At 46.1% G+C, this 275,900-nt stretch overlaps 13 protein-coding genes and 1 long non-coding RNA gene across 48 annotated transcripts; 3 read left to right on the top strand and 11 right to left on the bottom strand.

Moving 5' to 3' along the window:
* Positions 1 to 312: 312 nt before the first annotated feature.
* Positions 313 to 25,526, top strand: LOC113416013 (CYFIP-related Rac1 interactor A-like). 5 transcript variants are annotated; one of them, XM_087970462.1, is made up of 11 exons: positions 313 to 388; positions 17,248 to 17,327; positions 19,708 to 19,829; positions 20,187 to 20,292; positions 20,790 to 20,926; positions 21,747 to 21,824; positions 22,175 to 22,291; positions 22,456 to 22,535; positions 22,835 to 22,961; positions 23,411 to 23,481; positions 24,840 to 25,526. In XM_087970462.1, exons 2-11 carry the CDS (start codon positions 17,258 to 17,260, stop codon positions 24,901 to 24,903), a joined length of 972 nt encoding a protein of 323 aa, XP_087826588.1. In that variant the 5' UTR covers positions 313 to 388; positions 17,248 to 17,257; the 3' UTR covers positions 24,904 to 25,526. The 5 variants fall into 5 exon arrangements, with proteins under 5 accessions (XP_087826588.1, XP_087826589.1, XP_087826587.1 ...); XM_087970463.1 differs by lacking the exon at positions 313 to 388 and adding an exon at positions 18,631 to 18,712 and having other exon boundaries at positions 17,246 to 17,327; positions 22,835 to 22,886; XM_087970461.1 differs by lacking the exon at positions 313 to 388 and adding an exon at positions 18,631 to 18,712 and having other exon boundaries at positions 17,246 to 17,327.
* Positions 25,527 to 32,991: 7,465 nt separating this feature from the next.
* On the bottom strand, positions 32,992 to 49,114 carry TRIT1 (tRNA isopentenyltransferase 1). 5 transcript variants are annotated; one of them, XM_087970455.1, is made up of 11 exons: positions 48,930 to 49,114; positions 44,346 to 44,485; positions 43,849 to 43,948; positions 43,024 to 43,172; positions 39,803 to 39,945; positions 39,488 to 39,599; positions 39,248 to 39,360; positions 38,886 to 38,963; positions 37,484 to 37,593; positions 36,582 to 36,699; positions 32,992 to 34,170 (listed from the first exon to the last, which is right to left on the bottom strand). In XM_087970455.1, exons 1-11 carry the CDS (start codon positions 49,074 to 49,076, stop codon positions 34,001 to 34,003), a joined length of 1,380 nt encoding a protein of 459 aa, XP_087826581.1. In that variant the 5' UTR covers positions 49,077 to 49,114; the 3' UTR covers positions 32,992 to 34,000. The 5 variants fall into 5 exon arrangements, with proteins under 5 accessions (XP_087826581.1, XP_087826584.1, XP_087826583.1 ...); XM_087970458.1 differs by lacking the exon at positions 48,930 to 49,114 and adding an exon at positions 48,570 to 48,879; XM_087970457.1 differs by lacking the exon at positions 48,930 to 49,114 and adding an exon at positions 44,951 to 45,098.
* Positions 49,115 to 55,682: 6,568 nt separating this feature from the next.
* Positions 55,683 to 64,243, bottom strand: MYCL (MYCL proto-oncogene, bHLH transcription factor). The gene is made up of 2 exons (XM_026673760.2): positions 63,605 to 64,243; positions 55,683 to 58,392 (listed from the first exon to the last, which is right to left on the bottom strand). The coding sequence occupies exons 1-2, from the start codon at positions 64,038 to 64,040 to the stop codon at positions 57,818 to 57,820; spliced, it is 1,011 nt and encodes a 336-aa protein (XP_026529545.2). The 5' UTR covers positions 64,041 to 64,243; the 3' UTR covers positions 55,683 to 57,817.
* Positions 64,244 to 98,975: 34,732 nt separating this feature from the next.
* LOC148129870 (uncharacterized) lies at positions 98,976 to 111,527 on the top strand. The gene is made up of 3 exons (XR_015750424.1): positions 98,976 to 99,055; positions 108,685 to 108,765; positions 111,412 to 111,527. It is a non-coding gene; the product is annotated as an uncharacterized LOC148129870 (long non-coding RNA).
* A 2,650-nt stretch (positions 111,528 to 114,177) lies between these two features.
* On the top strand, positions 114,178 to 138,731 carry THRAP3 (thyroid hormone receptor associated protein 3). Of its 6 annotated transcripts, none has more exons than XM_087970443.1 (11): positions 114,178 to 114,314; positions 116,968 to 117,129; positions 120,026 to 120,610; positions 124,710 to 125,459; positions 127,516 to 127,688; positions 129,441 to 129,546; positions 132,340 to 132,424; positions 134,733 to 134,914; positions 136,427 to 136,625; positions 137,168 to 137,320; positions 137,502 to 138,731. In XM_087970443.1, exons 2-11 carry the CDS (start codon positions 116,993 to 116,995, stop codon positions 137,721 to 137,723), a joined length of 2,592 nt encoding a protein of 863 aa, XP_087826569.1. In that variant the 5' UTR covers positions 114,178 to 114,314; positions 116,968 to 116,992; the 3' UTR covers positions 137,724 to 138,731. The 6 variants fall into 6 exon arrangements, with proteins under 6 accessions (XP_087826569.1, XP_087826568.1, XP_026529547.1 ...); XM_087970442.1 differs by having other exon boundaries at positions 137,165 to 137,320; XM_026673762.2 differs by having other exon boundaries at positions 120,026 to 120,910.
* Positions 138,732 to 144,794: 6,063 nt separating this feature from the next.
* Positions 144,795 to 154,857, bottom strand: EVA1B (eva-1 homolog B). 2 transcript variants are annotated; one of them, XM_087970440.1, is made up of 3 exons: positions 154,762 to 154,857; positions 148,015 to 148,104; positions 144,795 to 146,068 (listed from the first exon to the last, which is right to left on the bottom strand). In XM_087970440.1, exons 2-3 carry the CDS (start codon positions 148,082 to 148,084, stop codon positions 145,647 to 145,649), a joined length of 492 nt encoding a protein of 163 aa, XP_087826566.1. In that variant the 5' UTR covers positions 148,085 to 148,104; positions 154,762 to 154,857; the 3' UTR covers positions 144,795 to 145,646. The 2 variants fall into 2 exon arrangements, with proteins under 2 accessions (XP_087826566.1, XP_026529548.1); XM_026673763.2 differs by lacking the exon at positions 154,762 to 154,857 and adding an exon at positions 153,138 to 153,951.
* Positions 154,858 to 162,230: 7,373 nt separating this feature from the next.
* STK40 (serine/threonine kinase 40) lies at positions 162,231 to 177,565 on the bottom strand. Of its 12 annotated transcripts, none has more exons than XM_087970429.1 (12): positions 177,220 to 177,310; positions 175,827 to 176,184; positions 172,989 to 173,102; positions 172,368 to 172,453; positions 171,211 to 171,354; positions 170,477 to 170,704; positions 170,154 to 170,206; positions 166,912 to 167,027; positions 166,458 to 166,602; positions 166,249 to 166,389; positions 165,534 to 165,618; positions 162,231 to 164,769 (listed from the first exon to the last, which is right to left on the bottom strand). In XM_087970429.1, exons 3-12 carry the CDS (start codon positions 173,092 to 173,094, stop codon positions 164,551 to 164,553), a joined length of 1,323 nt encoding a protein of 440 aa, XP_087826555.1. In that variant the 5' UTR covers positions 173,095 to 173,102; positions 175,827 to 176,184; positions 177,220 to 177,310; the 3' UTR covers positions 162,231 to 164,550. The 12 variants fall into 12 exon arrangements, with proteins under 12 accessions (XP_087826555.1, XP_087826557.1, XP_087826559.1 ...); XM_087970431.1 differs by having other exon boundaries at positions 166,249 to 166,371; XM_087970433.1 differs by having other exon boundaries at positions 166,249 to 166,368.
* A 1,959-nt stretch (positions 177,566 to 179,524) lies between these two features.
* Positions 179,525 to 182,580, bottom strand: LSM10 (LSM10, U7 small nuclear RNA associated). Its single transcript, XM_087970453.1, has 2 exons — positions 179,957 to 182,580; positions 179,525 to 179,860 (listed from the first exon to the last, which is right to left on the bottom strand). The coding sequence occupies exon 1, from the start codon at positions 181,438 to 181,440 to the stop codon at positions 181,063 to 181,065; it is 378 nt and encodes a 125-aa protein (XP_087826579.1). The 5' UTR covers positions 181,441 to 182,580; the 3' UTR covers positions 179,525 to 179,860; positions 179,957 to 181,062.
* Positions 182,581 to 184,764: 2,184 nt separating this feature from the next.
* On the bottom strand, positions 184,765 to 207,800 carry OSCP1 (organic solute carrier partner 1). 10 transcript variants are annotated; one of them, XR_015750425.1, is made up of 12 exons: positions 207,522 to 207,773; positions 205,869 to 205,898; positions 198,859 to 199,013; positions 197,277 to 197,444; positions 190,233 to 190,313; positions 190,014 to 190,117; positions 189,661 to 189,789; positions 189,504 to 189,573; positions 188,959 to 189,098; positions 188,726 to 188,789; positions 186,103 to 186,203; positions 184,765 to 185,356 (listed from the first exon to the last, which is right to left on the bottom strand). XR_015750425.1 is itself a non-coding variant. In XM_087970446.1 (11 exons), the coding sequence occupies exons 1-11, from the start codon at positions 207,631 to 207,633 to the stop codon at positions 185,240 to 185,242; spliced, it is 1,131 nt and encodes a 376-aa protein (XP_087826572.1). In that variant the 5' UTR covers positions 207,634 to 207,777; the 3' UTR covers positions 184,765 to 185,239. The 10 variants fall into 10 exon arrangements, 8 of the variants coding, with proteins under 8 accessions (XP_087826572.1, XP_087826571.1, XP_087826575.1 ...); XM_087970446.1 differs by lacking the exon at positions 188,959 to 189,098 and having other exon boundaries at positions 207,522 to 207,777; XM_087970445.1 differs by lacking the exon at positions 186,103 to 186,203 and having other exon boundaries at positions 207,522 to 207,770.
* LOC113432497 (uncharacterized) lies at positions 191,259 to 194,548 on the bottom strand. Its single transcript, XM_087970376.1, has 2 exons — positions 191,389 to 194,548; positions 191,259 to 191,326 (listed from the first exon to the last, which is right to left on the bottom strand). Exons 1-2 carry the CDS (start codon positions 192,578 to 192,580, stop codon positions 191,259 to 191,261), a joined length of 1,260 nt encoding a protein of 419 aa, XP_087826502.1. The 5' UTR covers positions 192,581 to 194,548.
* Positions 207,801 to 209,789: 1,989 nt separating the features above from the next.
* On the bottom strand, positions 209,790 to 214,895 carry LOC148129869 (cornifelin-like). Its single transcript, XM_087970454.1, has 3 exons — positions 212,862 to 214,895; positions 211,459 to 211,595; positions 209,790 to 209,901 (listed from the first exon to the last, which is right to left on the bottom strand). Exons 1-3 carry the CDS (start codon positions 212,968 to 212,970, stop codon positions 209,806 to 209,808), a joined length of 342 nt encoding a protein of 113 aa, XP_087826580.1. The 5' UTR covers positions 212,971 to 214,895; the 3' UTR covers positions 209,790 to 209,805.
* A 4,069-nt stretch (positions 214,896 to 218,964) lies between these two features.
* On the bottom strand, positions 218,965 to 229,708 carry MRPS15 (mitochondrial ribosomal protein S15). The gene is given in 9 exon segments (XM_026673770.2): positions 218,965 to 219,099; positions 219,101 to 219,157; positions 219,966 to 220,157; positions 222,240 to 222,298; positions 226,537 to 226,621; positions 228,077 to 228,125; positions 228,469 to 228,544; positions 228,966 to 229,028; positions 229,498 to 229,708. Coding segments are annotated over 9 exon segments (825 nt in total). The 5' UTR covers positions 229,691 to 229,708; the 3' UTR covers positions 218,965 to 219,048.
* Positions 229,709 to 245,810: 16,102 nt separating this feature from the next.
* RRAGC (Ras related GTP binding C) lies at positions 245,811 to 255,215 on the bottom strand. The gene is given in 8 exon segments (XM_087970420.1): positions 245,811 to 247,016; positions 247,555 to 247,703; positions 248,333 to 248,475; positions 252,808 to 252,922; positions 254,121 to 254,320; positions 254,580 to 254,783; positions 254,863 to 255,012; positions 255,015 to 255,215. Coding segments are annotated over 8 exon segments (1,278 nt in total). The 5' UTR covers positions 255,183 to 255,215; the 3' UTR covers positions 245,811 to 246,867.
* Positions 255,216 to 261,219: 6,004 nt separating this feature from the next.
* Positions 261,220 to 262,074, bottom strand: MYCBP (MYC binding protein). The gene is made up of 5 exons (XM_026673661.2): positions 261,928 to 262,074; positions 261,771 to 261,843; positions 261,615 to 261,663; positions 261,400 to 261,529; positions 261,220 to 261,305 (listed from the first exon to the last, which is right to left on the bottom strand). The coding sequence occupies exons 1-5, from the start codon at positions 261,940 to 261,942 to the stop codon at positions 261,261 to 261,263; spliced, it is 312 nt and encodes a 103-aa protein (XP_026529446.1). The 5' UTR covers positions 261,943 to 262,074; the 3' UTR covers positions 261,220 to 261,260.
* Positions 262,075 to 275,900: the final 13,826 nt, after the last annotated feature.

Below are 275,900 nucleotides of genomic sequence, written 5' to 3'. Positions count from 1 at the left end.
GATTGCGGCGCGGCTGCAAAGTGGACGGGACTGGATTACCTTTGGGAGCACCGGCATCTCTCTGAATTCCTCCCTCCTTGGGCTCGGGGCGGCTGGCCCGGCAGGCAAGGGTTAATCTGCCCGGCTCCCCCGCACCGCAGACGTCAGCAGGGCTGGAGCAGAAGGGGAGGGGGCGCGTGGGGGTCGGGGGGGGGATTTGTGATGCGCCGAGCCCGCGCGAAGCACCAGCACCAGCACCAGCACCAGCACCAGCACCGCGCCCTCCCAGAGCCCAGCCCGCCGCCGCCGCCGCCGCCGCGCTCTCCGCCGGCCCACCTGCGAGCGAGGAGCAGCAGCAGCCCCGCCGTCCGACCCCCGCCTTGGCCTCGTCCACGACCTCCGTGCAAAGGTGGGCGATGGGGAGGCGGGCAGGGCAGCGGCGGCGGCGGCGGCGGCGGCGGGATGGATTCTGGGGGCGTTCCGGAGCTGCGGGCTCAGTCTGGGACGAAGCTCTTTCCGCAGAGCGGCGGGGCGGGAGGATGACTTGGGCGCCCCTCACTCCGCTGCGGCCGAGCCCCGGCCGCCCCGGCCGCCTCCTCCCTCCCTGGCTGCCCAAGAGCCCAGCACGCTCAGCTGCCCGCCCCTTCGGGACCAAGCCTAGCCGGGGAGCCTCCTTCGTGGTGGCGTCTGTGAAATGGGCCGCTGCAGGTCCCCGTCCCCGCTTTGCCCGCAGAGGCAGGACGTCAGAACACCCCCCCCCCCGCCCTCAAAGAAGCTCCCAGGAGCGGCTGAGGGTCTCCTTCCAGCGGCCCCCAGGATGAGGGGGGCAGGCAGGGGCTCCTCCTGGGCCCCACCTAAAACCTCGTCTTTCTAAAGGGGCGGGAAGGGCCCAACCTCCAGCAGGGCTCCTCCCTCCCCTCCTCTTGGAGGTGGCTCACTTGAGAGGGTCACTTTCGATGCCCTCCAGCCCCAACACCTCTGGGGTGCATGGAGGGACCCATCCCCCACAGTCTGCTGCAGTAATGAAGGGGGGCTTCTTCCTGGGCTCCGAGTGGAAGGCAGCAGGGGCGGGGTGCAGTCCGGAGGCAGGTATACTGGGGTAGCAGCTGGTCCTGCTCTGAGCCAGCCAGGTGTTCCTTGGGCAGGTAGGTGAGGAGCACCTTGCCCGATAGAGGTGCCCTGGGCCCAGGTAGAAATGGCCTTAGCCAATCAGGGTGAGTCTAGGGCGACTGGAGAGGATTCTGTCTGACAAGATCCTTGGAGATCCTGCGAGGGAAACCGCCTCAAGGCAGCTCCATGCAGAGAACTATCAGGAGAAAGAGGAGGCCTCCCCCAAAGCCCTAAGCAGGCTCTGGCCTGGCTTAGCTGCTCACGGGACGGACGGAGGGACGGAATGAGGGCAGGGCAGAGCTTGGCATCTCCTCAGGCTCTTCTTGTGGGGGGGGGGGGGGGGGATCTCTCTTCCCCGCACCCTTCAGCCTTGCCTGGCGGCCCAGCTCCCCTTGCAAGAGTGCAGGGCACGCCGGCTGTGCTGCTGCTGCTGACAGGGCCCTGGCTCTGCCCTGGCTGCATGTCTGCAACATCTGGGTGCCCCAGGCTGCCCCAGAGACTGTCCTTGGGACATGGGGAGGGCTGGGCAGGAAAGGCAAAAGGAGGCTTCGCCTGTGGAGCAAGGGTCCCCTTGGCCCCTGCCAGAGGGAGCATCCCCACCGAGGGTGGCCCAGCCTCGGCTGAACCCACCCAGGGAGGGACCCTGTTGAATCGTGAAGGCCTGGGACAGCTAACAATTTCATCCTGAAGTCGAAACATCCACAAAAAAGAATAAAAAGAAAGAAAATCCACCCCAAATACACCAAAAGTATCACCCAAGCAGGAGTGGTTAGAAAGGGAAGGTGGCAGCCGGGATGGCACAATTGATGCCCTGCCCATTTGTTGTGCATGCATGCAGAAATCAGGAGGAGCTTCACTTGTGCTGCCACGACTACCCTCTTTTTTAAAAAAAGAAACACCTTTTTTTAACCACACCCCACAAACACAAATGAGAGTCAAAATAAAAAGCAGAAAATGCCCAAGTCAGCCTCTTGGGAAACCCCCCTTCAATCCGCATCACCTCCTCCCGAACTGGATGGAACAGCTGGGACCTGCCCATCTTGTCAGAGGGTGGAGCTGGCTGAAGGGCATATGGGGGCATATTAGTGGGGGGGGGGCAAGGCTGCTTACAGGCCCCACCAGAGAATCCTCGCAGGAAGAGGGGAGCTGGAGGGGATCCTCCCTGCTCAGTCTGGCCAGGCAGGGAGAGGCACAAGGGAGAAGGCATCCTCTACCCAGATGAGGGCTCAGGAGCGCCCCGGACTCTGGGGGAGAGAGACAAGGGGGTTTGCCCTTCTCCTGGGTGACAACCTATCTGAGGAGGAGGAGGACCTTCCTTAGGTCCTCAAGGACATTCTCTCCCCCCCGCCTTCTCTCCCCACAGCTGAAACTATCCAGGGAGGTCTCCTTCATTCTCTCTGGCCCCAGATGCTCAATCATCTTAGCTGCCATTTCCAGAAAGTCTCCCAACCAACCTGTCTATTAAGTTGACAACAATCTACTAATGTTGTTTGATTTGATTTGATTTAAAAAAGGAAGTAAAAATAGTCTGGCAAGTTTTATTTTTAATCAATGCACACCCACTTTTTGTGTAATTAGTCTGTTCTTAACGAAGTGTTTTCTTTAGTTGTAGCACTTTCTTTAGCACTGCCGTCAGGTTGCCTGTTCTTGCCTGAGATTCCCCTTCCTTTCTTTGAAGACGGGGAGAGCCTTCTCTCTTTTTCAATTCTCTTCCTTCTGAGAAGTTGCTTCTTGTGTCAACCTGATAATATTTCTTTACTCCAATACATCTTCATTCCCTCTTATAACTGGAAGGTGGTCTCTCGCTGGGCCATGCATGTCCTTGTTTCATCCATTCAACCAACTGCTTCCTTTGTCTTATTGCAGACTGCAGCAGCTGCATTCACTCTTCGAGGGTCTCCCCTTTTGCCCCCCTGTTCAACGTGGCCTCTTTTGCCTCTCTTGAAAGCTCAGAGATTATTACTATCTCTGCAAGAGGCCCAGAAGTATTTGGGTTGCAGCAGTGGAGAATATCATCTGCATCCTCCTTTTTTAGGGGGTCATTCTTACCAACTGAGGAGCCCCTTTGCTTAATTCTCTTCACTTTGAAAAGTTTCTTCTCTGTTCCTTGTATTTTGTTTGGCACAATAAATCTTCCTCCTCTCTTATCAGTTGATGGGGCCACCTGATGTTCTGTGCTTTTTCTTGCAACGCAACTTTTCCTGTCTCATGCACAGATAGTAGAATTGCTGCTGGATGTAATACTTGAGCACGTAAGTGGCACTGCAGAGTCTGGGTGATGCTAGCACAGCACACAGTATGGCTGCTTCTAGGGTGCGTTGTGAGCTTGCGACAGAAGGGGACACCAGAGGTTGTGTCGCAAAGTCTGAAGACTAGAGGGCTGAACGCAGAAATATGTGTCGTGTAGTCTGAAGACTTGAGGGCAGAATGCAGAAATATGCCTATAAGGGTTGCTTGCTTCACAAGATGGCAGCTGAGGGTCAGTAAGACGATGTTGCTACACCCATGTTAGGATGCAGATACTCTTGGGACCTTTGAATTAAGTTGATTAAATGGTGCACAATAGTTTCAAAAAAGGGATTGCCATTGAATAATCACTCTGGTCAAATTGAATAAATTGTCCACAATAGTTTCAAAGGGGGTTATCATTGGAGAAACACTCTGGTCAATATTTGAGAAACTGTGTAAAAATAAATCAAACTTTGGGAAATTTCTTCTTGACCACCAGATGGGGCTGCAGGCTGATTTACCAAGATGTGGTGTTGCCCGTTCGGAGAGGGGTGGTTGAGTCTCAAAGGTATTTAATCCTTACTCGATGGAAGATAAATTAATCAAACAAGTGCAATAGTTCAAAGGGTTATTTGCAGTCCTTGTTATGCTTAAAATTTTCCTAGCATAGAAATAAGATGGATAAACTGTATGCTTCGTGAGGGAAAAGAAATTGCTTTGTTCACATAGCTTACTTGCTGGAGCTGTGATTTATAGCACCAATAAAACCAGCCAGAGAAGGTTTTACAGCCTGCATTGTAAATGGCAGGAGGCCTCATGGCAAAGGCTGGCTAAGATAGAGGAAAACACATCCTTTGTCTTTACTTCAAGGCACAAGGTAGTTTGGTAAATTAGTTTTCGTAGAGTTAGCTCAGGGAGCGATGAAATAAAGGAAGCTGCTTGTCTGTCCCTTGAAAGATGGGAAGTTTGCTTTCTCTCTTGTTATTTAAAATGAGTCTTTGAAATAGCAGGAAGAGAAGTCGAGCAGAGAAGAGGGGTGGGTAGAATCAACTGCGTTTGAAAAAAAATGTAGGTAGTAACTGGGGAGAAGCAGGGCAGATGGGTAAAACCTGGCTCCTCACTTTGTTTTACAAATTGACTCTTCCCAGTTAGGAGTTGTAATTTGAGACACAGCAAATCTTTCCCTGATGAGAAAAGGAGGGGGAATTTGCCCCTTCCTGGCTTGATGCGAAGACAAAGGAATCCTGCCCCAGTAACAAATTTGATAGCCTTTGAAAGCCAGAGTGTAGGATATTTGGAAAGTCTCTTGCACAAAGGGGGAGGGGGGATTCTTGCCCTCCCCTGTAATTCAAACTGAGGCACAGAACTTAGCATTGTTCATTCACTCCTGGCTTCAATATTACGTTGCTTTATCACAAATCCAAAATTAACAAATTTATTCTGATGGGTTAGGATTCATCTTTTACTTTCCTGTCTCATGCACAGAGGTGGATTTGTAGCTGTGCAGATGCAGATAGATAAATTCCACAAAACATCCATAACAAAGTACATTTATCAGTACATCAGGTATCTTCATAACTCACATTTGTGATGAAGTTCTTCTATAATGACCAATCCTTTGTATATCAGCCTTGCAGGTAAAAGATGGTTATCTCCTAACCCATCTCGTAGCGGTAGAAAAGCTGCTATCAGTTCATGAGTCCAGGCAAGAATGGAGGGAAACCTCCCTCAACCCCTCGAGGGTCAATTTAGTGACCAATCAGGATTACAGATGTGGCCACGTGACATGAACTACATTTCCCAGGATACCTTTAACTACATTTACCATGATGCATTCCCTTAAGGGAACAGCTCCTAATTCCTAAGTAACTATCCAATTCCCATTGATTGGCTGGGACAGCACACAACTAGAAGTTTAATTTCAGGCAGGAATCCAGATATGCCTGACAAACATAGTTCATGATTGAAAAGTTGTATTCATTCAAATCTTCATTCTTGCTTCTTTTGGTAACAGCAATATAAATATCTTTTGGTTTAGTTTGTCTTTTTGGCTTCTGCTCACCTGGTACACATCTTAGTAGAGGAAATTGTGATGGCTTCCCTGCCTCATTTCTATTAGCTCACTCAGTTGCTCAAAAACGGCTGACCCATATTTTTGCCTTTTCCTCTGCTGCAGCCACTCAGTCATCCCCAATGGACAATTGGTGGAACATCCCCACCATTATCAGCTCTTCAGGAAACAGTTTTTTCTCTCCAGACAGCACTGCAGATCGTAGTCACTCCTCCCTTCCTCCTGTTGACCATGGCTGATGAATTCCTGCTAGTGATTTAAAAGCTATCTAGATCCTTTTTATTCAAATATTGTATTCAAATAGTTTCCCGAACTTCATCAAATGGTATTGAAAACCACCCTTCTTTTGTTATTGTAGGATTTTCTAACAGTTGGATTCCTAGGCACTGGTGGGCTTCAAATAATTTAACAACCGGTTCTCTGCCCAGTTGTTGGGTGGGCGTGGCCATGGTGGGCGTGGCCTAGTCAGCCTCCTGCACCATCCTGGGAATGAAAACGGGCTGTGGAAATAGGCCTGTTTTCCACCTCCCCGGGCCCCACACACCTCTTGCACTTACCTGGGATCCAAAACAGGCCACGTGGGGAATCCTGGGAGGGGAGGGGCAGAGCCAGCCGGTTGTCGGAATTACCGGTTCACTAAACCGGATGTAAAATTAACATCCGGTTTGTCCGAACTGGCGTGAACTGGCTGAATCCCACCCCTGTTCCTAGGATGACATTAGGAGAGGGCAAAATGCACTTTTCCCCTAAGTCAGTATTTCTCAACCTTGGCAAGTTGAAGATGTCTGGACTTCAACTCCCAGAATTCCTCAGCCAGATCTCCAACTTGACCACAGTTGAGAAACACTGCCCTAAATGAAAAATACAAATGAATATTGTCCTGTGGTTCCATGTTTTTTTTAAAAGGAAAACTAATGCAACAGCAGATTTAATGCTAAAATTAAATGATCAAAGTAGAATACACACAGAATCTGAATTAAAAATCTATTAAAATAATTAGATCATTTTTGAAGAAGTAAATATTTCCCTTGGAAATATTCACTTGAATAAAATAACTTTTATTCCTGAAATGCCCCTTTTTTCATGTTAACTTTCTTTCCTCAGCATGTCACTATCGGTTAACAATGTCCTAAGTGTGATCTGTATCACTTTCAGCTGGCATTCTTGCCAGTACAATCAATTCTTGATAACTCAAGTAAGTTTAATTAGTTCCAGGGTTTTTTTGGGGGAGAATTATTATGTACATCCTGTGGTGAATTTACTGGGTCGTTGGGAATGGGGGGAATTCAGTGTTAAAGAGCATGAAGTAGCAGGTGATTTCTTGTGTTTTTCACCAGATTCATTAGGATGCACTTCTGGAAATGCAGCATGTTTCTTAGATGTCCCTGTCAGATGTGTCATCAAATCCTCTCCCTGATTTTCTCATTGCCTGTGAAATGTAAGCTTTAAAGGCTTCACCCAGATATCCTTTAACTTTTGCTTGACATTTGTACTCTTCTATCCTTCATTTCTATGGAGACTCTCAGTCATCCAGGCCATGGTTGTCCCCAAGCTTCTTGGATGAGAAGCAAAACGTCTTCAAAGAAAAACCAGAAAGTCCAGTTGCCTCTTGAAAAAGCACCTTTGGGGCACCCTTCATTTCCTTCTTGGAGCACCTTCCGTTCTACAAAACTATTGCAACAATTGTCTCTTTCGTCCATGCAAAAAATAATAATAATAATAACAATCCAGGCCCTCAAATGTCAATCAGAATAGAGCCTGATGGGACCTTGGAGGTCTTCTAGTCCAACCTCCCCGCTCATGCAGGAGACCCCATACCATTCCAGACAAGTGGCTGTCCAGACTTTTCTTAAGAAACCTCCAGTGAAGAAGCAGCTACAACTTCTGGAGGGAAATGGTTCCTCGGGTTAATTGTCCTCCCTTTTAGGAAGTTTCTCCTTAATTCCAAGCTCCATTGCTTCTTGTCCTGCCTTCAGGTGCTTTGGAAAAACAAGTTGACCCCCCCCCCCACCCCGCTCTTCTTTGTGTCAGCCTCTCAATACTGGAAGGCTGCTATCATGTCACCCCAGTTCCTGTTTTCTCTAGACTGGCCATGCCCAATTCCTGCAACCTTTCTTCATAGATTGTTATCTCCAGGCTCTTAAACCTCTTTGTTGTTGTTCTTTGCACTTTTTCTATAGTCTCAACTTCTTAATTGTAATGTGATGACCAAAATTGGAGGCAGTTTTCCAGGTGTATTCTTACTAAGGATTTATAAAGTGCTACTAATATCTCACATCATTTTGATTCTATGCCTCTGTTTCAGAGGTGGTATTCAGCAAGTTCTGACCAGTTCTGGAGAACCGGTAGTGGAAATTTTGAGTAGTTTAGAGAACCGACAGATACCACCTCTGACTGGAGATTTTACAGTCTCCTTCCCCTGCCATGCCCACCAAGCCACACCCACAGAACCGGTAGTAAAAAAAAAAAATTAGTAAAAAAAAATTCCCACCACTGCTCTGTTTGTACAACCAAGGGTTGTATTAGCTTTTCAGGCTGCTGCTGCTGCTGCTGCTGCTGCACACTCAGGTTTAAGGGATCGTCCACTAGGACTCCAAGGTCCCTCTCACAGTTACTGTTTTTGAGCCAGGTTTCACCCAGGTGGTCCTCCAGGCTGTTCTTGAGGCCTGTTGATTCTCAGCCTCTTGTTTCCCATCCATTGGGAAACTTCTTCCCATAAATCCCATCTCCCCAGTCCAAATGGATTTGTATCACCTCCTCCTCCTCCTCTGCCCGGTGTTTAAATGGACACCAGCTTTCCCTGCTCCTCTCCAGCCAGGACAGGCTGCCCAGGGAATGCTGCTGGGTTCCCTCCAGGCCCTGGCAGAGGACCCATGGCTGCAAGGCAGCAGACTCTGCAATGCTACGAGAGGGGAGGAGGGCCTGTGGCCTGAGCAAGGGATGACAGCTGCTCAGCAGGCCTGGCTGGGCACTAGTGGGGCTAAGAGTGGCCACTGGTCCCCAGCATCCATTTAGAAGTCTTGAGAAAGGAAGAGCTGACAAGGACACTTTTATACTGTTTATTAATACAATAGTTTCAGATCCACATGCCTCATTGTCTCATTCAGTTTCGCACACAAGAACCCATTCCACGGGCATTCTGTAAACATGTTGAGCATCAGGGAGACATCAGACACCCTTGGCTTCCATTGGGTCGGTGCTGAATCCTTCCTGAAGCATCCTGCATACTTTCAAGTACACTTTGCTTCCATCATCACAAACCACCCCCGTGTCCTTTATCATTGTGCCTCACTCAGCCCCACAGAACTTTCTGCAAGTCAAACCTCTTTCCTTAACCATTTCTTTCCCTAAACATTTGGCTCATTTTCTTTCTCACACCTTTCAGTCTGAATGCTGCTAAACCCAGGCAAGCATAGATGTCCACCAGGAAGTAAAAAATAATAATCCCACTGGTAGCACCACCATGTGATCAGAATTCCCCCCCCCCCCCGCCTCTTTTTGTGCGTGCGGTGGACTCTCCTGCTGCAAGTAGGTGCACTTTGCAAAGGAAATCCCTCTCTAATTTGCATTCAGGATTCAAAAGGAATAAATGATAAAGAAGCTAAATTAACAAATAGAAGAGAGAGAGAAAAGGAGGAGAAGGAAAGGAAGGAAAGAAAAAAAGAAAGGAAAGAAAGGAAAAGGAAAGAAAGGAAAAAGAAAAGAAAGGAAAGAGTAGCTAAGAGGAAAGAAAGGATTCATAGATTTTAAGGAAGAGGTTCTAAACTTGTAGGATAGAGTTAATATGCAGGGAAGTAAAGACACAGGTTTCATTGTGAATGAAAAGGCTAAAATATAGGTCAGAAAATGTTGCCTAATGTCATCTCAATTGTGTGTGTGTGTGTGTGTGTGTGTGTGTGTATGAAAGTAGGAAATCATGTTTATTAATAGCGTGTGATGTGAAGGGTCATTGTGACAGAGTTGGATAGGAGTTTTGAGAAAAACAATGTCTCCCTGAATGAATGCAGTCCAGGAGAAAATTGTTCTGCGGCTGCAGCTGCTGTGTGCTGAGGGGAATGAGACAGATGGGAGGGGAGGAGAGGAGAGTTGGAACAAGTTATCCTGACCGAGCTATTCGGAGACCCAGGAATGAAGGGGAATGGAGTATCCGCTTAGAAAAAAGCCTTTGGTTTCAGAGGGGTGATGAAAGCGTGCCTCTGTTCCTGCATGCACACAGCAAAGAAAGGAACTTAAAGTTAAAAGCATAAGTCACTGTGAAATAGAAAGTTACATACATCATCAACAGATTTTAAATGCAATCCTTAGAAATGTGGGTTCCCTTTTATTTGGGGGGGGGCTTCACTTGCATGGGTTTGGTGACAGATGATTGACCTGACCCTCATTCCCTTTAGGACGTCTTGAGCACAGAAGGACAAGCAACCTGGCTTCATGCAGCTAAAGTCTATGCTCCTAGCCAGACTTTCGGCACACATTCCTGGGCACCATTAACAGGTGCCTCATTTTCCTCCTAGCTAAGCAACCCTTTATCTTCTTCATGAGTCAGTTTGGAAGACAACAGTTCAAGAGCATTCACTTCTGGAACTTGCTCTAGCTGGCCCAGACTGCTTCCACCCAATTGTCTGAAAGATAACAAGATAGCAGGGCATTATTTTAAAATCTCCCTCAGCTGGACTGAAAGTGCTTAAATATTGGTCAAAGATGGTGGGTCTTTAAGGAATACTAAGCATCCAGGCAGATCCTGCTGGAGGTTCCAAGTTGAGAAGATCCTGCAGCTGCCCAGTTCTTTCAAACTGCCATTCTTCTGGTAGGCTTCTTTTACAAATAGGTAACAAACACCAATGCCTTAGATTTGGGGTGCACTATATAATCATGAGTTTTAAAAGCAAGCTTGAAATCTTCTTGGGCGATATTTGGCTTTATTTTTCAATATACAAAGAGTTTTCAGATTTTTCTGTTATTCTAAGCAAAGGGGGGAAAGTAGTAAGATTAGTACTAACATAATAATAGCTTCTTTGCAGCATTAATACCTGATTAACCCACCAGCAGCTTAAAATTCTCTTAATTTCGGGGAGTAACTTAGGCTTTGATATATCCCAAGTTTAAGCAGGGCCAAATGGCTTTGTGACATGGGAAGTAATGGCATCTGTGTTCCAAAAACTGTGAAACAAACAAAGGTCCCAGTGGGTTGCTTGGATCTTCTCAAAGAAAAAGGCAATCCCAGCAGTGAGGTTGCCATGCTTTGAAAAGTTGGGTGAAAGTGTTCATCAGTGCCCACATCAATGTTCTCTGCAAGGATAAAGAAATGGGTCCCCATATAAATGTTAATCAAGGGCCTTCCTTGGCTTGAGGATGGTGAGCATTGGACCCCCACTTGTGCTGGGAGAGGCAAAGCATACTAAACACACTAATAGCATGGTCTTAGCAATCATTTTTAAATTTTTGCTGATAAATTTATCAATTTAAAACATTTCTGTGCTGTCATTTCTGTCCATCAATAGGTTCTAGATAAACTTTGATGAAATGAATAAAATAAAAACCAGTAGGACTTCAATTGTACAGTTATAGAAATCATCTTAACCTTTTTAAAAACCCCACCCTTCCAGCAGTTATACATGAACTAAACCAGGGGTGTCTGACACTTTAAGACGTGTGCAATTCCCTAGCCAGCCAGGGGAGTTGAACTCTACAAGTGTTACAGTTGCCAAGGTTGAATATCCTTCAACTAGATCAGATTACAGATTAACAGAGTTGGAAGGGACCTTGTAGGTAATCTAGTCCAACCCCATACACCCCTGCCCAAGCAGGACACCCGCCTACACCATTTCTGACAAATGGCAGTCCAATCTCTTGAAAGCCTTCAGTGATGAAGCTCCCACAATTTCCGGAGGCAAGCTGTTCTATTGATTAAATTGCTCTCACTGTCAGAAAATTTCTCCTTATTTCTAGGTTGATCTGTTTCCATCCATTATTCCTTGTCTGTCCTTTGAGTGCTTTGGAAAATAGCTTGACCCCCTCCTCTCTGTAGCAGCCCCTCAGATATTGGAGCACTGCTATCATGTCTCACCTAGTGTTTCTCTTCTCTAGACTAGCCATGCCCAGTTCCTGCAACTGTTCATCCTATGTTTGAGCCTCCAGTCCCTTAATCATCCTGATTGCTCTTCTCTGCACTCTTTCTAGAGTCTCAACATCTTTTTTTTTATAGTGTGGTGATCAAAATTGGATGCAGTACTGTAGGTGTGGCCTTACTAAGGCTTTACAGAGTGGTATTAGTACCTCACTTGATCTTGATTGTATAGGATTGCATTAGCTTTTTTTGGCTGCTGCTGCACATGGCTGGCTCCTATTTAGCTGGTTGTCCACTAAGACTCCAAGATCCCTCTCACAGTTCCTGCTATTGAGCCTGGTTTCACCCAGTCTGTATGTGTCCTTTTGGTTTTTCTTGCCTAAGTGAAGGACTTTCCTTTTCTCTGCATTGAATTTCATTTTATTAGATGGGGCCCAGTGTTCTAGTCTGTCAAATCACATATTTCACAAGTATTAGCCACCCATCTCCCTTAGACAGAAGATGGATGTGAAATTATCTTTCTTTGCAAGCACATTTCTAACTGCCTTACTTCCTAAGATTCAAGTTTACATTGGAGAAGTTAAAACCATAGTAACATCTAAATATAACATCATAGGAGTTAAAACTGAAGGTACCCAAACATTTGACTCAATAGCCTGTGGAACGGGGTGTTTTTAGCTGCTTTGTAAAATATATGCAGACCCAGGAATCTAAAATGAACTGCCTTCCCCCACCTCATTTAGCCTCACATGAGAATGGGGCCCAAGTCAGCTTCTCTCAGGAGAGAGTACATAGGTGGAAACTTCCTGGCCAGGATCCTGAAAACCATGACGTGCCAGGTTGGGTAGGACTTTGAAGATTAAAACCGAATTTTTGCATTGGGATGAGAAGCCGTCTGGTGCCATGTTTCCCCAAAAACAAGACCTATCCCGAAAATAAGGTTTTCTGCAAGTGCACCCAATATAAGCCCTACCCCCCCAAAATAAGCTCTACTTAAGTGTCTGTGCAGCCGGCCACCCACCTGCCCATTCCATTTGGCTGTGGTGCTGCTGGCACAAGGTGAGGTGAGGCGAGAGAGTGGGTGAAGCTGCCTCACATGCAAACTGGCTTACCTCAGACCTGCAACCAGGCCATCCATGCCCCAACACCTGCCTCGCCTTGCGGCAATAACCCACTTCTTCTAATGGTACCGGCATGTCACTCGGCCTCCTGCTCTGGTACTGCACTGGTGCCAGAAGAAGGAGTGGGCCAGAGAGGTAAGGCAAGGCAGGTGTCGGGGGGTGGATGACCTGGCTTTGGGGGCACTGAGGTAAGCCAGTGTGGGGCACATGGGGCAGCTCCATCTCCCCGCCTTACAGCAGTGGCACTCAAAATGGCAACAGTACTTGGACTTATATCCTGCTACACAGTGCTTTACAGCCCTCTCTGGGTGCTTTTACTGAGTCCGCCTTCTGCCCCCAACATCTGGGTTCTCATTTTAATGACCTCGGAAGGATGGAAGGCTGAGTCAACCTTGAGCCTGGTGAGATTCGAACTGCCAAATTGCAGGCGGCTGGCAATCAGTAGAAGCAGCTTGCAGTACTGCTTTATAACCATTGTGCCACTGTGGCTGAAATAACACACCCACTCACCCACCCCTGAAATTAAGCCCTAGTGCTTATTTCAGAGCCGAAAAGAAAATAAGATTGGGTCTTATTTTCGGGAAAACACTGGTATTCTTAGTAACCAAATATATCGCAAGGGAAGAGATCAAAACAGCCAAGATGGTAGCCATGGACATTTGGTTAAAGCCCTGCTCTTTTTATTTATGTCACAGTCATATAAAGGGTAAAGTTTCAGTTAAAATCCTACAACCATTGTTTTGATTTTTTTCACTCTTTCCCAGTGGACCCCTCCCTCCTATTCAGAAATGCAAAGTATTAAGCTGGCTGGAAATTATGCTCAGTAACTTTATGCCACAAAAGAAATCTAATAGCTATAAAACCTCTTCTAAAGGGCAGATCCCCAATATGATACAGTTTTGTAGACAGCAGGCCATTATTTAAATACCTTAATCCCAAAGCACCAATAACTTTAACGTTTAAAAAAAGCACTCAAAAGTCAGAGTTAAAAAAATTTGGACAGATCTTTAAACATTATTGAGAAGTGATTATTCTGCAGCAGTGGTTCCCAAAATGGGTGGTACTACCCCCTGGGGGCATTGGGATGACTTAGGGGGGTGCTAAGAGGCAAGGGGGGTGGCAGAGGAGTGCTGGAGGTGGGCCCCTTGCAGGGCGCAATTCAGGGGTGCGATTCTACAGTTCATTACTGTTCCCGGTAGTTCAGAGAACTGGTAAAATGGGCCCCTGGCTGGCCCCACCCCTCTCCACCCGCTCCACTGTTCCCTGCCTAGAAATAAAGTGCACAATTTATTTATTTAGAAAATTTACAATAAATGTTATGTGCTTGAATCATTCTGATACCATCCCTAGCCCACTCCCGGTCCGTGGAAAAGTTATCTTCCATGAAACCGGTCCCTGGTGCCAAAAAGGTTGGAGACTACTGATTTAGTCCATATTATAACATTTTATTAAGGACAACATAATGAGAATCTTTGTCAAGTGCTTTGCTGAGGTCAGGGCATAAAACTTCCCAGAAATTTCAGTTGGAGATTCTGCTAGTTCTTCTGTTTCCTAGGACCTAATTTATCCAGCCTTGGAGAACTGGAGTCAATTAATTGAGCGAATGGTTCTTTTACTATTTCTGCCTACCTGAGCACCAGTTCCCTCCTTGTAGTAGTGGCTCAACGTATATTCTTGGCATGTTTCAGATGGCAGCATGACCTACCCAATCCAAAGGCTTTGATGTAGTCAGGAAGACAGAGTTAAAACTCCTCTGGTTCTTTCTTTCAGTTGGCCATCTTACACTCACTGTCTCACGTCCTGTCTGTTTTGAAACCTGCTGTTCATCTGAGTTATTCTATTTGTCTTTGCAAGATCTTAAGCAAACCTTTAATTACATGAATTAAATTATTGCATACTTTGATCATTTGTACATTCTACATTCTTTGGAGTACAAATATACGTTAGTCTTTTTCAGTCTCCAGTCTGCACATTCCTGTTCTGTCTCTGCTGACCCAGCTTTTAAATTGTCTCTTCTGCCAATTTAAGAAGTTCACTGGGTCTTCCATCTGCGTCTGGTGCTTTTCTATCCAACAGTGAGTTTGAAGCTTGGATTCTAACAGTTGCATTCTGGTAGTTCAATCCGGAGTCATTGCTGTATGGTCATGCAAAGACTTTCCAACTTTCCTCCCCAAAGGGCACAATTATATCTGCTCAAGCTGAACAGACTCCACCAGTTTGCTCTACTCTCTTCAAAAATAGTTAATTTCCACCCTCCGCCATGTGACTTTGATAGGCATCGATTGGGGTCAAAGCTAAGGAAATCATTCGTAACTGCATGAGAGACAGGAAGGAGGAGAGGAGTGACAGGGGCTGCTTCTAAACATTTGGCCTATTCATTCAGATGAGGACACTTAGCCAGACGCTCTCTTCTGAACTTCCCCATTTTCAGAAGACCTCCAGGACTTCACCCTCTATAACTTGCTTGATCGTCTGCACTAAGAATGGGTGTCAAATAGTGTAAATGATAATCAGAATAGAGGCGGGAGGGACCTTGGAGGCCTCCTAGTCCAACTTCCCCAGTCAAATAGGAGACCCTGTCACATTTCAGACAAATGGTTGTCCATGTCCAGTCTCTCCTTGAAATCTTCCCGTGATGGAGCCCCCACAACAGCTCTGTGGAGGGAAGCTGCTCCACTGGTCAATTGTCCTCCCTGTGAGGAAGTTTCTCCTTAATCCCAGGTTGTTTTGCTCCTTGATTCGTTTCCATCCGTTGTTTCTTGTCTTGCCTTCTGGTGCTTTGGAGAAGAATTGGGCCCCCCTGTTCTTTGTGGCAGCCCCTCAAATCTTGGGATGCTGCTATCATAAATATTGTGAGGTGGCCCACCGTCCTCTCCTAATACATACAGCGTGGTTTCTTTTTCTTAAAACAGTACTCAACATTGTCCCAAAGGTGCTTTTTCAAAAGGCAACTTGACTTTCTTGATTTTTTTCCTATAAGGCATTTCACTTCTCACCCAAGAAGGTTCTTCATTTCTGACTTCAGTGAAACGTTTTTAAGAGGGAAAAAACTGAGAAAGTCCAATTGACTTTTGAAAAAGCACCTCTGGGACAACCAGGACCTGGATGACTGAGAACCTCCAGAGGCAGAACCCAACATTGTTCTGACTTTTTAATTGCTGCTCTGTATTGAGATAGTGGCTTTAATAGGTTTCTGAGGCATTTCTTTTTCTCTTGTGTTGTTCAATCTCTTAATACCTTTGCAATCCATCAAAGAATTCTTGCTGTTGGTGGGAGAAATAAAAATCAGAACGATCAATAACAGCGAATCCTTTGGCTCCCTCCAGTGTGGAACAAGGGATGGAATGTCTCTTTCTGACCTGAGGTGTCCATTTTTCCATCCTCAGTTTACACCAAGGACATTACTCTCCTGCTCAGACACCTCAGACCGGCTGTCTGAAGGGAACTGCTGAGCTGGCCAGGAGGCTCTGGAGCTGGGAGACACACACACACACACACACACACACACACCCCTCCCCCTTCCTTGCTGCAGAATCCCCTCAGCTGAGGAAGTGGGTCACAATCCCCTCCGGAATCCAGGTACCTTGCTGTAGACCTTGCCCAGGCGCCATAAAAAGAGGTAAAAGGGCCACCCGTGCAGGGCACAGGCCCACCCCGGGCCCTCTTCCTCCCCACCGAAGCTCAGCTCTGGCCTCTCCGCCTCCTGAGCCAGGAGGGAGAGTTCAGGGGAGGCAGAGCCAGATCTGGGGGGGGGGGAGAAGGGGGGGCTTTTGCAAAGGAGGACGGTCCTACTGCCAGGTTGTGGCTGCTTGCAAGAAGCAAAAAGGGCACCTTGAGGGATGCTTAGCTAGCTGCTCTTAATGCAAAGGAGCATGAAAGCAAAGAGGGGCGCAGGGGAGGAGGTCCCAACCTGGGGATGCCAAGATTGATAAGCAGAAAAAAGCAAAAGACAGCAGCGGCACACTCTGCGAGGGCTAAGCGTAATTTTGCAATGTAAACATGGTGAAAATGTCTGACGAAAGGAAGGAAGGAAGGAAGGAAGGAAGGAAGGAAGGAAGGAAGGAAGGAAGGAAGGAAGGAAAAAAAAAAGAAAGAAAGAAAGAAAGAAAGAAAGAAAAGAAAAAGAAAGAAAGAAAGAAAGAAAGAAAGAAAGAAAGAAAGAAAAAGAAAGAAAGAAAGAAAGAAAGAAAGAAAGAAAGAAAGAAATGGGTCTGAGGCTGAATTCCTAACCAGGTGGAAAGGGGAACCCAACTGCAGGGGGCGCCAGAGGTCCAGAACTCCATGGGCTCAAGTGCCTGAAAGCCCAGAGGACCCTCGGCTGCCCCCCAGGGTCCCCTCCCAGGTGAGCAGAGCAGAAGTGGGGCCAATTGTGAAGGGGCTGCAACCAGGGAGCTGAGGTCCTGCCCCCCCCCAGCCCACAGGGGCAGTGCTCCTGGCACCCCAGGGGAGTTGGGAGGGGCTCTCCCTGAGACAATGGGGTGGGGGGGGAATCACTTGATGCCAGCAGAGCTGAGCAGCATCAGGATTTGCAATCTGGTCTTTGGGCGGGGGGGGGGGAATGTAGGAGGCCTGCTGGGGGGCTTCTGATGGTGAAAGGGGGCTGAGGGTGGCCCTCCTCCCGCCTGGACCCCCCCCCTGTGCTTTCCCACCCTCCTCACTTTCTCCTGCTTTAGGCCTGCCGCCATGGGCAACCTGATCAAAGTGCTGGGCAAAGATTTAGAAAACTGTCCTCATTTCTTCCTGGATTTTGAAAGTAAGTCCCGGACACACAAAAAAGGGCTGGGCTGCGGTGGGGCCCCCATAAATCCTGCCGGGGGAGTCACTGTTCTCCACCAGTTTGGGGGGCTTGGGCCATGGACTCCTTTGTTGGCCTGGTGGGGGAGCCAACCTCTGCATTGGCTGACGCTATAAAGAAGCAGCAGCTTCATTGCCCCCAGGCAGCCTTGCAGGCTTCTCTCCTTGGGAGGGAGGGTCGGACGCCTGGACGTCCCTGGAGGTTTGGGTGCAGAGTTCCCCATCAGGCAAATTGGGGGTCCTTAAATCCCTGCCCTTCTTATCGATGTTTGCACCCCCTCCTGCCATTCCTGGGTGCTCAGGACAGATGGCAGACTGGAAAACCAGAAGTAAAAAGCAAAACCGTATGAAGCATTTAAAACCCAGCTGAAGCTCCTTCAACTGCAGGCCAGGTTTCATCTGACCTTCTCCCCCAAGTCTGAGGCAGAGGCAAGCCCCCCTCTGCCCCCCACCCCCGTGGGGGAAGGGTTCATAGCCTTTGGCTGAAGCAATCCTTCCGCCCAGCCCCAGAGGGAAACAAGAAAGGGGGCACTTGGCTGGCGCAAATGCAGCAGAGCCAGGCGGCTTTTGCCTGCTCCTGCCTTGTAATGAAGCAGCTTTGCCTCTGGGAGAAAACGAACAGGACGTTCATTGATTGTGCTCAGCTGAGCTGCCATGGCCGGGTGGCTAAGAGTCGTAAGCCGAAGGTGGGCTCGAGTGGTCTCTCTCACCCTCGGGGCCTCCAGCTGCACACTGGGGAACGCACTCTAGGGGTTACTCCCGAGAGAAGCCTTGGGGTCTTGCAAGGGCCCCAGAAAGGCCGAGATCCATTTCAGGTGCTTCGCATTGCACTTCTACTCAAAACCTTCCTGGCAGGCAGCCGGTTTTCAATAGGGCAGCAGCAACGGAGAGCTGCTGCGCTCCAGCCCCGATGGGCTACCGCAGGCCAGCCTGCCACAGGGGTGTCCCCTCCCCACGTCAGAGAACAGTGGCTCCCCTCTTCCTTATCATTGGTCTTCCTCACCATCAGCCGATGCTCACCTCCATTCGGGGCAGGAAGAAGCAGGCCAGGGCGGTCCTAGTTCAGCTTGGACACCCCCAATGCCTGCCTGGGTTTTCCTGCCTTTGGCTCTGCATTGAATGTGGTCTGACCGGTTCCCCAGGATCTGCTGGAGACTCTTTCTGTCCCAGATGAGGAGCCATTCCCAGCCCCCCTCCTCCCCCTCCTCACCCCCACCCCATGACCCATCATGCTTTTCTCCCTCTTGTCTCTTCTCTTGCAGGTGTGTCACATGGGGAGCCTTCTTAAAGTGTTGACTTATAATGAGCATGACCAAGGCCCTAATTTTTCCCTTGACTTTGAACGTGAGAAGGGTTTTTTAAATTATTTTTGTCTTTATTTTAATTTCTCAAGTCCTTTCCTTAATTTTTGCCTTATTCACGTTGATTTTCTTTCCTTTGGTGTTATTGTGCTGGGCGGTAGCCAAGCAGGCTGGTGGAGCTGGGCAATCAGGAGGGCAGGAGAGAAGGGAACCCCAATGCAGGCCCCTGGGCGGCAGTTGCAGAGGAAGGGGGCCCGGAAAGGTTTCCAAGAGGAAAGGGGGACCAGGAGCTCCATCTCCAGAAGGACCTAAGGACCTCTGGGCTTCCTTGGCAGCATCCCTTGGAGAGGGACCCCCAATGACCAGCCAACTGTGATCGGTGACCCCTCCCCTCTTTAGAGGGCACCGGGGCCCTTGGCCTGAAAGTGGACTTCATCTCCCAGAATTCCTCCCTGGGGAAAGCGGTTGAAGGAGGAACCCACGTTGGGGGAGAAAGGAATGGAGAGAGGGGGGGGGGCTGGCCCATCAGATCTGAGGGGGAGGGGGACCCCTGCTTAGTAGCAGCCAGGTAGCCCTTACAGGTATCAGGCTCTGTTTCACGCTTTCCATTCTGTTTGGTTGTCCTGTATATTATTTCTCCTGCCCTGCTCAGGGCCAAATGGCTTGCTAGAGCAAAGCAACTCATCAGTCAGGGCTTTCTGGGGAAGCCCCAGGATATCCCCCCTCCGTCCTAGGGGCTCTCTCGTCCTCGGTGAGGGGGCAAAGGATCTGGGGGCAAAAGCTCATGGACCCCACGGGGCTACTTCACTGGCTCCCTTGAAGACCTTGCTTCTCCAGGGGCCGGTTTGGACTGACTAACCACCTTGGGGAGGCGCTTGACAGACTCACAAGGGTGCCCTCCCAAGTGCCCTGGCTCCTTCCCATCCCTGGCCGGCCAATCATCCTCCTCCCTTCCACATTTCCCCCTCGGTGGCCACCCCTTTGACCCCCAGCTTCTGAACGTTGCCTCCCTTCCTTCCTGGGTGGGGTGTGCTGCAGATGCTCAGCCCACAGAAGCCGAGACGGCCGTCTGGAACCAGGTGAACGCCGTCCTAGAGGAGGCCCAGACCATCCTGGCAGAGCTGCAGTCCTACACCGGCGCTGGTCAAGAGATCCGAGAGGTGCGGGCGGAGCGGAGCTGGGCCACCATCGTGGCTTAAGGGGAGGCTCCGTTCTCACAGCCGAGGGATCCTGCACCCGGGATTCTGTTGGGTGGGTGGGGGATTTGGCCGCCTAACGTTTCTGTCTTGCTGGCCTTGGTTAGTCAGAGCTCCTCCTGCGGGTAGATTGGTCCCAAACCGTGGGGGGTGACGATGGGCCCCCGCTGCCCAGGGGGGCTCTTTCTCCGGCCCCAGAGTGGCTCCCCAGCTGGCCCAGTTCCCCAGTGGATCCACCAGGGGAAACAGGCCCGGTTGGGGTTGCAGCTGCTTCCCGGGGGGAATGAAACCCCAGCAGTGAATTGAGGCTTCCTTCCTCAGGCCATCCAGAACCCCTGCGACCTGCAGCTTCAGGAAAAGGCCTGGAATGCCGTCTGTCCTCTGGTGGCGAAGCTGAAACGGTTCTACGAGTTTTCTCTCAGGCTTGGTAAATGGAGGCCTGCTTGGTGGGTGGAGGGAGCAGCCCGTCTCCGTGGACAGAGACCCTCACCGCTTTCCTGGTTGATTGATTGTACTTCTTATTACACCGCCCTTGTTATGTTATGTTATACTGGGACCCTGGTGACCTGAGAGAAGGCCCCAGGGATTGTGCCCGAGCGTCCTCTGGCACCAGCCAGTTTGAGGGAGGGGCTTTTCTGGGCACGGGGGTCCCTGGGCTGCACTTTCCCCATTTGGAGGAGCTGCTCTTCCCAATTCCCCCATTCTTCTTCTGAGGCTTCCTCTTCTTAGCGGCAGCCGCTGCTGCTTCCCCTGCACAGCTGGGCCCAAAGAGCCCGGCCTGGCTGTGCGCCCCTTCTCCTCCTGACCTGGAGGGAGGGGAGGGGCTTCCCCTTGGGCCTCCAGTGCCCCCCTCGTAGCACTGCGCCAGCCCGCCCCCCAAGTGGCACACAGGGGCTGACTTGCCCTTTGTCCCCCCCCCTGCAGAGAATGCCTTGCGGAGCTTGCTGGAGGCCCTGACTAGCCCCCCCTATGCCCCCACCCAGCACCTGGAGAGGGAGCAGGCCCTGGCCAAGCAGTTTGCAGAGATCCTGCACTTCACCCTCAGCTTCGATGAGCTCAAGGTACCTTGCTGGGGGGGCAGGCGGGGGGGCTGGATAGGGGCAGGAGAATGAAGTCAAGGGGATCCTGGGGAGGCTTCAGCCTCAGAACTGGCCCTAACCCTGTTTAATCACGACTCGGTTGGGGCTTTTTCCTTTCCCATTTCCCCACCAGTCCCCACTTCCATAGAGTCGTTTTACTCTGTACGACCAGAGACCAGGGAACAAGGCTTCCCTCCCTGGCAGCTGATCCCAAGGCTCTCCCACCCAGGCAGCTTGGCAAGAGTCAGGTCCCCGCTCAGCTGAAGACACACACACACACACACACACACACACACACACGTCCCTACCCTCAGCCATTGTCAGCCAGCCCAAGGCCCATCTTGCTCCAGCCCAGCGCCTGCCCAGAGGGCCTGCCAGATTTTCAGAGATTAGCACTCCTTCAGAAGAGCACTAAACAGGGGTTGAAAAATTTCCCACAAAACCTTTAAAAAGCAAGGGGTTGTAACATAGAGGGAGACCTTGCAACCGCACTTCCTAATCTCAAAATATTTTATTCTGAAAGAATGCTAAACTCATTTGCCCTGGAGAAAAGCTATCTGTGTCCTTTTTAAGAGTCAATGCTAACTTTCTGCCCCCCTTCCTCCTCTAGCAGTTGCTGCAGGGAGCAGCTCAATGGGGATTCTACTAAGGAACCCGAATATGTTGGGGATGATGGGTTTTACCAGTCTGTGGATCAGCTGTAAGGCCGGGGCCTCCTCCCCTGGGAAAGTTGGGGCTTCCAGGGATGTCAGGGTGGGGCCAGGAGGAAGCACTTTCCAGGCGTCCCCTTTGTCTCCCTCAGATGACCAATCCTGCCATTCAGAATGATTTCAGCTACTACAGAAGGACCATCAGCCGAAATCGAATCAACAATTTGCAAGTAAGGAAATGCTTCTCTGCTTTGCTAAGTTTTGGACACATAAAGTCTGGTATGAAAAAGATTTGAGGCAGAGCAACAAGGTGAAAATTAAAATCTATTATTTGCTTATGAGATAGTGACCAATTTTGCACCTAACCCTAACCCTTTACTCAGCTGTGAAAAATGCCAGGGAACCATCTGGCAGGACCAATGTCTCCTCTCAGCCGGGTGGGCTTTTGCAATTGGGGAAGGCAGACCCTGCTTGGGAAGCCGCCTTTTCCCCAGACAAACCCCTCCCCCACCGGGGTCCTGCACTGGCCCCCCTGAGGCCACTTGCCTTGCCTTGCTTTGTGCCCCCCCTCCCCCCCCAGCTGGATGTGGAGAGTGAGGTCAACAATGAGATGGCCAACCGGATGTCCCTCTTCTACGCCGAAGCCACCCCCATGCTGAAAACTCTGAGCAGCGCCACCACCAAGTTTGTCTCAGAGGTGAGTCACAGGATCTTCTGGGGACACCTTTGCAAGTGCCAGGAGGGAGGGGAATGTCCCAGGGCTGCAGAGGCTTGGGAGGGCCTGAGCCCCCTCCTTTGCCCTAGGATGGAGGGCGGGGGAGATCCCTCGGCCCACGGAAGCTCTCGCTCTCTTCCTCTCAGAACAAAACTCTCCCGATAGAGGACACGACCGACTGCCTGAGCACCATGGCCTGTGTCTGCCGAGTGATGCTGGAAACGCCGTGAGTTTTGGCTCGCTCTCCCTTGGGCTTGTGCTCTGGAGGCTGCTGGGCTGCTCACGCGACAGGCACCCTGCCACTCCGGCCCCAGGAAGGGAGGAGGGTTAAGGCAGCCCTCTGGCCGGGGAGGGTGGCTGGTTACGTGCAGAAGGACTGTGTGTGCGTGTGTGTGGATGCAGCAGGAAAAGACTCCCTGGCAAACCGGCTTCTCCGAAGGGCTGCAGACTCAGCTCAGGATTGGTGGCCTTTGGCACCCCCCGCCCCCGGAAGGAAACTGGCATCTCTCTCCTGCTTCCCCACAGGGAATATCGCAGCCGGTTCACCAGCACGGAGACCCTCCTCTTCTGCATGCGGGTAATGGTGGGGGTCATCATCCTCTACGATCACGTCCACCCGGTGGGGGCATTCGCAAAGACCTCCAAAATAGACGTGAGTAACTTTTTAGAGACCCCCCCTCCCCAGTGCAGCCCTCTAGGTTAAGGGCAGTTTCCCTCCCCTGCCTCCCTCACAGGGTGGGTTTTCAGTTGGAGACTCACTCCTGTTTCTCCCCACTTTTGGCATTGTTTCTCCTCCCGGAGGATTTCCATGAAGAAGGGCGAACCCGTTGGGAGAGCGGCCTCTGCTCGTGCAGGAGGACACGCGTGAGACCCCCTACAGCCCCTCCCTCCTCCTCCCAAGAGGAGGGCTGGCGGTGAGGGGCAGAGAGGAGGGGAGGCCTCTCAAAGGAAAGCAACGGAAAGTTTGGCAGAAATCTCCCTGGCAAGGAAAGGCTCCAGTTCGATGCCTAAAAAGGCCGCTGGGAGGCAGGAGGAGCCTCTTTGGGTGACAGTCCAGGAGCGGCAGTCAAAGCTCTCCCTCCCTCCCCTCTTTCCCTCTAGATGAAAGGGTGCATCAAGGTCTTGAAGGAGCAGCCTTCCAACAGCACAGAAGGCCTTCTCAACGCTCTGAGGTATGGCAGCTCCCAAGGTCCCGTCCCCCCCCTCGCACCCACCAGAGGCCCAGGGTGGCTCCTGACCAGGTGCCTTGGGTGCTGGAACTCCAGAGGGTCAGCCGTCGTCCTTCTGGGAGACCTTTGCAATTGGGAAGAAGACATAGGCCGAGACGGCTGGCCAGGAGGTGTTAACCATGCAGAAGTCCCTCCGATGACATAGATGGCTCTTCTTGTTTTGCCCAAAGACGAACGAACGGTCCCACTGGTCAGGCCAGGAAGTGAAGCTTTCTTAGGTCAGGGCTGGCCTGGCTCCTTCCGCCCAGTGGATGCTTTGGCACCGGAAATGATTTACAGCTGGCAGTTCAATAGGAACCGGTTGGCAGTTGAAGGCCGTTTGCTTCTCCTCACTTCTAACACTTCACTTGTTTGGACGGTTGGTCTTCCACTTACCACCACAACGGAGGCCAAAATTTCTGTGGCTTAGCAAAGCGCTTGCTAAGTGAATTTTGCCCCGTTTTGCAACCTTTCTTGCCACAATTGTTAAGGGAACACGGCAGTTGCTAAGTTGCTACTAGGGGCTAGCAATTCTGGCTTCCCCCTGGAGTTTGCTTGTCAGGAAGCCCCAAAAGATGACGCTGGAACTCTGCAACCTCCATAAATAGGAGTCAGTGGCCAAGCATCTGAATTTTTGTTTTTTTTAAGTGCCATTGTAACATTGAATGGTCACTAAATGAACCATTGTAAGTGGAGGACTCCCTGTACGGTCCATCAGATAACCTATGTTCACCCAGCACCTGAGCCGGGTGGCCCAAGTGCTTCTCTTTCTCAGTTTGCACAATGCACTGAACCAGCAGCCAAGCAAAGAGGTCAGCGAGGTGTGAATGCCGCCCATGTGGTGGGTGGGTCAGCCTGCAAGGTGAGAGGGGTGGGTGGGAATCACCAAGTGCAAGGCAGGCAGGCAATGCGGTTGTGTGTCTTTGTGTTGATGGATTTCACCAGGGAGGAATTGGGGTTCCGTGGTCCAGGAGGTGGGGTCACAGGGGTTTTCTGCATTCACCCCACACGGCCACTGCCCGTCCAGCTTTGCACTCAGGGAACTTGGCCTTAAGGGACGCTTCTCTTCCACCCTGGTCCTGTTCTGGAGCTCACCCGTTTTTTCCTGGCTATGTCAGCACATCACAAACACACACACAGACACCCCCCGCCCCCCGCTAGCATATTCCCCAATTCCCTTTCCTGTCCATGGGCAAAGGCCCTCTACCCCTCCTTCGCCTACTGGGGGCCCAGAGGCTTTGGAGCTCCGTGCATGTCTCTCCCTCTCCCCCACCTCCAGGAGGGTGGCTGGGCTTACCCTCCCCTCGCTGTGTCCCTCCCAGGTACACCACCCGGCACCTCAGTGACGACACCACTTCTAAGCAGATCCGAGCTTTGCTGCAGTGAAACTTCCTGGAACAGCCATTCCTCAGAAACACACGCAAAAATTCTTCATGGTGCCTCTGGCAGAAATTTTAATGTTGACATGTTGCTATAAATAACCACTGGTCATCATATCCCTTATTTTGTGAAGAAAAGAAAAACAAGTTAAAGAAATGTATATATATATATATATAAAATAGAGAGACTGGACTGCACTAGATATTCCAGCTCCAAGATGACCGGCTCCGTCCAGTGCTGGCCAAAGTGCAGGGACCAGCCTCTCGTCTCAAGTGGCTGTGCAGATTCCAGCCCCATCCATGCTGGATGACCCCCCCCCCCCATGTCATGTCTTTGGAGCGGGGAGGAAGATTTCTTCCGAGCCTTTCTGGGATTGTAAGATGGATGGACAACCAAGCCCGAATGCCAGGAAAGTGAGACAGAAGGATGGCTGCTCTCTTACCAGAGATGTAAATAACACCTCTGGAAAAGCTTGAATGGGGGGCATGAGCACCACCATTAAACCTTCAATTCTGGTTCCATTCTTAGTGGCTCAGTCACACCTTTTAGATTTTTAATATGAACAACTGCAACCACCCACCTATTATTTTGAACATTTTTGTGTCAAAATAAAAAGAACAGTTAATGTGTGATGTTTCCTGCTTTGCTTTAATCAGGGAAATGCTTGTCAACACCGGTTGGGTCTGAGGCCTCAAATATTGCCTCCACCGTTAAGCTGGATTCTTGTATATGCCAAACCTGCCCCAGTTAGGACCAGTTTTTAGGTCACGTTGCCCCCAGCCTTTGCTCCTTGTAAAAAGATGGCAAAGAAGGGAGTAAGAGGCACACAGGGAGGAGGGGCTGGGGGTCTTGATGGCCTCTAGAACAAGGTGCCCCCGTTGGAGCCTCAGGCCACTTGACAGAACCAGCTCTTCGGGCCCTTCCAGAAGGCCAGGAGGGGCAGGGTAGATCGCCCCTTCAGAGCCACAAGGTTCCAGAGGGCAGAAGCCACCGTTTTCCTGCCAGGGGACCAATGGGCTCTGCAGCATGCCCTTTGCCCAGTGCAGACCAATTGAGTTGAAAGGGTACCTCAGCTAGACTGGACACATGCTTTTCTCCCTTCAGTTGGCCATGAGCCATCGGCTAATGTGCTACACTTAGCATTTGTGCAGCATTGCAGTCAGATTGGACATGTGTGGGTGGAATATGATGGCGCCCATTGGCCTCCAGCAAAGGTTGGCATGCTTCTCTCCCCCAAGCTCCTGGGCATTGTCTTCGGGCAGCTGAGGAGGAGGCTCCTTCAAAGTGACTTTCCCCCATGTAGCTGTCCGATCTCTTGAACTGGTCCAGAGGCCAGAGATCCAGCTGACCAGAGGTGGTATGGCAAGTGGAAGAACGGCGTCCTCCATGTCTGCCAGCTGCTGTCTGGATGGCTTTGGCACTTCCAAGAACACCACTATTTCCAGAAGCAGCCCAAACAAGCGAAGGCAGCTGATGGCTGGGATGAGGAGCAAGACAGGCAGCTCTACAATTTCCACCAGGCCTGTTTGCACTGTCAGGTATCTGGATGGATCACGATCAGAGGAATTGCATGTGAAGAGCTCGCTGTCTGTCTGCAGCCAGAAAATGTGGACCTCAGGCTGGTAGGAGGGATGGTTGGGGGTGGGGGAGAGAAACGTCCCGACAGTTGGTTAAACCTGCAGGTCCCAGCTTCTGCCAAAGCCATCCCCACTCAAAAGAATGCCCTGCTTCCTCCTTCCTGCTGTTGACCTTTGGGAGGTGGAAGGAGGGCAGATTTCCCTGCATGGAAAATGTGGGAAACCAGAACAGGTGGGGGATCCACAATGGAGACAGTTCTAGACAAGCAGAGGCCACTTCAGCTGAACTGCAGGGAGAGGCCTGGCGAACCCGCTGGCCTCGGCCATTCCCTCGAGGGGACCATGATTGGCGCAGTCAGGCTCCCAGCAAAGGTTGGGGTGTTTAAAGTGCTCCACTCTTTTGAATTTATGCCTCTTGCAAAGACCTGCAACTTCTCCTTATTTGGATCCACCTTTTGGCTGCCTCTTCGATATCAGCCTCAACAGCTGCCTTTATTCCTTTTCCCTGTTTTTAAAAAAAGCTCAGATGCATCCAGCAGCCCCTCCCCATTGGACTCATTCCCTCGGATGCCGCAAATCCGTGTTCTTGGTTTTGTTGCTGAGTGGCTTAGTGAGTCCCAGTGTGGTGGCTTTGTCCTTCTTGCAGTGGGATGGTCCTTGTGCTTATTTGGCTGGCCAGCCCACTTGGGGGTCTCGATTGAACTCACCCCAATGATGGTCTCTTCACAGCCTCTGGGAGACCCAGCAGGGCCTGCACTGCTGTCTGCACAAGGGCTCTGAAGGTCCACAAAGGCTCTCCCAAAGCCTCCCAGGAGGGACAGCAGAATCCCAAGGAGGAAAAGGGGCACTGAGGACAACCTCAAAGGGGAACCACATCGAGACCACTACATGACTGGAGCTTAGCTGGGGGGTTTCTAAAATTCAAGGCGTCTCCCTGGGCTCATTCACCTTTACGGGTTCTTCTAAGAGTCTTATTTTGCAGGTGTTCTTTACATCCTGGTATGTTTCTTGGCAGTCTCATGCTGCAGACAATACAGGTTAGTGTAAAAATCACCAAAATGATCATAGAACAACCTCAAGGCCACTTCTTTGGATAACAGCAGAATGCTGTGTGGACTGTCGCCTTTGGGTGCTGAAGATAATCATTCTAAAAAAAAAAAAAAAAAATAGCACCTGCACCCCAGTAAGTTATTAGCATAGGTTTAATGGGTATACTGGGTTTCATCACATGTGTGTGAAAAGGGCACCTTCCTGATTAAGACTATAAGCTACTTTTGAACCTCTTTGTGTCACACATTTAATTAAGGCAATTGCTGTTACATTCAAGACACACAGAAGCACAAATGGCCCTCCGGAGGAGATGCCCATCCGCACTTCCAGCCAGAGCTCCCATAACTTAGAGGCACTTCAAGGCCCTGCCGGGAGGGTTGTCCAAAAGAGCCCCTGGCCAGTGCAAGAAGTCCGGGTCCCACCATCCAAGAATGCGGTCCCAGCAGCCTTTCCTGTTCCTCGTCTGGAAGAAGACAAAGGTCCTCTAGCGTCCGAGACCCAGCGCAGGTCATCAGGAGGAGGAGCCCTGCTAGAGTTCCTAAATGTGGCTCTGGAAACCACAGATCTGAGGGAAGAGCCGCATGGACGTCTCTTTTTTAGGACTTCCAAGGGAGCAGAAGGGCTGCCGTTGCACCCTGGACTCTCCTTCTCAAAGCTCCTCGAAGTCTTTTGTTCCCTCTGTGCCCCATTCTGACTCAGCACCCTCTCCCCCCAGGTCAGCCCTGGCAGCTGTTTCTCTAAGCGCCATTTTTCAGGCCAAAGGTCCACATTCCCAAAGGTCTCTTCCCAGGGTGTGCAAACAGAAACCTTTGCCGGCAAACCCCAGAGGCTTTCCCGCGCTGGAGACTCACCTGCGCTGAACTCTCCCTTTGACCTCCCTTGGAGCGGCACCGCTGGCACAAAACACCTGAGCAAAAGTGTACAAGGATCAGGGAATGATCTGAATGGAAGAGCCGCTGAGGTTTTCGGCTCTCAAGTCTGGACTTCAAAGGTCCCAAAGGACTTCCGTGGTTTCTATGAAAAAGTTTCGCTTCTCATGCGAGAAGCTTCTTCAGCTCTGACTAGATGGTGGGGAAGGGAAGGGATTTATGCTCCTTGCAGACAGCTGCTCACTTGCACCCTTTTTAAAGCAGGGGTGTCAAACTCAATTTCATTGAGGGCCGCATCAGGGTTATTTGACCTTGGGGGGGGCAGGGGGTGTGGCTGTCACTCGTGTCGGGGTGCCAGTGGTGGCCCGAGCGCTCTGCCAGCAAAAACAGGCTCCCGAGCTCCCTTTTTGGCTGCGATAGCTTCCTGCAACCCTGTCAGCAAAAATGGAGCTGGGGAGGGCCACGCACGACCCTCCCAAGTCCCATTTTCACAGGCAGAGGCACCGTGGACCAGTCCTTTGTTGTGTCCAGGGTGGCCCCGTGGGCCAAGCACCCTGCAGCCCCCGGCCCTTGAGCTTGACACCGCTGCTTCAGAGTCCTTGAGGCCACTTGGAGGCTTGTCTGTGTCTTCAGGGTCCCGAGTAAGAGCAAATGGGTGTGGCGCCTACTTGGAACTGCTGACAGGACTGTGTTGTGGAGTTGTGCGTTTTGCAGGGTGTTTTTCTCTGCCCTAGGTCCCTTCCCTGTTGAAGACGGACGCAGGGTTGGTGGATGAGTTTGTGTTGTCTGCATCTCAAAATGAAACGCAAATGGTTCCCATGGTCTGCAATTTCTCTGGAAATCCGTTCATGCTCCCACACCGCAGAGGACATAGCTAAACATCTGGGGAGGCTCTCCGTCCTCCAGGTCATGGAGTAGTTTGTGAATTGTCCAATGCTGGGAGTCTTTTCCTGAGGACACAGACATTTGGGGAGTGTTACCCCTTTTATCTTCTCTCCTTATTTATTCAGATACCGCGGGAGGTTGGATTAGAAAAAGGGGAGCATGGCTTAAAATGACTCACTGAATTGAGCCTGGGAACCCCGCCATGAAGCAACACGGTCATAGAGCATAAAGCCACACAGCTGCGGCTGCAGCACGTTCCAATGGCAGTTTCAGCAGTCCTGTTGGCCTCTCTAAGCAGACACCCTGCAACCACAGCACCCTGATGGCATTCCCGCTGGGTAACTTTGTTGGGAGAAGCTGGGAGTGAAGGTTGCAATTTTACCTATATTTCTCTATTATCTGTCTGTCTGTCTCTGTCTTGTCTATCGATCCTCTATCCATCTCTATCATCTGCATCTATTTCTATCTATCTATATCTGTCTGTCTATTATCATCATCTATCATCTATCTTTGTATATCTACCTTGTATGCCACCCACCTCACCAGAGGCAATTCTAGGCATCTCACAGCCATTGAATTAAAATGTACTATAAAACATTGAGACAAAAAAAAAAAAAGGGTCATGCATTTAAAATTCAATTAAAATTAAACTAACCAGGATGGAGAGGGAGGGAGCAAAGTGCGCAAATGGCAATAATGGCTATTACAAGGAACGGTCAAAAGTCCCTTCCTTTGGCCGTGTTGTAATTTTGAAGTTGTTGAACACCTGGACACTGAATGAGGACTTACCGATAGAAGGCATGCTGTGCTGGTAACACTAATAGCTGAAACTGCAAAGGACCTGCAAGCTCCAACGATAAAAGTTAAGGAACCAAGAAAACCGAGACTAAAATTAAATGTAAAGAAGGCCAAACTAATAGCAACAGCTGGAACAAGCTGCCTTAGAACCGGCCATGAAGCTAGAGAAGTGGAGGAGACCTTCTGCCTTCTAGGATCACCCGCTTTCCGTAAAGGAAGAGGCAGCCAAAAGGCTACCAAAGCCTTGGAAAAAGAGATTTCAGCGCCGATATAGGTCTACCCCTACAAAGATCAGCAGCAGCAGTCTGGGCTGTCCAGGAAAAGCGGGTGAGTGACAGGTGCCCTGCCAGTCCTTTGAGCAGGTGGCCAAGCATCGGCGGCCCAGACAGAAATGCGAAACCTCTCTCTGTAAGGCCCCCAGTGCACCAAGCCTGGCCTTGGAGAAGCAGCTGCGGGTCAGTGCTGGGCTTACAGCTGACACTTCACGCCTGCCACATGTTGGGCTGCACCTTCCCAAGTGGAGAGTTCCGGCCCTCCCGAGGTCTCCCAGCCAGGAAGGTCTGAGGCCTCCTACAAAAGTTCATTGGGGAAAGCCCCAGCAGCCCTCGCCCTCCCTGCTTCTTCCGCTGCTGGATTTCAACTGGTTTCAAGGGCAACTTTTTTCTCCCTCACCTTGGTGCAGGGATGGGCAGCTACAGCTGGCTCAGAAATTCCAGGTACTGGAAATCCACAGGTCGTAAAGGGGCCAGAGTTGCCCACCCCTGCCTTGGTAGACTCTACCTCAACCCTGAGGACCAGTGGTGGGATTCAAAATGTTTTACTGCCAGTTCTGTGGGCGTGGCTTGGTGGGCGTGGCAGGGGAAGGTTACAGGCAAAATCCCCCTTCCCTCCCCACCCCACTAACCTGCTTTCCAGCTCCCTTCTCCTGTGCAGGGCAACCAAAGAAGACCCAGCCGATCAGCTGGGACTCGATGGGAGGCAGAGAAGAGATGGGGTTGGCAGGGCCAGAGGTGGGATTGGCCGGTTCTCCGAACGACTCAAAATTTCCGCTACCGGTGGTTCTCCAGGACTGGTCAGAACTGTCTGAATCCCACCTCTGAGGGCATCGTATGCTATGTGGGGCCAGGAACAATGGTCACCTTTGACAATTCTCTGAGATCACAAATACATCAAGAATTGCTGCAGATTGGGGGGCTCTCCGCCAACTGCCACCCTACTCCACAACATGCTTTTGAAATTCAGTGGCAAACTGTGGAACAAAACATGCTGCAATTTCCTGCCCATCTTAGTGGGAAACCAAAACCAAAGTGCCAAAAACGGCACAGAAGCAATAAGTCGAACAGGTTCAAAGGGCTTCCAGTTAAACGTACTCGAGGTGCCTTTAAAGGCCTACATGGCTGAGGACTTCAGTAACTACAGCAGTGTGTCTCCTCTACCTCAACAATGTTATGAGAGTAACAAGAGTTGGGAGGGACCTTGGGAGGTCTTCTAGCCTGAGCCCCTGCTCAAATAGGAGACCCTATACTATACCAAACAAGTGGTTGCCCAATCTCTTCTTATAAACTTTTAAGGCACATGGGCTGGGGATTCTGGGAGTTGAGGTCCACACACCTCAACATTGCACCAGTCCAGAGGACCACCTGCTCCCGGTGACTTCCGGGTGCCCAGAAGATTGGGAAGGGCAGCCCAAGTCTCTGCCCTTAGGAGTGGCCACTTTCAGAGGCCCGAGTCGAGCCTTCCTTCTCTTTGGCACACCTTCACCCCCAAGCTCAGACCAGCTGCCCACCTTCTGGGGGTTCCAGAGAGAAGTTCAACTCTGCAAGTGAAGGCAGCCTGAGCAGCAGGGCCCCTTCTGGGAGGGTGGATGCTAGTAAGAGTTATTTTTAAGAAGCAAAGGCTGAATGTTGGTGTCCGCGTGTTCCTTGGATGCTGGAGCCTTATGGTTATTTCGTTCTATTGATTTGCTTTCCTGCTGAACCCCTGATCCCCCAAAAGGCACCCATCCTCCCCAACTTTCCCAAATGCCAGTTCTTCTTCCTCAGGTCAGTTTTCCTCTCCCTGTAATGACTCACCCCAACCGCACACACCCCTCCCTCCAGGCGGCTAAGGAGAGACCAGCTGCCCTCTGGCAAAACACACTGCATTGCCCTCGCCTGCTTCCTGGGTTCACCAGACCCTTCCCTTCTTCCCTTCTTCCCACGGGGCCTCTTGTTTATGCTGACTTGTGCTGTGGGGTGGGGAGGTTGAGGGGGGAGGAGGGAGCTGAGGGTTCACTCCTGTTCCGGCTTTGCACAACGCCCGTGTGTGTCCGCAATCACCGCAGCTGCAGAGTTTTGCAATCCACCCCCCACCCCCGAGGGTCTCTCTGCAGGGCCCCCCAGAGGCTCCCAGCAGCTCAGGGCTCCCTTCTTCAGGAACCCACCAGAACCACTATAGCACACCATCACCCAAGTTCCGGTGCCAGGCAGGGCCACGGGTGGCTGTGGCGGGAGGGCTTCTTCCCCCTGCGGGTCCCCATCCTGCCCCTCCCCCACTTCTTCTGGGTTTGGGGTTCTGCTTTCCATCTGCTCAGTCAACTTGCTCTTTTCCTTGCCCCCCCCCACCCCCCAGCGACTTCCTATCTGCAGATCGATTGCGACACTGGAGCCTCCCTTGTCTTCAGTTGCAACAAGTCTCCCCCCACACCTTTGGAATCAAACGACTGGAGAGAGAGAGAGAGAGACAGACGGAGGGAGGGAAGGCCGTCCTGCACCTACCCATAAGGGTGCATGATGCGCAGGATGGAGAAGCTTCCTCCCCCATGCGCAAGAGCGCAAGTTCTCCGGCCCAAACACCCGGAATTCTGCTCAAGGGCCTCTCCCTAGGCCTTCCCTACCCAGGGCGGAGCTGCTGCTCCTCTACTTCCAACAAATGACTCTGGTTAGATTTTTATTGAGAATTACAAGACCTGAGATTTTCTCCAAGGTGTTTTGTTGGACAGCTGCTTGCCCGAATGGGGTTTCCTGCTTGGGCAGGGGGTTGGACTAGAAGACCTCCAGAGTCCCTTCCGCCCCTGATATGTTTGCTCATGTGATCAAAAGCGGGGAGTGGGGGGTGTCCATGGAGTCATAAAAAAAGTCAAGATGGTAACCGTGAGGGTGCAACTAAAATCCCCGCCCCTCAAGTCATTCTTCTGCAATACCTACCAAAATGAGTCCTGCCCTTGTCCCCTCTTTGCAGGGGGGCCCTGCCCAGGGAAGCCGACCCTGGGGAGGAATCAACGCAACCCGCTTTGAAAGCAGCAGCAGCAGCAGCAGATGCTCTTCCTAGGCCGAGGCCCACCTGAAGTCCCGCCTGAGCCTCAAGGGCACCTTCAAGGGCCCCCTCCCCTCCAAGGGACGCAGGCCCACTCTCATCTCTGCCCAGGGGCTTTGGGCCCCCTCCAACAGGGGCAGAGCTTAAGGGCCGAGAGGTGCTGCTTGGCAGGACGGGTTGGGCAACTGGGGCCTCAGACCTTCTCTGCGGATCGACGGAGGGTGGAGGGAAGGGGCTGGCATGCCCCCCCCTCCCCACGTGGGCAGGTAAGAACAACCTCAAAGGGAGAACTGGGGAGAGGAGTCCTGCTGGGGGCTTTGGGGTAGCTGAAGGACCTTCCAGGCCAGAATTCGGCCTCCATCCTGAGTGTCGAGAGCGTTTGAACGGGGGGGCACATGCAGACACTCCCTCCCTCGAGACCCCAGTCAGAGCTGAGATCCTGCTAAGGAAGGGAGAGGCGCCAGCACCCACAGGATCAACAGAAAGAAAGATGGCCTTCATTTAGGGGGAAAGAGCAGAGCCACGGGCGGGCGGTTTGCCGCTGGAGGTCGGGAGCCTTGCACCGGGCAAGGGGAGTTCGTGGGAGATGGCACAGAAGCCGTTCCTTCTGGGGGGCGGCACTAGGGAGCCTCAGGCGCAGGGCTGGGCCTGGGGGGTCACTGGCCTCCTCCCTCCGCCTGTCTTCTCTGCAGGAGCCTCTGAGTTGCTGCTGCAGCCCTTTCCAGCCGGGGGAGGGGGCAGGGGGGCTGAGCGCTGGGACTTCTTGAGGAGGGAGAGGTGGGACCGGGACTTCAGGTGAGCTGCCAATGAGGGAGAGAGAGAGAGAGAGAGAGAGAGAGAGAGAGGGAGAGTCACTCAGAGTCGGCCCTTTCTTTGCCTAGACAAAACAACGCTTGTCACATACCAGGGGATGCATAATTCTGCTTAACACAGGCAAGACTCAGAGTTCATTTAGTGACTGTTTAACGTTAAAACGGAATTGAGAAAAAAGTGACTTATGACCGTTTCTCACACTTATGGCTGTTGCAGCATTCCCCTGGTCACATGATCCAGATGCTTCGCAACTGACTCGTATTTATGACGGCTCGGGTGTCCCAGGGACCTCCTGGCAGTCAAATCCAAGGGGGAAAACAGACTCACTTAACAACCATGCTGCTAACTTAACAACTGCAGTGATTCACTTCATTCCCTGCCGGGGGGGGCGGGGGGCATGCAAGTGTCTGCTGATCTGAAGCCTGAGGTGGATTGGCTGCCCAAAGTCCCAGGCAGGGAGGCCGCTCCTAAAGCAACACAAGGGCAACCGGTCGGGCGGGCAAACAGACCGGGGGCGACCAGGAGAAAAAAGGGGGCTTTCCTAGGTGCAAAAAGTGGCTTTGCCACATGGGATTTTCAGTCAAGTTACATTCTTGGTGGGAAAGATCTCCCAGGAGCCTCCTTTGCTGCCTCAACTGTGGGATGGTTGACAACCACTGTTAAGGTAGGTCATAAAATGGGACAACATTCACTGAAAACTGTCTCACTTAGCAACAAAAACGTTGGGCTCAATTGTGGTTATAAGTCAAGGACTAGCCATAATAGTGGGACTCTGAGCTTTCTGAGAAAATATTCTACCTTTGGCCCAACTTCCCAAAACAAGATATTGATCTTCAAATCATTTGTTCTGAATTTAAGGCAATCCACAGAGAATAGTTAATATCCAAACCTGCTACCCAGCGAGCTTCGGTTTGGGTTTGAGAAGGCAGGTTGAACTGCCCTCTTTTAAAATGTCAAATACTTTCCACATTCAGTTTCTTGCAACTGGAAAATGGAACACATAGTACAGTATGTCCCAAGCAACAGCTAGTGAGAATTACAGGGCCTGGATCCCTAAAGTAAGGCTGGATTAAGTGAGAAGGGACGATGGATGCCACAGAGCAGAAAGTGAGCTGGACGTGAGAACCCCATTTCTGAATACCCATAAATACAATAAACAAGTCCTTAGTGACTTTAAGACATGTGGACTTCAACTCCCAGAATTCCATGCTGGCTGAGGAATTCTGGGAGTTGAAGTCTACATGTCTTAAAGTCACCAAAGTGGAGAAGCCCTGCCATGGAAGAGAAGAAAAATAGAAAGAAAAATATTATGTAGGGAAAAAGAAAAGTAATATATAAAGAAATGACTTCTCCCTGTATCCCAAAAGTATAAACGATCAGCTAATTTTTCACCTGTTAAAATGTAATATATAATTTCTTCTTCTCATACCCCATTCTCTTATCTATCAGCAATTCCTTAAATATTTGGTGGTTTCAATCCTGATCAGCAAATGTCTATTAAGGTTTACCAAAGATAACATCAAATCTATATTAGCCATGATCAACAACTTTATATAACTTCTGTTTACTTTTAACAATTTTGATCTTTAGCCCCTTCAAGTAAAAGGCAAAGGGGTCTCTGTGGATTTTACTCCGCTAGTCGTTGCTGACTATAAGGGGCGCTGCTCACCTCTGTTTCAAGGCCACCGAGCCAGCGCTGTCCAAAGAGATTTACATGGTCACGTGGCCAGCATAACGTCACAGAGCACTATTACCTTCCCACCGGTGTGGTACCTATTGACCTACTATTTGCCTGCTTTCGAACTTCTAGGTTGGCAGGAGCTGGGGCAAGGACGGGAGCTCACCCATCATGTGGTACTCAGGTCTTGAACTGATGCTGACCAGCCAAGCGTCTTAACCGCTGAACATCCCAGTCCCTTCAAGCAACGTCCTAAAACCTGATTCCTTTTCATTCTTTTTCTTTCTCCCGTCTCCACAATTCTCTTACAAACCTCTCCTGCACCAACCGATTCCCCTCTCCAGATTCCTGCCATCCTGCTCTGAAGGGAGCCCTCCCCTGCCCCTCTCCACCCCACAGATTCGAGGCACGGCCTGGCCAGCTCTGCCATAAGGAGGGGGAGGCCGTGCCCCGGCCTTCCCCACTGCTCTCTCCTCCTTTCCCTTTGCTCAGGAACAGGATGGGCTTTGATTTCTGCCAGCAAAGAGGAGGCGGGGGGGGGGGGCAATGAGGGGGGCATGACAGTCGCTTGCAGCATGGCTGTTGCAGCGGGTCTCCCAGCTTGGCAAGCAACTGCTTGGACAGAGAAGCTGAAGGGAGACGATCCTGCAAAGGCCACCTGACTTGTGGCACAAAGGTAGGGCTGGTCTCCCCACCCCACCCCCACCCCGCAAGCCTTACCTCTCCATTCTCTGTCCCCAATGATGACTCGGCTGCACAGCTCACACAACTGGCAACTCTGCTTCTCCTTTGCTGGCACCGGCTCCAGCCTGAGGGGCTCCATCGGAGGCTTCTGGCCCTGGGGGGTGGGGTGGGGGGGAAGGGCAGGGCAGAGGAGCAAAGCAGGAGAGTGCTTGACAGAAGGGACCTTGGAGGCCCCCCCTTCCAACCTTTGGCTCATGCAGGGAACCCTGGGCCACTTCAGACCAAGGGCTGCCCTCTCCCTCTCCCTCCGTTCCTACTTCTGGGCCAGGCAGCAGCCCCTGTTGTACACCTCTGTGCATTTGTTGTTTCTTTTCTCTACACTGAACCTCATTTTGTTAGCTAGGGTCCTGTGCCAAGATCCTCCGGGGTCTTCCGGGGTGTTTGGCCATTCCTGCCGATTTGGTGCCATCTGCAAGTCTGATGAGGAACCAGGGTTTGAACCCAGTGGGAGCCGCTCCCCACATTCAGGGCAAGGAAACCATGTTTCTGCTGACTCAGAAAATAGGAACGGCCATTGTTCCTGGGGGTGGGTGGGGGTGGGGTGGGGGGTGATTCTCACTACTCCTGCCCCGTCCTTTTGCAGGGATGGGGCAACCCCTTGTCCAGGGCGGCTACGGGAAAACCTCCACTGGATCTGCCTGGTCCCCAGAGCTGCTGGCTCCCCGCCTCTGAGGGCTCCTTGCCTGGATTGGGCCGCCTCCAGGGCCTGACACACACACACACACACGCACACACCCCCGTGAGCGCGAGGGGCTCCCTGCTCCAGGCCAACGGTCTCGGGGGACCAGCCTGCAGACCCAGAGGGCAGTGGCCAGCCAGGGCAGCGACCACCAGCAGACCCCAAGGGAGCCCCTCTCCCGGGGCGACCTGGCGGTTACCTTCAGGAAGCTCTCCACCACCTGAGCGGCTGGTTCCCACACACTTTCCTCCCACCGAGAGAGATCGGAGACGTCCAGGCCGAAGACGGGGGGCACGTTTGTTCCAGGACCTGGAGGAACCCGTAGAAAAAGAGCATCGTTGGCTCCATCCTCGTGACCGGAGGCTCCTCCGCCAGTCAAAGGAATAGGGAGGGCGGGAAGGAGTAACTTTGGGGGGGAGCTAAGGATATCCTGAAAGCCTCCGCTGTGCCCGCGAGGCAGGACTTGCAGAAGCTGCCAATCCCTTTGGGGCGAGAGCTACCGCTGGGCTGCCCACTAACAGACTCAGCCTGCCCCAAAGGAGACGCCGGCTGAGGGGGCATGGCCTGCCCCCGCTCCCCATAGCCCGGCCTTCCCTCACTCTTCCTGCCAAAGGGCAAGTGGGCAGCGTTCCTCCGGCCCTCCTACGAGGACGGGAACCTCCTGACTGGGCCTCTCCTTCCATCTTAGCGATGCATCATCGGCTCTATTGCTCTGTGTGGCCAATGAGGCACAGGAGAAGCGCTCCTGGGGCTGGGCTGATCAAGGGAGAGTTCTTAGAAAGGGCCACGGTGAGCTCTGGCATCTCAGGGAGGCCACTTCCTGCCCAAAGCTAGGCCCCTGGTCCTCCCCATCTTGCCTGACCCAAGGCCAAGGGTGCCAGTCCAGAGGACGGGGGCAAGGGAGGGCCGACTCTCGCCAGACAGTGCCCGTGTCTGCCAGGGCAGGCCGAGCCGAACAGCAGCAGGACAAAAGGCCTCCCAGGGCCAAAATCCCAGCAGGTGATGATGCCTCTGACTGCCCTGACCACAAAGCCTGCACCCACACCTGTCGGCTCCTTGGCAGAGGAGCCAGCACGGCTGCTCACCGCCTGGCCAGGGGAGGCCCTGGCTGGGCCCAGCCTCTCCCTCCTCTCCACCCGCTGCTTAGGTTGCATGACCGTCCCCTGAACCCACCAGCGCCCCACCCCACCCGAGGCAAGACGGGGCAGTCCAGGGGGGAGGTAGAAAAACACTCTCTGGCCCCGCTCCCGCCCAGCCAGATCACGGAGGACAGCGGTCAGTGGGGGCCTGGCCCTCCCTCTGGCCCAGGAGGGAAAACCCAGAGAGCGGGAGCCCCCCTTCCGGGCACCCCTGGCTTCACCCCCCTCCAGGGGTGGCCTTAAGGGGCTGTGAAAGGGCTCCTCTCCGGAACAAAACCTCCTCTAGAGGAAGGCGCTCTGCACATGCTTCAAAGAGGCCTTTACAATGGTCGTCCATTTCCCCTCATGCTTGAATGGGCTGCAGAGCGAGGTTTGGCTCATGCCACAGGTGCCCAGAAGAGAAGGGGCACTGTCTCTCTCCCGGCCAGCTGAGCAAAGGAGCAGCAGGGAGGAAGGACTTACGCCTCAGAAACCGGTTCCGGACCCACTTGTTCTGCTTCCGGGCATACCTCTTGGTCACCGTCCGGAAGGCCTGGAGGGCTGAAAGAGCTCAGGTCAGGGGCGGCAGAGCCAGGAGAGGCTGGCCCGTCCCAGTCAGCCCAATTCAAAACGGTCTTACGGTGGTGTGAGGGAGGCATCACAAGCCCTTTGCTTGTCTCCTCTGGACCAGCCGCATTTTAGTGAGCCGGGAAGTGGGTTCCACCTCCCAGAACATGGACCCACCTCTTATGCCAAAGGCCGCCTCATTCTCCAGCCTGCCAGTCAAGCAAACCACACAGCCTGCTCTCCAGAAGTGCCCCCCCCCCCCCCCAGCAGATCCTCACCTTGGTCCAGCAACTGGTGCCTGACCTCCTCTGGACTCTGGGCCTCAGAAACCAGGAACTGGTGGAATTCCTTGAAGCCGATGGACTGGAAAACGCCCTGCTGGTAATCCTGGCTGGGGAAGGGAGGAGAAGCCATTGGCCAACATTGCCGGCATCCTGGCTGTCGATCACGCAGGCGGAATCTGCCCTCCACATCCCCACCCGTGCCAGTGTCCACCTGCAAGCAGGCAGGGCCTTCACCTGTTCTCGGCCACTCTCTCCTGGTTGTATCGCCGGTGAAAGTTCTGCAGCTCCTCCAGCAGCCCGGCCTCCATCATCTCATCCACCCGCTGGTCCAGTCGCACCTCCAGAACTGAGGGAAACTCAGCAGGCAAAAAAGTCAGGCTACCCCCCAAAAAAAACTCTGGAAAGGGACGGGGTGCCGGCTCCAAGTCACTTCGGCAGCAGCCAAGCAGACCCACCTGGCCAGAGAATGAAGCTGCCCCTGTCCAAAAGGAGGACCCAGCCTGAAAGAGGGAGGCCACCCTTGGTCCTCAGACCCTCCCTCTTGTTTACCTGCCTGTTCCGCATGGAGCCAGAAGATGCAAGCATTGGGGTACTTCAGGGGTCCCCCCAGGGGTCCCCCCCCTTTTTCCTCATGCTGCCGCCGCAGCAGCTCACTGTGGGGGAGGCCAGTCTGTTCAAACAGCTGCAAGCTCCTGCAGGGGAGAGAGTGGGAGGGGGGCTGGCTGGGGGGCCACACCAGACCAGAGCCCGAGAGGAGGGGAAAGTGGGCTTGGCCGAGGCTGGAAGGGAGGACTGCACTGTGCGATGCCTGGCAGTGGGAATCCCTTCAGACCTTCTGGGGCAAGCAGGGAAGCTGGAGCCACGGCCGTCTTTCCACTGAGCCCTGCAGGAGCTCCAGAGAGGTGGCCAGCGATCCCTGCAATGGGGGCAATGAGCCGATCAGGAGGGCACCAGTCCACCTCAGAAAGGGGGCCCAGGCCGGAGGCTCTGCAGAAGGCTGTCGGGCCACAAAGGCAACGTGCCTTTAGCTGGGACTGGTCAGGCACTGGGCTCGCCCGCCTCTCCAAGCCATGCAGCATTCCCTCCTAGCCTCGGGAGGCCTCAAAAGCGAGACCCCGAGTCCCTTCGGGGCAGAAGCCGCCATGAAGTAATTGGGGTGGCAACCACTCCAGCCCAGGGAACTGCCTGCTCGGCTAGAGAGGCTCTCGTGGCTCTGCCTCAGGCTGTCCTTGCAGAGATGCCCCACCCTCCAACCCAGGGCCTCCAGAATCTCAGCGGAAATGGAGGCGCCTTATAAGGGAGATGAGTGGCATAAAAATTAAATCAGTTAAAACAGCTCTGCCACAATGCATCTGCAGGATGCCCACAGGAGATGTGAGGAGAGGCCAGAGCAGATCCTTCCTCAGGCTGCTCTGTGCCAGTTCTGGCCACCCTCACCCCATCTCAGTTCACGGCAGAGCAAATGCAAGCCAGGTCCCAGGAGTTCTGGGGAAGTCCTGGCCTCAGCCCCACACTAAGTGAGCAGGGTGGGGGCTCCTCCCCCACCTCCTGGGCAGGGCAGGGTTGGGAAACTGGAGCAGAAGGGCAAGCCAGGGCCAGCTTCTCACCCAGCTGGAAAGCTGCTTGTCTGGTAGGGCAACTCCAGTTTGCACAAGTGGTGCAAATCCCGGAGCAGCCTGGCCCAAGACGGGCCTTTCAGGCAGCCGCGCACGACGGAGCTGCTGCCCTCAGGGCAAGGGGGGCAGCTTTGCTCCAAACGGAAGACCTCCCGACAGTGGGAGCAATCAGTTAGTGCCACAGCGGGACGTTAGAAGCTGTGGAGACTTTTAAGAAGAGGCTAGAGCGCCACTGGTCTGGAACAGTGTAGGGTCTCCTGCTCGAGCAGCAGGTTGGATTCAAAGACCCCCAAGGTCCGTTCTTCTGAGACCAGCTCTGACCTCACTGCTGCCAGGCAGCTGCCTCAGGAACAGGGCAGCAGGTCCAGAAAACAAGATGGCGGCTGCGACCACCTAATCAGGAGTTCTGGGAGTTGAAGTCCACAGGTTGTAAAGGAGCCGGAGTTGCCCATCCCTGACCTCACTGGAGTCCTGTCCTGTTAGTACACTGTCATCACGGTTGCCACCTGGACTTTCTTTTGGGGGATCCCTTGCCATCACAGCTGTGGAGGATTACTGGCCCTGGGTGTCAAAGGGCCTTGGAAGCTCCTGGCAGAGTTCCAGATTACATGGGCAGGGGGGTCTGCAGGGCGTGGTCAAGGGGAAAACAAAAGTCCACCCATTTTTTTATGGGGCTGCCCTCGTGACTTTGTGGACCAAGGTCCTGCAGACCCTCCCTGTGTGGCACTTTGTTTCTTGCAGGGCTCATGCTGGCTGAGGAGTTCTGGGAGCTGAAGTCCACCAATCTTAGAGCTGCCAAGTTTCGAGAGCCCAGGTTTATGGTAAGGAGGGAAGGGCCTTGTTTCAGCAGCCAGCCATCTCAGGGTGTTTGCCAGTCACATTCCCCCAGGGAGGCGCACGGTTGGCCTCCTGCTCTCCTTTTCATTGTGAACAGAAGCTGAAGGGCTGTGCTTGCCTGCAAGAGATGAAAGCCACAACTTCCCATTTTTCAGAGAAATTCCTCGGCTGTTGCTCGCCATCCATCACCAAGTATCAGAGGGCAACTGAGGAGGACTTGCAAGGCCGAAAAATAAATGGCTGGCAGGGCCACACAGCCAACAGGTACCAGTCATGCGATTCAAGTCATTTAACAGCCGGTTCTCCCTCATGACCGGCTGGGTAGGCGTGGCTGGGGTGTGTGTCATGTGACTGAGTGGACAAGGTGGGCGGTGGTTGGGGCCTTAGTGCGGGAGTGAAGCGCCCCTGCACTTGCCTTTGTGCAGCACCAGCATTCCGCCTTTGTCACGGTACATTTGTGCTCAAGGCAGCCCTCGCCTAGCGCTGCTTCAGCCTCCGAGCTGTAAGCTGCGTCTGTGGCGGAGAGAAGCGCCCGGGGGCTCTGATTCTCCGGCGCCTCTCTTGCTGGGCCTTGCTGCCCAACAGTCAGGTTTCTTTTTAAGATTTCTGCAGCAGGAAACAGCGGGTGGCTACTTCCGGCCTTGGTTGGTGCAGCTGGGCATGCCTCGGCCCCTTGGAGAGATGCACGATTGCTGTCCGTCCCGAGACACTGGCCTGCTGCGTGTGCCGCAACCACCTCATGGCCTGCACGCTGACCCCACCTGGCCGCGGCTCACGTTGCTCCTCTTGCCAGGGGCAAGTGAGGCAGGGCTGCCTTGTGGCCTCGTGCTGTAATGGGCTTCAGGAGGGGCGCTGCCTCCCCCACTGTGAAGCGCACTAAAATTAATTGTGCTGCGCAAGGCGGCCACTTCAGCCATGAGGCGGCAACCGTGGCAGCAGCCAGTGGGCAGGCCATGAGGCAACCGCAGCAGGCCAGTGTCTCGGGGCAGAGAGCAGGTTGCACATCTCCCCAAGCACAGGGGCGCTTCACTCCCGCACTAAGGCCCCGCCCACTGCCGCTTTGGCCGCCTACATCGCCCCACCTTGCTGTGAGTGATGTCAAGCTGGCCATGCCCACTCAGTCACATGACACCGCCCCAAGCCATGCCTACCCAGCCGGTCATTAATGGTTGTTAAATTACTTGAATCACATCACTGGGTATAAGCCTCTAATTTTCAGGGGCCTGTAATACTTGGAGAGTCTCCGCTGTCCCACTTGCAGCCCCCCGAAGGCTGAGTGGGAGCCCGTCCCTCTCTGCTCCCAGCTGTTCGACTGACCTGATTATTTTGCGCTTATTATGGGGGTGTAATCTGGTTGCCATGTTAGGGTCCACCAGGCTCAGCCGATGGTGTAGCTCCTCACTCTCCAGATTCTCCAGCCCAGCTTTCCACTCTTCTGTCACCACTGCTGGACCCCTGGACTCCCCCTGAAAAGACAAGAGACAATCACACACACGAGACAGATTCTCCAAAGTAGGACACAACTGCCGAAAGGAGACAACCTGCAGCTCAGCTCACAAATCCTCTCTTTCTGATCTTAGCAAGGGTCCAAGGAGGACATGGAACTCAAAATGGAACCCTTGCATCCACCCACCACCACCCTTGCACTGCCCATCTCTCAGGGGGACATCCTGCTTGCAGGCGGAGAGGAGGAAAAGCTGAAGAAATCATTGCCACCAACAAGTAACACATTCAGCAGCATAAGGAAAACCTTAAGACCATTAGGCAGGGTGGGGAGAAATATTACGTCATAAATATGTGACATTTTTGTAATCAACGATTTTTGCAGGCATTCAGAAAGGGCAGGATTCTGTAACTATTGGGAAGGAAGGAAGGAAGGAAGGAAGGAAGGAAGGAAGGAAGGAAGGAAGGAAGGAAGGAAGGAAGGAAGGAAGGAAGGAAGGAAGGAAGGAAGGAAGGAAGGAAGGAAGGAAGGAAGGGACTTGCAGAAATGAAGTAGAATTCACAATGCACACAAATCAGCCAAGGAACAGGGAGGCAAAGGACTAACACGTCCCTGATGAAGCTCCTTCTCCCCCATCTGTCAGTCAAAATCCCTCCTGCCAAAGGATTAATATCCATTTGTCCCAAAGTGAGGCTTACCTTTGTGTCAAACAAAATATTCCAGAGCAAAGATTCAATGTAATAATTTGTTCCACCAACCACAATTGGGACCTTCTGGGAGGCAAGAATCTCATCAATGTGAATAGTTGAGGAACACATGGAAAAACTTTGAAGCTGAGTCTCATTAAAAAGACATTCAACATATATAAAACCTGATAACTTTAAAATCATACATTTTGGAAGACATCTTTTCTTCTGTATTTTCCTGCACTAAGTTTATTCTTGAAAAGTTGATGCAGTGCCAGCATCAGAAATGTTTGGATTCTTCAGGATGCAATTTCCATGAGTTCTTTGCCTGAGTCACAAAGATGTTTTTTTTACTAGCTCTCCTGACAATCAGAAGCCCTTTCACCCTCCCTGCCCTAACATACATTCTCAAATTTGGATATAATGTGATCTATGACCCCTTGGTTGTGGTTCTCTCCTACAGCACTGAGCCCACCCGTGTCCCAACCGAGTCTCTGGGAAAGGATATGATGGCAGTGGCCTTCTTCTGGAAGTCCAGCACTGTGTAATTGGTGACCAAGGGATCCACAAAGCTGATCATGTGGTGCTTGCACAGCTTCTGCTCCTGGGCAGACACTTTGTTGGTGATGATGTCCAGGCCCTGATATATCTGAGACGGGGAGAGACAGACAGACAAAGCTCTACATTCAGCCAGTGCTCGTCTCCGTGCTGGTGGCCAGCCTGGATCTCAGCTGGCCCACCACTTCAAGCCGCGGGGGCCTCAGAGCAGGCAAAGGGCCAATCTCAAGGCACTGCTGAGACAAGAATGCCTCCCCCACCCTTAGAAAGTACATGCTGGTTCAGGGCTGCTTGAAGGCTGCCTCCCTGCCTGCCTGCCTGCCTCAACATGTCCTGGTGGCCTAGTGCACCAATGAAACAGTTCACTCGGAGCGGCACCCGGCTTCCCAAAGGTGCCCCGAGCCCTTTCTCCCTAAGCAGCCAGGGCATTGCTCCCCGTGGGGCAGGGCGGAGCCGCATTCCTTCTCTTGCTGGGAAAAGGGGCGTCTGCAGGTCACCCCATCCACTAGTTCCAGAGCCACCTCTGGAGACTCGCTGGGTGTTTTGGCACGCCCACCTGGGATCTGCTCTTTTTGTCCAGAGAACCGTTCAGCTTCAGATGGAGCCATGGAACATTTCAAAGAACACCAGGACAGGAACACTAAGCATGTGATCGACTGCTTGCGTGGCTCGGCACTGAGGAGTCACAACTGAACTGCACACATCTGAGGCAGAACAGACAGGTTCCGTTCCATCATCGGCTCAACCCACCCTTCTGGGCAGCCGGTGATGACCAGGGGAGTCAACTTTCCTTTTAGGATTGCTCTATATACTCCTTGGTACATAACACTGCATTATGGAAGGATCTGCACCTTCGAATATGCAAAGTAATTCTCCATCATCACCACCTTCTTATCTCCAGTTCAAATCTGGGATCTGGTGCTGAATGCCAGCAGACAGAGTCAGCAGAGGCTGGTCCGGGTTTTGCATGATCTTGTTCCTAATTGGCAGCTTCTATGTTCAGAAATCCCAGTTGGCAGAACAACCAGACAGCCTCGCCCTGGGTGCAGCTTCAGCAGAAGGATGCTCGCAAGCAAAGGTCCCCGTCTTCAGCTGCAGGCGCCAAGGTTCCTCGGCCTCCGCAGCATCTTTCCTGCCCCAAAGGAAGGAGGCAAGAGCTGAAGAGGGCAGGGGCTGGGATAGAAACATGGTTCCTCCAGCTGGCTCACATATAAGGATTAAAACTAGATGAGAAAAACAAACACCCCCACCCCTGTGATATGCAAAGCCAGAGTGGGGAAAAGAACAAAGCAGAACAAAAGACAAGACAGACACGGGGAGCTTTGCTTGCGAGCATCCTTCTCCCTGGACCTCTGCAAGACTCCTGCAGGGCCTAGGCCGTATCCATTTCTAGGGGAAGGCTGCTTCAGAGGGGACAAAAAAAGGCAGGTTTCCTTACTATATTCGACAGCACAGTATCAGCGGTTGAATCCTTCAAGTTTTTGGGTTCTATAATCTCTCAGGACTTGAAATGGATACTTAACATTAGAACCATCATTAACACAGCACAACAAAGGATGTTCTCCCTGCATCAACTCGGGAAGTCCAGCCTGCTCCAGGAACTGTTGGTCCAGTTCAACGCAGGAATTATACAAAACATTTTGTATACAAAACATTTTGTATACATAACATTTGCTAGACCAATACTCGAATACAGCTCATCAGTCTGGAACCCACATTACATATCTGATATTAACACAGTTGAGAAAGTCCAGAAATATTTCACAAGAAGAGTTTGCCGCTCCTCTACTCGTTGAAGAATACCTTATGCCACCAGACTCGAAATTCTAGACCTAGAAAATCTTGAACTACGCCGCCTTCAGTCCGATCTAAGTATAGTATATAAAATCCTACATTGCAATGTCCTACCGGTCAATGTCCTACCGGTCACTTCAGCTTCAACCATAACAACACAAGAGCAAACAATAGATACAAACTCAAGGTTAATCGCACCAAACTTGATTGCAGGAAATATGACTTCAGCAACAGTGGTCAATGCCTGAAATACTCTACCTGACTCTGTGGTTTCTTCCCCAAACCCCAAAAACTTTAACCTCAGACTGTCTACTATTGACCTCACCCCTTTCCTAAGAGGCCTGTAGGGGGCGTGCATAAGCGCATCAACGTGCCTACCGTCCCTCTCCTATTGTTTCTTTTATTTTTCTTATATGTATCCATTTCATGTATTCATAACTATGTTTATACTTATACCTGTAATCTTATAATCGCTTGACAAAAATAAATAAATAAAAATTATTGAGTCTGTCATCTGCACTTCGATAACTGTCTGGCTTGGTACAGCAACCAAACAGGACAGGTGCAGACTTCAACGGACAGTTAAGACCCCGGAAAGAACAACTGCAACCAGCCTTGCATGTTCACTGAGAGCTTCTGCACTGGAGAGAAATTCCATGCGTGTCTAAGCACACTTGGCCAAATCAAGTATTCCACTCTATTCCAGTGGTCGCCAACCAGTGGGCCAGGGACCACTGGTGGTCCACAGGAAAATTTTGGTGGTCCGCAGAGAAATGTCACCCCCAAAGCAATTAATCCAGGCTGCGCGGGAACACAAGGCTGCACCACCCACATGGCCCGTGGGAACACAAGGCTCGCGTCACTTGCATTACGAACAACATGAGGTAGTAAGGGGAGGGGTGGAAGGGTGGAGGGGGAGAACTTGCCCCACGCATCCCATGCGCCTGGCCTGGCTGCTTCTTTCCACTTCTTTCTCCTTCTGCTTTTGGCTGCATGCAAGGAAAGCAGCAAAAATCTTTCTTTCTCTCCCCCAAACTCCGCCAGAAATGAGTCTTTGGAACCCTGCAAGGCCTCCTGCTCCAAGAGGCTGCGCCGGCAAAGACTCATTTCTGGCGGAATTTGGGGGAAAGAAAGACTTCTGCTGCTTCCCTTGCATGAAGCCAAAAGTCTCTCCCGAGACGGAGCTGGAGACGGTATCCTGCAATCCCAAATAAAGAATGATCGATCGGTAAGAAAATTGGGGGGGAGGGGGGGATTTTCCTGCAGACTTTGTTTGGGATTTTCCCTGGGTCTCTGGTCCGTGGGATTTAAAATTATGAGTTTGGTGGTCCCCAAAAGGTTGGCGACCCCTCCTCTATTCTATCGCACAAGATGTCACTGCTTGCTTCATGGAAACTGGAGCAACCCAACTTGGCCAGGACTTCGTCAGGTCTAAGTTGCAAGAGGGAAGCAACTCTGTAGGCCTGCAAGGTCCTGCCCTGCCCTTCTACTGCTGGAGGACAGTAATCGCTCAATACAAGTGGAATACAAGGAGAGTTCCCAGGAGGGATTAGAAGGCCATACTTCACTAGCAATTAAAACTCTGACGACAGAGAGGCACCTTGGCTGCTCCACGGAAGGGAGAGAGGGTTGGGGCCAGAGGCAGTCCTGGAGGCTGCAGCGTCTGGGGAACAACCTGAGGGACAACCTGAGGGACTCTCATGGGCCACAAGCCACGTCAAGGGATATCCCAGGTCGTCCATCAAGGCTACCAAAGCCTCAGCTCCATGCATGCCTGTCAGCTCAACCAAACCGGTCAGGGTTTCTCAACCTTGGCAAGTTGAAGACGTGTGGACTTCGGCCCCAAGAATTCTCAAGCTGGTGGGAGTTGAAGCCCACACATCTTCAAACTGGCAAGTCTGGGATCCACTGATCCAGATGCCACTTCTATTGGCAGGAGAAAGAAGCTCAATCTGTCGGCAGAGCCAAAACTGGTGGCCCAAGTGCCATCAGGCTGGGGCAGCAGAGGTGACCCCTCCCCAACAAGGGCGTGGTCCACTCTGGTCAAGCTGGCCGGGGGAGACGGGCCTTCTAGTTCAACAGGTCTGAAGGGCTCCTGGAGGGAAAAACTGCGGCACAAACAGCAGCCCAAGGAGCCTCCCTCCTCTTCTTGCAACGGACCGTGGCCAAGAAGCAACCAGGGCTCGTTTTGACGCGATTCTGGGTTTTCACACAAGCGCAGCGCGGCCACTTGGGCGCCTCCCAGGCTAGGAAAGCAGCTCCCCCGCGGGTGGATGGAGGCCTCCGGTCCCCCGTCCCCCCCGCAGCTCTCCAGAAGGGCCGCTTGTTCGACAGAGGCCGCCCAACGCCCGGCCTCCTTTGGGAGGAGGCCGCTTTCATACCGACGAGAAATGCGGGAGGCTGAAGCGGCCCGTTCCGTGTCTTCCCGCTCAAAGAAGGCGGCGGCGGCGGCGGCGGGTCCCGCAACGGAGAGCCATGGAAGCCGGAGCCACGCGGGAGGGAGCAGAAGGGCCGGCCGGAAGCGCCCCGCGCCGGGGCTGCAGCGCCTCCCCAGAGCTCCGGCGGCCGTGCAGAGGCCAGCCCGGGAGGCTCCGCGGCGGGAGGCCCGGCCGAGGCCCTGGCGCCCCCGGCAGCCGAGCCCGCTCCACGCAGCGCCACCCCAGCCGGGTCCCGGCCGCCCGTCCCTCGCCAGCCGGGGCCCTGCGGGAGCCCAGCCCGGCTTCCCCGCCGGCTCCGCGCACCTGCATGGAGTCGGCGCTGACGATCTCGCCGCCGAAGCGCAGCCCGAGCTGCAGCGCCAGCCGCGACTTGCCGGTGCCGGTCGCGCCCAGCACCACCACCACCAGCGGCAGCTGCCGCGCCCGCCGCCGCCGCCGCGCGCGCTCCATGGCCGGCCGCTGGAGGACGGAAGCCAGCCGGGAGGGAGGGAGCGGGAGGCGGGGCCGCTGCGGGTGCGCGCGCTGGGCAAGCGGGGGGTTGGGGGCGCGCGTGCCGAAATGCCCCTCCGCCCCCCTCCACCCCGCCACGGCCGGTCCGCACCAATTCTGCAGCTTTGGGGTGGGGCGGGGCGGTTGGGCCAAGTGTGCCCACCGCGTGTGCCAAGGGGCGCGCCCTCATCGTGGCTCGAATGCAGGCCTCGGTAAGGCCACGCGCGGAACAACCGTGCATCGTTTTGGTCGCCACACTATAAAACAGAGGTTGGGGCTCTGGAAAGCGTGCAGAGAAGAGCAACCAGGAGGATGGGGGTGGGTGGGCTGGAGGCCAAGACAGGAAGAGCGGCTGCAGGGCCTGGGCCTGGCTAGTCTCGGGAAGAAGAGAAGCACCAGGGGAGGCCCGAGAGCCATGTTCCAATATCTGAGAAGGGGCTGGCCCAGAGGGGAGGAGGATGGGGTCCAATCACCTGGAGGCCAGACAAGAAGCAAGAGATGGAAACTGAGCAAGGAGGGAAGCAACTTAGGACTAAGGAGAAACTTCCTGGCAGTGAGGACAATGAACCAGTGGAACAGAAGCTGCTGCCTTCAGAAGTTGTGGGGGCTCCATCCCTGGAGGTTTTTAGGAAGAGACCGGACAGCCATTTGTCTAGAACGGTATAGGGCCGTGATGGTGAACCTATGGCACGCGAGCTGCAAGCAAACTTATGTCACTGTGCATGTGCGCACCTCACAGCTGATTTTTGGCAGGTTTGAGGCCTTTTTCGGGCTCCCAGAGGCTCAAGGAAGGCTTCTGCAGGCTTTGCAGGCCGAAAACTAGCCCCGTTTTGTCACTTCCTGTTTTCTGAAAATACCGGAAGTGACAAAACAGGGCTAGTTTTCGGCCTGCAAAGCCTGCAGAAGCCTTCCTTGAGCCTCTGGGAGGCCAGAAAGGGCCTCAAACCAGCCCAAATTCAGCTGTGAGGCACAGTGCAGGTAAGGGGGCAGCGGGGTGGGTGGGGGGATGAGGGATTGTGCACACGTGTCGGGGGCGTGGGGGGGTGCACATTGCCTTCTGGGTGCTGGCATGCAAGCATGAGCGTGTGCACAATTTTTGGCACAGAAGCCCAAAAAGGTTAGCCACCACTGGTACAGGGTTTTCTGCTTGTGCAGGGGGCTGGACTAGAAGACTCCCCAGGTCCCTTCCAACTGTTATTCTGTCATAGTTTATCTTGGATGTTTTAAATACAACACAATTGCTTAGCTACATGTAATACACTGAACTATAAGGCATAGAAGGAACACTGTGGTATTTGGGATCCCAGACTTCCAGGAAACTGCATCTTGGACATTTGCCTCTCTCTGAACTTAACATCGGGGATTTTGCATATTGTATTGCTGCATCCCAATTGGTTTTGGATCAATAACTGTGGCTTGCTGAATTAGAGCTACAGTCCGATGCAAGGTGTCATTTAACTCTGAAGCCATGGTAAAAATCCCCTGGATTTGCTGCATATCTGTGACAGTCCCTCCCACTTACCACAGCGAGGGCCCTCCAAGTCAAGGATGATGGGAGCTGCAGTCTTCTTTGCCCTCAGGAAGGTACAGGTCAAGAAGGGGCCAGCCTCCAGGCCAGGGGTCAGCCCTAGCCATGTCGCATCTGGTGCCAGGTGGTCTGATGCACATGGGGTGGGGGGAGCCGAGCTCAAAGGGGAGAAGGAAAAATTGATTGGGTAAGCAAAGTTGGGAGAGGGAGGTTGCCATGGCAACCATTTGGAAGAGCAGATGCCCTAGGGACTGATAAAGAGATGAACTTGTGACCAAAGACAAGAGAAAGGGATTGTTGCCGTAGCAACAAAAAGCAAAGAAGAAAAAGGATGGAGACACAGTTGCCAAGGAGATGGAAGCTATTGCCAAGGTAGCAGAAAGGTTCAGCAATGTTCTGCCATAGCAACAAGGGGGGGGGGGAGATGCCTTTTCCCCTAGCAACTCACATCTCCTGCCGTAGCAACAGGGAGAGCAAGCAATATAATTGGAGCAGATGGGATTAAAGCAGGCTTGGCCAAAGGAGCCTGAAAATGTACTAACCCATGAAAACTAACCTTCCTTTCACCCCCAAAAATGAAAAATGCATGAAGCTTTTACGCACCTAGAATAAACAAAAAAACCAAAAACAAACAAGGCTACATGGTAGCCGAAGAGGAAATGCTTGATAAGCAAAACACAGCAAAAAGCTGGGATGCCTAGACTTTCATCCGTCTTTCTGCTCATGATCTATTAAGGACTTCTCTGATACAAAAATGAGTTTATTAATATTGCCCATCTCCCTCCATGATCGATTCCACTGTCTGGCTGCTCTTCTAGTTAAACAAGCCAGCCAACCCCTCGGCCACCTTCACTGCCTCCTGAGATTCTGCATCTGCAATTTCCTGGCCTGCGAGGCCCAGAAGAGGCCTCTCTCAGAGGACAATTATCTCTTCCCAATGCTTAACACGTCTGCCTTCCCAGTATGCTTGCTGGGGAATTCTGGGAGTTGAAGTCCAGAAGTCTTTAAGTTGGCAACTTTGGAGAGCCCTGCTCTAAAGGATTTGCATTTGGGAACTCTTTGGAATTCTCACTGGATTTCTTTGAGCTGCTTCTGATGTCCCAAAATGCATTTTAAAAGCGTGGTTTTTAGAACTGGACACAATATTTGAGGTAAGATATGACCAATATTCAAAAAAGGGGGAAATAATTATTTTCAGTGATTTGGAAGTATGATACTGTTGAAGCAACCTAAAATTGCATTTACCCTTTTTGCCTGCTGCTGCCTCCTACTTAGGTGACAATTAGGGACTGTTAGAAGGACATTTTTATTACAATGTTACGAAGCTAGATGAAATCCCATCTTGTACCTCAACATTTGACTTCTGTTCTTGATTTAACTCTGTTTAAAAAGAAAAAAACTTACTTTAGCCTGTTTGTCTGTAGCCTCTGAAGGGCTCCTTGATTTTTTCCCTCTGTCTAAGCCATTTGCAAACATAGCCAATTTTTGTGTCATTTGCAATATTAATAAACTCATTTTTGTATCAGAGAAGTCCTTAATAGATTGTGGGAATGCTACAAGTACAATATATTTTGATTTCAGAAAAAACATTTGTTAAAAAGATGCAACTGCACTGACATGCAGATTAGGAAGCTACCGTAGTTACCTGTGAGCATGAATACGAGGGAAATTACCCAGCTAGGTTGCAAGTTGTGCTAGCTCACAATTGGTTCCTCAGGAAAGTATTAAATCAAGTGCTACCAGGATCGGTCCTGGATCCTCTGCTATGTTTTTTATTATTTTTATCAGATGAAAAGGTAAGAAAAATACTTATCAAATATGGAGATGATGCATTCAAAGGAATCAGTGTCCCATAGACGTGTTTTGGTCACTCTCAACCCTTGTTCTGCTCTTCCTAGTTGCAAGTAGCCCACCTGCCCTCTTGTTGGGGAAGAGAGCTTGTGTCTTTGCCTTAGGTGGTCAAATGTTGTGTGAAAAGAATCCGAATTCAATTCTGTAGACGTACCTATCTACACACATGCACATATAGAGGTAGTCCTTAACTTACGACCTTTCTTTTAATGACCATCTAAAGTTACCACATTACTGAAATGACTTACAATTAGTCCTCACTCTTAATGACCATCAGAGATTCTCCAGGGTCACATGATCAAAATTCAACCTCTTACCATACAGCTTGTATTTACAATCATTGCAATGTCGAAGGATCAAGTGATCACCATTTGCAACTTTCCCAGGCGGCTTCCAACAAGCAGTGAGGAAGCCAGACTGGCATAATGACCCTGTGATTTGTTTAACAATCAGCAAAAATGGTTGTAAAATCAGGCATGACTCATTTAACAACTGCATTAGTTAGCAACCCAAGTTCTGGTCACAACAGATTAACAGAGCTGGAAGGGTTCTTGTAGGTCCCAAGCAGGAGACCCTACCCCATTCCTGACAGAGGGCAGCCCAGTCTCTCCTTGAAAGCTTCCAGGGATGAAGCCCCCACAACTTCTGAAGGCAACTTCTCTTCCGTGGGTTGATTGTTCTCACTCCTTATTTCCAGGTTGAATCTCTCAGTTTCCATCCATTATTCTTGTCTAGCCTCTGTGTGCCTTGGAGAATAGTTTGACCCCTTCCTTCTCTCTGGGACAGCCCCTCAAGTATTGGAAGACTGCTGTCTTGTCTCCCCTGGTCCTTCTCTTCACTGGACTAGCTGTGCCTACTTCTTGTAACCATTCTTCATGTTTCATCCTCCAGTCCCCTAATCATCCTGGTTGCTCTTTGCACTTTTTCTAGAGTCACAACATCTTTTTCATAGTGGTTAAAGATTACCTGTACAGAGAATGTATCTAATGGGGTGCTTAACCCAACAAGTTAACTTGATCAGTTTTCAGGCTTTGCACAATACATTGGTTTATGCTGCCCTCAAAGCAGCTGTCCTCATGCTACAAATGAACTTTTTCCTCCCAACAGTGAAAATTATTAAAACTAAGTTGGGAGGCTGTGCAGTGCAGCAAATAAATCCGTAACTGACCAGGATAAGCATGTCACATGAGTACAGAGCAAGGGCTAGGTGGGATAGAATCACGGAAGACCTGTGCCTGGGGAAGATTGGCATTTTGCTTTCTCTGGGCAGTGGCTTCGTGGCGGATCACACTGGAGGCGTAGAAATTCCCAGGTTAAGCTGGAGGAAGGTCCTGTGGCTGCATTTCCTTACCTGGCGTAAGTCCTAAGGCGTTCCCACTGAATCTCTGTTCTGGGGCCCGATTGTGGATCAGGAGACCAAAGATTCTCATTGCCAACTGGAACTTTCATGCCGCTGCCTGAAGCATTTCTGCAGTTGCCAAGTTTCCTTTATTATGCAGAAAGAACAGAGCAAGCCACTGCAAGGTGAGCATCTCCAAATAAAAGCTTACACTTTGTGGGGGGGAGGTTTATAGACATGCCCCTTCTAAAGCAGACCAAAAGCACTCTGGGGCATCATTGTGTAGAATGGATGGTGGAGTTTTTGCCTTATAGCTGCAATTGTCATTTATTGTTATTTTAATCCTTGGAAGACTATACGAGCTGCATCAGACCATCTGTGAATGTCACTGTAGAGGTAGGACTGAGTTTTGGGCCTATTTTGGGAACCCTTTATGGTGAAGGCTTAGCACATCTATGTTAGTTTCTTCATGCAAATTGGAAAAATCAAATGGTTTATAAACTATTTGCAGCAGCGTGCCTGGGGCAGAGATGGCTCCCAATGACATGGGCAGGCAGGGGGGCTGCTCATCCGTTGTTCTGGAACCAGGGAGCAGCCACAAACCTGTGTTGCAGGCACTTCTCCACCCACAGCAATCAGAAAATGCAGCCGTGCAAAGGAGCCCCCCCCCCACCCGCTGAGCATGTTGGCCTTCTAAGAACGGTGGTATTTGGAGAGGTTGAGGTTCAGCATCATGCCTGTTATTTGTACCTGGGCAAAGCAGAGCGCCAGTCCTCTAAAGGTAAAATCAGGAGGGGGCCTGGTAGCCCCACTTTAGTCAAAATGAATATTTTAATTAAAGGCAGAAGCCTTCAGTTCACTTTAGTTACTAATCTGATTTTTGGTCACCACACTGACACACACACACTCCTCTTACAATGTTACAATATTGAGTAGCTGAATAAACCTGTTAGCCAGAAATAAGATGGAAATCCATTGGGAGGCATAATGCGCAAGACATTTGAGGCCTGGTTCATACAACATGCTATACTAAGCTAAAATCTGTTGCTAATTTGATTCATTTTGCACTGAAACTAGTTAACATGTTTTGTCTTTTAGAGACGTGTGAAAACAGAATTGCACTGTTAACATGAGTTTAATATGTTGTGTGAATCCAGAGCATTTGTGTAACTGCTAGCATTTCACATCCATGCCACAAGTGAAAGAGGCCTCACCCCCCCAGGGATTTCATGCTTCTTTCCACATCCTGTACCAATGGGGGGGGGGCTAACCAGGAGCTCCCGTCCTTGTCATCTGGCTGGACTGATAAAACCTCTTGAATCAAACATTTGAATTACCTTTAAATTTTGATGCAAATCCAGTTCTAGTGTTGGGGAAACCAGCTCGTCCTCTTCCTCTTGCATCTGTCAAGACGGAGTACAAGCTGTTGGCCTCTCATTCAGAGCAAGCAAAATCCTGAAGCACTTGGTTGGAATAAGAATGCAGCTCTGGATTTTTTTGGACATGAAAATGCCCCCAAATAAGCCCTTATCCTACAAAGAGCCAACTTTGCTGCATTACCCCCAAGGTTGCCACTCTCAAATTAGAATACGTCTCCATTTGCAGGGGGTGGAATGGGGTGGCAATCATGACAATGCCCCAAATTAGCCAGACGCTGCCCACAAGTGTCCGGGCACTTCAGGAGCTCAAAGGACGATGCTGAACAATTCAAGGTGGCCAGTCTTGAGGACTTTCCCTTGCAGCACCAGTGTGCTTTCTGCTTAGTTTCAGCTGGATTCAACCCAGCAGAAGCCTCCCCACCCCCAGGTAAGAATCTGCCCCCCCCCCCAAGAGAAGAAGACACCATGTAGGTTTGACCTTTTGCCATTAATTTATTTCAGAAATGTGAGGTAACAAAGTGCTAAGTCTGAACCACGCAGCCTGGAAGCTTGGACGGGGCTGGCTGACGAAGGTCCCAGCTGCTGCTGCTGCCTGGTGGATCTTGGGCCAGCAAGGGGGCCCATCACTCCCGAGATGGGGGAGAATGGGTGGGGCATGCATGAGGAGGAAGCAGCCACACTCCAGGCAAGCTTGGCCAAAGCAGGGGGAAGACGCTGCTCAGCCCCTTGCCCGTTAGCTAAGGCTGCCATCCTAACCTGGAACCCATTAATAAACAGGAGTCCTTGGCAGCAGATCAAGCTGGCAGTCCTGCACATCTCGCCAGCAAGGATCCTCGGGTGGCTCTTTCACTGAAGAAGAAGAAGAAGAAGAAGAACAGGAAAAAGAAGAAGAAGAGGAAGAAGAAGAAGAGGAGGAGGAAGAAGGAGGAGGAGGAGGAAGAGGAAGAAAAAAAAAAAGAAGAAAAAGAAAGGGAGCCAGTGCAGAGGTCTTGTGTAGAAGGAGTTTCCAAAAGGATGAGGCCAGGAGTCTCCCAACTTGACAACTTCTGAACTTCAATTCCCAGAATTCCTCATGGCTGGATGAGGAATTCTGAGAGTTGAAGCCAGAAGACTTAAAGTCTGGAGACCCCCACTTGAAACCTCCCTCTCTCCCAGCAGGTTTCGTGCAGCACACGGAGTTATAGCCCAGGGAAGGCAAGCTTTCCTCCACCCGCCATGCCCTTTCGCAAGACTTGCCAGCCTCCCCATTCACCAAGCCGCTCTCGATGCTTCTGCAAGCCAGGACTCGCACCTCGCCTGCTTTGCTGCCCTGAAGGTCTGCCCCACAGACGGGCTTTCCTGCTCTACCTGGGAAAGAAACCCCATCTTGGAGCCAGCCTGAAAGTGCAGGGCCGGCTCAGCTTCCCACCAGACAGGCCCCTGGGACATCTGCTATTGGCGCTTGCAAGCTGGAACCAGCCTCTTCCCTGCGAGAAGAATTTCCAGTCATCCCAGTTTTTGGAAAGCAGCCTGTTCCCAAGGGAGCCCATTTGAATCACTCCCTAGCAAGCCGTGGGGGTGGCCCACCACCCTGACTGCAGGCGGTATATTTGGGTAGAGAAACGAGGGAGGGAGGGCAGGGGAAAGAGCAAGCATTTTACAAAAACAGGGGAAAAAATGTAAAAAGTACAAAAATACAGCATATATCTTTAAAAAGCAGTCCGGTACAAAGAATGAGGCCGTCACTACTTCAGATTCATTAGGATATACAAACACCAAGATAAGCCCTGGTTTGTCATTAAATGGAAAAAGAATGAGGTAAATCAAATTCAAGGTGATTGCAGTGCTGTTCTAGGGATGCAGTCAAGTGGGGTGGTTTTTTTTAAGCCTCCCCCCATGTGAGCTGGAGAAACTCTGGAGAGACAGGTGGTGTCCATGGCCGAAGTGCCTTTTGCACCAAACCCTTGGCATGGATTTCCTCCCGCAGGGGTTGCCCTCCCCTGGAATAAGGCCTGGAGGGGGCGCTCTTTGCTGCCTCTCCAGCCCCGACTCCAGAGCTGTAAAATAACCCTTTGCACAAAGGACCCGTCCACAAATTGTTGGAGGAACAGAAAAAGCCAATTCTAACCACGTCTTGGTCTGGCAGCAAGGAGACGAGACCGAGAATTTGACCCCCATCACATTATGAAAAAGCAACGAATGGCCGAAAGACCCACCCTCTTCAGGAGCTTCATGAATGACAAATGCACCATGGACTCCTGACCTCCACTGAGAAATGCTGCTTGAAACACCCCCTGGTTGCGATGAGGGTCTTGTCTAGTGTGTCCCCCGGTCCCTCTGGAGAAGCCGCAATCTGGGTCCAGCTGGGCCCACCAAGAAGGGCCAGGTGGCTGTGGGGCTTGGCCATAATCCAAGGTTGTGCAGCAAAAGCCACATTTTGGCAGCTGAAGCCCCCTCCCTCTCCTGGAAGGAGGAACAGAAATCAGATGCAAGCAGCAGAATAAGGACAAGCCCTGTATGAGGTGCAGTGGCAGTGCATGATGGGATTGACAGTCCATGAGGAATCTGCAACCCAAAACCAACTCAAAAGTACCGATCCAACGGAAAACCCGGGTGGCCTGGCCTGCTACTGCGTGGCCTGCAGGTGTGAAATCTGTTTCTGGAGCTGGAGCTGGTGCAGTTTCAGCAGCTTCTTCTCAGCCACCATTTGCTGCTCGGCGCTGAGAAGCAGCTGCAGGTACTCGGAGGCTTTGCTCAGGACCACCACTTTGGGGGTTTTGGGGCGAGAGGCGAGACCGGGCACCTGGTCCCTCAGTGCCAGGAAACGTGAGCGAAGGTCGTTCCGCCGCTTGCGCTCCAAGTAGTTGTGGTTTCTCCTCTTGGTCACATCCTCACTGTCTGAGCCAGGAGCACTGCCAGTCTTGGGGAGGGAAGGCACAGGAGGGAAGCGCCCCAGCCCCTGCCCGGGCGGCTGTGGCTCATCGTCCCTGGCATCAGGACTGACCTTCTCCAGAGGCCCCTCGACGGAGCGAGCCTCAGGTGGGGAGCGGGCAGCGTAGTTGTGCTGCTGTTGATGGATGGCAATGTGGAAATGCTTTGTGCAGGGGTCCAGGGGGTTGCCCCGCACTGTGATGGTGACCGGCTTCCGTGTCCTCGAAGCCTGCCTCTTCTCAACGGTCACCACGTCGATTTCTTCTCCTTCTGCAAACAAAGAAAAGAGGGAGGAATCAACGGGTATCAAGGTCCATTTCTGTGATTCAGGCAGTGGCAAACAACCAGTTAACTGAACTGAACAGAGCGGGCAACTGTAGCGTAGGGATCAAATTGAATGGACAGCACTTCACTTAAGCCCAGAAACAGCTCTAGGCTGGGTTTAAGCTGTGCTGTGGTTTGCTTGGTTTTGGTTTGCATATTATGCAAATCCAGCTAATTGTGATTTTCAACAAACCACAGCGAACAAAACAACAAAACGTGCCTCAACTTGTGTAAACCAGGGGTTCCTGTAGAAGTAGGTGAGCGCTTGTGGCCTCTTTCTTCAGAAAAGGTGGGTGTGAGCATCCCAAACTGCAAAGTGGCTTGATCCAACTCCAAGGCTGGATTCGGTTTTCCCATCAGATGCCTTGTAAAGCCAACCTTGGCCCTGCCAGAATAGGTTCTTCTCCAACAGATGCCAAAGGCAGGAGCCCGTCAAAGCCCGTTCATTCATCTCTCTCCGTGGGGATGACCTCACCTGCCTCCAGGCTGAAGGTTGTAAGACTGAGCCCTCGCTCAAGCTGCTCCCCTCTGCTTCAGCCCAGGGCCCAGAATCAGGAAAAGTGGGGCTCTTGGTTCTTGGGCCTGGACTTCCCCCTACGCCTTGCCCTCTTCCTTCCTCAGAGGCCCTAACAGTCAAGGATTATGTGGCAATTTTCCCAAGGAAAGATCCACTTGAGGGACCTTCTGCCATCCTCTTGTCACAATGGAGAGTCCCTGCCTGCTCCTGACCGAGGATAGTCGAGGGTATTACCAAATTCTGGAATGGCAGGAGACGCATCTCCAAACTCAAATACCTGGAACACTGAATGTGTTTTCCTCCTGACCTCCTGCGCCGCTCCTCGAGTAGGAAATACCATGCCCCCTTTGGGTCATGTTTGGGCATTTGGATCCCTTCCCTTTTTCATCAGATGTTATCAGTCTGCTGTTGGGGACTATTATGGTTTTGTTGCCATACTTAAGTAACCAAATGCAGCACAATAACCAAGTAAAACTCCTTAAAGCAGCAAACTTACACATCTATAACATAAGTGTCAAAAGATCAGAGACATTAAAGCTAAACTCTAAAATCTGACCAAGTGGGCACCTCCAGGCTGTCCCCATTAATTGCTTCTCAGCCTCAAGAGTGACCAAGGCAATGGAGCCGCGTTATTCTGAAGACAAAAGTACCCACTTGGCCTCCTGTCCTGTCCAACTCAGACCTGTCAGACTCCAGCAATCTGACCTGCACCACAGCAACCTCCTGAGGATTGGGAGGAGGGCATTTGTGCCCTCCAAATTCAGTCTGTTTAGAACGGCAGCCAAACAAGGCACGTTGTCTGGTACTCTGGAGGGGAAGAAATCTCTACCGCAGGGACAACAACAACAACAGAACAAGTCCCAATTATATCTGGTTGGGAAGCAGGACTGGAGTAAACTTTCTTGATTAAATCCACCTCCCATCTTTGCCCTGTTCTTCCATAGCTCATTGGAATTGTAAATGAAGCACAGACCTGGGGCGAGGAAGGGGGGGCGCAGGAGGAGAGGAGCTGGCTTTTGTCCCTTTGACGTGCCACTTCTCAGAAGCCATCAATCTATAGAGCCCTTCCCCACCTCCAGAGGCACAAAAAGGGACACCGTACCTCCTAGCCAGCAGCTCACCAAAAGAGAGAGAGGGAGGAGTTGAGAAACTTCAAAAGAGACGCCTCTTTCTACTTCTTCATACAAACTGGCTGGGCTCTCTTGAAAGAGGGGCAGCCTTTTCCAGGGAAGGCTGCCGCCTGTCTAAACTGGCCTCTCTCTAAATTCCACCCTCTGGTTCAGCTTTTCTCTTCTTTGCTGAGGGCTCCAAGAAGAAACAGCCAGAGGAGCCCAGGAGCAGAAGATCTTTAACGTCAAAGATAAAATAACAGATTGGGAGGGACCTTAAAGATCTTTTAGTCTAACCTGCTGCACTAGCAGCAGACTCCATTTCAGACAAGTGGCTGTGCAGTCTCTTCTTAAAAGTCTCCAGTAATGAAGTTCCCACAACTTCTGAAGGCAAAAGCAGTTTCACTGGTTAATTGTTCTGTCAGGAAATTCCTCCTTATGTCCAGGTTGAATCTCTCCTTATCCAGTTTCCATCCATTGCTCCTTGTCTGGCCTTCAAGGTGCCTTGCAAAATAGTTTGACCCCTTCCTCTCTGTGGCAGCCCCTCAAATACTGGAAGTCTGCTCTCCTGGTCCTTCTCTTCCCTAGACTAGCCAGGCCCAGTTCCTGTAACCATTCATCGTATTTTTTAGTCTCCAGTCCTCTAATCATCCTGGTTGCTCTTCTCTGCACTTTTTCTAGAGTCTCAACATCTTTTTTATAGTGTGGTGATCAAAACTGGATGCAGTACTCTAGGTGTAGTCTTACTAAGGCTTTATAAAGATGGTTGGATGCACCATATTTCTCACTCTCAGGACCCGAATGCAGTGCTCATGGGTTACATGTTAGACAACAATAATGGCAAGATCGTCTTGCCATGTGTTTTATTCAAATTCAAAGAGATCTATAGAGATCTGGGGGCTCCATGTCACAACAGTACTGAAGAGTAAGCAAGCAGAGTTGTGGGGGGGGGGGCTGGAAAGGGAGTCTGGGGGAATGCTCTCCCCGTCCTCTACAGAGCCCCCACCTGCACTTAACAAAATTATAAATGGATCACTACTTTTGGAGAGTAGTATTTTACTGTGTGCACTTTGGTTCTGAAAACAGCATAAAACTCCTAAAGTAAAAGATATGAATACCATTATGAATTCCCACTTCTGTTTCTACCACTTGCTTTACATTTTGAAGCTGTCCTTTTAAGCTTCCTTTTTCACAATCTGACTTTTTCCTAGGATTAATATTGTTTAAAGAGCCAGTGTGGTCCAGTGCTTATTAAAGCTTCAGGCTACAAACAGGGAGGCCCTGTTGGCACAAAGCCAGCTGGGTGACCTTGGGCCAGGCACTTTCTCTCAGCCCTAAGGAGGAGGCAATGACAAGCACTTGTGAAATCTTGCCAAGAAAACTGCAGGATTCCTAGAAGCAAATCTCCAGGAGTCAAGGAAGACATACACACACACACACAAAAGAGCCTGACCATTGGTTCCAGGATGCAACAAACTGATGGATCACATTCAGAAATGCCACCCCCTTCCTATCCCCATTGGCTTCTCCTCCAGCCACTCATTAAGCAGCCACACCTCCTCAAAATAACCCAAACATGAACATCTGTTGCTTTTTGTCCCTGGCTGAAAAGGGCATTTGTGGACAGAGCCCCCTTGTTGGTGGGGGTGAAGTCCATGTCAATACAAGATCATGAGTCAATCAATCAGTAACAGGTCCCACCTCTTTGCTAACCCGAGAAGCCTCTGCCAGACCTGCCAGGGTCCTCCTGCAATTAAACCTCACACCTGATCTGTTTCTTCAGCCTTGCAGGCTGAGTCACCAGGCATCACAGTTCACCTAGTGATTCAAGCCGAAGAGGGTCAACAAGGCTTGAAGCCTGGAAGTGGAGCGCAGTAGTAAAATTACAAGGAGCCTCCCCTTCCCAGTTCAGCTGCTCTTGCCCCCTCCTCACTTTGTCTGGACTCTCTTTTCACCAGAGGGCAGATTTCACCCTGGAATTAGTCTTTATGCTGGAAAACTTTTTCCAGAAATAGTAATTCTTCACTAGAATGAGTCCGTAAGAAAGCACCACTTCCGAGAGCATCTCTGCCATTGCTTATTTTACGGAACACTTGAGCCATCACTATCTACTTACACACACACACACACAAAAGGCTTTGCAAGCCAGGCGCACTCAAACTACTCGAATACCAAGGCAGTTGGGGAATATCAGTGCTGGAGTAGTAAGAAATGGGGGAGATCCCTCTTTGGGTCTCAGCCAGAGAATCAACCAGCAAAAAGGTGGAGCTGCGAATTGAGGACCTCACCTGCTGTGAATGCACCAAATGGGCTGAGCCAGGTGAAACTCAAATCCAGCACAAAAGGGATCAAACTGCCCTAATAGCAGCCGATTGGACCAGGCATAAGCAACCCGTGCAGCTTATTTGTTGAACAACCGTTTCCGGGCTCTGATGATACGCTGAGGACAGACAATATGCGAGCCGACCATTACTCTGCATACCTTCTCATGCCCTTCCATTTCCAATGGCCCATCTCCCCCACCCATCATGCTGCCTGTCTGGCCATGTTTGCCACTCTTCCCCTGAAGTCTCTGGGTCTCCTACTACATCAAAAAGTCCCCGCCCCCATGTTAAAAAGGCTGGCTCTCTGTCTCCCCCGCCCCCGAAGATTTCACTGAGAATTTAAAGGGGGGTGCTCAGTCATTGGAAGTCTCTGTTTTTCTTGAGATGGCTCCAGCACCAAGTGGGTTCCTTCTTACTGCCCTTCGGTGCAATTCTGAGCGTGAACTGTGTGCAGCCAAACTCCGGAACTTCAGGCATGGTTTGGCTGCCCCCCCCCCTTTCTTGATCCCCAAGAACATCGTGGCTTTCAGGTCATTTTAAACGCCAAGCTTCGAATGGGAGCGAAAGAGACGCGGCGGCTTTGGCTCTATTCACCAGCCCGCCAGGCTTTTGTGATGGCACCTGCAGTGGTCGGATGCGAGCAGCTTTGAGCTTTAGGATGCCGCCGCCGCCGCCATTCCAGGCCTTCCAAGAATGGATAGTTAGGAACTGGGTTTAGTTCCTAGGATCGCAGTGCAGCGGAGGCGCCCAGAAGCTTGAAGCGGCCACGTCCAGTTCCTCCGGGAAATGCCTCCTCCTACCGGGGACCCCGGGCAGCCCCCACCGTTCGTCCTGCAGGCCCCTCGGGCCGGCTTCACTCACCGGGCGGAACAGCCACGGCCTCACCTGCCCTGCCCGAGACTGACCCAGTCCCGACCACAGGCGGCTAAGCCAATCCTGGGGTTCGTCCGGGGACCCCGCCCTCCCTCCGCCAGGCAGCTTCCCTGGGAACCGGCCGAGGAGCCGGAACTGCCGGGGCAGCGGGAGAGAGAGGAGCCCGCAAGCAACCTTGGGAAGTTCGCGGGAGCAGCGAGAGAAGCCCGGAGGGGACACGGCAAAGTTCCCCGCGGAAGCCGAAATTCCCGGGGAGGCTCCAGGGCAGCGAGGGGTGAGCAACGGGGAGTTGGGGGCGACCCTCCAGCTCCTTCTCGGCTACAGGCCGGCCTTACCGGAGTCACTCTGGCTCTCGGAGCCGGACGAGACCGGGATCTTGGTGTCCGCCGCCGCCGCCGCCGCCGCCCCCCCGCTGCCGCCGGGCCAGGCGAAGACGGCGCCCGGAGCCACGCACTCGCCGTCCAGCCCGCCGAAGTCGTGCGCGGGCGCCAGGGCCGGCGGGGGCTTGGCCGCCAGCTTTTCGCCCCGGGCTTTCTCCAGCCGCTCGCGGGCCGAGGAGCCGCTCCACATGCAGTCGCGCAGCACGAAGGCGCTCAGGTTGCCCAGCAGGCCCGCGGCGGGCTCCGGGGCGCCGTCGGCATCCTCGGCCGGGCCGGGCAGGGGCGAGGCGGGCGGGCTGGGCAGCAGCTCGAACTTCTTCCAAATGTCCTCGCCCTGCGCCTCCCAGGGCTCGTAGAAGGAGGAGGGCGGCAGCGGCGAGTCCAGCTCCATGGCCGGTAGGCGCCGCCGGGGTCGCGCCCGCCGCTCTGGCTTCTCCCGGGCGGGCCCAGCGCCGCCGCCGGGCAGCTGCCGCGCGCCGCTCCGGGCCGCGCTAGAGCCTCGCAGCAGCCCGCCTGGCCCGGCGAGCGACGGAAGCGGCGCTGCCCAACCCCCGCCAGGAAGGAACCCCGCGGATCGGCGCGACCCAGCCGGGCTAAGCCGCATTGTTCGCAGCCTCCGCCGCTTATATGGGCCTCCCGCCTCCCTCCCGGACCGTCCCCGGGACGCAGCCAATGAGCAGCGCCGGATGGGCGAAGGGGGCGCGGACAGGCGTCGCCCTCACCTTCCCGCCAGGCTCGCCTCGCCCGCGGAGCCCCGCCGTCGCCCGCCCGGGAGGGAGGGAGGGAGGGAAGGAGGGGAACGGCGGCGTCGGTCGCTCCTCCGCGGGGCCCTCCCGTCCGCTCGGAGCCCCAGGCTCGGCCTCCCGCTCCCCCTCGGGTGCAGCCGATTGGCCAGCGGCTCAAAGCGCGGGGAAACCTGAAGCCGGGACGGAATGCTCGGCGCTCGACTTGAACGGCGCTTTTGTGCCCCGAAGGGACCCCTCGGATCTCGTCACGCAGCAGCAGATGACGGTTTGGGGGCCTCTTGGGGGGGGGGGAGTTGCCCCTCCCCCTCGCCCTCCCTAGCGCCTGGGAAGGGGGCCTGTCTCGGGCGCTGGGCCTTCTCAGCTGAACCCCCCTCCTCCTGCGGGTGCTGCCTTCAAAAGGCCTGAGGGACAGAGAGCCCCAAATGTCTGGGGGGGGGGGGTCCCGTCCTTCTACTCCCCCCCCCAATATGCCAGGAGTAATGCCAGGAGGGAGGAAGAGAAGGGAAGCAGCCCAGATAAGCGCCTAGGATTCTCCTTTGCAGATGCAGAGTCACACAGCAGCCCCGGAGGAGGCAGATTCTGGGTGGCCACAACTGAGGCAAAGGGAGCAATGCCCAGGGCTGATATGCACCTGTAGGACAGGAGTCCTCAACTTATAACCCTTTAGTGACAGTTCAAAGTCAAAACATCACTGGAAACAGTGACTCACCACGTTGTCGTCTCCCACGTAGCCCTTGCATCATCATCCCCATGGTCACGTGGTCAACATTTAGATACTTGGCCACTGACATAGAAGGGACTTTGGAGGTCATCCAGTCTGGTCCAACCAGAGAGCAGGAGAGTATGTCCCAAATATTAGCCGCTACCTAGGATTGAACTCACCACCTCCTGATTACGAGGTGAGAGCTCCACCTCTAGGCCAGCACACTGGACCATTCAGCATGGACTTCTATGAGGGTTGCAGTGTCACCTTTTGTGACCTTCTGACAGTCAGTGGGGAAGCCGGATTCACTGAACAACCATGTTACTACCTTAACAACTGGCAAGAAAGGTTGTAAAATGGGGCAAAACTCACTTAACAAATGTCTCGCTTAGCCACAGAAATTTTGGGCTCGACTGTGGTTGTAGGTGGAGGACTTTCTGCATTGTGTTCTATTTAAGCATTACGAGACCCACCTGTGCCAGGTTGCCTGCCGGAAGGACTGAGCACTGAGGCTGTCCTTCATGAGATCCCAGGGGGAGAGAGAAAATAATTGGCAATTGAATATAATTTGAACAATGTTTATTCATGGAGAATCCTACCTGAACAGGGAAATAAATGCAGATGAGCAAAATTGCACCTTTTCCGCCTGTTCCAGAATCAGAGCTGCTACCTATTTCTTTTGCTGTGCTGGTTTAAGGGTTGACCAGCCTTCCCGAGTACCTGGAAAGGTCACATGACAGATTGGTTCAAAATGAGACTGTTATTTTTAGTGATCCTGCAGGTGTATGTGTATGTGCTATGAACTTACTCTTTGGAGAATGCACACACCATTTTTACACACTTAGTTTTTGTCCTTTTCATAAGATTTGACTCCCAGCAATTACAAGGATAATGTCCTGAAGCTTTCTGGGCAACTTTTTCAGACGTGATTTGCTGTTGCCTTCTTTCTCCGAGGGGGAGTGACTGTCCAGGGTCACTTGCTGCCTTGCATGCCCAAAGCAGAACTAGGCCTGCTTCCTCCGAGCTGCAATTCTTTGTTCAACATCGCCATCTCCTGGTAAGTTGATGGCATCGCATGTGTGTGCCAAACATTGACAACATCGAAAACTGTGCAGCTGCTCAGTGGCCAATCTTTTGGTTTCCCCACCAGACACCCAACTTCTAAAATGTCTTTGATTATCCAACTCTTTGCCCAGTTCAGGCGGTGCTGCCAGCTGGGCTTCTTTTTGAGTGTCATTGCTCATTCTCTCAGCAACACGAACTGAGTTGGAAGGGACCTTGGGGGGTCTTCTGGTGGCCCACTCCATTCTCACAAGGAGACCTACACTATTTCTGACAGGTGCCTGTCCAGTCTCTTCCTAAAATCTTCCAGTTTGGGGGCACCCACAATTTCCGATGGCAATTTGTTCCCTTGGTTAATTGTTCTGTTAGGAATTCTCTCCTTAGTTCTAGGTTGCTTCTCTCCTTGGTTAGTTTCCACTCATTGGTTCTGGTCCTGCCCTCAGGGGCTTTGGTAAATAAGTGGGCTCTCTCTTACTTGCAACAGCCCTTCAGGCATGGGAAGACTGCTATCCCGTCACCCCTGGTCCTTCTTTTCACTAGGCTACGTAGACCCAGTTTTAGCTTCTAAGCCCTTAATCATCTTTGTTGCTCTTCTCTGAATTCTTTCCAAAGTCTCAACATCTTTGTGTTCTGTATCGGGGTGACCAAAACTGGCCACCCCAATACAACCCCCCACTCTTCTCAAAGACACTCTTCATCACCCAGACCTTTGGTTCTGGAAGCAAAGGGCTGTCCCAAACTTCTGAGACTCTGTCACCGTTTGGAGTCACGTTGTTGATGCTTTTATTCATGTGTTACATGCATATGCGGCCTATCTCACTCTGAAAAGCAGCTCCGGTCTCAGGACGCCTGCTTGAAATGCAAGAGGACTAGTTCAAATGGTAGGTAATCTTCACAAGCATTCAGAGTTCCGGCCAAACCAGCCATCACCGTTTTCCTTGATTGTCCCAAATCATTTATTAAATTTATATAGTTCCCATCTTGCTGTTTGGGGCAACTAATTGGTGGTCTGAAAGAGGAATGCAAGTGTTCCTTGGTATGGCTGCTAAAATAAAAGCATAATTTTCAATGGCAAGTCTTAGAAAATTGCTACCTCTTGCAAATTCTACTTACTTCAGAATCTCATAGCATTCAAATGAAAATGCTTGTTTTATTTGGGTTTCTATGGAATCCAATAAAGATATGAGGTAGATTGTACTTGAAGGTTCCACGTGGCCAGTCATGTTGGAGAATCGGCCTTGCCTCCCAGCCTTTTCCCCCCAAGTTATTTCAAAAGACACCCTGATTCTTTCCAAATTAATTTCTTACAGACTCATAATCTTAACCTTGAGGGCCAAGACTTTTCTTCAGGAATCACTCCATTTCTCAGTGATTTTTTCAGAGTCCTGTTGTATAGTATCAGTGCTCCTTCAGCACCACAGACAACCCAGCTTGCTTTTTTAGGCATTATGGTGGGTGCCAGATAATAAGCTCACTGCATTGACCCAGGAGGAGAAGAATTCTCCTTCTCATCCAAAGTTCATTTCTTGGAGTCATTGCTGTAACACTTGGGACAGTCCATCTTGACCTTCCTGCATTCTTCCACTGTTAGCCCTGCTCCTTTTCACCAGTCCCACTGATCTACAAAGGATAAATCCAATTTTTTCTGCAACCCTTGAAGAAGGGAGGGCAACCTTGTGAGAACAAGGAGTTGTTTTTCCTGACCTTCTAGCTAGTTCTTCCTTTCTCCCAATCCATCTTGCAGCATCCCAAGTTAAGTTCATCTTGCAGCATCCCAAGTTAAGTGCAGCATGGAATTAACCCTCAGGTATTCTTTCTTAAGACCAGGCTTCCTCCATATGGGAAGAACCCCAGGGGAACAGGCTCCATGGTTCCTTCCCCACCAACCATTATGGCTCCTCTTCCAAACCATTGCACTGACCGCCTACAGGGTTGGGATAGTCCCGTGGCTTCTTGGAGTGCCTCATTGAATTCCCCTCCCTTGGATGTGCTAGTAGAGAGGATTCAAGCAGCCCCCCCCCCCTCCCTTGCCCTGTGGGGCTTGCAGTTCCATGGAAGGTGCTGGGCATAACAGAAAGGGCATCTCTCAAGTAAGCACTGCTTCTGCCTCAAAGAGTTCCCAACTCTCCCTCTGCCCCCAGCCAGGGTTTGACCTCCTTTAGGTCCAAAAATGGCTCAGGAATGATTGAGGCTTGCAATTTCTAGGCTTCCCAATTTCAGCAATGCTGAGCAGCATGCTTACAACAGTAGAAATTCAAAAAGAGGGTGTCATCTAAAACAGAAACCACAGCCAACTCCCTCTAGGGCAGGGGTCTCCAAACTTGGCAGCTCTTAGGACTTGTGGACTTCAACTCTCGGAATTTAGCAGCCAGCCATGAGCTGAAGTCCATCAGTCTCAAAGTTGCCATGTTTGGAGACCCCTGCCCTAGGGTTCTGGCAGGTATTTGAAAACTCCATCATGGATAATCAATTCTATTTTTAATCATGACAAGTCCCCTTATCACCAAACTACTTTTGGCCTTGAAACAGTCCCACTCTTTATCCCACGTTTAACATTTATGAATTCTTAGACATTTTTTTACTTTAGCCTTTAAGACAAAAATCAGAGTGGGGTGGGGTTGTAGAGTTGGTAGCTAAACAATGGAGAAGGTAGTTGCTGGCAAAGAGCCTTGGGGGAAATGTAGAGAAATGAAGATTGTGCTGTAAATAGTTCTGTATTTTTCACTAATCTCTGTAAATTTACCTGTACACAGAAGCTTCCACCCTCCTCCTTAAAGGCCCCCCACCCCAGCTGATGAGGAAAGGAATTGGCCAGCATAGAAAAGCAAGTTTCCATGGTGGAGGTAAGGGACATTTTCAGTTTCTAAAAGTGTAACAATGTTTTTAAAGTCCAATTTCTATTCATTCTATTTTACTTTCCATGTGGAAAAAACCCTTCAGAAAGATTCTATCTCTGCACTTTCCCTGCTCAGTCCAGATTAGGATTTGGATTAAGGAAGGAAGCACCCAATATAGTCACAAGAGCAAGTCAGAAACGCCCAAACCGGCCTAGGGACACTTTGCACTGTGGCCAGCATCTTTTGAAGGGAAGCCATAGGCAAGAAGCATGTTATACAAGGGACCTGACAACTAAGTATAAATGGCTAACTTGTGGTGATCTATTGGGATTCTTCCAGAGAGATTTCAAAATAAAATGATGGCACAGTGGTTTAGAACGCAGCATTGCATGCTAATTCTGCTGACTGCCAGCAGTTCAATTTGCACCAGGCTCAAGGTTGACTCAGACTTCCATCAGTCAGTAAAACGAGCACCCATATTGTTGGGGACAAGAGGCTGATTCTGTAAACAACTTAGAGAGAGCTGCAAGGCACTGTGAAGCAGTATATAATTCTAACTGCTATTGCTATTTCAATATCAGGAGGATAAATAAGTCAGTGGTTTCCCTATGTACAATTACTAGAAAGAGTTAAAGTAGATGAAAGGACTTTTCATTGCAAGACCAAACTTGAAATGTAATTCTGTACCAATTATGTACATATTGCTAACATGTATATCCACGGCTGGGCTGCTGGGGGCTTGCAGGGGCTCGGGCGATCCCCTAGCTGAGACTCTGCAGAGCTTGGCAAGCCCCCAAATCCCACTCCTGGCTGGTCCGGCCCGCCCCGATCGCTGCAGCCTTAGTGCAGGAGCGAAGCGGCCCTGTATCTGCCTTCGCACCACGTTTGCGCTCAAGGCAGCCCTCGCCTCCTACCGCACAAGAGGGGAGGGGAGGGGAGAGCAGAGGGAGAGGAAAGGGAATTCTCCCCTTTCCTCTCTCCTCTTTCCATCGTTCGCGCGCACGCAAGCAGGAGACCCTCCTGTGCCGGGATCACAGCAGCGGCAACAGCAACGCCTCCTCCTGCTGCCGCCATTCCACGCTCATGCGAATAGCCGGCCGTGCTGCGCAGGAGAGCCAGAGCTCTTCCCTCCTTGCATCGGGCGGTGGCGGTGGCGGTGGCTGCTCTTCTTTCCTCAGTCGACACGAAGGGGACCATGGCCGGCGCCAAGCTGCCCGCGAAGGACGCGGAATGGCAAAAAGCAGCCGGTTGCCAATGCACAATCGGACAAGAGAGGGAGGAGCCCCAGTGGCCTCACGGCCAGAGGAGGCAATGTGGAAGGACCCAACCTACTGAATCAAGCAGTTAACAGTCATGGTGAGACCTTCATACTTGCATGTGGAATTAGCTCACCCCGGAAGGCCAACACAAGCCTGGCAAGGAATCCAGCCGCTGAAAAAAGGGAGCAGGGGAGAGGGTGCAGCAGCAGCAGGCCCTCCTGTCCCCGAGAGCCTCCCATCCAGCCATCTGTGGAGCAGAGCCCCAGAGAGATTTCACCAACTGCTGATAACCGCAGCAGCCACACACCTCCCTTCCGGCTGGGCAGCGTTCTAAGAGAGGAACTCCCCACCCCCAGGTTGAGTCATGCCAGGTCGTCCCTCTTGCCCACAACAAAAACCCAACTTTGTTTTCAATGTATTGTTCATCATGCAGTCAGCCAGGACTGGTGGCCTAAAATGGCAGTGGGCAGCAAGGGCTACGTAGTAGTGTCAGGCTTGATGCCTCTTGCAAAGTATTAGTGCTCCTTCTAGTCTCCTTTTCCTACTAACAGGTCCATCTCAGGTGGTAATTTGCTACAAGCTCTCTTTGTCTTCTGCATCATTTTCTATGGGAGATTATTCTGAAATGTTATTTCTGATGTTTGCAGCTTTACAAGTTTGTTTCCTTCAACCCTGTTTTTGCATGCAATTCCTACAAGTTATTTTGACTTCCCTTCCTCCTCTTTAAACAAAGTAGTGGTTAAGGTGCTGGCCTAGAAACCAAGAGACTCTGAGTTCTAGTCCCATTTTAGGCTTGAAAAAAATGGCTGAGTGACCAGTCACTCTTTCCCAGACCAAACCACTTCTTAGATTGCGGTTGGGGGCAGGGGTGGGATTCAAAAATCCCAGCAACCGGCAGGTTTGGCCATGGTAGGTGTGGCCTACCGGAACTTACTCGAGCCTCTGGGAGGGTGAAAATAGCCTCCCCCAGGGTCCGGAGGCCCTCCGGAAGCTGGAAACTTCTGGAAGGCCCATTTTTCCCCTGCCAAAGCCTCCATGCAGACCCTGCACTTACCTGCATCCAAAGTGGGCCACATGGAGACTCCGGGGAGGGGTGGGTGGGGCAAGCCGGTCGGTTCAACTACTGGTTCAGTGAACCAGATGTAAGTTTAACATCCGGTTCTCCCGAATTGGTCTGAACTGGTAGAATTCCACCCCTGGTTGTGGGGTAACTAAGAGGAAGGATTATTATATAAGTTCTCCACCTTGAGTTCCTTATAAAGTAAGAAAGACAGGATAAACATCTAACAAAATAAATCATTAGTGAGAATGATGTCCTCTTAAAGGAGAAGGGGTGCTGACTGCCTTGTCACATGCCTTACACTCTGCATTTTCATACTAAAATTCTCCGTCGTCCCCATTACTTTTGCCATTTGCCTATGATATAGTGCCTTAATCATATTTATAAACTTCTCGCCAAAATCTATAGTCTAACTGTTGTATTATAAATTGCCAATTTACATTGCCAAGACTTTCTGTATATGTTCATTGCATATTCACTCTTGGCTTCAATATTACCTTGCTTTATCACAAATCCAAATTAACTGTCTTTATACTGATGGGCTTCAGGACTTCAAATTAACCATCTTTTTACTGTTCTGTATTCTGTACAGTGATAGATTTGTCTTCTGTACAGATGCAGACAGATAAACTCAATGAGATGTCCATAACCAAGTTCTTTCATTGGTTCATTAGGTATCCTCATAACTCACATTTGTGATGAAGTTCTTTAATGACCAATCCTTTGCATATCTGTCTTGTAGGTAAAAAGATGGTTATCTTCTATCCTTTTTCCCTCATCTCGTAGCAATAGAAGTAGAACAGTTACCATGGGTCCATGAGTTCAGCCAAAAGTGAGGAAAACTCCCCCAACCCCCCGAGGGTCAATTTAGTGACCAATCAGGATTACAGATGTGGTCACATGATATGGACTACATTTCCCAGGATACCTTAACTACATTTACCATGATGCATTCCCTTAAGGGGACAGCTCACAATTGCTATCTAACTATGCAATTCCCATACACTGGCTGGACAGCACAATATATCTAGAAAAATCAACGGCATTTGTTTTTCTGAGTGTACTTCATAATATTCCAATGTGTCCAGAATAAATCTTACATTGTTTTTAATTTGTATTTTTGGTAGGAACCCGTTTTTATATGCATTAATAAATTAATTCAGAAATCTTTTAAGTCTCTCTGTCATTACTGATGCAAAAATTTTATAATCTGCATTTAGTAATGATATAGGCCTAGTTCTTTATCTATGTCAAATCTGAGTCTTCTTTCGGAATTAGAGTGATATTAGCTTCTATCCAGGTGTTTGGTATCTTGGCTTCTAGCAGAGCTTCATTATAAACCTCTAACATTGACAAAACGCAACGTATCCTGTAATTGTTTATATACTTCATCTGGTAGTCCATCTGGTCCTGGGGTTTTATTATTATTTTTGGTCTCTATCGCCTCTGGACCATGATTTATGCCTATTTGAGTAAAATGTGCATTGATCCCCCCCGCCCCTGATTCGTTTCTCTCCATACATCCTGTATAGAATTTTCTTCTGCCATTTTAAAAAATGCCTTTGGGAATATATTTCTTGCCTTTTTTCTGGTTATGCTACTTCTATAATTTAGTTTTGCATCTACAATTGCAGTAAGTCTTCTACAACACAAATTTTTCATATTCCATTTCTAATACCTTTTTATGCAGCTTTTGATAGAATTCTCCTTGCTTATTATTTGATGCATATATTGCTATTCATAGTATCTTTTTTTGGTTCAGTACTATCTCCACCATTAAAATTCTTCCTTCTTCATCTGTATATATTTGTTTAGAGTTTATTGTTTCCTTAATATATAGAGCTACCCCTCTTTTCTTTTGCTGTGCTGATGAGAAATATAATTTCCCAATTTTGGGGTGTTCCAGTAATTTGCTATGCTGCTTTTTATGTGGGCCTCTTTAAGGCAGATTATATCTACTTTTAACTTTTGTAGTTGTGTAAAACCTCCCCCCCTTTTTATGGGGGAATTCAGTCAATTTATATTTATTGACATCTCGCTTTCCTCCTTCATCTCTTTTACTTAGGTATAGATCTTATTCTCCTAGTTGTTCTTATTTGTCTCTGATCTTTTGCACCTGCTCCTTCTTGCTCTGCTCGCTCTGCCTCTCCTTGTTGTTGTGCATTCCTCTCTTGTCCTGTTGATTCCTCTTCTCTTCAGCATTCCAACTCTCTTATTTCTTTCCCCTCATTTGCAACAATGTAACTGTCATAGAATTCTAATGCCTTGCCTAATGAATCCAGTCTATATCTTTTCCCCTCCCAATTCACTAATATTCCCCCTAGTACCAACCATCTAAAGCTTACCTCTCTTTTAATCAGTTTGATACTCAGGAATTGATGTAGCTTATGTAAGTCTCTTACCCTCCTAGGAATCTGTTTCAGAACCACAGTCTTTTTCCCTCTGTACTTCAATGGATCATCCCTTGCCCTTTTTAGTATTTCATCTTTAGTTGATTTTTTAAAACAAATCTCACATGTACCTCCCTTGGGACCTTATGTTTCCTTGCATAAGGAGGGGAAGATAGATGAAATTCTAAATATTTCATCCATCTCCCCCTCCATCTCTTGTTTTCCTATCCCTAGGGCAATTGCCAATAGTTCTATCATCACTTCAGGGAGGTCTTCTTCTTTGTTCTCTTCTATATTTTGAAATCTTAGGAAATGGACTGTTTTCTCCATTTCCAAAATGATAATGGTCTCTTTGAGGTTCTTATTGGCTTCTGTCAGCTCCTCCATTCCCCTCCCCTCTGGTTTCTTCTTATTTGTCCTCTATTTTCTGAATCCTTTGTTCATGTTTTGTTATCATTTGCTGAAAATTCCCAAGTCTCATGTCCATATTCTGGATCTATTCTTTCATTTCCCCCAAGTCACCTTTCACCTCATTATGGTTCATTTTTGCTTCTTCTTTCTGTGCAGCTTCTTGAATGGATTGAAACATGGCTTGTATTTCTTTCTGGAAAGTGTTCGTTTTTTCTTGTTATAATATTGTATCTATTGATCTTTGGTTTGATGGGCTGGATGCCGCAGATGTCAGTGTAGAACGGGGTCGGCAACCCATGGCTCTGGAGCAGCATAGCTCTTTCAGCCCTCTGCTGCAGCTCCCGATGCCACTGCTGTTGCTGCATCCGTGGCCTGCCCACTGCTCTCGCAGCACCTTGCACAGCACAGTGAAATTTAGCATGCTTCACAATGGGAAAGACAGGCCCCCCTCCCCCTCTTGGAGCCCATTACAATGCGGAGCCACAATGCAACCCTGCCCCACTCACCCCTGGCAACAGCAACATCCTAGGCTTGCTCTTGCCTCCCGGATATTAGTTGCTTTTTCTGCAGACCTGGCAGGCTACCTGTGTTGTGATGCCCTGCCTCCCCACTGGCCAGCTGGTCTTCAGTTCTCCGCTGACCAGCTGATCATCTGCGAGCTGCTTGTCGGCTCGTCAGCCTGTGGATGTCAGATTCCCACCACCCAGCACCAATTCAGGGGTTTCTCCCCCCCCCTAGGTATGGCAAACCCATGCAGGGGGTTTGACAGCAGTGTGGGCCGGCCTGTGTCTTGGGGCAGAGAGCAGGTCTCAGATGTTTTAATACAGTCAAGCAGCCTTTATTTTCCAACAAAAGAGAGAGAAAAGAGAGGGAAGAGAGAGAGAAGAGAGGAAAGGAAGAGAAAAAAGAGAGTGGAGGCAGAAAAAAGAGAGGAGAGAGAGAGAGACATAGAGATAGAAAGAGAAAAAGGTGAACAATATTTTTACAGGACTTAAATAGACATTGAGTATTTTATTTGAAAGTAACCTTCAACTCAGTATCTTTTTTTTAAGAGTTCAAGATGTTTTTGTTGTGTGCAGAAATAAAAATTTGCTTACTCTGCAGTGGTTCATTGATTTCATAAATTCAACACACTATACTTTTTTAATATATAGCATAAAGATAAAAACAATATATGCAGTGGTATCCATTTTAGATGTCAAAAGGGTTTTATGGCTCCAAGTATTTTCTTTTCTGTGGGAAATGGGTCCAAATGGCTCTTTGAGTGTTTAAGGTTGCAGGGCCTGGTGTAGAAGATGCTTTTTCTTTCCAATTTTAGTTAGGTTTGGGGCACTCATGCCCCCCTTTTCCTTTTCTATTATAATCTGTCTACAATAACAATCTAATAATTACTCCCATCAATACCCTTTCACAATTAATTCAACTTTATACCAATACCAATACTGAGATATTAAGTCTATTAGGGAGAAAGAAAATACTATAAAAACAAGAGTTTATAATCCAATTTTCCCTGTCAACATCTTGTCCAAATCTGTATATATTATTTTGTTTTTCTTCTTTCTTTTCTTCTTTTACCTTTCAGGATGTTCCATCAAACGATGTTTGTAATCCAAAAAGACCCGCCAAATTTCCCAATGACTCAATAATCCAAATAAACCAAGAAACCAAAAAGCCACTTCGTTCAAGCTCCAAACAGATTCAAAACATGAAGTCAACAATATTTTCAATCTACAAAGTTCAAAACACTTCAAAAGGCTCACCGTCTGTCCCCAAACCACAAGTAAGCTATGGCAGCTGTTTTTCTATCTCCAGTCCACTTATCTACATCAAAAACACTTTCCTTCTTTTATTTCCTGTTTACTTTTTCTGTCTAACCTCTTTTTCTACCAGTAGATGCCGTCCTGGCTATATCTTTCAGCTTCCAGCTAATAGAGTGAAAGCTTAAGTTCTGTTGTCAGATAATTCAATAACAACAAACAACAACAACAACAACAACAACAACAACAATAATAATCCAAATAGAGACTGACAATGTTTTGGAACACAATACCCCGGATATCATGATTGTGGAGAAGAAAAAATTGTGGATCATTGACATTGCAATACCTAGTGTCAGCCGAATCGACGAGAAACAACTTGAAAAAATCACCAGATATCAGGGCTTGAAAATTGAACTGCAGAGACTCTGGCATCAACCAATGCAGGTGGTTCCAGTGGTACTCGGCACACTGGGTGCTGTGCCTAAAGACCTAGGCAAGTACTTAAAAACAATTGGCACTGACAAAATCACCATTGGTCAGCTGCAGAAGGCCACCTTACTGGGATCTGCTCGCATAATCCGCGGATACATCACACAGTCCTAAATGCTTAGGAAGGGTTCGACTAGTGATTTGTGATACAAAACCCAGCATAGTTATCTCGTTTGCTGTGTACATTGTAGATTTTTGTGTATAATAATAATAAATTTCCAGTACTTTAAATTACTTCTCAAATTCTTATAATTTCCAGTCTAATCTTTATGGTTTACTTTAAAAATTCTCCCATTAAAGTTCTAAGCCTTTTCTGGATCTGTCTTCTGTCTCCTTAAATATCTACTCGCTGCTTCCTTTAGAAGTGGGATTAAACTCCCTTCTTCTCATCTGTAGAAAATCTTATTTTTCAAATAGTCTCTTATTCAGGAATAAATCTCCAAAGTAGAAGTTAGGAAAGTCCTCACCCAATTCCAGTATGTTGCTCAGAAATCATTAATTAGTGCTCTCTCTTTGGTTGCCACAACTTTGGTCGGGGCGTAGTGGCTGTCTCTTCTGTCAGTCGGGAGAGTGTATTTGGATCCAGGGGGAGGATTGCCATCCCCCCGCAATTGACAAAGAGTCCCTTCTTTTTTTTTTTTAAACAAATTTATTGATTTTCAAAGACAATACACAAACAAACAAAACATAAAACATAAAACATCATCTTTTCTGAAAGCTGCTTGATCCCGGGTTACAACTCTTCATACAGACACAAATTCAAATTCATATTCATTTTATATACCGTTCCATATCTTATTACCATTTTCAATTTTCTATATAGCTTCTCCCCTCTTTTAACTTTCTTAGTTTTATTTTATTTATCTCATCTCAGTTCAAATCATAATACTTATTATTCTTTGTCTGTTCTGTTTCCAACTATCCATTTATCTTTTCTCTTTAAACAAAACTTCTCCTGTACACTGATTGGAGTATGACGCCTTTAACTCTTTCCCCCAAATTTATAATACTTAATATAATACATAACTTGCATTGGGATTCTGTTTAGTACATTCTAAAATTACACAATGTATTTTATAAGAAAAAAAAAAAAGAAAAAAATTTATAGGTATATGATGTAGTTAAAACAACTATCAATGCCAATACAAATCTAATCATAAATATTAATATTCATTTATATCTTAAACATTTTACACGTTACTTTTCAATTAAATATACTTTTATGGGAACACTTATACTTTCCATAGTTATTTCCCCCCCACATCACATATTTTAAATCATTATATCATTAAAATGTTCCCATTTCTCCTACTTCAATTTTCTCATTTATTTCATTACCATCTTTTTCTTCACAAAGATTTCACTAAATTACACTAAATGTTCTATCCCATTTTTGATTACATGTTGTTTCCAATTTTCTAACATTATTTCTAAATACAAATATAAAAATACAATCTTATGTATCTTTACAGAATCCCTTTTTCAGTTAAATTTACCCATTGTCTCTAAATGAATTTTGTTTCTTTACATCTTGCTCCCTACCATTGAGGCTTCTCATCCCTTCCTTTCTCCCTTGCTTATTCTTCTCCTTGCCCTTTTTACCCCCTTGTCTCTCCACCTCCCTTTTCCTCTTCTGCTTTCCCCCTTTCTGTTGTTTTCTAACATTGTATCCACTTTTCACCTTATTTTTCTCTTTTTTGGTTGTTTTTTCAAATCTTAAAGTCCCCTTTTTCTTTTCCTCTTTCTCCTTTCCTCCCCCAAATAGAGTCAGTTCATCAAAGATGGCTTCTTCTTTAGCCCAGTCATCCTGCTGCGCAGTTTTTCATAGGTACAAACCGCCATTTCTAGAAATTGAAAAAGAGTGCCCAAAGAATCTTTCCCTTCTTGTTCTTCTTTTTGTATTTTTGGTATTCAATTTTCAATTCATCCACAAGTGATGCCACTGTAGAGAGAAAAAGTTTTTTCAAGACAACCACCCAAGTGCTTTTAATCAAAAATAATTCCCAAAAGTTCCAAAGTCACCAAACAATCCAAATAAGCTGTTTCTTTTAGTACTTTTGTCTTTCTTCCGTTTCTCTTTCTGGGGTTGCTGTTTAGTCACAAAGTTCCAATTAAGATATATCTTTTAGAAGTCTTATTAATATTTAATAGCTCTTTAGAATTCTAGGCAATCTCCTCCTTATTTTCAAATTCTGCTCCAATTTTTTTTTCTTCTCCCTTCCCACTTACAGCAAAAAAGATTTTTTTTTAAAGTATTCAGAAATCCTTATCCCTTTAGCATTTAATTACCTCCAATGCGGATTTTCTGATTTCTCTTGCAGTTCCATTCGCTGTCACGTTAGGAAGGAGAGTGAAAAGAAAAAAAAAACTTTTCCTTTTAATTTCCATTCGCCGCTTGTAAAGCTCTGGAAACGATGTATCTTTGGCAAATTTTAAGTTCCAGGGTACTTTCACTGTTACTTTATCCCGGTCAGCAAAAAACACTTTCACTTCTTCACAGCTCCTCCTGCACTTTCTTTTTCCGGCTGAGCTCTTCTATGTGGCGGCCATTTCTGACCGCCGCTCAGCTGCCTTCGGAAAAGGGGGTTTAGCCAGCTAGGGAAGAGAGGTGCGATATCTCTCGACCCTGCCAGGTCCCCCCTGTCTTTGCCACCTTCTACGGAGGTGGCTAGCCCCGAAGCCGGATGGCTCGGAGCACTCGGGCAGCGAGCGCAGGCAGAAACTGCACACAGTTGCGGATTCCTGCCTGCCCCGAAGCACTGCAAACCGGAAATCGACAAAGAGTCCCTTCTTCATCACCCTTCCAGGGTGACTTTGGCCTCTTCAGACCTCCAGACAGATAAGAATCAGCTGGGTTTCACAGAGCCCCACTAACACACAGCTGTCTTGCCGTAACACCAATGTGGAAATGTCCAAGCACTGCTTTTTAAAGCTCTCCTTCTTTCCTGTCTGGCTAGGTTTAGACTCACTTTCTCTTTGCCCAGAGCGATGTTCTCTTCTGCTTCAGCCTGTCTTTATTTTGACCAATTTATCCTGTTACTGTTCTAGGCAGATCTGACACATTTCACATCTGGCCTAACCCTTCATCTGCTCCTGCCAGTTCTTTTCCAAAATCTTGGTAGAATTCTGCAAATTTCATATGCTAAGCTTGAAGACTTGCTTCTGCCACATTCCTGGGGAGTCTTTACTACTTTCTGCTGCGATGAGACAATTGTCAGCTTTGAAATTCAGCTGCCACATTTTATTGGAAGGGGGTTGGAGGAGTTGAAAAGTTCAAGGTTATTCTGTATGTCGTATTAAGAAATTCCAGTTGCAGTTAATTGGTTCTCGTGATTTATGAAGTGTAGAAGTGGGAGGAGAGAAGGGAGGAGAGAAGGTGGATTCTGTGTAACACGCAAAAATAATTTCACTTTGGGAAATTGCTGTAGACATACCACATCTGTTTCTAAATAAATCAATTGGAGAGAAAATGTCTCGGAGTTATTGATATCATGGATACTTTCTGGATGCCTTACAGAAAGACTGTTGGGGGGAAAGTATAATCCTGGGATAACTCCCAGCGGCATGACTCGCATCCCACACTACACATAATGTTGCTCATTTGCTTTTGGTTTGGTATGTTGTATGAATCCTATCTGTTAGGAGAAGCTTGGTCTCACACAGATGCCAATGAAAAATGCATACTCTTGAAAACTTCCGGTGATGAAGTGAGGACAAACAGAGGTGTAGAAGCCCACCTCGTCCTTCTAAATCCTTTTTGCTGTTTGGCGCTACCCCTTGGGGTGCACGGTTCCCGTAGAGAACCGTGCTGGTGTCGGGAGACTCAGGCTGCGGTGAGATGGGAGGGCAACCCCTCATTGCAACGAAGAGAAACCCTGCAGAGGCTATCCAGCAAGAGATTGCCGACTTGTAATGGCAATCCCATAGTCCGAACTGTCACCCACAAAAGGAAGAGCGTGAGTGACAGCCTGTGGCAGCTAAAGAAGGTTTGTGCGGAGATCCTGTGAGAGTGTTCGATTATTGATTTGTGAAGAGATTTGTTGAGAAGCAACAAGCTGATCGGAGCCTGGGAAGAAGGGGCGAAGAAGAGGGGACGCGAAAGTGTCTGAAAGCGAAAGGACTCGAGACGAGGAAGTGAAGATTAATAGCGACCTAGAGGAGAAGGAGGCTTGGACTGGAGAGGTTTGCTATATTGTTGCCAATTGGAGAAAAAAGTTTGACTCACGGAGGTTTGGGGTGCTTTTGGATTATTTTTTGCTTGGAAGGATTGGGCTGTCTACTTTTGAGACCGGGAGAAGACTTGAACCTTTGAAGTAGATTAAAGACTTGTGGTTATAGACAATATCAATAACTGATTTAAGTCTCTCTGGATGTGAAACAGGGATTGCTGGCTGGGGGAGTACTTTAGTGGAGAATTTTGAAAAAATTATTTGCTTGAAACCCAAGACGGAAGGAGGACTGTGTACTGCTGAGTGTGTTGAGATATTAGGAAGCCATAAACGTTACTTAGCAATTCTTTTTTTTTTTTTTTGCCTGAACGTGAGGAAGTGAAATCATCTAGCTTCAGAGACGGAGAGCTGGATAATTAATATAAGACTCTCCCCTTTCTTTAATTTTGGATATTTGGATCAACTATTCTATATTTTATTATCCTCTACTTATGTATTGACTGAAGAAGAAGAGACATTTGATGAGTGTAATTGTGAGGTATTCTGCCGGATCTATCTGATTTATCAGCAACTTGTTAAGTAACATTGATATTGATAACAATAATCATTTAATATTTATAATATTTACTACATTTATAGTTATAACTGATTAACTACATATTAATATTTGAATATATCTTGCTTATAACTTTAAATAATCAATTGATTTTTTCAGGTTAATCTATTTCTAGAATTTTCTATGTGCATTGATGAAGTCTTTATAATACTATAATATAATATTGTCTCATAATATATATAGATATATATCTTTATACATGTGTGGAACGGTATAGAATATACAATAGACAAGATTTGTATATAATTAGAGAGATAGGAGAAGGTATCTATCATTACTATTACTTGGATTTCATAATATTGAGAAATAAGTGTAGATTTTACATATGCATATATTTAATTTAGAACTTTAATTTGAGATTATATTGGATAGTATTTGCATTTACAAGTTTGTTGAATATATTAAAGAATTTAGGAAATTAAGAAATAGATAGACAAATTAGTTAATTAGTTTATCGGTCAATTTAGCTTATTGGTTAATTTTACAATATATTATTTAACAGTGAATGCTAATCTGGGACAACGTAATCAATATAATACAAAAACAGAAACAAATTTTAGGAGAAATGACTTCCATAACTACTACAACGCTCAAAGCTGGAAAGAAGACGACATTAACAACTCCGATGGCAATACCCTCACCAACGTCACAGAAGACAATTGAGGAATCATTAACATTGGAGAAACAGCCTTCTATTACAAATGCCAATATCCATTCAACACTGCTTACTCTACAAGATTCTATGTCAAAGCTACAAGAAATAATGCTAAAAAAATCATACAGAGACGAGAGCAGATATAAATGAACTAAAAGAAGAGATGGGGAAATTAAAAGCAGAAATGAAAGCAGATATTTCTAATGTAAATGAAAAAATTGGAACATTATAGCAAGCGTTGGAAAAAATAAATTGATAATAAAAGAAGTAGAGAAAAGGACAGAACAAACTGAAAAAAAATTGGAAAGAGTCGATGAACACTTAAAGACTTTGAGTAAGGAAATGGATGATTCCCTGGTGTATTTAGAAATGGACAAGGCTGCAACATATCTAAGATTCCAAAATATAGTGGAATCAAAAGAAGAAGACTTAGATCAGGTAATGGCGGAAATCTTGGTGGAGGTACTGGAAAGAGACAAAGATGAGATTCTGAAAGAGTTGGATGAAGTCTATAGAGTAAGTACTAATTATGCAAGACAACACAAATGCCCAAGAAAAGTGCATGTACGTTTTGCAAGAAGAGAGGTCTGGGACATTATATATAAAATATCGAGAGACGAAACAATCAAGTATAAGGACAAAGAGAAATCAGTTCTTAAACAAATCCCAAGAAGGGTTAGAGAAGCAAGACGAGATTACAAATCCCTGGAGGCTCAATTAAATCAAAAAGGTATGTTTAAATGGCTTGTCCCAGAAGGGATGTTAAGTACTTGGGGGGAGGGGGGAGAAAAATTAAAGTAGACTCTTTCGAAAAAGCCCAAGATTTCTATGAAAGACTGATAGGCTGTGAAGAGCAGACCAGCAAAGACGAATTAGAACTGGAATCTCAAGAAGACCAAGAGCATCAAAAGAAGGGACAGAAGACCCCAGAAAATTTGAAAAACAACCAGCAACAACAAGAAGAAAAAGAAGAAAGCAAGGCACAGTATCAACCACAAGTAGAACTTGGAGTAACTACAAGGCAAAGAGCGAGAAATAATTAGACTTAAACTTTCAAGAAGAATAAGACTAATCAAAAATAAAGAAGAAAAAACAAGAAGAAAAATCATCCAGTAACAACAAGAAAGAGAAGATTTTAGATTAACAGACGTAACTTAAAGAGAAAAAAAAGTGTGATTAGGAGATAAAGAAATAGATACAACTAGAACTATGGAAAAAGAGGTGAAACTCTTATCTATTAATATAAATAGCTTAAACTCAAAAATAAAAAGACAAAGGATTCTGGCAAAGTTGATAAAATGCAGATATTGTTTGTTTACAGGAAACACACATTTTAAAAACACAGGAAAAATATTTAGTTTGCTCCAAATTAGGGACAGTGTTTATGGCTTCTGCAGATTACGAAAAAAAAAAAATAATGGAATAGCAGTTTACGTTAAAGAAGAGATAAAAGCAACATTTAATATTTGCAGACCCCAAAGGAAGAGTTCTGGTAATAGAAATATAGATAAATTCAAAAAAAATCATATTGGTGGTAATTTACACCCCTAATGCCAATCAAAAAGAATTCTATAAGGCTTTATATGCAAAAATCATTGAACTGGAAAGGAAAAATATTTGAATTATAGGGGATTTTAATGCTGTAGCAGATCATCAAAAAGATTATAATGGGGAAAAAGAAGGGTAGGGAAAAAAAGAAGAATTGCCTAAAATTGTGTAGAAATGATTAAAGAATTACATTTAATAGATGTATGGAGAAAATTAAATCCAGATAAGAGACAATTCACTTTCTACTCAAATCCCCACCACTCATGGTCGCGCATTGATATGGCATGGATGAGTGGAGACCTAGTAGAAGATGTGACAGAAGCAGAAATTATACCGAACTCTTGGGCAGACCACAACCCTCTTAGAATCAGTTGGAAAGGTAAGAAAAAATCAAGGAGGTGGATTTTACATTCTCAACTATTAAAGGATGAGGAATTTATAAAGAAACTTAAGGAAGAATTAACTTTCTATTTTAAAGAAAACAATAACCTAGACAACTATCCAAAATGTGTGGGATGCTATGAAAGCCATTATACAGGGAATTATAATATCTTACACTGCACAAAAAATAAAGAAAAACATGCTCAACATATCAATTTATACCAAACAATTAAGAAACTAGAATCTGAATTACAGGATGCCCCACAAAATGTTAAAATACAAGAACAATTGATTCTCTATAAACAAACTCAATTTAATGGAACAGGAAGAATTGATTAGAAACTTGAAAGCAATCAAGCAAATATATTTTGAACAAGCAAATAAGCCTGGCAGATAACTCTCTTATAAGCTTAAAAAAGAGAAAGAGAAAAGAACCATCTACCAACTACAAGATGAAATTATCAGCATACAATAGAGAAGAAAAGAGATTGCACATAAATATTTTGAGAATCTGTATAAGAGAGTAGATGAAGATCAGATAAGGGAATATCTAAGAGAAAAAGAATTCGAGAAATTAACGATGAGATGAAAGAATTTTTGACGAAGGACGTATCTATGAATTAATATCTATGAATTAAAACAATTAGAACCCCAAAAAGTAATAAAACCCCAGGCCCTGACGGCTTCCCAGCAGAATTTTATAGAGCAATAGAAGATCAAGTGGGACCAATAATGGTGGATTTATATAATGAGATATTATTATCTGCTAAAATGCCAGACACGTGGAGAGAATCATTAATTTCACTAATCCTGAAGGGGGATTCAGATGCCAGAATGATACAAAACTATAGACCAATTTCTTTGTTGAATGTAGATTATAAAATATTTACTACTATTATTGATTAAAGAAAATTCTGAATGATTACATACATCCAGACCAAAACGGATTTCTCCCAAATAGACAAATTAGGAACAATTTAAGAATAATAATGGATAGTTTGGAATATTATGAAGCCCATTCGTGGAAACAGGTAGCTCTTGTTTTTTTGGATGCTCAAAAGGCTTTCGACAATCTTAATTGACAATTTATGATTTAGCAAATTTATGATATGAATTTCGGCACCAAATTTGAGAATATTATAACAGCAATTTATTCAGTACAAAAAGCAAATATAATAAATGGAGAGAATACCCAAACTATAAATATAGAAAAAGGAGTCTGACAAGGCTGTCTGTTGTCCCCTCTGCTCTTCATATTATCATTAGAAATACTATTAGAAAGAGTGAGACAAAATCCTGAAATAAAAGGATTGAAAATTAAAAATGAAGAATATAAACTGCAAGCTTTTGCAGACGAAATGGCTTTTATTATGGAAGATCCAATAGAAAAAGGACAAATATTAATTAAGAAACTAGAAAGATATGGAGCAGTGGCAGGATTGAAAATTAATAGACAGAAAACGAAACTTTTAGTAAAAACCTTAACAGATCTACAAATAACAAAATTAGAAAGGGTGCTCGGACTCCAAACAACAAGAAAAATGAAATATTTGGGAATATGGCTGACAGCACACTGTAAGGCGATAAAGGATAATAATTATAATAAGCTATTACAACAAACAAAAAAAGATTTGGAATTATGGACGAAAATGCAACTGTCATTAGGAAGAATAGCAGCCATAAAAATGTCTATATTACCAAAATTTCTTTATTTATTTCAAACTATTCCAGTTAAATTAGAAAAGACCTTTTTCAATAATCTTAATAGAATGACAGCAAAATTTATCTGGCAGGGTAAAAAACCCAAAATAAAAATGAAATTACTGTAAGATATGAAGAGCAGAGGAGGCTTTGGATTGCCAAATTGGGAATTATAGTGCAGCAACATTAGTTTGGCTAAAAGATTGGATTAATTTAAAGAACAAAAGAATATTACCTATAGAAGGTCATGACCTTCAGAGGGGATGGCATGACTTTCTTTGAGATATAGGACCTACTAAACAAAAATATTTCCACAGACATCTGATTAGAGATTCGTTGATATACAATTGGATCAAGATTAAAAAGAAACACTATATAAAAATCCCAATTTGGCTATCTACAGTGGAAGTGACGATCGACCCAAATAATTTAGACCTGAACAAAATGTTAAAATATAAAGACTTATTGGATACAAATGGAAATTTAAAAACAATACAAGAGCTCCAAGAACAAGGGCTACGAGTAGACTGGGGGGCTTATCTTCAAATACAAAGTCGATATAAAAAGGATGTAAAGGAGTATGGAATATACTTGAAACCTCAACAATTAGACAAAATTTTATTAGGCCCAGATTAAAAAAATATTATCAAAATTTACAAGTATCTCCTAGAAGTAGAATTAGAAGAAGTAGTGAAAGGATGCATGATCGCATGGGGTCAAAATATTGGTCATAACATAAAGTTATCAGAGTGGGAGACTGTATGGAATAGAAACCACAAATTAACAAAATCAGTAACATACAAAGAAAATGCATATAAAATTTTCTATAGGTGGCACTTACCTCCTTTAAGATTAGCGAAAATGTACCCTAAAATGAGTTCCATATGTTAGAAATGTAAAAAAAAAAAAGAGGGAACATATTATCATATGTGGTGGTCTTGCCCAGAGGCTCGAAAATACTGGCTCAAAATTCAAAATTGGGTACAGGAAATCACCAATAAACAACTAGACCTAGAACCAGAACTCTTCCTATTGGGGATCTTCAAAAAAAATATGTAAAGAGTCCAAAATACTTATTATTACACATGCTGACTGCTGTCAGGATTGCCTTGGCCCAGTGTTGAAAACAGCCATATACACCTGTAGAGGAACACCTGGTTATACAAAAAGTTATGAATTGTGCTGAAATGGATAAATTAATGCTGAGTTTAAAAGATGAGGAATCTTCAATATTTTATAAGGTATGGGAACAATGGTATAACTGGATAGATCGGAGACAGACTAAGGATAAGTAATTATTAAATATAGAATATAGATAAAATAAGAATATAATTATGCACAAATTAATATTTGTAAATATCGCACAAATGATTTTTACATGATAAGCACCACAAACAGCTGTTATTATATATTTTTTATGTTTTTAATGTAATAAAATTCAATAGTTTTTTTTTAAAGAAAAATGCAAACTCTTTAAAATATTAATCTGTTGCTGTTTAAAAAACACAAAATTTACAACAAAATTATTTAGATATGGAAATACCTTTGTATTTTTGTCTGGAAATATTGAGACAGTATCATTTAGGGCTTCAAAAACTTTATGCACATTTTTGTTTGTATGAAAAAAATAATGATTTATGACTTCCTCTTATCTGGTAATGAAAGCAGTCTAGTCCAGAAAAAGATTGATAACATTAAACTACCTCAGATATCAGTGCAGTTTGCTCAACTATTCCTCCTCCTTCTGACTCAAGTATTTATTCAAGTGTAATATTTAAGTATTACAAGGCAAGAAAGTTAATTTTAAGGATTTTCCTGCTTCATTTTAAGATCTCACTTGCAGATCTAGTGAAAATAAGGCTGATATAAGAGCATTGAACAGAAAAGAACCTGCTTTTCTCATTCCTTTTAAATCCCTCACAAAATTGCTGGGCCCACCCTCTCCTAGAAGAATGAAATATTTTGGGAAATATTAAAAAGGCAGAATATTATATTCCCCTAAAAGAGAAATAGAAATCTTAAGAGAGATAGAAACTCAGCCCCAGCTCCCTGCCCCCAGTATATTTGGTGCCCATTAAGAAAGACTGGGCCAGCCTATCTACAAGACAAAAGACCTTCAGCTCCAGGGTGATGGGATTAAGACATAACCCCTCAGGACATAATAGGATTAGCCCTCTACCATCTAGCAACAAGCTCACCACATGGCACAACAAACCCCTTCATTGCATCATCTAGTTGCACCATACTCTCCAGGCTTCAACCAAACTTAACTCAGACAATCTACAAAGTTAGCCATGACCCCTAGAACAGCCAATAGAATACATGTTCTTGCACAGGAACAGGAAGCTCAAGTTCAAAGCCCAAGAGGGAATAAAAACCTCTCTCAACTCCATGTGGTCAGTTGCTCAGAACCACTCATGTGCTTCTGCTTCATCAATAAATGGACCCTTTCCAATCAGCCTCCATTTTGTCTCCAGTGCCTTTATATCCCAGCTTGGAACTGAGTCACATGAATATTTCTTGGAACAGTTGCTACAGATCACTGGGGCATTTAAATAGGGCATTATCTAATCCAACTGAGACTGTTTCCAAAATAAGGAGGTGACAGAAACTCTATGCTTAGCCCTGCAAGCCTGGTGGGAACTGGTCACAAGGAAAAGTGGGTATACCGAGGACCAATTAATCCTGAATTCTTTCTTTCGTGAGACAATTAACTAGCACACCACTTACGGGAGCTTCAAATATTACATTTTAAGCATGTCAGGAACTGTTCCCAAAGATGACTTAATGCTACAGTAAATTTGTTAATCTTGATGACATTATATAACTTAGTCTTATTATAAGTATGTCTTCCTCTACACAGGTTTGCAGGCTCTGAATCCAAGTATATTTTCTATCTGAAAAAGTAAAGCATGTGTCAATTTTACTCACAAATCCAAGATTAGGAGAAAAGGTGTTTTTTATATTTAAAAAAACAACTGAAAACAATTTCCAGAGAAAACTACATTATAGATACAATTTATCCATATACAGTATCTGTTTTTGAAAAAAAAAAATCCTTTCAATTGTGGAAAAAGGACTGTTTTTAAAACAGTGATTGACAATAGTGTGAAAGTAGTAGGAAATTGGCCCATTAGTGGGAAAGAACTTTTATTTTCACAGGTAAAAGCTGGATAGCTATTCCAAAGATATCAAGAAAATAACAGGTGATTATGTTCAGGTGCTGCGTTCAAGGAGTATGCTTAATAAGGATGTGGCAGCTGTGTTAGTTCTCATGAGATTAAGGAAAAACAAGCTGATCTCTGAATTTTCTTTTACCCAAACAAGGGAAAACTAGAAAGAAGCAACAGAATCTGGCTGTTTATTTCACTTCAAATACTCCTTTTGATATAATGCAGTTGCAGGAATTTTTTCATAAGGCCATATTGGCTTTTCTGTAGCAACACTTCCTTGTTATACTGGAGTTTAATATATTAGATTTTTTTTTATCCTGCCTTTATAGGTAATCCTCAACTTACAATCACAATTGAGCCCAAAATTTTGGTTGCTAAACAAGACAGTTGAGTTTTGTCCCATTTTTTTTTTTTTTTATAAAAAAGTTTTATTGATTTTAACAACAAATAAAAACACATAAAACATAAAACATAACATAAGAACATCATCATTCTTCATAAATTTACAGACAGTGTATCGGTTGGTTTATCACTTCTTTTTGTGCATCTATTTCATAGTCATCATAATAATTATATTACATAATAACTCATATTATCAATCAACAATTATATATCCTAATATCCTTATTAAACAATCATTTGACTATAATTTAACTAATTCATGCTTAAGCGAGATAACTATAATTTAGTTAATTTATAACAAATCATAAAATCATACCAAATCTATCTTAATATAATATTCTAAAAATATTATCAAAACCAAAATATATATATATTCTATTATTATATTGTTTTATCTAACCATTGATAAAAAAGATCCCAAACTTCATAGAATTGTTTATCTTCTTGTTCTCTAATTTCAAATGTCAATCTACTCATTTCAGCACATTCCAATATTTTCTTAATAATTTCTTCCTCTAATGGTATTTTCTCACTCTTCCAATTTCTAGCAAATACAATCCTAGCCGCTGTTAACACATTTACAATCAAATACTTTAAGTTTTTATTAAATGTATCAGGTAAGATTCCCAATAGAAAAATCTCTGGTTTCAAATCTATATGTTTTTTTGTCATTTCTTCCAACCATATGCGAATTCTAGTCCAGTATTTCCTGGCCTCCTCACAAGTCCACCACATATGGTAATATGAGCCAGGGATCTGATGACATTTCCAACACTTTTCGGATTTATTCTTGAACATTCTTGCTATTCTTGTCGGGAAAATGCCACCTGTAAAACATCTTATACAAATTTTCTTTATATGCTACTGACATTGTCATTTTATAATTTTGAGACCACAATTTTTGCCATTTTTCTAAATCAATCCCATATCCAAAGTTCTTCCCCCAAACAATCATTGTTTCTTTGACTTGTTCTTCCTCTAATTTAATTTCCAACAAATAACTATATAGTTTTTTAATCACTTTTTCATCAGCACCTGTCAAAATCCCATCTAAATCAGTCAATTTATCATAGAATCCTTCTGTTTTAGAATCTTTAAGATACCTTGAGTGTATTTGCGCATATGAAAACCAATTCATCTTTATATCTTGTTCTTCTAGCTTTTGCATCGTTTAAGTTCACCCTTTTCATCCAGTATTTCCCCATATCTAACTGTTTGTTCCTTCTTATAAATTATGGGATAGGAAAAAGCTTCAATAGTTGATAACCAAACTGGAATTTTCAAATAACATTGTTTCTTAATTTTCTCCCAATTCAACCATAACGATTCCGTATATAGTGCCTTCTGAAATAACCCTGCGATTTAGTTCCCTTATACCATAAAAAAGCATGCCAACCCAATAATAAATCATGTCCTTCCAATGCCAGTAATCTAGACTTTCTTAACGTTATCCATTCTTTAACCCACATTAAATTTGCAGCTTGATAATACAACTCCCAATTAGGAGGGCCAAATCCTCCTCTAATTCTAGCATCCTGTAAAAGTTTTAGTTTTATTCTCGCTTTCTTACCTTGCCATATATACTTCAACACCATTTTATTTAATTCATCAAAATAGTCTTTACCAAGCCTAATTGGTATTGTTTGAAACAAATATAAAATTCTGGGTAAAATATTCATTTTAATTGTTGAGATTCTACCTATCAAAGATAATTGTAGATTTTCCCATTTTTTCAAGTCAGATGCTATCTGCTGTTTAAGTTTAATATAATTATTCTCTTTCAGTGTAGTACATCTTGACGTCAAAATTATCCCCAAGTATTTAACTTTATTCGTAACTTGAATTTTCAATAAGTCTGCCAACTCTTCTCTTTGCCTTAATAACATATTTTTGTCAAAATCTTTGTTTTGTCTTTATTTATTTTCAAGCCAGCCATCTCACCATACGTCTCTATCTTTTCCAGTAGTTTTAAAGCTGTCTCTAGAGGATCTTCCAGAATAAAGACCAAATCGTCCGCAAAGGCTTGCAATTTAAATTCCTCCTTTTTAACTTTCATTCCTTTTATATTTGTATCCTCTCTAATATTTCTATTTAATACTTCCAAAGTCAATACAAATAACAAAGGGGATAGTGGACATCCTTGTCTTGTGCCTTTTTAATATTGATAGAGTCTGTAAATTCTCCATCTATCATCACTTTTGCTGTTTGCTTATAATATATAGCTTCTATTGCTTGAATAAATTTTCTAGCAAAACCCATCTGTTCCAATAATAATAACATAAATCTCCAATTCACATTATCAAATGCCTTTTGAGCATCTAAAAATATCAAAGCCATTTGCTTTTCAGGGTGTGCTCATAATATTCCAAAGTGTCCAAAATTACTCTCATGTTGTCTTTAATTTGTCTCTTTGGTAGAAATCCATTCTGATCAGAATGAATAAAATTATTTAAGTATTTTTAAGCCTTTCTGCCAAAATTGAAGCAAAGATTTTATAATCTGCATTCAATAAAGAAATAGGTCTATAATTCTTAATTTGTGATGGGTCAGTCCCTTCTTTTGGAATAAGCGTAATATAAGCTTCTGACCATGTTTTAGGTATTTTCTTATTTATCATAGCTTCATTCATAATTTCTAACATTGAAATGCTCAATGATTCTTGTAATGTTTTATAAAATTCTGCCGGGAAACCATCTGGTCCTGGTGCTTTCCCGTTATTCTGTCTATTAAGTGCTTCAGTTAATTCCATCATTGTTATAGGATTTTCCAACATTTTCCCAGTTTCATCAGATATCTTGGGTAGGTTGGCATTTTGTAAATACTGTTTAATTTTCCCCTCATCAAAATCCTCCTGCTTATATAATTGCGCATAAAAATCTCGAATAATTCTCTTTTTCTCCTTATTACCATGACAGACTAGACCCTGTTCATCCATTAACTGTGGTATTCTCCTTGATTCTTTCTCTTTTCTCAGTTTGTATGCTAACCATCTACCTGGCCTGTTTGCATCCTCAAAATAGTTCTGTTTAGCACTTCTAATTTTTTGCGCCAATTCTTCTTTCTCTGTTTGATCCATTTTATGTTTAATTATATCCATTTTAAATTTAATATCTTTTTCTGTGGCATTCTCTGTAATTCTTTTTCCAATTTTTTATAATCATCTTCTAAAGTTTTAATCATTTGCCTCTTTCTAATATTTTTTTTCTTTGTGTATTCCATTATCAATCCTCTTGCATATGCCTTCATTGTGTCCCAAACATTCTGTATTGAAGTATCTTCTTTTCTGTTTTCATTAAAAAAGAAGGCCAGTTCTTTTCCATCCACTGTGTAAAATCTTTTTCCTTTAAAATAGTATTATTTAATGTCCATCTAGATCTTCTTTTTTGTCCTTTCCATTTAATTGTCATTGGGTTGTGATCTGCCCATGTACTTGTTTCAATATTTATTTCTTGAATATTAGATAATAATTCTGTTGACGTCCAGATCATATCTATTCTGGACCATGATGAATGTCTATTCGAGTAGAAAGTATATTGTTGAGTTTTAGTATTTCTTTCTCTCCATATATCTTTCAGATTTAGTTCCTCTATCATTTCAAAAAAGGATTTAGGGAGGATCTTCCTATTTTGTCGTGTTATTTTTGCTGTGTAGTCCAATTCATTGTCTACAATTCCATTAAAATCTCCCATTATAAATATATTAGCGTAGTCCAATTCAATTATTTTCATATGTAACTTTTTATAGAATCTTTTTGTTTATCATTCGAGCATAGATTGCAACCAAAAGTATCTTTGTATTGTTATCCACTATTTCAACCATTAGTACTCTTCCATCTTCATCAGTATAAATCAATTTTGCTGAAATGGTTTCTCTAATATACAATACCACTCCTCTTTTCTTACACTGGGCCAAAGAAGTAAAAATTTTCCCTATTTTTGGTCGCACCAATAATTGTTGATGTTGTTTTTAATGTGTACTTCTTGTAAGCAAATTATATCAAATTTTAATTTCTCTATTTTATGAAAAGTTTTCCTTCTTTTAGTAGCTGAATTCAGTCCATTTATATTCAAAGAAATCAATTTTTTTTCCTCCATAGTTATGATTTATATTTAGGTCTAACGGCTCTCGTTGATCTTACTTCACGTTGTTCTTTAGTCTCCACTTGTCCACCTACTGCACCTTCTTCTTTTCCCATCTCTATTTGGTCCTCTTGAAATTCAGTTAAGGTAGTCTCTTCTTCTATCTCTGTTTCTCTTCTTTTAAAAAATTCCTTATAAAAAACGATTCTGCTTCATCAATTGAGCCAATTCTGTATCTCTGTTCTTTCCATGTAACCATTAATCCTTCTGGAATCAACCATCTGTAATTCACCTCCTTTTCCAATAATACTTTAGTCAGGAAACGATATTCTCTCCTCATCTCTCTAATTTTTCTGGGTACTTGTTTTAAAACCCCAATCTCTTTATCTCCATATTTCAATGTCTTCTCTCTTGCCGCTTGTAATATCTGTGTTCTGATAGATTTTTTAGTAAATCTAACATGAACTTCTCTTGGTAACTTATTCCTCGATGCATATCTTGTAAAAACTCGGTATATCTCATCTATTCCATCCATCATTTTTCCTCTGTTATTTCCAAAGCTCCAGCCAAGATTTCTATCATTACTGCAGCAAGATCTTGTCCTTTTTCTTCCTCTATATTTTGAAATCTGAGGTAATATTCTGATCTATCCATCTCCCACTTCACCATCTCATTCTTGTTTTGTTCAAGCGTTGTCACTCTGTCATCAATATTTCCAATTTTCTCATCTCTTTGATTGTCTTTCTCTTCTAATTTTTGCAATTTCTCATCTCTTTGATTGTCTTTCTCTTCCATTTTTGCAGTTTCTCATCATACTTCGCCATCATCTGTTGGATATTTTCAATTTTTGTTCAATACTCCCCATCCTTTGTTCAATACTCATTTTAAGTTCTTGAATTCCTTGCATAACCGTCGTTAGATCCGTTTGTCCTTTATCTTGCTTCGCCATTGTTGAAAGTCGTCCTCCAATTGATGGGGAGGCAGGAGCAGAAGTTGATGCGCCAGAAGGTAGAACTTTCTTACTCATTTGAATAACTCGGAATCTTCCCACTCTTTTAATCCAGTTGGCAGTGTAACAATTATAATCCAATTAGGGAAAGGAAAAACGTAAAAAGAAAAATCAGTAAAAAAAAAACCAAAAAGCCCAAAATTTTAAAAGGAAAAAAAGTTTCAAGGAAAAAAGAAAAATTTCTTTCTTCAGGTTCTTCTAGACCTTAATCCTCAGTTGCAATAGTCAAAAGGAGAGTAAAACCCAATAATATTAAAAAAATAACAATAATAATAAAACGAAAAGAAAAGAAAAATTCTTCAGGTTCTTCACACCTTAATCCAATTGCGAAATCTCAAGAAAAAAAAAAAAAACATGGCCACAAAAAAAGAGTATATACATACAAAGGTAAAAAAAGCAAAAGTTCCCCCCAAAAAAGAAAAAAAAAAAAGGAAAAAAGAAACAATATTCTGAGGCTTTCCCTTTAGAGAAAAAAAAATGAAAAATAATAATAATAGTAATAAGCAAAAGTGTACAAATATTACAAAAAACTATAGGGTTAAGGAGGAGGGATAAAAGTTTTGTCCCATTTTATGAACTTTTTTTGACACAGTTGAGTTACACACACGCTTGGGTGGGGTAAATCTGCACATGGGTGAAGTCTTTTGATGCATCATTGTCAGCCAAATTTAAGATTTATTAATTGAATGTATACATCACCCCTCCTTTCAAAGCAATGCTGGGCAACTTACAGCAGTAAAAGCACAAAACCATGAAATAAATATTTGTAAAAATGATAAAAAGTGAAGTTACAATCAAGATAAAATTATAATTAAAAGAGGAGGAAGGCAGGAACGGGATGTCAGGGCTGGGATTGCGTCTTAATTCATAAACCACCTCCAACATGATACACTCCATTTGCATTCCAAAGCATCTGCCAGAGTCAGGTCTTTTTTTTTTTTTTTTAATAAAGTTTGATTTGGGTTTTCACACACAAAATACAAGTAAAACATCTTTTTTGAAAATAGCATGGTCCCGGGTTGAACTTCTTTATACAGACACAAAACTCAATTTCATGCTCCTTTTTGTATTTTATTCCATATCTTATACTATTTTACATTTTCTATATAGTTTTTCCCCTCTTAATTTTCTCAATTTTATTTTGATTATCTCATCTCAATTCAAATTATATTTATACTTTTGTCTGTTCTGTTTCAATTTCATATTATCTTTTCTCATTAAACAAATTTTCTCCTGTAGTTACTAATTGGAGAATGACACCTTTATATCTTTTAATTACATCCATTCAACTCTTATTTAAACTTCAATATATACCTTAAGTTTATGACCTTTAATATAATACATAATACATAACTTCCAATCAAATTCTGCTTGGCACATTCTTATAATACACACTATATTCTTTTAAAAAAAAGATTGTAAATATATGTAATTATAAACCCTCATTCCATTCCAGTTCAGTTCTATCATTAATAATCATTAAAACCATAACATCTTTAACACTTCTTTTCAATTAAATATCATACTTCCTTAAAAACACATATAATCTCCATAATTAATTTTTCCCTTATTTCTCTTTACATGTTTTATAAATCATTAAATATACCTTTTGTTACATTTATTTATTGACAAGCATTCCACTGAATTACGATAGCTATTTTATCAGACATTTTAATCATAGTTTCATATTTTCTAAAATTATTTCTGCTTCTAATATAACCATACTATCTTATGTACCTTTGCAGAATCCCTTTTTCCATTAAGTTTTCACCCATTATCTCTAAATAGACCCTGTTTCTCTATATTTTGCTTCTGTCCTTTATAACTTTTTTTCCTTTCTTTCTTCCCTCTCATCTTCTCCCTCCTTTTTACCCCCTTGTCTCTCTAGTTCTAATTCTCTCTTCTGCATTTCCCTCTTCTGTTGCTTTCTGATTTTATTCTTATTTTTCACTCTATTTTTTTTTTTTTGGAGTTGTTTTTCCCAATCTTAAACTTTCCATTCTCTTTCTCCCTTTCCTCCCCCCCATCTAAGATTACTTGTTCATTAAAGATGGCTTCTTCTTTGTCGCAATCTTCTTGTTCTGCAAGCATTTCTTGTTGTTTCTCATAATTCCAAATCTCCATTTCTAAAAACTGAAATACGAAGCCAAAAGAACCTCTCCCTTCTTGTGCATCTTCTTTGTACTTTTTAAGTTCCATTTTCAGTTCTTCTAAAAGTGGAGCCATTTTAAAAAGTTTTAAACAACCACCTGATTGATTTTAGTCATTCAAAACAATAACCAAGAATCCAGAAATCATCAAGTAATCCAGATAGTCCCGAGTTATATCTTCTTATTTCTTTTCTACTTTCTCTTCCTGGGGTTTTTGTTGCGATATTTCAGTTAGAATGTATCTTTTGGAAGTCTTGTTGAGATTTTGCTGTAAGTTCTTTTTTAATTCCAGGCAGTCTCCTCCCTTCCAGATCCTGCCCTTTTATTCTTCCTCTCTCCTTTCCTGTTTTTAAAAGCTTTTAATTATCCAGAAATCTTTATTATCCCTTTGACTTTTTATTTTCAGCATTAAATGCCTATTGATGTCAAAGTGGATTTTCCCCCAATTTCTTGCTTAAATCTCTTAACTGTCAGTATAGGAAAAGGAGAAAACCAAATCTTTTCCCTTTTCTCTCTCCTTCGCAGCTTAAAAATCTTCTTAGGGAACAATGTTATTGTTTTTTAACAGTTTCAATTCCAGGGTACCTTATTTGTTGCTTTTGCTGTTTGACCCGGTCAACCAAAACTTTCTCTTCTTATCTTCCTTCTGCACATTCTTTTCCGGTCGAGTTCTTCTTTGTGGTGGCCATTTCTGACCACCGCTGCAACCGCCTTCGGGAAAGGGAGTAATGGCCAGCTGAGGAGGAGAGATGCGGCTCTCCTCAACCCTGCTGGCAGTCTCCCCCCTCTTCACCACCTCTACAGGGTGGCTTAGCCCCGAAACCAGCCGGCTCAGGGCGCTCCAGCGGCGAGCACGGATCGAAACCTCGCAGAGACGAGGTTTTGGTCTGTTGCTGAAGAAGCTCAAACCGGAAGTCTGCCAGAGTCAGGTCTTCAGGCCCTAATGTAAGGTCAGGATGGTGGAACCATGGCGGGGGGTGGGGGGGGGAGAGAGAGATGTTCCAAAGGGCAGGAACCAAGGCAGAGAAGGCCTTTCTCCTGGATGCCACCAGCTGGAATTCCTTGACTGAAAGGGCCCACAGCATGTCTCCTTTGCTGGTCCAGGTGGAGCAAGCCGGTCCCATTGGGGGAGAGACAGTTCCTCAAGCAACCTGGACCCATGTCATCCAGGGATTTAAGGGTAATAAACCTACACCTTAAACTGCACCCAAAAGCAGACCAGCAGTTAGGGAGCAGTGGGAAATATGGGCCACCTTAGGGCCCCCCAAGACCACCTTCCATCATCGCACTCTGCACCAGCTGAAGCTTCCAAATGCTCAAGGCAGCCCCTTGTTTATGTTTTGCCCTGCGAGTTGATTGGAATGCCTTGTTTCTATGAAATCAATCCTCTGGCCATTTTTTCATATCTTGCTTTGTTGGAAGAAATATCCTTCTGGGCTCAGTTCCAAGTGGGGAAGAAAGACACTGGAAACATGGTGACTGCTTGGAAAGATGGTTTAATGGTGGACAGGATCACATGCCTCGGGTGAAGAAAGAAGGGCAGAGCTGCTGAGAATCCTTTGGTTTTATGCCCTCTGTTGGGATTTGAATTTGAGCTTGTATTCTGATTGGTTGTCAGACTCTCATGGGGCCATGCAGGGGCAACTCTGTAGGCTGTCCTGAGTCCCAGGCTGGCTGAGCCTTGCTGGATGATGATGTAATGAAAGGGCTTTGGGCAATTCCTATTATAGCTCTACCTGGAGATCTTTGTAATGTAAAATAGACTGGCCTAGGCCAGAGTAATGGCCCATTAGCAAAGGTTTCTGCCTCTCAGTTTCTACTGTTCTTTTTAGGGAAATATTCTGCCTTTTTAGTATATCCTAAAATGTTTCATTTTCCTAGGAGAGGGGTGGGGGCTAACTTCCTACAGCTTTTCCAAAATTTGTTCCGCGGTTGAAGGGAAGCGCGGTCTACAAGCACAGCGTTTTTCCTTGGCCAGCTAGAGCTGGCAGACGTCTTTGTGGGCGTTGGGGAACTTAGAGGAACAGAGTTGGGAGAGACCTTGGAGGTCTTCTAGTCGAACCCCCTGCTTGGGCAGGAGACCCTCCTGGACCCTTTCAGACAAGCGGCGGCTGTTCAGCCTTGCAGGGTTCAAAAAGGCTTAAGGCCAATCCTGTTGTGGTTATTTCCCTTCAGCCTCTCCTTGGGACTCTCCCGTATTCAGAACCCACAACGTTTGCATGCAAGCAATTCCGCTGATTCATTGTTGTCGTTGCCAGGAAATTCCCTGGTTGGGTCTCTCCTTCTTACGCTTCTTAAAGGCCGAGCGACGGAACCGACCTAGCTCGGGCGCCACAAACAACAGCGCCGGCCGGAGCCCCAGGATAAAGCCGCGTTGGCGCGCGCGCGCATTCTCCCTCGAGGGTTTCTACATGGACGACTGGGAGTTGTAGTTCTCAATCCAGGGACTCTCCCTCTTCGCCTACGCAGGGAGGGAAGCAGAAAGACTCGATATTCCGTCACGCCAAAGAAGGGCCGAGACAGAAAAAAGCGCAAGGAGCGGAGCTTGGCGAGTATAGGGCGAGAGCCTCAGAAGCAGAGGGCGGGCCAATAGTTAGACGCGGGTACCCTGGGAGATGTAGTGCTCTCGAGGAAGACGTTCGCGAAACCCCCGCGGATTCTGGCTGAAGAACTACACCTCCCATCGGACGTAACAAGCTTGCTTTTTTTCGTCCTCATGCGCGCGCAGAGCGTCCGGGCCTACTGCAGCTGCGGAGGTGGATCGTGAGGCGACGAAAGGCAGGCGAGAGCGGGCCGCGCCTCGGCGGTGAGTGAGAGACCACGGCGTCCCTTCTTCCTCATGCCCCTAATCTGGACTTACCGAAGGGCACACGGAGCAGGATTCGGCGCGGCCTTCCGCTGCGCAGCTGGAGGGGTCAGGGAAGGCCCGGCGCGTGGGGGAGGGGCGCCCCGGCAGCTCGCGTATTTCCCCCCCCGCTAGCGCAGGCCTTCCGTCGGCCTGGCGCCTCTCCCCTCCCTCGGGCTGTGGCGCGGCCTCGCTGGGCCCGGCCGGTGGGTGGGAGTGCCTCGGGCGGGCGGCGGGCAGGTGAGGAAAGAGCCCGGCAGCGCGAGTGCAACGTTTCCCCGCTTTGCGCGCGGCCCGAGCCGAGGCTCTCCCGCGTCTGTTCGGAGGGCGTCAGCTAAAACTCGGCTGGCAGCGGGGCGGGCGGTGGCTCCAGCCGACGCGGCCTTCCTTGTGCTGGTCTCCCGGGCATCCTAGCCTCGTAACGCGGCTCCTAGCTCGACATTCCCGCGGGGCCTCCACGCCGAGCGGACGCAACTGCCCCGGAATGACGCCTGCTGGCCGCCTTTCGGTAGTCCTGCCCGGGCGAGGAAGGGCCGGCCGCGCGTCTGGTGAGCCCGGCCCGTCTGTTGCTGAGGGGAGGGGGGGCTGTGGGAGAGTGGCGATTTTATGGCGCTTGTTCCTTTCGCGGTGCTTTAATGAGGGCGAGGAGCTTCCGCCGGGAAATGGGACCCGTCAGGCCGAGGCCCCCTCGGGGTGCCGGTGGGAGACGCGTTTTGCACGTTTGGAAATCTGCCCGGGAACGAGGTTGGCAGGCAGGCCCGAGGCCCCCGCTGCCTTCTGGGGAATCGGCCGGCGTGGCGTGGCTCCCTTTCAAAATGGCCACCGTGGGTCTCCTCGGTCTCGACACAAAGAAGCCGCGGGGCTGAGCAGCGGCGCCCGGAGACATTTGAGGGTAATGGGGTATCGCCCTGACCCTGGCCTCTGCTGGCCCGGTCCGAGGGCGTCTGCTTGGCTGTGGGCCTTTTTGCCCGCCGCAATGCCCGGAGCCCTTGGCCGGTGTAATTTGGTATGGCTTTGGTATGGCGAATGGTCCCGCTGTTTACAGCCATGATTTCGGGAAATTAATACAGCGTTTGTAATAAAAGGTGTGAATAGAAAAGGTGCTAGCAGACTTCTAATATCTAGTAGTGCTGTACCATCTGAACGGTTTAAGTGTTACTTGAGCCCCAAAGGGGTATTTTAATTGTCATTTTTCAGTTATTTGCTATACGGTTTACAGGTATGATGGTTTTAATTATGTTTTTATATATATTTTTATGGATTATTTTATGTACATTTTTACATTTGTACTGTTTAGAGCCTAACACAATATTTAGCCTATAAGCAACACAAGTGAATTTTTTAAAATGTGCATTTCTTTCCATAGCTTACTCCTAAAAGTGGTATTTTAGCAATTTTTCTTAAAAATATAGCAAGAGCACTTATACTTATATACCACTTCACAATGCTTTACAGCTTTCTCCAAGCAGTTTACAGAGTCAGCATATTGCCCCTAACAATTTGGGTCCTCATTTTACCCACCTCTGAAGGATGGAAGCCTGAGTCCACCCTTGAACTGCTCAGGATTGAACCTCTGGCAGAATTAACCTGCAATATTACATTCTAACAGCTGCACCACTACAACTCTTAATGAATGAATAAACAATGGAAGGCTAGGGAAGGAGAGTAATTCTTTGTAGCCCAATGGTATGGCTGATCCTAGGCTAAATGGTCCAGCAATTGGGTACTGTTTATAAATAAAGTAAAATAACTGAAACACTATTTACTACATAGATTTTTTGCACACATTTCCAAATATATAAAAAAAGATTTAACTCATAAATTCTGACATTAAAAAGGATGTTTAAAACCCATTCAAGGCAGAGCAATATGTCATTTTTAACTGCATTATACTTGATAGCAGACCTCAAAATCCATGTTTCTGTCTTGAAGGGCAACATTTAACAGGTTTCATCCGTAAGGCAAAAACACTGTTGCTCCTTATATTAGATCATTTGCATAGAAGAACCAAATTACATCTCAACCAAGTGTAAGCTAATTAAATTACTTGAGGAAAAGGTATATGGTCGAAGGGAAAAACAAAGTGTCTGGAGACAAATCTAGCCACTATGACAGCAAAGTGAGAAACTCCAACTAAAGCAAAAAGACTGCAACCAAACTGAACACAATAAGGAACAATTAACTACCAGATAAATGAATGTTTGGAGATGTGGTTCCAATCTTCAAAATGGGAAAAAAATGGATCCAGGAAACTATGGATCAATCAGCCTGACATCAATATCTGGGAAGATCCTGGAAAAGATAAAATGTGAACATCTAGAAACAAGCAAAGCTGTTAATATAAGTCAACATAGGTTTGTCAAAAACAAATCATGCAGATGATTTGACATTCTTTGACAAAGTTGGTGGATCAGGAAAATACAGTGGACATAGTTTACTTAGACTCCAGTAAAGCATTTGACAAAGTAGACCATAAAGCCTACTTGGTAAGATAGAAAAATGTGGGGTAAACAGAATCGCCATCAAATGGATTTATAAGTGGCTAACTCATCACATACAACATGTAGTCCTCATGGCACTACATCTAAATGGAGGGAAGCATGCAGTGGGTATCTCGATATTCTGTCTTAGGTCCAGGACTCTTCAACATCATCAAACAATTTAGATGAAAGATAGAAGGGGAACTCATTGAATTTGAAGGTGGCACCAAGCTGGGGGTGGGGGGATAGCCAACACTTTACAAGGTAAGACTCAATATAAGAAGGATCTTGACAGACTTGAACACTGGGCTCTATCCAACAAAACGCAGTTCAGCAATGTGAAAAGTGGTGTAAGAAAAACCAAATACGCAAGCATAGAATTGGAGATACCTGGCTCAACTTTAGTAACTGAGAGGGATGGATCTAGGTGTCCTAGTGCAGGGGTCACCAACCATTTGGACCTCAGGGACCACCAAACTCATAATTTTAGATCTCAGGGACCACTAACTGGTTCTGTGGGTGTGGCCTAATTTGTGGGTGTGGCTTGGTGGTCATGTGACTGGCTGGGCATGGCTTGTATGTAAATATTATAAATATTGATGTAAATATTGATTATTATTTTTTATAAAAGAGCAACTTTTATCCAAAATCAGGCAAAGCAGGCAGATCGAGCTGTTTACAGAATCACAGATTAATTCAGAGATCTATCTATCTGCCATTGGCTAGCTCAGTCTGTCACATAAAACTTGCTAGCAAGCAAACTCACAAAATTAACTCACAACACACCATGCATGTAAATATTGATTTTTTTATTAAAAAAAGAGCAACTTTTACCCAAAATCAGGCAAAGCAGGCAGATTGAGTTGCTCACAGAATCATTCAGTGATCTATCTGCCATCGGCTAGCTCAGTCTCTCAAATTTGCTTGCCATGAATCTGCACTGAATTTGCTTGCAAGCAAACCTTCAGTCCTAAGGGAGGTTTGGCTGTGCTGAGCCGAAGATCTAAAGACTAGCTAGAAAGCAAGAAATCCAACCATTTCCCGCTTCCTAGCTACTCTAAATCTCCTGGCACAGCAGAACAGATGATGATTGGAAAAAGGAAAAATAGCAATTTAACAGGCAAGTTTACCGGGTAAGGAGTGAGTGGGCGGGGAGGGTTTCGCGAGCCATGTGGGCTGGGCAGCCTTGTGTTTCTGCGGAGCCTGGATTAATTGCTCTGGGGGGATGCTCTGGGGGTGAGATTTCTCTGTGGCCCACTAAAATTTTCTCACCGTCCAACCCAATGCAGTCCTATGTTTCATCCACAAAGGGATAGAATCAAGATCACATGAAGTACCGCTACAAATTATATAATTTATTTTAAAAAATCACCATGGAAAACAGTCAGACAATTGTTTTGTCATAACTTGGATTCAAATTTTGTTCGATTTCCAGTACTGGGCTATAAATTTTTTTGCCTCTTGCTGTCGTGTATGATACATTTTTTGAAGTTGAAGGTTAAATGTTCTATTTATGCCAGTATTATCTCTAAAATATATCAAAATGGTCTATTAGATTAACTTGGCACTGTGATAACTGATAGTGACTAAAGCTGCAAAGACAGGTCTGTTTTTTTGTTTTGTTTTCTGCATTGTGGCTGCTTTTATTATTTGATGGAACTACAGATGTGAGCATAGTCCTGCCCTCAGTGTTTGATATTCAGTAGTTATATGAATGTATGGCTGTGAAAGTTGAACCATAAGGAAGGCTGAGCGCCAAAGAACTGAGGCCTTTGAATTCTGATGCTGGAAAAGACTCCTGCGAGTCCCTTGGACTGCAAGGCGATCCAAGCAGTCACTCCTAGAGGAGATCAACCCTGACTGCTCTTTAGAAGGCCAGATCCTGGTGTTGAAACTCAAAGACTTTGGCCACCTAATTAGAAGGAAGGACTCACTGGAGAAGAGCTGAATGCTGGGAATGGTTGAGGGCAAAAGAAGAAGGAGGGGACGGCAGAGAATGAGGTGGCTGGATGGAGCAGTTGGCGTGAGCTTAAATGGACTCTGAGGGATGGTAGAGGACAGGAAGGCCTGAGGGAGTGTTGTCCATGGGGTCACGGTGGGTCGGACATGACTTCCAGACCAACAGCAAGTTATATGGAACTGGAAGCTCTACATATCTATCTTTAAATCAATACCCAGCTATTTGTGACAAATTCATGAAGATTTGATCCCCTTTCAGGTTATATAGTCTAACCATCATTATGTCTTGTAGTAGTAACTCCATTCTAATTGGGTACTTTGTAAAAATGCTTTTTGATCTCTCTTTTGAATCATCCTACATGTTTCATTAGGCAAGCCTAAGATGATGATGATGATGATTTCAATGGTACACTTTCTCTGCTTTTTGCAAATTTCCCTCTGTCTTCTTGGGCTAGTGGGCTACAAATTTGGTCTAGGCCAGGCATATGATAGATTAACTAGACATGATGGGAGTCATAGCCCAGTATACCTCATTGGCTCCAATGAGTTTTATGAGTGACAAGATTCTAAGAATTCCAAGAATGTAAATGGGCAATGGCTGTCAAAGGAAGGCAGAAACTTCCCATGAAAGGGGAGCATTAGCAATACTGTGGAATTAAAGGAGCTATAAATTCTGTATTAGTTTTATTCAGTAACTGTCAACAGTCTATCAGTTTCCATTTCTGAATTAATTTCACATTGTTTGTGCTTTCATTATGTCTGAATTCTGATATGGGCAGCTATATTCCATAAAATAACTATGAGATGCAAGTTGAAGCTCTGTGAGTTGCTCAAAACCAAGGAATCTATCTGAGAAAAAACTGAATCATGTTCTGTGGGGTAATTCGATTCTACAAGCAATCCTTGGCTTATAGTCATTTGTTTAATGATTATTCAAAGTTAGAATGGCACTAAAAAGAGTGACTTATGACCAGGTTTCACACTTATGACTGTTGCAGCATTCTCACAGTCATGTGATCAAACTTTGGTTGCTTGGCAACCGGGATGTATTTATGATGATTGCAGCATCCCAAGATCATGTGATCGCCATTTGTAACCTTCTCAGTTGGTTTCCAGCTAGGAAAGTCAATGGGGGAAATCCAGAGTTGCTTAATGACCTTATGATTCACTTAATGGATTTGGTTAAAAACTATGACAAAAGTTGTAAAATGGGGCACCACTCGTTTAACAACTCTGTTGCTTAACAATGAAACTTTGGAGCTCAATTGTGGTTGTAGGTCGAGGACTACCTGTGTTGTATTGTTTTTTATATGAAACAATGCCTTCTGGTTTGCTGACAACTGTTAAAATGAAGGAGATTTGTTCTTCCAGAGCTAAGTGAATTTCTGCATGGTGTTAATTGCATGAAAGAAAGAGCTACTATATAATCTGAATGGAAATAGCTGCAGCAGATGGTCCTGCTAGCAGAGTTCACTATCCTGATTCATTGTGCAAAAAGATTTCCCTTTGGAAGGTAGAACAGGTGTGGGTTATCTGAAGTTATCATAAGCAGAATTATGCTTTTAATTTGATTTAAAATGAATAATTTTCAGCATTTGTAAGAGTCCTGATTCCAGTCCAAGGAAACTTTGGTCTGAGTATTACACGGTTATAATATCAATTTTATCAGCTTGCACCTACATACATTTTGTTTTAAATTTTATGTAGACTTAAACATTTTAATTTATAAATCAATATAAAGTTTTAAATTGACTGCTTGAAAATCATGGCTAACCATTTCATGTAACAGGATGTAACAGGAAGGAGGATTATTTTTTCTTGTTGACCTGATAATTCCATTTTATATGTTACAGTCCATTTTGCTTTCCATCTTAAAAATAGGAAATAAAGATTACCTTTAAAAATAGAAGTGATGAATGTTGAAAGCATTGTCTATTTGTATCATAAAGTGACTTATACAAACTTAAAACAGATATGCCCACTTGGGGGCAGCTGTCGGGAAAAGAAAATTCTTTTCCTTTTGCTGTCTACTACAGCAGTTTTATTAAAATACAATTCTTGAAATGCAGTAAGAAACTTTAACCTAATGCAAGCCATGATATTTAGGCAAAGAGGGATTGGGCAAGAGGGAAGCACCTAGCCACAGCTTCACCATTCTTAGTGATGGTTGTGAAATATTTGGGCTGTTGGAGAAACTGTTCTGGCAGAAAGGCAATGAAGGGAAGTAAGGGACAACTAAAGTTGAGGAATATTGAAAGTTTAAAGCTTAAAAAGAGAAATAGTAAAGTCATTTTTCAAGTTTGTGGGCAGTCCACTTTTCTTTTAAATGCTTTTCAGACTAAGGGTATATAGATTTTTGTGCAACAGTTTTTCCTTTTTGTACAAGAGATTGGTGCTGTCTTTCTCCTCACCCAAGGATAAATTCCTGGATCTAAATCCATTTGGATCTCATGCTAAGAATTTGCACAGATAACTTATCTACTCATGGAAAAGTTTGACCTTGCCAACAACTTGTAACTATATTAAGTAATTGTTAATCTGTATTAATACTGTGAATAGTTTAAAAATTCATTCCAATCTCCTTTTTTAATGAGCTATGATACTTTCTAGGAAGATTTTTAAAACACTGCAAACCTTATCTTCTGCCTCATGCCTGATTAGGAGTGATTTTAAGGTATACAGGTCTGGGTTTTTATACAGTAAAAAACACTGTCATCAGTTGATTGAATAACTGTCAATTGCATGTTGTGAAGCAGGCTGCATGTTATCTTAGCTCATTGTTGACAGGATGAGAAGATAAACGGTCCCCTTTCAGATGTGAGATAATTAAAATATTCCTTAAGGATTAGATGGAACAGGTGGTGACTTTTTGTTTTCAAAAGCCCAGGTAGTTACTGCACTGAGGAGGAGTGGTTGGCTTTTTGCCCATTTTGTTGGCAAGGCCCTTTGGGTTTGACTGTGCTGAACAAAAAGTGTTTTCCTTCCCATTAGGGGTAAAAACAAGATAAAAATTAACTTTGTACATAGATTCGATTTGCAGCAGTGGCAATTGGAAGGCAAAGCAGATTGCTTCTATTGGCAGAATTTCAAGCTTGCTCTAGAAATTCTGTCTCTGGTTATATCAGTCTGGTAAAAAAACAAGCAGTTTCACACTATGAAACTGATTATTTGTGTCATAAGGTAATAATTGATATTACCAATAATGAATGTTTAAATTAATTATAGAAGAATTTAGATGGTATGCCTAATTTGCATTATAAAAATACAAAATTGCCCATTGGCTATTCAAAAAGTAAAGTTTGCTGTTGACAATATATAATATAGCCGGATTAATTTGAATCTCAAGATTGACAGTTAATGTATTTGACATGTCTCTTGAATATGTTTCTTCAAATACTTTTTCACTTTTGAGTTTGTGTTGAACTACTATTTTAGGGATCAAGATAAAATATATTTTGACCAGAGTTTCTTCGCTTGACTTGCTTTTATATCTTGGTGAGCTTTTCAGATGCATTCCTTTCTAGAATAGATGAGAAGGCTGGTGGGTGCGAAGTAGCCAGGGGTTTACAGTAAATATTAGGTAGGGAGGAACATAGAGATATGAGAAAACACCAAGAGACTGCCCACATATGTTTTCACTGATGAGCCTTTTCTAATCGTAAAAACTATTTCAATCTGTACTATTTAATGAATTAATACATTAATACAAGCTTTTGTGCTGTCCATCTTGCATGTTCATTAGAGCAGGGGTCGCCAACCTTTTGGACCTCAGGGACCACCAAAACCATAATTTCAAATCCCGCGGACCACTGATAAGAATTTTGACTGATGGTGGCTTGCTGACATCGGTAGGAAAGTCGGTCCCCTATTCCAGAGCTGCAGTAGTCACAGCCCTTTGGTCATCCCAGAGCAGCTGCTCCTCCACCCGGGTGCACCAGCCTGCCATGGACTGGAGGAGCTGCTCCGGGATGAATGATGGGCCGGTCCTGTGGCTCCTGAAGCTCTGGAATAGGGGACCGACTCCCACCAACGTCAGCAAGCCACCCTGGGGCGGATTTCCTCTCCTGCCGTTGGTCTTCCAGTTCCAGCTTGTGTGGCTCTACTCAAGGTTTGCACTTGGCCGAAAGGTGGGGGCCAGCGGGTGGGCGGGCCATGTGGGCGGCGCAGCCTTGTGTTCCCCCGCAACCTGGATTAATTGCTTTGGGGGTGACATTTCTCTGCGGACCACCAAAATTTTCTTGCAGACCACCAGTTGACGACCACTGCATTAGAGTATGGCAAACTTAAAAGTGCAAATACAGTGATGATCAGTCGAAGAGTAGTGGGCAGCAGCAGATCAGTGGATCATTCTGTTGCTAAGTTGAACTTAATTCAGCTTCTCAACTATAGGTAGTCCTTCGCTTACCAATTGTTCAGCGACCGCTGAGTTGTGATAGAACTCCCCAGGGCTACTTATGACCCAGATTTGAAGTTCCAATGGCTCCCCCCCCCCATAGCATTTTGGTCACTTGCAACCAGCCTGTATTTACATCATGATTATGATTTACAGCATTTTTTTTCCTGGAAAACAGCAGTTTGATTAACGACTTCAGCAAAAGTAGACAACTTGTTTGTGGTCACATGATGACGGCCTAACAATTTGTTTGACCTACAACTGTAATTCTGGGCTCCGTTATGGTTGTAAGTCGAGGACTACTTATATGCAGGAGTGAGAATGGAGTAAACAGGCTACAATATAGTATTTTTAGTTCCTGTTCTGTTCTGGGTGGGATAATTCACCTCCCAGACTGCAATGTGAACCTTGCAATGTAGGCCAGTTGACTATATCATCGGTCCCCAACTTTTCTGGCTGGGGGCAGTTTCTCACCCACCACTTCCATGGCCTAGTTCCCAATGGGCTGCAGACTGGCACTGGGCCACGGACCGGGGTTGGGAATCCCTGTTTTATACATGCCATTCAAGTTCCTGATAGTATTCTGTGCTCACATGAGGCCTAAATGAAAAATTGCTTTTACGTGAACTCACTGTTCGAGCTAAATAGATTTCTGCCTCAGACCATCTTTCAAGCTATGTTGCCTTTGTATTATGCCTTAAAATATAACACATATTGTGTGTGCAGTTGAAATATAAGCAGTTACCTTTATTTTGCAGAATTGTTTGCTCTTTCAAGTGGAAGGAGACGTGCCAAGTGATCCTTGATTTCTGTTCAGGCAGAATTAATTTCAAGGCAAGGTAAGTTTTCCAAGAACATATAGAAGTCTCACTGCTATTATCATATATAAAAACAAAGTTCCATGAGTTTTCTCCAACTGCTGGAAAAAGTTAATTAGAAGGAATATCTTTGGTTTCAATTGTATATTAATCTTCAAGAGTTTCTGAATTAATGTATTTGAATCCAATTTTTTCAGCCTTTTGCACGCACACCCAGAATGATAAAAAGTTCCCTTTTGTTCACATTTCTGACATACCTTCAAAGTACCTTTATATACTTTCATTAACAAATATTACAGCATTTATGAAAATTCTTTTAGGATTATAACAGTGTGAATTTCAGTCCTTTCATCCACATATTCTCCCATTGTTCCCTTTGAATATTACACTCAACCTTTAAGTCCATTTTCTTATACATTCTTTCACTTACTCATCTTCTGTATCAAATTTCAATAAAAATGTATACATGTACGAATTGAAGGACAATGCAATGCAAAACTGCAGCCATCCAACTTGCTGAGCAGTGCTTAAGACTGCAGGGATGCACAAATTCATTCCACCCACCTATCTGCACCCCACCCCTGCCTGTGCCCTTTGGCTACTCTGTTCAGTAGCAGGAGGCTGCAGTACCATGGCTGAGCTGAAGGGTTAACACTTCACAAGAAAGGTTCAAGATTCAGAAGGATCTTGACAGACTTGAACAACAAATGCAATTCAGTGACCAGAAAAGTAAGATTTTACACTTAGCCAAGAAAACCAAATGTACAAGTATAGAATAGTATCTCACTCAAGAGCAGTACCTAGAAGGATCTAGGAGTCCTAGTGGACAGTCACTTAAGTATGAGTCAGGAGTATGCTGCAGCCAGCAAAAAGCACATAGGTGCACGCACACGCATGCATGCATGCATGCATGCCTTACCTGGGACTCTGCTTAACAACCTGTAATTCTCACTTAATCATGGCAGCTGGGGGTTCTGGGATTGCTGTCACGAGAGAAGAAAGTATGATAACTCACTTAATGGCCACTTTGTTCAATGATTGAGATTCCAGTCCCAATTGTGGTTATAAATTGAGAACTACCTGTAGATATATGTAACAGTTCTGCTGTTGAATCATTTATTGTATCTGGCCTTATAGCTGTAATAAACTGATTTGATCTGAAAATTCACTAGGATCCTCATTGTAGTTATAACACAGTTTCACTTTTTAAAAAGATGAAATGCCTTCCTAGTAAGCAGTAGCAATAATTCTTCTTAATGCTCCAGTGTGCTAAGTAGAGAATCCAAGGAATAGGAGAGGAATGGGTTAACTCTGCTCTTCTGCTCAGAGACTGAGTCAATCAATCTTTTGGTCACGCCTCCTTTGCCCCATGAGAGCTTGCTACCCTTGAAGGGAGCAGAGTCTGGTTTCCACTTATACTTCATGTCCGCCTGCCAATGGCGAAGAGGCAATGGCCCTGGAAGCAAATTTGCCGACATTCAAGGTAGTATCCGCCGAGAATTCCGTAGCTGCTACCAGTTTGTCCATGTCCTGGTGTAAGCGGAGGTCACTAGGGGGAACCTCGCGTCTGGCGGAGTCAGAGCAGTGGAGGCCCTGTTGAAGAATGAGGCAGAAGTAGCTGCTTTGACCGTCCAGGCAGCCGCCTGATGCACCTTGTGGAGGGTTATAACATGAGACCCAATTTGGCATACAGCTTAAGACACTGGGATAGAAATCAGAAGACCGAATTCCAGTTCCACCTCGGCACAAAGTTAGCAGAGTGACCTTGGGCCAGTCACTCTCAGTGTTATAAAAGAGATTGCAATGCAAGCCATTTCTGAAATCTCAAGAAAATCGCAGGCAGTTGCCAGGAGTCAAGACTGACTTGAAGGTACCAAAAAGGAAAGTTTACAGAAAGTAAATTCATTATTTAGGAGTTTAACGAAGAATTGGTACTTGAAACCAGTATCCTGTCACAGTTTGAGTTGAAGAGTTATTAAGGAGGTGGGTTACAACTTAGTGGCCCTCTGTCATCACCAACTTGACTCAAATGTGTTTTTTTCCTGGAACTCCTTTCTCCAGAAGGAGAAAACCCAGAAAGCATCCATGACTATCAACTAGCAGTCAGAAGACATGATGAAACCTCTTTAATTTCCCCACATATGGGCAGAGTTAACCATAGTTTTAACTAGGAAACCAACTATCCTAGCCAAGTCAAGTGGAAGATGTCGATAGATGATCTTTCCTTTTTCTGCTGTCCAGGGTTGCTGCAGTGTGTTTGTGCTCATCTAAATAGAGGTAAGAACTCTAGACGAGCACACACCGGTACAAGTTGATGATAAAACCATTTTCCAATAAAAACTGTAATGCTTCAGAGACATTACAAGTTGTCACGACACTGTAACTAACATTTGAAACCTTGAATGGTTTATTTTGGCTACAAAATAAATCCCTGGTGGAAAGAACAGATTACAGTTTCTCTGTTACAGTTTGCAATAAGGACTTGGGGAACTGACAAATGTAGTTAGTTGCTAGACATGAAAAAGTAACAGGCTTGAAGTTTTGTTAAGAGAATTCTTAAAGCTTATGTGATCCTAGTGTTGTCCTTTTCTCCCTTCAGAAATTATTCAGTAAACACATTTCAGTAAAGACAGCTATTGATGTTGGTTAAATTTTCTCTGTTGACAGATAAAAGTGAAAGGATTTATCAGAGATGTCAAAAACAAACAAATCAAAATCAGGGTCCCGCTCTTCTCGCTCAAGATCTGGGTCTCGGTCTCGATCTCGGTCTTTCTCAAAGTCTCATGCTAAGAATTTGCACAGATAACTTATCTACTCATGGAAAAGTTTGACCTTGCCAACAACTTGTAACTATATTAAGTAATTGTTAATCTGTATTAATACTGTGAATAGTTTAAAAATTCATTCCAATCTCCTTTTTTAATGAGCTATGATACTTTCTAGGAAGATTTTTAAAACACTGCAAACCTTATCTTCTGCCTCATGCCTGATTAGGAGTGATTTTAAGGTATACAGGTCTGGGTTTTTATACAGTAAAAACACTGTCATCAGTTGATTGAATAACTGTCAATGCATGTTGTGAAGCAGGCTGCATGTTATCTTAGCTCATTGTTGACAGGATGAGAAGATAAACGGTCCCCTTTCAGATGTGAGATAATTAAAATATTCCTTAAGGATTAGATGGAACAGGTGGTGACTTTTTGTTTTCAAAAGCCCAGGTAGTTACTGCACTGAGGAGGAGTGGTTGGCTTTTTGCCCATTTTGTTGGCAAGGCCCTTTGGGTTTGACTGTGCTGAACAAAAAGTGTTTTCCTTCCCATTAGGGGTAAAAACAAGATAAAAATTAACTTTGTACATAGATTCGATTTGCAGCAGTGGCAATTGGAAGGCAAAGCAGATTGCTTCTATTGGCAGAATTTCAAGCTTGCTCTAGAAATTCTGTCTCTGGTTATATCAGTCTGGTAAAAAAACAAGCAGTTTCACACTATGAAACTGATTATTTGTGTCATAAGGTAATAATTGATATTACCAATAATGAATGTTTAAATTAATTATAGAAGAATTTAGATGGTATGCCTAATTTGCATTATAAAAATACAAAATTGCCCATTGGCTATTCAAAAAGTAAAGTTTGCTGTTGACAATATATAATATAGCCGGATTAATTTGAATCTCAAGATTGACAGTTAATGTATTTGACATGTCTCTTGAATATGTTTCTTCAAATACTTTTTCACTTTTGAGTTTGTGTTGAACTACTATTTTAGGGATCAAGATAAAATATATTTTGACCAGAGTTTCTTCGCTTGACTTGCTTTTATATCTTGGTGAGCTTTTCAGATGCATTCCTTTCTAGAATAGATGAGAAGGCTGATGGGTGCGAAGTAGCCAGGGGTTTACAGTAAATATTAGGTAGGGAGGAACATAGAGATATGAGAAAACACCAAGAGACTGCCCACATATGTTTTCACTGATGAGCCTTTTCTAATCGTAAAAACTATTTCAATCTGTACTATTTAATGAATTAATACATTAATACAAGCTTTTGTGCTGTCCATCTTGCATGTTCATTAGAGCAGGGGTCGCCAACCTTTTGGACCTCAGGGACCACCAAAACCATAATTTCAAATCCCGCGACCACTGATAAGAATTTTGACTGATGGTGGCTTGCTGACATCGGTAGGAAAGTCGGTCCCCTATTCCAGAGCTGCAGTAGTCACAGCCCTTTGGTCATCCCAGAGCAGCTGCTCCTCCACCCGGGTGCACCAGCCTGCCATGGACTGGAGGAGCTGCTCCGGATGAATGATGGGCCGGTCCTGTGGCTCCTGAAGCTCTGGAATAGGGGACCGACTCCCACCAACGTCAGCAAGCCACCCTGGGGCGGATTTCCCTCTCCTGCCGTTGGTCTTCCAGTTCCAGCTTGTGTGGCTCTACTCAAGGTTTGCACTTGGCCGAAAGGTGGGGGCCAGCGGGTGGGCGGGCCATGTGGCGGCGCAGCCTTGTGTTCCCCCGCAACCTGGATTAATTGCTTTGGGGGTGACATTTCTCTGCGGACCACCAAAATTTTCTTGCAGACCACCAGTTGACGACCACTGCATTAGAGTATGGCAAACTTAAAAGTGCAAATACAGTGATGATCAGTCGAAGAGTAGTGGGCAGCAGCAGATCAGTGGATCATTCTGTTGCTAAGTTGAACTTAATTCAGCTTCTCAACTATAGGTAGTCCTTCGCTTACCAATTGTTCAGCGACCGCTGAGTTGTGATAGAACTCCCCAGGGCTACTTATGACCCAGATTTGAAGTTCCAATGGCTCCCCCCTCCCCCCATAGCATTTTGGTCACTTGCAACCAGCCTGTATTTACATCATGATTATGATTTACAGCATTTTTTTTCCTGGAAAACAGCAGTTTGATTAACGACTTCAGCAAAAGTAGACAACTTGTTTGTGGTCACATGATGACGGCCTAACAATTTGTTTGACCTACAACTGTAATTCTGGGCTCCGTTATGGTTGTAAGTCGAGGACTACTTATATGCAGGAGTGAGAATGGAGTAAACAGGCTACAATATAGTATTTTTAGTTCCTGTTCTGTTCTGGGTGGGATAATTCACCTCCCAGACTGCAATGTGAACCTTGCAATGTAGGCCAGTTGACTATATCATCGGTCCCCAACTTTTCTGGCTTGGGGGGGGGCAGTTTCTCACCCACCACTTCCATGGCCTAGTTCCCAATGGGCTGCAGACTGGCACTGGGCCACGGACCGGGGGTTGGGAATCCCTGTTTTATACATGCCATTCAAGTTCCTGATAGTATTCTGTGCTCACATGAGGCCTAAATGAAAAATTGCTTTTACGTGAACTCACTGTTCGAGCTAAATAGATTTCTGCCTCAGACCATCTTTCAAGCTATGTTGCCTTTGTATTATGCCTTAAAATATAACACATATTGTGTGTGCAGTTGAAATATAAGCAGTTACCTTTATTTTGCAGAATTGTTTGCTCTTTCAAGTGGAAGGAGACGTGCCAAGTGATCCTTGATTTCTGTTCAGGCAGAATTAATTTCAAGGCAAGGTAAGTTTTCCAAGAACATATAGAAGTCTCACTGCTATTATCATATATAAAAACAAAGTTCCATGAGTTTTCTCCAACTGCTGGAAAAAGTTAATTAGAAGGAATATCTTTGGTTTCAATTGTATATTAATCTTCAAGAGTTTCTGAATTAATGTATTTGAATCCAATTTTTTCAGCCTTTTTGCACGCACACCCAGAATGATAAAAAGTTCCCTTTTGTTCACATTTCTGACATACCTTCAAAGTACCTTTATATACTTTCATTAACAAATATTACAGCATTTATGAAAATTCTTTTTAGGATTATAACAGTGTGAATTTCAGTCCTTTCATCCACATATTCTCCCATTGTTCCCTTTGAATATTACACTCAACCTTTAAGTCCATTTTCTTATACATTCTTTCACTTACTCATCTTCTGTATCAAATTTCAATAAAAATGTATACATGTACGAATTGAAGGACAATGCAATGCAAAACTGCAGCCATCCAACTTGCTGAGCAGTGCTTAAGACTGCAGGGATGCACAAATTCATTCCACCCACCTATCTGCACCCCACCCCTGCCTGTGCCCTTTTGGCTACTCTGTTCAGTAGCAGGAGGCTGCAGTACCATGGCTGAGCTGAAGGGTTAACACTTCACAAGAAAGGTTCAAGATTCAGAAGGATCTTGACAGACTTGAACAACAAATGCAATTCAGTGACCAGAAAAGTAAGATTTTACACTTAGCCAAGAAAACCAAATGTACAAGTATAGAATAGTATCTCACTCAAGAGCAGTACCTAGAAGGATCTAGGAGTCCTAGTGGACAGTCACTTAAGTATGAGTCAGGAGTATGCTGCAGCCAGCAAAAAAGCACATAGGTGCACGCACACGCATGCATGCATGCATGCATGCCTTACCTGGGACTCTGCTTAACAACCTGTAATTCTCACTTAATCATGGCAGCTGGGGGTTCTGGGATTGCTGTCACGAGAGAAGAAAGTATGATAACTCACTTAATGGCCACTTTGTTCAATGATTGAGATTCCAGTCCCAATTGTGGTTATAAATTGAGAACTACCTGTAGATATATGTAACAGTTCTGCTGTTGAATCATTTATTGTATCTGGCCTTATAGCTGTAATAAACTGATTTGATCTGAAAATTCACTAGGATCCTCATTGTAGTTATAACACAGTTTCACTTTTAAAAAGATGAAATGCCTTCCTAGTAAGCAGTAGCAATAATTCTTCTTAATGCTCCAGTGTGCTAAGTAGAGAATCCAAGGAATAGGAGAGGAATGGGTTAACTCTGCTCTTCTGCTCAGAGACTGAGTCAATCAATCTTTTGGTCACGCCTCCTTTGCCCCATGAGAGCTTGCTACCCTTGAAGGGAGCAGAGTCTGGTTTCCACTTATACTTCATGTCTGCCTGCCAATGGCGAAGAGGCAATGGCCCTGGAAGCAAATTTGCCGACATTCAAGGTAGTATCCGCCGAGAATTCCATAGCTGCTACCAGTTTGTCCATGTCCTGGTGTAAGCGGAGGTCACTAGGGGGAACCCTCGCGTCTGGCGGAGTCAGAGCAGTGGAGGCCCTGTTGAAGAATGAGGCAGAAGTAGCTGCTTTGACCGTCCAGGCAGCCGCCTGATGCACCTTGTGGAGGGTTATAACATGAGACCCAATTTGGCATACAGCTTAAGACACTGGGATAGAAATCAGAAGACCGAATTCTAGTTCCACCCTCGGCACAAAGTTAGCAGAGTGACCTTGGGCCAGTCACTCTCAGTGTTATAAAAGAGATTGCAATGCAAGCCATTTCTGAAATCTCAAGAGAATCGCAGGCAGTTGCCAGGAGTCAAGACTGACTTGAAGGTACCAAAAAGGAAAGTTTACAGAAAGTAAATTCATTATTTAGGAGTTTAACGAAGAATTGGTACTTGAAACCAGTATCCTGTCACAGTTTGAGTTGAAGAGTTATTAAGGAGATGGGTTACAACTTAGTGGCCCTCTGTCATCACCAACTTGACTCAAATGTGTTTTTTTCCTGGAACTCCTTTCTCCAGAAGGAGAAAACCCAGAAAGCATCCATGACTATCAACTAGCAGTCAGAAGACATGATGAAACCTCTTTAATTTCCCCACATATGGGCAGAGTTAACCATAGTTTTAACTAGGAAACCAACTATCCTAGCCAAGTCAAGTGGAAGATGTCGTATAGATGATCTTTCCTTTTTTCTGCTGTCCAGGGTTGCTGCAGTGTGTTTGTGCTCATCTAAATAGAGGTAAGAACTCTAGACGAGCACACACCGGTACAAGTTGATGATAAAACCATTTTCCAATAAAAACTGTAATGCTTCAGAGACATTACAAGTTGTCACGACACTGTAACTAACATTTGAAACCTTGAATGGTTTATTTTGGCTACAAAATAAATCCCTGGTGGAAAGAACAGATTACAGTTTCTCTGTTACAGTTTGCAATAAGGACTTGGGGAACTGACAAATGTAGTTAGTTGCTAGACATAAAAAAGTAACAGGCTTGAAGTTTTGTTAAGAGAATTCTTAAAGCTTATGTGATCCTAGTGTTGTCCTTTTCTCCCTTCAGAAATTATTCAGTAAACACATTTCAGTAAAGACAGCTATTGATGTTGGTTAAATTTTCTCTGTTGACAGATAAAAGTGAAAGGATTTATCAGAGATGTCAAAAACAAACAAATCAAAATCAGGGTCCCGTTCTTCTCGTTCAAGATCTGGGTCTCGGTCTCGATCTCGGTCTTTCTCAAAGTCTCGGTCGCGGTCTCGATCAGTTTCACGATCAAGGAAACGAAGGCTCAGGTAAATATTTTGGGTTTGGCAGATTTTTGCCAACAAATGCTTCATCTTCAGATGCTAACTGCATCCCAGAAGTTCTACTTCAATAATTTTATCAAAATGATTCTTAATCATCCATGAAAAGAAAACCTGAACTTTCCATATTTGGGAAAGGATTCTTTTGGGAGGTAGCTTTTGGCCACTGGCAAGTATTTGCTTTTCTTGTTCTTTTGTTGTAGAGGAATGCTATAAATTATAAGAAAACATTTCCTGTTCTGTAAATTGACAGATAAAATGAAAGTTGCTTAAAAATTGTGTTTTAGGGTTAGTCCCTTTCTCCCGTTCAAAAGCAAAAAGTAGCTGCAGTATGTGTAAAATGTCTTGATTTCTTTTCAAAATCTTCAAGTTTTGAACATTGCAGTTACATTTTAAGACCTTGTAAGGAGAAAACAGTTTTATATAGATAGAAAGCTAATGATTTCAACTCCCTGATCTGAATATTGTGGTGCTGCTGGTAACTAAATTCCAACAAACAAGAGATAATATTTTGTGTGCTTTTCTGATTCCTTATCAAAGTTTGGACTCCTAAATAAAAAGGAACAGTTCTTCAGATAAACCCAGATTGCTGCTTAGGGACATGCCTTGCCTGTTTACGTGGTTACAATGCTTTTCAGAAACCACTTGGTCTCCGAACAGATTTCATTTTCTTGTCTTCCTGTTACTTTTAATTACATGTTTAAAAAATTGAAAATACTATGTGTTCTGTTAGGCTACAGACACAAGTAATTGTTAATAATTAGAATGTATTTTGGGGAAGAAACGTGTGAGAAAGGCAACTGTATCATGCAGTGAAACTGAAGGGCTTTCCTTCCAGGGTGCAAAACCACTAGGAGCGACTGCCTAAGGCTGGGAATAGGCAGCAATATCAGTGGTGGTGTGCTACCAGTTTGGCCTGGTTCTGCCGAGCCGGTGGTGGCAATGAGCAGCAAAGACCGAACTGGTTCTCTCCGCCGCTCTGCTGTTGGGCCCACCCGCCCGACTGGGCTCCCAGACTCACCTTTATTCCCTGCTTTTGAAGTGCAGCTGCTTTGCATGGCTCAGCCGAGAGAGGGCAGGCTTGCAGGAGGTGAGTCGGATCACCTCTGCACCTGCGCAAAGTGTGTGCTTGGCGCGTGTGTGCATGCAGTGCGCCCACCAAGCCACACCCACCGAACCAGGGGTAAAAGTTTCTGAATCCAACCACTGAGCAATATTCAGAAAAGCAAATGGAAACAGGCTCTGCGTGTAAAATGTCTCTAGATGTGGAAGCCTGTTGGAGAAATTTTAATTTTGTGATGATTTGATTAAAGATGGAAAAAGCCGGCATGTACAAATCATTTGGGAGAAATTTAGCAATCTCTCAGAGGTAGGATTCATTTCTTCAGGATAATAGCTGCGGTGGAGGAAAAATAATCCTTCGGTGGAGGAAAAAGCTGTAGCAGCTGGTTGCTTTCAGTGACTCGGTTGGGAAAATTGGCTGGATTGTATTTGTATCTCTCTCTGGAGAGTTTATATTTTCTTCAGCTTGACAGTCTGCTTAGTTCATGGTATGAGTCAGTCATTTGCCTCTTTTCATTTCCCCTAACTTTGTGGAGTGATTTTACTATTGATTATTTAGGCCAAACAAAACCCTCTTTACTGTTGCACAATTTGGGCTGCATTCCATGTTAGCCTGTCTTTTGAAATGATTTTTTGTGAACAACCTCCAGGCATCTGGTCTTCAGTAATTGTTAACATAACCGCTTGGGGACTGGCTCTTCTGTGGGCTGATTAGTTCTTATAGAACTACCGTTAATTGGCTCGCTTTCACTACATGCACTAGGCTGTGTATTTGTTTCGTCTTTCTTATGTTCCTGGAACTGTTTGCGAATGAGACAGTATCCCAGGTAAGTCGGTCTCTTTCCTATTTTTTATCAGGGAGGAAGGTGTATTGTGTTGCTACACAGCAGTGACTTTTTATGTTGACCTACATCCTTGTAACAATGCTGGAAGGTATATTAGGCTAAGTATGTATGTTCCAAAGTCAGAATCTGGGTTTTCCTAATCATAATCTTGGCCTTCTTCTAACTACTTTGGCTTTCTAAGGTGATGTTAGCTATATATTTTTTTAGCAAAATAAAATGGACTTGCTCAAAACTATTCACTTTACAAAGTACACCTCCGGCGTTATATGATTTTCCTATATAATCATAAGGCTTTGTTCAGCTTTATAGTAGGTTTCAACTTTTACTACTACAGTGATATACAGCAGTTCTGTTCATTTTTTAAGTGTAATTTCTGTTTTCAGTTTTAATTTACTGGTTTCATTCAATCCCTGCCAAGTTTGTTCTCTATTGCAACAGGAGTTTTAGAAGACTAATAGTCCTTTGAGGTAGGCTAGGCCAGCCTAGGTCAGGAAAGAGGCACCACAAGAATTACTGGAATTCTCTTATGGGGTATAATAGTAGAATCTTGAAAGCCTGACAGAGTTACCTTCTGCCTTCTCATGAGTGAATCAAAGACAAGATTATCTTGAGATTCTTTCTCATCCCTTCCTCTTTCTTAGCTTGTTTATGTAATCATTCTTGCATTCTTTTTTTAAAGTTATTTCCCTGCTCCTCTACAAAGATAGATGTATTGTAGTTGATATTTAGAAGTGACTGCCTCTTTCTCAGTACCTGTGTATCTTAGTAATGTTTTTGTAGGAAAATCAAAGCAACTGCAGTAACCAATTTCTTCTTCTAGCTGGTAAATTCTTCTTAATGGTAGCTTTTTAGTAAAGAGGATTGTTTTGAGAAATTCTAGAAAGGGAATCTTTATCCTGCCATGCAAGAAAGAATTGGTTTTTGAATTACATTGAAAACGATTGTGTCTATTTACCAAGTATCTTTTTTCTCCTCAGTTCTAGGTCCCGTTCAAGATCATATTCTCCGTCTCATAACAGGGAGAGGAACCATCAGCGAGTATACCAGAACCGGGATTTTCGAGGTCATAACAGAGGCTATCGGAGGCCCTATTACTTCCGTGGAAGGAATAGAGGGTTCTACCCATGGGGCCAATATAACCGAGGTGGTTATGGAAATTACAGGTCTAATTGGCAAAACTACCGCCAAACATACAGCCCTCGAAGGGGACGTTCTCGTTCTCGGTCACCAAAGAGGAGATCTCCCTCTCCAAGATCCCGAAGTCATTCTCGAAACTCTGACAAGTCATCATCTGATCGTTCAAGAAGGTCTTCATCATCTCGGTCATCTTCTAATCACAGCAGATCTGAGTCCTCCAAACGTTGGTCATTAAAGGAAAAGAAATCTTCTAAGGAGGTTCGGGGGTCCCAAAGTGCTGGGGACAACCAAGGGGATGACTCCAAGGAACAGCCCTTCTCAGGAGGAACTGCCCAGGAGGTCAAGTCTTCGGAGGGGTCAAAAACCTGGCAGGATGTGGGAACCTACGGCACGAGCGCAGCCTCAAGGGCCTCCGCCATGACAGAGTTGAGTCCCAAAGAGCGGAGTCCAGCACTAAAGAGCCCTCTCCAGTCAGTCGTAGTCAGGCGCCGATCGCCCAGGCCAAGCCCACTTCAGAAGCCCAGTCCGACATCTTCCAATCCTTCCCAGCTGGGCTCAGCTCTGCAGAGTGGCAGCTCCTTTCAGGCAGCCTCACATCAGTTTGAGCATGGTTTAGCCAGCCTGAGCCCAACCAGGAAGAGCCCAGTATGCAAAAGCCCCACAACAATCAGTTCCATTTATGGGGCCTCTCAGAAGGAGGAAATAGGGTCCGCCTTTTCCAAGAGGCAAGTGGTCTTAATTCCTGGAATTGATTAATTGTTCCTATTTTGGTTGGGAGCTGGATGCATAGTAAGTTGCTCTTGGATATTTACTGCTTGCGTGGAATTGGATCCAGACTAAGTTTGCTGCTATTTGTTTCACCGAAACCAGTGAGATTTAAATCATAATGAAGAGCACTTTATGTACCTAAGCCAGGCTTAGTTTGCATCCAATCCATTTCCAGAAAAAAGTAAATTAAATTAGAAGAAATAAAAGTGGTATTTTGGGAAACTATTCCATATCCTGAAAGCGTGTTTTACTTGGGTAGTTTTAAATACAGGCAACCCTCAAATTAGAAGCATTAGTTTAGTGACTGTTCAAAGTTACAATGGTACTGGAAAAAGTGATTTACAACCGATCCTTGCACGTCTTATGACTGTTGCAGCAACCCCCACATGGTCACGTGACCAGAATTTGGTAACTTGGCAACCAGGTATCTACCAATGGTTGCAGTATCCTGGTGTGTGTGTGTGTCATGTAATCACTATTTAGGACCATACCACTTGGCTAATGAACAAAGTTAACAGGAGAAGCCAGGTTTACTTAATAACCACATGATTTACAAACAACCATGTCAGAAGTTATAACATCAGGCATGACTGACTCAACAACAGGAATTCCGGTCCCAACTGTGGTATAAGTCAAGAGCTACCTATAAAATTGTTCACATAAATAGCTGAAGGCGCTTTTGGTTAAAAATTCATTGAATTTCAGTAATGTCACATTTCAGATTGAAAGCTTACTAAAAATTAATATTTTCAGATATTTTAAAATCTTATTTATATATTTTAGAAATTGGGAGGTACATTTTCAATTGGTTCGCATTCTGATTTTACTGATATGTACAAATTAGGTACATATATTAAGTATAGTCTGAAAAATGGCCGCCTGTCAGGTTAAATGCTGTTTTGATTTGGGATTGGATTCCAGAATTCACCTTTTTGATGCATTTTCCAGGACTGTCTGAAACAGTCTCGCATGACTGAGTTTCCCTTGTAAAACTTTGGTTTTAAATTAACCAATTCCCTGTTCTGTCCACATGAACGGAGTTTTTATTACACTATACTTAGCAAAATGGAGTTTAGTCTTTGCCTGAATGAGCTAGCAAGTTTGGAATGGATTGTTAGAATGGAACTTTGAACAGTAGAGCCAGGGAAACCTGAAACCCATGTTTTTTGTGAAACCCAACCAGTAGCATTGTCCACACTAATTGAAACGGACCAATCACCTGTGCTTTAATGTTAGGCAGGCAATAGAAGAAACTTCAGGCTTGCATTTTCTGCATCCCTGCCTTGGGGACACTAAGCTTCTGTTTTAAATTAAACCCCAGTTCGTGGCTTTATCCAATACAAATCATGGATCAGAGTGGCTAGTGGAAACCAAATTATCCTGTGAACTATATAACCTGATGTTTACTGCCACTAATCCTAATGAAAGGAATCACATTTTTCTCCACTGAGCCAAAGGGAGAATCCAAGATGGGTAGTCTCTAGTCTCCTAGCTCTGCAGACCGAGTTGAAAAACTGAGGACACACCCCCTGGTAACGGTCCCCAGTTCTTCACTCGGTCTCAGTGTGTTCAGACCACCCTTTAAGGGCTCTGAATAGTTAGGATTGTAGAAGAATATTCACCCCCTGGATTAAGCTTTTTTTCACAGAGAGGAAGGCTTGCTTAGGTTCAGCCTTATACAATTTAAGGGTTATTTGCGCGCGCCGGGGGGAGGGGGGGATAAAGAGCTAAAAAACATCCCTATATCACCAAAGGGCTATTTACTTTAAATGTAAAAACATGACTTTTTAACACAAAAATGCACAAGTTTTAGCACCTCAGTTGCTATTATTTTTAGAATTGGACAGATTTTTATCCAAGAATGGAAGGCAGTTCATTAGGATGCTTGTTGAGCTTTCCTGAAGGATTTAAATCCTGAATGTGTATCAGAATGAAAAGGCTCTGTGCTCTAGTAGGATTCAGTCTTGAAGAGAAATGGCACAAACTCTGGTCAGTGCAAATTTAGGGAGAATTAACCCATCCATTTCTCCCTTTCATTATTGGGGATTGAATGGCAGGGCAGAGCTGTCATTTAACTAATATTTGATACTCCTCCTATTTTTCCCCTAAACATAATATTAGCTTACTTTAAAATAAAGATTTCATAATAGCAGTAGCACTTAGATTTATATACTGCCCCATAGTGTTTTACAGCACTCTTGAGAGGTTCACAAAGCAATGATTTACAAGATAAATTAGGCAATGCAACTATGTGGCTATTAATTCTGGGCATAATATAAAATTAGGCCTCTTCTTATCAGGAAAAGCTGATTTTTAGATATTACTGCAATATTAACAGAGGTGCATTGGGGTTGCTTTCATAGCTATCATTTATTTGTATATCATTTGTATATCTTTGTATATCATTTGTATATATTTGTATATTATTTATTTGCATATATATATTAATTATTATACACAAGATTTGGTGATCCCCAAGGCAGAGTAAAATTTGAGTAGATTGATGGGGAAAAACATGAATATATTCCCTCAGTTTACCATGTTAAATGGTATATTTTAAACTTAAAATTCCTTCTTTTCTGAGAAAGTTCTAAAATGGCTTAAACTAAATAATCTAGGATACATGAATACAAAAGAGTTGTATAACATTGCATAACATAGGGATATTTTTAGAGGTGATAGGAGATTGGTCACAATTTAAATAGAAATCTTCAGGCATATTATTTTGGATTTATTTTTTTTTGTATTATAAACGTAGAAATTTGAACTGTTGAATTTCTGCATGTACAACTTAGATTTTTAACACTTGCACCTTTAATCATCCATTACTGCAAATAAGGTAGTGTTAATCAGATTTCAGAACACTGCTATAATGATAGTTCAGGAGCAGAACTTTTTTTATATGCTTTCAGAAGCATTTGGCAAGATATTTGAAAGAATGCAGAGTATTTGTCATTCTCTGGAATCATTCTTGGGCTTAATTTCTAGCAAGTGTCAGTAGCTGTTCAAAAGTCAACTTGTACATTCAATAAAAATTAAATAATGAAAGTGACATCCTTGGGCAGGAACATTACTTTCATGTTATGGAAACATCCATATTAATATAGGGATGTTAATTTTAGCGGATTTGGCAATCTTGGTAATTACACATTCCTTTTAAAAGCCCATTTAGTATGGAAGCATATTGGTATTATAGCTATAGCTGCTTTGAATTCCACCTCTGATTGAACATTAAACTCTTTTAAGAGCTACATGCAATAATCACTCATCAAATTAAATCATCAGATCTAGTTAAACATTGCCATTCTTAAGTGTTCATTTCCTCCCAGCCAATTAAGTATTTTCCCCATTAACTTTTTTTGCTTTTATTTGTGTTTTGAATTGTCCATAGCTTCCATAGGAGACATGCCTTCAAATATTTGAAGTAGCTTTTGAGCCTTTTATTTCCATTGTGCGTTACTTAAAAGCACAACAGTCCAAAGTGAAAATGTTGATGGGTTAATTCTTCAGAAGCAGGTTTGTAAATGAATACACAGGTTGGGTAAGATCTTTTACATATTTTCTGCCTTCTAGTTGTGGCAAAAGCTTGTAGAAAGATTGACATTTTATTGCTGTTGCTAAGGTATTTGTTCCCAGGTTCAGGTGTTAAGCAATGCAAAAGAAGATAAATAAACATCATGAAACGGTCTTTTCCAGGTGGCTTGATTAGATCTTACAGGAATAACTGCCTGAAATATCCCCTCTCTTTACTCATAGGTACCTGGAAGAACAAAAAGCTGAGAATGGGAAGGACAAAGAGCAGAAATTGACAAATGTAGAAAAGGACAAAATGAAAGAGAAAGGAAGCTTTTCTGAGATGGGATTAGCAGATGGTAAAACAAAGTTGGATCCTTACGCCTCTAAAGCTGATACAGAAAAGATGTATCGTGGGAATCAGTCCCCAAAGCGCTATAAAGTTCGAGATGATTTTGAAAAGAAAATGGCTGAGTTCCACAAGGAGGCCCACTATGGCAAAGAGGAGCCAGAGGAGCCAGAAAAGAAAGTGAAGGGCAAAGGACGGAAGGAATCTAATTTTGATGAGGATGAGGATGAGGAGCCCAAGTTTGTGAAGACGGTGCCTACTTCCAGCAAAGGCCAGGACGAAGATCGGGCAGGCAAATGGGAAGGCCTGGTTTATTTACCTGCAGCCAAGGAGAAGCCGAGAAAAGCTGAAGAGATGGCGGAGGAGTCCTATACAGAGTCCTCCAAGAAAGACGAGAGGCAGGCGGCCAAAAGAGCAGAAGCCGGGCACCGAGGGTTTGTTCCAGAGAAGAATTTCCGAGTCACCACCTACAAAGCAGGCCAGGAAAAAATGGCAACTTCTCCCCCACCTCGAAAGGTCCCAGAGAGCAGAGAGAAGCCGAGCGTGCGGGGAGAGGGCCTGGCCACGGGCAAATCCTCCTTTTCCATTACTCGTGAAACCCAGGTCAATCTTCGAATGGATTCTTTCGATGAGGATCTTGCTCGGTGAGGCATTCAGCATGTCTGGCTTTGTAGGGAAAGGATGGAAAAGGGAGGTTGGAAAAGGAAAAGGAATGCTTATTCTATTCCCTCTCAATAGAAAGGATAAACCAGGAGCTGTTTAAAAATAAGCTCACATTTCTATTTATGCAACCTTGTACTCACTCTTGCTGCTAAAAATATATGGGTGCCAATTGTTTTGTAGAAAAAGTAGTATGAACTAAATATAATTTTAGCTAACATTTAGTGTTAACTCAAAATATGGGGGCTTTTTTAGCACACAATTAAAAGTAAAATGTAACCCTCAGCCCAGGAAAAGTTGTGTGGATCTGGGTTACACTCTTATTTAGAATGAAAAAGATCCTCACTGAAGCACCATAAGAGTGGCTGTTGTTTGATTTATTTGATTTATATAGGCGTTCTTCAACTTACAATAAAATACATAAAATATGTTTTTAAAAACCCCACATCAGAGTTGGGTGTCAAGCAAACAGTCAATCAGAATAGAAATGGAAGGAAACTTGGAGGTGCTCGAGCAGAAAGCCCTGGATCATTTCGGACAGGTGGTGGTTCAGTCTCTTCTTGAAAGCCTCTGGTGATGGAGCCCCCACAACTTCTGAAGGGAAGCCGTTCCACTGATTGATTGTCTCCACTGTCAGGAAGTTTCTCCTCAATTCCAGGTTGCTTCTCTCCTTGATTCATTTCCATCCATTGTTTTTTGTCTTGCCTTCTGTTGCTTTTGAAAATAAGTTCAGCCCCTCAAATATTGGAATACTGCTATCATGTTCCGTTCCCCTCCCCCAGTCCTTCTTTTCTCTAGACTAGCCCAACCCAAATCCTGCAACGGTTATTCTTCATATGTTTTAGTCTCCAGGTCTTTAATTGCCTTAGTTGCTCTTTGCCCTTTTTTCAAAGTCTCAACATTTTTTTTTTGTTACTTGATGACCAAAACTGGATGCAGTATTCCAGGTGTGGCCTTACTAAGATTTTATAAAACGGTACTAATACACTCGGAGTCCAGACTTGTGCACAAAACCATTCTTGGTGTAATTATAGGTAAATTATGCATGTATATATGAGCTGCGGTGGCACAGTGGTTAGAATGCAGTACTGCAGGCTATCTCTGCTGATTTCGTCTGCCTGAAATTTGGCAGCTCAAATCTCACAAGGCTCAAGGTTGACCCAGCCTTCCATCTTTCCGAGGTGCAGATTGTTACGGGCAATAGGCTGATTCTCTAAACCGCTTAGAGAGGGCTAGAAAGCACCGTAAAGCAGTATATAAGTCTAAGTGCTATTGCTATATGTAGAAAAGAGGCGATCTCTCCTGAAATCTGACCCTTCTTCCTAATTAATGCTATTTTTTATCTAAGTTAACTCAGATGCAGTTACGGCATTAGTGGTTTTTCTCTCTGCCAGTGAAAACGAAGCTCAAATCTCTCGTTAAACATGACCCAAAAGCTCTTTAGAGAGTACATGGTGCCCAGCAGTATTTTTGTCTCAAAGCTTGTCAGTGCGAAGGTCTGAAAAGTAGCATGCACTTTTGAGTGGGGAGAGAGGAGAGAAAATATGTTGTTCACATAAATTGATACATTTTTTGCAGGGCCTCTGTGCTAATCCTAATCCTTATTCATCAGTTTCCATTGAGATCAATTCTAACTGTCATCCAGCATCTTGGTGAAGAACTGATGGATGCACCCACCCACTCTGGCTTCCTTTCTTCACATAATGACTGCTTAACTTGCCTTTTTATACTATATTTGCTGCTTTCTGAAACATTGCTTGTGGCTTAGTGGGCAGCATTTTGTCCCTAAGAGCTGTGAAATGAAAGCTATTCCCATTCCTCTCTTGTTGAAACTGGGCGACAGTGAGAAAAAAAAATAGTATGGATCTAGATTTGGAGAAATAATATCAGAGGAATAATCCTCAGAAGCCGGGTATATCATAATCTCTTGACTTTTAGGGTACCACATTTTACATCACTATGCTTTCCAGTCTGGAAGTGGCCTTCTGTATTCTGCAGGTATAACCATTCATACATGATCTTTTGCATGTGTCTTTACAGCCCAAGTGGGATTTTGGCACAGGAGCGCAAATTATGTCGTGATTTGGTGCACAGCAATAAAAAGGAACAGGAGTTCCGCTCCATTTTCCATCACATCCAGTCAGCCCAGTCCCAGCGAAGTCCTTCAGAGCTCTTTGCTCAGCACATAGTGACCATTGTCCATCATGTGAAAGGTGAGTTCCCTGGACTTGTAGGCCATCCTGGCACTGCTGCTTTCTCAGAAATCGGTGCAGACTTCTGTATGGTTCTTTTCGGTAGAGCAAATGGGGAAATTCTTCCATAGGGGAGATGTAGTGAATTCCGCAACGTGCAGGAGATTGGATTGATAACTGCCTCAGGCAACGGGTTGGGCTAGAGGACATCTAAGGTCCCTTCCAGCCTATGATTCGTTCCTATATTCTGGAACATTTTTTTCCTTCATTTTACCTCTTAGCTGATTTTGGTTCAGTTCCAGTTAAACTTCCATTTGGTTCTTCTAAGTTGAGCCAAACAGAAATAAATTAACCCAAATCATTTTATCTATTCCTGAGTGTGGCAAATTATTTATATGTTTACTGTTTTCATATATCAGTATTCCAGATAGAAATGACAGCAGTAGCTTAGGGTATTATAAACTCTGGGGAGGCTGTTTTGAAGAGAGAGTCTGCAGTAAGGGATTGCTGGCCCTGCATCCCAGTCTCTCGGAGGAGGGAGCTTTAGGCATCATGCTGAGATGAGCACATGGATGGCTAAGTTCTGCTTGAAAGAGATGGGATCTATCTGGGAAGGAAGCCGTAAAAAGCTTGTAAGTTAAAACTAGTATTTTGAATGGTACCCATAAACCTAGAGGAAGCCAATGCAGCATCTATAAAACCAGTTTTACTCACCTACCAGTTGTAAGCAGCCACCTTTTATGCTAATTGAATTTTCCCAATAGTCTTCCAAGTCGGCCCCATATAAAATTCCCACTAGCTTTGAGCCAGTAAGAAAGCCCAGCTATTCATATTCAAAGTGGGGACATGTATTGAATCTGGTCCCAAAGGAAGTTCTTTCTGCCTTTTCCTGGACCCATGCAATGGCTTTGTGGTACTGACAGATACAGTGAATGTGCCTGTCCCGGAACTAAATAGCTTCACATCTCTAGACATGAGTTGCCATTCAGGACCTTTGTGAACAATTGGTAAAAACATTGTCAACATGGAAAAGAAAAGTCTCCCCAAGTATTTTTATCGGTGACTGAGGATTCTGAAGCCCTGCTATCTATCGGACTGCAGCAGTCTTATTCGGAAACCATTCGTAGGGGAATCGGATGGAATAGAGGAGAACTTTATTGTCTCTTTAAATGTACATCAATCAGCATACGTTAAAATGACATTTCTTTGCATTCAGCTCTCAAAAGACTACCATTATACATATACCCACATACACACAGCCAGAGAGATAGATTAGGCTGCTTGGAGAAAATAGTTACTGGACTGTAGCCCCATGGAATAGCTGGCCTTCTCTGAGCTGAGAAAGAAAAAAAATTCCACACATGGCTTAGAATTATTGTCTGCTTCTTGTTCTTTCCACTTCTTTGTCTGCTTCCACCTCAGCAGTGAAAAAATGGATTTAAATGTCTAAAACTCAGGTATCTCTAATAAAAAGTCTAGGAACAGGATAGTTATGAAAGCGAAGAGTGGCATGGAACGCTCCTTATTTTTCAGGAGGCCCCTGCTCCACGTCCCGCTTAGTAGCATCAGGTGTTAGTGCCAGGAGGGGCTTCCAATTAAAAGACTTTTATACATCTAAACAGTGAGGTGGATCCTCTCCTCTTTCTGTCTTCATCCCCCTCTTCACTTCTCTACTGTTTGCTTCTTGAATCTGTTGCAGAGCCCACTTTTATCTTGTCCTAAAGTCTATATACAATATTAACAATATGGTGTTTCCTCATCGCAAACCAACAGAGCATCACTTTGGGTCTTCAGGAATGACGTTGAATGAGCGCTTTACAAAATACCTCAAGCGGGCAGAGCAGGAGTCGGCTAAGAGCAAAAGCCCTGAAATCCACAGGTGAGTGGAACTTGGCATGACAGCAGAGCAGGTGGGAGAACTGAGGGAGCCTTTGCATGGGACACACACGGGAAGAGAAATGGCAGGGCCTTCAGGCTTGCATTAGAGCCGGACCCAAGTGGTCTTTTAAAAGGTGCAGAACTGGGTGTATGATTTCCCTGGATTTTCAGAGAAAGGAAAAAAATTGGGGAATCATGGGAACCGGGGAATCTGCAGGCTGCTGGAGAGGGGACCATATATATAGGACTCCACATTCATACATAGCATCCAGCAACCTCATAAATTAAAGGAGCCCAAGCACACCCTATGAAGAGTGATCTGAAATTCTCTTCTCTTTTGAAATAATTTCTAACACAAAACTTGATTCATCAAAAATACTAAGAAGTGGTAGAAAAATGCAGGAGAATTTCTATGCCTACAATTTGATTTTAAGTTACAGCTGAAAATCATGAAGGCTTTGAAAGCCTTTGTGGTTCTTGCACAGCAAAATTAACCTGTCAGTTGACTGCTCAGTATTAGGCAGATGATCAAGAGCAAGCCATGCTTGACTTAAGGTGCATATTGGGGTGGGAGGGCAGATGTATTTTTACCCAATTGTCCTGACCTGCTTCCCCCAGCCCCAACATCTCACAGATTAAAACTTTATCACTATAGCCACAGATTTTGTGCAAAAATGTCAATAATTGGCCAAAAAAGGCACGACTGCTGAAATTGTATTGAATTTTCCTGAACATTTAGCAGGATGAATAGCATTCCCATAAGTTGAGACATGCTTCCTCAATGCTAAGGACCAAAAGCAAACAGACTTCAAGGAAGCCCAATTTTGTTCCATGCTCTGCATTTATAAGCTTTGCAACCTTGCAAGAGAATGCACAATGTTTATCTCTCAACACAACTTCTCCAAGGCCATGAGGGGCCTCACAATCAGTGTCCCAAAAGGTGGCATAGCATCCAGGGTTAGGTAGCGTTATAAGAGCTTATTTATTTATTATGTTCATTTGTGTCCACCCACTACAAGATGCCAGGTGGTTCAGTCAGTCAAACATAACATGTCAATAAGGCTGAAGCTCACTCCAGCCAGGCCCAGTGGCCATAGACCACCCAATTCTAGCTCTTGGTCGGCTGCAGTTTCCCAGATGGGTCTGGTGCATAGGTCTGGGGAAGGTGGTAAGGGGAATGGACTCAGCTCTTGCTCAAGGAGTGGTAGCAGAGGTGACCAAGAAAGCTTTTGCCCAGATTCATCCCTTTCTTTGGCTCTGTGGCTCTGTCCTGGGTTGGTCTTGGGTGTGAATTACAAGTAGGCCTCAATCCATTTACGACCATTGCAACATCCCAGGGTGATGTGATTGAAATTCAGATGCTTGAAAACTGATCCATATCCGTGATGGTTGCAATGTCCTGGAGTGATGTGGTCACCTTTTGCAACTTTCTAGCAAGCAAAGTCCATGGGGAAGCCAGATTTACTCAACAAACATGTCACTAACTTAACAACTACAGTGATTCACTTAACTGTGTTGGGCTTAGTTGTCGTAAGTCAAGGACTACTCTAATGCACTTTACAGAGAGCTGCCCTTGAAGACTACTTGGAAGCTACAATTGGTCCCAAATGTGGCAAAAACAATTATGTGGTGTCGCTCTTTCCTGGGCTTCCAGGTGCAGTTGATGGTGCTAGTTGTCATCTGTAAGCTTTCATGGTGTAGGGCTTGGCCATCTGCAGTTGTGCCCGCCTGTCCAATAAGATTGGCCTGCATTGCCTCCCATCCATCCAACGATGGTGTCTGCTGGGAGCAGAGCCTCCTGTGTGGTTTTGCCTGCCCTTTGGAACAGCCCGTCCCTGACATCTGTCTAGCCCTGACCCTGCCTGCCTGCCTGCCTTTAAAAAACCTGACGCATTCCACAGGCCTTGGGCCAGAGGGTTTTCTTCTTTGACAAACTGTAAAGCTACCAGTAAAGGAGAATACGTGTAGCTCAAAGTTGAACCCTTCACTTGTAAAACTCTCCTCCCGTACAGTGAGTCCTGGTGATATAGGGTAAGCACAAGGATACCGTACAATTTTTAAAATCTATATGTTGTTAAAACAAAAACTTCCATTGAAAAACAAACGTGCAGGATCCGAAGGCTGAAGAGAGAGCCACATTTTCGGAGCTGTTTTGAGCACAGCCAGGGCTGAGGCACCTTGGAGGAGGGCTGCTGTTCCAGAACGCAGGTGGTGACAGACAAAATAGCCTTCCTAGGTCTTATCAGGTGATGCTGTTTAATAAATTAGACCGTATGGTGTGTAACCATCTCTGAATTATGCTGCTTGTGGTAGTTTCTTCCTCTGGTGAAGAAGTCATTTTTATTCTCTTCCATTCTATGGTTTTTAATATGTTATAAGCCTGAGTTATGCATCAGTGGGCAACCATAGCAATGGGAAAAGAAATAAGGACTCCCTCCCACCAAAAACCCAACATAGTGATCTTAATGAAAATGTAATTAACATCGAAGGAATACACACTGAAAACCAAGTAATTAAAACTAAACAGCCTCCCAACTTCCTGGAGAGCTATAGTAGATAAGATAGAGACAGGCAACTTCCTTAAAATGGCTGAAAAATAGTCTGAAGAAAGCAATCTCGGTCTTTTAAGAGTGGAATGGAACTTGTTTACCTCTGAGATGACTTTACTCCCAGTCCTAAAATCCACCAAAACACTAGTAAGAGGGTGAAACTGACCGGGTTTATTCATAATCTGAACATTAAAAAAGACATTTATTTTGTGTCTCTTAATCATGGCTTGGCTTTCTGTGTTTAGGAGGATAGACATTTCTCCAAGTTCTTTTAGAAAACATGGATTCTCACAAGAGGAGATCAAAAGTTCCAAAGAAGCCAGCTACAAGGTGAACGGATGCTTTTGATTTGTATTCATCTGTGTGCTTTGGGCATGAACTTTGGTTTTTTTTTAAAAAAGTGATTCTTTTAATTTAACTTGCTCTCTACTTAAGTTTGTGTTTTTCTTTCAAGGATGGGCATAATTCTAAAAATGAACTACAAAGGGTTAATTTTTATTAAAAAAAAAATGTATCAACAACCTTTGTGAAGTGGTTAGAAATATGGTAAATGACCACAAAGTCAATTGAGGTTGAGCTTGAGACAAAAAGTGGATTTTTGGAAACAAAGTGACCTTGATGATGGAAGAGACTTTTTGTGATATTTTGATGCTTGTAAGTATAACTAAATCACTTGTCTTACCCGTGATATTTTCCAACCATATTTTCAAAAAGACATGCATGTCAGAAAGAGGAAATTAAATCAAATTGTAAATAAGCCGAATCAAAGAAACTTTTTGCTAATGTGTCATTTCCTGTTGAATTCTATTAGTTTATTTTAAAATGCTGTTGAAAATGGAAGCCCTTTAGATATGCACAGTGAAATTTCAGTAGGCCCCTTATTTTAATATTATTTATAGTTTTTAAACAAAAGTATTTCATCTTTAAGCATTGTCTCTTCACTCTGATGCAAGTTTGTTTTAAAGTATTTTAACAATGCTGTGAAACTGTTTACTTTCCTATCCTGCCTGTGTTCTCTGTTTATCAAAACCCCTGTTGCTTCTGAAAGACAATAGATGAGCCCCGAAGGTGAATGCAAAGTTATGTTATGTGCATGGGAACATATGAATAGGGACATTCCTCTGATTTGCAAACAAGAGCTTCTTAGCTCTGTGAGGAATGGAATGGATTGAATGGCTACCTCTCCGGGTTTGGATACTTGGTAACAAACCAGTTTCCATTGAGGTGATAAAGTCATCTTTGTCTTCTGAACTGCAAAGGGTTGTTCTTCACCTGTGGAATGCACAAGCACATTTCTCCCAAGAACAAGTGCCAATTTCTGCTGAAATGGGGGCTATCCTATATTTTTACCAGGAAGGGTACTATAGACTTGTGTAAGTACTGCTTTGACGGAGAGTTGCTAATGCTTCTCATTGGTGTTAAGGGAACTCTTCTTTGGCCTGTTATTGTGCGGCCTTGCCTTGTGCCAGACTGGAAGCTGCTGAATTGGGTCAAGGCCCTGCATGGATCAAAGGTTTCAGTAATAAGCAGCGAGACTTATGCAGATCTGAAATGATTTCTTGGATGGATAATTGCAATGTTTCCTATGAAGGCTTGGCTTTGCCAAAAAATTTAGTTTTCTGACCATATTTTCTCTGGTTCCTACTTATTCCTTTCTCCCTTTCTGCGCTGGAGAAAATCTCTCAATCTCTAAGGATGTCTGACGGTTATCTGCAGTTCCATTTATTATGCAGGTCCTAAATAAACATAACAGCAGTTAGCTGCAGTTATTTGTATCCTTATTGTACTTTCAAAGTTCAATGTTTCAAAGAAGTCATATTTCTAATAGCAAATGGTAAGTTTGGCAAGGAGCAAGAAGGAAGGGAGGAGAAACATAGTCTCTTGCTGAGCAGTTGAAGCTGAATCTGGGGTTCCTTTGGATAGATGGGGGCATGAAGCTATGCAAGAGGCCCAGGCACCAGACTGCTTTCTCCTTCATTTAGTTTCCATCAACAGAAGTCTTTTCAGGCCTGTTTTTGTCTATGTGTCCTTGATGTGAGTCTCGTGTTTGCAGTGCACAAATCTACATTTAAGTGGTGATTCTTAGCAAGAGTTTCAAAATGCATAGAAGTTGGAGGGAAGAGTGGACAAAAACATGGACTTATTGGGTTGCTACTGCATATAAATTGATCCAGGGTGAAACTTTTCTGCAAAGCTTCTGAGGCTGAATTGCAGCTGGATGCTTTTCTTTCTCATTTTCTCTCAGTAGGAAGAGAGAGATTCTATGGTTTTTAAGTCAATTTCCTGTAGCATATGACAAGTATTTTTTCCCTGTCCCAAATAGAAGTGGTAGCTTTTGATTTTATGTAGTGGTTGTGGCCCTTGAGATCTTGACTCAGAAGGCTTTGGTTGAGTTTCTCTCTCACTTTACCTGGTTTAATAACTTGGCCAGGACCCTTCTATACTATGGCTGAGGGAGAAATGAGTGCAGAAAGAATGGGAGAGTTTCCCTGTTTTCAGACAATTTGTTTGCAAACAGCAACGTAACGAGTGATGTCCTTGGTGGTTCCTATCCTAAATTAAGATCAACGCTGCAGCTCTGAAGAAGCTGCTAAAGGCTCAGTTTAAAATCCTTTTCCTTGCTGTTTTCGTCTTCCAGGCTGAGAGCAAATACAAAGATGACCCAGTTGACCTGCGCCTTGACATTGAAAGACGTAAAAAACATAAGGAGAAAGATAAGCGAGGAAAGTCAAGAGAATCTGTGGAGTCCAGGCCTTCCAGTCATTCAAGAGAACGATCAGCAGAGAAAACAGAGAGGCCTCACAAAGGCTCCAAAAAGAAGTAGGTTAGAAGGGAGCACGGATCCACCCATCTTATTCTTTCCTTTCCTTTCCTTTCTATTAAAATGGTTCCATGGCCTGCAGAACACACACACACACACACACACACACACACACACACACACACACACACACTGTTAGTAATGAGGAGTCTTTTGCCGCCTACGTGTCCTCAAGATGTGTGGAGCTGAATTTCCAGAATTTCTCATTCAAGAGGAACAATCTGATGCCATTTACTGCAGATTCATCAGGCTGCTCTGTTGGATCCAGCTGCATATAAGCAGAGAGGGGCACACTTTGTGTCCTCTTGGGAGGCTGTTTTTTAGGAATAATTTTAATTATGCCAGAATGTCAAAAGTGACCTCAATATTTGTGATTTGGTTCTATTCCCCATTAAGCAAGGAAGATGAGGCTCTGTAAGAGGCTGGAACAGTTCACATGCTGTTCCAGGGCCTGGGGAGATCGATCAAATTGGGTCTTGTGCAGACTTTTGCCTGCTCAGACCCCCTTTAAAAGGTTTTCATTTTCCCTTGTCCCTGTTAAAATGGAAAATGAATCCCTCAATTTTTTTTAGGAAGAGTTGGATGTTGAAAGATATATAAGAAGACAAAATAACAGGTTGCCTTGTACAATGTATTTGCCTTTTTCACCTTAACAGCTGCTTCACTGAAGCCAGTTTTGCTACAGAAATTACTACAGAAATTGAGTTTAGCGTTTGAAGAGCTGCTTTCAAGAGAAACTCGGCGTGTGGGACTCTCCCTGGTGATACCTGGGCTGTGCTAAAGCAGCTGTACCCTGGTTTAAATGGATTGTTCACCTGACACACAGGTTTAACAAAGTAGCAGTAGCAGTGCAGAAAGCAGTCAGTTCCTCCCATTTCATAGCTATAGAAATAAAATGTTGATGAGCAAGAAGAGAGATGCCCAGTCTTTTTGCTCAGATTCCCCAAGATTGGGATTAAACAAATGTCATTCTTGTTCTTAAAACGGGAAAAATCTGAGACCTAATTATTGGCCCATTCGTTTATGGAGTGCAGTCAATAGAAGCATTTGCACCCGCACATTTATTCTAGCTGCTATAGAAGGAAGAAGGTTGGCTGAGTGGTAATTTGGTTTTCAGGAATTAGATCTTTCCCTTGCGGGGGGAGAGGGGGCCCCGGGCAGCTACTTACACTTTTCAATCATTTGTTGGCTGTGGCTGCCCAACTGAGCCCGAACTGGGCTGCGCAAGCGGTGGGCAAGCATGCATGCACATGCAAAGCTCCCTTTGTGCAAGTGGTGGGTGCGTGTGCGAAAACACACACACACCCGGCCCGCGTTGCCGATCTGCATTGTCGGAAAGGTGGGGGACGGCCACTCTAGACGTGGGTTTTCAACAGGGCAAAGGTGAGTGCAGGCCCTGGCCCATTTTTAAGGTAGCCCCCTCCCCCCCCCCCTCCCCCAGCAAGTAAAGGGATGACTGAGTCTCTGTGGTTCTGCCTGGATCCAGCTCTTCTGTGTCTTTGGTGTCCCAGGAAGCATCGACGCGTCCGGGAGAGGTCGAGGTCCAGCTCTTCGTCCTCACAGTCTTCACGCTCCTATAAAGCGGAGGAGTATCCGGAGGAAACGGAGGAGCAACGGGAGGAGGCCCCTGCTCCTGGCTTTGACAAGTCCCGCCTTGGCACCAAGGAGTTTGCTGGCCCCAGTGACCGGGGCAGAGCCCGGGGAACGTTTGTGAGTCTCCTTTCAGAGCATGTCCCTCCTGGTGCCCTGCGAAGTCCCTCAAGAAATCACCAACTAGTAGTATTATTCTGAGTAAATTCTGAGAATGATCTTACTGGTTACCATGAATTAATTTTAAATCAGTTAATCTAGATTTCGTCCTGGCCCAGCCTGCTTTCTCTAGTGCTCATGGCCAGATTTGATCCTTGGGCTGAAGGGTGTCTCATACTGTGATTTAGGATACTCTTCTGCTTTGAGCTCTTTAGGCCCCTGCTTGAAAATAACAGACCTCAACATTTCCAAACTCTGATGGAGCATAAACATGGACAGATCTCCCCAGAGTGATTTTTTTAAAAAATGGAACCTAATCAAAGCCGCCTGTGACTTCCAGTTGTCTTGAAGTCCTTTCCAAAGGCAAAGAACCCCCTGCCACCCCCACCCCATTTAGGTTTCCCTTTCCCATTTGAGTAATTGCCCCCCACCCCAGAGCAAATTGACAGAAGGGGCTTCAGACTCAGCAGCCTGCTCTGCCTCCTCCTCCTCCTCTTTAGCAGCAGTTCCGGGCCAGAGGCCGTGGCTGGGGAAGGGGTGCCTTTTCCGGCAACACCAACACCAACAATAGCAGCACCAGCGCTGACTTCCAGAAGAGAAACCGGGAGGAGGACTGGGACCCCGAATACACACCCAAGAGCAAGAAGTACTACTTGGTGCGTGAGCTCCTCCTCCCGTTGGGTGGGGCTTGGCCAGCCTGACCCTTTGGGCAGAGCTTGCCTGGTTGCGATCCAGCCCCCCGACCAGAGCCAGGCTCCCATTTGCGGCAAAGGAAGAGGGGGGGAATGGGGGTCTCCGTGGGCAGAGCTTACCAGCTGACTCCCTTTTCTCCTTCAGCACGATGACCGGGAGGGCGAAGGTGGCGAGAAGTGGGCCAGCCGGGGCCGGGGCCGGGGCCTCTTCCCCCGAGGCCGGGGACGGTTCCTGTACCGCAAGTCAAGCACCAGCCCCAAGTGGGCCCACGACAAGTTCAGTGGCGAAGAGGGCGAGATAGAGGACGACGAGAGCGGGCCGGAGAACAGGGAAGACAAGGATGTCCTCCCACCCGTGGCAGAGTAGGAGCGCCTGGTGCCGCGGGTGTGTGTGTGGGGGGAGACATCTTCGATCCTGATTGGCTAGTTGAATGTTTTCCTGCTCTTATTCCTGATTTCTCAGTGATCCTGGAGGATGGTAGAGTTGTGCCCACTATTTTTGGCAATCATTTCTGTTCTTTTTGAATGTGGTGATAGAGATGAGTAATGTCTTGCTCTTTTGTTTTCCTTTTTCCTGTTTGTGGATTTTTTTAAAAAAATCCTTTATTTTAAGCATTTACATATATATTGATAATATGTCCTTAAATGGTTAATTTCAGAAAGGTCTTCATGAATATATACATATAATGAAGGGGGGGGAGGAATAAACATCTGAATAGAAACTATTGGGACCAAACTCTGTAGCATTTTTAATTTACAGGAATTTTTCCCCAACTGAATTTAGAACTATATCTTTTAAAGGTATTTCTTTTCCTTTTTGCTGAAATTTTAAAGATAGCATGGCACAGTGGAGAAATTCATTTTCTCTCCATCAGATTACAGATTTCTTCTTAAATGATGTTAGCATCTTCATTTGTTCATTAGACTCCTTTCATACTTCTTTTCCTTCCCAATGTCAAATTTTCAGGATCAGTTTTGTAAGAAACTTCTGATTATACTAGATTTAAAAAAGCCTGTAGCATGAATAAAATGGAGAATTCTTATTATATTAATCTTTTTATAAAGCAGTTTTGATTTACTTGTGTGGTGGCCATGGTCACTTGCTGACAATTGGCTTTTCATTCTTTTCTGCTTTAAATCTGCAGTGCTTAAAAGATGCTTGGGTAGATATAGCATTCTTACTCCCAAGCCCACAAGAGAGATTCTGATTGCTGCGTGGAGAAATTATTCCCCCAGGAATCTGGCTTTGCCATGCTTCCTTTGGCCCCTCTGCGAGTTCATTTTGTGGGACGGGTGCAGTTCCTGCTTAGCAGAGCAAATTCTTAGCAAATTCTTGTTTTGCTTCCTTGTTAAAATAAAACTATGTTGAATTGAACTTTGTGCATACCATTTCATACTGCTTTTGTACTAATGCTTTCATGGCTGCGAACAGTCTTATCCATCACAGTTGTCAGCAAAAAGAGAGAACGAACGAAAACAAGTCATCAGAACTAGTGAGAAAATGCCCATCCTGGATCAGTCACCTCTTTTGTTCAAGCTGAAAATGGGAGAAGGTGGACAGGAGGTTCTGGGCTTCACTCTGTTCCTTTAATAACTGGGACTCAGGGCCCCTCCACAGCTTCTGGTTGTGTGGCCCCACTGCCGCCTCACTAGCCTCTGAGTGCTTGATAGAGTTTGATTGATTACTCGGTTACAAAGAGCAGCAAAAGCTGGACCCTGACTATCCAATTGGTCCCAATAAAGAAGATTGGACAGAGCCTGTGAGTGTGTCCAGGATTCCCTCAGGTTGGACTGGTAGGAAACAGCAGGTTTCTGTAGGAAGAAGAAGAAAAGGGCATTTTTCAGCCTAGGTAAAACTGCACAAGAAGACCTGCTTTTGCTTTGTGGACGTTGTTCTGCAAGGTATTCAGATTCCACCCCTGATCCCTTCAGCTGTTACTGTCCATGCCTGCAGTTTTGAACATCTACAGAATATTGTAAATTGACCAGAAGTCCTCCTTGTCATAAGGAATAGCTTGGAGCGATGTCAAATACTATAAGCTTTAAACCTCTAAGGTTCTTAGGGGGAAGGGGCTGACAAACCCCACCACCACCACCACCTGCGCGGTGTTACAGTTTTTTCTTTTCCCAATCAAAGCAAACCCTTGACTTCCAGTATTATCCACAGGCACCTCAATTTACTTTTCCCATTTTCACGACTTCTGCTTTGCAGGGAGGAGGCCCTTTCGGCCAGTTTTATTCTTAAAGTGTATTTGATTTCTGTCTCGGAATCTCCAGAGTGTCTTCAAGAGGATCTTCCCTTCATTTTATTCTACCTCCACCCTGGGATGTGGGCTGGCCTGAGAGAGAGATTGACCAGCCTGAAGGCACCCAGGGAGTTTCTTGCCTGGCTGTGAAGGAACAGGGTGGACTCACCTGGGTCTTTGCTACCTTGGTACCACACACAGGCCCAAACTTTTCAGTGTAGCAACATTTCCTCTACGGCATCTCTTTCCTGGATTGCATTTATGAGGTGCTTTCCAAGGTGGGCAGCAGGGTTGATACACAGAGACGTTTCATGTCAGGATTCTTGAACTCTTCTTTCCAAGCGGAGTGTTTAGCATCTGCAGTGCTCTGGCTGAGTAGACTCATACCTGGTAGGTGTAATCCGGTGTGCAGACGAAACAGAAGAGCCATGGCAGACTTCTGAAAAATGTGCATTAATGCTGAGAAAAACATCTGACCTGCAATACAAGGGGTTTTGGGCCTGAATATTGACCTAGGCCGGTGTTTCTCAACCTCGGCAACTTGAAGAGGTACGGAGTTCAATTCCCAGAATTAGGAGTTGGCAGGGGATTCTGGGTCCACCCCTCTTTAAGTTGCCAAGGTTCAGAAACACCGGCCTAGGAAAAATACAATAATGACATTTCTCTAGGAGAATGGAACTGGGTGTGTTAGAAGGCTTCCTGGGGCAGCAAAGGACGTCCATTCCCATTGGAATTTGGAGCGACATATTTGGGGATTTGTTTCCAGGCAGAGATGGTGAACCGTGATTAAGAAATGAAGAGTGGGGAAGTGGATCTAGTTAGTCACCGAGGCTTTTGTGGGGGAGAGGGATGGGGAAGTATTTTTCATTTGAAAAAACCAGAAAGGGCCCTTTAGCTCAGAGGCCGCCAGCCTTTTGGACCTCAGGGACCCCCAAACTCATTATTTTAAATCCCAAGGACCACTAATGTGAGTTTTGACTGACGTGGCTTGCTGACATTGGTGGGAGGGAGAGGGAGAGATCTGATCTAACCTCAGAGGTCTGGTGATGTTCTCCCTCTCTCAGTGGCCAGGCCAGGCGCATCGGACAAGTTCCCCCCCTCCACCCTTTCCCCCCTCCCCTCACTACCTTGTGTTGTTCCTAATGCAAGCAAAGCAAGCCTTGTGTTCCCGCACAGCCTGGATTATTTGCTTTGGGAGATGCTCTGGGGGTGACATTTCTCTGCGAACCACCAAAATTTTCTTGCGGACCACTGGTTGGCGACCACTGCTTTAGCCAACTAACCAGGAGAGTGTGGGTGGTTGTCCTGAACTCTGGCTGGGATTCTGCCTTGAGTGGAGATAAAGACTTTCTTTAGTCAAGCGGCTCCTGGTGACTACATAAAGGTCCTTACCTAGGCTTGTTTAGTATTTCTAGAATCCTGGCAGTTTGTGCCGGTCTCCCTCCTGTCCAAGTATTAATTGGATCCAACTCTGCACAAGTGTTTAGGCTGTGGTCACACAACACACCTTCGTTTGCTCATTGAATGTATTGGCAAGCCAACGTCAAGCAAATCACAGTTCAGCTTAGAAGGTGTTCTATATAAGCCAAGCTTAGATGTAACATCTTGAAAGACTCCTCTATTTAGAACGGACAGGGAGAAATTGTGCAGGTTAAGTGAAGGGTGTGTTGGGTTGCAGAATCTTCCTTGGCTCCTTCGGTTTAACATGCATTTAATATACATAACGTGACCCCCATCTGGAATCTTGGACATTAAGCGAGGAGAGAACCAACCTAGAACAAAGGAGAAGTTTCCTCCAGACGTTGTGGAGGCTTTCAGAAAGAGACTGGACAGCCATTTGTCCAGAATGGCCCAGGCCCAGGGTCTCCTGCTTGAGCAGGGGGTTGGACTAGAAGACCTTAAGGTGCCTCTCACCCATACTATCTGTGCAGAGCCGGGAACTCTGACCTCCTTTTCAGGGGGCTTGGCTTCCAAATGAAGCAATTGCCCACTAGTGGAGTGCAGCAACAGCTGTGTTTAAAACGTAGCTAAAAGGGGTGCACAGATGCGGACGCCAGTGGGGAATGGTTCCCATTTGGCTCGTGCTTCCAGCGGCAGGGGGCGCCCACGCAGTTCGTTTTCTCCCGCCTCTTCAGATGTCGGCAAGGCCGGCTACTGTGGATGGTGAGGCTGCCCAACTTGCCTGCCTCTCCGGTCGCGTTTGCCCTGCTTGGACTTCTACCATTTGTTCCAGGCTACAGATGGTGGAGCTCCGGTCCAGCCTGAGTCTCACGTTAGCCTGGCTTTTCTCGCTGGGAGGAGCCCACCCTTTAGTAGCAGAGCCCATCGTCCTCTACGTGGGCAGAGGCGGAGCCTGCTCCTGGGTACGTAGTGACAGCCATGAAATCAGTTTTTAAGAAAGAGGACCCCAAACGCAACCAATCGACACACTGCATGTAATTGAAAGATGGTTTTATGTTTTTATGTATTGTTTTCTCTGTGTTTAGAAAAATAAAAATTTATATATTTAAAAACAAAAAAGAAAGAGGACCCCAAACGCCACCATACATTGCTAGGCTTCTAGCCCTTCAGCTGCAGGAGACTCCTGGCTTTCCCAGCTCCCATTTCTCAGTAATAAGGCAGTGCCCTTCCGTCAAAAGCCATTGTGGCTTGTGGAAATACCTGGCTACCTGTCCTCACGCAACATGCAGATGGCCACACCATGCCCAGTACCAGAGATGATGCTTTCTGTTCTGCTCACGAGCTGCAACAGGCTGGCTGCCCGCAGCTCTCTTGCTTGGGGGTCCCAAAGACAAGGGGTGCACAGCTTGCAAAGTACGCAGAGTGAGTGGGCAACATTGGTATAAATTGGGAAGGGATGTGCAACGATTCCCTTGGGCAAAATGGTTCCCTTTGAGTCCTCCGCCTCTCAGATGAGACGCTCAGATCTGCTCCATCTGGAGCCTTGGCAGGAAGGCCTTGGGCCATGCCCATAGGTGGGGAGCCAGCAGTGGCCCACCCTGTCAAGGTGCAGTGGGATCTGCTTTGGGCAAAGCATCCTGGGCACTTGCAATCCAGAGTTTATGGTTCCAGAGGACTCGTTCCGTGAGTGAAACCAGCCACTCTTTGTCCTCTGGCTCCTTCCTGTGTGCGAAGGAACTCGCGGTTGTATTGCAAAGGATGAACACACATATTTTTTGTTGGGGAATTAACTGCTTGGAATTGGACTGCAGGAGTGGAATACAGAGTCCCCGACTTATCAACAGTTCATTTAGTGATTGTTCAAAGGTACAAGGGCACTGAAAAAAAAGGGACTTATGATTTACAATGGCACTGAAAAGAACGACAATTTTTCACACTTATGACCGTTGCAGCATCCCCAGGGTCATAGGGGATCAACATTCAGGTGCTTGTCAACTGGCTCCTATTTATGATGGCTGCAGAGTCCTGGGGTCTCACGTGATCCCCTCTTGCGATCTTCTGACAAGCAAACTCCGTGGAAAAGACACATTCACTTAACAACCAGGTTACTAACTTAACTGCAGTTACTAACACTTAACAACCAGGTTACTAACTTAACCAGGTTACTAACTTAACTCAACAAACGGGGCAAGAAAAATCATAAAAATGGGCCAAAACTCACTTAACAAATTTCTCACTTAGCAACATGTGGTCGTAAGTTGAGGACTACCTTTTTGCTTTGCCAGGAGTTCATGTGTGAGGTAGATGCAGCAGGGGAGCTTCAAGACGACCTGGGTGGGATCTATGGGGAAAGAGGGGAGAGGACCACCCGGGAGTCAAGCCTGCAGGTGACCAGAGGGTAACGGGCACCAGGGAGGCAATGTCCACTTTTGGGCCACATTCTTCAAGAGTGATTTTAATAGACGGATGGAAAGTCCTGCATTTGGGTAGGAAACATGAAGCTGGGTGGGCATCGTCAGGGATACTTCAGTGCTGGAATCCTGCAATGGGCACGGGCTGGACTGGATGATCTCCAAATCCTCTTGCAAGTCTTGTATTTTCTGATTATGGGCCTTCAGCCTTGTGGCCTTCCTTCAAATCCCAGCTCAACCAAAACCACCAGCGCCTCAGAAGAACCCCGTTCAAGCCTTCATCTCTCACACCGTTCTTACCAGTTTGTGGGAATCCCCCAGTTACGATCCTCAGTTAAATCCAAGGAAAAGTCTAGGAGTGCTTTTGCATCAAGGTACACCTGGAAAAGAGTGCAGGGTGGGGGGAGGGGACTAGCACAGGTTCCTTCTCCACAGAGAGACAAGCCGTTTGTTTCCCTGGAGTGGAAGAGATCGGAGTTGGTTGTGCATGGAGTAAAAAAAGCAGAGAGGCCAAAGGGTGGGCTGCCTTCCTGCCCCCCCCCCTCCGAGGAAAGGGTTTCCGTTTCTTCCCTGCCAGACCGGCTGCTCCTCCTCCTCCTCCCCCTTGCCTAGCACTCCCAACAGTCTCCTGGATGGTTTTTGGCAGTTGCAGGAAACAGCTTTCAGGAAAACATCTGGCAAACATCTGGTTCAAGTTACAACAGGACTGAGTGGAAAGGCTATTTTTACCACTCCTCTCTGGGAGCAGCCAGGAGGAAAGGGAATGCGTGGAGTTTCTTTGTCCCAGGAGCACCCCCTCCCCTCCAAGGGGGATTTCAGTTCTCCAGAGTCCAGGATCTGCTTTGTCTCCAGTGACAAAAATTAACTGCTTTCCCGAATTCCAAAATTAACTCAAGATTTTTTTTTACAGCTACTTGTTTGCATGAACTGCATCTATGCACACACACACACACACACACACCAGGGAGGGAGGGTCAAATCTCCCGCACCCCCCAAGGTGAAGACTAGGGAATCTCTGGGAGGAGGAGAGGGGAGGACCAAGTGTGGGAACAGTTCACTTCTCACAAACCAAGAATGCCCTGGAAGGGGTGGTCCACGCATCCCCCCCCCCCCCCGTGAGAGCCTGGGGAACGTGAAGAACCAAAACTTCTCAGGAAGGTATCAGTGTCCTGGGGGGGGCAGGCAGGGAGGAGGATGGACTGGCACAGGACTCAAATGAAGTCGTCCTACAACAGCAGCCCTGGGAGGAATCGATGCCTTTCTTTCCAAGTGATACAAAACGGATGCCTCCCCCCCCACCCCACCCCCCCCCCCGCCAAGGCACCCAACAACCAGCCTCAGGGAGGGAGCGCTGAGCACCACAAGAAGGAAGGACCGCACTGGAATAATTCTGTTTTATAAAAGATAAGGCAAAGTTTTACATTTTACTAAATGGAGTATTTGCTACCAATCAACCCCTCTATGCAGGGAGGAGCTAGCCTAACACAGCGCCTGCGCATGGGGCCCCCTGCAGCCCGTCTCTGCCAGCCCCTCTTCAGCCCGTGAGACGCCCCTGGCAGACTCTGCAGACGTCCCTATTCTCTCCCCCCCCCAACCCCTCTTTAAAAAACAAGGAATTCCACTGCAGAGGAAGTCCAAGGAGAGTCGCCATGTTGTAGGAAGGTAGCCTGAGATAAGATACAGTACTTCAGGTAAGGCACTGTGTGTGGGGGGGGGAGGGGTTTTCCTAGGACAAGTTGGGAGAAGAGCCTGCCCACCAGCTGGGGTCTCTCTCGGGGAGGTTGCAGAGCACATCCCTGGGCAAGCAGCTCAGCAAAGGTTGGGCTGGGTCATTCATGCTGAATGCAGCTTCTTCAGCAGTTGGAGGCAAAGGTCTTGTATCCTTCCACCGAGCAGGCCCAAAGTCCCTGGAGCCCCTCCCTCCCAGACCCATCAGGGGGTGCTGTAAGACCTTTCCAGAGCCCATGAGGGACTCCTTTCCTCCCCCTCCCCCCCACGGGTCAGAGCCGGTACCTGGGAGTGGTCCTCTTGGAGTCCCTGCCATAGTCCTCCATCCCAATTGACCCTTAGACTCCCACTGGCTGTGCCTGGTGCTCCCAGTCAGGGTCACTCACACTGGGGAAGACCCCTCCCCTCCCACCCGCCATTATCCCTCTTAGTTCAAGGTCTGTGACTGCCGCAGTGCCTCAAGGACAGTTGCACACTACACTTAGGCATGAAGGAAGAGGTTGGTCAATAGTAGTGGACTCTCCCAATGGTGCCAGTCCCGGTTCCCAGAATGTCCGGTTGGCCATTGCGCCAAATTTCTCTGAGGATCCTCTCACGCTCCTCCAGGCGCTGGGCCCGTTCCAGTTCCTCCGCCGATGCAAAGACGTTGATTGTGAGGGTTCCGTCTGGGGGGCTGGGGGATACCAGGGGCAGCTCTGTCATGGCTAAGGGGGGGACGGAAAGTACATGGTCGGTTGTATCTTCCTCCTCCTCCTCCTCCTCCTCGTCCTCGTCCTCCTCCTCGCTCAAGTCCTGCGGGCTCTTCTGGCGCTTGGGGGGAATGGCTTGAGGGTGCCAGGATATGTGAATGACCAGCAGGCAGAGTGTCAGCACCAGACCGAAGCAGACCCCCAGCACGAAGTAGAGGCCCACGCTCTCCAGGTTATCTAGGCAAGACAGAGAGGAGCAGGTCAAAGAGGAAATGGTGGCTGGGTGGGGGGTGGGGGGTAAATCCTTCCCCGTTTGTGCTCTCCAGGAACAGGCTGCTTGGGCACCCCGAGGGGCACAGAGCCCGCTCTGACCCAGCCTCCAGCTGCTCCTTGGGAGAGTCTCTTTTATTCTTTCTAGGCTGCGAGGAGGGAAGGGCAATCGACTGGGCGGGCTGGACTAAAGGGAGGGAACCTGACTCTCTCCACCATTTCTCCCTCATGGAAGAACTTCAAAGAGAACAATAAGATGTTAATGTTTAAAACAATAAGAGGTAAGTTCATTCTAAAAATCAGAAAAGAAAAGCAACAGGCACAATAATCTTTGCACTTGAAGCAGCTATTATGGGCCATAAATTGGTGAAAAAATGAAATTTTCCAGGGTCTTCTGAAAGGCAGTACAAACAGTCCTTACTTATTGACCATTCATTTAGTGGTCAAAGTGACTTTTGCAGAGCTTCTGCCATGTGATTGCTGTTGCAGTCAGTATGTGTTGTCTTGTGCCTGTGATTTTCTTTCCCCCTTAAGGAGCAGAGAGATTGGAGAGGAAGGAACTGCAAGAGAATAATAAGCTAAACTTCTACACAGATAGCAAAGTGGTCATTTTGTCTCCAATATCTTTTCTTCGTTGGGAGAGAGAAACAAGCAACCGATTTCTCTCTTTGCCTGACCCTCCCTGCTTCACAGAAACTGGACGAGATGGATTTCAAGAAAGTAATCTGTTTGTGTAGCATGTCCACAGCTCCCAACTTGGAAATTTTGGATGGTCTTCAAGAGTAGCCCCATGTAGGGTACATTGCAGTAATCCAAGCAAAAAGTGACCAAGGCTTACAATCTGCGCAAAGTCCGCCCAGGCAAGGCTGCCACCTGCTTCTTGAAGAGGAGCTGTGATTCTAGGAGGACCACCCCCCCCCACCAACTCAGTCCAGGGGAGTATAACCCCACCCAGAGTCAAAGATGACATATCAACTGGGCTGAGGGAGGGGGTGAAAGGCCCAAGAGGCACTTCAACTGGTTGAGCAGAAACCAATTTCTCCCCATCCAGACCTTTACTGCCTCCAGGTTTTCAGTTAGCACTGGCAATAGCATCACCTGCCTGGAGAGAGGTGGATGTACAGTATAGCCCCCATGCCATTGGATGACCTCCCCAGTGGTTCAGGTTTAAAGCGGCCCGAGGCCTGAGGCATCCCACATTGCAAGGGTCTGGCGCTGGACCTGCTATGCAGGAAAGGGGAGAACCCCACTGCAAAACTCTGCCTCCCGCCCCAAACCCCCCAATGCCCACCCAGAAAGATACACTGGTTGGTGGTACAAAAGCTGCTGAGAGGGCCAGGAGGGCCAGTCCCATCTTAGTCCCCTCAAAGTCATCTAGTGTGACAAGTTTCGGTTGTGTACCTGGGTCTGAATCCGGATGGAACATGGTCCAAATAATCCATTTCATCCAGGGCCCTGTAGTTGAGTGCCAACCACCCTCTCAATGACCTTCCCTATAAAGGGAAGTTTGGAGAATGATGGAAGTTGTCTAATACTGTTGGAGTGGAAGGATACCCTCTTGAGAAGGGGTCCACCATTGCATCCTTCAGGATAGGTGGCACCACTCCCTCTTGCAGAGCCTTCATCCACCACGCCACCCAAATACATACCATCTCCTGGGATCCCTGACCAACCAGGCGGGGCACGAGTCCATGTAGCTGAGCTTATAGCCACCAGGACCCTGTCTAATTCTTCAGGATCAACTGGCTCCTGAAAGCCTTTCCCAGAGAATTGGGCTCAGCCACTTCCAAGAGATCCTGCCCAGCCAGACCAATTGTGTTGCATGGAGGATTGCGCACCCATCAAGCGCTCTCAAACACTGCCTGGTGTGGTGGCAGGCACATCTTCCAAACAAGCCCCATTGGGCCACCTACCTCGGATGTGCACATAGGCTGCAATGCTGCTACTCAGGAGTTCCATTTCCCCTTCGCTGTCTGCTTCCATGGCAGATGCCTCTGTGGTACCTGGAGAGGGAAGACGGGGTTTCAGCAGTGAGGAAGCTTTGCATCATCCTGGACCGTGCATCGCCCTTCATCTGGCTAGCTGGTCTGTCTTGACTATTTATTAATTAAAAACTAAAACATAATCTGTTCCTTACATTTTCTTCAGTTCCCCAAGGGAGCTTAGAGGCCGATTGTTCTTCATTTCATCCCCAGTTGCATGAGCTGTGAGGCAGGCTGGGGTGAGAAAGGGTGAGTGGCTCAAAGTCACCCAGGAGTACCCGTTGCTGAAAGCAGGTTGGAGACGAGTGCAATGTTTGACAGGTCCTTAAGATCTGGGGTTAATGTTTTACCTCTTGATCATGGGATACACATCAGCTGAATCCGGGGGCGGGGTTGGCTTGCCAGCCTAGGAGGGCACTCAGGGACCCCCAGCCACATATTTGCAAAGCAGCCTCAAACCAGGCATTCAGCAAAGGTGGCCCTGTTTTTGGTAGAGAACAGCGTTTGCTTTTGTGCCACAGAAGGGCCAGACGAGGGACATTATGCTCCTTGCAAGGCCGAGGGTATGCTCTGGCATGGGATGAGCAGCTATGGCCCCTTTACAACAAGGCTGGCTCAGGAAACCCGCCCCTGCTCTGGTGCCTCAAAGCAGAACAGAAGCTGAATGTTTTTTCCACGCCACTCAGGTGATGTCACAGTGGTTCTTTCACATCTGCCTGTCTCAGGGGTGGAAAATGTGGGGGCAGGATGGGCTGGATCCCAACTAGAGTGCAGTCTCTGGCTAGGAAAAAGCTGCCTGGCTACTTTCAAGAAGTCAGACCAATAAGAGACATGCAACCACCTTTTTGGTAGCAGTCTGAATGAAGCAAGTTACATAAAAGGAGCTTTGAAGCCAGGATGGCAGCAAAACAGGGTCCTTTTAACCAGCAAAAGCAGAGCCTGCCTCCCCCACTCTGGCCCCACAGAGCCGTCATGGGAGTCCTGGAAGAGGCTGCCAAATTCTGTGACAGTCGCCCAGCCCAACTGCCCTCTTCAGGCAGGCCAAGAGTAAATCGAAGCCAGCAGCCAAACAGGACAGGAAGTGGTTTCTTTTCCTTGCCCTCTGTTTTAGCTCGTTTAAAATGTTTTCTGAGGGAGGAAGGAAACCGCTTGGAGCTTCCTGGCTGGAGAGGAATCTAAAATGGCACCTCCCATCCTCAAAGCTGACCCAGTCGCTCTTTTGTGGGTCTGTCCCAGGGCTTCACGATGGCCAAAATCTTTCTTCTACATCCCGTGCCTCCTGATGCTTCCTGTCCCTGTCCAGGAATGGCTCCATCTCAGGGAAGAACAAGTCACTGGATGTCGAGGCTTCTGTTTCTGCTCCCAGCCAGGGAAGGCCCCAGGCCAGGTCTCCTAGCTGCACGTCAAGGAGGCTTACAGAACAACTGCCAAGATTCCTCACTTCCACTGAGAAGCCCCCCCTCCTGCTCCTTGGTGGGAACAAATGTTGCTGCAATGAACGCTGCATCATGGGCTTTGGGACCTGGTTCAAAACATTTCTCCATCCTTCCACTCCAGAGAAGAGGACAAGGAAGGGAAAATGCTGCAAGTTCAGTTTGGGAAGGATGGAATTGTAGAAGATGGTATAGGTATAGGTTCTCCTGCTTCAGGAGGGGGGTGGACTAGAATATACCCAAGGTCCCTTCCAGCTCTATTCTAAGATGGAAAAGATCTGTGGGTCTGTGCTATAGGTGACGAGGAGGGTTTCAACTACCTCTGTCAGAGCTGGAGATGCAAACATGGAATGCAGGAGAAAGAGAGTAACTGGACTCTTAGGACACTCGGTGGAAACCAATGATTAGGAAGATGACTGACTAACAAAGGTTATGGCTGTTATCTTCACAGTGATGCTGAGAGGAAAGGGAGCTTTCGTAAAAAGTATCTGATAGGTGTAACAAGTCCGGCAGGATGATTCCAGAGATTAAGCAAGGGAGCAGTGTAACTTGGTCAAAAGGGAGCAGAAGCAATAAAAGGGGGAGGAGAGATTGTACTTTCTATTATAAATATTCACAGCTCCAGAAATCCAAGGGATGCCTCAGTCAAACACAGTGGAGGAATTAGTAAAAAATAAAACTGGCAGAGATAGTTTAAAAAGAAAGAAAGATGTGAATGATGCCTTTCAAAAACTAAGTGTAGATCAGTCAAAGAAGCAGGAAGGAGTAACAATGGGAGACAAGCTCTGCAATATAATCCTTCCAGAAATTCCTGACTCCCTGACAACTCTAACCTTCAGAGATGGAGGAAGGCCAAGGGGATCAGCTGCCCTTCAACTGATATTAAGCAATCGGGAAGAGTTAGGAGCTGGTGGAAACAGCAGGGATACTCATTCTTAAAGAAAAATAGCTGAGTGTAGTCACATTCCTGTACTTTGGACTTCCAGTTTTAATGAACTCAAAGCAATTATAAGCAAAAAGAAGAAGGGGATGGGAAAATGAGTACAAAAGTTCCTAAAAAGCCCATACAGTATTAAAAACAGAATTGCAAACTACTCCAGCAAGGGGAAAAAGTAGAGCACAGCGTTGGTGGCACAAGCAGCTCAGTGAAGATCTGACCCAAGAAAGAACATCTTCTACAGCAACTAGAAGGAGGGATGGATCACCAAAGACGTCCATAGAGAGAGAGAGAGATCCGATATAAGAGAATTGTTGTAGCCTCTGCTCACTGAAGATGGCCAAGTGCTACCTGCAAACACTGTAAGGAGAGCCAGGTGGTGCAATGGTTAAGTGCCAGGCTGGAAACCAAAGTTCTAACATTAGCCATGGATTCTCTCTCAGCCCTGGGACAAAGGAGGCAAAGGCCAACCACTCCTGAAAAACTTCCTCAAGAAAACTGTGGAGATTAGTCCAGGTCATCTGTACTGACTCAAAAGCAACTCCCTCTCCCCAAAATCCCTGAATTAGACTTCCCTTGTCAAACTGATAAACAACAGAATATATTTAACAGAGACATTATTAGGTAACAATTATCAAATGCAAAAATATTGAACAGAGATACCTGGCTTGGAAACAATACTTGGGATATATTGGAGAAAATGTTTATTACAAATTGAATAACGCTGAATTGTGGGATTTAGCTGCAAAGAGGGCAAATATGGCTATCAAATGAAATACACTTTCCAAATTACACAATCTTGTATATTAGGTATTGTATACAATATCTAATCTTGCATATTATAGCCAGTATAAGGGAGAGATCCAGTATATTACAACCTGTGTAAGGGAGAGATCCAGTATTATGTCCAATTGTAGACATTACATTTTAAAAAGGATTCAGACAAATTCAAAGAACTAAGATAATTGGGAACCAGATTTTCAAGAAACTGGAAAGTTACATTCTGTGAGAAAAAAAAAACTGAAGGAACTAGGAAGATTTATTGGAGAAGAGATAGCATATGAATATTTGAAAATGATGCAACACAGAAGTATAAAGGTTGTCCTCAATTTTTCAGAGGGTGCAACAAAAATAGCAAACATAAGTTATAGTACAGGAAGCCCCATATCAACTGAACTGTGCCTTAATAGGGAGTAGTGGAGTTTGAGGGTAAAAGAAGGGGCTCCCCTTTCCTGGCTGTGTAGTGATGGAGCCAGGCGGCCACCGCTTTGAGAAGGTTGAGTTGGGGCTCCTACAGAGAGCTGGGACGGGATTCAAGGGGCCTCCCCTAGAGTTACTAGGAAGAACGGTCTGCAGCAACTCTGTGTGTTACCTTGACTTTTTGCTGCTGTGGGACCAGCCAGGTGGTTCTTGGGAGGGGAAGGTCCTCCCTGTTTCCATCAGGTGGCATTGCTCAGGTGGCCAAAGATCAGAGGGCCTCCCTGCTCTGTGGCCGGCACTAAAGGAGCATCCAAGGACCACAAGAGGCCCCTTCCCTTGGGGGAGAACCCCTTTCACTGGGGGAAGCACCCGGAGCTCCCCGCCTCTCCGGGGGGCTGCCTGCAGAGAAGTGGGCAGAGGAGAAGCACTGGGGGGCTCCCTCTCATAGACCCCCAAGGGGGGTGCCCTGCGCAAAGAGGGGTGCCTTGGCTGGAGAGGTCAACCTTGTCCCGCTCCGTCTACACAGCCGTTTCCTCCTGAGAGTCGCAAAGGGCACCGAATAATACAAAGTCCCTCCAGGAAAGGGGACAGAAGGTGGCGAAGGGAGCCACTTTCCAGGGCCCGGGGGAGCCCCGGCAGGGCCGCAGCCTCCCGCCCAACAGCAGACCGAAGCTTCTCCGGCGCCACGAGGCTGCGGGGCCTCAGCTAGGACGGGCAGGAAAAGCGGGAAGGCGGGGCGGAAGAAACCCGCGGGAGCCAAACCTCGGAGAGCCGCAGCTGGAGACGCTGCAACTCTTGGACGTGGGAAGAAGAACATGGCGACGCCCCCGCCCCCCCGCCAGGAAACCCGCCTCGCCTAAACGCCGCGAAGGGGGGAGCGAGCGGCACGGAGTCTCCCCCCCGCCCGGTTCCTTGGCGGGACAACCGCGGCCAGGCAGCGCCCAGTCCAGGCCGGGTGACGCCCCCTCCTCGCCCTCCTCAGCCAGTCTGCGGGAACGCGGCCCCATAACTGCCGCCTTCGCGGCTTCGGGCGGGGGGCCGCAGGTCCGGGCAAAGGGAGAGAAGGCGGCGGCGGCGGCGGCGGCGGCGCCGGACCCCTTCCTCCAGAGAGGCGCGGCTCCGGCGAAAGGGGCTCCGTTTGGGCCAACGGGCAGGGCGGGCGAGGTTCAGTCGTGGCCGGCAAAACGAAGGGGCGAGGCAACCTCTGAGCCCACGCAGAGTGCCGGCCAGGAGTCGCCAGCCTCGTCCTCGGCTGGACTTGACGGCTTCCTCCGCCCCCTTGTGCCACCCACGAACCGCCGCGGCCCGAAGTCGAAGCCTGGCGCAGCTGCCGGGCCGATCCGGAAAGCGAGCTGGTCCGGCGGTCGTCGAGAGAGCCCTCCTCGCCACGTCCGCCGCCGGGGGAGCCGAGGCGGGGAAGCGGCAGCGCCTCGAAGGCGCGTCCGGGTTCGGTGCCGCCGTCAGGAGCGGGAGCCGCGGCTTACCTGTTGCCTTCAAGGCTGCGGCCGCCGGCTCCTCATCGCGGGGAGGCAGGCAGGGCCCGCGGGAGCGTCCGGCCGGAGCTGAGGAGCGGAGCCGAGCTGGCCGACCGCCCGGCGCGAGTGGAAAGGGCGCTCCTTTCGGGGCCAGCCGGGGGCGGGAAGCGAGCGGGACAGGCGGGGCGACACCGCCCCAGAGCCCCTTTCAGCGGGATTAGCAGGGCGGGAGCCCGTCCTTCCGCTGGGACGGCCTCCGGGGCGGTTGCCAGCGGCCCAGGGAAGCGGCGTCCTGCCCACCGAGAGAGAGAGAGACCGGCCCGCTCAGCCGGCTGGCCCTTCCTCTCCCGCGCGGGCTGGTGAAGGCTCGGGGGCGCCGTCCGGCGAGCGGCTTCAGCTCAGGCAAGGCGGCCTCAGAGCCCGCCCCGTCTTCAGCGGGCGCCCCTCCTTTGGGAAGGGCAAAGCGGTGGCCGCCGAAGGGCGCATCTCCGAGCGGCCCCGGATGCTTTTCGTCAGGCGCCCGTGACTCCATGCAAGCCGGGAGGCTTTGGCCTCCCTCCCCGCAGCCTCTCCCGTGAGAAAGCCGCCCTCGGCTGGGCAGAGGCGGCCAGAGCCGGCGGGTTTCCAAAGGAGGCTCCGGGCCGTGTCCGAAACGCCAGAAACGCGTGGCGGCCGCCGTGGCGGTCAGCAGCGGCTCCAGCAAGCGCCTGCGGCGGGGAGGGCGCCTCACAACCCCGGCCTGGGCGGCTGGCTAGGCTGAAGCAGGCCAAAGGGCGAGCGGGGGCCTCTCAGGGCAGCTGCCGCTTCCCCACCCAGCCGCCCTGGTTAATGATTATTCCCTCCAAGGCGGGGCCTCCCTGGCGTCTCGGCCCTTCAGGCGCACCCAGGCTCCCAGAGGGGCCCCACGCACCTCCCCCCTGGCAGGTTTGGGCAGGCCAGGCCTTGCTCTTGTACTCTGCTCTGTAGCTCAGCAATGATCCCGGCTGCCTAGTGCCACAGGTGGCGCGGAAGTGACCCTCCCAGCTGGGACCCTGGGCAGAAGGGAAGCGCAGGCCCAGCTCTCTTCCAAGCATCCACTGGAATGCCTTGAGCTGGCCTGGACCACACCGAGTGAGGAGGTATTGGCTTGGGCTGCCTCTAAAACAGGGGTCCATAGCCCCAGGTCCCAGAACTGGCACCAGTGCATGGCATGCCAGCAACCGGGCAGCGCAAACAAGCGAAGCCCCACCCGCGGAATGCGGGCAGCACCTAAAACCACAGCCCCTCCGGTCCATGGGAAAACCTCTCTCCACGGAAGTGGTCCCTGGTGCCCAAAAGGTCGAGGGACACTGCTGTAAAATACACAATGTAGTTAATGCATATAAATAACAAGCTTCCTTTATATTTTTTTATTTTCTTGCAGGCCTGTGTTACCAGCAGTCCAGTGCTGCATGCGGTCTGTGGGCTGCGGTTTGGACACGCCTGCATTAGAGATCCTGGAACTGGGAATTCCTATAAAGCTGGTCGAGGGGGATACCATGAGTGGCCAAACACAGAAAGACATTCCTGCTTTCCTTTCAGCAAGGGGAGGTGGAGGAAAGAGAAGAATATAGAAGAGGATACAGGGAAGGGAGCCCACTCCTGCACTGCTTACCTGGGTATTAGGAGGAGAATGATCCAGGGCCTTTGGGAGAAGCCGGGAAGCCCAGAAAGTCCCAGCTTCTCCTCCCTTCCTCCAGGGTCCGCCTCCTCCTGACTGCAAAGGGAGATGCAGGGGAGGCTCAGAGTTGGGGTCTGGTTTGCATTAAGGTTGCAGAGCAACAGGAAATAGCTGCTGGCTGGGACCAGAGCTCCCCCTTCCTCTTTCTTAAATACCAGCTTGGGGAGGGGGTTGGTGGAGGAGGATCGGTTGGGAAGTTTGGTTGGAGAAGAGCACTTATCAAGCCTGCTCCTCAGCTGGACGGGACCACCGTAGTCTCTTCCTTAAAAAAGTCAAAGGGCAAAGATTCTTCTACGTTTAACTGCAGGCAGACTTCAGACGGCCCATGGCTGGGCAGGAAAGGTAGCAGAAAGCGGTTGCTCTCCTGCTTAGCGAATACTTCAGAGGTCCGAGAAGCAGCTCCCTGAAATCTAGCCTTTGCACCTCACACATTTTTCAGGGTCTAAAAGTCTTGCGGCTTTCAGGTGCTCCCAGTCTCATGTTCTTGTTTTGGGACAGTCCTGCAAACGGTTCAATGGGGGGGAAAGTACAATAGACTCTTTCAGCACAAAACAGGCCCGGTTTGGTTTAGTGCAGGGGTGTCAAATTCAATTTCATGGAGGGCCGCATCAGGGTTGTGTTTGAACTTGGAGGGCTGGGGTGGTGGTGGAGGAGGCCATGCTGGGCGTGACACGGGACTCATATGGGGGGGGGGGCACCTTTGGTGGCCAAGTGCTAAGGCAGGACTTCCCTCAGACCCTCCCTCACTCTCATTATAATCTTCCTTCCTTCCTTCCTTCCTTCCTTCCTTCCTTCCTTCCTTCCTGCCTTCCTTCCTTCCTTCCTTCTCCTTTCTTCTTCCCTCTCCTCTTTCCTTCTTTTTCCTTCCTTACTCATCTTCCCTTCTTTTTCTTTGTCTTTCCTCTTTCCCCTTCTGCTTTCCTGGCCCTTCTTGCATGCTCAAATGCAAAAGGGGAAACATTCCTCCTTTTGTTTTGTTTTTAGTTTGTTTTGCTAGCCCTCGGCCAGTGAAGACGGAGCTGGGGGAGCCGCCACAGCCCTGCAGCCCTCTGCCAGGGAAAACTTGCCTTAAGGTCAAGACTTTGTACTTGGCTAATTGAGAATCTAAGAAGGAAAAAAAAAGAGGAAATGGAGTTTTTTTTAACGGTGTGTGGGGGTTTGGCTATAAAGAGGCCTGTAAAGGAATGGTTCTTATCCAGCCTTCCAGTCCATGGAAGAGAAGGAACAGGCCAGGCAACTGAAGGAGGGAAACATCCAGGGAGCCCAGAGGAGCCAAGCCTGATTTGATAGGCAGGAAGATTCCGAGAGCAGATCTCAGGGAGGGGGTTCCAGATCCCGAGGAGGATTCCACATCCGTTTGTCAGGAACCAACGTTGCTAAACAAACCTCATTTGACTTGAAGATTAAATAAATACATAAATGAAATACAGGCAGCCCTCCAGTTATGGCCACAACTGAGACCACAATTTATGTTGCTAAGTGAAACATCTGTTGTTTTTCTGTTAAGTGAGTTTGCCCCATTTTATGACTTTGCTTGTCACAGTTGTTAAGTGAATAATTGCATTTGTTAAGTTAGTAACATGGTTGTTAAGGAAGTGTCTTTTTTCAGCACTGTTGTAACTAAATGAACTGTTGTAGGTCAAGGACTGCCTATAGTTTCCTAGGTTGTGGAAATGCCATTGGCATCGTGCCTTCAGCAAAGCACTTGGCCAGGTGCCCCAGCTAGTGAAGTGTGGGTGGAATGGCATGGCAAGTGGGTACCTTCCCATGGGCGCTTATCCAGAACTGCTGGTCGGTGCCTTTTCCAAGTTCAGCTCTTTTTAAGAATTATGATTGAGTGAATGCTTATCAATCTGAGAACAGAAACCGCTTGGGGTGGTTGCTCCTGGAGCAGAGTGGAATAAAATTCAACACGTAACTCTAGAAGTGAGGGAAATGGGATGCAGACAACAGAATGAAGTTTAATCAGAGAAATTAAAAGTTATGAATATAGGAAATAAAAAAAAAACCCAGACTTATAGGACGACCGAACTTGTGAAAAATCTCTAGAAATGGAAGTTTAAAGAATGGTTAAGCAATGTTAAGCAGAGTAAGAAATAGACCAAAAAAGGTAAGGCATGAGACAAAAGGAAAAAGCACTAAATCTAATTTGTACTATTTACTGTACCATTATTTAGCTTTCTATTTTTGAACCTACCATCCCTCTACCAATCCATTTACTGGTTTATGCTTTAAATGTCTCCCCCTTTAGTTAGGCTCATCCACTCTGTCCAACCATGACTTTGATTTATTGCTTCCTTGATCCATTAACCTTGTCGTATATTTTTTTGCAGTTCAGGCAAGAAACGTGGAGGTGGTTTGGTCATATCAAACCACTTCCACGTTTCTTCTTCTTTTAGTTTCATATTCAATTAATTTAACATCCATTCAACCTTAGCTTCTTGTTTTAAGTACCATCTTCTCACTTTTCCTAGTGTAACTCAACTCTTCTTTTTCCAATGGGTAGAATTATGCTCTTAAATACAGCCACTTCTGCTTTTTTTTCCTGATAAATACTCATTCCTTACAGCTGTATAATTTTTACTTCATCTTGCCATCTTTAGTAAATATCGCACCCAGAAACAGTTTCTTCCTCACTTTTTTTAGACATTCTGATCAATTCTTTGTTGCAAAGATTTAACTGGTGTTATTAGGATAGAGAAGTAGATAAAAAGATTAAGGGTTCTGATTAAAGAAATGTATATACATTGGCTATTTCAAAATAATGTGATTTTGTTATGACCTATCATAATATCATTGTGATATGATCGTTTGGTCCATCACAAGGCTTATACAATCAGTGTAATGTTTGCTGCAAATCATTTGAACCCTCGGCTAGCAAAAAGGCATTATCTGCATTCGTTCCTTACATACCATAAAACGCATTAAACAGCCAAGGGAACATCATGGAGACCTGGATTAAGTATTGCTCAATGTGGAGTGGTAATTCCATCTGTGCACAAAACATTTTAAATAGATTTAAATAGATAAACAGAGTTGGAAGGGACCTTGGAGGTCATCTAGTCCAACCCGTCTTGCCCAAGCAGGAGACCCTACACCATTTCTGACAAATGACAGCCCAGTCTCTTGAGAGCTTCCATTGATGAAGCTCCCACAACTTCTGAAGGTTGTTCCATAGGTTGATTACTCTGTCAGAAAATTTCTTCTTATTTCCAGGTTGAATCTCTCCTTGTTCAATTTCCATCCATTTTTCCTTGTCTGGCCTTCAGGTGCCTTGGAAAACAGCTTGATCCCTTCCTCCTCTCTGTGGCAGCCCCTCAAATGCTGGAAAACTGCTCTCCTGTCTCCCCTGGTCCTTCTCTTCCCTAGACTAGCCAGGCCCAGTTCCTGCAACTGTTCTTCGTATGTTTTAGTCTCCAGTCCCCTCATCATCCTGGTTGCTCTTCTCTGCACTCTTTTGAGACTCTCAACATCTTTTTATAGTGTGGTGACCAAAACTGGATGCAGTACTCTAGGTGTGGACTTACTAAGGCTTTATAGAGTGGTATTAGTACCCCCCTTGATCTTGATTGTATCCCTCTGTTAATACAACTTAGGATTGCATTGGCTTTTTTGGCTGTTGCCGCACAGTGCTGGCTCCTATTTAGCTGGTTGTTCACTAAGACTCCAAGATCCCTCTTGCTATTAAGCTTGGTTTCACATATACTGGTTTCACTATATGTGTCCTTTGGGTTTTTCTTGACTAAGTGTAAGACTTTACTTTTGAATTTCATGTTGTTAGATTTCCTATTTCCTCCGGCCTTGCTGACTGATAGTGCCACCCTCTGCCATTGCGAAGATGTTCATGCTCAGGAGGATGCTCAGGGTTGTTGTCCCTTAAGCTTTGGCACCTTGGCCTTCGCTTGACCACCAGCCCCAAAAACATCTCCTGTGCTTGCTCTTAATGGGTATACGTCCCATTCGTTTGGTAAATAGAAAATATATTAGTAAATAACGTAAAATGTAAATCATAATTATATATTCGCAATAAGATGTATTTGTAAATGCATCACCAATATTGATAACAAACAAGGAACCATAGACTGTCGATAGTAGAATTGTTAGTTTTTTAATCATTTTCTTTTTTTCTATTTCTTTTGTTTCTTCTTCTGGTTGCTCACAGTCCTCTTTTGGACCCCTTCGTTTCAAATTTTGCCTCATCGCTTTGCACAAAGTAAGCCCAGTGGAGATTTTGCTTTTCCTTTGCATCAGGGAATGGTGCAGCATAAGGGGTATATAAAGGAAAAGGAAGCTGCAAGAATTACGTCCAAGAGGGCAAGGAACAGTTAGGACCAAAAAAGGCACAGAAAATGCATTGATTTTGATCAAAAGCAAAGCTACTTCTAGCAAAGTGAATGGAATTAAAAAGTTTTAGAGCTTTGTACATGAATGCTATCAATAAAGCAAAGAAATACTAATGAAAAGAATGTCAGAAACGCCATGAGATCGATGAAAAAGGAAAGATTGTGGGAAGGCAACGTAACTGGAGAAATGACAAAATGTGCTTATAGATCGGCTGTGCAACATGTTTAATGTGCTTGTGAAAGCTGCACATGACAACTGGAAGAATGGTCCTCAGTGCTGAGAGTGCAACCACCTGTCAGATCCCTGTGTCTCCTGGTTGGTGAAAACCTCCAGCAGGTGAGTTCAGGCACCGATACATTTCTCATTGTAGGAGGGGATGTTTTCAGGAACTTTTGCCCCCTCCTTAAAAACACAATCTCTTGATCCCACCTGTCTGGACAATTTACATCTAGCCTCCCACCTTCCCTTTTTAGAGTAGGTGGTAGGAGAGCTTGGCAGCTTCAGAGGATCCTGGATGAAATGGATTATCTGCCCTTCCAGTCAGGTTTCAGGCCTGGTTATGGGGCAGAAAGGGCACTGCTCTCTGGGGAGAGCAGGATGGGAATAGTGCATCCATCCTTGCTTTCCTTAGCAGACTTTGGCATCACTGACCAGGGTTCCTTGGGGGGCAATTGTGGGCCTTGCGTTTGGGCAGCATAATTCTGCACTGGCCTGGTTCCTTTCTCCAAAGCTGGTCACAACTAGCGTTGATAGGAAACGAGAGATCCAGTCAATGGCTGTTCCTTTGTGGGGTGCCTCTCTGCTCCTTTTTAACATCTACATGAAGCTGCCGGGTAAGGTCATCTGTCATCATGGAATGAGGTAAAAATGATGGACTGATGTATTATTATTTCCTTTAGCATATGGGACGTGTTAGCCAGGGATCACTGAGGGGGCTGGCTGCCTCTGTGAAAGGAATTTTTTTCAGGCAGTGTTATCTTTACCTACAGGGCACCTGAATGCCAGAAGGTAATCCTTTCTTGTCCCTCTGCAGTTTATTTGCTCATGTGAATCGAGCCGCCAAGCTGCCAACCTCACTGGTGCGCAGGCCCAACGTCTTACCACATGAGCCACTGCAGCCTTTGCATTTCCATCCCTCGGGACCCAAGTGATGCTGTTGCTGCCCCCTCCCAGCACCTGGAGGCCGAGGTTTCTGGAGGCTTTGGTCAAATCCTGCTACCTTTGAGCGGCTGTGTGTGTGTGGAGCTTCCAGCTTCAGGACTTTAATATCCTAAGTTGTTCTGGATGGGGCTGCACTTCTCCAGACAGACATGGTGCTTCTGGAATCATGACTCTTGCTTGATGAGCAGATGGCAGTTGTGGCTAGGACAGCCTTTACACAACTTTGTGTCATGTGCCACTTGAGTCATTCCTAGATCGGGAGTCCCTACGCTCATCTCCCTGGTCATCTCCCTTCTGGACTATAGCAATGTGCTCTACATGAAGAGTATCTGGAAGCTTCAGCTGGTGCAGAATGCGGCCACATAGACAGTTCTTGGGGCCCGGAGGGCAGCCCATGTCACTCTGCTATTGCGCAAGATGCACTGGTTGCCGGTTTGCTTCCGGGTCAGTTCAAGGTGTTGGTTATCACTTTTAAAGCCCTTCATGGCACGGAAGCAGGTTATGTGAGGAGCCATTTCAGCCCAATGGGATTCCCCTGCCCCACCCGTGCCAGCAGAAAAGGCTGGTGGGATTCAGAAGAACCTTTTCTGTTCTGCTTCTTGCCCTCTGGACCATCGTGGTCCCCCAAGGCCAGAGCTGCTCCCATCCTCTTGAAGACATGACTGTGCCAGTCAGCCTGGGGCCCTGATGGGGGTGGGGCACTTTGGAGGAGACCCCCCACTGCCTCCCTGTGAACACTCTCCTTCCTCTCTATCCTGGTTAGTTTTATTTTAATTGAAATTTAAATTCATGACCCATGTTTATTGTTTCAATGTTTTATAGTGCATTTTAATTGGATGGAAGCCACAGAGATGGCGAGATAGTTGGCATGCAAGCTTTAAAAAAACTGAAACTATTAAAAGGCATACACTTTAAAAACAAAAAACTGGCACTGTTAAGCTTCCAACATGCAGCCACCTCATTGTCTCGGCACTTGGGAGAAATGCTAGATCTTGAGTGCTTTTAGGAGAGTTAAGCGGTTGAGGCCTGCCCAACTGCAGAGGGAAGAGTGATCCATGGAGCAATTGCACCTGGAAAGAACCTACAAGCCAGTGCAGCTCGTGTAATGGGTGTTGCATGGGCAAACCTAGGGGCACTAATTACTGTGCACATCACTTTATTTTGGACCAGCAGCAACTTCTGGGTGGTCTTCAAGGGGGCCCAGTAAATGGCCAAGTGACCAAGGCATGAGTGACCAGGAGCAACTGGTGCAGGAAAGGGCATAATTGGTGCACCAGACAAATCTGTGCAAAGCTCCCCCCACCCTCACGGTTGCCACCTGCCTCCTTGAGCACAAGCTGTGGGGACCACTAAATCGTTCACTAATTCAATCTGGGGGAGAACCACCCCCTCCAGAGTTAAAGGTAATGATCTGGTCCAGGGAGCCTCCCCCCACCCCCCAAAGCATCTCTGTTTGCCAAGGTTCCTCCTGTGCAGCTTCCAGGCACTTGGCCAGCATTGGCACAGTAACCACTGTCTGGCTAGGGGTGGAGATATATCACTGGGTATCATCAACCTGCTGATGGTCCTACAACGGTGAAGCATAGCGAGGTCCTTTAATGAGAATCTCTCTGCCATTCAACACTGATCTTCATAATTGGAGCACATTTCTATGCCCAGATATTCCAGAATGATTTGCTTGCATTTAGGTCAAGGCGTTGGTGCTGCCTCCCCCCAATAGCTGTTGAGATAGGAGGTGTGGCCACCTGCACCTCCCCAGAGATACAGGCCAGGAAAAGCTATGGAAAGAGACGAGTGAAAAGCTCTTATGAAAGAACTTAAGAGTTTTCCATATTGCATCCTGGAAGGCGAGTGGTGGGGGAACCATTGGGAATAATAATAACCAGACTTCTAAGTGCTCGAATTCTACCTTATGAAATTTTATTGCTGGCATGCTGGATTAGGTGGGTGTAATACAAAAATAGGTCTCTATACAAATGTTCTTCACAAGTTTTTTACAATAGGAATTTTGTCTGTGGTGTCTCACCCAATATGACATCTCCCCAAGCCAACCCAGCAGCTCACAACATCCCTTTTCCAGGCCTCACCCCACCCAGGGTCCTTTTCCATCTCTTTCCAGCCAGCTTTTTATTGCAACAGATGGTGGAACACCCAAATCAATGGAGTATTGCTATTTTTGTCAAGGATGGGAGAAGGACCAGATCATTCAGACGTATTATTAACTATCTTGGGGAATGGTGAAAAAATCAAAGGTGGGAAGAGGGCAGAGCTATGAACTTGCATTCCAAGGATTTGGGAGGCGACTCCCTTGGCACAGCCTCCCGCCGCTCTCCTGGGAAGACCCCCCATCACCCCTTCTGGAGGGCAGGAAGCTGCTCCACCTTCCCCCGGCAACTTCTGCTTCCAACGTTCCTACGGGGTGGAACTTAAAGCAGACTGCGCTGCAGGTGAGGCCTCCAAGGGCTCCGTCCTAAGTGCACGTCCCCACAGGACTACATAGGCCTCCCACATCTATATCAGAAGCGCCTCTCTCACACTTGAGAATCATGTTCAGGACTCCTGGGCAGCAGGACTCACCAGGAGAAAGGAAGGCTGTGGAAAAACAGCTCAAAGGCCAAGTGCCCAACAAAGGCTGCCGCTGCTCTGGCCTCTGCTGCCATCCCTGGGCAAGGCTGCTGGGGAAGGACCCTGCTCGATGGCCCGGAGAGAGAAGGGGGGGTGGGGGGGGGCCACCTAGCAGGCTCCTAGGCCGGTTTCCAGAGACTGACCATGGTAGCTGCACTCGTGTCCTGTGCAGCAGTTCCAAATGACAAGCTAAGCTTCCTCTGGATTCCCCCAGAGTTCCAGACCTTTTTGGAACTGTGTTTTTTCCTCGGGGGCAACAGAATCAGAAATCTGCTTGTCCTGCTTCAATCATGCCAACACGCTCACCTGTGGGAAATTGCTTTCTACTGCTCCCAAAGGGTTTCTTTGCTCCCCCCACCCCTCCCCCATCGGACGGGGGCTTGCTCCAGGCTACCAGCCTCCAGGTCTTCCAAAGGGCAGCACAACATTGGAGAGCCAACATTGCTGGGAAATGAACTGATGATGGAGGAGAAAAGGTAACGGGAGACCCTGCAACAGAATCATCTCCACAGGATGCTGTGCAGGACTTATCTGGCAAGAAAGGCATCCAGTCCAACCCCCCCCGCTCCCCCCCCCAGTGGCTCAGGCATCACACAGCCTGATCCTAGCCTGGAGCAATGGGCAACCCCTCTCCCCAACCTCTGCCTACAGGCAAGTGCTGTGGCCAGAGACAAGGATGGGAGCATGCCAAGAGCGCAGGTGGGGGCAGGGAACTGAAGTGAGGTCTGTAGTGGGGGGATGGGGGAGGAGTAGGAGGAAGAAGGGACAACTCCCCCATTTCACATTATCACAAATTTATCCCTTCAAACATGCCTCCATGCTTAATGGGGCAAGAGATAAAAACAGAATTAATGCAACATTACTGCACTTTTCAAAAGCTACCATTAAAAAAAACCAAAACAGAACACCCAGGAGATCCAAAATAATTAGGTGGATCGGAGACTTTGGTCTCCAGAAAAGCTACATTTTAAACAGCTCTGGGCTGAAACTTCCACTGGCTGGAACCTGCAAGCAAAATTTCCCCGTTCAACAAGCTCAGAGTAAAGATGAGACGTTTTGCAAGGCTGTAATCACACTGGCGTCCCAAAATTAATGCTTGCACAAATTAATTCAACCTGGGGCTTAAGCTGAAAGCAGAACCCAGGGCATCGGACAGAAATGGGCTTAAGAAAGAGTTCCCCTCTGGAAACCCTGGGCAAAGGACAATGGGGGGAGGGGACGATGAAGCTTATTCAAACCGTAGGGAGGGAAATGCAGCCCACCTGCTTTCCAGAGTTTGTGTGAGGAACGGAGCCTGCCGGGACCACCTTTGCCAAACCGCTCCACATTCCAGTCCAGAGAACAGTGTGGGGAGAAGAGGCAGAGAGGTAGATTGCAGAGTCCCACTTTGTAAAAGCAGGCTACGGCCCACGATGGGGGTTCAGGTCCTGGTCCCAGCCAGGTGTCTTCCACGCATCCTCTTGGGGCTGCCCCGGCAAGCAAGGCCCCTCAGCACACAGGGAAGACTGCTACATCGCTTGGCACCCAGGCCCGGCCCCGACTCTTGTGCCAGGCTGGGCGGGTGGAGCGCGACTCCTGCCTCCCCCGTGGGAGCTACTTCCGAAGGTAGCGCTGTGCGAGGACGGCGGCGTCCAGGGCGCTCATGGGCTGGGCATCGTGGCCAAGGCGCCTCACGGGAGGGACGCTGCCAAACTGCCGCTTTTGCAGGAAGGTCTTTGCCTCGTGGAGCGTGTTCTTCTCCTCTGCCAGCAGCAGCTGCTGCCTCATGTAGTTCTCAAACTCGTACTGGGAACACTCCTCGGCCACCTTTGCCTGCAGGGAGGACAAAGCCAATGGGGCCTTTTGCCCCCAGGAGACAAACGCCGTGGGCCTCTGCTGCCTCCTGGGCCCCCAGAGCCCCAGCCTCCGCAAGCAGCAGGGCGGGCAGTCCGACAGGTAGCCTTCAGCAGGCGCCTGCTGGGTCTCTCTGCACCTGCATGCCCCAGGTGCTTCCACGCCCCAGATACCCTGGCGGCAGCAGGGGCCAGTTTGCATTGACTGCGTGCCAGAGAAACAGAGGGAGGAGCCCACGAGGGGAGCTGGGCCAGCAACACAGGCAGTTCCCAACTTACAACCACAATGGAGCCCAAAACATAATATCGTTGTGTGAAAAAACTTGCTAAGTGAACTTGTCCTATTTTACGACTTTTCTTGCCACGTTTGTTAAGCAAATTACTGCAGTTGTTAAGTTAGTAACATGGCAGTTAATGGATCTGGGTTCTCCATTGGCTTTGCCTGCTAGAAGGTTGCAAAACGACTCCGGAACACTGCAGCCATCACAAGCACCTGAATGTCACAGTCACGTGACCGCCACGGTCACATGTGTGAAACTTCAAATGGTCCTTAAATGAGGAGGTTGTGAGGAGGAGGTTGTAAGTTGAGGGCCACCTGTAGATACAGGCCTTCGTCCCTCTCCTGGCAGGCAGAGGCCCCGAGGAAGGCCTGGGACCAGCAACGGTGCCTGGGCTGAGGCTCCCTCTGAGGGCCTCCACGGAGGAGGCCTCTCCAGGCTGAGGGGGGGGAGGGGCAGACCTTACCTCGTGCGCCTGCTCTGGGCTGGCCACCTGGTCGTCGACGTCAGGCACCACCTGCAAGGGCCCCCTGAGGGAGGACAGGGACTGCCTGCGGGGACAAAGGCTTGCTGGTCAGCAGGGCAAAGGCTCCTGCGAGGGGAGGCAGCGGCCACTGGACTCCCAGGGGTGGCCCAGCCCAGGCAGGGGGCCGCTTGGCCAGGCCAGGGGGTGTCACGGCGCACTGCAGAGCGCAGGTCCTGGTCCCAGGTGCTTCTCCCTCGGGGTAGAGAGGAGGGAGGACAGGGGCAGCGCCTGGGACGATGCCCTCACCAGAGCAAGCCAAAGACGGGCAAAAAAGAGCCCAGAGCTGGCCAGCTTGGCACCGTGACTCCAACCGCTGCCTCTCTCCTCTCTGCTCCCCAACAACCCATGCGCCTAGAACCGAATCTCCTCCGGCTCCCTGGTTGGAGAGCCCGAGTGGAGACCCCCTGGCTCCCCTGTCTAGCCTAGGCAGAGGCAGCGGCTCAAGCGAGGGGGCCGCAAAAGGCAAAACCAAGGTGCTACCAACGTGGCCTGTCGAACACGGAGAGCCCGGAAGCTGCTCCCTTTCAAACGGTCCCCTTTGGACGGGCGGAGAAGGGCAGCCCAGCCCAACCCCCCTCCGTCCGGCAGAGCCGCCCCAAGAGACCTCCTCTCCCCAGCGGCCCCTCCCTCCCTCACACCCCCCCTCCCCCCTCACCAGGAGGCGATGATGGAGCTGAGGGATTCAAGTACTTCCGAGGCCGCCAGGCGCTGCTGGGGATCCAGGACCAGCAGCTTCCGGATCAAGCAGACGGTGTTCTCGGACACCCGCCCGTCCCTGCTGGAGAACAGGGGAGAGCTAGAGGAATGGCCAGGAAGCAGGGCGGCTCAGGGCGGGCGGGAAGGCCGAGGGCCACTTTCACTCACTCTGGGATGGCGTACTCGGCAGCCTTGATCTTGCGGAAGAGCTCCTGAGGGATGCTGTCGTAGAAGGGGAACTGCCCGTAGAGCATGGTGAAGAGGACCACTCCCAGCGCCCACATGTCGCTGGGCTTCCCGCGGTAGGGCCGACCTGCAGGGCAGAGGAGGCACCCGCAGGCTAGCATGGCCCACCGAGGAGCAGGACCCTGCCGGCTGAGCTCACGGCCTTTCTGCCCGGGGAGAGAAAAGGTGGCCAGCTCCCCCTCAACCAGCAGAGTCTCTTCTGCATCCGCCAGCCAGCCAGCCAAGGCAAAGAGGTCTCAGAACCATGGGGGCTCCGCCTGGAGCAAGCTGGAAATAGGTCTGAAAGTCCCTCCACTGCTGCGCTGGGCAGGGGAAGAGCCTCTGGGCTCAGGAAAGGGGGAAGAGGGGAGCCCTCGGGGGAAGGGAGGCTACTTACCGCTAAGGACGTCGGGACTAATGTAGGCAGGGCTGCCCCGTTGGTCCTTCAGCAGGTCATCCTCACTCACCAAGTGCTTCCCAAGACAGAAGTTGGTGATGGTGATTCGGTGGGTCCTGAAGTAAAGACAGCATTAGAAGGGAAGCAGAGAGGATCCAGGGGCTGCAACGGAGGCGATGTGAGATCCCAAAATGTGCTGCCCCACAAGGACGAGCGGAAGGAATGTGGGGTGGTCACCCAGGGAAGACGTGGTAGCTACGTTCAGCTGTGCGTGTGCGTGTGCCACAGAGAGGATAGTTATCAAGGGTTTTCCATGACCACCAAAACGAAGTCAAAAGCTGCTGCTATAAGCTGCAGTTACCTAGATTTCATTGAAATATATGTTAACACACGGACAACAACGGAACAATCAACTGAGGCAGGTTATGGGTTTTGAGTCTCTGGAGTCTTTTAAGAGGTTGGATAGCCAACTCCGACAGTTGGCGTCACTGATCTCTTTGTACACTGCAGAGGGTTGGAGCAGGTGATCCTTGTGGTCCCTTCCAACTCTACAATTCTATGATTTTACGATATGGAAGCAGAGTCCCAAGAGAAGAGCCCCCAGTCAGCTCTCACGACAGATGATCCTGACTGGCTCACTGATTAGATCCAAATTTAAACAGCCTCCAGGGCTATGCATTGTGACCACAAATGGACTTGTAAGGCTCTGGAGAACCAGGACTGCCCAAAAGCTCTGTGTGTCTCTTTTGGGTTTGATCCAGTCCTTCAGCCTCAGGGCTCCTCCCTGGAGCTGTCAAGAGCCTGTAGGGGAACAGGGGGGCAGAAGAGAATCCAGGGTGCTGAAAAAAGAGGGTGGGCTAACATCGCCCCAGAATCCCCACTGCCATCAGCCCTCATGCCTGCGGTAACAAGCAGTGCGGGCCTACACTTGCTTCTATTTCACACCGCTGGGTAAAAATTGCCAGAATCCTCAGAACCTTCGAAAAGGAATAGGAATAGAAAAGGAATTGCTGTCATAGAAATGCAGCACCTTTTAAAAAGGATTCTTCCAGAGAAAGACCATCAATTTAATTCCTGAATTAAAAGCAGAATTAAATTGGAAGACTTCATAGAAGAACAGATATTTTGGTGTTTTATCTCAATTAACATTTGCTTAAAAAGGAAAGAAACTTCCAGCTCAGACAAGTACAGAATTAAGATGGATCTCCTATAAAGCAGAACAAGGGAAATTTGCCAAGCAATAGTTAAGTTGTTATTTTATATTCCCTTCTATTTACCCCAGGAGGGGTTTCGCAGCTATAGGATTATAAAGCCAAGAAAAAAAGCATAATTACTGCAGAGAAAAGAGGAGAGAGAAGGCAGCCAAACAATCAAATGCACCAAACCAAACTTCTGCCATTCAAGACTATTTATGAATTCAGCCACAAAGAGATTCCAAATTTCATGGGCTGCCTTTCCATGGAATCATAGAGTTGGAAGAGATTGCAGAGGCCGGCCCAATCCTGTGCTCAGTGCAGGATCCACTGCAGATCGCTGCCCAGACTGACCGAAGACCTCCAGGGAAGGCCAACGGAGAGCTCTTTGCCCCTGAAGTCCAAGCTCCACTTCCTTTCCTGCAGGCTCAACCTGTTGGCGCTGGCCTTGCTCCCACAGCAACAGAAGAAGGGCCTTCTTCGTGGTGGCTCCCTCCCTCTGGAACATCATCCCCACAGAGATTAGACTGGACCCCACGCCGACTCTCTTCCCGAAGACCTGGTTCTGCCAGCAGGCCTGGGGAACCCAGCGCGGGATGGAGCCCACCAAATGGCTTGGGTGATCTGCTCTCAACTGGGGGTGATTTTACTATATCAATTTATTTGATTTTATGGCGAACAGGCAGCAATACAAATCTAATAAAATAAAATAAAAAAATAACAACAACAGAGGTCTACCTCCTGCTCCTTCTCCTGCATGCGTTCAGTAGCAGGCTTCCCCTCATCCTTTCCCCCTGCAAGCTAAACATGGCCAGTTGCTTCCATCCTTCCTTAGAGGACTTGGTTTCCATTCCCTCCTTCATTTTGGTCCCCATTCTCTGAACATGCTGAACTTTGTCCATGTGGTTTTAGACTGAGGTGCCCAGAAGCAGACATGAGGTCCAGTTTTCTCAGGATCCATCCCTTATCCGGGTAAGTGCATGGAATAAACCACAACCCAGCTCACAGGGAAGGAGCAGCCCTTCAGGCTCCCTGACCTCAAACTACCTGACAGCTCTAGAAGCCATCAACTGCTCGGTATGGTCAAATCGAGGAGTCCTGGTCAAAAACTCAGCAGCTACCTGTTCCAAACAGCTTTCTCACAGAACACACTGCAGCAAGTTGATCCGAACATGGCCAAAATATGGGTCCGAAAAGTGAGGTTAGAAAATGCCGTAGGTGGCAGAAGCCAAAGTAAGTTTGCCTGAAGTAAGTAAGTTTCTCTTTCTGAGGCTGAAACAAGGAGCCTCCCCGGAACTGAGAGCTTCTGGGCTCTGCTTCCTCACACGTGGTGAATCCCAACCTCTAAGAAAGAGCTTCTAACTTCCCAACAGCCTCTTGGAAGCCTAAACTGAGCCCACTCAGCCTCCTTTCCAGGGCCAGAGAGCTGCACGCATTCACGAATGTTCACACTCTGGCTGGAGGCTGGACCAGTTCTTTCCACCCACAGTCTTGAAAGAACTTTGGGGTGCTTTCCCCATGTGGGAATGAGAAGAGGCCAGGGGGGGGCTGCTGCAGAACCCTTAAAACGCTGCTTTTAGGAGGATGCACAAAAGCTGCTGCCCAGGGACACCCCTCGATCTGTCTGGGCATAATGAAGACCAGCTAGACTGGTCTCCCTGGTGACTGGCAGAGTAGCCACACCAAGGGCCATCGCCCTCAAATGGTTGCTAATATCTCTTGTCGTTAAGGGCTAGTTTTGTGCCGTTGGCTTTACTTTTATTGGCCAATGACTGGAAAAACCTTTCTGTCTACCTGCATCAAGGACAAGCTGCAAAGTCACTCAGAGCAATGGCAGGGCCAACCTCCCAATTCCTGACTGGGGAGCTGACTGACTCTTCCGGTACTTCCAGCTGCACCCGATGGAAGCGTCACCCATTCTTGGACCTTTGCCCACCAGAGAACAAGAGGGGTGTACAGGAGAGATGCCACCTGCCCTGCTACCCACTTGCCCAGCTGTGTCCAAAGGACAAGCATCCCATGGTCGAGCAATTTGCAGAAGGAACACACCTTTTGTTTAGCACCATGTTCCCCAGTTTCAAGTCTCTGTGCACAATGTTCTCCTGAAAAAATAAAACAATCCTGCAATTAGAGCAGCGGAGGCGACCCTGCCCAAGGCAGAAGAGCCAAGCGAAGCGTGTGACGGAATCCCCCAAGAGAAGCGTCCGGCTCAGCTCCAGCTTCCGTCCTTTTGCTCCTGCCAAGGCAGGTCAGAAACGACGCTCAGTAACATTGAGGGTTGCTGTCCCGACCGCAACCTTCTTCCAGCCGTGCCAGATTCTGGGGCCAGTGTGCAGCTACCACACTGCGGAATAAGCGCAGAAACAGGGTACCTTGTGCAAGGCTTCCACCACCCGCACAACGTCGTAGAAGATGACAACCGTCTCCCGTTCACTAAGCCGCTTCTCTTTGATGACGTAGTGCTGGAGGTTGATGAGCTCAGCGGTCTTGTCACTGAAGTCGTGGGCGCAGAGGCAGTCCAGCACCAAGCAGATGCGTTTCTTCATTTTCCGGACCATCCGGCTGGACTCCAGATCTTCCACCAGCTCGCAGGTTCGGTCCTGCAATGTCCCAAGTCACAGGGACCAGAGTTAATTGAGCAGGGAGACCCCCGCCCCACCCACTGATTAAAGACAAGCCCATTCTGTGCTGCAGTGCGGGCTTTGCACCCGTGCAAAATGACGGCTCTTCACAGCCATGAAGGAAATCCTGAGAGATTTCAGAAAGGCGTGGGTGGGTGCAGAGATATTTTGTCTTACCAGAAGTGCACAATTCTTCCCAGCAAGCCGTAGCCTTGCCAAAGGGGGACAGCCCTTCACCTTGCTTAGGCAATTGTGATTAAAGTGGCACAGAGGGGCATTTGATGGGCAGAGCCTAACAGACTCAGGCAGAGGAGCTGGACTGGGACTGTGGCCGCCCCTGCAAGCACCACACGACATCAACACCACAGCGTCCCCAAAACCAATGAACTTGGGTTGCGCCATTTGAAGGATTAAGAAAACAGGCCTCTTGAGGCTGCACCAGATCAGTGCTGGGAGGCCAGGAAGCCGTGCGCTCCAGCTCCTACCTGGAAAAGGCCGTGATGATGCACCACCCCATCCTGATTGTGCAGGAGAGAGAGGAGGGAGAACTCTGTATGCAGCAGCATTTTGCCCTGGCGTTCCTCTTGGGTTTCTGTGCCATGGTCCCTCTTGTCCTCCAAGGTGAGGATCTTTGTGAATAAGACAAAGGAAGAGCAGCTCAAGACAGTACCTTTTTTGCAGAAAAGCCAGAAAGTGCCAATCTCAAGTGCAATGCACACAAAATCACAGCAGGGCACAGAGGACCTTGGCGCGCCAAGTTGACATCATAAATAAAAGAGGCTCTAACAAAGAGGGCACACCTTTCCCCAGCACTCCTCCTGTGCCCCAGTTGCTGTGCCCGGAGCACCGATTTGGGGGTTAATGGTTCTAGGGCAGGTAACAGTTTTCACATCTTAACCTCTTATATCATTACCACTCCCAGCCTCGGCAGCAGCAAGCAACTCAGTGAAGGTGTCAGAAAGGCCTCTCTCTACCTGAGCCCTCTGGGAAAGCATCCCCACCTAAAAGGGGCTGCTGTGGCTTTGGGGACTGGACAGCTGAAGAAGGCATCCCTCCTATCACTTGAGGGGAACCACCAAAGTTTTGGTTGTGGTGCCACCACTGCAACTAAATTTCCATCGAAGATTGACTAGGCCATGCCTATCCCACTCCATTCTTCTAAAATAGCATTTGGAGGACCCAGATTGTTGGGGCAATACACTGACTCTGCAAATCCCCCCGAGATGGCTGTAAAGCCCTATAAAGCAGTATATAAGGCTAAGTGCTATTGTTATTTAGCAGTAGCACTTAGGTTTATATACCACCCCATAGCACTTGACAGCATTCTCTGGGAGGTTTACAGTGTTGAAGCATTACTTGCATATTCCCCCCAACAATTTGGTCTTCGTTTTACAGACTTCAGAAGGTTGGAAGGCTGAGTCAACCTGGAGCGCTGTTAGGTTCTAACTCCTGGCTGTGGGCAGAATTTGTCTGCAATACTGCATTCTAACCACTGCCCCACCAGAGGTCCTGTTTCACATGCGCTGCATTCGATCCCACTTTTAAAGGTTCTGCAGTTCAGCAGATCTTTAGGGCTTAAACACTGTGTCTCTCTTTCGTGTCAGTTATTTTGGGGGACCTGCTTTTGTAAGTTGCTTCTTACCTTCAGCTGATAGAAGTCGTCTGTCCCATCTTTTCTTGCCAAGCACTGAACAATGCTAGGCACTGGGGAGTTTCCCAAACGTGGGCCTGGGAACATAAAAACAGAACGTCTAGAAGCCCCCCCTGTGCCCAACCAATAGGACGGCCCATAGGAAGCCGAAAGGGAGGTGGCCCTCGCGCGTCCTCCCCAGCTCAGCGCAAGAGCAGGAGAATGCGGTGGCCACCGGCCCTGGAGCTGAAGCCAGAAGGGCCACACACAAACCAGAGGCACTGGAGGCATTGCCCTCTTTTCTGGGGAAGGGCAACTCAAGGTGAAGGGACAACTAGGCCACCCAGCAGTGACCACAGCAGACAGGGATTCAACACCTCCATTTGCAAATGCTGAGACAGGATTGTGTCTCGGCTCCGATCCTCCTACCATCTGGGCTACCTTTGAGGAGTCCTGCAGGGTTGCAGCCTGGCTGAATATATGGTCTCTCGGGGGCCAGGAATGTCCTCCTGCCTTATGGCAGAGCTCATCAGGCAAAGGAAACCGATCTGCATGCCTGATGATCTGACAGCACTGAATATGGGGTGGGGGGGGGGGCAGCATCCCTTGGGGGCAACAATCACTTTGACTCACCAAGAATGAAAGGCCCGGCTCTTTTGGTGTTGCTGCTGGAAATCCCTGGGCAGAGGACCTTGGCTGATGTTTCCCCACCACCTCTCTCGGAGGTTCGTCGCTTCATTCTGAGTTCTGCAAAAGAAAGGCAGACGCTGCTTTAAGCCCAATTCACTTTCTCAAAGGAGCCTTCCTATCAGTTGCCTTTTTGTACCACACAGAAACAGCTCATAGATTTCTTGCTTGTGGATGACCTTGGGGGAAGAGCTGCTGCAAGCAACCAGAGAGCCCCCCGAGAGAGAAACCTAGGAAGGACCCGCTGCAGGAGGAGCCCCTCCCCTCAATGGGCTCCAAGGATGTTAGCAAAGTGGCTGTGAACTGATCCAAGTGCTGCCCACCCACTGCAGAAGCACCAAGAGCAGCAGGGGAAATAAAAGAGGTTTTCACACTACTAAAGCCATTCGATGTGTGGAGCTGGTGAACTCCTCCTGCTTTGGAGATTTCAGCTGGTCTCCACTGATCGGCAGGTTTGAAACACCAGCTGCCACTGATGCTGCTACAGCCAACAGAAGCTGGGGGGAGCCACCCTAATGGCAAAAGGGGCTGAAGGGATCTCCTAAAGGGTGCGATACTGCAACAAAGAGGGCAATGAGCTCACGGAAGACCCTGCCGGTCTCCCTACCAAAGACTCCCGGGGAGAAAGTCAAGGAATGCTTTGGCGTTGAGGGAACACAGGGCAGCCTGAGAGGCTCATTTGCCAGCCTACGATCACTGGTGCACAAAAAGAATGGGGTCCACATGTCCACACATTTGCCTGTGTGTCTCTTCTAAGGACAAAAAAAATGTGTCAGGCAGAGCACAAGAGCCTCACCTGCAGACAAGCGATAGACAGGCACACACATGCACAATGAACCCTAAAGCACAAAGATCACCATCCTAAGGATACTCAATTGAATACAGTCCCGTTTTTGAGGCCTAGCGAAACACAAGAACTCACAGGAAGGAGCATATCTGATCACTAAAGTCACCAAGGGCAGCGGAGCAAGGGTACCCAAGGCAGGAGTTCAGGTTGTGGTGCTTTGGATAGCTTCTTCTCAAGTCTCATGTGGTGCACCACCACCACCACAATGAGGCACAAGACTGTAACTGTCTTAGCTGTTCTAATCTCTGAATGTAATTCTTTGCATACAGAAAACACCCAGCCGAGTTATAGACAAATGCCTGCACAAGACAGCAATGAATCCAATGTTTGCCAGATATTCTCCAAGTTCTGATCTTTGCTCTGGGTCTGGCTGTGCCTAATATATAAATTCAAACATTTTCTTTGTTGCACTTCATATGGCCCACAGACAAGATGCAAAGCTGATTTTGCTACTGATCTGGAACTCACACTTGTCTTGTTTCTTCTTAGCTTTCACCTGATTGGAAAAAACAGCCCACACCTTGTTTACTTCTGACCTGGCTTGATCATGATTGCAGGAAACAGTTAGTGCTGGAGGACTCTGGGTGGGGGCAGACTGGCTAAGGGTACCTTTCTTTTGCTGCCACTTTTGACTTGGCTCTGTACAGGAAGCTTCCCTGCAAAGGTCTCCTGCCAGAGCAAGGTTCCTGACTGAGCCAAGGGCTTTCGTCAAATCCAGTACAGAGTCCGGCCCAAACGCATCTGTCAGCAATGCAATGCAAACCATGGCTGGACCGTAAAGACAAAGACTTCTTCAAGTCATGCTGGACTCTTGGGGTCTGCCTTCATACAGTTTCGTCACCGTCTACTTCCCTGGTTGCCAATGGCCCTGGAGTTCCCACCTGGTCCCTCACAAGGACTAACCAGACCGGATTCAGTTTGCTTTTGGAATCAACCGAGATTCACTAAGTTCCGACACTGGCAAAAGCAGGTGTTGTGTACTGAATAAGTTTCCTTGCTCAACTGAGATTAAGCCCTACGGATTGTGAAGCACTTAGGGGGGATGCCCTAAAGGATCCTTTCCCTCAATTTAATTCTGACTTCACAAACAAAACGTTTTTAAACTTTACTGTTGGAGTTTCCTAGTAATCACCAACCTTGCTAAATTTCTGAGCCCTAATTAGGTTAGCCTGAACTAGAGCAAAATTACTTTTTCTACTTTTAATTGGCCAGAAAAGCAGTACAGGTTGGGGCAGCCTCATCTTGTTAGATTTTAGCTTCAGTTTTTTGTCATGCTAACAGCCATGTTCCCAAGGACAAAAGAAAAACAGCCATATTTCATCAGGAAGTAAAACTCTGAATACACAATTATTACAATGTGCTGCCTTCCCGATGACAGAATGCCACCTAGAGCCACACTGCTGACTAGCCAAGCCAACCTGCACTTTGATCAAGTTTCACTCACAGTTGGTGAAAATTCTGGATGGCCTTGGGATTAAAATATTCATCAGAAAGAAAAGCAGAACTGTGCTGTTCTCAAGAACTTTCCCCATATTCTTAATAAAAGTCCTTCTTAAACTAACACTGACATCATTTTACATTATGTAGAAGGTGCACTTCTATTTGTATTTTGCCATGAATCTATACTGGTTTGCTAGTATACTGGCAGGATGAGCAAATAGTTCAGCTCAAGAAGAAATAAAGGAATACATTTATCAAGGAATAAATCCTCATTAATTCAATGGGACAGTTCTGACAAATATACAAAAGTGCATGCTAGGATGGCAAGGCAAAAAGTCCTGCTGAGCTATCAAATCCTTGAACAACAGACATAACATTGATTCCTATTTAACCACCTTGACACAATATGTTAAAATCTTCATGGGACGGTAGAAAAGTTGCTACTGTTCATCTTAATATTGAACAAGATGCAAAAGATCAGTTTTCTAAGTATGCACCTCATTTACCAGGCCATTTCCAGGCAATCTTGTTTTACAGCTGCATGTGAACACACAGTTGGCAAACTAAACTCAAAGTTGCAAGATCAAATCTTGGTTGGCCACTGGGACCAGAGATGGACTCTTCTGCCCAGCATGAGTCTGAAGCTTGGAAGAGTAAATCTTGGTCCAGTAGTAAGTGACCGAGATTCAATCTTGCGACATTATTCAGGGACTTCAGGGACTGTATATTTGCCTTCATCACAAGGGTTCTCTTCCAATCCACGGTGGGCAGGGAGGCCAGGTGAGCAGAAGAAAGCTAGGCAACCTCAGAAAAGCAGCAGCCGATCTGAAAGCCTGAAGCCCTCAAAAGCCAGAACTCAGGAGAAGGAGAAGCAGGTGGGCTAAGCTGCCTCTGGGAGCTGTGGACGCCCCATCACGGGAGGCCTCGAAGGAGACACTGGGCTGCCAGGGGCCGGGCTGGAAGGCCCCCCAGGAGAGACAAGCAGGAAGAGGGGCGGCTTTGGCCTGGCCACCCCTCAGCCCGAAGGACACCGGGGCCTCCCCATCCACGGGGTGTGTCACCCCCGAGGCCGCTGGGGAACAGAGGCCACAGCCGGGTGAATAGCCACGTCTGGACTCCACCGGTCTCGGGTTTTGGAACCGCCGCTTCGCTCTCCCGCCTGCAACCGCCACGGCCTCCGCCAACTGCCTCCCCCGCTTCCGCCGCCCCCAAAGGCAGCGCCGCCGCCTCCTGCGCCCCTCGGCCTCTCCGTCTCCCGGCGGAGCCTCCGCTCAGCGCCTGGGAGGCTCCCCAACACCCCCGGCGCCTCTTGTGGGAAGGCCGGGGGCGCCCGCACTCGGAGCCCGCCCCCCCGCTCAGCCGGGCCCGGTTTCCGCTGGCCTTAGAAGCCGACCCTCCCACGGAGCCTCGGCCCCGGAGGGCTTCCGGCTCCCCCCGCCCCCAAAGGCCGGCGGCTGCAGCGGAGCCTCCGCTTTTACCGTCAGCGGCCAGCCAGGCCCCGGGCCGACGGGGCTCGCCCTCCCTCGGCGAGGCGCCAGGCCCCCTCCCGCCGCAGGGGCGCCGCTCTCCCGGCTGAAGGGCTGCCGCCCGGGGGCCTCGCTTGGGGAAAGGCCGCCCGGGGCCCGGAGGGTCGCGTCCTCCTGCAGGCGGGCCTGGCCAGGAGAGGGGCCGCCCCTGCCGCAAGGCCCGCGGGGGAGAGGAGGCGGGCCGGGTCTCGGGGCTTCTCCGCCGCTGCCTCCCGCGGGCTTCGGCTTCGGTTCCGGGCCAGCGCCGAACGCCTCCGACCCAGGGAGGCGCCCGACGCCACGGAAGCCGGCCGCCCCGCTCGGGCCTCCGCGGGGAGGAACCGCCGCCGAACCCCCTGCCCCGCCGGCCCCCGCGCCCTCTCACCCATCGCCGCTGCCTCCGGCCCTGGCCCCGCCGGCCCCACTCGCCAGGCCGCCTCCCGCTCGGGCGCCCGCCTCGGCCCCTCACGGCGGACGTGACGCAGGGGACGTCGCTACGCCGGCCCCGCCTCCGGGGTTGGCCGGGCGAGCGAGCACGTGCCCCCCCGCCTCCTTCGTCCGGGGACTTCCGGTGCTGCCGGGGGGAGGCTCTCTGGGAGGAAGGCGAGCCCGCGGGGGGGGGCGGCCCAGGCGAAGGAGTCCTGTCACGAGGCCCGCCGGGGAAAGCGGGGAGGAGCCGCCGCCTGCAGGCCCCGAGGCTGGGACTGGCTCGCAGCGCTTCCTCTGGCGCCTGCCGGCGGGGCCGGACCCGTCACTTGCCCCATGTCCTCCCGGTTGTGTGGCTGGGCGGGAGGAAGAACGGAAGGCCGGGGAGGCTCTTTAGGGAGCGGGGGCAACCAGCCGGGCGTTTGGGGCAGGGGGCCGTAGACAAGGCAAAGGCCGACGGTCGGTGCAAGAATGGGCCGCGGTTCGGCTCCAGGGCGGCGCTCCCCAAGGTTACGCCAGCTGTCCGCGCTCTGAGAGCCGGTGCGGAAGGCGCCGTCCTTGCCCTGGATCGGCTGCTTTCCCTGCCTCCTGACGGGCACCTCCTGGGGGAGCGGGGGGAGCCCTTAACGCCTGCGCGGCCTCCATTCTATGGGAGGGCAGATTTCCCTGGAAGGAGGGCCGCGTTCAGAGACCCGCCGGCAGCAGAAGAGCCGAGAAACGCAGCCGTTGGGAAGCGACAGGCCGCGAGAGGAGAGCTCCCTTCGGCTCCCAGGGCGCAGCAGGCGGTTGGCTGTCCGCCTCTCCCCGCTTCTTCCACCCTGGTCAAATAGTGTCACTTCTCCCCCGCCCCCCCTTTGCACCCCTGGCTCCTTTCCTCTCTCGGGAGGGATCCTCTCCTGAGGTTCAGGGCACCCGGGCTCTCCTGCTCCCCTGTCCCAGCCCTCCCCCACTTCCCTCGCCCACTTCAACACGTTCCTTCTTCCGGGCAGGTTTTTGTGTGTGATTGATCTTCGTTCATCAGCTATTTGCTCTTGGCTATCTCTCCCTCTCATTTGACCAGCTGCCCTCCTTAGGGCTTCATTCCCACTAGTTCCTTTCTCTCCTGACATACACACGGCATTCCTCTCTCATTTCCATTTAACAAAATGGATAGATTTTTAGATCTTAGGACCATTGTCATTTTCTTTCAGACTATGACCTTTAGCAATTATTCTACAAAGATATTCAGACGATTTTTTTTAAAATTCAAGTGTTTCCTATTTACCTATAATTCACAAAAATATGTCCATTTTTCCTGCCATCACATTCTGTAAGGAGGCAGTCCACACCCAAAGAGCTATGGCTTCTGTGCAAACAATGACAATCAGGGAACATTTCGGGATTGGTTTGGTGGCTTCCTGGGGACCTTTGCTTGGCATGGCAGTAGGTCACAAGGTGGAGGACAGGTGCCCTTTGATAAGGGAGGCAGGTCATGTCCCTGGGAATTCTGATGGCTTTATGACTTCATCCCTGCAGGCTAAAGGGCCAGTTACTGACAGCTATCAGTCATCAGAGGGAAGATGCCTTCCTAGAGGGCAGTTGCTCTTCAGTGGGGCTCCTGCACTCTGGGGAAGCTGCCCTCTTTTGGTACCAACTCTTAGAGGGTGAAGCGAGGGGAAGAGATGGGGTTAGGGTGGAAAAGTACTTTGTTCTGCTATCCAACTTTTTAATCAGTAACTTAAGGCACTTAGCAAACTATAAATAGGATGGTATTTCTAAAAATCTATCTGCATCAGGGTAGGAAAAATGTTGGCCTGGTATAAACAAGGGAGACTATGGCTTGACCGTAGAACATGTGAAATGGAATCTGGATCCACACCTCTCAGTGAAATAACTTCATTCAGTCAATTACTCTTTTGAGTCATATTAATAAGAAGAGAAAGTCTAGAGCATAGCAAATGTGAGTGTCTAAAGTAGGATTAGTGGAATCTGCACTAAGGTGGGATGTGTGTGGAGGAAATGCATTCACAAGTTTCCTCCAACTTGATGGTTTCTGGCATGAAAAGCAACTAAAACTTCAGCTATTCTCCATTTACTGAAAAGATCTATAAGGCTCAGGTTCCAAAGCAAATTATTGTGGTAAGACTCTCCCTTGCCTTCACCCCTCTTTTCTAGCTCTAGAAATACCCTGAAGTTTATGAAAGGAATTCAGCAATAAATGGGAGAATGATCTCAGATTCTGCCTCCAGAAACAGCCTCAAGTAAGCAACATGAATGAAACTAAGTTTCATTTTTAGAAACAAAGTTTTATTCATTTATAAAACCAGAACTCCCCCATTTCATTCTGAAAGGGAGGCAGCAGCAATAGGCAATGCAGTAGAAGCAAGCCTCAACTTGTTAAATCAAACTGATAGGATTAGACCAAGGAAAGGAACATTTAAGATTAGCATTACCCCGCACCTTGGGGACCACTCACAACCTCAAGTAGGCAACAACTTCCCAAACCGTTCAGCTGTCCCAGAACCGATAGCTGAAGTAGCTTTTGTCTTTGCCAATAAAGGAAACCTTTTCAAGCAGCTGGCTTTCATTCCGGAGCAATCTCGTTTTTCTGGGGTAGAATTCTTCCTAGACTGTGTGGTGGCACAGTGGTTAGAATGCAGTATTGCAGGCTAACTCACTGCTCACTCCAGTTCGAGACTGAATGTATGTCAGGGAACACATATACCTGTCATTTGGGGACAGCTGCATAGATGTTCCATTTATATTTCTGCAAATGTAATGTTCTGGCTAGGGGCTGCTCAAATAGCAAAGAACAGGAAGTTGGATCATCCAATCAGCACTCAGGGTGTGCACTTCTACACAATGTGCAGCTGGGACTTGGGAGCAGTGCACAATGCAGCCATCTGCAACCTATGTTATCCATCAGCCCTTTTGCAGTGTGTGTATGCAGGGACACCTAGACAAAGTTGCAGGCAGTTCTAAAGCAAGCAAGATTCAATGAGACTGTTTGCAAGCAAAATTCCACCCATATTTACTCCAGCAATCTACTACCAATCTACTATCTGCTGTGGTTGAGTTGGCCCAATGCAACAAAGCCTAACTCAGGTTAACAAAATGTAACAGTCCTAAAAACTCAAATTATGGCCTAATAGAATGGTATTGCTATATCATACTGAATTACGGGCACCCACTACCATCTGTTTTTGCTAGGACTAGTGTGTTGTATGAGCCCAGCCTTCAAATATGCAAAAACGGCATGGTTTTGAACCTCATTCTTTTTAGGCAGTTTTTTTTTTACAGGCCAGGGACCATAAAGAAGTAATGTGAAGAACCAGCCCTGGAATTCTGGACTGTTTCATTTTTGTGTGTCTGGGTTTTCCCCAGATAAAAGAGGGACATTTTGCTCACCATCCTTTACTTAACAAATTAATACAAAAAGCTCCAGAAAATCCAACCCATTAGGTGCAAAATCAGTTTTCGTTTCTGACTACAGATTACTGTAATCCAAAAGCATCGGCATACAGAGCTCCAACAGGCAGTCTGGATTTCTTTCAGCAGGCTGAATTTTAAAGCTTGTAAGTTTATTCTTGAGCGGGAAAAGCAGCTCAGGGGGGAAAGAATGTAAACAGAAAAGCCTCCGAAAACCTCCTTCTTATTGGCAGGCGGAGGTTTATATTCTGGCAAAGGAAAGTCACCATCCGATTCCCCTTTGAACCGGAGCGGGGGAAGCCGCCACGGCTTTCCCAAGCAAGCGACGGGTCTCCGGGAGCAAGCAGGTTTCCAGCGCCGGCTGCCCCGTGGCTCCGACTGCCCGCCGGGCCGCTCACTTGCCCGCTGGCTTTGCCCGAAGGAACTCGGTCCTGCCCTTGCCTCGGCCGCCGAAGGTGCGCACGCGGTGGATGAGCTGCAGCTGCTGCTCGATCGTGGCCCGGATGTCCACCTCGTCCGGGATGTGGACGTAGCGGACGTTCCTGCCGGTGATGAAGAGCTCCTGCAGGCGGCAAGCGCGGCCGCGGCGGTCGGTGAAGGTGGCCTCGCCCAGGCGGACGTTCATGAAGGCGTCCACGTTGACGATGCGGCCCACGGCCACGCTCTCGTCGCGCAGCTCCACGGTGGTGATGCGGCTGTGCAGGCCCTGCAGGAGCAGCACCAGGCTGTTCTCCGCGATGGTGCGCTCCCTCACCGAGTGGCTGATCTCCATGGCGGCCCGGAGCGCGGCTCAGCCGGAAGGCCGCGGGGCCCGCATTCCGGCCCCGCTTTCTAGCACTCCCTCTTGCGAACGGCCGCGCCTCCCTGCCCCGCTCGCCTCGGAAGGAAGGGCCGGCCGACCCCGGCCGGCTTCAAAAGAGCCGGACGAGGCCCAGCCTCCAAAGCCGCGATGTCATTGGCCGGTCAGAGTTCTTCCACTCGCGTTGGAGCGCTGCCATTGGCCCCGCTGCGTGAAGGAGGCAGGAATTGCTGGACCGGATGTTGGACCCCGGAAGAGGAGCTCCCTCCCCCTTCATCCCGCCGATGGCGCGTCTCGGCCTACGGCGGCCGCGATGGTCCGCGCGGTGCCTGCGATTTTGCGACAGGATGGGGCTGTCCGGCGACGGAGCCCAACGGGAGGGGGGAGGAGGGGGCGCCTGGTCAGTGATTTCTGAAGTGGGTCCATATCCCGCCAAAGGCAGCTAGGGGGGGGAGGAAGGGGAGGTTTTCCCAGCGGGGGGTGGAGAACCAAACTCCTGCACGGCCTTCCCCAGCCTTTCCTGGTTGGCGGCGCTGGTGGTGGGGGAATGGTTTTGTGCGCGGGGCACCCACCGCCCACGCGGCCCGGTTCCGAATGGGCTGGGATCGCGGGGGGGTCCCGTCCTAGTGGACAGCCGCTTAATTGCGAGCCAGCAGTGGCTGCCGGAAAGGCCAGCACAGGCCTGGGTTGCACCGACCGAAGGGGAGCTTCAAGACCACGAGAGATGTTAGGTCAGGGACTCCTCGACTTGTGACCACAAGCGAGCCCAAAATTTCTGTTGCTAAGCGAGATGTTTGTTAAGTGAATTTCGCCCCATTTTGCCATCTTTCTTGCCACCATTTTAACAATGAATAGTGAATAGTTGCAGTTAAAACAGTAACGGGGCTGTTAGGTGAATCTGCTTCCCCCATTGACTTTGTCAGGTCACAAAAGGTGATCACGTGGTCCCAGGACACAGCGACCGTCATAAGTACAAGTCAGTTGCCAAGCATCTGAATCTCGATAACATGATCACGGAGACGCTGCAATGGTCATAAGTGTGAAAAACGTACGTTAATTTTTTCAGTGCTGTTGTAACTTTTGAGTAGTCATTAAACAAATTATTGTAAGTTGAGGACTACCTGACCTGCTGCTTTATACTGCACTGGTAAGGTCACACTTGAAGTACTGCATTCAGTTTTGGTCACAATGCTGGGGCCCTAGAAACTGCAGAGAAGAGCAACAGAGATGGTTAGGGGCCTGGAGGCTAAACCGTAAGGCTGACGGACTGTGGGAACTAGGTAGGTCAAACAAAAGGGACGTGATGGCAGCCCTGCGGTGCTTGAGAAGCAGCAGACTGCCGGACTTGCCATCCTGCGCTTCAACCTTGCTTTGCTAGATGCCAGCCTGCCATAAACTGAGCAGGGAGGGGGGCAGACAGACGGACAAGGAGCTGCTGGAGAGAAGGAAACAGAAGCCACTCATTGTGCCTTCTCCAGGCATTAGCTAATTGTCCCAAGGCCAGGCGCCTGGGAATCATGGAACGTGACGGTTCACCATCTAACTCCTGCTCCTGTTGCTGGGACCATTACCAAAACAACTTATTCAAAGGTCCCAAAGGTGCTTTTTTCAAGAGACAACTGGATTTTCTTGTTTTTCTTTGAAGCGAAACATCTTCAAAGAAAAACAAGAAAATCCAGTTGCCTCTTGAAAAAAAGCTTCTTTGGGACAACCTGGAGGACTGAGAATCTCCATAGAAATGTATTCAAATATGACTGGATAATGGGGAGATAACAGAGGAGAGGAACAGAAAAGGGAAAGTTAACTGGGGAACCTTTGGGCAGAAACTTTCAGATCTGACTTTGCTGTACTGTAACCACTTGGCTTTTAGTAAAAGTATACCTTTCACACAAATGGAGTTGAGGGTCTCTTTCCCAAGGACCCAAATTGGGGCAGGTGTGACACTGTCACGGAGAAAAGGGGAGGTCACCTATTCTCTAAAACAGTGATTCCCAACCTTTTTTACGCCGCGGCCCGGTATCCCCAACCTTTTTTTATGGCGCGCCGGTACCGGCATTAGCTGGGCGCCGCCATCTTTTTGATGAAAAAGTGCTTCCGGTGAGCTTTCTACCCGGAAAAGCTCACCGCGAAGCACTTTTTTTGATCAAAAGATGCTCGGAGCTTTCGGAAAAGCTCACCGGCCTTTCATCAAAAAATGGCGGGCACTTGTTCCAGCGGACCGGTGACCGGTGGTTGGGGACCCCTGCTCTAAAACACTTGAGGACAAGAAGCAATGGGTGGAAGCTCATCAAAGGGAAATTCAACTTGGAAATGAGAAATTGCTTCACAGTTAAAACTATTAGCTGCCCTCTTGATGTTGTGGGGGCTCCATCACTGGAGGTTTTCCATAAGAGACAGCCATTTGTCTGAAATGATATAGGGCCTCCTGCCTTGAGCAGGGGGTTAGACTAGCAGACCTCCACGGTCCCTTCCAAACGTGTTATTGTTATTTCTGCTCTGGCCCTTCTGTTGGCAACAGCATTTACCCACTGACGCTGACTGGGCCAGAAGCAATCTCCCTTGCCCCCCTATAAATGGCTATCTGCCTATCCTCTGGCCTACTTATACAACAACCTCCCCCCCACCGGTCCTCTGTGCAGTGCGACATAAATGGATCTGGTCTTCAGAGGAGCAGTGGCTCTTGGTGTGCACATCAGACAACTTTGGAAGGTCACTGCAGAAACTGGCCTTTACTCTTTTCTGTGACTCAGCAGCTTTGCAACAGACATGCAGAATCCATGGCCAGGTAGATGGAGCTGATGCACAGCAGACCAGCCGGATCACTTTGGGTCAAAGCAGGAAGCCCCACCTCACCCCTCCTCCGGGAGACCAAGATTGTCTGCATGGGATGCCTTAGGCCAGCATTACATGGAAACACCACTTCCACCCTGGGACACTTAAAACCATTTTTGATCCCCTTTAGTAGTGGACAGATGATGTTCTTGGCAAAGAGTAAGTTTGTAGGGAAGGTCTTTGTACTCTGGCAAGGTGGCCATTTTTTGTGTTTTCTTCCCATCTTCGAATTAGCATATAATGTAAATTGTACTGAGCTTTACTGCACCTCACAAAGAGGGTGAGCAACCAGGTGGCCCCATAATTTTTAATGTGGGTCAATTTCAGGGCAACAATCGGTGGATTCCCTGCCTTCCTTTTTCCCTGCCACCCTCTGCCATCCACTGGGAAGAAACGTAACCACCAGGTGAACTCTAACCAATTATAGGGTACCAAGATGAAATGTGCATCCAGGAGTCAGGCAGCTCTGGGAGAACAGTAACTTTCTTTAATCGGGTTTTGATTACAAAAACTTGTGAGCACTGCAGTTAAACAAGCTTGTCTTATTTACAGTTGCAGCTAAAAAGAATAGCTGCAATATAATTGTAAACTTAGCTTTTACGGTAACATAAATTGTTACTTCATAGTATGTATTTTTATTTACACAACTTACCTGGGGATTTATGGGCTTTCTTTTTAACAATAGCTAACATGAGCAGTCATTAACGGTACAGGAACAAAACTACTATCCAGTAGAATGTCCTCCCACACTTGTGCCCACATTTCCCTAATGCCAGAGAAAAGAACTGTAGATAGATCTCAGACAGTTCCCAAATGTCCTAACAGAAAATGGATAGCTGAAGAATCCATTGTATTCTATCTGACTTAGATCTTCTAACATCAAGCTGGGTGACCAAACACGCCTTTGCATTAAAGCTGCGTGTCTCTTCAGAGCTAAGGGTTATAGCTTATCCATCATTGCCAACAAATCACATTCCTTGCTGCTTGTCTCACTGTGCTGTTCCAACATCTCAAATTCCCCCATGATGCGATCCAGCTCCTCGTTCCGTTGCTGGTCCTGTTTCAATAAATGTTGCAAGCAAGTATTTATTTAAGAACAGAAGTGTGGATAAAATACAATATTACCTTAACAGAGTATGACTGAAAATCTATGGATTCAAAACATCTCATTTGAACAAAACAGCTCTTTAAAAAAATCAATCCACTGTAGTAAGCTGATACTTAGAAAATTCTTCCTAATATTCAGTCTTAATTTCCTTTAATTTTGAGCTGTTAATATTTATTTGTATTTTCAGCATGTCTATCCTCCCCCCATTCACAATAACTTTTTATTACAGTATTAGTGAAGAATAATGTAAGAGTAGCATATTTTTGATAGTCTCAAGATGTTCTCAGTAAAATATGGACTAGAAGATTAATTAGATGCACTTGGTTGAATGATCATATCCAAAGACAGTTCACTATGTTTGATTTCAAACAACAACTATATGATAATCTGTGAAATAAGATGTAGAAAATCCTACACTGAGCACTTAAGCTAACCTTTAAGAATTTAGACTTCAGCAAGGCATTCGACAAAGTAGACCACAACCTACTTCTTGGGAAGCTAGAAAAAAATGGGATAGATAGAATCACCTCCAGTTGGATTTGACTGACAAACTGTACTCAATGAGTAGTCCTTAATGGATCTAAGTCTACATGGAGGGAAGTAAGCAGTGGGGTGCCACAAGGTTCCGTCTTAGGCCCAGTACTCTTCAATATCTTCATACACGACTTAGATGAGGGAATAGAAGGGGAACTTACCAAATTTGCAGATGATACTAAGCTGGCAGGAATAGCTAACACCCAAGAAGATAGGCTCAAGATCCAGATGGATCTTGACAGACTAGAACATTGGGCCATATCTAATAAAATGAAATTCAATATAGAGAAAAGTAAAGTCCTACACTTAGGCAAGAAAAACCAAAAGCACATACATAGATTGGATGAAACCAGGCTTAACAGCAGTAACTGTGAGAGGGATCTTGGAGTCTTAGTGGACAACCAGCTAAATATGAGCTAGCTGTGTGCAGTGGCAGCCAAAAAAGCCAATGCAATCCTAAGCTGCATTAACAGAGGGATACAATCAAGATCAAGGGAGGTACTAATACCACTCCATAAAGCCTTAGTAAGACTACACCTAGAGTTTTGGTCACCACACTATAAAAAGATGTTGAGACTCCAGAAAGAGTGCAGAGAACAGCAACCAAAATGATTAGGAGATTGGAGACTAAAACATATGAAGAACAGTTACAGGAACTGGGCTTGGCTAGTCTAGTGAAGAGAAGGACCAGGGGAGACATGAGAGCAGTGTTCCAATATCTGAGGGGCTGCCCCAGAGAGGAGGAGGAGGTTAAGCTATTCTCCAAAGCACTTGTAGGCCAGACAAGGAATAATGGATGGAAACTGAACAAGGAGATTCAACCTGGAAATAAGGAAAAATTTTCTAACAGAACAATCAACCAATGGAACAGCTTGCCCTCGGAAGTTGTGGGAGCTTCATTAATGGAAGCTTTCAAGAAGAACTGAAGGACTAGATGACCTACAAGGTCCCTTCCAATTCTGTTAATCTGTTAATCTTTTCTTTTATCAGCGAAATAACAATTTCTTTAGCCATTCCTCACGTTTGTTTCCAGATCCCTTTAATCCTAGGAGCTTTCTCGAAATTCATGCTGATTTCCTAATGCCCAGAACAGAATCCAAGTCTCCCAAGGTCTAAATTGTGAAAGTTGGGGGACTGTTATGACCTGGCTACAACATTTGTGAATTCAGTTTAAGACATATTTATTTACTTACTTACTTAATTTATATTGCTGCCTATTCGCCCATGGCGACTCGAGGCGGCTTACACAATGTAAAACCATATTTAAAACAAAAAATATATAAAAAAACATAATAAAAACTAACAAAAAGAATCAAATAAATTTTAGTTGTTGCATTGCACTGTTAATGTTCAGTTAGCCAGAAGCAGTTTCTCACACGCGGGCATTCTTTGTGGGAGATCATCTGAATTTAAATTCTGACTTCAGTCACCTTTACAGATCTGATAAGCTTCCATTCCACCCCTTAGGCCACTTGGCAACTTTGGCAACTTTAAGACTTGTGGACTTCAGTATAGCTGGCTGGAGAATTCTGGGAGTTGAAGTCCACAAGTCTTAAAGTTGCCAAGTTTGGAGACCTCTGCCTTAGACCATTTTAAAAAATGTTGAATAGCACTAGGCCATGGATGGACTCAGATTAGCCACATCTGATGCAAAATCATTTACTAGTATCTTCTCTGTGTAGTGAGTTAAGCAACTCTAACTATATCGGACAGCAGTACCTACATTTGATCCATCTCAATCACAAGGATATCAGAGGAGACTTTAGATACATTACATTCACAGCAATCTCTTAGCCTACTGAAGGACTGGTCTACTGCCTCCTTCCAGCATCTCAAGATGTAACTTGTCGAGGAATGTGCGTTATGACATCACATAAATTCTTCAACTTCTGCACTTACAGTATGTCAGACTCAGAATGTACATGTGGATGTGTGTGTGTGCGTGCATGTCAATATTTTGGCATTGCTGTGGCTTGCTATGAATGCTCCTGATCAGATCCTGAAGATTTAAACTTGTTTAGGAAAGAAAGTCAATCTTTATATCTTCATCAATCCTGAGCTACACTTCCTACCTCCATTTCCTTGATTGTGTTAGGAAGGGCTCTAATATACCATCCTTAATTATTAGTCTTTACTTCCATTTCCTTTATATCCTTTCTGCTTTTCAATTTGTCAGTGAGCTCATGAGTCATCCATAATGGATTCTTAACACTTCTCATTTTCTTTTTCACAGAAATGAATTATTTATGTGTACACTTTTAATATTTTGTTTTTCATGATCTATTCCAGACTTATTTATCTGATAGGATTTTGAGCCATGGTGTGCTGTCTTCCTTTAATCTAGCTTATTAAAACATACTTCCAAAAGTCCTGCATAATTGACCTCCCTCAGTTTTTCCTCCTCCACTTTTCTTAAAAGCCATGGAGAAGTTGGGGCCTCTCAATGACTATGAGTTATAATGATTTGTTATGTTTAGGAACATTGCTATATTTCATTGAACGTCAATCACAAGGAACAACTGATCGGGACTGGCTTTGGTCTGCATGTGGGTCCATGGAAGCTTCTAACTATTTTGCACAGAAAAATTATTTTCAGACTAATCCACAAATATAGTACAGTATTTCTGATGATGTGTGCTGTCTTGTTTTTGTATGTTTATTAACTGGAACAAAAACATTAAGAGGTATATGAAACTTAAAAGCTTACATATACAAATGGAAATTGGTCCAGTTAAAAGAAAATCTCATTTTTTGAAGAAATAAGACGCAGCAATGAATATCTACCTGGTCTGCATGGATATTGACAACTTGATAGGATAACTCCTCTGGACGAGTCAGGGCAGCGTGCCTTAAGAGATCAGAGTAAATACAATTAATTAATCTATCTCCATGTATTGACTTTTTATCACTAACTCACTTCTGGAGTATGACCTCTGATACTTCAAAGGCCAAGGCAACTCTGGATATATGGAAGACCCACCCCCATTGCTACTACCATTGAAAGTCAAGCATCATACTCTTCCTCCTCGTCAGTGGTGAAAAGATTCAGACGAAAACCCGCTTCCTTGACTAGGGGCTTCTTGATCTCCAAGCCACCCATCAGCCTGGCTAATAAATTCAACTCTTCTTTAGCAAGAGGGTTGGGAGCAGTGTTTTCCTGCATTAACAACAACATTTGTAAGAGCTATGGAAAGAAACACGTAAGTTACACAATCTGAACTACTGTGAAATGTTATTGGTGCTAATTACTCCTTCCCAGTTTCTCCTATCTGGAAATCAGGCGGCTTGAAATACCACTCCCCTGTCCTCCTTCACTTAATAAGTAGCCCTGGAGGAAAGCAGAATCCATCTTTACAGTAGTTGCAATAGATATAGTCAGATCCCAACAGAAGAAACATGAAATCAAAATTAAAAAGAAGTTCTGCAGAATACTCTGAACAAATAGCTTTTATCTGGAACAATCTAGGGATTTAGGATATTAATCTGGAAACACAAATGAATAGAAATGAGGCAAAACAGCAGCCCTGCTCTGTGTTTCTGAGGGTAAATCAAAGACACTGACCTTAACATGAGATGCCAAGTTTTTGGTGGCCCCTGATACATCTGTCTCTACAGGCCGGCTGATGCTGTATCTAGAGTGAATTGAATTTATCTACATAAGAGGGACACAGGAAAGTTGTTGAAAGCTCTAAACTGAAATTCTGAAGACCATGACTTACATGTTTGTTCCCAGTCTAATGACTCTGTCTCCATGAAGGTCAAATGAGCCTTCCCGATACGGAAGAACATAATTTCCTCCACTGCTGAACTCGATCCTCTGAATTTCATCTCCTTTATTGTTAAAAAGTCTGTAACATTGTAAAGTGTAAATACCATTTCGTTTTTCTCTTATACAATAGATAGGAGAGTTTGGGGACGGAGCAATTCTCTCATCAACCCAACCTTGTAAACACTTGTTATCCCCCAAAGGACAGCCTGCAGTAAGTGGCTGGGGATCCACATCCATTTGGACTGGTGATCAGCACCTGATCCAGTTGGATAGTTAAGGAAAAAGGCAAGTCAAAGGATTCACCTAATGAGTCCAGGGATCTCTGTCCCCCAAGGAACTGAAGTTGAGGTGGGAAGCACAAAATGGCCGTTGGAATTCTGCACTTTATCTTTTAAGAGAATGGAAACCTATGAAGAAATACCAAGACTTGTCAATAAAGCTGTTTCACTTGGAAATCACTTATGCTAAACATTTTTCTTTTACCATCATCACCCTCATGGAAGTAATGTGTCCTATGCCTACCCTGATATGTATGTCCTGGAAAAAGATGAGCAGCGTTTGCCGGATAAGCTGAAGTTCCCCAGCAGAGAGCAAGGCGTAGGTCTAGGGAAAAGAATCAGAAGCAACAATATCTGATGTTCTTAGTTCTTCTTGCCCATTTTAGAGCTAAGTGGACCAAGTATTTCATATGGTCTCGTATCTGTCAGCAGATTATTATGATATTTATTTTGGTGATAGGTTATAGGACCTCACTTTTTCTCAGTTCCAATGATCAAACTGAAAATCTAGATGCAGATGCATTATGCGGTTTAGAACTAATTTCATAATATTTTTAATATTTAAGATATACTTTTAATATGGATATAACTCTGACAAATGTATATGTAAATGGGCGTTGGTTCTTACCTGATACGCCTCTTCTCGTGGAACTGCGTAGAGCATCCAGAGAGTGGGGGAGGTGCTCCAGTCTCATGTCGTACAGGCTGAGCTATAATTGAGGGAACGCCCTCTTCCGCCACGTGACTCCTCCTTGCGTTCCCCCAGTTTTACGAAGACGAGAGGACAAGAACAATCCTCTAACTTAACTAGAAAAAACAACTTTCAACAACAATAAACAAGATCATTGGCCGAAACAGGATTCCCTACCAGACGGAATAAGAAGGGAGGGGCTGGATGCTCTACGCAGTTCCACGAGAAGAGGCGTATCAGGTAAGAACCAACGCCCATTCTCTGTAGAACTGCTGCGAGCATCCAAAGAGTGGGACATACCAAAGCATGTTGTCCTACGGGCGGGACTCCGTCTGGGTCGGAATCTCCTCTGGCTCTCTCGCCACCTGTTGAAGAACTCGCCTACCAAAGGATGCCTCAGCGGAGGCATAAGTGTCAATTCTGTAGTGTCGTATAAAGGGAGATGGGGAAGCCCTGGTGGCCGCCCTACAGATGTTATGGATGGAAGCCTGGGTGGCCCAGGCTACCGAAGTAGCCGCACTCCTGGTAGAGTGAGCAGTTATCCCACTAGGAACCGGCAGAGCTTGGGCCAAATAGGCCTTAGAAATGGTAGCCCTGATCCAGCGGCCTACAGTAGACGGGGAGACTTTGCAACCCAGCGTCTTCGGCTGAAAGGAAAGGAAAAGTGACTCAGACTTTCTGATAGGCTGAGTTCGATGGATGTATATACGGAGAGCTCTGCGCACATCGAGAGTGTGCCACTGCCATTCCTTCTCCCGCACAGGCTTCGGACAAAAGTTAGGCAGGACCAATTCCTGTGCTCTGTGAAAGGCCGAATTGATCTTTGGCATAAAGACAGGGTCAGGCCTTAAAACCACCCGATCAGGATGGAAATTGCACAGGTCCTTTCTGACGGATAGAGCTGCAATTTCAGATATCCTTCTTGCTGAAGTGATTGCCACGAGGAACACCACTTTAAGGGTGAGATACTGAAGCGAAGTTTCCCTGAGAGGCTCGAAGGGAGGCTTGGTCAACGCCGTCAAGACCTTATTAAGGTCCCAAGTCGGGTATCTATGAACCATTGGGGGGCGTAGGTTGGAAGCTCCCCTGAGAAAGGCCCTGATACGAGGATGGTGGGAGAGTGGTGCAGACGAGTCGCCAGGAACCACCGTTGAAAGAGACGAGACCTGCCTTCTCAGAGTGTTGGGGGAAAGACCCTTGTCCAGGCCGTCTTGCAGGAAAGCCAGAACCTGCGCAATGGAAGGGGAGAGCGGATTGATAGAAGATTGACGGCACCATTTGGAAAAACTGTTCCAGGTTGCATTATAAATGCGAGTGGTGGAAGGGCGCCTAGCTGCCATAATGGTAGTGATGACCTGGGCCAAAAGACCCTCTGCCTTTAGTTTTTCCCGCTCAACCTCCAAACGGCTAACTGAAGCCACTGTAGATCTGGGTGGAGGAGAGGGCCTTGGGACAGGGAGATTTTGTCCCGTGGAATCCTCCATGGAGGGGCCAGTGACAGGTCGCGAAGGTCCGCGAACCACGGTCTCCTGGGCCAATACGGTGCCACCAGGAGAATCTCCGCCTTCTCTAGAACCAGTTTCCGAATCACCTTGGGGATTAACAGAAGAGGAGGAAAGGCATATAGAAGACCGGGAGGCCAGGAGCAATGCAGGGCATCGTAATTCTCTGCTCCGTTGGTGGGGTATCGGGAGAAAAACCTTGGTGTCTGAGCGTTGTGCGGAGAAGCGAATAGGTCTACCAGAGGCCGGCCGAAGATGGTCGCTGCCTCCTTGAACAGAAGAGGATGAAGGCGCCATTCCGCTTGGTCCAACACGGCCCTGCTGAGCCAATCCGCGTGCACGTTCGAGGCTCCCGAAATGTGCTCCGCTCTGATAGATAGAAGATGTGTTTCTGACCATCGACACAGACGCTCGGCCTCCCTCATGAGGCGAAGAGAGTGAGTGCCCCCTTGGCGGTTGATATGCGCCTTGGTTGTGGTGTTGTCGGTGAGGACTAGTACGTGGTTTTTTAGTACCTGTGGTAGGAAGGCCTTCAGGGCCAAGTACACCGCGTGAAGCTCCAACCAATTGATGCTGCAACGCTGTTCAGTGGCCGACCAAACGCCCTGGGCCGAAAGGGAGTGCAGGTGTGCTCCCCATCCTGAAAGACTTGCATCTGTAGTGAGCGTGACTCTTGGAGGATCCTTGAATAGATGGCCCTTGTTGATGGAAGGTCTTGTCCACCATAGAAGGGAGGCGAGGACTCTTGGAGGGACCTTCACCCTGATGTTGGAGTTGCTCCGTCCGGAACGTTGGTACGGCAGAAGGAACCACTGCAACGATCTAGAATGCAAACGTGCCCATGGAATAATGGAAATGCAGGAAACAAGCTTCCCCAGCAGCTTGGATAAATCAAGCAAGGAGGCCCTACCAGACTGCCTAATGATCCTGATGGAGGCTTGTATGCTGATGAACCTATCGTGGGAAAGGAAAACCTTCTCCCTAACCGAATCAATGATGGCTCCCAAATGGGCTATACGGGTGGAAGGAGTGAGCTGACTCTTCTCCCAGTTCACAAGGAAACCGTGGGCCTGTAACACCGAAAGGGTGGTGGCAGTGTCACGTGTAGCCTGGGTTCGGTTGGGCGAAACAATTAAAATATCATCAAGATAACAATGAACTCGGATTGGGAAGTGCCTGAGGTGGGCCGCTAGAGCTGCTAGCACCTTAGTAAAGGTCCTTGGGGCCGAAACCAGGCCAAAGGGAAGGGCCACATACTGAAAATGCTGATGATTATAACAAAACCTCAAATATTTGGAGTGCGAGGGGAGAATAGGAATATGGAGATAAGCCTCGGACAAATCTACTGAAGTCATCCAGTCTCCTTTTCTGATACTCTGTAAAATGGATTGAAGGGTATGCATTTTAAATCTATGCCGGACAATAAATCGATTGAGCCTCTTCAAATCCAAAATGGGCCTCCAGCCTCCAGAATGCTTAGGGACTAAGAAGAGGAGGGAGTAGAACCCCTCTCCCCGCTCTGAGACAGGTACAGGCTGGATAGCCCTAATATCTGTAAGATGCTGGATAGCTGATGACATAAGCGCCCGCTTAGCCGGGTCTCTGGATAGGGGAGAAACCATAAAGTGATGTGGTGGTGGAGAATGAAATTGGAGGGAGAGACCGAATCTGACAGTGTCTCTGACCCAAACATCCGAAGTGGATGTTACCCATTGGTCAGCAAAATGCCTAAGGCGGCCACCAATGGGATAGGAGGCAGAAGGACTACCTGGGCCTTCGGGACGCCCTGTTTCCTGAACCTCTGAAGGGCCTCCTGTAACTTCCTCCCCTCCTGCCTCTGTCACCTGAGTCGCCCCTGTCTTGATAGGTCGGTCGAAAGGACTGCGAGGCCTGATACCTAGGGGTGAACGAATGCTGGAAGGAGGGACGAAAGGAGCCCCTCCGAAAGGGCTGGGACCCTCTGGCATCTGATTTACGAAAAATGGACGGGAGAAATTTCTTCTTATTGCGCGTCTCCATTAGCAATGGTTCTAAGGCAGGGCCGAATAGCTTTCCCCCCGAGATGGGTGCTGAGGCTAGCTTAGACTTGTTTTTCACATCGGCGTGCCATTGCCGGAGCCAGAGTAGCCGACGGGCAGCCACGTGTGAGGATATGGCCCGGGCCGAGAACTTCACGGAGTGAAAAGTGGCGTCGGCCACAAATTCCGCCGCGGCCGTGAGCTTGGCGATGTCCTGCTGGGCTCTTGTGTTTGAAGCAGGGACATGCTGCTTTAGTTGTTTAAGCCACCTTATGGAAGAGCAGGTAAAAAAGGAGGCCGCTGTGACCGATCTTATGGCCCAGGCATCTGATTGATGCACTCGCCGGAGCGCCAATTCCGCCCGTTTATCTTCAGGTTTAAGCGCCTCTAGAGCGTCAGTGGGATTGGAAGAAGAAGAGTCCAATCTAACGATAGGGTCGTCTACCTCCGGAGTAGCCAGCATTGCTGAGAATTCCGGGTCGAGATTGAACAACCTCTTGTCCTGGTTGGAAGGAGCAGGAGAAGGGCCTGTCGACGCCAGCTGTCTTGCTACTAGATCGGAGAATATTGGGGGTAGGGATTACCTCAGTCTCAATGATAGGATGACTGAATATGGAGTCTTCTTGACCCCCCGGGGTAGCAGGAGACGGCTCAGAGGCGGACTGAGGAAGAAGACCTGAAATATTTTTAGCCTTAAATAATAAGGATTTAAATAACTGAGGCTTGAACAGACCCACCATAGCCGGCTGCTCAGGGGAAATGCCCTCGTCTTCTGACATTTCCCCCTCCATGGGGTCCACCTCAAATAGGGGCTCAGAATAGTGCAGTGACCCCCTATCGGAAACCTCTTCTTCCCCGAAGGACTGAAAGTCCCCTTCCTCCTCCACCAGGGCCTCCCCACCCTCCAGGCATGGAACGTCCAATTGGAGAGGTACCTGTCCCTGCTGTGATGCTGGACCGGCGATAGGCCTGGTAGACACGGATTCAAATCCAGGCGCCATTCCTTGAGACTCCGACCTTGACAATTGCTGCATGCCTTCAGCGATCCCTTGACGGATGGCGAGTTGCATCCACTCCTTGATACTGTCAGGGATAATAGACGAAGCCGGGTCTTCATGCCGTAGGCCTGCTGCAGTCGGCGTGAAGGTTGCCTCAGGGGCGCGAGGGGTCTGAAGACTTCGTGTGGAACTACACCTGGAGGGGGAAGACTGCCCTGGCGGGGGGGGCTGTACAACAAGAGAGGGAGGGGCAAGAGCTACAGAAGGCGAGTCCTTAGAGCGTTTACTAAATTCTTTCTCCAGAGCCTTATGACGCTGCAAGGCATCCCTTTGGGAGGCACTGGAGGAATCCTTGTCCCTTGTGCGTAAGTAGTGGGTTTTGGATTTGGCCTTTAAGGAAGGCCCACTAGGATTGCCCTCTGCCATACCAAGAAATTAGGGAGGCGGTTGGTGCACCTAGGAGTTCGGCCTATTGCTCAAGCCGGTTTTCCTAAAGTTGGGTCACGTCCCCCTTTTGGAAGGAAAAAAGGGAATTTCCCTTAATTATCTATCTGCTAATAATAGTCAAAAAATTTTTTTGAAGGAAAGGCCTTGCCAAAAGGCTAATCTAAGAAAAGAAAAAAATTTGTTTTATTTTTAATTTTTAATTTCTGATTTTTTATTTTTTATTATTTTTTGTTATTATTTTTTTTATTTTATTTTTTTATTTTTTTTTAAGGGTGGGCGGAGCCCAAGGTAGTTAAATATGAAATGAAACCTAATAAAAGACTAACTAAATATTAAACTGTATAAGAGAAGCCAAATGCAACGCTGAGGCCAGTGAAAAAAATTAATCCTTCTATATACAAAAAGAAATATCACTTTGCACAAACGAAAAAGAGGTGGGTGAGGAAGGCCTCCAAAGGCAGCCTCCCAGCGAACTTGGAAGGTACCTGCCTGGGTCTCTGAGCGAGTTGCGGGCAATCACAGAACAACACCAACTGAGGCAAAAGAAAGTCAAGGGAGAATAACTGGGCACGAAGCCACGGTATTCTCGGCAAATTCAGAGTCCACGCGGCCTATTAATCACGCTGAGGACCAACAGTCAACCACGCAACTTCGAAGCTCACCAAAATGGCGCCGACCACGAGGCGCGCCTAAAATGGCCGCCCGCAATGGCGCTAATAGCCCAAAGACACACCAGCCCTTAAACTTAAAAAGGAATGAAATTCAGAAGGGCTGGGAGAAGAAGCGGAGCTTCCTCTGATTGCGTTAGTGGGGAGAAGATGCAACGATCGGAAAGATAAAGACGGAAAAAAGCGGCTGGCTCCAAGGAGCGCAGTTTGGGAACAGGCAGAGAAGAAGGAGGGGGGGGGCAAAGCTCCAACTCCCCCTACCTCTCCCCTGAGGGCGAGAAATCTCGCTAAGGCAACAATTTGGAACCACACAGTCAACGCAAGGAACAAGGATTTAAGAGAAAAAGACAAACCTGATGGCAATTAAGATTAGGAACCTGAAACGGCCAAGGAACAAAATTAGCTGCCTGTCTCGTCGAAGGCTGAGCTAAAACTGGGGGAACGCAAGGAGGAGTCACGTGGCGGAGGAGGGCGTTCCCTCAATTATAGCTCAGCCTGTACGACATGAGACTGGAGCACCTCCCCCACTCTCTGGATGCTCGCAGCAGTTCCACGGAGAATGATGTGATGGTCCTGTATGGTCTCTTGTTGATGGTGTATCACTGAACCATCATTCTATGCCATGGCTGTTTATACAATATATTTAACTACAGTATGGTTAACTAAACTACATCGTTGTAATTGATTTAATTTTCCCAGTTTTTTGGGATGGGCATGAGAGACCAAAACACAAACTAACTTTATTGTCTGGGTGATGTGCAAAGTTAAAATTGTAGATGGCTACTTAGGAATTTAGTGTGCCATGAATTCCGCTCATCTGCAATTGAGGTGGTCCTTCCAGTAACTTTATTCCCAGAAAGCTAAATCTACCGTTGACAACACTATTATTTTTTCCATAATTTACTTTGCCTTTCACTCTTTTATACTTTTTCTGTACAGAAGATAGAAGGTGGGGCATTCTTACATCAATGAACTTGCGCAAGGTAACATCAATTTGGCTCAGAATTTTGGGCGATTCATAGACAAAATCTTTAATGGCATCCAGGTGGTTGAAAGTGATGAGCAGAAGGTCCCTGGGTCGAGGGCAGAGAAGAACTTGGTACTTGAAAGCCATAGTCATCAGATCATAAAGCTACAGAATAGGCAAGAGATGCCAGTTAGTCACAGAGGCCGGGTCAGGATTTATAAAGTTACTTATACTTTGTTAGAACACGATAACTGATTTAATACAGCTAGCAGGATTTTACTTGAAGAATACCAATAATCCTGTCTAGCTTTCAGTTCAATTATTGTTAAAATGCAGGAAATACACTTTGCATTCATGCCCAGGACTTAGCCAAAATATATTGCACATTATTTACTTAAATGCATATGGTGATGGATAGAATTAAAAATGTTAAGATATACAGATAGTCCTTAAGTAAAGGACTATCTGTATATCTTAACAGTTCATTTAGTGACTGTTCAAAGTTACGACGACACTGAAAAATGTGCATTACTATTTTTCATACGACCATTGCAGCATCCCCATGATTACATGATCAATATTCGGACGCTTGGCAACTGGCATGAATTAAAGACAGCTGCAGTGTCCCAGGATCCTGAAATCCCCTTTTGAGACCTTCTGACACAGCAAGTCAATGGGGAAACCAGATTCACTTAACAACTGCAGCAATTCACTTAACAATTGTTGTAAGAAAGATTGTTAAAAGAGGCAAACTCTACTTAACAACTGTCTTGCTTGGCAATATTAAATTTGGGGCTCAATTGTAGTCATAAGCAGAGGACTTCCTATAGTAAACAGAAGCAACAGCAAAAAAGAAGTATGAAATTAATGGAAAGCCCTCAGTTGATAAAGCAAATGATCTGAAATATCTCAGTAGCAAACTTACTAGACATTATCACATCTGCATTCAGATATGTACTTAAACTTAGATCTTAAATGTGTAGGCATATTATATATAATATAAATAGGTAAGTATTTACTTAACCACATATAGTTTCTTGAAAAAGATTACCAGTAGTTTATTGAAGATATACATGTAAATACATTAATTCAGATGCTTTCCCTTAGCAAAGAACATCTTAGTAGCTATTTTGTTCAATAACACTGTTGAAGAAAAGTGATATGAACGGAAATCAGCCAAATGCAAACTGAACATATGAACGAATGAAGCTGAAGCTGAGAAATCAGACTGCCGTTTTGGAAGGCTGATAAGTATGAACTCTGGGATGGAAAAGACCAGGCGGGACATGTTTCAAGGGCTAAGTCACTTGTTGGTTAAGAAAGCAGAAAAAGACATGTGGAGGTGCAGAGTGACATTTCATAAGAGTACATAATGCCATATTTTGTCCTTGGCTGTAAAGTCAGTAGGCATGATGTAATTAAATACATGCACTGAAAATCAGTATTTCAGATCATTTCTCCCCTTCCATGTGCATCTATGTTTCAAATTGTGTGAACTTAATAATGGCTTTTCTTGATTAAAAAGGGTTACCCAGTTTCATAAGAAGACATAGAGAGAAAAAGAAAGGTTTGACCTCACCTTATCCATACTGGGGGCATTCAGTCTCATGATGGAGGCGTGAACCAACCGCTCAAAAACTGCTCTTAGGGCTTTCCTGGAATAGAGTTCTTGCGGCTTAAACAGCTCATCCATAAAAATTTTATTGAAGATGCCCCCAATGATGTCATTCATCACTGAAAAGATAAAATAATCACAGAAATCCATTGTTTTAGTTTTCCCAGGACGAAGTAGGCATTTTGCAATTGAGAAGACAACGTGCTACTGAGGTTGCTTTTTCACTTGAACTTCCTTGCCCCCCAGGTCATTCCTGTGCATAGCAATGCTCTCTTCTGAATATCCCTCCACTGAAAAAGAGGCATGCAGAAGATTATTTCCTGATTTCTTGCCGGGGATTTCATTATAGCAATGCAGAAATTGGAAATCATTTTCTTATATTTGGAACGGAGATGCTCAAAACTGCTCCACCTACACCAGGTAATTCCTTCTTCCAACAAGATGGAAAGGAAATGTTTGCAAAATCCAAGAGGCATATTTCTCAATTTCAGCAGTTATAATTTGCGACATTACTTTTTGCACTTCCAAACTGCTTCAGTTCTGCTTCTTGCAGTCATGACAAAAATATTTTTAAATATGATGTAATTTATTGTGAAAAATAATTATATCTCAGTTTTAAAATTCTACTATTAGTTGGGCTAATCTTCTCGGTCATTAACTACTAGAGCAGGGGTGTCAAACTCGATTTCATTGAAGGCCACATCAGGGTTGTGCTTGACCTCCAGCGGCCGGGGTGGGCGTGGCCAGCTTGACGTCACTCACATTGGGGGTGCCTGTGGTGGTCCGAGCACTCTGCCAGAGAAAACGGGCTCCCAAGCACCGTTTTTTTACTGCGATGGTTTCCTGCTGCCTTCTGCCAGCGAAAACGGAGCTGGGGGGGGGGGGGCACATGCCCCCCCCCACTCCATTTTTACTGGCAGAGTGTGGAGCGCTTGCTAGCAGAGTGCTCGGGCCACCACAGGCGCCCTGGCACGAGTGATGTCAATCTGGCCACGCCCACCCTGGCCCCTGAGATGAAACATAACCCTGATGCGGCCCTCAATGAAATCGAGTTTGACGCCCCTGTGCTAGAGGATCCCTTTTTCTTATGAGGATCACATTTTAGGCATAGGAGTTTAATTATCAATATTTAGGTACCCTCCTTGCCAGGAGAAAATTCACAGTAACATTCAGTACTATTAAACATTAAATTGATTTATTGATTTAGTTAGTATCTTGCCCATCTCAGTTTGAGGCAACTCTGGATGGAGTTGTTTTTCGTCCACTCTAAGATCCATAATTTGGATCTCCTGGCTTTGAGGAACTCTCTCCTCCATGAATTACAAGATGTTAATAACCTTGAGCCTGAAGCAACTCAGCCTTTCTAACTGTGACTGTGTATGAGAGGATCAGACACCAAACAGGTAGGAAACTTATCCAAATATTAGCACTGTATCATCAGGCCTCAGATCAGATTCAAATTAATTACAGGAAGAGCTGGCTGTCCTTGAGGTAGATGAAGACACTGTTAAGTATTATCCATTTTCTCTTTCCATGGTGGAGGAAATCAAAAATTGAATTTCTTCAGTTCTCCACTGTCAGAATCAATTGTGACCCCACAACACACTTAACTAGGCCTGTTGCATTGTATTGGCTGCACTTGCAGACTTACTTTTAAATTGAGGTGGGTTTTGGGGGGAGCTTCATGTGCATATACTGTAACTTCACTCACATGTTGAGTGAATTGTGCAAAACCAGAAAATGGGTTTTGAACATTCCCCAAAATGCCTTTTCTATCTGCCACTTTTATTTTTTCCCTACTCATTCAGCCTAGCATTTAACTGATGTTGCTAATCACAGAATCTCCAGAGGCACAATTCTGGAGCACAATTCCCTCTGGACAAACTCCGAAACAAAATATCCGTATTAAAGCCGTCATTACTCTTTCTGAAAAGATGTAACAAGTCTTGCTTGTGTGCTGATTAGACTCCAAGTCCAGAAACCTCTTAGCCATTCAATACTGATCCAATGGAAGAGCCTTTTGCATTGTGCTACCCGCACACACAAGCCCTATTCAGAGGGTAGTGGGGAGGTGCTTAATGCCTCATTTTTAACTGGGGATTCCTGAACTGTTCCAAGATCTATAGCAGAAGCCTGCTGCAATTTGCATTGGGGTGCCCCGAGACTGAATGCATCAAGGGAACAATTAAAAGAAAGGAATGCTCTGCAGCCACTGTATGGTACATTTACAATTTGGAACAGAGTTCTTTTTAGAAACCTGTTGCTCAAATCTATGCAAGTTAAGCAGGTTTCCCCCCCTAAATAAATGATTATCCCCTACTCCTTGTTTACCTGCAAGACTATGGTACAGGATAGGTAAGTGGATCAAAGGTAGCACACTGGGGTAATAATTGTGGCTGTCACTGGTGCCCCACTACAAATTGCAATGATGCCAAATGCCACCATTATATATACATGTGTTCCAAACATCGGATGCCATACCTAAGAGGCAGACAGGCATTTGCATGATAATGCCACACATGTACTGTTACTTACTCCCCACACACTTATCATTGCAGTCTGCTTTGCATCACTATCTATTAAATTGATTACACAAATAAAAATTTTTATGGCAGTATGAATAAATGTGGTACAGTCATATGAATGGTACTGAAAACATCTTCAAACAATAAATTTTTGGATAGAGCAGATTTCCCCATCCTGGTGTCTTTCCAGATGCCTTAGAGTTGAAACTTCATCACCCCCAACCTTGACCAAGATCTCTGAGGATGATGGAAAGTGAACCTATACATCTGGAGGGCACGAATTTGTGAAGAGCTGGATTACAAGTAGCAGATTAAGGCAGTTATCTGAAAGAATTGGTGCCCTGGTTACTAATTTTACAGCAGAAGCAACTGATAGTAGGAGGACCAAACTGGACCAAATTGGTTTGCATATGAATAATTAGACATTATTCACGGAACCCAGAGTGTTTCATAGCATTCTAGAGCTGGAAGCCAACCTTGAGGCCACATGTGCTTTACACAGGGCTACATTTGAAAGCAATGTGGAGGCTAAAACTGGCACATAATGCAGTGACTCCATCATGCCTGTATGCCAGACTTGCTATTGCACAGACTCAGAATGAAAGGAGTTGGAAGGGAGCTTGGAGATCATCTAGTCCAACTCTTTTGCCTCTGCAAGAGTCCATAACATCAACATTCCTGACTGATGGTCATTCAGTCTGTGTAAATGCCTTTAGCAAAGGAGAGCAATAGCAATAGGACTTAGACTTATACACCCCTTCAGAGTACTTCACAGTGGTTTACTGAGTCAGCTTATTGCCCCCAACAATCTGGGTCCTCATTTTACCCACCTTAGGATGGAAGGATGGAAGGCTAAGTCAACCTTGAGCCTAGTGAGATTTGATCTGCCAAATTGCAGGCAGCTGGCAGTCAGCAGAAGTAGCCTGCAGTACTGCACTCTAAACACTGCACCACCATGGCTCCTGAGCCTACCATTCTCTATGGCAGTGTTTCTTAAACATTTACATATGTAAACATTTACATATATTACATATATTTATTGACATTACTGTATTAAAAATGTAAATTGATGCATTCCTTGTCACTACCACTTCTCATCTTCATTTGATAGGATATTAATACTGTGTTGCTCTTCAACATAGGCTGGCAAATAAATTAGATTTTGTGGATCCAAGAGGTGTACTAGAGCCACACTTTAAGAAACACTGCTGATGGAGTCTTGATCTATTGTTGAACAGCTCTTACCAATACATTTTTTCCTAACATCTATTCAGAATTGATTTCCTTGCTATTAAAACTTGTTTCTTGTACTGTTTCCTGAAATAGTTCTGAATAATTCTGCCCTGCCTTCTACATGATAGCCTTTCAGATATCCCAATATCCAAACATTCCTTGTGAGATTTTCTTTGCATCATTACTATATTGATTGCATTCCTATGAACAAACTCCAGTTTATCAATGTCCTTCCTAAAACACAATACACAGGGGTGGGATACAATATTCTAGATGCAGTCTGGCCAATGTAAAACAGACAATTTGTTTTATTGATCTTAAGAACCTGTAATTCTGTTGGTCACACACCCTCCTGATTTCTGATATTATCCTCTAAAAGACAATGTTTCTCAACCTAGGCAACTTAAAGGAGGGTGGACTTCAATTCCCAGAATCCCTCAGCCAGCAATATGGCGGGGGGATTTGGGAATTAAAGTCCACTCATCTTCAAGTTGCCCAGGTTGACAAATACTGCTGGAATATAATAGGAATAGAAATAGGAATAGAATAGAATATTTTATTGGTCAAGTGTGATTGGACATACAAGGAATTTGTCTCTGGTGAATAAGCTCTCAGTATACATATGAGCAACAAGTGATAAATCATAATCATAATAAAATACATTCATCATAAATCATATGATAAATCATATGAAATCATATGACTTAACGATAGTCATAGGATACTAAATAAGCAATCAACATAAATCATACCAGGATACTAAATAAAACAATTAATATAAATCATAAGATACAAGCAACAAAGTTGTAGTCATAAGAAGATAGGAAAGATGAGAAGGATAATAGTAATACAGTCGTACTAGTTTGACAGTGTTGTGGGGATTAGTTGTTTAGCAGAGTATCTATGGGGAAAAACTGTCCTTGTGTTTATTGTTTTGGCATGCAACACCCTATAGTGTCGTCTTGAGAGAAGAAGTGGAAACACTTTCTGTCCAGGATGTGAGGGGTCTAGAGATATTTTCATAGCCCCCTTTCTGGCTAAAGGTTTACTAGTTCCTCATCTGTTCTATTTCGTCACCATTGAACAATATGATGCAGACTTACTTAAAATGCATCAAAGCATACCTTTTGGGCAGGATAACCCTTTTTTCTAGTTATTCCAAGCCCAACTCAAAGTGCTGGTTATTATTTATAAAGACATTGATAGTAGAGTAACAAGCTACGTCAAATACTACTTTGTGCCACGTTATTCTGATTCTCATATTGGGTCATGAATGATCTATGGGGGCCCTGTTCAAGGTTTCATCATCTTGGGAGAAAAGGGTAATTAGATGAGAAGGCAGCCTTTCTTTGTGGCCAATCCGCATGCTTTGGTATTTCTTTCCAGTACAGACATTGTACAAGACTGTGAAAACAAATTTCCCCTGTAGACCTTTGGAGCTTAACGGTGACTGGGTTTGCTACTGTTTCTTCCTTTATATATTTTATCTATTGGGAGGAATAAAGTGTGTGATGAGCATGGCTATGATGTTTCATTATGCAGGCTTTTTTAGTTTTGTACTTTTTTAAATTTGGTGATATCAGTTAAATGTTTGAAAGAATTAACTGCCAACCTTATCATAATGAAAGTGTAAGATGACAGAGGGGATATTATAGACATGATTGGGTTTACTTCATTATCATTCCATATTGATTTAAAATCCATAAATTTGTTCATATGGCGGGAGAAAGATATAAACATGATTCTGAATTATGTACCAAAATGCAGAATCTATCAATGTTTTGAAAACAATGGAACTACAGAATGAAACATATCAAAAATAATACTTTTATAATGGAAAGACAATGCCATTGTAGATTGATGGATTCTAGATTCACTGTTTACAAATTGTTTCCTTTTCAATGCAATGGAAAGGGAAATGCTGTGTTTAAATGGGTTTTTGTTTCACTGTATTTTTTATGTTTTTCTGTATATTTCTTCTTTATTTCTATTAAAGCAAATAAATAGAACAAAACAAGCAGATCTTCGAATTTCAAATATCATCTTATTTCTGTCAGTCTATAGCCAAATCAGAGCAGGGAATTTCACTGGCTAAAAATTTTTGATTAAATTTAACCTTGATCAAGTATTGTCAAATAATGTGTAGACATTTATAAAGCATTATCTTGAGTGCAAGACATCTACAGATTGCTTATTGCCAAAAAGTATATTAAATGCTACTATGAGAATAGGCAGTATTTTTTTAAAAAAATGGTTATTAATTTAAAATACATTTTCACTCCTGGAATTTTCTTTCCTTTTCCTGGGACATGAATGCATATTATCACCATCCAAATTTATCCTTGAAAAATGTTTCCCAATGAGTTCCCTGGCTGCATGAGGATTTGAACTTAGCCTTACAAATCTCAGATTTCTCCTATATTGGCTTTTCCAGGCATGTTTGACTATAACTGGCACCATCTCCAGACTTTGGCTATGTTGCAAGGAATAGGAGTTGCACTTTATGCTAGCTTCCAGACTGAAGGAGACTGCTTGATGCATGCTTTTTCTTCCTATTGCTTTTGCAGCCTATTATGAAAGGTAGCCACTTTTGTAGTTATACTTATTTGGACCTGTTATTCTTCCTAAGAGCAAACAGCCCTTCACTTCTTCCCTTGCTGGAACCATAATTAGCGCTAGGAAATAATTTTCAAAAGGACAGGAGCCATCTTCCGTGGGTAACCAACAAAAAATCTTGTAAGATGTCAATAACTGAAATACAGAATTTGGTATACGTGTTCCTGAGTAATCTGCATTATCAGACATGAATAAATTAAAAAGCGAAGCTGGAAGCAGCACAATTGGCATTTTTAAGATGTTTTACAATCGGTCAATTTGTCTCATCTAATGACAATATTTAACCTGCAATTGATCTACACCTTACCTCAAGGTGTATTTGAATTAACAAATTGGCCTGTTCAACAATGATTCCAATAATTTTTCTATTTTATTTATTTATTTGATTTCTATAGTTGCTCATCTCAACAAGTTTTTGAGCCCAATATGTTGATGGATTTGCCTTATAACACATAAAAGAGACCATACACTTCCACAACTTGAACACAACAAAGCTTTGTAATTGAGTAACTGCTCTGAAGAGATTTTCTGCAGCATCCTTCAACATACTGCATATACATAGTTTGGAAGCTCAGTGCAGGTCTAAAAATGTTACAGTACCTCGTCTCCTGTCCACATCAGTCCATTCATCTACACGAAGCATAAAACAGAAAAAATGGCGGGTCAAGTACTAAGAATACACTGAGAACAACGTGGAAAAGAGAAAAGAATTGAAGAGCAATGTACATTTTTTTACTCTTTCACTTAAGATGTTGGACAGCCGAAAACAACTATTGGGGATATTTAAAGTGGCAGTGATATAGGCATTACGAAATGGGATGGTATCCCTTTTCAAGCCCATTTCACACTCTGGAGAAGAATTGCATTTTCCCAGCGTTAAAAATTCTTGAAAATGAAGGAACAGCTCAGCAGCAGCTCAACTTTTATGGTGTCCCACTACAAACGTAAAAAAAAATATTCACAGAGAACCAAGCTGGGCTGAGATATCCTCAGATCCACAGGGATGAGCTATTGTTTTAGAGCAGGGGTGCCAAACTGGCAGCCCATGGGCAGGATGCAATGTAACAAGTGCAGGTCACACCCACCCCAGCTGTGTGAATGGGGAATCATGGAATGTCATCTGACACCAACACGACCCAGTGAGTTTGACACCTGTGTTTTAGAACAATTCTATGTTTCTCAATCAGAAGAATCTGCAGAACCAGATTGTTTGATTTCACGCAAAGAGCTAGAAAAATGAAGCATAACCTGGCCAAACAACCAAACATTATTATTGTTATTTTTCAGTCTCTCCATTTCCCATAGTTTTGTTTTCAGAACAAGTACAGATGCAAAGAAACAACAGTTTGTACAGCAGTAAATAAACAAAGCTAAACTAAGCTCAGGTGTTTTTTGGATCCAGAGGTCCTGAATGGCTGGAAACACATCAAAGAGAGGAGCAACCTGGGATTAAGGAGCAACTTCCTCACAGTGGAGCAGCTTCCCTCCAGAAGCCTCGCAGGGCTCCATCACGGGAGGCTTTTAAGGAGCAGCCACTTATCTAAAATGGTCTATAGGATCAGGGGATGGACTACCAGAGGACCTCCAAGGTCCCTTCCATCTCATTCTATTCTAAATTTCAACCGTGTGTGTGTGTGTGTGTGTAGGTCTTCCTTCTAGAGACACATTCATGCGCATGGGAGCCGATTTAGTCTCGTCTTGGGGCTTGGTTTCTCGAGTTCACCCCCACGCCCCAGCGGTCCATTTCTGACACACACGCCCTGGAGCGAGCCCTGGATGCTCTTGTCCCGGAGACGAAGCGGCCCAGGAAGCAGGAGCCTCCTCCTCCTCAGCCCCCGGGAGGCCGTTCAAGGGAAGCGCTGCCGCCTCCAGAGACCAGGCAGGCAACCCCGCTGGGCCTCCCTAGGAGGGATTCTCCCGGCTCCCCCCGCTCCGATTCCAACCGGGTCCAGGAACAAAGGTCGGCTATCTACGGCCTCTCCAACAGGCGTCGCCGCCAAGAACAAACGCGGCCGGTTTCCACGTTCACTGCACGCTTTATTGCTGCGAAGGAATCAGCTTCGCTCTGGGGGTCAACGTCGGGGGTCGGGGGGACCGGCAGAAGCGACCCGTCGGCCTTCCTCCGAGGCGCTGCGTCTGGGCGGACCCGAGGATCCCACCCTCCCCCGCGACCGGGGCGGGGGAGGCGGCGGGGCCTGCGCTCTCGGGGCCCTTCACGGCGGCCTCGGCTCCCCCTCCCGGCAGCCCCCTGACCTTGGCGCGCCTTGTCTCCCGGGATGCTCTGTGCGCGCAGTCGCTGGTCCACGATGTACAGCATCTCCCCGCCCAGGTTGAGGACGAGCAGCGGCAGCGTCCGCAGCGACATGGCGGGGAGGCCGAAAGAAGCTCCTGCCGGCGTCCTTAGGCGGCGAGAGGGGCGTCGCGCGTCGCCAAGGCAACGGGAGGCGGCTTCCGGTCGCGAGGGGGGGCAATTTGCAGAGGCGCGTGTTCTTCCGGGCTGGGCTGGCGGGCCTGAGAGAGAGACAAACGAGGGAAGCGGAAGGGGAGGAGTTAACGAAGGCCAATCGGCTAAGCGGGGTGTGTGTGGAGCCAATTTCCGCCTCACCAGCTCCCGGCCGGGGAAATGGCGCTTGCGTCTCGCAAGAGCCGTTCATTTGAGACACACCCCGCTCAGTCCCCTGGGAGAATGACCTCCAGCCATGGATCCCGCCGCTCCTTTTGTAGTACAGGTAGTCTTTGACTTACAACCACTCACTTAGTGACCACTCCAACTTACAACGGCAGGAGAAAAGGTGACGTCACCGTTTCACACGGCGGTTGCAGCGGTCACGCGATCAAAATCTGGCTGCTGGGCAGCTGACTCGCCTTTAAGAGAATAACCGAGCTGGAAGGGACCTTGGGGGTCTTTTGACTAGTCCAAGCCCAGGAAACTCCACACCATTCCAGACAAACGGCTTCCCAGCCGCTTTTAAAAACTTCCAGTGCTGGAGCCCCCACAACTTCTGGAGGCAAGTCGTTCCACTGGCTTATTGTTCTGTCAGGAAATTTCTCTTTGGTCCCAGGTTGCTTCTCCCCCGACCAATTTCCACCCCTCCTTGTCCTGCCCTCAGTTGCTTTGGAGAAGATCTTGACTGCCTCTTCTTTGGGGCAGCCCCTGTGAGATATTGGAACACTGCTATCATGTCACCCCAGTCCTTCTTTTCATCAAACTAGAGTGCATTACAAATAGTCAAGATGGGAGGTAACATCCAGTTCCTGCAACTTCATCTTTTAGCCTTCAGTCCCCAATCATCTTTGTTTCTGTTCTCTGCACTCTTTTCTAAAGTCCAATGTGTTTTATATCATGGCGATCAAAACTGGATTCCAAGTGTGCTCATTATAAAGTGTATTAACACTTCACCTTATCTTGATTCTGTCTCTTTATTAATGCAGCCATGTAGGGTTTTTAAGGTTGACAACCAGCACCTTGAATTGGACCCAGAAGCAAATTGGCAGCCAATGCCGCTCCTCCAGGAGAGGTCACTTATGAGCATACTTGGGCCTGCACAAAACTATGCGGGCTGGAGCATTCTGGACCAATTGGAGCATCTGGATACTTTTCAAGGGCAGCCCCATGTAGAGTGCATTACAAATAGTCAAGATGGGAGGTAACTAGAGTGCTAAGGAACGTCAAAACTGTTCCTGTTAAAACATTCCTCCTTAAGCTCGTATTCTCTTGATGAATTCTAGGAATTCATGATTTTGGAGTTCCAATACATCTGGGGAAAACTCCACTAACTCCTCGTGATAAAAGCAAACACAATTTTACCTCAACCTAAGCATTTCTCCTTTTTTAATATACCTGACTGATCGCCTGGCAGGTTTACTAACTAATGTCATGCAAGGATTAATGGTGCCTGTCCCACTTTAATAAAAATCTATGATCCAAATAGGCTGCTGGTGTTGTTGCTTGCAGGCATGCCTTTTTTCCCTTTTTGTTCTTCCCCATAAGCAGAGAGTTGCTGACCTTGCTGGGTTTTGTGTAGGACTACCAGGATTGTGCTGGGCAGGTGAGTCACAAAAAGAGGTGGCAAAACTTGTTTCTGGGAAAAACCAAGGAGAACAAAAGCTGTAGGTAGCAGGAAAGCTGGAAGGGAGGAACCCTGGGGGAAGGAGCCACCTTTCCGACCTTCTGGCAAGCCAACACAACTGAGAAGACAGGTTCACTTTATAAGCAAGTGACTCACTTAACAACTGTGGAAGGAAGATTGTAAAATGGGACATAGCACATTTTACAGTTGTCTTGCTTAGCAACAGAAATTTTGGGCTCAGTTGTGGTTGTAAGTCAAGGACTACTGGTACGTTTGAGGAAGATCAACTCTACTTTCCTGGCTACCTTCAGGAAAGGTAGCTTGAGCCTGCCCCCAGCTGAGCCCCATTTCCCAGATGAAAGCATTGCTGGAGTGGAGGGTCCCCCATGGCTGAAAGCGAAACCCCCCCCCCCACTTCATAATGGCACCTTCTGATCCTGACCCACCTTTGTGTCCTCCTTTGCTCTTTAAGATCGAGAGCGAGTGTGCACTTCCCGAGCCATTCGACAAATCTCACACCAGCCACAGAGGCACATCGACAGCGTATCCCCCAAAACGGTGCCCTGCAATGCTCAAGCCAAGGAGAGAGTGTCAAGTTTGCATGCTTGGACTTTGCTCACACTAGAAGCTGCATGAGCCGGCCTGATGCTGCCTAAGTTTTGGTAGGAGATGAAACAGGAAGTCCCCTCCCAGCCCCTCAAGAATGACTGACTGTGGTTTAGACAGCAATTTTTCTGATGTTTTCCCAGAAAACTTCCCTGGCACCTTCGGAGGCCAAGGTGGGCTGCTATGCTATGCAGACCACAGGCATCTGAGCAGGGACTGACCAGGCCCATTTATGCAGACTAGCTAGTACACGTAAGAATTAAATTTAGGGGCTAAAGTTACTTCGGAAGATCCAGCATAAATTTAGCCCTGTTTCTTCTACAATGCCCTGCTTAAAATACCTGAAGAATTACAGATAGTCCATTAACTATTTTTTTCAGTTGGAGACAGAAAAAGAAATTTGGGAAAGCTTGATTAAATACCTCCCCAAATTTCACATATTCCAGCAGTAGTAGTTATTTTCACTTAGGATGAGAATGATAGGAGTACTATACAACATAGTAAAATGTGATTTTAGGGAAACAGCACTTTAAGGAATTAGTTACTACTACTCCCCTGTGTGTGCTAGACAGAAAAAAGGCACTATTTTAATCCCCGCTATTTTGGAGCAGTGCAAAATACTTGTAGCTTCAACTACAGCCGTTGGGGGGTCAACAGGTGCTAGATGAATGTGCTACAAATGCACTAATTAAAGATTAGCTAAATATTGGATTTGTCTTCTTATACTTCGCAATAGATCTTGGAAAATGAGTATTAAAAAAAGGACAAGCAGAAGTACTGTCCTCCATGCATGACCACTTAGATGTGAAGCTGCTGTATTTGTTTCTTTCACCATATCACGTCTCTAATAGGGCACAATATTTCTTAATACCAAGGCCGTATGGATTGACTGCCTGGATGAGATAAAACATGCATGATGTCCTTTATTAAAAATGCAGTTATTTGTAGTGTTACAAAGTTGAGATAAATTATTTCTGCTTTCTTTTGCAGTGGAAACAACTTAATTCCAGGATTCAAGCAAACTCTGCAGTTTGTGCTTAGTTTTCATAGTAGGGGTATTGTAATTTATTTCACTGACAAGTTGCCTCATAGAATTCTTGTGAAACTTCAATAACTCTTGCCAACAAGATTGGCTGAATTCACCCACTGCACTAAAACTGCAAATTTTTAAATACAAATGGAAGCGTTCATGGTAGATAATGAAGGCGAACAAAGTCACACTATGAGGAATACCATAATTATAATATAAAATAATAAAAGGACAATAAATAAATTCACCCTCTCCTTTTTCATTTTGTGTCCACCAGAGGCATTTTAGCAGTCCCAGAGATGAAGGGGGGCAATCAAGACAAGCACTACTCTGCAGCACAGTGCTTGGTGTAAGAACAAGTGCTGCAATAAACTTTGACAATAAAACTTTTTTAAAATATAAATTGCATCTCCCCTACCCCCAGTATCCTCTGTTCTACTTTTCAGAGAAAGATCATCTCATAGGTGAAATCTTAGCACATTACCGGGATGCCATAGGAGAGCCGCATGTGTGTGCGGAGTGCAGTCATGCCACCAGGCACCATTCCCAAGCAACAGTGTTCCCCATATTTGCGTGTCACGTAGCAGCTCAGAATCAATGGGCAGCAAACTCCAACACAACCTGCCAAGCAATATAAACACATACATGCAAGCAAAGATCAATAGAAGTAGAAAAATGCTGTCCTCCGTAGCCCAGACTTGTAATCCTTGCCACTATGACCTCACTTAGCCAATCCTTGGTGGATAAGAGAGTGGCTGATGATTGTGTTCTGTGACAAACTATGATCACCAGTGATCCTGCCAGCTGAAAAGCAGACATTTTCTAAGCGTTTCCAGATTTGAGTGCAAGTTGTCATATCCTGTTTCTTTTTGCTCTTGCAGACAAAAAGAAATCACAATACAATAAAAACTACTGGATTAGATGACGGAAAAATGGTGTGGGGGGGGCAGTTTTGCACCTTTTTCACATACCTCTATGTAGCCCTGGAGGGTAAAAGCCCTGTTTTGGCAGGGCTGCCCTAGAACAAGGGTCTCCAAACTTGGCAACTTTAAGACATGGACTTGTGCACATTCTGGAGAGAGAGGGAAGTTTCCTGAGGATGGACAAGCCCAAAAACTTGGAAGAATAAAACTTTGGTCCTGATGACCGATTCAGATTGGATCCTGTAACATTATCCTGGGACACATTTATTGGCTTTCATTCCCAAAATACTTTTTAAGACAAGGTGGTTAACTTTCAACATAATAAAGTTGGCAGTTAATCCCCTTCAAACATCTCTGAGATTGTTCAGCTGTCCAAGAAAGAGAATTGAGCTGGTGTCTTGACATTTAAAACTAAAATATTGTTTAAAGTGCCACTAGTTGAAAAATTTACCCAATATCTAACAAAATCCTGACCTCAAAAGCCAGATTCCTACACAATTTCTTCTATTTCCAAGAAACCTTAAAAGAGAATCCTATAGCTGCAGTTGTTGACATAACAACAGTACAACCTCACGAATGAAGACAAAATGAATGACGGCCAGAAGCACCTTCTTTGAGAGCAAACCCCATTCCTTAACTAGCACTGATGATGTTACCTAGTTTGGGTAATGGAACATCTGCATAAAAACAACCAAGCTCAGAGAGTACCAAGTGCCTCTCCCACCTTCTCCAGTGGTGTCCTCCAATTAGAGGTTTTGCTTCCTTAATCACCTTGGCCATCCTGGCTGAGCAGGATGGGATTTAGTATCAACCTATGTTGAAAGCATCAGGTTGGGAAGTCCACAAACTGGAAATAACCTAGAAATCCAGTCTTATTTCAGGAAGAACTAGTTCACAAAGAGTCTCATTCCTCCCTTCTCAGCTGGCTACTTTCCACAGGTATTAGAGGTAGAGATCTACTTACACATGGGACAGTCCAAACAGCAGTCATACCTCCCACTGGCCCAGCTGCCTTCTGAGGATTGGGTTACTGGGGAGACAGTCGGCTGGCAAATCACTACTAACTGGGACATTGTCAAAGGCTGGGCTCCTGGGCAGCACAAAACTGCTTCTGAAGAGACATTGGGTGTCTTTTGCAACCGGGCAAACAGGATGGTAAAAGCTCTTCTTTGTGAAACCCTGTAGGCTGGGTGAAATGCCAGAGGAAGCAGCAGGAAGTGGGTGGAATAACACAAAGTTTGTGAAACAAGTAGCGTCCTAAGCAGCAGCTGGAGCAAATGAAAAAAACTCCCAGAGCAGCTTTTGCCTGGTAGTTACAGCCAGAACATTAGGTCACCAGCACTGCTTCAGCTTGCAGGGAAGTGAGGGGCCCAGGTGTTGTCATCTGACCTTTGTTTCATTAGCAAAGAAAGACTCCTGGTTAATTTCCTTTTCCAAGAGCATATACTTTACTGAGAACAAAGCAGTTGCAGATTAGAACAGGCAGAATTTGTTGGTGTGGTGTGAAAATGATGCAATTAATGTTCCCTTTTTCCCTGTCCATCCCCCATTATCAATGTCCCATTAAAAGTTCTCGGGTGGTTTTGGAAAATGGACCCCGGGTTCCTACCTTTCCCATCTCCACATTCCTTTTGTTGACCTTGTGCTTGATTGGTGCTCCTCAGTCGGCCAGCTCTGCTTCAAACCCGAACCCTCCCTAACCATCCAATCTCTTCCTCCTCCTCCTCCTCCTCACCCCATTGCTGATGTCAAGCTGGCAAAGTATGCGATGTGAAGCAAGCAGAATGACAGCTATGACAAAGGCAGAGAGTAGATGCTACTGCTTCAGATTGCAAAACAGTGCTGTCCTGGAGACTGTTTATAATCCTGGGGTCCCAGTTTGCTCTTCCCAGGTAGCTGAACTGACACTACATACCATGCAGCAGAGCACAAGTGTCTGCCCCAGCACTGAAAGTAGGAAGGTTGATATAGGGGACAGAATTGTATTCCCAACTCACTTTCTACACCCCAGGAACCTGCCACCTTATTTCCCTCCCCAATCTGATGTCATTCAAGATGTGTTCAAAATAACCACAACACATCTTGAACAGTTGCAGGAATTGGGCATGTCTAATTTAACGAAAGAAGGACCAGGGGTGACATGATAGCAGTGTTCCAATATCTCAGGGGCTGCCCCAGAGAAGAGGGGGTCAACCTATTCTCCAAAGCACCTGAAGGCAGGACAAGAAGCAACGGATGGAAACTCATCAAAGAGAGAACCAACCTAGAATTTAGGAGAAAATTCCTAACTGTGAGAACCATTAATCGGTGGAATGGCTTGCCTCCATAAACTGTGGCTAATCTGTCACCTGAAGCTTTTAAGAAGAGATTTGACATCCATTTGTCCAGAATGATATAGAGTGGCCTTGTCAGATCTGTGTCTCTGTCATTTCTTCAGTGGAAGAAGAAAAGGGGTGGGGGGAGGAGACTGATAGAAATCCTTTCTTGATGTTACCTGAATATATTTAATCTTATATCAAATTTGTATAACCTACACATGATACAATGGAGGGAGGAAACCCAGATGGCCAGAACCTATCACCTCTGAGAGGCACAGCCAGGAGATGAGAAGACCATAAACATTCCAAAATTAGGTATGCCCTGGGAAACTGTGAAAAAGACTGTTCCTTACAAAAGGGGTGGGAATTAACATACTGGCTTTTGTTTCACTAAATACACATCGATAATAAGGGGAGGGGTTCTGAACTCCCTTATCTCTCCCTGTATGCCTGAGAGACCTTAGACACTGCTTTGAACTCCTACATGAATTGTCTCATCTCAATAAAGGGTTCCTTTTGATATGTTTGGTTTTCAGAAGTTAATTCTTGTTAATTGAATGGGAAAAAGTTCTGTAGCCTGACATAAAGCAGCATCTGCAATAGTGGTCAGCCCGGAGAGAAATTTTGTTTTTAAGAAAACAAAAAAGAAAGAAAACCTTTCACTCTACTGAGGGGCCCCTGCAAAAGAAAAATGTCTGAATACAGCAAGGAGCAAGGGGGAGCCGAATGCTGGGGAGAAACGTCGACACTAACCCAGCCAGATACTGACTTGGTGCACCCCACTGAAGACAGCGAAGCTGCCTGCGAAACCTCCACCAAGACCCGGTGGTCTATAGGTGTAGGAAAAAGAGACAGCTGGGACGGAAGAACCAGAGGAGTAACCCTCACCCGGGGTAATCATAAACCCGAATGGAAATTGGAGCTGGAGGCCCTATCGGCTCAGGAAGAATGGGGCGAGGAGCCACCGGCCGATGACTGGATGAGACGGTACATAAATCACCTCATGAGGGAAGCCCTGGAGAACCTCCAGGTGAGGGATGCACCAGGATGACAACGCAGGAGAGCGAGGGAACCAGAAAATGAGAGAATCCGAGCCGCCACCCTGGATCCAGCAGAGATTGATCGGGCAGAGGGACAAGCCAAAGAACCAGCAGCCATACCAGGTACCTGTCCCTTAAACGCCCTGGATCAGGGGATTAACCCTGGCCAACCCAGAGACATACAACTGAAGAGGAAGATCCTGCCCTTGGGGATAAAATTTGATGGAGACCCCCAGAAACTGGGATTTTTCCTGGCACAAGTGCTCACCTACATGCAAGAATATGGGCGGAATTTCCCAACCCCGGGCTCCTGAGTATGAGTCATCACCCTGGCCCTTGAAGGGGCAGCAGCCAGATGGATGGTGACGCTCCACAACGTCAACGACCCAGAATTAAGGAACCCCGATCACTTCATGACGGCCTTATGGCACCGCTTTGAGGACCCCCTCGCCGATAGAAAAGCCCGCAACCGCATTAGAGTCGTAAAACAAGGCCATCGCCCGGTAGTGGAATACACCGAGGAATTTCATGACCTGGCCAGGCGGATAGACTGGCCAGAGGATATCCTAGTCTGTTGGTTCAAAGATGGACTAAATGACGACCTATACGCTGCTTGCCTGGCCCGTGGGGCCCCAAACCTCCTGCACAAATGGTACATGATGGCAGAGGAGGCGGAGATAGACATGACTCGAAACCGGTACCGCACTGGCAAGTTTTGGAAAAGGTTCCCACCCCAGGGGAAATGGGAAGTCTTCAAACCCCAATCCACCATGACTCCAAGAATGTCTGGTTGCTTTAAGTGTGGAAAGGAGGGACACTGTTCAGCAGAATGCCTTTCAAAGACCCCTGCAAGAAAGCTAGACCACCCATCAGAGGGGAAACCTGGAACATCCAGCCCTTGAGCAAAGGAGACTGGCCTGAGAGGCCGAGTAGCTGTGGGATTCCGATCCCCTCCCCAACACTTGTTTACTCAAAGGTGGACTGGCTTGGGTAGAAAACAAACTTTATGTCCCTGCAAGCCAGAGAATGGACCTCATGAAACACTGCCACAACTCCAAAATAGCGGGACACTTTGGGTTTGTAAAATCCCTGCACCTCATCAAAAGACAATTTTGGTGGCCGTTCCTCAAAAAGGACATTGAAAACTATGTTGCGAGCTACCTCACCTGTGCTGCTGCAAAGAGAAGACAAGGAAAATATCCTGGGCTTTTACAAACAGTAGCAGACCCTTCTGCTCCCTGGAAAGAGATCTCTATGGACTTTGTAGTGGAGCTTCCCGAAAGTGCTGGAAATACTGTCATTTGGGTTGTAACTGATCTTTTTTCCAAACAGGTTCACTTTATTCCATGCCAAAAGATCCCAACTGCCAAGGCATTGGCAAAGATGTTTCTAATACACATTTATCGCCTTCATGGAGCTCCCCAACGGATTATCTCAGATAGGGGTGTTCAGTTCACATCCAAATTTTGGCGGGTGTTTTTAAATCTATTAGACTCCACCCAGGGGTTGTCGTCATCAAGTCACCCCCAAACGGATGGATCGACAGAGAGTTAACAGCGTATTAGAACAATATTTAAGATGCTATATTAATTACCAACAGGACACTTAGACTGACCTTCTTCCTTTTGCAGAGGTAGCATACAATAACTCAGTCCATAGTAGCACGGGGTCCACCCCATTCTGGGTAGCCACGGGCTAAGTTCCATGCTGGAACTACTCATCAAAGAACCTGAAATCCCCTCCCTTAAGGAGTGGATGGATAACTTACAAGCCATGTGTCCAGTGGTAAGATTATCTTTACAGGAAACTAGTGTAGTTTTTAAAGCTCAAGCAGACAAAAAAATGCTGTGATCCTAAACCTTTCAAGATTGGGGACCGTGTATATTTGTCCACAAAATTCTTAAAATCATTACAACCCTCTAAGAAACTTGGGCCAAAATTCATTGGCCCATTCCCCATCTCCAGAATTATTAACCCTGTGACGGTAGAGCTTCGACTTCCCAAAACACTTACGCAGATTCATCCAGTATTTCACTGTAGCTTGCTCAAACCGGAGATCACTTCAAACCTCAGATCCCCCCTCCCCTTTCCACACCTCCAACCCCCATCATGATACATGGAGAACAACATTTTGAAATTAAAGATATCCTTGATTCACGCACTCACCGTGGATCCACACAATATTTAGTAGCTTGGAAACACCTTCCTTCCTCAGAAAATGAGTGGACAGCTAAATGACACATAAAAGCACCCACATTACTACGAAAGTTCCACCTAAAATACCCTGATTTGCAATCCTGAATTGCAAATGTAATGCATGATTTTTGTTTTTTCCAGGTAGACCTGTTTTTTAAGGAGGGCAGGATGTCAAATCCGTGTATTTGTCATTTCTTCAATGGAAGAAAAGGGGGGGAGGAGACTGATAGAAATCCTTGATGTAACCTGAATATATTTAATCTTATATCAAATTTGTATAACCTACACATGATACAATGGAAGGAGGAAACTCAGATGGCCGGAACCTATCACCTCTGAGAGGCACAGCCAGGAGATGAGAAGACCATAAAAATTCCACAGTGAGATGTGTCCTGGGAACCTCTGGAAAAGTTCATTCTGAAAGGGGTGGGGGGAAATTAGGTATGCCCTGGGAAACTGTGAAAAAGATCGTTCCTTACAAAAGGGGTGGGTGGGGGGAATTAACATACTGGCTTTTGTTTCGCTAAATACACATCGAGATAAGGGGGGGGGGGGTTCTGAACTCCCTTATTTCTCCCTGTATGCCTGAGAGACCTTAGACGCTGCTTTGAACTCCTACATGAATTGTCTCATCTCAATCAAGGATTCCTTTTGATACGTTTGGTTTTCAGAAGTTCATTCTTGTTAATTGAATGGGAAAAAGTTCTGTAGCCTGACAGTCCTGCTTCTGCAGCGGGTTGGACTAGAAAACCTCCAAAGTCCCTTCCAATTCTGTTACTCTGATGGCACAAAGCTGGGGAAGTCAAAAAACCTAACAATATTGGCTTGAGCATTTCCAGATTTTTCTTAATCTCACATTACTATTTATTGAAAACAAAAGCCAGTTTTGTGAAATAAAACCCCTGAGATATATAATAGGTTCTTTGCAAAAAAAGAGCCTGCTCCAATTTCTTAGGCTGAATTCGGCCAAGTCTTTCAGTATTTTTATATGGACTACTCAGGAAAAAAAATAAGCTTGACAGTCAGATATAAACTCCCATGTTCTGATGAAAGAATGGAATATTTTTGACTCATACATCGAGGGTCTTCATTTCAAATTTTCAAAAAGAAACCAAGGCTGTCTGGGAAGATGAAGAAAAAACCTGTTTTGCACTGATCACAGGAACAAGGGTGCCACTGGACTTGTCATCTGCTGATGGGACATGGCTGAGTACCGTAGGAAGAGGACAGTGAATAATGCTTTTGGTTAAATCCAATCTGGTGGATCTCCTTCCTCAGATTCTAAGAATGGTAGAACAATCCCTGCTAATGTTTAGATAACTGGAACAATAATATCTAACACAAGAGTTTCCCAGAATCCATGCTAGCTGAAGAATTTTGAGTGTTGAAGTCCACAAATCTTAAAATTGACAAGTTTGGAGATCTAACATCTTTACTACACCTTAACCATGTACATGAAGTTAAAAAAAGAGGATGTGTGCATATTTGCACATATACAGATGTAGATGAAAAGTTGGTGTTCAAAGTTTTATTATCTTTAGGAAGATTTGTTCCTCGGTTTGAGTTTCTCCACCCATCGACAGAAGGCATGTCCAGCTCAGCTTGGGGTCTCCTTTGGCTGAACCTGCTCCTTTATTCCTTCATCTTGCATTTTCCATCTGCTTCAATCTTTCCAGAGCTCTTAGCTTTTGCTTCTCTTTGTAGATCTGAATATTAATGGGAAGGAGAGATTTAATTGGGAATTTAGCTCCTTTCACCCTGGAAAAATAAGCAGTTTTTGCTTCCACTGCCACCATACAAGGAATGTTACCATTACTATGTCTACAACTGCTACAATGAGACAGTAAGGACCAAGCCATAGTCTGCCTGATTTTATCTGAATGTGAAACATGAAACCAACAGCACTCAACCCACCAGCTCGCTGCTGCTGAGGTTGTACTTCTTCGCAAGCCACTTAGGCTTTCCTACTTTTACATGCTATCCTTACCCACCCAACACTGGGGACAGAAATGCTGTTCACTTATTGGACAGGATCCTTATCAAACACGGCCTTCCAAGCCTTTCCTTATCTGAAGCAGGGGTGGGTTTCTACGGGTTCTGTCCACCTCTGTAGAACCGGTAGCTCTGAAGAGCAGCAGACATAGAACCGGTTCTATGTCTGCTGATGTTTTTGCCCACCCACCCACCTGGGCTCTTACCTGATCTTTATTTCCTGATTTTTCAACTTCAGCTGCCGAATGAGGCACAGCTGCAGTTAAAAAAGCAGGAAAAGAGGGCTGTTTCAAAGGTTGCTTCTCAATGCAGACTGCTGATGACGATTTACAGGCGCGTGGCTCCCAGCATGCAGGGAAGCTCGTAAATCCCGAACCGGTAGTTAACCCTGTCGTATCCTACCCCTGATCTGAAGCCTATGCAGAAGAGCACAACATGCCTATCTCAAGCCAATTCTCTACACTAATTCTCTTACCCAGGCTGTTCCCGTAGGTCACCTTGGGCCAGCCATTCTTAACCTACCATGGCTCGAAATTCCTTCTTGACAGCTGCGCGCCGTGTGATTTTCCGCCGGTATTGTGGAGGAGGCAAGTACTCGATTTCCAGCTGCTTGCATGTGTTCTCAAAGGTATCATAGCGGGTATTACGTAGATATTTCAGCAACACAGTCCGCCGATCAGTGGCTATCATCATGCGGGTAAGGTTAACCTTGTCCTAGAAAGTTGTAGCCTCTTCAGTGAATCATCCATGGATCCAAGTATTTTAATTTTTCAACTTTCTGGTTATTAACTTACTGACAACATTTAAATAAATTTTCAAGTTTACTGAAAGGCAGCAATAACTTGCTAGAAGGAAAATATTTTTGGATTGGGGAATAAGGATTATTATTTATTACACAGTGATCTCTGAGAAGAAAAACAGTATTAAAAATATACTTTTGTGCTTCTCAGAATTGGAACTAAAGCATGTATCGTCTAGTTCAGGGGTCGCCAACCTTTTGGACCTGAGGGACCACCAAACTCATAATTTTAAATCCCAGGGACCACTAACTGGTTCTGTGGGTGTGGCCTAATTTGTGGATGTGGCTTGGTGGTCATATGAATGGCTGGGCATGGCTTGTATGTAAATATTATAAATATTTATATAAATATTGAATTTGTTATAAAAAAAGAGCAACTTTTATCCAAAATCAGGCAAAGCAGGCAGGCAGATAGAGTTGTTCACAGAATCACAGATTCATTCAGAGATCTATCTATCTGCCATTGGCTCGCTCAGTCTGTCACATAAAATTTGCTTGCAAGCAAACTCACAAAACTAACTCACAAAACACCATGTATGTAAATATTGAATTTTTTATTTAAAAAAGAGCAACTTTTACCCAAAATCAGGCAAAGCAGGCAGGCAGATTGAGTTGTTCACAGAATCATTCAGTGATCTATCTATCTGCCATTGGCTAGCTCAGTCTGTCACATAAAATTTGCCATGAGTCTGCACTGAATAATAGAACCTTCAGTCCTAAGGGAGGTTCAGCTGTGCTTAAAAGCAGAGCCGAAGATCTAAAGACTAGCTAGAAAGCAAGAAATCCAACCATTTCCTACTTCCTAGCTAATCTAAATCTCCCAGCACAGCAGAACAGATGATGGTCGGAAAAAGGAAAAATAGAAATTTAACAGGCAAGTTTGCCAGGTAAGGAGTGAGTGGGCAGGGAGGGTTCCTGCGGGCCATTTGGGCAGCGAAGCCTTGTGTTTCTGCACAGCCTGGATTAATTGTTTTGGGTGGGTGCTCTGGGGGTGAGATTTCTCTGCGGCCCACCAAAATTTTCTCATGGCCCACCAATGGGCCATGGCTCACCAGTTGGTGACCGCTGGTCTAGTTTATGGGATGCAGGCAATAGGATACTGGCTTGTAATGAAGTTTCTGGATTAGAAATCCTGCCATAATGTGCTAGAACTGACCAGGAGTTAGCAGAAAACACTGTTACTATGTGGCATAGTAACAATTCAGGCTGGTAACCTGAACTCTACCTTCTCCATAGTAGTGGGCAATATCAATATATCTATTTGTTGATGACCTTGGTATTGGAAAACTGAAATTTGGAATGCCAGAGGAATGCATGCAAAGAGCATGAATAATCAAATGAAATGACCAAAAGAAAATTAGTCTTTGGTAGCATCAAGAATGAATTTTGGTGGAAATTGGATATGAAAGGGGAAAAAAACCCAAAAGAAGTTGGAGTGAAAGAAGAATAAATGTAGGGGAAAAAGTCTGAATCCTGAATAATATTAGAAGACAGATTACTCTCACAACAGAATGAATGGAGAAAGGACAGGGAAGCTGCTTGGAAACAAGTGAAAAAAAATAATGTTACGGAATCCCATGGTTATAGTAATAGAATCTATGAAAAAATATCCTTAGTGAAATGACAAAATGAAAATAAGCCTACAGAGGAGGCCAGTTATAAAAAATTGAAAATGAATGAAAAAGACTGAACAATGTATATGGACAAAAAAAAGAACAGCTGCTAAGAAAGGGGCCCAAGAGTATAAAAAATGGCATCAGAAGTTAAGGGGGGGGGAGGGGAGAGAGGATTTTGATGGAATTTTTTAAAAAAGTTTGGGGCAAAAGAGGGGTGTTCCAGAACAATGAATAGAATTAAATAAATTGATTTATGAATGTTGCAGCAGCAGCAGTCATTCACCCTTACGACCAACCACACAGACACTGCAATAGTCCCCCTGACTTAGAAGACCCGGTTTACAGAGGTTACATAAAACAAGCAGCTTTGAAGACTCTTACCTTGGGGTGCATATGCAGATGTTCTTTGAGGGTGAGGATCATGGCTGTTAAGTAGGCAACTAGAACATTAAGAAAAAAAATTAGAAAAGCTTGTTATGCTAAGCTCTTCTCCTATTTTAAAGAGTATATCTGAACATTAACAGCCAGGCAGACTTTTAAGAGGTGGAATTTCTTCTTGGTGAAAGTGAGTTCAGTGTTACATGTGGGAATACTGTTGTTCTGAACACTGTTGTTTCTGTGTTCTGTTGAAAGAAGGCAGAGTGAATCTGTGGAGAGAGGTGTGAAAACAGGAAGTAGGACCATTTCAGCAGCATAGCAACAGCCCTTAGACTTATGTGCCACTTCACCGTGCTTTCCGGCCCTCTCTAAGCGGTTTACAGAGTCAGCTTATTACCTCCAACAATAAGCTGGGTCCTCATTTTACCCTCCACCTTGGAAGGATAGAAGGCTGAGTCAACCTTGAACCTGGTGAGGTTGAACAGCCAAATTGCTGGTGGCTGGCAAGGAGCAGCAGGAGCCCTGAAGTACTGCATTCTAACCACAGCTCCTTATAATCAGCACTACTGGGCATCTCAATTATTTCTAGTCCAACCAATCATCATAAGTACAATATTCTTTCTTTATACTCTTCTCTCATTCCTTTTGCTTTTATGTTGCACTTCTAATACAAAATGTCTGTAGATATTTGTATGATTTTTAAATTAGATTTTATATCCCTCTTAACAACATTTGTGCAAGATGATGCACACAATGCTCCCACCTCCTATTTGCCCTAATCTAGATCAATAACCCTGTGAGGTAGATTGGGCTGAGAAAGTGTGGTAGTCCCAAAGTCACCCAGCTGGCTTTGTACCTAAAGAAAGACTTGTGACCTCCTGGCCTTTTAATCAGTGTTCTAAACTGACTGTTTTATATAAGTGTTCAGGAAATTGTTTTGGTTAAAGTTGAAAATAAACTCTTCACATAACCAGAGGCATAAATGGGTGGCTACCGCACCCCTCAGAGGGCAAACAGCCTCCATCTCCTTTGACTTATCCTTTCATAGACCTGTGAATCAGGCACCACTTTTCTCTGCCAGAGACCACAGCAGAAACGGACAGCAGCAATTCATCTGCTCCTGGGTAAATAGTGAAATAATTGTTGAATATAATTTAGATTTGCTTGAGAAGAGGAGAGGGAAGAAGCATTCATCTTGGATGTCATGCCAAATGCCTGCCAGGGTGGTGCGCGAGGCACCGAGTCTTATAAGAAATGAAGAAACTGACACACACCCACACCCTAAACTGTAGGGAAAACTGATGTTAGTCTTCTGCTCAAAAGGCAAAGGTCAAAGAAAGCTTTCTTAAGACAACAACTTGTTGGATAGTAATTCTATGCAATGTTACCATTTGTGCAGCAGGATTTAGTCAAGGTTTGACTTTCACAAGTCTTTTCCTGCTCTACTCTGGAGTTATTGCCTCAGCGGGATGTTGAAACCTGCACTGAAGGTACAGGAAACAAACTCACTCTTTCGCCACCTCCCGGGCCATCCAGTCCACCTCATTGTTCCAGTGGCTGCCCAGGCTCTGCCTGAAGCCCCCTACCTGCCCCAGTGAAGGAGAGGCTGCCATCTTGCTGGGTCATAGGCTCCACTATCCAATTCCTCTTTCCTAAAAAAAGTCCTTAGCAGTTCCTAGCAATTCAACCGGAATTTGCCTTGCTTTAACTTAAAATCTATTATTTAATGCATATGTTTGTTATTGAATTTATGGCCAAGTACCAAAGAGCAGTCTAGTTACAAAACAGGTCTTGACCACCTGGGTGATACCATTTCAGGTGTATGAAATGGGCTGTAAGAGTAACCTTGAGGAGCAGCAGAGGCACAAGGCAAGATATTGGTCAGAGAAAAAAAAACTGAAGTCCAAGGCAGAACTTTCACCTGAGAAAGCATCCGAGACAAGATTCTCTTTAGTTCTGATGAAGATAGGGAGGGGGCGTATTTAGATTGGCAAGATTCTGTGATTTCACAATAAAAGCTGCATCCACCACTTTGGTTTCCTATGCTGGTCTGGCTCAAAGAGCTGAGAGGATAGGATGGCATTCCCCCACCCTTGAACAATCGTTCCTTTAATCTGTCTTCATGAGATTAAGGTTCTACCTCCTAGCATTCTTGTTGCCCTTCTCTGAACCTGAAAGGGCTTTTTTAAAAACAAAAATGTACCCAGAATGTGAGGTTTGAATGAGCGCAATTAAAGGAGAACACCATGGGACTCTTCCTTCTTGTGTTCTGGAAACTATATTTTTATTGATGCTACCTAAACTGATTTTATTTATGGCCACAAATCTGACTCATTTAGGTTATGGTCACCTGCACCTGCAGAGTATTTTTCCCATGCAGTTACTGCCAGGTCCACTTTCTCCATCCTTATTCCAATGCATCCCGCAAGAGCTTGCATTTATCTGTTTTAATGCAAACATACATTCTGTTGTGGCCTCCCAGCAACCAGTGGAGCTGGCAGCAGATTCGAACAGTGAGGAGGTTGGGGAGGAACCTGGGCCAGTCCTGGAGACTGAGGAAGGCTCTGATGAGGGCTCTGCATCGGAGGCAGAGACAGGGCCAGGGCCATCTGACAGTTATCAGCTGCCTTTGGAGTTGGGCATCAGTGAGGCAGAAGAACAGCTGGACCCTGTTCCCAGTGTGCCCAAGTGCAGAGCTGCCAGGAGAAGGGAACAGCTAAGGAACAAAGGTCAACTTGGTAGTAAAGCTAATGGCCCCTCCCATAGGAAGTAAAAGAGGAGTGAAAGGGGAGAGGGGTTTTGCAGGAGACAATTGGTTCATTTGGGTGAAGATCCGTTCCTGCGTTCTTGCAAAGTATTGTCTGCTATAGTGTGGCATCTGAAAGATATCAGCCTGGCAACTCTCCAAGCCTGATAAAGGTCTGTAATTGTGAACTATCTTGAAAGACTGTTGGTTGGGACTTTGCTGGAGGGGAATTCACTGTAAATAAAAGGGGTCTATCGGGAAGAGGAGTCAGCTTCGTGCTGTTGGGGAAGCCTACGTCAGAACACATTCTAATCCTGTTTCTCTAAAGATATCGATGTTAGTTTCAGATTTGTTTCCATTTGAGTGTACTAGTTGTTCAATCCAATTTTGAATGCCCTGAAAATGTAATAAGCATCATCATCCACGGGATTAATAAAAATGGCGATGACTGCAAGGCCAGGACCAAACTCTGCAGCTCTCTGCTTTGTCTCCTTCCAGTGAGGAGGAACAGCAAGTACAATTTTCAAGTCCAACTTCTAGCCACTTCATGTCAACAGTGAAGAATGTGAGGGGCAGCAATATTGGTTCCCCCAAGGATTGTCAAGTTGTTTCTGCCCTCCCTCCCTTTCCATGTGCCTTCCTGCTGCAGATGGGTGCTGGGTGGAAGAAGATGTCCATCCTAGATTGGAGTGGGCAATTCTTTGGTCAAGCTGCCCTCTCCTTCTAGAACCTCTAGGCAATCTCAAGACCCATTTGTAAGCTCCTACGTGATTAACCTGAATGACAAAAAGGATATTTTATCAAACATGTTTCTTTAACCAAGAGCCTTTCTACACTAAGGAGTGTTAATCAAAAACTGATATGACATCAGCTTGGCAATATTTGTCACACCTATTTTATTTGTGATCTCAAAATGCATATATGACACACATTTCCTCCTCACATTAACCCTGTGTGGAAGGTTTGGCTGAAGGAGAATGGCTGCCCCATTGTCAGCCATGAGTTTCCATGATTGGGGTGGGTCAATCCAACACTTTAACATTCACCAGGTTTGTATGTGTGTTTTAATTATTATTTTTGAATGTATTAGTCACCTTACTTCAACAGACTGATGGCTTATCCATACTGACTTCTGGCAACTATTGCCTTGTTTTCAAGGCATATATAGCTCATAACTTTGTGATTTTATTCAAATCACCTGCATTCTAAACTTAGAGGCCATTAAAACATATGCATTCTCTTTAGTCATACATAGCAACTGAATCCAATCACATTGACAGAAGTATAGACCTTTTATATGAAAAGGAATGAGTCAACTTCCAGATGTATCCAACAGTACTTCACATCTCAAAACAATTCCACAAATACAGCTACGGTGGTGGTGATTTTTTCCTTCTGCTTGACCAGTTCCCCAGAACAGTAAGAAATTGAAAATCAAAACTCTCCAGATCTCCACTAGGCCCTTCCAAAACACAACGAGGTGATGCCAACAGTCTCCCTGACAACCATGGAGCTAAGAGGGGGGGGAGGGATAACTTCCACTTTTCTGCCTACCTTGAACCTCTGCAGATCCACAGTCATTTGGGCTCCTGCGGACTTTGGCTGCCAACTGCTCTTTCTTCATCTTCACTTTTTCCCTCTACAGGCACAAGCAGACATTAGCGATACTTGGGGAATGGACGTTAACAGATAAAAAATTGCAACTGCAGTTTGTTGTACATTTCAGACAGTTTCTCAACAAATATGGTATATTAGTACTGCTCCATTTAGGGTTTCAGATGAAAAACCTGCCTTCAAGTTACTTCCTTACTGTAGAAGAAAGTGGGAATTTTGCTGTCATAGAATTCATAAAATCATGTAGGCACTGTTCACTCTTAATCACATCAGTTGCAACTGAGATTTGTAAAGCATGCTAAGATTCTTTTCATTCAAAAACTGTTGTGACTTGGTATCATTGTACTAACCAAATTTATGATTAAGAAGAATTATACAAACTCAGAAATGGGTTGATTTGGTCATCTGGTTAAGTATGTTCTGCAAACAGAGTCATGAAGGACATTGAAGGTTTCCAAACATCATGGCTGTTGGTTTACAGGCAATCCTTAGGTTACAAGAGCAACTGGGACCAGGGATTCTGTTGCTAAGCAATGCAGTTGCAAAGCATGTCACGTAATCACATCATTTAACAATGGCAATTCCAACAGTCTTGCCTGCTGTCATGAGGACTGCACAAATCATTAAGCAAGGATTTCATGTGATCATAACTTCCAACTTCTTGCCAGTTTTCCCACTGACTTTGCTTGTGGGAAAGTAGCAGGGAACATTAGAATTTTTATTGATTATAGGGCTGTAAAGCACTATAAAGCGGTATATAAGTCTAAGTGCTATTGCTATATGCTGCCCATCTTACTATCCAAAGCAACTCTGAGTAGAAAGTGATCTCGTGACTGTGGGAATACTGCAACAGCTGAAACATCGAGACCCACCAGAAATCCCCCTTGTTCAGCACAATTATAACTGAATGGTCTTGAATGATCATAATCTGAGGATTACCTGTATACTAATGCTAAATGGGATAACAACATGTAGAGTTGAAATACTGTTTCTCTTGAGAATACAATTTCCAGATACTTTGATTTAAAATGTTTTGCATTCCATGAATTAAAAAAGTACACACCTATTGAGAAATTCAACTCAATGAACTGTACAATACTAAGCTTTTGGTTTAAACAAAGTAAAGACAGTACTGAAAGCAATTAATACTGATCACCCCATCAGGCACAAGTGGCAGATTGTTTACAAAGGTAAATTACTGAACTCTCACAAGATAGTTAATAATGAAAAACAGTCTTAAAAAGGAAATTCAGTGACCATTGTATCAGCTGAGCTCAAAGAGACAGGAGATGAGGAAAACTCCTGCTTTTTCTTTAGTACAGAGAAAAAACGAGACTCATATTCTATTATTATACCCTAACAATAAAACAGAGTTCTGGTAGCTCCTGTTCCCTGATCTAAGGTGATCTGAAGGGCTATCTGGTAGCAGTATTTGTTCCTAAATCCCAAACTTTCTATAAAAGGAAAACAAAAAACTAACCTGGCTTGCCATTTCCAGAGACAGTATTCTTCTGACATCATCATCCACCCTGCAGGAAAGCACAGAGTCTCCCTGGATGTATTATTTTTTTAAAATCTCCTGAGAGTTTAGCATTTGCCACTGGCTTCAAATGGTTTTTAGGATACAGCAAAGAAAATTAAAAGTAATGCTGAAGGGACCATTTCCCTCACCACCACCACCAAAGAATATTAACAGTTCATATATATGAAGGGTGGGTATTTTATGAGATTGTATCTTGGGAGCTTTTTTCTTCCAACTGTAAAATAAGGTAGGTGACAGAATTGTCACTAAGGGGCACTGGAAACTGTTTCTCTCTCTCCCCCCCCCCCACACACACATACCTATTTCCCACCAATCCCTGCAAATCTTACTTGTCTACAGCTGAGACATTAGCATAATTTTTCCTCAACATTGTATCAGGCAGATCATCCAGATGGCTGGGGATAGCTGAAAAGAAAGAAAGAATTGCTCTCCTGCTGTACATTTTTGTTCAGCAATTATTTTTCAATAATGGCCAAATAAATATCTGTAGATGCCCCCAAAATGGATTTTCAAGGTCCTTCTCAATTCCCTGATGGTAAAGCAAAAGAAAATTGTTACTGTGATCAGTTAAACCAAGTCATATGTAAATTTAGCTCTCCAAATGTGTCTATTGATATGAAAAGGGGGGAGGTACCATTTTACTCTTATCACCTTTTATTTTCCCATTTCAGTGGATCAGGGTTTGGGATTAACAGACAAATGTTCAAATCCATAGAAACAAAGCATCTCAGCAACCTGACTCCAAACCAACCATTGCTTATTTATGTTCTGCCTTTCCACCCAGAAGGCACAATGAGAACCAAACTGAACAATTTATAATTCATACCTTCTTTTTTCTTCCGGACAGGCCTGGCATATTCTCTGACTATTTGGAGGAAAGGGATCTTCCCTGAAAAGACAAAAAGTGCAAAATCAGTTCAGAACACCAGGTGGGCAGCGCAGGACCGTCTTCTTGCTGGAATTCATGTAGTGACAAAAATTAACTTGACTCCCCCTTGATGTCTGGGGACATTAAGTGGCCTGCCCGTCTAAGATTAGCACTATATCGAGAGCACTTTCCCCAGTTTTGAAGAGCCAGCTGGTTCTGCTCGTTGCCTGCGTTCAAGGACTCGGAGAGGAAGAAAAGAGGTTCACATGCCAGGCGGCTGTTTGCTTTGAACCCCAGGGCAGGGTTTTCGAGGCATCTTTACGCACGATCGGGGTTTATTTAACAAAGCGCTGTGTTCCCGGACACAGGGCAGGGGAACGTGTACCATGTACGGCCAGATGTTATACGGTTCCTGCCCTCTTTTAGCCAGCCTACAGAGAGGCGCCCAGGAATGAGAACCCCAATGCAAAGACCTCCCTCCCTTCCTCACCCGGCTCTTGACGCGCCGCCGCCGCCGCCGCGACGAGCTTGGGGTGGCTTCCCCCGGCGAGCGCTGAGGCGCCACGCAGCACCAGCCGCAGCATCGCGCCGGTCACGGACTGGGCGCCGCCATCTTGCGCGTCAGAGGCCGCGCCGAGAGGTCTGAGTGCGGCGCGTAGGGAGGAGCCGGCGGGGTCGCGCATGCGCCCTGACTCAGCGATAGGCGGTGGGAGAGTGCCGGCGGATTAATTTATTTTTTATTTATTTATTTATTTATTTGATTTGCCAATTGTTTACAAGATAATAAGTATAAGTGTATACATAGTTATGAATACATGAAATGGGTACATATAAGAAAAATAAAAGAATAAGAGAAACAATAGGACAGGGACGGTAGGCACGTTGGTGCGCTTATGCACGCCCCCTACAGGCCTCTTAGGAAAGGGGTGAGGTCAATAGTAGACAGTCTAAGGTTAAAGTTTTTGGGGTTTGGGGAAGAAACCACAGAGTCAGGTAGAGTATTTCAGGCATTGACCACTCTGTTGCTGAAGTCGTATTTCCTGCAATCGAGTTTGGTGTGGTTTACCTTGAGTTTGTATCTATTGTGTGCTCTTGTGTTGTTATGGTTGAAGCTGAAGTATTCATTGACAGGTAGGACATTGCAATATATGATTTTATATACTACACTTAGATCGCACCGAAGGTGGCGTAGTTCTAGGTTTTCTAGGTCTAGAATTTCAAGTCTGGTGGCATAAGATATTCTGCAACGAGTAGAGGAGTGGAGAACTCTTCTTGTGAAATGCTGCCCCGTTTCCGGAGAGCAAGTGAAATCAATTGAAAGGGACCTTGTAGGCCATCTAGTCCAACCCCCTGTTTAAACAGGAGACCCTACCTCCCCCATTTCTGACAGACGGCAGCCCAGTCTCTTCTTGAAAGCTTCCCGGGGTGAATCCAGTTCCACCCTCGCATCGTACATGGCATCGCTTCACGATCTGAACGGAGAGGTGTATCCTGACAGTCCCAAAAGCGTTACTTCCTTTCCTTTCAGATGGAAAAACAGAGTCGGCCGGGGGCTGAGCTGTAGCACTCGGGACAGTGGTGGAATTCAATTTTTTTTACTACCGGTTCTGTGGGCGTGGCTTATTTGGTGGGCATGTCGTGGTGGTCATGTGACTGGGTGGGTGTGGCCAACTCTCACTCACGTCAAGGGGTGCCTCACCTGGCCCCTCCCCTCCCAGCCATTCCTTGTCACCCAGCCTCAGCTTATCTATAGTTCTGTAAAAATGTTGTTCACCTTTTTTGACTTTATTATCTGCATACTATAGATGTACTTTCATGGACCACTGAAAGGAGGAAATGGCTCACATGCTTTGCCCAAGAGTGTGATAGGCAACAGGCTTTTAAGGGGCTGCCACAAAGAAAGGAGGGGGCAATGTATTTTCCAAAGAAGCAGAAGGCAAACAAGAAGCAATGGATGGAAACTGAACAGAGAGAAGCAACCTAAAACTAAGGAGAAACTTCCTGACAGCGAGAACAATTAACCAGTGGAACTGCCTGTCTCCAGAAGTTCTGGGTGCTCCAACACTGGAAGTTTTTAAGAAAAGACTGGACAGCCATTTCTCTGAAATGGTATAGGGTTCACCCCAAGGTCCCTTCTAAGTATCATTCTGACACCTTTCCCAGGATTTCTACTCAGAGTTTGGCATCCTCAGTTTTCTTGCCTGAGCTGGGGGTTGGACAAGGTCCCTTTCAACCCTTCTTAAACACATGTGTATTTTATGCTCTGGACTACTGACATTGAATGCATGTAAACCCTGAAAAATATGTGGTAGCCCTGGGCAAAAGAAAGGCAGAAAAATCACTCTAGGTGTAGGGGCAGTGTAAAATATTAACACATGATAAATAATGGAACAATTAAAAATAATAGCACAGAGTTTTATCTCTCTCTTCCTATTTTTTCTTTCTTTCCCTCTCTCTCTCTCTCTCTCTCTCTCACACACACACACACACAGAGCACTTAACAGACAAGCATTTTGGAAACAGCTCCTTTAAATTTCTCCAAGGCTGGAGTGGATTCCCCCACCCCCTCTGTCAGACTGCACTCTTTCTCACTCCCGACGCTTTAACTCACATGGGGAAAGCGATACTTGCAGCGTCCACGCCTTTCTTCCTCCCCCTCCCGCCCCAGAGAAAGAGGACGTGGGGAATGGAAAGCTAGGAGAGCGATCGCAAGTGAGCGACCAGGCAACCAGGTTGGGGGCGTGGCCAGCCAGGGGTCAATGACCCACGCCAAATAACTGCTACCAGTTAGCTTGAGTAGGTGCGAACCGGTTGAATACCACGTCTGACTCGGGAGCAGCAGAGGTCCCCGAGTGGCCCCTTTACAGTTCCCTGGGACGGGGAATGGCTGGACAAAACCAGCCATCGTCCTTGACATTCTGTGGCTCTTTGGTGAAAAGTCCTTCTGTCCCGCTTTATTCAGGGGTGCTGAGGAAAATGGAGAGAGAAAATGAAGATTTTATCAGAAGCTGCAAGGCAAATGTTCAGAGAGGTTGTAACAGACTGGGGGCAAATTGTGACTCTCATTTCTTTTGGTGCCTTTGTTGCCAAATGCTTAAAGAGCATAAATCAGGAAAGCAGCACCGACACTTTGGCAGAAACTATCAGAGACATGCTGGTGACAGACAAAAGAGAGTGGCTGCTGTGTCACAACTCCTGAGTAAGTGAGAAACTCCTGGCCTTCAAGCCGCCTTTCTGAAGCTGCCAGGTGCTGCTGCTGTCGCCAGTGTCAAAGCCATTAGTGGTACTCTTCTTCTTCTTCTTCTTTCTTCTTTCTTCTTTCTTCTTTCTTCTTTCTTCTTTCTTCTTCTTCTTCTTCTTCTTCTTCTTCTTCTTCTTCTTCTTCTTCTTCTTCTTCTTCTTCTTCTTCTTCTTCTTCTTCTTCTTCTTCTTCTTCTTCTTCTTCTTCTTCTTCTTCTTCTTCTTCTTCTTCTTCTTCTTCTTCTTCTTCTTCTTCTTCTTGAGGGCTTGGTTATTCCATTTAGAGGATCTTGAAAGAAGCATCAGAAACTTTCTGGTGGCTTTTGCAACATAGCTGGTCTAAGAGCAAGCTTGGCTCATTTGATCCCTCCAAGTGGAGCCACCTTGAACTTCTCTGTTCCTGCTGCGAATAGAAAATGGAGCAAAGCCGCACTGAAGCCCCACACAGCTTGTGTTCTTGGTCCTGGACTGCCTTGGCCACTTTCTGGGTGGTTAGAGAACTGATAACAGTCACAAAGAGTTAGATCTCCTGCACACCACAGCTAGAAGTTAGGAATAGGGATAAACCTGGAGCAAATAGAATGTGTATTAGATAACTTCTGAAGCATTCATTAGGCAAGTCTTAGGAACAGGGGTGGCTAAATCCAAGAGAACAATTGTTAGATCATTATTAAAATGTTTATTACATTTCTTATATATCCTGCCTTCTGCTTTAGTGAAATTGTATAAAGCAGAGGTGATATTCAGCAGGTTCTGACCAGTTCTGGAGAACCAGTAGCGGAAATTTTGAATAGTTCAGAGAACCGGCAAATCCCACCTCTGACTGGAGATTTTATAGTATCCCTTCCCTGCCACACCCACCAAGCCACGCCCACAGAACTGGTAGTAAAATTTTTTTAATCCCACCATTGGTATAAAGCTTTCTTTTTTTAAAAAAAACAAAGTTCTTATTTTTTACAACAAACATATGAACAAAACATAAAAACATAAAACCATCTTTCAATTATATACATACAGTGTGTCAGTTGGTTACAATCTTTTTTTACTCACAAGTTATATAAATTCTCACCTTATCGGTCTAGCTTGTGCTTATATAATATCAATTATTAAACATTCATTTGACTATTTTTCCATCATTTTATATGAGATATTCTAATTTTCATTATGATTTAATCTTATACATTCATCCAATGGTTATATATTTTATATTGTATTCTATATCAATCTATTAACTTTTATTGTAAGGCTTAGTAGTCTATTTCTTTACCATGTCTTTTTATCTAACCATTGATAAAATAAATCCCATATCATATAAAATTGTTTATCCTCTTGTTCTCTAATTTCAAATGTCAATTTACTCATTTCTGCACAGTCCATGATTTTCTTAATAATTTACTCCTGCATAGGTATTTTTTCATTTTTCCAGTTCTTAGCAAATACAATTCTAGCCGCTGTTAAAACATTTACAATCAAATATTCCAATTCTTTACAATATATTTCCGGTATAATTCCCAATAAAAATATCTCAGGTTTAAAGTCTATGTGTTGTTTTGTCATTTTTCCCAACCATGTGTGGATTATAGTCCAATATCTTTTTGCATCCGAGCATGTCCACCACATATGGTAATATGAACCAGGTATCTGATGACATTTCCAACATTTATCCGATTTATCCTTGAACATCCTGGCAATTCTCATCGGGGTAAGTGCCACCTGTAAAACATCTTATACAAATTTTCTTTATACGCAATTGACATTGTCATTTTATAATTTTGAGACCAAAATTTTTGCCATTTATCTAAGTCAATCCCATATCCGAAATTTTTCCCCCATGCAATCATTGTTTCTTTTACTTGTTCTTCCTCTAATTTAAACTCTAGCAAATGTCCATAAAGTTTTTTGATTACTTTTTCATCAGTACCTGTCAAAATTTTATCTAAATCAGTCAACTTGTCATAGATACCTTCTGTTTTAACACCTTTATCAAATCTAGATTGTATTTGCAAATATGAAAACCAATTCATTTTTACACCTTGTTCTTCCAACGCTTGCATAGATTTAAGTTCACCCTTTTCATTCAGTATCTCACCATATCTAACTGTTTGTTCCTTTTTATATATTATTGGATAGGAAAAAGCTTCAATAGTAGATAACCATAGTGCAATTTTTAAATAATATTGCTTTTTTATCTTCTCCCAGTTTAGAAACAATGCTTCTCGAATATAGTGTCTTCTAAAATACCCCTGTGTTTTAGTTCCCTTATACCAGAGGAAGGCATGCCACCCTAACAGCAAGTCATGTCCTTCTAAATTCAAAAGTCTAGTATTCCTTAATGTTATCCATTCCTTTACCCACATCAGACTTGTCGCTTGGTAGTATAATTCCCAATTGGGCAAAGCAAATCCTCCTCTTATTCTTGCATCTTGTAACAATTTAAGTTTTATTCTCGCTTTCTTCCCCTGCCAAATGTATTTTAGCACTATTTTGTTTAAATCTTCAAAAAATTATTTCCCTAATCTGATTGGAATTGTCTGGAATAAGTATAAGATTCTGGACAATACATTCATCTTAATTGTAGATATTCTCCCAATCAGAGATAATTGTAAATTTTCCCATTTTATCAAATCTGTCACAATCTGTTGTTTAAGTCTGAGATAATTGTCCTCCTTAAGTGTGCTACATCTTGGTGTTATATGTATCCCTAAATACTTAACCTTGTTTGTGACCTGGATCCCCAAAACTTCCTCCAATTCTTTCTTTCATCTTACTAACGTGTTCTTTGCTAAAATCTTTGTTTTATCTTTATTTATTTTCAAACCTGCTACTTTCCCATACTCTTCTATCTTTTCTATCAGTTTAGGTGCAGACTCCAATGGATCCTCTAATATAAATACCAGGTCATCTGCAAAAGCTTGTAATTTATACTCTTCTTTTTTAATTTTCATTCCTTTTATTTCTTTTTCTTCTCTGATGTTCCTATTCAGCACTTCCAGTGTTAACACAAACAACAGAGGTGACAGTGGACAGCCTTGTCTGGTCCCTTTTCTTATATCTATAACATCTGTTAACTCTCCATTTATTTACCTTTGCAGTTTGTTTATGATATATCGTTTCCATGGCTTGAGTAAAATTTTTACCAAAGCCCATTTGGTCCAATTGTAACAGCATAAAACGCCAATTCACATTATCAAAGGCTTTTTGTGCATCTATAAACATCAGAGCCATTTGTTTTCAGGATGTGCCTCATCCAGTGTATCTAAAATTATTCTCATATTATCTTTAATCTGTCTCTTCGGCAGAAATCCATTTTGATCAGGATGAATAAAATTGTTTAAATATCTTTTCAGTCCTTCTGCCAGAATTGAAGCAAAAATTTTATAATCTGAATTTAATAGTGATATAGGTCTGTAATTTTTAACTTGCTGTGGGTCTGTGTCCTCCTTCGATACAAGTGTTATATATGCTTCTGACCATGTTTTGGGTATTCTCTTCTTTGTCATAACTTCATTCATAACTTCTAATAAGTGAAGATTCAATGTTTCCTGGAATGTCTTATAAAATTCCACTGGCAAGCCGTCCGGACCTGGTGCTTTCCCAATGTTTTGCTTTTTTAAAGCTTCTCTTAATTCTATCATTGTTATATTACTTTCTAACATTGTTTCAATATATTTGGGTATCTGGGGCAAATTTGCTTCCTGTAAGTATTGTTGAATTCTTTCTTCCTGAACATTCTCTTGATGGTACAGTTTTCCATAGTAATCTTGAATAATTTTTTTCTTCTCCGCATTTCCATAGCATACATGTCCTTGTTCGTTTATCAATTGATTTATTCTTCTTGAGTTTCCTTTCTCAATTTATATGCTAGCCATCTGCCTGGTTTATTTGCATCTTAAAAATAGTTCTGCTTAGCATTTCTAATTTTTTGTGCTATTTCTTCTTTTTCCATTAGCCCGATTTTATGCTTAGTTATGTCCATTTTAAGTTTAATGTCCTTTTTTTGTGAAATTTCTGTAGTTCTTTTTCCAACTTCTTGTACTCATCTTCCAACATTTTTTTTTAAAAAATATGTTTTATATTTCTTTTCCTTGTATAGTCCATTATCAAACCTCTTGTATAAGCCTTCATCATGTCCCAGAGGTTGTGTAATGATGTATCCTCTTTTGTATTTTCTTTAAAGAAAAAAGTCAATTCTCTTTCAATTTTCTGTTTAAAGTTTTTTTCCTTTAATATCGTATTATTTAAAGTCCATCTAGATCTCCTTTTTTGTCCTTTCCATACAAGTGTTACTGGATTGTGATCTGCCCAAGTACTTGCTTCTATTTCAATATCTTGTATGTTAGAAAGCAATTCTGTTGACATCCATATCATATCTATTCTAGACCATGATGCATGTCTATTTGAATAAAAGGCATATTGTTTATTTTCCGCATTTCTCTCTCTACATGAATCTTTTAAGTTGATCTTATCTACCATTCAAAAGAAGGATTTTGGCAATGTCTTTCTAGTTTTCTTTGCTGTTTTTTGTGTTTTATAATCCAATTTGTTATTTATTATTCCATTAAGATCTCCCATCAAACAGATATTAGCATAGTCCAGTTCAATTATTTTCTTATGTAATTTCCTGTAAAAATCTTCTTGATTATCATTTGGAGCATAAATTGCTCTTAAAAGTGTCTTTAGATTATTGTCCGTTATCTCCACCATCAAAATCCTTCCATCATCATCTGTATATATTTATTCCACAAGAATTGTCTCTCTAATATATCACACCACTCCTCTCTTTTTACAATGTATTAACGTTGTAAGTAATTTCCCTAATTTTTGTTGTTTCAATATATAGTCATGTTGTTTTTTAATATGTACTTCTTAGAGGTAGATTATATCAAATTTTAATTTCTCTAACTTATGAAATACTTTTCTTCTTTTAATAGCTGAATTAATCCCATTTATATTACTTGTAATCAATTTTTTCTCATCCAACTTTGTAAGAAGGATTTGTTGCTCTAGTAGATCTTGGTTCTCATTGTTCTCTGGGTACACCACCTACGGCTCCTTCCTCTTTTTCAATTGCTGCTGTACATTCCTCTTGAAATTCAATTAACGACTTTTCTTTTCTTGTATCTTCCTCCCTTCCTCTAAAATATTCCAGACAGAATAACTCCGCTTTTTCAACTGTATCAATTCTGTGCCTTTGTTCCTGCCAGGTAAACATGAGACCTTCGGGTATCAGCCATCTGTAATTTATTCCTCTTTTAAGCAACTCTTTGGTCAAAAATAAATATTCTCTTCTTATCTCTCTCACTCTTCTCGGTACCTGTTTCAGTACCACTATTTCTTTATCTTTGTACTTTAGTGTTTTTTCTCTTGCCGCCTGCAGTATTTGTGATTTTATTATTTTCTTAGTAAATCTGATATGAACTTCTCTTGGTAGTTTATTTCTCATCGCATATCTTGTATAGACACGAAAAACCTCGTCCATTCCATCCATCATCTTCTCTTTAGTTACCTCTAATGCTTCTGCCAGGATTTCTGTCATCATTTCAGCAAGGTTTTCACCCTTTTCTTCTTCTATATTTTGAAATCTAAGATAGAATTCTGATCTATCAATTTCCCATCCCAATGATTGCAGAGATCTGCCCTTATCTCTTTCCACTTCACTCAATCGGGTATCCATATCTCCAATCTTCTTATCTCTTTGTACATCTTGTTCTTCAACTTTCTTAATTCTGTCCTCATATTACATCACCATCTGTTGAATATTTTCTATTTTTTCATCCGTCTTTTCCGTTGTTTGCTCGATATTCTCTGTTCTCTTTTCAATATTATCTGTTTTTACTTGTATCTTTTGAATTCCTTGCATAATCATATGCAGTGTCACTTCTTTCTCCTTCTCTTGTTGTAACATCACCTGTATTGATCGTTATCCTCCAGATGGTGAGGAAGAAGAAGTCGGGATTGAAGAAGCTGAGGCTGGTATTTTTCTGCTCATCTTGAAGTACAATAGAAAAATTGAACAGAAAAAGCAAGAGCAGCCAATTGCCACTCCAGTAAAAAAAGAAAAAGAAAAAAAATTAAAAATAAAAGAGGGAAGGGAAAACTCTTCAGGCACTTGAATACCTTAATCCAATTGGTTCCAATTATGTAGGAAAAAAGGAAAAAAATAAATAAAATGGAAAAAGGATGAAAAAATAAAAAAAATAAGAAAAGATTTAAAAAGACAGAAATCTGTATATTCCCTTTGCCGAAGAGGTAACACAAAGGGAGGGGGGGGGAGAGAAAGTAGTCTTATTCTTGCATAAGTCCAAATATAAAAATCCAACTGGGGGGGAATAGAGAAAAAAAGGAAAGAGAAAATGCAATTCTGTCAACAAGCAAAACACTGCCACTATATGTTCGAGGCTCTTTACTAATCAAAAAACAAAATTTCCAGTTCTCTTTTCAAGGTCACTTCAATCTTCTTTCTTCAATTTCAAATCCAGACTCCAGCTATCAGTAGTTCCACAGAAGAACACCTGCAAACAATCTACATGCTCTTCCCACTATCTTTTCAATGAAAAGCACAGAGTCCTTGAATGTAACAGCAAATGTATCAACAAGAAAGAAAGAAAGGAAGGAAGGAAGGAAGGAAAACAATGTATCCACGCCTCCAGGTGGCAGCGCTACTTATTTCCCTTTCCTTTCCCTTCCCCTCTAATATTAAAATCAGGAATAATAAAAAAATATAAAGAATCTAAAATTATTAAAAAGAAAAAGCAAGAGAATAAAAAACTTTTCCAAAGAGTTATTTTGAAGGGAAAAAATAAAAATTAAAAAGGAAAGACCAGTCCAGTTTAAAAGTTAAAAAGTTTTAACAAAATCCAAAATTCCAATAAAAAGAAAAAAAACACCTTCAGGTTTAATTTGTGTTTAATCTCCCTTTTTTTGGAGCGTTTCATTAAAAGGAAACAAAACCAGCACCTTGTGTCTGTGTTCTTCACTGGCTTCGGTACCAGGCCCAAATTGGGGACAACAATCTGAGGGCTTGTTTGGGATTCCATGCCTGGATTCGATTGAAAGACACCAACGACCACCGGAGGAAGGCCCCGACAGGTAAAACTAGTGGCTGAAAGATGTGTGAATGATCTGAAATAGGTGAAAATAGATTCCATCAAGTGATAGTTTACACACTCTTTGCTACTTTGGATCTCAAGACACGGAGAAAATGCACTCTTGGTTTTATCTATTATAAGAACACATAACCTCACTTGGGCAGAGTACCTGAGGAACAGAGACTGGAGAGTGGGGTGATGGAGTGACAATTAAAGATGGGCGTGTATGAGAATAATAACTGTTGGGAATGCCCCCTCATGGAGCCAATGTGGGAAAAGGATGATGATGGGGACAATATGAGTCTATGGAATTATCAATCCATAGTCTTGTATGGAATCCAGAAAGAACTTCCTGAAATTTAGAATCTTGCAAAGGATTATGGAATTAGGCAAAAGAAGGATGAGAGTCCTAAGGATTTTCTCAAAAGAATATACCAGGCTTTCAGGCAATATACCAATTTAGATCCTGAAGCTCCAGACAATCAGAAAATGATAAACAAGATTTTTATAGGGCAATCAGCAGTAGATATTAGAAGAAAGTTAATAGACAGTAGAAGGCAGTCTGGGGAAAGATATTTCAGAATTGGCTGAGCTAGCTTAACAGAGCAAGAAGAAAATAAGAAATCCAGAAGGTTCAGTGAAATGCTATTTTCCTAGCAGATGCCCTTAGACAGGTAAAGGGGGGAGGAAGGGAGCAGCAATCCAGAAGACATAGGCGAGGAGGGGGAGTTCAGGGAATCCAAAGTAGGACACCCCACTCCACCTCTAGTAGAGGGTGTGGAAGAGGAAAGGTCTCCTTGGACCCAATCAGTGTGCTGCATGCAGAAGGACGGACCTTGGAAGAGTGAATGCCTGATGGCCATAGCCATGCGAACAGAAGAAGAATGAAGAGGCCAGGGACAAGGAGCCATTGTTCCCCCTATTCCTGAGCCCCACCCCCAGTGGAAATCAGGGGATCTAAACACAAGATGTTAATAGATACGGGAGCAATTAGAACTGTCCTTAATAGACCTGTTTTTCCCTAGACTGCTGATGAGATACCTATTGGTGGGGCTTCAGGAAAGGTTATTTCAGCCCCATTTTTACAACCCTTAGAATGTAAAATAGGGTGCACTGGGTTAATTCACCAGTTCCTGTATGTTCCAGAATGTCCAGTCTCACTCCTGGGATGAGACATCCTTAGTAAATTACAAGTGACCATAACATGCAAAGGGGGACACATAAAGATGAAGAAACCCCAAGAAGAAATATGGAGAGCAACTGCCATAATAATAAAAGAAGAAATTTCTCCAATACTACCAGAAATAGAAAATGCCATGAAACCTTGTGTTTGAGCAGCAGACAGCCAGGGAAGGCGGTATTTGTTAAAACAGTCTCAATGGTCTTAGCCCCTGGGGTGGAGCTGGAGGTGGGAATAGGCAGCCAATATAAAGCAATGTAATATTAAATAGGAGGCAAAGCAAGGTATCCAGCCCATTATAGAAAATGTCCTAGAATGAGGACTCATAACTCAGATGATTTGCTTTTAGGTAGCAATACAAGGGGAAAGTGAATAGAAGGGATTATATTGCTCTTGAACTGGCAACCTTAGCTATAAAGGATCTAAAACAAAAGTCCAAATTGCACAGCAGGAAGTTAAATACTTAGGGCATGACATCTCTGCAGGACAGCTGAGACTATTAGCCCCAAGGAGGGAAGGGATCTATCAGTTAAAGCCCCGTTAACCGAAAACAACTAAGAGGCTTCATGGGGATGGCTGTTTTTGTAGAATTTGGATTCCTATGAAGCAGTTAAAGAAGGGTGGGGGAGGGGACAGGGAAATATTTGGATGGACCAGAGAATGCCAACAGGCGTTCATACAATAAAAGAGCGAGCTTATTGGCTTAAAGACTTGTCAATCGGGGGAAGGCAAGGGAACGATGGGTGACCAAGGGTAAAGGGGAATCTTATTCTATCAAATGCACCCAAGGATTCTTTTATCGCAAATACATGCAAGCACGCACTGGGGGGCAAAAGCCCTGGTAGACTTTGTGACACACTATGCAGGAGGCATACTCTCTACTCTGCTGCCACCCAACTGGTAGTAGTTTGTCTGACCTGTGCCAGAAATAATCCAAAAATGGCCAGATACCCACCCGTAGGAGTCCAACTTAAAGGCAAATACCCAGAAACCATTGGGAAATTGACTTCACTGAATTACCTAGAAAGCAAGGTTTTAAATGTTTTGGTACTACAGGTAGTCCTCAAGTTACGAATATTGTAATGGAGCCTGCCCATTCCATTCGTAACCCGAGGTTTTGCAGGAGTGAATCCTGTACCTTGAACGAGATCACTCCCATCTTTTCCCTATGCATTTGCTAATTGAATGCGCAGTTCGTTAAGTGCACATGAGATATGTCTGGGTGGGGATGGCCAAAGGGGGTCTAGTGATGGAACAGGCCCCAAGGCCTCCCTAACCCACTAGGATACCTCATGCTTCCCTGTCCCTGCCACGCCGGACTCATTCACCTTGCAAAGTCTCCTCTCTGCCACGGTCTTTGCCTGAGGAGAGGAGAGTTGATGGAAGCTCCTGGGCATGAAAAGTGTTTGCAGTGCCCGTCTCCTGCTCCTCGCCCCTCCCCCAACCCCTTTCCTCCACAACACTTTTTGTCTGGATGGAGAACTGATGGAGACTGCAAATTGCTCCATTTCAAACTCCATGCCTAATTTGCAAGCAGACGAAGCTTCCACACTCCGTCAGTTCTCCATTCGGGCAAAATGTGTTTGGGCATGTGCGGGGCATTTGGAAATGAAGCAAATTGCCTTGTCAATGTTCCAATTAAACCCTCCATCCTGATTCAAAACTCAGAGACAAAGTCCATCAAAGTAAGAATTATTAGAGAAGTCATGTTGGCACATCATGATGGAAAAGTGTTAGAAAAGTGTCCCAGTGCTAGCGGAAAAACGTTGGGGATGGGAGGCGCAGGAATGGCGAACACTTTTCTGAATAACTTCTCAAAAATTTCTTTTGAGAGCAGAATCCAGTTCTGAGTTAAACATCTCCATACCTCCCTCTCGTGGTCAGAGTGTTGTTTATTTATTTATTTTCCTCTTTCTAGCCTATCAGAGTTCATGATTAGGATTCTATGAATATCACCGTTTGATGATTTATGAATGTATTTTATGATGATTATGATCATGGTTTATCACTTGTTGCTTGTATGTACATTGAGAGTTTACATACTAGAGACAAATTCCTCGTGTGTCCAATCACACACGGCCAATAAAGCCCATTTCTATTTCTATTGATGCCTGTCTTAGGGACAGGAGACTCTAAGCAGCCCAACAGGTTTTTGTTCACAAACATACAAAAAGTGTCAGGCTGAGATTTGGGGTGGAATTTCTTGCTGAAAATTTGTGGGTTTTTTGCTTTTTTTTTTTTTTTAAATGACTATATTGGGTGCCTGGGGAAGAAAATGCCCCTTTGTTGGGTCAGAGACAAGAGTCTGAGTGGCCAATTTTTTTTCTTTCTAAATGCAAAAATGGATGCCACGAGGAGATTCAGGTGCCATTTCATGTTGAAAATGGTATTTTTTGCATTTTTAAAATATTGAGCATATAGGGTGACCAAGGAACAAAATTCCTGAGTCTGAGCACCCTATTTTTTTTCTTTCCAAATGCAAAAAACCCTGCATGGATGAGATTCCACATGGAATTTCATTGCAAAAAATTGTGGGTTTTTTGGCTGTTTTTTTAAAAATTGACCATATCAGGGGCCCGGGGAACAAATTCTTGATGAGGGGGGTCAGGCAGGGGTGGGATTCTATCAGTTCGCACCTATTTGCTAGAACCGGTTGTTAACATTCTGAACAGTTCGGAGAACCGGTTGTTAGAAGAAATTACTGGCCTAATCCTGTAAGGAAGGCAGGAAGGAAACATTCTGGTGTTGCTTACAGAACCTGCCTCTCTGTTACCCCTAATTACATTCTTGGCAGGACTAGACTTCCTGTCTCAGGAACTTCTCTGGAGTTTTTTCCCCCTCCTTTGCTGGTACTTTGCTGGTGTGGAGTGACCATTCAGTTACAATGGCACTGAAAAAAGTGACCTATGACCATTTTTCACACTTACGACTGTTGCAGCATCCCCAGTCATGAGAGGCCAGGCAAGGAGATGCGTGCTTCGATGTGAGTGATATTGAGTTGGCCACACCCAGCCAATAACGACCACCAAGCCATGTCCACCCAGTCACATGACCACCAAGCCACACCCATAGAACCGGTTGTTAAAAAATTTGAATCCCATCCCTGGGGTCAGGCACACAAGAGTCTAAGCGGCCCAAAAGTTTTTGTTCCCAAACACAAAATAGGGAGTCAGGGCGAGATTCAAGGTGGAATGTCTTGCTGCAAAATGGTGTTTTTTTCTTTTTTAAAAAAAAGACTGAGCATATTGGGTGACCTCCTGTTTTCAGCATCCATCCGTTTGTGGACTTATTCCAAGGCATTGCTTGGAATTGAAAGCAGGCCCATTGAAGTGAATGCCAAGCTGCCTTTCAGTCAGCAAGGGCCCCGATCCAGGCAAGTGTCGAATTGCAAAAGGAGTCACCTCTTCCTCTTTGCCTGGTCCGGGGAAGCCGGAAAACCAACTGTTTTCAGGATCCGCTCCTTATCTGCAGTCAGTCCAAGGCATAGCTTTGACTTGCGAGGAGGCTCCTTATAGAGAATCCCGGACTGCCTTTCATCTAGAAAGTGTCCCACTCCAGACAGGCATTGAATTAAAAAAAAAAAAAAAGATGCAGATATTCATCTTTTCCCTGAACTGGGGAATCTGGAAAACCCACTCCTTGTCTGCAGAGTTTTATTTAGGCATAGCTTTGACTTGCAAGCAGGCTCTTCGAGTGAATATAGAGCTGCCTTTCAGCCAGCGAAGGCCCCGATCCAGGCAGGCGTCCAATTGCAAAAGGAGTCCCCTCTTCCTCTTTGCCCTTGAGGGGGGAAGCTGCCGGCGGAATCAGTCCAAGGCATATAATGTGGTGTCCCACTTGGAGGGCAGCATGGCTGGATGCCTGGTGTTCCTGCACAATGCTGGGACAGGGGACGGAAGCTGTAGGAGGCCATACTGGAGTGGGAGCCCACTCGGCCCAGGAGGCCATTACAGAGTTTCCTGGGCACCACCTGGCTAAAGGCAGGGAGAGGGGCGAAATCAAAACCCAGCCAGCCTCTGGAGTGGTCCCTGGACTGCCAATCCCTTTTGAAAAGTTGAAGTGCCTCTTCCCTCTGGAGCCGATCTGGAAACACACCGACCCAGAGGAGCCCTTTGTAATACAGGCAGAGGCCAGCGGTGGAGCAGTGGGGCCAGTCCTACTCCAAAGGAATCCCAAAGGGCAATTACAGCCCTGTGCTTACACGTCTTACACGCAGGTTGCCCAACACTGGAAGGTGCTGCATTATCAGGGGAAAGGCATCTTGTGCAGTCCAATGGGCTCTCCTAACGTGGAGACAGTTCCTGGAAGGGAGCACGATCCCCTTTGAGGTCTGGACGAATCCTAAGAACCTAGAAGCTCTGAAAGCAACACCCCCCCCTCCCAAGCTGTCCCTTAAGCAGGTTCGGTGAGCCCAATACTTTAACTGGTTCAATGTCAGGGTGATGATTTAACAGCTGACCAGCTGCTGTAATACTGCAATGATGCTGCAATGATGTAATGCTGGAATGAGTTTTTTTGGGCTAACATTTTAAGAGGCTGTATTGTAAGAGAGGCCCGGTGAGGGTGTATCTCTCCGTATGTGCTCTATGCTGGTTGCCTGTTTGTTCAAGGCCTGAATTAAAGTACTTGTATGTGTATATGTTTTTTGTGCATAAAGCCAGAAAATGTAAATACAAACTTATTTACTGTATTTGTTCCTGAGTTGTCTCACCTAGTCACATTGTGTGCCTTCTGACACTCAACTTCACTCTTCAGTGCCTGCCAGGGAGAAGAAACTTCCTTGCAGATGCCCTCTCCCACAGTCCGCAGCACAAGAGAGCCTGAGAGACAGGGGTGACTCTTGCTGGCTGAAAGACAGTTTTGCATTCACTAGAAGGAGCCAACTTGCTCGACAGAGATGTGGCTTGGACTGACTCTACAGACAACAGTGGTTCCTGCAAAGAAGAGTGGGAAAAATATCAAAAAGAAAAGCAAGGATAGTTTCTAAGCTACTGTAAGTAAGGTGTTTGAAAGCTGCAGTTTCTACCAAAGGGGCTATTCCAAAGTAATGTCTGAAAGAGTTTCCCAAGAGAATTACATTACTGTTTTTGCAAAAACAGGTGGTTGGTTTTGCTTACAAGTTGAAAGGAAACATGTCTAAGCAGAAGAGAGGATTTCTGCAAGGTATTTATTAGGAACGGCAAACCACTACTAATAACAGCTATTAGGTCCTTGGTTAGGACTTGAACTCTTAAGTTTTTACCAGTCCCAGACTGTGAATCATATTTCCTTGTATTTAATTCAGAGGAGAAACACTTGTCGAGATAAAAGGTATTTTATTAATATCTTATCCCTCCAGCCAGGACCTTCTGGCAGAATACAATCACCTGTGAAGAGCGTGAAAGCATCTGTTAAACCTTCAACAAACTCACACTGACATTTTGAGTAAAGAACAGAGTCTGAGGCTCTGGAAGTGCTGTCATCATTAAGAGAATGGCATTTGCCTGCCAAAACACAGATGATCTACAGGAAGATTCAGAGAAAACATTTCATCAGATGGAAAGTATTCCTACTGAAGGAAAGTTCACATGTTGTTAAAACTGAGCAAACTTGTTTGCAAATTCTAGCAACCAAAACCTGTAATTGCTCCGTTCTTGTCAAAGCTGTATATTGAATGACACTGAATGCATTCTAGCCGTGTTGGCCACGGCAGCATGAAGTGGACTTATTGGTAAAGAGCGTGAAGGTGTCTCCTGATCAGTCGTGTCCCACTCTAGGGGATGGCGCTCATCTCCGTTTCCTAGCTGAGGGAGCCAGCGCCACCCAAACCCGCTTCAGGGGGAAAAATAGCGTAGAAGAATCAGAGTAAAAAAAACAGGGCACGAATGATTGCAGGCACTGATACCGAGTGGCCAAAAGCTTGGCAACTCAAGACGTGACCTTTCAAACAGTTCTGAGGACAGTTAGAGCTAGAAAAGCAGACGGGCGTTTTCATTCCATGGGTTTGCAAAGGAGAGGTGGCTTCTTTCAGGCATGACCACAAAACAATGCGATATCTCAGGTGGAATGTGTGGAGCGTATACTCAAGTAACTTAAGAACTACTACGCTTGAGTTTCTGAGCGCCTGGAGCACATCGCCTGCTGCTGAATCCGGAAACAAAGAAGAAAGTTCCCCCGTGGAGGAGAGGCTGCCTGCCCAATGGCCACGAAAGGCACCCCACAGCCTCTTGGCTTCCCCTCAGTCACTCCTGGGGAGGGCCACCTCCGCTTGCTTCAAACAAAACGGAGGACGTCGTGCCGCCCATCCTCCGTGCTGCCGCTCCTGCCCTGACCCAGGCCCAGGGTAGGCAAGCCAGCCCCAGGCCGTCCCGACTCAGTCCTCCTTCGGGGTGCCGTTATGAGTCGCTGCTTTCAAATTGGGAATGTTGGCTTGATGGCCGCAGGAGCGGTGAGAGGAAAGGCCCACCTCAAAGACCTCGTGGATGGCCTTGCGGAAGCAGTGGAAATTGTAGTCTATGAGGCCTGCGGAGAAAAAGGGACGGGGACCAAAGGGAAGAGCGGCATCAGCTGGGAAGAGCTCAGGAAACAAGAGGTGGAAGCTTTGGAGACAGATTCAGATTGTATCAATCCAAGCAGTAAGTCAAGGGCTACCTATGCTGTCTGGCATTTAATGTAATTTTTGGATAATGCTCTTTTTCTGTGATTGTCATTTGTACAACGGTTCGAATACTGATTTTAGAAAATTTACATGGCCAACAGTTACAGTTTTGTTGAACTAAAAGATGAAAAAAAAAGGACATTCCAAGCAGCCACCACTTCCAATGAACTGAAACATTTCTAATGTTGCTCCCTGTATGATACTTGGCACACTTGAAATATAGCCCAACTTTCACCTCACTAAGATACAGTCGGCTCAGACTAAATATTTCAGAGGAGACTGCTTTACCCTGAGATTGAAACAGAGCGTACTTTCTATTTTGGAAAAAAGTAACAAAATTATGATAGTTTTTAATGCTTCTGTTTGGGCTGCTGGTCCCAAATTATGAGGCCATTTGCTCACCTTTGCGCTCAAAGCTTTCTTCTCTGAGGATACACACCAAGGCTAGAAATTTTGTCACTTCTTTTAAATATAAAACAGTTGTGTTATTGAGTTTAATAATTGCCATAGATTCCTCGTCATATGCACTACCGCTGCCATCTTCTTTTAATCTAAAGTAGGTTGAAGGAGAAAGACTGTTCAGCACACCTGAGATTTAGACTGAGCATTTAAACTTGATACAACTCAGATGCCTCAGATATTTAGGCACTTCAGTTGAAAATGTCTTTGTAGGTCAATCAAGTTAAGAAGCAATTGTATATTTCTGAGTTTGTCATAAATTGTAAAGAATATAAATCTGTTGTAAATTTACAATCGTCACAATTTATAACCACTTCAAAAATCTACATTTGTTTTCTTAGTTTGATTGGCATCCAAAGATATTTTATCCAGAAAATATCACAATACTGATGACCTTTGCTATTTTATTTAATTTATATCAATTAGGTAACTCTGGGTAGCAGTTAGATTTTGATAGAAATACCTGTAGCGTGATCATGACATGAGAGACATATGATGTTTGCTCAGGATCCTGGACAAAAATCAGTTTTGTTGACAAAATCATGCCAACGATAAGCAAAGAGGCATAGCACCCCCCACCTTGTAAACTAAATCCTTCACAATTTTAAGGTTATCTTGCATTTCTCAAAAACCCCTGAACAGTAAAGGATCTTCTGAAGTACTCAGAAGCCACCAGCTTCTTTCACGGTTGTTGTTCCATACTTTCAGAGCATTTACTTACCCATATATGCAAGAAACATCAATCACAACGTCAATCATGTCGCAACATAGCTCATAGGACTGCATGTCAACAGGGGAACTGTCTGTTGCAATATAGATCTTGCTGACAACATCAAAAAGAAAAGCTTTCTCAATCCCAGAGTTCTTCAGAAAATGAAAAGACAGGTTTAAATTAAGATTACATCTCACAAATACCCACATTTGTCCCAAGAGCCATTTGCTTTTACTTGTTTTGCAATACTTTATTGTATATACTTAGGAGATAAAATATCCGATGTGGTAGGAAATCGGGAGGGGGGAGTGACAGGTGATAGGGAGCAGAGCAGGGATTTGTACCAGCATCCCACAGCCAGGCACCCTGAGAAATATGCTGATTACCCCCAACCCCCAACCATCTCAGTATTCTCAAAACATCTTGGCCATCTTCAACACTGTTACTCTGTTATTCTAGATAGAAGACTAACATCAAAGAATATACATTTCTGTGTAAATGTTCTTTTTAAAAAATCTTCTAAATTTGGGGAATTATGAGCATAAAAATGGAATTTTTTAGATGTTGGAAAAAGAATCCTTTAACGAGGTGTCCCAGTGCCCCAGCTGAGGGCCCAACAGCCCAGCTGAGACGGAGAGGAGGCACAGCCACCCAGCCAGGCAGCCGAGCGGAGGCCGTGAGCTGCAAATGGTGGCCTCTGAGCAGCACGGAAACAGGGCAAGGTGCCAGCAGACCAGCAGCTGAGAGAACACGGCAGACCCTGAGCAGCAGCCATGCGGAGCTAAGGGGCAGAGGAGCGGAGAGCTCAGAGCAGCAGCCGAGAGCAGTGTGGCAGACCAACTGGGTAGCAGTGGTGCAGAGCTACGTATGATAGCAGGCTGGAGGGCCCACAGCAGCGGCGGAGAGCAGCACTGCGGAGCAGCAGCTAAGCAGAGCAAGGCACCCAGGTCAGCACATCGTACCTGAAAACCCTGGCAGTGTTGAGGTAACTGAAGGGCAAGAAGGCAGCTTGGAAAAGGATAAGGACACCACACTTGTGCACAGGGAGGATAAATTTTCAAGGGAGGATATAGAGCAGGGGTGTCAAACTGGATTTCTTGGAAGGCCGGAGCAGCATTGTACTTTTCCATGGGGCGGGGGGGACCCCGCATGGACGCCTCCTGCAATACCCTGACGACCAAAATGAGCCACAGGGGTGGGGGTGGGGGCGTGACCCATTTTGGCTGCTGGAGGCACCGCAGGCCAGTCCTTTGCTATTTCCGGATTTAAACACCCTTCAGTTTGACACCCCTGGTGTAGAGGGTTAAGAGCTAAGGTCACTAACTTTTATATACTATTGTAAACTGACAGACACTTTGTAACAGGGAAAATACATTTTTTGAAATTTTTTATTTTTTAACAAACCAAAAACTCATGAAGATAAGAGACTGACATTATAGTGACTTGCAAAATTATTGTCTGCTACAATGTCTTGCCCGTCAACGACTTCTTCAACTTCAACCACAATAACACATGGGCAAACAACTGATACAAACTCAAGGTAAACCGCTCCAAACTCAGCCACAGAGTGGTCAACGCCTGGAACGCCCTACCTGACTGCGTGGTCGCAGCCTCAACCCCTCGCAGCTTCAACCTCAAACTGTCTACCGTGGGCCAGTGTGCCTACCGCCCCTGTCCTACTGTCCCCATTCATCTGTATTTACTCCCTGTGTTCATGTTTGTGTTCATACCTATACGTGTTATCCTGCACATGTTTGACAAACAAATAAAATAAATTAAAATGTCATATATTTGAGCTGATGCCCACAGAAGACCCAAACTATATATGTGTCAAATGTAAAGTATATGAATTACTGGAAGAAAAAGGGTCTAGAAGCAACTCTAAGCATTCTGAAACTCAATGAACAAAGCGAGAATTCCCAACCTAAACAAGAAGACTACACCCAAATTAAAAACAATTGGGAGCAAAGAGCTTCCATAAAAAATGATCCTATATATCAGGGCTGTCAAACTCGCAGCCCGCGGGCCAAATGCATCACTTGCTGGCCACGCCCATGCCTAGTTTAGCGAAGGGGGGAGAAGTCGCAATACGTCGCATGACGCTGCCATGACGAAGCAAATTTGACACCCCTGCTATATATGAACCTAAAGAGAAAGATGGATGGAAACCTGTCGCTTTTAGAAGAAAACAGCAACCAAGAGCGAAGCCTGGACTATCTACCCTCGTCCACTCCAGGGAAGCCCTTCTGGAACGGAACTTCCATAGCCTCCCCCTAGAAGAAAACATGCACACACTCACAAAAGAGTTTCACTCATCAATAGTTTCTAAAAAGGAGACACAACCCAAGGAAGAATAGTATCCTAGACTTCCCTTGGGGGGAGGTGAATATTGTGATAGGAGATTCAATTCTTTGGGGAACAGAAACTATAGTCTGCAGACTGAACAGTCAATCTAGGGAGGTACGTTATTTCCCTGGAGCAAAAATCAAAGATGTAACTGAGAACCGTACTAAAATAATCAACCCCACGGATTACTACCTCTTTTTTCTCCGACACATGGGGGGACCAACGATACAACAATGATTCTGAAAAGAGTAACAAGAGATTACGATTAGCTAGGGAAGAAAGTTAAAGGATTGGGAGTACAACCACTTCCAACAAAAGGTCAATATCCAATGAGGGAGCAAAGGATGTTAGAAACGGACCACTGGCCTAAAAACTGATGCCGTCCAGAGACCTTCGTCTTCCTAGTCCATGGTCTGCCTGACCTACCTGAAGGGCTCCTGGCAAGGGGTGGACTGCACCTCACAAGAACTGGAAAGAATACATTGGGAAAACGACTGGCTCATCTCAACAGAAGGGTTTGAAACTTAAATTGAGGGGGGGGGGGGGCAATCTTCAAGATCTTTAGAACCTCATTCCACTAGATAACCAATCATATAAGGAGGCAGGGAGTAAAGAGAAAGAAGAAAAAGAAAAAACGGAAAAACACAATGGAGGGTGATGGAAAGAATGGAAAACTCAGTTACAAAATAGGAGATAAAAGAAACATACCCAAGACCCGTAAAGGACTCAAATGCCTATGCACAAAAACGCTCAGAAACAGGGTGAACTTGACGTATTAGTACAGGAAGGCAGATATGACATAGCTGCCATTACTGAAAGATGGTGGGACGAAGCTCATGACTGGAATGTACCGATGGAAGGATACAAACTGTTCAAAAGAAACAGGCCTAACAGAAGAGGAGGTGGAGTTGCATTACACATAAAAGATCACCATAACTCTACAGAAAACCAGAGAACCAAGGATGAAAACCTCCTAGAATCCATATGGGATCCTTTTATATTGATAAAAGGGGGGGAAATGACATTGCTACAGGCCACCCACCAAGCAGAAGATATAGATGAATATTTTGCTACACAACTAACAAATGTATGTAGGAAACACACCACAATAGTAATGGGGGACTTTAACTATCCTGATATCAACTGGGAGACAAACCTTGCAGGAAGTGGGAGATCAAACAAATTCCTAACCAACTTGAGAAAGTCCAGAAATATTTCACAAGAAGAGTTCTCCACTCCTCTACTCGTTGCAGAATATCTTATGCCACCAGACTTGAAATTCTAGACCTAGAAAACCTAGAACTACGCCACCTTCGGTGCGATCTAAGTGTAGTATATAAAATCATACATTGCAATGTCCTACCTGTCAATGAATACTTCAGCTTCAACCACAACAACACAAGAGCAAACAATAGATACAAACTCAAGGTTAACCACACCAAACCTGATTGCAGGAAATACGACTTCAGCAACAGAGTGGTCAGTGTCTGGAATACTCTACCTGACTCTGTGGTTTCTTCCCCAAACCCCAAAAACTTTAACCTTAGACTGTCTACGATTGACCTCACCCCTTTCCTAAGAGGTCTGTAGGGGGCGTGCATAAGCGCACCAACGTGCCTACCATCCCTGTCCTATTGTTTCTTATGTATTCATAACTATGTTTTTACTTATACCTATTATCTTGTAAGCAATTGACAAACCAAATAAAATAAATAAATAAAATAAATTAAAAAACTTAGCTGACAACTTTGTCCTCCAAAAGGTAGAGGAGGGAACTAGAGGAAAAGCTATACTTGGACCTAATTCTTACTAATAGAGAAGAAGTGACAGAGGGAGTTGAAGCTGACGGACATTTAGGCGAGAGTGACCGCATCATTTTGGAATTCAATATAATGCAAACTCGAGCGATAGAACATAATCCAGCCAGTGTCTTAAACTTTAAAAGAGCTGATTGAGATTGAGGTAGGTCTGACAGCAAGATTAAGCAGTCTCCAACCCACCTCTGCTTTGAAGGCAACAGTTTTCCCCAAAATCTCTTGGTGTCAATTTCACCATCTCCTAAATGAAAACCACTCATTTGCTAACTTTCACCACATTATTCACCCTTCCAAAATGTGGAGTAATTAACTGCTACTTACTGATATAAAGATATTCAGCAAGTTTTCCAAAGTGGGCAGCTGTGGAATGAGCTTCTGCACCACCTTACTGAAGGCCTCAAATATTGAGTGATCATAGATGCTGGTCAAATAAAAGCTAAAAAAAGAAAAAAAGAAAAAAAAGAAGAACTCTAATTAGTTACCTGGTTTCAAATGTTACCTGCTGTTTTGGCCAAACTAATACCACTGATATCATTTCCCAACTGGAATCTGTTTTCTTTTGTCTATGTGACTCACGATTATCTAGTACAGTTATGATTTACTGAAACAACCTGGATCTGCATGGCACATTAAACCCTAATCAAATATACTGGTTAGTGCTTGTCTCTGAAAAAGTAGGCACTGGAAAAAAAAGATTATAAAATCTCCACTAACAGTTTCATTTCAATTAACCAATTAATAAACTGGTTAATATGTAAATAAACAATCTGTATTTATACCAAGTCAAGAAATGGACTAACGTGTGAAAGAGGAAAGAACTTTGTTTCAAGATGAACCAAATTTCAGTTTTCAGAAATTAAGAAAACGATAAAATCAGAAAAATACTAGATGAGAAAAAGTAGAATTGCTATCTGGGACAGCATTTCAGATTCAGAAAAAGTATATTCTCGGTTTGGGCTGTTCCCTTCCCCACCCAAAAATTAGTGCTGGATCGTTAAACCAGCGTGCAGGTCATTGAGTGGAGCATGAGGTGCCTCAGGCATGGGGAAGGCCCTTGGAAGCTGAGCAGAGGCCCAGCCCGCCTGCCCTGTCCCTCCCAAGGCCTCCTCCATCACCACCTGGATGCCCCATGCTCTACTTCTGACCCCTGGCCTCACAGGCCTTTCCCCACTCCCACCGGGTCTCCACAGGGCTGATTCCCACCCAGCAGCCCAAACACCCTCCTCCTCTGGGATGGATTGCCTTATTGCGCGGCTGCACGGCACAATTCTGGAAGCTGCTGCCACTTTCTGTGTGACACAATATGGTGGCCACATTCGGGTTGCCATCGTGCAGCCGGGAACAAGTTGTGCCATTTTGCTGCTTACGGCAGATTGCACCGTGGTTTCTGCAGCTTTCAGACCTTGTTAAGGCCGCAAAATGCAGCATTTCCTGCAACAGGGGGCCCCTTCCGGGCCAGGGAAAAACGGCAGCCACTTCTGGAACCGTGTCGTGTCTACAGCCAACCAGCATTTCTTTCCTGAGAGCTGTCTCTGTGCTGCTGAGGTGTTTTGGAAACCTCGGCTGCTCCGGCCTCTGAGCCCAGCTTCCAATTAGGAGCAGCCGCTGTGAGCAACTCCAGGCGGTTCACTTGCCTCAGGTGCAGTTTCTCTAAGCCGGCATCGGCCAGGTCGTCATTGGCTCTCTGGTGGATGTCCCTCTGGGTTTCAATCTTATGGTCGTCCGATAAGCCATCCACTTTGTGAATGAAAACTTCAAAGTTCATTTCTGGGTTGATTTTGTAGGCTTTGGAAACCGTAATGTGGAGCCTGGTTAGTGCTTCCATGTAGTCGTCCTGCAACAGAGAAGAAGCGGAGCCGTTTCTGCCAGAGGCGCTTGGTTCCCCAGGCCCCGTGAACGCCCAGCCAGGCTGCTCCGGGCGCCCCTGCATACCTTGGGCCTGCCCGGGACCCCCCAGAGCAGCTCCGGCCCTTCGGTCCTTTCCGGACCCGGGTGGGGAGGACCCAGGCAAACCGCGGCCCTTCATCGCGCCGTCACCCCCACCCGCGGTCCCTTCACACCGGGCTCGGCCGGGGGAGCCTCTCCTCGCCCACCTGCGCGTCAATGACGTAGATGAGCGCCCCGGTGCCTCGGAAGATGAGCTCGTAGTCGAAGGCGGGGTCGAAGAAGTCCATCTGGCCGGGGAAGTCCCAGATCTGGAAGTTGACGAAGGAGCTGCTGGAGACGTCGTCCTTGTGGATCTTGGTGGTGCTCTCCAGGAAGAGCGTCTCGTTGGGGGACATCTTGTGGAAGACCACCTGCCGGGCGCGCAACAGACGGGCGGCTCAGGCCGGCCCCCCGCCGCCCCCCGCCCGCCGCTCCGCCGCCCCACGGCACCTTCTGGATGGAGGACTTCCCGCTGCGCCGCAGCCCCATCAGCAGGATGCGGGGCTGCTTGGAGGAGTCGCCCCCGCCGGCCCCCAGCACGCCGCCGCCGCCGCCGCCGCCGGGTCCCGCAAGGCCGATCCCGCCGCCCCCGCCGCCTCCCCCGCCAGCTCGGCCCCGTCCTCCTCGCCCGCCTCGTCCTCGTCGGCGCCGTAGCCGAAGTCTTTGGGGAAGGCATCGGCCGCGCCCAGGCTGCCCGCGGGCAAAGCTGAGCCGGACGGCTGAGCCGGCTCCTCTGCGGCGCCCGCGGCCCCGAACGGCATGGCGGCCATGACGAGCCCGGCCCCAGGCGGACGCCCGGCCGATTGGGCGCCGCCGGGGCCACGTGACCCCGCGGGACCGCCTCCCTGCCGCTGGGCCGCTTCCGGGTCTGGCCTGCCGCGGGCGCCCCCTCCGGCCGGGCGGTTGCAGGGCAGCCAAGCGGCGCCCAGCCCGGCCCCCCCGCCCCCGCCGCCTCGCGATCGAAGCCGGGAAGGGAAGAGGCAGCGCGCCGCCAGGTTCGCGTCCTTGTGAGCCACGACTTGTAGGGAGGGCACGATCTGGTGCACCTGATGGACGGCGTGGAAGAGGCGGCTGTGGGGGAGGGGGAGATTCTGAGCTCCCAGAGGGGAATTTCCAGTGCAGGGAATGGGAAAGGTCCCAGATTTAATTGCACAGTTGAAACTAGCCCCAGCCTTAAGAAGGCTCACTTCTTCATAAGATGAGGCTGCTAGGCTAATATTTAGGGAAGATAAATGAGAAGAACTTAGCAAAACTACAAAGCAGGGTCCCATATTATGGCCAGATATTACATAAAGTACATAACCCACAGGCAAAACCTGGATTGACCATTACTTGAGCTGCAAAGCTATTTCCAGTTTCTTAATAATTTCCAGAATAAGATCTTTCAAAGCTGGGACATGAGAATGTATTTATTTCCTGGATTGCTTCCAGAGACAAAAGATGTAAAAAACAAATTCATTTTATTTCGGGTAGACTCTATCACTCCCTGGAAGCTCTATAAAATGTTGCCCCCCCTAAACCTTTTCCCACCTTTCCCCTTTGCTCCCGTATCAGACCACCTTCAGCAGATGAAAACTCTGATGATGTCACCTAGTTAGGGTAACCAAAGGTTTGCAGGAAAACCAGGGATCCCTCAGCTCTCACCTTCTATCCAGGCTTGCAGTGGAGAAGGAACTTAAGGAAAGACGTGGAGTCCCAAAGGTGCTCCTCCAAAAGGCAACTGGACTTTGTTTTTTGTTGAAGATGCTTCTCATCCAAGAAGCTTCTTCAGTTCTGACCGAAGGGTGGAGAATGAAAGGATTTATATTCCTTGTGGTCATTCTTCCATCTTCCACCATTCAGTCAGAACTGAAGAAGCTTCTTGATGAGAGGTGAAACATCTTCAAGGGCAAACAAAGTCCAGTTGCCTTTTGAAGAAGCATCTATGGGACAACCATGTCCAGGATGACTAAGAATCTCCATAGACAGAAAGACATGGAGGTTGGATGAAGGAAGAAGGCAGGGAATGGCTTAGAGATCACTTATTATAGAATAACTGAAAATGCCCAACCCCTCCTACAAATCGCAAAAAGAAACTATTTGAAATGCATTACTTAATTACTGAAAAGTGTTTAGTCTTTTCACTGCAAATACCAAATTGTCCCCACTCCTTTACTGTATAACTGGCTACTTTCTTTTCAATGGCAAGGGACTTCAAAAGCTCCACAGGCAAGTTTACAAGAAAGATGTTCCTTTAGCTGTAGTGGAGAATCATTCAGATTCGGGTTAACTGCTATACTTGGTGGTACCTTTTCCCTTCAGTGGGAATCTGGAGTAATCAAAGGTAGGAGGTGAGGAATAAAGACGAGTGTTTGCAGATTGAATGAAGGCTGAAGGAGAAGAGATGGAGAGATAGAATGAGGCATTTTAAGGTGAACCATTTGCAGGCAGAATTGGGAAAGTCCAAGGATATGGGGTAGAAAAGGTGTCATTGGGAAAAAGAAGTTGCTTCCCTACTTGTATACTGAAGAATGCTAAGAGAAGGAAACACAATGAACACATGAACACAAGCAAACCTGAGAACAGAAATAAGTAGGAGCTTATATAGTCTCTAGGAATTTCACCGGGCATCTGTGAATGGGCATACCTCATGGTTTACAGACAAACCCAATCTACAAACATATAGAAAAATATACAGCTATATTCTGTATATAAAATATACAGAAAAAGGCAAAATAGAACTTTCCTCCCACCAGTGGCAGATTCTTATGTTTCCTTTTAAATGAGTTTAAAACATTCCTTCTCCAGGAAACGGATGAAAATCTGGGCTGTCTCACAGTCCCATTTCTTGGGGAAGGGATAAGAAAAGGGGCTGGATGGGGAGCAACGGGTTGAAACTAAACCCTGGAAAGACCGAGTGGCCCTGCGTTTGGGGTTCGTTGGCTCAGGGAGAATTGTCATCTTTGGTCTTGGACCCTGTGCGTAATCTGGGGGTTCTCCTGGACTCGTGACTCCGGCTAGAAGAGCAGGTGGTGGTCGTAGCCAGGAGGGCCTTTGTGCAACTGCGGGTTGTGCGTCAATTACACCCTTTCCTGGACCAGCGGTCCCTACTCACGGTCACTCATGCCCTGGTCACTTCCCGTCCTGATTATTGCAATGCACTCTATACATGGGGCTGCCCTTGAAGAACATTTGGAAGCTCCAGTTGGTGCAAAATGCAGCGGCCCGCATGGTTTTGTGCAGACTGCGGTGTGCACGTGTCACCTCTCCTGCGGGAGCTGCATTGGTTGCCGATTTGCTTCCGGGGGCAATTCAAGGTGCTGGTTGTCCCCTTTAAAGCCCTTCATGGCTTGGGACCAGGTGAAATAGGGATAACCGTCTACATGACCCATTAGAGTGGGGAGGCAAGGAATGCTGTGGGTCCCGTCCCCTAAGGATACACCTGGCGAGACCCAGAAGGAAGGGCCTTCTCCGTGGTGGCTCCCTCTCTCTGGAACATCATCCCCCCAGAGATTAGAATGGCCCCCACTCTAATACTCTTCCAGAAGGCACTGAAGAAGACCTGGTTCTGCCAGCGGGCCTGGGGAACCCAGAGTGGGATGGAGTCCATCAAATGGCTCGGGTGATCTGCTGGGGCGGGTGGGTGGGAGTTGGGGGTGATTTTTATTTTTATTTTTTTCCAGCTTTTGTTCTATTGTACTTTATTAATTTACTTGATTCTTTTTGTTAGTTTTTATTTTAAATATGGTTTTACGTTCTGTAAGCCGCTTTGAGTCGCCAATATAAATTCAATAACTAAATAAATAAATGGAAAAGGGGGGGGGGGAGAGTTTCTGCCCACATTGCTCTGTTGGTCAGGCAAACCAAAGTGGGTGAGTTATTCCCCATTCCTATTTCAGTAATTACTGGAGATTTAGAAATCTCTGATGGATAAAGACGTTAAACAGTTGAGTACCAATAGCACTTAGACTTATATACCGCTTTACAGTGCTTCACAGCTCTCTCTGAGTGGTTTACAGACTCAGCCTATTGCCCCCAACAATCCTTTTACCGACCTCGGAAGGATGGAAGGCTGAGTCAACCTGCTGGAAGGTGAAGCGTGGGCCCACAGCACCGGGCATCAGCAATGGGGCTGGACAGTGTGGCTGTTGGGACACAGGTGATCTCAGGGCTCGGACTGCTGGGAAAAGACCCCCTTTGCCTCCAGCATCGTGCCCAGCTGGGGCCGTGGGAACTCAGCCCTTCCTTCATCTTCCTCCACAGTCAGCGGGAGTGTTTCCTGGGGGTGGGAGGTTGACAGCTCAATGTTCCTTTCCATATTTACATCGCAGAAGATTGGGAGGTTAACATTTCCCTTGTAAAAATAGCCCCATGACAAACAGCGGTTGCACTGAAGGCACAACCACTGGAGGGGAGGAAGTGGAAGCATTTGCTACAGCATCATTCTGTGACTTCTCTTAATCTGAGCTCTACGCTCAAGAAACCTGGGTGTTAAAATAACAAATATAACATTTATATGATATCATATACAAACATTTATTATAATAAATATAGTAAATCCGCTCTTTCTGAAGACTTAACCTCGGTGCTCCAGGCTGGTTGGAGCCCATCCAGCTGCCCACTCAGCAGGCCCTTCAGGGGACTTGCCTGGAAGGACCCTGGGCAGGCAGGGGGGCAGCGCTTCTCTCCGGGCAGGCCATGCCCAGCAAGGGTTCACAGGTTGCCATGTGGATAAAGCCCCGACTTAAAGCTGCTGGAGATCAGGGGGCTACAGACCTAGACAAAAAGAGGAGTTGCCGTTGCTGGTGGGACAGTGACAGGGGGCAACATCCGATTCGATTAACAGAGGTGGAAGGGATCTTGTAGGTCACCTGGTCCAACACCCCACCACTACCCAAGCAGGAGACCCTACACCATTTCTGACAAGTGGCAGTCCAGTCTCTTCTTGAAGGCCTCCAGTCATGAAGCTCCCACAACTTCCGAAGGCAACTTCTCTTCCATGGGTTGATTGCTCTCCCTGTCAGGAAATTCCTCCTTATTTCCAGGTTGAATCTCTCCTGGATCAGTTTCCATCCATTGTTCCTTGTTTGCCTTTCCGGTGCCTTGGAGAATAGCTTGACCCCTTCCTTCTCCCTGGGGCAGCCCCTCAGACATTGGAAGGCTGCTCTCCTGTGTCCCCTGGTCCTTCTCTTCTTCGCCACGCCCGGTTCCTGCAACCGCTCATCGTATGTTTGAGGCTCCAGTCCCTTCATCTTCCTGGTTGTCCACCAGCCTGTCTTCCCCGCCGCAACTCTTCCCTTCGTCGCATCCCCGAGGAACAGGCGCTCCTCCGGGTGTGGCCCGCCCTGCCTTCCCTTCTAGTGGAGCGAGCTCCGCGGTGCGTCCGCTGCCTCCTTGTTGGAGACGGGGCGTTTCCCGGCCAAAGGAAAGGAAGGGAAGGGCGGGGCGCAGAGCTTGGCCGCCCCCTCGCTTTGCCTTTCCTCGCTGCTGCGCCTCGTCGGCGCCGTACGGGATAGCGGCTATGACGACACCGGCCCCAGGCGGACGCCCGACCGATTGGTCACCGCCGTAGCCACGTGACCCCAGCGGGACCGCCTCCCTGCCGCTGGGCCGCTTCCGGGTCCGGCCCGCCTCGGGCGCCCCCTCCGGCCGGGTAGTTGCAGGGCAGCCAAGCGGCTTCCAGCCCGGGCCCCCCAGCAGCCACCCCCGCACCTCGCGATCAGAGATTCGAAGCCGGGAAAGGAAGACTTGAGGGCAATTAGGTTTTAAGTCTAACAACTCTATGTATCCAAATAGAGGCTTAAATTAGTAGTTTATCCTAAAGACTAATTTGTTACATTTGTAATTATAGAAAATATCTTGATATTAGACTTATTTTTTTGGTCTTAATTTGCCCTGTTAGAAAAGTTTACCTTACTTTACACCTGCACTTCTCAGCTTTTTATCTTATTAGTTTTCTTTTATTGCCATAATCCTTTATTATTTCTAAACTTGAAGTGATGCTTTTATATCCTTTTTATTTCCTTTCTCCAAATCCTAGGCACATTTCATCTTTTCACCTAATAAATGACACCTTAACTCTAATATTAGCAATTATTCCAGAATATATTAGTACAACATTGTCACTGATATATAATTTCAGAATGAAACATGAACATATTTCTAGGGGGAATGTGTAAACCTTTGATACCTAGAAATAGATAATCCTCAATTTACAGTAGCAAATGGGATACCATCATGGAGAGATGCAATCGTGGTTTTTTTTTTTACTTATCCCTTAGTAATAGGAATCTCTGTTGTCCAGTGCTATCACTAATTGAATCCCACATTATTAGATGTGGCTACTTCCTACTAACTTCCCACAACCATAGTGGAGAAGCTGGAAAAAACTTGCAAGTCCAAGGACAACAGGCAAGTGGCTGCTGCCCAGTGGGAAAAGGAACAAGGGTGTGTAGATCAGGAAGGGTGCACAATAGTGTGGATGAGATGTGTAGATTAGGAAGGATGCTTTGGGGGGAGCAATACCGGTCAAGAAGGACCAGCCCAAGTACAGCCAGGCTGGGTGAGGGTGCACATGGGGAACATGCAATGATGGAGTGCTATACAATCAGTTGCAAGTGTGAGCCAGTTGCCAAATGCCCAGATTATGACCACAGGTGTGCTGGGGTGGCCAGAACTCCAAAGAGCGGTTGTAACCACCATTTGTTCAGCCTCATTGTAACTTGAAATGGTTGCAGAACAAGTTGCTCAGCTCTGCACTTTATGGGGCTGGCCTGAACAGCCCTCCAAGTACAACTTGGCCACAAGAAAAAGATGCAAGACCCCAGACACGCATCCTCCCATATCTTTTATTGAGGCTTGGACAAGGCTTATTCTCCCCGTTTCTCTTCCTGTGGCGGTTCGTACTGGGCCAGCTGAAAAGGAGGGCAGGCGGTTAGCTTCGCCCAGGCGCAGGCCATGCTCCCTAGCAGCAGCAAGCCGAGGCCTCCTCCGGGGAGCCTCCTTTACCTTGGCTTTCAGCTTCCGGTTTTCTTCCAGGAGGGCTTCGTACTTCTCCTTCATCTCGGCCACCTCCAGGCGGAGGGCTTCCACCTCGGGGTTCTCGGGCGCCGCGGCTCCCAGGTGGTGCTTCAGGAAGCTGGGAGGCGGCAGTCAAGGGCCGTGGCGCCTCCCAAGGCCCGCCCCTCCCCCCGCTCCCGTCCCCTCCGCCCGGCCAAGGATACTCCAGGGCGCAGCTGGGCTTCTCGGGCTCCTCGTACAGCGCCACCAGCACTGCAGGGCGAGAAAGCGGAAGCGGCGCTGGCGACCCGGCGGGCAGAACCGAGGACGCCTCGCCCGGCAACCCCCCACCCCGCCCCTCCAGCGCCGAGCCGCCTCACCTTTGGTCAGGGTGTCCATCACGCCGGACTTCTCCAGGTAGCGCCGGAACTGCTCCCGCTTGGAGTCGGCGGCCTACACCGCAAGGCGGGCGGGAAAGAAGGAGTCAAGCGCGGTCCGCCCCCCAAAGCCCGGTCCCGCCGGCGCCCCCCTCCTCACCTTGTAGCTGGCCATGGGCGCCTCCGGCTCCTCTCGCTGCTGCTGCCTTTACTGCTGCTCTCGGGCCACCCGCGCAGGAAACGGGAGGACGCGTGCGCCGCCGCCCGCCTCTTGAGCGCGCCGCGGCGTCCGCGCGTCGCCATGGACACCAATTGGCACCGCCCCCACGGGCCCCTCCTCTTCCGCCGCCGGCTTCCCTTCTGTGCTTTGGGCGAGAGGTGCAGGAAGAGGGCGGGGCTTTCCTCTGCGCGAAGAGGAGGAAGTCCCACCCACTCCGTCTTGGCCGAGTGAGGCCCTCTGAGAAGCGGTCGCCTGGCCTCCTGGTGCGAAGCCTCGGCCGCTCCGGCTGAGCTCCCTTCCCGCTCGGAAGGATCCTTGGCCGGACGGCCCTGCTGGACCCGTGTCATGGCACCCCTTTCCGTGAATGGGAGTCGGTGGTGGTTGACGGGCTGCGTGTTTCGGGAGTGAACGTGAAATGAAAGGGCAGCTCTGCGGAGCGCCCCCGAGGAGCCCTGAAGTGCTGTGGGGCTCCCCGCCGCCTCCGCCCTTTGGGAGGCTGAAGCAGGAATCGGGGGTGGAGGCTGAAGTTGCAGGGAGCCATTTTACTGGGTGAGGGGAAGAGAGCCAGAACGACAGAAGACAAGCTGGCCTATGAAGGAAGGAAACGCCTTGGACGTGCTTCTGATTTCATGAGCCAGGTTGAAACTTGAGAATTGTATGTATGTAATGTATGTATGTATGCCCTGTATGTAAAGGGCCACTACATTGCTACAGAAATGCACGGAACCAAATACGGAAACCACCTAGAATGTATATGGGCCAATATAAAGAAAGGGGAAAAAGAACAACATGGCTATAAGTACATATATAACTACAGGCTACCCAACCAAGCAGAAAAAAAAATGTATTGTTTTCCAATCAACTAATATATGTAGGAGAAACACTACAATAGTAATAGGGGACTTCAATTACCCTGATATCAATTGGAAGACTAATTCTGCACCAAGTGAGAAATCAAATAGGTTCTTGACCAACCTAGCTGACAACTGTTGTCCAAAAGGTAGAGGGAATTAGAGGGACAGCCATGCTGGACTTAATCCTTACAGAGAAGAAGTTATAGAGGGGGTTGAAACTTTAGGAACCTTGGGTGAGAGTGACCATGTCATACTAGAATCCAACATAACACAAACACAAGCAATAGAACAATGATACCAGCATCCTAGACTTTAAAAGAGCTGATTTTAACAAACTCAGAACTTGGGAAAGATTCCTTGGATGAAAATCCTAAGAGGAAAACAACTCAAGAAGCTTGGGAAACTCTGAAAAGTACAGTGATAAAAGCCCAGACTAGCACAATACCACTGAGAAAGAAAAACAAGAAATCCAAGAAGAAACCTGCATGGCTGAAAAAAGATCTGACAAATTGAAAAACGAAAAGGATATGTACAAAAAATTGAAAGAAGGACACATAGGTAAGGCAGAATATCAGCAGTTAGCCAGAATCTGCAAAGCAGGGAAGCAAAGGCTCAGAATGAACAAAGACTTGCAACAAAAGTCAAAGGTAATTAAAATAAATCTTCCAACATATAAATAACAAGAAAAAATTCAAGTAAACAGTCAGTCCACTAAAGAGAGAAGACGGCAAGGAAATAACAGGCAGCAGAGAGAAAGCAGAGCTGCTTGACTCATTCTTTGCATCGGTCTTCATGCAAAAAGAAACAATAGTCCAACCTACCAAAAACGTATGTAAAAGACAGACTAGTAATAAAGGTTGAAATGAGCAAAAAAAAAAATGGTAAGAGAACACCTTTCTGATCTTGATGAATATAAATCACTGGGATCTGATAGATTATATCCCAGAGTCCTAAAGAAACTGGCAGATGCCATCTCAGAACCACTGTATCACATCTTTCAAAAATCCTGGAGCACCGGGGAATTACCAGAGAATGGAAAAAAGCTGATGTGGTTCCCATCTTCAAAAATGGAGAAAAAACAGACCCAGGAAACTACAGGCCAATCATCAATATCTGGAAAGTACTGGAAAAGATAATAAAAAACATCTGCCAACATCTAGAAATGAGTAAAGTAAATAGAAGTCACCATAGGTTAATTGTGCCAAACTAATCTTATTTCATTTTTCAATATAGTGACTAAATTAGTAGATCAGCGAAATACTTTGGACATAATATATTTAGACTTCAGCAAGGCATTTGACAAAGTAGACCACAACCTACTTCTTAGTAAGCTAGAAAAAATGTGGGATAGATAGCAGCACCATCATCCTTCGTGGTACTACATCTACATGGAGGAAGTAAGCAGTGGGGTGCTACAAGGTTCCATCTTAGGCTCAATATTCTTCAATATCTTCATAAATAATTATTTGAGGGAATAGAAGGGGAACTTAACAAATTTGCGGATGATACTAAGCTGGCAGGAATAGCCAACACCCCAGATGATAGGCTCAAGATCCAGATGGATCTTGACAGACTTGAACACTGGGTCCTATCTAACACAATGAAATTCAATGTAGAGAAAAGTAAAGTTTTAACACTCAGGCAAGAAAGACCAAAAGTACACATATAGACTGGGTGAAACCAGGTTTAATAGCAGTAACTATAAGGATCTTGGAATCTTCATGGACAACAATTAAATATGAGCTAGCAGTGTGTAGTGGCAGCCAAAAAAGCCAATTTAGGATTGCATTAACAGAGGGATATAATCAAGATCAAGGGAGGTATTAATACCGCTCTGTAATGCCTTAGTAAGACCACACCTAGAATACTGCATCCAGTTTTGGTCATCAAATTATAAAAAAAAATGTTGAGACTCTAAAAAGAGCAGAGAAGAGCAACCAAAATGATTAGGGGACCGGAGGCTGAAATACCGTAATTTTTGCTCCATAAGATGCATCTTTTTTTTTTTTTTTAAACAAGTTTTATTAATTTTTAAAACACACAAATTATCATTATTCATTACATGTTTAAACCTTTTTCCCTTATAAATTTAACAAGTCAGATAAATTATGATTCTGTTTTAAACCATTTCCATATAATATACCAAAACCTCTTATTCAATTTCTCTTTACTTCTCTTTACTCTTATTCAATATCATTATTATTATTTCATCTGTTTCTTTCTGACTTAGTTACCATTATTCTCATTCTATATTTCTACAAGTTTTTACCAATTCTCCCCCAAAAAGACATATACACACAACACACAAAACATAAAAAAAATATCTTTTGGAAAGTAACTTGGACCCAGGTGTCTCTCTCTTCATGGACTTCAATTATATTCATGCTCATCTTACATATCATTACTTATTTTATTTACCATTCTAAGCCTTCTATATTAACTTCTCCACATATTTCACACTTCTTAATTCTACCTTAATTAATCATCTTAGTTTAAATCATTATATTTGTATCTTTTGTCCATTTTTTATCATCCCTTTGTCTCATCCCTTATGAAAAAAAAAAAGAAAATCAGTTTCTCCTGAAATCATTAATCAGAGTATGATGCCTTTCTATCTCCCCCTAAGTTAATCAAATTAATCTTTAAAATAATATCTAATACCCAATCAGATTTTGCTTGGTACATTCTATCTAACTAATACATCCAACACAATTAAATGCATAATTAGAGAATAAATCCAAATATTAAAAAGAAATACTATAATAAAAATTTTATAATAACCTCAATACCATAATTTTATTAAACTCTTTAATTAAAACAATATTCTAAACCTCTCCTATTATTAAGTTTTAAAACCAATCATTTTTAAACATTTTAACATTTTAATCTCTTATCAACTCTTAAACCATTGCAATACTACCATCTCATCTTATGTACCTTGCAAAATCTTTTTTTAAAAAAAAAATTATACTTTATCCATTATCCATAAAAATTCCTTTTTTCCATTTAATTTCAAAACGTTGTAGCTTTTCTCCACCTTTTCCCTTTCTTTCTTTTCCCAACAAACCTTTCTACCCCCCTTCTTCTAGCCTCTGCCTTACCGGCTTCCCTTCTCTGTCGTATTTCTTTTCCCCTTTGTTTACAATCATCATATTGGTTTTGCACTTTATTTTTCCCTTTCTTAAATGTTTTTTTAGATCTTAAGTCCTTAAATCCTTTAGTTTTCTTCTTTTCTCTTCTTTTCTTTTCTTTCTCTCTTCCTTTTTCTGGATCAAATTCTGAGATTCATTAAAGATGGCTCCTTCCTTTCTTTCTTGTTCCTCTGCTGTCTTCATCTGTTGTAATTTTTGTTGATAATTAGTAAGCGCCATTTCTAAGAAAAGAAAAGCTTCTTCCACACCATTTCTCAGTTCCTCAACAGAAAGAGCCATTATAAATCTTTTCTTTTCTTTTCTCCTTCTTTCTTCTTACAACAACCAGAATATTCAAAAGAAAATAAAAAAAGATAAAACAGTCCCAAAGTTATCAATCAGTCCAAACCAAGGCAGAGTTCTCACTTTCTCCTTCTGGGGTGATATCAATCAAAGAGAAAGAAAGTCCAAATCTGTTTAAAGTCTTGTTACAATATATTCTAGTCTTCAAATCCTTAAGGCATCTGCTCCAACAAATCTTAGCATACAAATATTTTCTTTTTAATCCTCTCTCTTCCCACTCATCGCTTAAATCCAATTTCCACCTAAAAAATAGGTTTCTTAATATCCAGTTATTTATTCCGTGGGAAAAGAGGGAAAGCTATCCTTTCAGCACCTTCAAGCAGCCGCTTTTTTCCTCTTCTGGCAGGTATTATTCAGAAAGTCATACTTTTCAGGAATTTTATTAAATATGTCTTAGAGTCCTAGGAGCCAAGAAAAACTTTCTCCTCTCAATCACTTTCTCCACTTCCTCCTGCGCATTCTTACCCGGCTGCCAGCTTCTTTGTGGCGGCCATTACGGACCGCCGCTGCACCGTCCTGGGAAAAGGGGTTCTGCCGGCCAGGAGGGGTCTGCAGCACCCCAAACCCTTCTCCGGATCCCCTACCTTCAGCTGCCCCTGCAGGGCAGCCTAGCTCCGTACCGGCTGGGTCGGAGCCCCAAAAACGGCTAGCGCGGCAGGGATCGCGCAGCTTCGCAAATCCTGCCGCTCGCGAAGCCGACAAACCGGAAGTCCCCAAGATGCATCTTTTTGTCTCCCAAAAGTGGCTGGAAATGTCTGTCTTGTGGAGCAAATATTGCTGAAGCCCTGCCCACCCACTGTCCCCACCCTTTGGCCATTTTAGGCCTCTGCATGTCCTGTTTTTGGCCTCTGTGCCACATTTTTTGCCCATTCCAGGTTGAGGTCATTGCTGCTGCTGAATCCAGCCTGCAGGGTGCCTAGATCTCGCCCATGGGGCTGCCCTGGCAACAGCAAAGGACCAGGCTACGGTGCTTTTGCCAGCAAAAACAGCTCGGGAGGACCGCATGGCAGAGGGTTGCAGGAGGCTGTCGCAGAGTTTGGGAGCCCATATTCACTGGCAGAGCGCACAGGCCAGCACAGGCGTCCTTCGACATGAGTGATGTTGAGCTGGCCACACGCACCCTGGACCCTCAAGGTCAACCACAACCCTGATGCGACCCTCAATGAAATTGAGTTTGAGACCTCTATGCTAAAGGCTTGAAACCAGGCAATGGTGGGTTCTAGTCCTGCCTTAGTTGTGAAAGGTGACTGGATGACTTTAGGATCAGTCCCACTCTCTCAGCCCAAACCACCTCACAGGGTTGTTGTGGGGGAAAATGGGAGGATGAAGGAATATTAGATATGCTTGCTGCCTTGAGTTATAAATGTAATAAAAATGGAATATAAATAAAATTAAAAATCTCAGGGGTTAGAAGTGGAATGATTTATTTTTTTGCCCCAGGACACATGTTAGTCGGTTCTGGAGTTTTTTATATATATAAATTGTTTATTTATTTATTTTTTATTTATTTGATTTGCCAATTGTTTACAAGATAATAAGTATAAGTGTATACATAGTTGTGAATACATGAAATGGGTACATATAAGAAAAATAAAAGAAGAATAAGAGAAACAATAGGACAGGGACGGTAGGCACGATGGTGCGCTTATGCACGCCCCCTACAGAACTCTTAGGAAGGGGGTGAGGTCAATAGTAGACAGTCTAAGGTTAAAGTTTTTGGGGTTTGGGGAAGAGACTATAGAGTCGGGTAGAGTATTCCAGACATTGACCACTCTATTGCTGAAGTCGTATTTCCTGCAATCAAGTTTGGTGCGGTTTACTTTGAGTTTGTATCTATTGTGTGCTCTTGTGTTGTTATGGTTGAAGCTGAAGTATTCATTGACCGGTAGGACATTGCAATGTATGATTTTATATACCATGCTTAAGTCAGACCGAAGACGGCGTAATTCAAGGTTTTCTAGTTTTAGAATTTCAAGTCTGGTGGCATAAGGTATTCTACAACAAGTAGAAGAGTGGAGAACTCTTCTTGTGAAATATTTCTGGACTTTCTCAATTGTGCTAATATCAGATACGTAATGAGGGTTCCAGACTGATGAACTGTATTCGAGTATTGGTCTAGCAAATGTTTTGTATGCTCTGGTTAGTAGTGTGATATTACCAGAGAAAAAACTTCGTAGGATTAGGTTAACAACTCTTAATGCCTTTTTGGCTATGTAGTTGCAGTGGGCTCTAGTGTTGCAATATACAACAATAAATGGACGCTAAATGTTGCAATGGTCAACCTTGTAAAAGTGCTGGATGGACAGTAATGTTGCTATGTGGTAAAGTGCTGACTGTGTGGAAAAATACTGGCTGGAGAAACGAAAGTTATGTGGGAAAAGAAAGTAACTGGGCAGGGCTAAGAGCGGAGGTGATAAGACCCCAGCAATGGTATAGTTTTTGCATTAGCATAATTATGTAGATTACCTTATAAGGAAAATTCCTTGTTCCTGCTATGACGCTTGCAAGCAATCTAATAAAAGGAGGCACCTGCCTTTGTTCAGGGGTCTTCATCCCGAGTAAACATTGTGTCCGTGTGTTTATTTATCTACAATGAGAGGCCCAGGGCTCTGAACTCAGACCCTGCCATCACCAGGGTGTAGGCAGTAAAAAGCCACACTCTAGCACTTAGATCATTAGAGGTGAGTATTCCAAGGTCCTTTACAGAGCTTGGGTCATCAACAAGATCTTGACTATTCAGCTTGTATTTTATTTTCTGATTTTTTTTGCCAATATGTAAGACAGAGCATTTATTTGTTGAGATTTGAAGTTGCCATTTGTTTGACCATTCAGATACATAGTCAAGATCTTTTTGTAAGGTAGCAGTATTGTCTGCGGTATTGAACAGCTTTACATCATCAGCGAAGAGAACGCAATTGCTCTTAATATGATCACAGAGGTCGTTTATGTAGAGTATGAAGAGAGTTGGTCCTAGAACACTGCCCTGGGGGACACCACTATTGACAGGTACTGGATTTGATAGAACGCTCCCGATTTTGACCATTTGTTGTCTGTTTGACAGGAATGCATCTATCCAGTTATTCAGTTGTCCAGAGATACCATAGGATTTTATTTTTAGGAGTAGTTTGTCGTGTATCACTGAATCAAAGGCTTTACAGAAGTCTATGTAGATTGCGTCAATTGCTTTGCCCTGGTCGAGTTGTGTCGTCCATATGTTTTTCCAGTGTAAGAGTTGCAGATTACAGGATAGTTTTTTCTGAAACCAAATTGTTTATTGGAGAGTAGGTTGTTTGACTCTAAGTGGAGGATGATGGATTGGTTAATAATTGATTCCATGACTTTACAGGTGACGCAGCATAAGGAGATTGGCCTGTAATTTTCAACTAGGCTTGGGTCTCCCTTTTTGAAGATGGGGATGACTGTGGCTTGTGACCATAGGTTAGGCAAGGAGCTGGTCCTGAAAGATTTTTCAAAGATTATGCTTAGAGGTTTGGCTATGGCAGTGGATAGCTTTCTTAAGAAGTAGGCACATATTCCATCCGGTCCAATAGATAGAGATGGTTTTAGATTGCGTAGTGATTTTTCGACATTGTCTTCTGTGAAATCGATATGTATCAGATCATTGTTGTTATCTGTGGTACGGCTAGGAAATACTGGGCATGATCCATTGCTGTTTACAAATACTGAGCCGAAGAATGTGTTAAAGATGTTGGCTTTAATGGTGTCGTCGTTGCAGTCTTTACCATCAGGTCCTATCAAGGGAGGGATGGACCTTGAGTCTTTTAGTTTGTTGTTTACAAAATTGTAAAAAGCTCGGGTGGAATTGGTGCTTAGAAGGTTTTCCTCTTATTTAATGTGATAATTGGTGCATTCAGTCTTTATCTGGTGGCATAAATTTTTGTATCGGTTTTTGAAATTGGCAACGTGACCAGATTTGTTTTTCCGCCAGAGTGATCTCTTTTTGGATTGAAGTTTCCTTATTGTTATGGGTAATCTGCTTTTTTGTTTTGTTTTGGGAGTTGTTGTTGGAACATATAGTTTGATGACTCTTTTGACTTCAAGTAAAAATATGTTATAATGGTCTTCAACGGTATTGCATCCTGATGCAGCTGTTGGGTTTGGGGCGTCCCTCCCTCTTGCCTCCCCATTGGGAGAGGGGGTCTTGATTCCCTCCCCAAAACCCAAATCTTCCTCAGAGCCAGAAAAGTGTAGAGAGACCCAGCCTGAGTCCTGGGGGTGGGTTTGCTCTCAGGAAGGGACCCTGACCCCATTGAGGGTCTCCATCTGCAGGGAGCCCTTTCAGGGAGGGCAGGAAACCTGGGCATGAACTAACCAGGATTGCTTGTTCTTTAACCACTACATCTCAGCCTTGTTTTCTTTCAGCAAGAAAAGTACATTCCCCCCCAATTAATTTTCAAACTTTTAGCCGAGTTCTTGTTTACAGGCTCATTCCCAGATGTGCAAAGGAGCCGTGGCAGGTGTCCCTCTTCCCCTATAATTAAGGAAAAGCTGGGGATTTATTTCTTCCTCCCTCTTGGCTCCCCCAGGGAGTTTTCCAGCTGCCACCTTGGAAACCAGTCCAGTGAATGGAAAAATACAAGGAATAATGCAGAATTATGTCCTGTCCTCAGCCAGGAAGCCCTGAATCTAGAGAATTCCTGGTTTGGCCTAAGATTTAGGCGTGTGTCCCTGCATAATTTCAGGCTCTGGGCCTCCTGCTCTCATGGCCCCTTTCCCCCTTGAGAGGTTTATTCCAAAATGTGACAAATCTGTCCTGCTACGTTCATTTCCAGATAGACAATTATTTATTTTTATTTTTATTTATTTATTTGATTTGCCAATTGTTTACAGATATAAAGTATAAGTGTACATAGTTGTGAATACATGAAATGGGGTACATATAAGAAAAAATAAAAGAAGAATAAGAGAAACAATAGGACAGGGATGGTAGGCACGTTGGTGCGCTTTATGCACGCCCCTACAGACCTCTTAGGAAAGGCGTGAGGTCAATAGTAGACAGTCTAAGGTTAAAGTTTTGGGGTTTGGGGAAGAAACTACAGAGTCGGGTAGAGTATTCCAGACATTGACCACTCTATTGCTGAAGTCGTATTTCCTGCAATCAAGTTGGGTGGTTAACTTTGAGTTTGTATCTATTGTGTGCTCTTTGTGTTGTTATGGTTGAAGCTGAAGTATTCATTGACAGGTAGGACATTGCAATGTATGATTTTATATACCATGCTTAAGTCAGACCGAAGACGGCGTAATTCAAGGTTTTCTATTATAATGGTCTTCAACGGTATTGCATCCAGTGAATAGAGATTGCCAATCAAGGGATGAGAGATCGTTGTCTATAAGATCATAGTTGCCTTTTTTTGAAGTTACAATTGGGGATTACATCATTGTGGTGATTTTTGTGTGGGCGTATGTTGAGACAAAAGTCAATCATGGTATTGTGGTCACTGCTGGAAAAGGGTTCTTTAGTTTGTATTCCGTAAATTAAATTCAAACTATTGCAGAAGATGAGATCGAGGGCAGTTGTTTAGTCTAGTGTTGTTGGTTACTAGTTGTTCCAGTCCCAGATTTGTAATAGCATTGTAGAAGGTTGTGTGTATGATTTCAGTTGTACAATCATTTAGGTCCAGTCAATATGAGGTAGATTGAAATCACCAAGAAAGATAAAAGGGTATGGGCAGATGCAGCCCATGTTAGTAATGTATTTAGCTTGTTTACATGTTCATTGTGTCATAATCAGGTGCTCTGTAACATAGTAAGAATTGAATTGAGATATTTAAGGATAGTTCACAGATGATGGTCTCGGAAGAGCAAGCTCCTGGGTAACTTGGATATTTTTTAGAGGTAAGGACTTTTTATAGAAGATAGCAACACCACCTCCTCTACGAATTTCACGATCTGATCGGGTAAACATGATAGTCTCTTACTGTGGTGATGGAGTCAGGGAGATGTGCATTGAGCCATGTTTCACAGACAAATATAATGTCGAATTTAGCCATATTTAGTAGGAGGGAAAAATTCAGGTATTTTATTCACGAGGCTTCTTACATTGAGTAGTTTGCATTTAAGGCCAGCAGTAGTTGGAATTGAGGTAGTTAGGGCGTGCATGCCTAGTCTTGGGTGATGGTGGATCGGTTGAGGTAGGGTTGTGGTTGAGGGTTAAGCTGGAGTTGCGGGTTGTGTGGCTTACTTTTGATACAGTCAGCATGGTAGTCAATGTACAGGTCCTTCTCTCCATTGTCTAGACGTTTTTGAGTTCAGTGCGAGTACACGGGAGCAGGCACGTTGCTGTGCGGTTAGGTCAGGCGACAACGGAGGTTCTTATGGTTGGTGTTGGTTTTGGCGAGTGAATTTATAGTGTAAATGAATTTACGTTTGCTTGATTCATTTTTGCAAATGACTCTGCACAAGCGTGGGGCCACAGAGCCGTCTCTGTTTTTGAGCTCTCAGCCAATGCGGGAAATGTCAAGTGTTTCATCAGGGGAGATGGTTGATGCTTGATAATCACTGATGATGTTTCGGACAGTTGTGATGTCATCATTGTCATTGATGTCCTCTAGACCAAATAAGATGGCGTTTGGACGTTTCCGTCACGCTCAACAGCTTCTCTGATGAGGATTGGGATATCAATATTTGTCTGGGTTGTGTTTTTGTGGATTGGGTTTCAGATTGGGTTGTGGTTGTTGGGTAGAGATGTGGTTTGTAGCTATTGGATGTTCAGGTTTTTGGGCGTTGTGTCTTTTTTTTTCAAGGTTGGATATTCTTTCCTTTACGGCGTCCAGGGATGCTACTATGGTGTTAAGGGGTGTTTCAATGGTTTCAATGGTATCAACTCTTTCCAACAGATCCAGTTTGGGTTTGCATGATTTGCAGAGATATGAAAACTCATTGGATGATTCCAGGTATTGAATAAATTGCTTGGTTAATCCCAAGCAGTCATGATGAGTGTATTTGTTACACAGAGAACATTTGATGGAGTTTTCATTATCCTTTAGATTTTTGTAGCATTTAAGGCATGTGCAGGAGTCTTGTGGTTCATTGGTGGGGATTATCTTCTCTTTAGGTTGTGGTTTGGCATTGGATTTTTTTTTTGGCATGGTAGGTTTGTTAAGATAGTACGTTGATTGAATTAATTAAAGGAACAATTTTGGGTAATCTATATAGCCAATATCACACCAATCAATCAATTGCAGTAATCTCTCTAGTCAGATAATATTCCTGAGCAACAATCAGCCTAATCAATTAATTACTCTAATCACTAATCAATTAATTACACTAATCATTAATCACACTGTTCATTTAAATTCACTAAATCATTGATTTTACTATTCAATTAAATTACATGAATCTTGATCTTTTAAACTAGTCAGTAATCACACTATTTGCACTAAACACTCTAATCACACTAATCAATTAAACCATTAATAAAATATTTTATAGAAATTGATTATCTAATCGTTAATTTTAATCCATCTCAACGTAGGCCACCTCACATGGACACACCCAAAATCCAAGGCCCCATGGACCCTTTGATCTTCTATGGCAGGGGCCTTCAAACTTGACAGCTTTAAGACTTGTGGACTTCAACCCCCAGAATTCCTCCTTCCAGTCACGTTAGCTCACAAATTCTGGGAGTTGAAGTCCACAAGCCTTAAACTTGGGGAAGTTTGCCACACCTGGGGAAACAGCAGCCCCCACCTGCCAGGTGCAAAGCTGGCACACCAGACTCGGATCCTGGCAAGAGATGCAACCTGGGGACCCTCACCCCATTTGCTCCCCCCCCTGCCCTGGGCCCCCATGGGGACAGATCCCCCCACCCTGCCCAACAAGGCCAGAGGAGCCCCCTCCAGGGGGCGCCCACTTCCCAGAGCAGGAGGAGGAAGAAGCCCCAGGCTGCCCCAGGGGAAATTGGCAGCAGGGCCCCAGGCTGACCTCCCCCCCCCTGGACCCCACCAGCCCCACCTGGCCTGCAGGTGCCCAGGGTTCACCTGGGAGCTCGACCTGTCCCCCATCTGTGATGCCAGAGCCGCTCTCCCAGCCAATCCCAAGGAAGGGTCCTCCCTCAGAGGTGGGCTTTTTGATAGCACCTGAGCTGCCCAGACCAGATGGGAGGGGCTCCCCCTGCCTCCCTCTCCCCTGCCCCTCTCCCTCCCTACCCTCACTGGGGAGGGGCAGACCCACTGCAGACCCCCTGGCCCTGCAGGACCCCTGTGTGCCCTCCTCACAGCACAGTCCCCTGCCAAACCCTCTCTGAATCCAGCCCTTTGGAGGCTGCTTGACCGTGAGGAGAAAGCCAGGCCCAGAGAGGCCCCTCAGCCTCGGCCAGCTGGGCGGGGAAGGGTGTCTGGAAGCCCCCAGGGAAGCCGGCCCAGAGATCTTGGCCAGGCTGCTCAGAAGCGGTTGCCATTGCCTCTTTCCCAGGACTCCGAGAGAGCGGCTGGCCCAGAGCGTCCTAACTGGCTTGGAGCCCTAGGCAGGAGTGGAACTCAGGGCCCCCAGGATGGAACTCCCACCCCACCCAACTGCCTCTGGTGGGATCCACACAACCCACTCTACCCAGTCTTTCCCCAGTGGCTGCATTCAAACCTGCACCTCTTAACCATGGTTTGTTTCCAGAGGTTGAACCTGTTGGCTGAGGAGTCACTGGATTATGGGGACTCAGAAGAAAATGAATTCCTGGAAGAGAAGCTGATCAAGAGGAGATACACAGGCAGGCCTCGACTTCAATCATTCATTTAGTGACCGATCCAAGTTACAACCGCACTGAGAAATGGAACTTGGGACCATTTTTCACAATTAATGACCTTTGCAGCATCAAATGCAGGGATCAGAATTCAGGTGCTTGGCCACAGTTTCATGTTTATAATGGCACCAACATCCCAGGGCCATTGTGATCCCCTTTACGACGTTCTGACAAGCAAAAGTCAATGGGGAAGCCAAATTCACTTAATAACCGGGTTCCTAACTTATCAACTGCAATGATTCATTTAATGACTGTGGCAAGAAAGGCCATCAAATGGGGCAAAACTCACTTGATGGATGTCTCACTTAACAACAGAAATGTTGGGCTCAGTTGTGGTCATAAGTTGAGGTCTACCTGTATTGGGGACCCTTTTCTTCTGGCGAGACCCCGTTCACACAACATGTTTGACCAGGCCGGGGTCCTCGCAGCCCCCTGAGAGAAGCCAGAGGTCCACATGGAGCCTCCTCAAGGCCGGTGAAAACCCTGGATGACCATAGCCCCCTCCTCCTCCTCTGGGGTCTCCCTGGGACAAACCCAGAAGTTGGGGTGGGCTTCCTCCCCTCTGGGCCTCACCCGGCTTCGGTCAGACATGGCTGGGAACATCCTGGAGGAGAAGAGAGTCTCATTGCACATCAACCTGGCCCTGAAAAGCCACAGCTTGAACCCGGAGCCACCCAGGATCTGGTCTGCAGGCCCTGAGAGCAGAATCTGAGGGAGGTTCAGGGGAGAACTTCCAAGCGGTGGACCTGGGATACGGGCCTTCCTCTGCTCCTCCTGCCAGGGTGGGCCTGCCTGTCCCTTCAGTTCCCC

Source organism: Notechis scutatus, chromosome 8 (assembly GCF_049901735.1).
Source record: "Notechis scutatus isolate UNSWTSFEM ecotype Mainland chromosome 8, rNotScu1.2, whole genome shotgun sequence".
NCBI classification, from domain to species: Eukaryota; Metazoa; Chordata; class Lepidosauria; order Squamata; family Elapidae; genus Notechis; species Notechis scutatus.
The sequence above is the reverse complement of the archived record's forward strand: the minus strand, read 5'-3'. Positions and strand labels throughout refer to the sequence as shown.

Bases quoted from the DNA above. Each gene is read 5' to 3' on its own strand.
- LOC113416013 (XM_087970461.1), top strand. From the start codon at position 18,640: ATGGGGAGCCTTCTTAAAGTGTTGACTTATAATGAGCATGACCAAGGC. The intron at 22,962-23,410 runs GTGAGTAACTTT...CTTTCCCTCTAG, and splicing joins CAAAGACCTCCAAAATAGAC to ATGAAAGGGTGCATCAAGGT. The intron at 23,482-24,839 runs GTATGGCAGCTC...TGTCCCTCCCAG, and splicing joins GGCCTTCTCAACGCTCTGAG to GTACACCACCCGGCACCTCA.
- TRIT1 (XM_087970455.1), bottom strand. From the start codon at position 49,076: ATGGAGCGCGCGCGGCGGCGGCGGCGGGCGCGGCAGCTGCCGCTGGTG. The intron at 39,600-39,802 runs GTAAACAAGAGG...AGTTTCCCTCAG, and splicing joins GCTCCATGCGGAACAGGCAG to TTCTGGAGGTGCGACTGGAC. The intron at 36,700-37,483 runs GTAACCGCCAGG...CCCACCCCCCAG, and splicing joins TGGTGGAGAGCTTCCTGAAG to GGCCAGAAGCCTCCGATGGA.
- MYCL (XM_026673760.2), bottom strand. From the start codon at position 64,040: ATGGAGCTGGACTCGCCGCTGCCGCCCTCCTCCTTCTACGAGCCCTGG. The intron at 58,393-63,604 runs GTAAGGCCGGCC...CTTTGTTTGCAG, and splicing joins CGAGAGCCAGAGTGACTCCG to AAGGAGAAGAAATCGACGTG.
- THRAP3 (XM_026673761.2), top strand. From the start codon at position 116,993: ATGTCAAAAACAAACAAATCAAAATCAGGGTCCCGTTCTTCTCGTTCA. The intron at 117,130-120,025 runs GTAAATATTTTG...TTTTCTCCTCAG, and splicing joins TCAAGGAAACGAAGGCTCAG to TTCTAGGTCCCGTTCAAGAT. The intron at 137,321-137,501 runs GTGCGTGAGCTC...TTTCTCCTTCAG, and splicing joins AGAGCAAGAAGTACTACTTG to CACGATGACCGGGAGGGCGA.
- EVA1B (XM_087970440.1), bottom strand. From the start codon at position 148,084: ATGGAAGCAGACAGCGAAGGGGAAATGGAACTCCTGAGTAGCAGCATT. The intron at 146,069-148,014 runs GTAGGTGGCCCA...TGTCTTGCCTAG, and splicing joins AGCCTATGTGCACATCCGAG to ATAACCTGGAGAGCGTGGGC.
- STK40 (XM_026673764.2), bottom strand. The intron at 171,355-172,367 runs GTAAGAAGCAAC...TTATTCACAAAG, and splicing joins ACGACTTCTATCAGCTGAAG to ATCCTCACCTTGGAGGACAA. The intron at 167,028-170,153 runs GTGTGTTCCTTC...TCTTTACTTCAG, and splicing joins AACATGGTGCTAAACAAAAG to GACCCACCGAATCACCATCA.
- LSM10 (XM_087970453.1), bottom strand. From the start codon at position 181,440: ATGGAGATCAGCCACTCGGTGAGGGAGCGCACCATCGCGGAGAACAGC.
- LOC113432497 (XM_087970376.1), bottom strand. From the start codon at position 192,580: ATGGTCAGAAACACATCTTCTATCTATCAGAGCGGAGCACATTTCGGG. The intron at 191,327-191,388 runs GTATATACATCC...CTTTCCTTTCAG, and splicing joins CGATGTGCGCAGAGCTCTCC to CCGAAGACGCTGGGTTGCAA.
- OSCP1 (XM_087970445.1), bottom strand. From the start codon at position 207,633: ATGTCGCTGCGGACGCTGCCGCTGCTCGTCCTCAACCTGGGCGGGGAG. The intron at 188,790-188,958 runs GTATGATGCTTG...TGATCTCTTAAG, and splicing joins ACCACTGACGAGGAGGAAGA to GCACGCTGCCCTGACTCGTC. The intron at 185,357-188,725 runs GTAGATATTCAT...TTATTGAAACAG, and splicing joins TCAATATCCATGCAGACCAG to GACCAGCAACGGAACGAGGA.
- LOC148129869 (XM_087970454.1), bottom strand. From the start codon at position 212,970: ATGTCCCAGTTAGTAGTGATTTGCCAGCCGACTGTCTCCCCAGTAACC. The intron at 211,596-212,861 runs GTAAGTAGATCT...ATTGCTTGGCAG, and splicing joins CTGTTTGGACTGTCCCATGT to GTTGTGTTGGAGTTTGCTGC. The intron at 209,902-211,458 runs GTAATGTGCTAA...TGAGCATTGCAG, and splicing joins GGCTCTCCTATGGCATCCCG to GGCACCGTTTTGGGGGATAC.
- MYCBP (XM_026673661.2), bottom strand. The intron at 261,664-261,770 runs GTGAGGCGGCTC...CTCGCCCTGCAG, and splicing joins GATGGACACCCTGACCAAAG to TGCTGGTGGCGCTGTACGAG. The intron at 261,306-261,399 runs GTAAAGGAGGCT...CCTCCTTTTCAG, and splicing joins ACCGGAAGCTGAAAGCCAAG to CTGGCCCAGTACGAACCGCC.